The following is a 247,876-nucleotide window of genomic DNA, read 5'->3' as shown; positions in this document are numbered from 1 at the left end:
TACACAATATTTAAATTGGTGGGAAACGTGGGAGATTATTTGTAACAAGCAAAACTGACAAACAGTAATGTCTGTGAAATACAACGATGGTTTTGGATGAGTTGAATAAGATATTGGCAAACTATTTCTGCGTCCTTCTACATATAGTAACCAAGACAGTTGGGGCATGTTTTCCAGTGCCAACAGAGGGATTAGAAGATGATAGGTTCAAAAAAAAAAAAAAAAAGAGGAGATTAATAGGAACTAGTACATTGGTTGTCTTTGTTCTCCTACAGGTCTGTATTTCAGTTACTGGAAAAATGGTTATATGTAGTACTTGTCAGTATATGGAAATATCTAGCTGGAGATGGAATATACTTCACATAACAATATTCACTAGTTAAACAGGTCAAAATTCTAACAAAAAAAGGGTGTATCTATATAGTTTATTTTGTATGTACCACATACTTAATAGAAAAATGGAATAAACTAATATAAAGCAAGGATTAAAAGTTAGTATTACACTAATTGGAATTACCATATGGTAGTGCGAAGGACATGAGTCCTAATCATAGCCTGGTCAATCAAATTAATCTCAATATACTTTCTAGACATTGAGAAAATAGTTTAATTGCTGATTAACTGCACCTGAATAGATCTGTGGGTCATAAATATATCTATCTCCTTCTGAATGCTTCTCCTCCCAAACATAGAAGAATGCAGGCTATTAGAAAATCTTTTAATTTCTGCTTGCCAAACCATAGTTACCGTCCATCTGTTCTTGCCAATTGTGGAAAAAGGTCAGTTTTCAGCAAAGCCATGCATTTCACGGAAGGTATGTGAAGTGAAATTTCACAGGGGACATGATGGATCCTGATTCTTAGTGATAAACCTTTGGGGCCAGCAGGGTTGGCATATGGTTCAGCATGATATGAAGGCTTGGGTTCCCTGGCTTCACTTCTTTGGCGTGGAACTGATAAAACCTGGCTCTTAAGTATTGTTTCACTGGTCACCAATCATAGGCAGCAGGAACTGCCATTTAACTCTCTGTGGGAAGGAAGCCCAGGCTGTGTTCACAATAGTGCCATTGTAGTGCAGCAAACTGCTCTCAACAGCTTGACAGCACTGGGGAGGAGGGTGAAGGGGCTGCTTTACTAATTGCCCTTCAAAATAAAGAGAGAGGGAAGTGACTGAAAATTAATATTTGTTTTCTTCATTTAAATAGAAGAAGCCTGTCTTAGAGTTTTAAAAATCATTTTTAAAACCAGTTTTACTGCCCTCTGAAGAGACTTATAAGTAGATTATCTCGTACCGGTACTGCAGCAACCCAAGGTAAAAAGAAAACATTCTCTTCAACAATAAAAGGAAAAAAGAAAGGTGGTTGTAAAGTTTATCGAAGTACAGAATGGAATTATTGACAAAACTTCTCATGAGAGACATTTTCTTTTTTACTATGTAGTGTGGAATTGCAAATTAATACATATCTGTATGGGCAGCCTTTTCACTGGACAATATTTAATATAAATATAATTGTTATTTGTGTAATTTTACAGTTTGTAGCGATGTCTTCATGAAAGGCATTTTCTTTACTGTTTCTCTCATCAGTGAATCTGTCTATATATGCAGAAAAAGTATTTAAGGTAAAATTTAAATATTTGAATGTATGAAAACAGTGGGTTCAAGCATTCTAGCTAATACCAGAGAACGAAGAGCCAGTTTTGCTTCTATATTTTTACGCTCATCAACCTTAATTACTTGAGTAAAACTCAATGCTGAGTGTCAGTGGAGATAAATCCCTCTCCCAAAATCAGGAGTTAGTCTGCAGGGCTGCAGTTCTCCCTGGTCTGTAGATTATTTGTGGACTGAAGTGATGACCGCAAGGCCTTAAGGTCTCTCCTTGGCACGTTTGGTGCCACATCCTTAATGAACCTCAGTCACTTGGCCCACTGGCCCTCTGCCTCCCCGGCTGCCTGCGAGCAGGAGCATCGCTCCAAAGAGGGCCTGAAGCAGTGGCAGCTCTAATGGGCTTCAAAACAAGTTAGCACAACGTACCTTATAGGTTCATCGATTCCCATCCTGGATACATTAGTAAGACAGATCCTCCCTGGAAGTTGGAGTAGGAATTCTGCCTGCATAAGGGCTTCAGCGCTGTTTCTGTCACTGTTTGTTTTCACCTCTGTAGACTGTTACTAAAACATGGACAAGTGGGGTATTTGTAAACACTGTCATTAGTCTTCTAAACACACAGCCAGTAAATTTAATGAGTAATCTGTTACAGTGTTGAGGTATTCGTCCTTCCGACACTGCTAGCCATTTGATATTACTCTCTTTCCAATTTCATGCTAAAATGCAATTCAGGGTTTGTAAAACTGACAATACACAATAAATGGTACCAAAAGTGAGACTTTCTACTATATGTTTGTGTTAGTATGCTCCTGCTATATTTCAAAAAGGTAATTCATTGAATGCCCATTCTTCCTCTTACTGCAGAGTAGATTATATTTAAGTCAAGATTAATGGATAGATTCTGATGTTAAAATCCAGTCTCTGAGCCTGTCGTTCCCTAGAGGCATATAGTGCATTAGTTTAAGCCAATATGCTGCTTATCGTAGATACTATGACACTGTCTTAAATGACAGTTTACTGTACTTTGTTACTGCTTACTCTGGTAATAAAATCACTATATTGTGTTCTTGATAATTACAATATTAAATAGAAACTTAATTTGATTACTGCACGTTTAGATACAGATAGTTCTTAAGTAATTGTCCACTGTAAAATTTCTGATACTAATTTTTTCTCTCATGAGGTGTGTTCTGTCAGTGTCTAAGCTTAATACTTAGTTCAGTCACCTTAGCAGAAAAACTGCTGAAAAGAGATCTACACTGGGATTTTGGGGTGCGAAGGAGTATCTTCTATCCTATAGTTTTTCACTTGAACCTTGTTGTTTTTAAAATCCTTCCATAAGATGTTTTCATTTCCCGAAGTCCTTAAAATAAATAACTTCTGGGTTCTACAGAGTTGAAGAATTCAGTAAGTACTGTTAATTCAGGCTTTTTTTTCCCTTAACTTTGAAATCGCTAGAAGTCTGAGCATCAGATCTGTTATTTTTGCTGCCTAAGCAGATGATTGGAATTAGAATTCATTCATTTCAGTAAATACATTCTCATAATATTTTTACATTATCTTAAAAAGATAACTTTTTTATATAGCTGTTTTTTGAATAATTTAATTCTGGAGAATATTTATACTAAAATTAAAATTTATGTTAAGTCCATTACACTTGCACTCTAGTTCTAGGTATCTTTGTAAGTGCCTTTTGTAAAGGAGCATGGTGCAGAGTGGTTACATTTTTCATTTCATAATTGAGTGTTTTAAGTGGTTAAGTATAGTCCGAATTTTATCCAATTCCAGCTTGTGTTAATGGTGCTACACTCACACTGCCTTAGCACCTGTTATGGATTTTGAGTCATCTGGCAGCCCGTGGGACTTAGATAAAGAAGTACCAGGTGTCCTGCCTGTCTCTTAATTGAGACGCAATGTAAACAATATAGACTTGGCAATATGGTTATAGGAATGGATTAAAGCCCAGCTTTGTCTGTGCTGATGAATCACAGCTTTTTTCTTCCTAGATGATGTTAAACCGCTGAAGAATTTAGTTAGCTGTAAGATCTGATGGAACAACATAAAAATAAACAATATATCAAGGATTTTCCTAGAAGGACGGTGTTGCAGAGTGTTTCATATATTGGGTTTTCCAATGAAAATGTAAGCATCGGTTACAATTTCTTGCAGTAATTTAGCAACTTTGGAAGTGTTCATGCTGCAAAAATGAAGACTTATATAAATTCATATAAAGTCAATACCTTTCAATATATAATGCGCCACTAAACTGGACAGAAAGCAATAACATTGACTTGGAAACACTGAGTGGCTGCAACTTTATCTAACCTATGCTTACCTTGCAAGACTTTCAACCATTTAACCATAGGGTAGATATACTGGAAGTAATCTCGTTTAGCTGTAGGATTACTACTGTTAAAGAAAAAAGCCTCTAGATTGCAAAAGCATGTGTTGTTATAATTTGCTCGATAACTTTTAATTTATCACAGATTTATTGAACTTTTTAGTAGTGTAAAAAATTAAAATTAATTTTTATTATATTAAAGAATGATGCAACTATATGCATTGGAAACAAATTGCAAGATCCAGAGTGATGGGATTAATTTGTATGGATTTATCTATTTTCTTCATGAAGAAATATACCTCAGAAATTGCTTTAAAAAGCCCTTTTTGCAGTTACAACTTGTGTTGAAAAATGTTTTTATTAAAGATGTTAGATATTACATTTGATGTTTGTTTAAATCCTACAGTCTTAGTCTGCTACTTGTTTTTCATATTGATTTTCATTTTTTTAATGAGATGCTACGTTAATTAGTAGATTGTCATTACATTACATTTACATTACTGTAAATTAGTGATTTTGGATAATTAACAGAGCCCCTGCAATTCTAAAGTGTTTTCATGAAATGCAACATAAACGTTTAACTTTAAAATATAACTTTGATTTCTCTGAGTTTTATGTTCTGTTTTTATGAGTAAGAAAATACATTCTTATATTTTATTGCAAAAGTGCTGTCACTAGGATTGAACATACGGTTTCAGTAAAGAAAAAATCACCTTAGAAGACTATAAATTTTTTCTTTCACCTGTTTAGTAGTGTCAAGCATAGTAATTTTTTTTTTTCTTCTTTCACCTAAATAACTTGCATCTGACATGAGGAGAATGAACTGAATTCTGTTTATGAATCATCAGTGTTGTGGCTAAATTCCAAATGCATATGCAGAAGCTGCTTGCATTTAGAGCATAGCTGGGTAAACAGATACACAGACCAAAATATTTATATGCCATTTTCAGTATCGGCATTATTTAAGAAACAGAAAAGAACCCAGGCTAACTTAGAGATACCAAGTTGACTTGAGTAAACAGAAGTTGCAGCTGGAAAAAAGATATATTTGTATACCGTGCAAACTAGGTGTGGAAATCACTGAAATGCAATAAATAGGGAACACCATGATGCCGCTTCTACAGAGTCACTTTTCAGAATATAAGAGAACTTTAACTATTCCTCTCTGTGGCCAGTTGATACTGATCACCCACCCACATACAAAACGCAGCTAGTCGCAGGGCTTCCAACACTGGATCAATACCAACCCGACTTACATCCTTAATTCTAAGAGCCAACAAAGAGTACAAATTGCTGTGACTCAGTATGAGTTCAGCTGGTTTGACAACCACTGCACAATCTCTCCTTTCAGAGTGAGATTTCCCAGAAAAAAACTTCTATTTCTGTGATCTGTGGGTTTTTTCCTGTCTGCCTTAAGAAGTCAAATTCTGCTATGGCTAACTTTTCCTTTCAGCTCCTGTATAACCTCGGTCCTAACCTGTACTTGTTATCTTTTTACTGGAGGCGGTCCTTCTTTCCCATTTTGATGTCAGGAATTGTAACGTACTAGGAAAAATGTGCCCAGTAAAACTGATGATTTCATCATTTTAAGTACCTCAAAGTGTAGCAATTAATTTTGTGGAGTTTGCACACCTTTTTTGGGCCAGGGAGCAAGAAACTTAAAATCTCCTACCAGCATATGCCATTCACTGTGCCTCACTGTTTCTTTGTTCCCTTTGGCCTTTAATGTACTGGGGGTGGTTTTGTATGTTGACAATACTACGGATTTTGTTTTTTTCTAGAAAAGAACTGGTGTGCTTCTAAATTTTCTGAGGAGGCAAATGTAATAAACAAGAGGGTGCCATCTTACGTAGCTTTTCTTAAAATGTTATTAGTCTTTTTTATATAAATAGTGTATAAATGCAGTTAGAAAACCTCTTGCACATGTCCATTGATCCTACAAGCAAGTATCTCTGGGTGGAGGATTTTCATTTTCCAGTTAAGGAATGGAGCAGAGCTTTGGTTTCTGCTTGTCTAAATTATTTTCCAAATACCTAGCTGACAAAGTCATACTCTCCACAATCATATCAATATATATTGACTTCTCAGATGATTTTGCTTAGAGTTGGAATTGCCAGGGATGCAGCTGTATATGTATTTATGACAGTAGTTTGTAATTTAACCTGAAAAAGTCTATCTTGCTATTTAGAAATGCATTCTCTGGCTTTTTTTCTAAGAGGTATTTCTAGATGATCATCAAAAACTCCTCTTTTTCCTAGCACCGAAATCAAAGAATCTGAGCTACTATATACTGTCAGTATTGTGATCACATATTCTAATATACAGCTATATTGTGATATACTACACAATGGTGCACATATATATATGTGTGTGTGTGTGTGCACACATAAGGATTATAAGGAGGGGAGATTTATGAATAAAACTTTCATGGTACTGTCTTGTTTCCATTTTTGTTCAGTTTTTCTGAATTGAGTGAAGAATCCACATTTTTACTCCCTTTCAAAAAACCTTTCTTTTTTTTTTTTTCTAAAGCAGAAAAAAAGCCCGTTATCAGTCTCATGGACTTCACTAGCCCATCAGTTGGGATCTAGAAATGCCTTTGGTGGCATTAGGTACTTCACAAATACATTCTGTTTAAATTTTGTTGAACAAATGAAATATTGATCTTTTAAGAAGGACATTGCAAAGATTTCCATCACTGTTTGAGTGTATTAATAAACTGGGCATCTCTTTAGTGCTTTTTTAATTTTCTGTTATTGAGTAAGTTCCCCAACATAATCCTTCCCTCCAGAAGCTGCTGAGGAAATCTGTCTTGATAAAAAGTTTTCTGTATATTTTTTCAAAAGTCTTGAGAGCAGTTAGGCACATAACTACTCTGTCAGTCTGACCCAAGTTCCTCCCTACTAGCCTTATCAGTGCCTGAGCGTAAAACATAGGTGATGAGAATCTCCACGCAGCAAATGCCTAGTCTTGGATGCCTCTGAAATTCACAGGTATCTGAAACTTTCACTGCACCCTTCCCTGGAGATCTGCCCAGTTCAGCACACACTGGAGCTGCCCATGTCCTTTCTGTACCCTGAACAGCCAAATGCCCAGCTCATGCCCCTCTCTGTCCATTGAATAGGTGGGTATTTCTTTGTTCATCTGACCTGCAAGGCAGCTGTGCTAAGAGTTCTGAAGGGATACTCACTGGATTAGAGCCCACACAAACACAACAGGAGGTAACTCCCTAGTTATATCAATCAGCCAGGAAATGAGAGAGCGGTTTCCAATTTTGAGGCCACATCTCCTGCCTCTTACAAAACGGTTCGAACCATTGGGACTGAGGACATTTTGTAATCAGGCACACTCCGTTCACTGCTGAAATTGCTCTTCGTTTCATAAAATAAGATCTCCTCTGAATCACAGGGAAAGTACATGCTTATCTGGATAGCCTAATGGTTACGGTACTTTCCTGGGAGAGGATGGTCCCTGGATTCCAGTCCCTGCTCAGGAAGCATTTGTTATCAAATGGTCTTTGGAGCAGGCACTAGAATTTCTTCTCCAGCCTTTTTGTCAGTCTAGCATTTAGATGCTCTGGTAATAGATAGCTTACAGAACTGTGAAGTGCCAAACTCTTAATTTAAAGCTTGGAAATTTTACTCCATGTGGAAACTGCTTTTTCTTCGTTTTTTTTCAGCCTCAGGTTAATGACATTTTAGGATTGATATTCCCTGGATGATTGTAGCGTAGTAATCATGCATCTGCTCTTCTTTAACTGAAAAATACTGGATAGGTTTGTTGCAATACATTTTATTCAGTTCAAAAACTTACAGGCAGAGTTTATTCTAACGTCTGAGAGAGCTGTGAATAAGAAGAATGGAAAGAAAACGTTCAGTCAGAATGACACAATAAACCCGTGAGAATGCCTGTGAGGAGATGAATTCAACAGACGGACTTGAAATATGAAGACAGTAGAAGAGGCTGAATAGTGGGAAGTACGGGATTTTGTGGAGATTGAATGGTTAAAATTACAGAAAAGGAAAAATAAAGACTAAACTAGAGATGTAGGAAAATGTAGCAAACATCTCACCAAATTGAAGGATGGCAAAGCCATGGATTAAAAAAAAAAAGGCAGTGTGACGGAATTGTTTTGGATAAAGCAAAAAGGTTACGATGGTGGATGAAGGTGCAAAGAGGAGAATTGTACTACTGTGACACATATATATCCTTAGCATAGACTCCAGTCTCATTACACTGAGATGGAGAACAGCACAAGACAGATGTTGTTTGTCCCCAGGAAGTCAAAAAGCCAAATACAAAACTGAAGACAACAAATGAAGTCAGATACAAAATTCAGGGAAATGTGAAACAGAGTAAACGGTGTGAATAGTTGTGTGCCCTACACAGCAATGGACTTACGTCTTCCAAGGTATTTTCCTTGTTTCTTTTTAGATTAGCATCATAACAAAGGGGAGAGTTTGGAGGACCCTTATGGAGAGCTGGTGCTAGGCATAAGAAGCCACATGAAAGACAGTACAAAAGTACCTGTCTAAAAATGTTAACGTGAGTGTGACTGTGTTAACTGACTGGAAGCAAGAGTAGTTTTGATAAAATTGATCAAACCGTTATGGACTATGAAGTTAAAAAAAGTAGCTTGCCTTTGTGCTAGGGAATGGCAGACTGATGGCAGTATGAGAAGAGAATGCCCCATCTAAGCAGGATGTTCAGAAAGTGGGCTCTGTAATGCTTTCAGTAGATATAAGGAGGAATAAAAATAAAATTCATTTATTGAGGTCAGAGAAAAAAATATGGCAGCGAGATGTGAAGTAAGAGCCTAGATAATTTATTCATGTACATGGCCAGAAAAAGTTTTAGCTTAGATTATGCAAAAAGCATCTGCAAGATGTAGATGTATTCTGCTATAGGAATCTAAACAGAGCTTGAGTTAAAAGAGAAAGTGATACTATCAACAGTGATGGAGAGCCATTAGGTGAAGACATGAGATGTATTTTTTCAGACAGATTAAGCATAAGTAGGTGATCTGACAGCCAGGATTTCAGTGCTTGTTCCCAAGTGCAAATCAACAGGTCTAAAAAAATTGCATGTTTAAAGTAATAATGGAAAGTAGAGTATTTTCAGTATTAATAGAAATAATTGCAGACTTAGAGAATAAGTAAAATGGATTGTAATGCAAATGAAACTTTAGCTGAAGTGACTACAACCTGAGTGACCTATTGTATTGATTGTGTTTTTCAGAAAAACGTCTTCTGAAAAAGTATAATGAAGTTATTAGAGTTTTCGTTACACTTTTTATGGATTACATCTGCAAGTTTTTAGCTGACAAATTTGGGTGACTGCCTGTATAATTAATGTATATCTTACCTTTTTATCCACACTCTTTTGTTCCAGTTAGCACCTTCTTCAGAAGCAGAAAGCTCACAACACTGTTGTTTAAGTGTTTAGTCGCTCTCTGTGCCAGAGCCTTTCTCCATTGGTGTGCCTGTGCATCCTTCCCATTCCATCTTAATTGCTGATGCCAGTGGCAACATCCAGTCTCAGTAAGAATACAGCTTGCATTGCCCTGTTATTACTAGCCATTGAGTTTGTATGTGCCACTCAATTTGTCGGTGCTAATAACTCTTCCCTAGAGAGCAGCGTTTTAAAGAAATAAACGTCTAGCCTATTAGAAGTAATGTAGAAATTAACTACCATGGACTTATGGTCACTTGCAGATAGTTTCATTCAAATATAGCATAGAACTAGAATATCGCAGCCACAAAAGCATACAGATCTTGAGTTTTAAAATACTAGAATGTTCTCAAAGTATATGGGAATAGAAGATAGAAGTATCCCAATCGCAGCTACTCAGTCTCTAATAGAGAAGAGGAGTTCTGAGGAGAGCGTGTCATTTCTTAGTGCAGAATACACCAAGCTTTGGACCTGGCGTTTGCATCACGTTTTTTGTTTTGTTTTTAAGCGGGGTTCTGTTTTTAACAAGCTGCAGATGGTTTTGGGGATTGTTAGGATGAATGTCAGCCTGGCTAGTTGAATTATTTTTCTTTGGGTGTACTAAGTGTGCATTTGAATTAGGCTTCTAGAACTGATACAAGCATGTACTCTCCACTGTGTAATGAAAACATCATTATCCTCCTCAGTCAGCATCTGTGTCGAGACTTCTTTATTTGGTTAGGAGATAGGTACCTAGATTGGAGAACGGGAATGTCCTTGTCACGTTCAAAGCAGTAACTTTCCTTCATTTTAGACTTAGTTGTGTATAAGCTTTGGATATAATAGGATAAACTAAAAGGTTTCATTTAGAGACCTCTGAAAGTAGAGCATTTTAAAAGCAGGTAGGTGTCTCCACCCTACTTTTTCATGAAACATTTTACCCATTCAAGCAGACTTTTAAAAACAGCTTGTTTTGATAGCAGCCTGTTCTCCTGTGGGCCTTCAGCCTTTGCTTCCTGGCAGCACCTTTGGTGCGAAAAGAGAGTGATCAATTGGGAGACTATCAGTGCCAGCATGCATAGAGTGATAAGTTAACACACCACTGGGAATTTCTAGGGCCCACCAAGATACTTCACTTCTAATGTGCTAACAAGCTCATTTTTCTACCTCTTGCCTCTTCAGTTATTTTTTTTTCTCAGAAGAGCTTAGAAGTTGAGTGCATCAGGCATAATGAAAAGCTCTGTAGGAGGGAGAAGCAATAACCCCATTTTTCCCTTTTCAGCCAAATAGAAAATTAGTTTCTGGTAATACACAAAGGCCAGTATTTTTTGTGCAAGGGGCACTGCTGTGAATCAAAGGACTCTATTAACTGCAGAAAATTCAGCAGCTGTGAATCTCCCCCAATGAAAAAAGTGCTTTTCAACAAGTTGTGAGATACGTAGTATTATTTAGACTTCAACCATCAGTTTCATCCTCTACCACTTATACATAGCCTCTTAAAAACTGTGCTATATTACTCTCCTCTGTTAAGGCTCAATACTATGTTTATCCCCCAACCTAAGAACCATTACAATGGGAGATTTTTATATTTTCTCTTGTCCCCGTGCTTCTATTATTATAACTCCTCCAGCCTAAGAGTTCTGCGGAGAATTTGGAACATGGATTTTGGAGGGAAAATTGTTTCCCAGTTGCACTGTGTAACCAAGTTGTGGTCTAAGGAAGTACAACAAAGATCAGTTTATTCACTAGAAGTTGTTTTCAGATAATATAATCACTATACATTTTTTCATATTTAGATATAATGCAAAATCTGCTGTAAATATTGTACTGAAAACAACTGCAAAAAGGTTTCATAGGAAAAGTTCTGTAATTATTGAAGTATAGTTTTAAAAGTTAAGATGAAGGATATTGTTTCCAGCTGTAAATTGGGGCTGAGAATTTTATTGCTTATCATAACTGAAAGTAGCATCGTTATTTATTTATTATGTTAGCACTTGTTATTAAAAATGCTTATTACTTGTAATGCAATTTTTATGTTTAGATTGCTAAAAATGTGTGCAAAATTAATATTATCCCCATTTCACAGATGGTGAAATTACGTCAGAAAGGTAATTTCCTTACTGCCCCTGTCCTCCCCAAAAAGAGCAGCAGACTTGAAATCAGAACTGAGAACCTTCAAGAAACTGATTCTCAGTGCATTCCTCCACAGCATCCTGACTTGTTAGGGGTTTTTTTGGGAGAAGAAAACAGACCTATGTAAGAAGAAAATTATCTCCCTATCTACAGATAAAATACGGGGGAAAAAAAAAAAAAGTGTGCAGAAGCATAAATGCCAGGAAAAACTTCTGATCATTTTACGGTTCTGTAAGATAACTGGAGAAGGTCTCCCTCATTCAACATATTGAGTCCAGCTGGAGGAGTTTGAAAGTTGTGAGAGAAAAGGTTAACCGATTTCTCAGTTCAGGAACTATACGACATGAAGTCAGCATGGTAGTTTTTCTTGATAATTGTATGTTGCTGCCTGCTGCTCTACATTTTGACAGCCATTTCCATAGTTGCTTTCATGAACAGCAGAAATATTCTCTCTTTTTCTCGCTCTCTCTGTGCTAACAGCACAATCAGGCCTGCTGGAACAAGAAGCCTGGAGAGGGTTCTTCAAAAGCAACAACACTTCAAGATACCGGGCTCTTGTCAATAATATCGGAGAGGGAGAACACAGGGAAAAGGAAGAAGTACAGTATTTTGCTGTCAGTGCCCTGCCGACACTCTGTTAGCCAGCATTTAAGGGTTCTGTGGGCTCTTTGCAAATATTCTTGCTTGTTTTAACGGCATAATTGACAAGGTGTTTTTCCCAATACTCAAATTTCGCTATGTATTTATCTTAACTCTGTGTGTGTGTATTTAGGGATTATGGAAGCAGTTTGTTGTCGAAGAGTGCATTTTGTTAATGCTAACGTTATTTTTCATGCTGTACCTCTTAAAAATTGTAGCATTTTTATATTTATTTGTGACCAGAGTACAGCCAAATGAGTTACTTAAAGGAGAGTATTTAAGTTGCTGGTGTTTGAAAAAATTTTCAGAAAGTTTTGCATCACACGTGAAAAAAACAGTTGAACCATAAAGTTTACATTAATTGTGTATATCCTTCAGTTAATATTACTTCAGTGCATCAGATGATATCATAGTTATGTAAAGAATTAAAAATAAGTGTGTACAATCACTGAAATACATCATATTGTATTTAACAAAACAAGAATTTTTAATTAATAGACTGATGTTTCGCAGTTCTAGTACATGATATAAATTGCTCCTTAACTCTTGGCTAAACCAGTTATGAGGAGAGAGCACGATACCTGCAAACAATTGTTCAACATCATCTAGAGCCTACAACTTTTGAGGATTTTGCTGCTCAGGTTTTCTGTCCAGCACCTTACCACCATTTGCCCTCAGAGACAGGTAAGAATTACAGTAAAGAACTAGTTTTGTACAATCTTATTTGAAATGCAGTATCCTTACTTATAAAGACTGAAAATTCAGACCTTCAGACATCATTAAGAGTTTCTATTAATCTGAAAGACTGTATGTACAAATTTGAGAATCTGGGCAAAGTTGCTTTTAAATCTTTATTCTGTTGCCTGGCATCATAAGCCAGTGCCTGGCATTAAGATTTGGCTACTTTAATATACAAACCAGATCCTGTATTTTTACAGTAAATTTTATTGTGTTCCCCTGTATAAAGTCTCCATGGAAGCATTGGTTCTCCTTCATCCAGGCTGGTTCAGGTAGATCCATTCTTTAATCTAAGGACACCTTCCCTATAAGAGACTTTTACGGCTTACTACATTTTTGGAATGTAAAGTTTTAAATTGCAAACCTGAGAGAGCCTTGCAATCATCAGTTTTGTTTCCAGGTTATTAGCTGCAAGGCTGGTTTTAAGGTCATTTTTGTTTTCCAGTAAAATACCTGTTTTATAAGAGGATACTGCATTTTCAGTTACTAATGAGAAAATCGGTAAAAGAAAATGAGTAACTCAAGGCCTTCCTGTTCTGAAATTTCTTGAACTCCTTATGATTATTTCATTATTTTATTTCCCCTCTTTTTAGATCATTAAATATCAGTTCTGTTTATCTGAAGGTAAGACAAAGTGTCCAAAAAACCCCTTTGTTCCTCTTACTTTTACTAGAGCACTAAGCTTGTAACCAAATTGTATGCAAACTTTCCTTGTTGCCCTTGTTCACACTAAAAAGAATTTCACACTGATTGAGAAATGACCACTACATCTTCTTAAAGTTTTAGTCTTTTACTAACCTCAGGTCTGCATGAAGCACTAACACGGGTTCTGGGATTAAGGTAACTAATGGTAGAGACAGTTGTTGAATGAGTAACACTTTATTGTGTTGACCTTTGTTTCTCAGCATGAACAAGTAGTACTGGATGGCAGTGGTGTGTTTTGTACCCTGTACTGTCTTTCATTGATGTTGTAAGACATTCTGCAGTGATAACGTAGGAGAGAAGGAGAAGAAGAATGTGTAACACTTGAAATTCCATGTTCAGAAACCTTTATTTAATGCCAAATAAATCAAAATGCTTCTGTGGAAGAGCTGTAAATCTAAATAAAATAAATTTTGTAAGAATAAATTAATTTGGCAAGTGGTTATCTCAAAATTTGTTTCTTAATTGCAAAAGTATGCAGAAATAAATTCTAAAATTATAGAAGAGTTGTGATAGGACTACAGAATGACTGACTTAAAAATGTTAAAACATTGAGACTCCTTTGCGTATAAACCATAAGTAGAAATAAGATGCAGTTTGAAAGTATAAGTGGCATAGTTATGCTAGTGCAAATAGTCAAGACCAAAGGGAAACTAAATTAAAAGTGTAAGTAATTTAAAACTAATTAAATCAATATAAAAAAATAGTAACAGAATTTAATGTATGAAAATGTTTGAATAGGGAAAAATCTGTAACTAGAAATGTTAATAACCAGGGGTACCAGTCCTTGCCGCATTTCCTTCCTAATGCGCACAGCAAGTATTCACCACCAGACACTTACGTATGGCTAGCGTATATTCTATATTCTAGTGCACTTGTATCAGTTCTGCCTGTTCACTTCCAGAAATCTCATTCCAGGCTAAATCGTTCTGCCCTCTTCCTCTAGTTCATTCTTTTGGGGTGAAGCAAAGATGCTTTTCTATACTATTTTGGTGTGTTGGAGAACGCTGCTGTACAGTGGCAATTCCTGTATTCCTTTAAAAATTGTCCTAGTCTTTCGTTGTGTTCTCTAACATGATCTGGGAAAAGATTATGATTTTTAGAAACTTGATTTTAGACTTAACCTTTCTATCAAATGGAATAACTTTCTGCGGGGATCTCATTGGTAGGAGCTTGTGATGTATTTCACACCCGTGTGTATGCACGTGTGTGTTTGCGTACCGTGAAACATGATGTCCTGTCCTGAGGGCCACATTCTGCTGGACCCTGTGCTGTGTGCTGGAACTGGCCAACACATCAGTGTCGGGAGCAGCCAGGAGCTTCCTAGGGTGGACATGCAGCACAGCGCGACCCAGCGTCAGAGTCCAACGAACTGTCCCCAGACCTGACTGAGCTTTCATTTCAGCCCAGGGATGCCCTGGCAGTCCTGCCTGCAGCCTGGGGGCTGACCCCTGTTCCATCTGGGGCTCCTGGGGCTCTGATACTCAGCAGCAGTACAGTGCCTGGAGTAGCACCACACCATCTGCCTCCAAGCTGACTCTGGAGCACACAAATTCTAAACCCTGAGGCAGGTATAAGTTAACACTGCTGTCATCTGCCAAAAAGTTACCCCAGGGCTTGGGGTTATCCTGGAAACCAATGGTTTCCAGTCCTAACGAAGGCAGACCTGTTAGCGAGGTGGCTACAGACGGCCCAGAACTTTGACGGACCGTGATCCCAGGAAAGAGGCCACCAGGTAGACTATTAAAAAAAACTACATACCTCTGTGATTCCAGAGGTCCCTTCAAAAGGCGTATTTTTTGAAAGATAGGCGAAGAGCTCTGAACTGTGCCAGGATTGCACATAGGAGTGACACTGGAGTCCTGCCTGGGAAACCACACGCATTCGTCACCCCCAGGATGACTCAGACAAAACCTTGCAGGCTCCCTGCCAGATCTTTCCATGTCATCTGAAAATTTCTGACCATCTTCTAAAAATACATCACAATTATTTTTTTTTTAAATACAAAATATTTCATTTGTGTTCTTTTTAATGAAAAATAACTGATCAGAAGAGAGTAGAAAAGTTTTCCACATTTTAGATATTATAGACTTGATTCCTTAATTGGGTTGTGATCTCCAAGATTACAATTTTTGTATATGTTTAATTTTATAAGGTACTGTATACAATCTCCTCTTCTAAGGAAGATGTATAAAACCGGTGAAGCCCATCACCGGGTGTTGTAATGTTGTTGTTGTTGTGATCCCATTGGCTGGTTTCAGCATGCCATTTTTTCCCTTTGAGCTGTGATAATCACAGCAAATAGAGAACATGCCATTGGGTAACAAACTCTGTTTCCTCAGACTGACATTTTATCAAAGGCTTAGCCCTCACCAAAAGCCATTTCCTTCCTTAGAGTGGTTGCCCTTCAATACAGTGTGATTGTGGCTGCTGCTGTTTTATCCTAGATACTTAGCTTGACCTGTCAAAATATCTGACAAGTCCTCTTTCCCGTGTTTAGGAACCTGATTAGTGTAGTGGATGTGTACATTTAAAAAAATTGAGATTTACCTGCACTTAATCACAGAATATAATTCAGTTGCCTCTGTATTTTTTACTTTGCGCTGGTCAAATAGAGTAACTCCTGCTGTATAGCTATTGAGTAAACCAGATTTCTGTGACACCAGAATAGGTTGAGGGAACTGTCAATGGTAAGCTCAATGATATTGAAGGGCTTATTGACCCCATGATGCCAAGATTCTGAGCTTTAAATTGTACTGATGTCTCGGGTTTGGGTTTTCTTTATCTTCTTTTTTTTCTCTCTTCCTACTGAAACTAGTACCTCAGTATAGTAAACCTTATAAAGATGAGGCCTCTCAACACTAGTCATAGTATTTCCTAGTTTTTGACATTTTCTAGTTTTTGAATGTTTGACTTTATGAATTTATTGTCTTGTGACAACGTTTTCCTTTTGTAATTCCTTCCATTTTTATTTTAAGGCATAGGGCAAAAGAGAAAAATTCTGTAATACTGATTTAACAGCCACGTGATTCCTGAGCAAAACTGTAACCTCTAGATCCACCACCAGCTCCTGCAGACTGACACAGGGCAGTGGTTGGTAGTAATGGTAAACTGTGTTATCTCTCTCTGAATCTCCACTGGTGGAAAGATTGGGAATTTTGCCAGTGGGTTTCACAGATATTGGTTGACAGAGAGGAACAGGTTTACTCAGTATGTTTCTGGCCAGGTTCTGAAGAGCGTTCTTCACTGGACATGGACTCTGACGCTCTTTTGCCATAAACTTAATCTTTTTTGCTGTGTTCTTTCTCATGGCTGGCTCTTGGTTCTTTGTCTCCTACCCAGTTCCAGTCTCACAGCTCCTTAGGCCACTCACCATCTCTTCCTCACCTTCTCATCCTGCTTTGCAGCTGCTTTTGCAGTCTTTCTCTCTGCATCTGCTTCTTGTTTCATTTCCTCATTTCCCCAAATTAATGAGAGACTTAATTCCTTGACTCTAGCAAAGCTCTGCTGAGCATGATGGACAGCTTGGCAGACAGATTTGGACTGGAGTTCGTAAGAGTTGCAAAGGGCACAAGCTGTACAAAAACGATTGCCCTCTTCCCTGAAGGTCAGGCGGGGAGGCTGAAGTACCTTAAAAGGCCATCAAAATTTACCAACGTGTACAAATGATATTTTCCTCTGTGGTCATTCTGAGAGATGGCACTCGGGAAAATGTTGATCCAGACAACAAGGTGTGACAAAGCTAGAGGTACTGAGAGTGGCCATACTGTGCGGCACCCCGTCTGAACATCAGCACCCCCTCAGGCTTCTGCCCGGTGAATTTTTCACCTCTTTGAAAGTCAGAACTGACGAGCGAGATGAGTCATGCCAACGCACGTGTTACGATTCCTCCACCTCACCTCACTTCTAACTCAGTCTGTGTGCAGTTAGGATTCCTTTTTACATTTAAACAGTTAATTTCTGAGTCAAATAACCAACATACTATTATTAGACGATCCTAAAATTTTCAAATGGAGTGTGAAAATGTCGCATTTCAACTTTGTTGATCCACCTCCTTGTTCAGAAGCGATTGAAATGGCTTTACATTATGGCCCCAAAATATCATAGCTCATCAGGCTATGATATTTGTCATTTGTCAAGCCTAAGAGATGAAAAATATGGATCACTTCCTGACATTTTTCAACCTCTTAAAAATCCTAACACATCTATTTTGTTTATTTTATAGAACTTTCTGGTTGTAGGTCAATTGTCAATAAAGCCTTCTTATTTAACCCTGTTTTTCTATTTTGGATAACTAAATATTTCATTGTGTAGAGAAATAAAGATAGTAACATTTTACACTGAAAACTTTAAAGTTGTGAAGGGTAAAACAAAACCTGCAAAATTTCTATATACCACATTTAGTATCCACATGTATGTGTGTGTGTATGTGCGTATATATAGATATATATGCTTATCTAAAATCCAAAGAATTTGAGTTACTAATCAGCCTGTTGATTGCTGTGAGACTTTAAATATATTTTAAGTGCCATTATTCTTCACTCTTCTGGTGTGATATGTTCAGATGTGAATATCACTTTACATGACTTCTGTTCTTCAATAGCCCCAAGTCAGTTTCCAAAAAAAAAATAAAGGTGGGGATTGCACGTGGATCTGTGCTTCTGTCTGCAGGAATTAGAAACAAAATTTTAAGATAGGACCGGAATAATACCTTAATTGAAATAACCGGGTGTTTCAATGTTTTCTATATCCAACCCGTGATAAAATTTCACACTAGAGTTTGACACACCGACGCAGACTAACTAGCTTAAATACTCGTTTTTCTTCATTACGTGATTTCAGAAGTCTCATGTAGAGGCTGGCTATAATTTTAGCATACTTAATACTGTGAAACAACTGGGGAGCAGAAGCCATATATCAAGCTGCCATTTGTTTTTCCCTCTCGATTGTGTGTATGTGTGTATTTAACTGTTTTCACAGACTTTAAGCCAGTGTTTCAGACAATTTTTAGGATGTATCTCAGTTGCTGTGAATAAGGTTGCTGGATCTCTATAATGTTATAGAATTCTTTTCTTTCTCTCTCTTTTCCTTTTTTTCTTGTAATGCTTAGTTGGTAAGTATGACGCCGGATTTCAGAGCTGTTGCTTCATTGCACATAACTAACTCATCACTCTCTTTAACCTGTAGCATGAGCAGCAATTGCATAATGAAATTCGAAATTCCGTTTTCTGTGCTCATCTGTTAATACCCTTCAATCTCTGCGGTTCGTGTCTCATGTCTCACACCTGTTATCTTTTATCTTTTCTCCCCCCCCTTCCTCACTTCTTTCCACTCCTCCTTCCTCATCACTTCTTCATTCTCAACAAAGAAAGAAATGCTGTGATATTTCTTCTCCTTCCAAAACCTCCACTAGAAAGCATTGGCCACATCAAGGTAAAGGGCAAAGGCTTGAAACGGAAGGTCTTTCACGCTAGCTGTGAATGGTATGCTGTGCAAAACAACAACGGTTATTTTCTATTCTCTAACTTCCACCATTTGAAATGCTTTAATTCCTTGTAAAATCAGAACAAGATAGAATTTCAGAAAATGAGAGTGCATGTTTCCCTGCCTGCCTTTTTCTATAAGGCACAGTGAGTCAGGCATTATCATGCTTTTCCAGATTGTTTGGCAATGAAGTACCTAGTTCATGAACAGAATTACTGTCACCAGCTGGGGAACAAATAACAGCCCTTTCTCCTCCCTGTCACTTCAACGGGTCGTGTCAGTTTGGAAAAGATAGAAAGCACCGTGCCGTCTCTCTGGAGCAGGCAGGTGATGGACCAGGCGAGGAGGACGGCCAGGTCGCTAAATCACTGAGCTTTATGACAATATGTTTTAAAAGTACTCTTACAGTTCTTGCCTCATGACCTAATTTTATTTTAGAGGAGTCTTTCAAAAAAAAAAAAAAATATCATGATCAGTTTCAAATGTTTTTTTGCACCCTTATATATGAAATGTATACTGAGGGAGAGAGATCTTCAGTTCTGATTATTGCATTATTATTTTAAAGAATTGCCAGTAATAGCATGATGTGGAAGAAATAGCAAGTGATATTCTGGCTTACTGAAGTCAGCAGGGGTTTCCCCATTGGCTTGTGCAGGACTAAGCTTCTGTCTGTAATTTATACAGGTCAGAAGCGATCAGTGGCGATGGAGGTAATTGAGTTCAATCAGGCTGTCAGTCTCTGTAAATGGCTAATTAAAATGCAGTTTAGTTCTGTGGCTGGGAGTTCATAGTGTTAATTTTCTGTACATGGGAAGGAGAATGTAATTTTTATTTCGTATTTTCTCCTTTTCCTTTTGTATCTCTATGGAAGAAGATTTGGAGACGGGCTCTTAGTAAGGGAAGAGCCTTGTCCTCTTGCAGTGAGGACTCGGGGCCCACCGGAGCGTAGCTCTGGGCGCTGGGCCAATGAACTACATACCGTTATCTCAAATTCATCTTGTTCCTTTTACAAAGAAACGTTAATGTATGGTGCATCCAGTTAGTATGATCTGTTCAAGCTTCTGCCTTGTAGGCCCTGTAGGAATTTGCCTTTTGAAGCACTGACTAAAGTTGGGATGGGAGAAGATGTTTTACTCTCCCAGTTGGCCCCCGATTCACTCCACCTCTTCAGCTGCATTCCTAGAGCTCCCTTCATGCGCAACGAGCTGTTAACCTTCATGTTCTCATTAAAGACTGGTTTCTTCTGGGTTGTGGTTTGAATAACGACTCCCCATCCCTGCGAGGGAACTGGAGGTGTTTGTTCTCCCGGTTAGGGTTAGCGGGAGAACGTCACCCACTTCAGTGCTGCCTCAGTTGCCGAGAGCCAAGGGGGTTCTGCAGTCCCGTAGCTCAGTGGTTTCTGGCATCATCTTTTCTCTAGAGGTGGATTTGTGGCAGTTGCTAGCTCCACCTGCAGTACCATCACCCACAGCTGGTAAAGGGCTAGGAGATGCTGTGAGAGTGACAGCAGCACTGAAATGCCTCTCTGCCCCTTGTCAGTAGATTCCCTCGCTGCGAGTACAGAAGGGTGGCACTGACCCGTCTGGTTCTTGCTGTCCTCTGCAGGCTTCTGCCCAGAGACTCAGCCGGGAGAAACTCCAGCAGCAGCAACAGCACAGGTGGATGGAACAGACTTAGCCTCTCCAATGTCTCCTCGGACTAGCAAGAGCCGCATGTCCATGAAACTGCGCCGCTCCTCTGGCTCGGCCAACAAGTCCTAAGTGGGGCGATGCCTGCAGCTTTCTAGTGAGCAGCGATCGGCCACCCTTCCCACAGCCACTCACTGCTTTCTGTTACAGGATAGTGTCTCTAGTGTGTGCCCCTTCCCTGCGTACCCCTGTTCTGTATGTTTATTTTAAACAGTGACACTGGAATTTTACTTTAATATTTTAGCTTTTGTTTTTTTATCAAACTCCAAGCTGCCTTTTTTTGGTTGTTGTGGGTTTTTTTTCTTTCTTTTTTTTTTTTTTTTTTTTTTTTCCAGTGCAGTTTATCCTCTGCACCTTTTACCTTCCTGGATGACACAATACCTTAACAGTAGTCATTTTTAACTCTGGTTGATCTTGAGTCATATGGAATTGGAGACTGCAGTTTGGTTACACTATATTTATTGTGCCCCATTGCAATTTTCTCTGTAACAAAGAAAGAAATATGTACAACTTGAAAATGAATGTACAATTTTAAATTGAAGTTGCATTTGTAAAGTCTTTGTCAGATGTCACAATGTTAATGCACAGGATGTGTACAGATTATTTATGTTAAGAATGAAATAGTTCAACGGCCTTTCAAGCATTACAGAGTCCAAAGGAAATAACTTGCTCGTAGCACCAACTCTTCCTTCACAAAGCAACGTATCATTTCGTAACTGTGCAGGTGATGCCATAATCTATGCCAGAAAAAATAAAAACCCACTGCTGAAATTCTACTTATGCTTGGCTTCCAAATATTTTTATAATATTCTCTTTTCCAAGCGGTATCAATGGTAAATACCATCGAGTTTCATGGTTTTTAGCCTTTATCACCGGGCTGCTGGGTGTAAATGTATATTCCTGTTTCTTACATTAAAAAAAAAAAATAATAAAAATTCATTTCTCTGATGAGGTGTACTAGGGAAGAAAAGGGAACATGCTCCAGGAGCCTGGCCTGAAACGCTGACGATTTTAGCCTTCTGCAGATTAGTACACGCGTTCCACCCACCCAGAGATATTTTCCTACAGAAGATGAAATGCTCACATTTTGAGTCTGGCAAACAACAAAATGCTGTTAACAAAATGTAGCATGACATCAGTACTAACTGCATGTGTAAATATATCATATGGGCAACAATAAAAAGATAAATGATGTATTGTCATTCATGTAGTATCTACAAATTTGTAATGGTTGAAGAGAAGACATCCTATTTAATAATACAATAAAATTATTCTTACCACCTTTTGTATATTAGTCATTCACCTCAGTGATTAGATTCTTATTCCAATTTATAGAAGAACAGCCTATCACGCGTGGAGCAGTGAAGTGCGATACGCAGCTTAGTTTCCATTTGTACTAAAAAGTACACGAGTTCTTAGGAGCTCTTTCCCAACCCATTGCAAGAACGCCATACTGAGAACTTTTCCCCAAATCCAGTAGATATGATATGCGTAGCTCTGCAGGTAATGCAAAGTGCAGGACGTTCCCTCCTGCAGGCTGCTCGTTTGAGTGCTAATTGTAGCAGCAGTTAATAATCATCAGGTTTCTGTGGTCCGAAGCCCTTCGTCTTTGTACAGGTGGAGATGGGAGAGCGATGATTTAAAAAAACATAATGACCTCCTCCAGGAGAGAACTCATTTAATGGTATAAACAAGCATTATTTATCTAAGTGTCAGTTACCACCAAATGATGGAAAAATGCACAACTTAACATTACATGCTTTATTTCTGGCATATAAGAAGGGCAAGCGGCAAGTTTAGCCTCCTTTGTCAGACAGCAAATCTTGGCTGCTTTAGGTTATATTGTATTAATTCATTAGCCCAGGTCCTGGAACTAAAACGAGAAAGTCCGTGAAGCACATTTAAAATAAAGCATTTAGTGCTTGCTTTCAGCCTTTGGGCGTAATACACGTGAATCTTTTGTTGTTTGCAACAAAATACGAAACTACAGAAATAATTGCCTTAGAGGATGCTAATGAAAAGACTGAAATATTTTGCGTACTCATTTCAGGGAGAGTCTTAGAACAAAGACTATGGCTGGGATCAGTTCGGTTCTTCAGAAATCACCAGCTGACCCACTTAGCCCTGCTGAATTCAAGGAAGGCGTGAGCTTTGTTTTAAATCCTTTATTGAATTTGCTTGCCCTTATTTTTGGCCTCATCTGCTATCACATCTAGAAATGAGCACCCATGCATGGAAAAATAAAATAAACAAATAAATAAATAAATAAATACTGGCTGAAACGTCAGTAGCTGGTAAATTCGACAGTATTTCAAAGCATTTGGCCAGACCACCTGTAAAGCCCGGGAATACACACTGTGGGTTGCTTTTGTAAGGTAGGTCTAGTTAGGGAGAAGGAAGGTAGCCTGTCATCTGCGCTTTAGCAACATACCGAAAGACTTGTTCCAATTTCAACTGCTCACAAGACTCGGAGGAGCTCACATCAGCAGCGCAGCTCATGGGGGAGAGGGGTCGGAGGCCGCCTGAAAAGGCCGGGTACGGACAAGGACCCGCTGCCTGCTGGCGGCACGGGGGCTGGCAGGGCCACACGCTGCCCAGCCTGGTGAGGCCGAACTGTGCTTCTTGCCTGTGTCCGTGCCACACTAACAAGCCACCAGCGGAGCAGGGTTTGAAACGGCAGCTGCCGGAGATGTGCATTTTGCCTACCGCATGGTCGCTGGAGTACAGAAACACGGAGTAAGCGGGAGATGCATACATAGCTATCGAAGATCAACACCTCGTATTTTAATTAAGCAGACAGCACGATTAATTTTCCATATGTTTTGCTAGCTATTATATGACTCGATATTGACTCAATATGAACATTTACCTTCTCGACTATCTTAGTACAGAGTACAGCAAACAAAACACCTCACAATAAATTAAATGTTGAAGCTCGGGGGCTAAGGCTATTAAAACAAGGTCACTAGATCAGGCTCCTTTTCTCACGAAAAATAATTCCTCTCTTTAAATATCGTATGTACAGCTGCACTTCTATCCCGGGACCGAGAGTAGCTGCGGAAGATGTACTTTCAGCGGGCCGACGCCCGCATCCCCGGCATTGCCCGCATCCCCGGCATTGCCCGCATCCCCGGCAGATGCTGGCGGGGTCCGGCTCCTCGCCTGCTCCCGCCAGCCCGGGGCCGTACGCAGCCCGCCAGCGCTCCTGCGGCCGCCCCGGCGGGCAGCCGACGGGCCGCGCTCTGCCTCCCTCCCTCCCTCCCTCCCTCCCCGGCGGAGCTCGGCACCAACGCTGCCGGCCGGACCGCTGGCGGCGGCGGCTCCGCCCCGTCGGCTAAACCTTCTGCCGTGCTGGTACCGGTGCGAGTTTCGCTGCCCACCGGCCGGAGAGGCGAGGGGAGTCCGCGGGCGGCTCCCGCGCCTTCGTAGCCGTGAGTACCGCGACTTTCCATAGGAATTACAGCGTGGACAGGACTGGCTCGGCTGGCCCGGGCTCCCGGAGCAATCCCATCGGGGGCGGCCGCGGGCCTAGCAGCCCGGCCGGACGGGCACCTGGAGCAGCAGGACCTGCCTGCTCTCCGGCGGGTGGCACTTGCTGGCGTGCCGCGCCAGCCCGGGCGCGCTGAAGAAGGTGGCGGGGCAGTGCTTGCAGGGGAAGCCCTGCCGCTCGCCGCCCGCCGCACCGCCCTCGGGGGGCCCGGCCGGCGGCGGCGGCAGCAGCATCTCCTCCCGCACGGCGTGCCACAGCCGGTGCTTGTCCCTGATGTCCGCCGAGGGGAAGCGGGCGCCGCAGAGGTGGCAGGCGAAGGCGAGCTGCCCGCGCTCCGGCGGGCCGTAGGCGGCGGGCCGCGCCGCCCCGTGGGTGCCCAGGTGCTTGCGGAGGTAGGCCTGCCGCCGGAACCGCTTCTGGCAGCAGGGGCAGGCGAAGGCCTCCCCGCCGGGGCCGGCGGCGGGAGCGGCGGCGGGAGCGGGGCCGGGGCCGGGCCCGGGGGGGGCCGGGGCGCCGCCGGCGCTGTCCGCGCCGCCGCGGTGCTGACGGGGCGGCGGCGGCGGCGGGGGCGCGGCGGGGCCGCGGGGCCGCCGCTCGGGGCTGTTCTCCTTGCCCGGCGGGGCGGCGGCGGCGGAGCCGTCGGCGCTGGGGCCGGGCCGCGGCTTGTGCCAGCGGCGGTGGGAGGCCAGGTTGGCGGGGCAGCTGAAGATCTTGTGGCACTCGGGGCAGCGGTACTCGACGCGCACGATGCGGGAGCAGCGGTGCTGGGCCAGCGCCAGCGGGTCCGCGTACTGCTCCTTGCACAGCTGGCAGATGAACTCGCCCAGCGGCGTGCGCCCCGCCGGCGGCCCCGGACCCGGCCGGCCCTCGGGCCCTTCCTCCTTGATACGCAGCCCCAGCACGGGCGAGGTGGTCACCTCGTCGGCGAAGCTCAGCTTCCGCGTCGCCTTGGCCTTCTTGGCCGGCGCCTTGGCCCGCGACGGCCGCTTCAGCGCGGGCACCGGCGGCGGCGGCGGCGGCGGGGCGGGCAGCGGCGTGCGGGGCTGCAGCAGCAGCTTCTCGGCGGGCGGGAAGGAGGCGGCCAGGGGAAAGGACTCGGCGGAGGCGGGGGAGCTGAGGCACCGCTCGAAGAGAGCCGCCCGCGGCCCCGCCGCGCTGCAGGGCCCCGCCGCCCCCCAGGCGGCCGGCCCCTCCGGCGGGGCGAGCCCGGGGCCGCCGCAGCCGCCCCCGGGGGGCCACGTCGCGGGGCAGGCGGCGGCGACGGCGCCCTCCTCCTCCTCGCCTTCCTCCTCCTCCTCCGCCCCCTGCCTGGCAGCGGGGCTGCCCCCGGCGGCGGGCGGCGGGGGCGGCGGGGCGGGCGGCGGGTCCCGGTCCGCGTCCCGCTCCCGCGGGCGCGCCCGGTAGGAGCCGCCGGGGCGCCGGCTGCGCTTGACGAGGAAGCCGCGCGGCATGGCGGGGCGGGGCGGCGGGAGCGCGGCGGCACCGGCCCCACCGGCCTTTATACCCCCGCCGCCCGCTCCCGCCCGGGCGTCATCCTCCCCCCGGCGGCGGCGGCGGCCAATGAGGAGTTGGGGCCGGCGCTGGCGGCGGCGGCGGGAGGCGGCGGCGGCCGGGCCGGGGCCGGGCCGGGGCTCCCCGGCTGCCGGGGCGGGCGCGCTCGGGCTGGGGGGACGGGCGGGGTGTCCCCGGGACCGCAGCCGGGGGAAGCGGCGCCCTGCGGGACTGCGGGCGGGAGCGCGGTTCCGAGGAGGGAGAGACCCCCCCCCCCAGGCCCGGGGCACGGCCGCAGCCCCTCGGCCGAGGCGCCGGGCAGGGTCCCGGGAGGAGATGCTGGTGGTGGTGGGTGTTTGTGGCAGGAGCCTCCCTCCGCGGCCGGGCCGCACGTCTTTCCTCCGGAGGGGGCGATTGCCGGGAGCCTGCGCCGACCTGCAGCGGCGCTGCATCAAGAGAGTTATCCCCTAAGTAGCCAGAAAGGTCCTGTGTTAAGGTGAGGTCCCGACGCAGGAGCAGAATTGCCACCGCCGCTCCAATGCTCGGTCTCCGATCTGCGTCGTGGCTGTGACTGCTCTCCCCCGGCACCTTCACCCACGGGCAGCCTCCCGAGCCCCGGGGAGGCGAGGCTGAACCGTGGAGCAACAAACTGCCAAAGAGCCAAAACCTGCCCCCTCCGCCCTCCCCCGCTGTAACTCCTGGCCCCGCTGTGGGTGCCGTCAGCCGAGGGGCGGCTTGTGCGTCCCCGCGGCGGGGCAGCAGCCGCGTTTCCTGAACCGGTGACCACCTTTCTGGAAAGGCTGCTGTTTCAGCGGGGGGTGGCGGTGCACCTGCAGAGGGTCGCCAGCAGCCCCTCCGACCCTACCGCGCGTTTACCGGCATCTCCTCTTTGACCGCTCGTTTATCCGAGCCCGGTTTTGAAGGCAGGACGGTCCGGTCCCGCCCGGAGACCTGCTGCTCGCGGTATACACAAGATGGCGTGCCATTGAAGATGAACACGCCAAAGCCTCGCTCCATCCCTCGCCCGGGGACAGGCGTCCCTTGCCACGGTGGTACGGTCGGACTCACCGTGTTGGGAGCATCCCCAAGCAGGAGAAATTAGAGAGCGCCGGGAGAAAGGGAGAACCCGCACCTCTAGATCGAGGGGCTTTCCAGAAGTGGCAAGAAAGATTTGAAGCCTTCATGCACCAACAGAACTTGCCCCACCTGCTCCAAACGCTCAGCCACTTGTCTGTGTAAGTGCTCTGATTATATTTGCTTAGCAAAGTCTTAATTGTGTTTTACATTACTCTCCCATTTTCCTCCATTTTCACGGTTGCACTGAATTTTGGATTGGATTATAGACTCTGCGGGCTAGAGATCAGCCCTTGTTAGTACAAATTGCTGTAATTGGGACCGATAAGCCACGCTGCAGTGCAGTTAGGTCACTCCACTGACTACCTGCATGATTTTTACCTAATATTTGGGTTGACCTTTGTACCTGAGTCTTCCCAACTACATTTCCCACTGAATAACTGGATCTCTGGTTAAAGATCCGCTGTTCTATACTGTTCCTCCAGGCAATACATAAATAGTTCGTTCAGTTTCCCCTTGTAAGCAGTGTTCCCGTTAATGCTTCATTCGCTTTTGTCACGGAAGCAGTCTGTGGTAGGAATATCCAGCTCAGCTTCTGTCCTAAGGGGCGAGGACCCCAACGATACCTTTTCCCATGCAGAAGTAGCGGGAGGTGAAATGCCAGCTGGAAAGCAGGTGCACTGAGCTTTCTGAGCTGTTACATGGGTTTGTCTTCTTGCCTTCAGCTTTTACTCCTTCCAAAAATTTTATAATTAGAAAATTCAGATAATGTATAAGGATATTTAACAATTTTGTGCATATACATTCACACGCCTGAAATCCTGTAGAAATTTTCTGGATTTTTTTCCTCTGATTTATTATATTCCATTAGTCCCATCACGTAGCTGAGAGTGCAACACTTAATCCACCTGAACGTCGTACAACAGGGGAACTTTATTTAAAGTTGAGGCTTTCCTAAGCAAGAAACTGAACAATGTCATTGCTCCTGACCATATGCTGCGTCCCTACAGCCTGATAAAACCAGGTTAGACTTGATCAAACGTATTGGCCACTTATGTATGAGAGTCATCCTTAGATGACCTTAGATTAACCAAAGGGTTATTCCCATGGTAAATGGGAAATCAAACTTCTAGTGGAAAAATGCAGTAGCTGGTGAGCAGAAAGGACACAGGCACTCCTGGGGAACTGGTAGGGGTGACAACAAGAGGACAGAGTTCCTCCTCCTTCCATTCCCTCCTTTCTGGTTGGGGCTGAATGCTGGTGTCTTAGGGAATAGAAACGGGAGATCCGGCACTGCTCTGCCTCCCTTCTGGCAGAAACTTCCCATTTCCTGTGAAGGGACCTTTACCTTTGTCCATAACTCTGCTGCTAAAATAAGCCTGGGAGACCTGTTCAAGCCTTATCAAGATTCACCAATCAGACTCAATGATGGCTGGATCAACCTCTTGAGGACCTTCCAAAGTGAGGATAGGCTTCAGATTCCTGCAGATACCTTCCCCTGTTGGAGCAGAGGGCTCCTGGCGCCTTTTGTAGGATGCTCCACCCAATTGCCTGGGAGGCTCCAGAGCATGGCATCAACAGCTCCTGACCCAGGTCCCAGTGTCCACATGCCGCCCAGGGACCCTGATCTCCAGCTGTAAGGTAGGAATCCCATTGCTCCCAGCCCCAGCCTGGCTCCTTGCCTGACACCTGGGAGCCTGCATGGACGCTAGAGAGGAGGTGTAACATGGTCCCCAAATAAAATGTCGTTAAGCAAACAGGCAGCTGCATTTGATGTTTCTGAACATCTTGGGGCATAAACAGCAAGAGGAATGTATGACAGCAATCCCAGCTGGGAGGGAGAAGGTCTCGGGTGAGGTCTGGTTCTCAGAGAAAAGCCTAAAAAGTCTTCTGGGGGCTGAAGGGGCAGAAAGAAAAAGAGAAATGCCTTTGGCCACTTAATAAAAGAAAAAATAACCACAACTTTAAAAAATAAGAGTTAAAAATAAAATAGAAAAGAACTATAAGCAAAGGATTAAAGAACATTTCTCTCCTTCATGTTTCCCCTCCCCACCACAAAAAAAATTGTTGTGGTCGAGTTTTTTATATTTCAGAATTTCAAATAAAGTTGACTTTTAAATCTTCCCCCGACATCTGGTTTTTAATTAAAGGAACAGTAAATAGGAGGGAGACAGAAGCCGTCTCAGAAGCCTGTCCTTGATACATGACTCTCCAGCAATATAGCTAGATGAGCGATAACACCCCCAGGCTCCAACACTTACACAAACAAAATCCAGGCTGTTTTTGGTGGCAGCACAAGCCATTTCATCTTCCCCCTAGAAGGAGGCTGCCAATTATCTTGCTGCGGTTGGGGATTTGATGCTGGTGACAGACACTGAAGGAAATACCTGCATTATGAGGATATGGATTGTCTAATATAACTGACCTTGCTGGTACCTTAATTGTGTTTTGTTTTACCTGAGGACAATCTGCCTCGAGGGGAAAATGATGCTAACAGCTGCTGTGTTTTCTTCATTGCTCAAATATTAACAAAAAGCTTTCCATAAGAGAAGGTAGGAAACACTGTTCTGTGAAGGTACTTGGGCTGGAGGTTTTTGAAGGGATTTTAAGACACTATGAAAACATTCAGCCTTCCTCTTTTTTGTAAATGAAGTGATGCTGTTGGTGTTGCCGCGCTGCCATCACTAAGTTGATATTGGGAGGACAGTGATGCCACAGCTCCTGTCCCTACTCTGTAAGTGAGCAGACTTGGGAGGAACCTCAGCAGTGTAGGGGCCATGCTCCCACGTGTTGGCTTTTCCCCACCACCATCTGCATTAGCCCCTCGTGGGGACACCAGATCCTCTCCAGGGAGCAGCCCAACATTCCCAAACTCATACAAGTCATCCGAGAGCCTCGATGGCACCATTACGACTTTTGTTATTTCATTACAGATTTCAGCTGGATTTCAGCTCGTACCCCACAGGCTGAAGCCATTTGCCATGACAAATTTGCCTGTAATGGAGTTATTTATTGATCTCACCATGTCATAAATAGGAAGCTTTGGCTTCCTTCGGCATGAGATACTCAGCAGTCTGTTCCCTACAAACATCATTATATGTTGTAATTCACTGAAAAAGATACTCCTTGTACAGAAAGGTCATGGTTATTAATTATATGAATAGCACCAGTGGCTTTCAGCAAGGCCAAGTCCCAGCTGCGCTGCCTGCAGATGTACATGCAGATAGGTGGACAGTTCTGCATGCGAGGAGAGCAACAACTGAAGAGACAGGAAGACGAGAGAACAGGAGGATGGGAGAAATGACAAGAGAGCAGGAGGATGGGAGAAATGAAGCTCCTGAGTCGTGCTTATGCTGCACGATGGGCTAGGAAGCTCCTGCCTGACTCCATCCAGGAGGCTTTTGGAGAGCAGAGAGCAGAACCAGGTGAATCACAGCCACAGATACTTTGTTGTGGCCACACTTCATGCTGCTCTCGTGCTGGTGCTGGAGCACGTCTGATCTTGTGGGACTCAGTGCAGGGAGAGAAGCCCTCAGGAAAATATTTACCTTTTTCTTCTTTTTCTCCCCCAAGAATTTTTTCATGCCCCTGTGCCAAGGACAGCTTCCTCTGTAAAATTCCTCTGACTCAGAGGGGCAACAAGCGATTCCCCAGGGCTGTTGCCAAAGGCCTTTCTCACATCCCCACTCCGTGGTACCTGTCTACTTCTCCCTCCATTTTCTTCAGGTCCCACCAAATTCCCAGTCCCCTCTCCTGCCCAAGGAGAATGGAAGGATGCTATTGCAGCTTTGCTTGCCTATGCAAAGGAACGACAGGAACTGCGTAATAAGGTCCCGGTACGTCCTGGCCACTGTGAAGCAGACGTCAGTGTAGGAGCCATCACGGCCAGCAACAGTTGCAAAGGGGCAGATGGAGCACGGGAGGTGGTGATAAGGAAAAACAGTAGCAGAGAATGGGAGGAGGAGAGCAAATCAACAGAGAAAGCTGGCTATGAACAACTGGGGAGAGCAGCACCCTAACGAAACAAGCAGGAAAACTGCGTTACAAGGAAATAAACCACATCCGAGTTGGGTGCCTGCGCCTCACAAAAGCAATGAGGAGGGTGACAGCTCCCAAAAGGAGATGGCTCTTCATCTCCATGCAGGGAATATGAAGAAGGGCAGAGGAAAGGCAGCGCTGAGCCAGAGACCTGCTGCTCTTTTTAGGAAGCGTGTCTCCAGCTTCTGAGGTCAGTCACCCCTGCTCATCTCCAAAGTGAGACCTGGTAAACGCTCATTGTGCACAAAGCTTCCGAGGAGCAAGGCTGCGGCGCTGGCTCTCCCAGGTGTGTCAGGCCGGAGGCTCTGCCCATCTGTGGTGGGTCAACACCTATGGGCAACCCCGGGGGGCAATGACAAAATGCTCTGCTGGCTGCCAAGGTCAAAAAAGGGAAAATGTGGCAATACCTGAGGATGGTTCACAGGCAAAGCTTCTCTTCAGCTGCGCTCCCCTTCCTGGGGGCTGGTGCCGGCCGCAGAGTGCCAGGGCAGCGGTGGCTGGAGAGTATCTCCAACAGAACCCGAGGGGAAGAGCAGCAGCAGGTCAAAATCATTAACTTTTGCTGACCAAAAAATCAAGCATGAGCCTCATTATTCTGAAAATATTTTTTCCAGATAGGACTTAGCGCTGTTTACTCCAAAGTCAGACAAAACACAGGGGACTCACAACCAGCATCAGGCTCCAAGTACTGCAAACATAAGTGATCCCTAGCAGTTGCCATACAGGATTCTCCAAATACATCTGGTTTGCTTCTTTCGTGACATTTGATTAAAGTCTCGCTACCCTCACTATTAATTAAAGTGCTCAGAGGAAAGGCCCAAATTTCACTTCCCCTCCCAAGTTCACTGGCTCCATCCTCCTCCTCCTCCTCCTCCAAATATGTTTTGCTATAAATTACTGGCACTGTTTCTGTTGATAGTCAACATAATCAAACATTTGTAAGCATGCTGTCTCTTCAATCTGTTCAGTTGATGCACTTTACCTGATCTTTCATTAAAGTAATCAAAACACTTGCTGTGCCGCATCTAATGAATGTTGCATGTATGATTAAGTACTTTCATTCATATTGCAAGTTTGATTTAATGTAATCTGCCTTTCAGACAGCCATTAGCCTAGCTCCTGCGTGAATTCGATTAATTGGCTGAATTCTTCCAGATGTCCATTAAGTATTACAGGAATTTCTATGTAAAAACAGCAGGGACCGTCTAGCGGAGGAGCAAACAATGATATGTTATATTGCTGCCATGACTTACAAAAAGCTGGATTCATTTTCATTAATAAAACATCTGTACTCCTGCACAGCTATGCATCAAGATGCATTTATTTTATATGTTTATTTCTCTTATGACTATAAATAGACAGTTAAACGGAAGCACAGTATGTTCAGTTGGAAGATACACAAGCAGAACTGTATCAGAAATGAAAATAGCAATAAGGAATAGTGGAGTTAGGACTTTAAATAAGCATTGGGCATTGTAGCAAACAAGCAAACTTCTATAGCTGCGTGGTATTTCTTAGCACAGAGGCATTTTCCCTTAGACAATTATGAATCTGCAAAACTGTTGGCTCTCGGGTTGAAATGTCCTGTGCCCAGTTTATGTTTACAAGGCTCCTCACACCTTTAAGTGGGAGCAAAAATGCAGTTTGGTGTTTCTAAATGATAGGGAGTAAAGAGAAAACATGCCATTAAAATAAACAAATCTGGTAAAGTTTTTCTTAATTCTCAAAAGGGGATTTTTTTTTTTTTAAATAAAGTTGCACTTAGAAAGGAATCACTTCTTCCTAAAAAACAAAGGCCAGAAGCCAGTTTGGGTTTCAGTGCCTGCTGTGCCCAGCCCATGCAGGGGATGGTGGCGTTCTGGGGGACAGTGAGGATGCCTCCACATGCAGATGTAGCTCCCTAACTTTCCACTGACCTTCCTAGATCCAAGAGTACCTTTCAAAGGACCATGTGAGATCTCAAGGCCTCCTTACCCCTTTCGTCCCTTCTGCCCCTCACCAATACCCCTTTTGTCCATGGGGAATGAGTCCACGGGGCAGCCTGGAGAAGCCTGGCAGGGGGTTTGGCCCTGAACTCAGCACAGCTTCATTTTCCTCAATGCCTGTTGCACGTCTCCTCAAAGTCGTGGAGCTGTGGGGCTCCTGACAGCACCTGACAGCACTGGGCTGTGCTGAATCAGAGGCTGAGGAAGGGAATGGAGCAGCAGCAGTTCGGCCACGTTCCAGCTCTTCCCAGGGATGCTCGAGCGTGCAGCTCTGTCTCCCCGGGGCACCATTCACCCCAGAGAACAGCCAAACCCAGATCTTCCCTCTCCTCCCCGGCTCGGTCTTTCCCGGCTGCTGCTCAGCCTTAAATGTGTGTTTGGTCCTTGATGTACCACTCCCACGCGGGGGAAATTACTGTTGCTTTCCACCACATCAGGGTTTTACTGATCCCCCCCTCCCGCCTCGTCCAAATTAGCAGGAGCTGGTACAAGCCAGTTCATTTTCAAAAGCTGTTTAATAGATGCTCGACTTACAGGAGACATCTAAAAGAATATTGTTCAGCAAAACTCGGGCTGTGCAACAACAGGAATTGGGATTTGCTAAACTGTAACTCCTTCCAACAGCGTGGGAAGGCTTGCTTGTTTATTTACACATTCTCTTTTGGTTTCACTTCCTTCTCTATTTCTTGCTTTTGCTGCTGTGTTCTCTATTATTCCCCTATAGCAAACGTACCCATAAAAATCCTGTATTATTATATTATCTAATTGAATTATCTTATATTATATTATCAATATTGTCTGTATTCTGCTATGAAAAACACTTTGAGACTATTTTTCTGCCACAGTTGTACTGTGAGACCTTGCTTCGGTACCCGCGTAACCTCATACACGTATGGCCCCATAGTACCTAAATCTTTACACTAACCCATCTCATGCCAATGACAGGGGGGAGCAAAACACAGACAGTTGATTGACTCCCTTGATCTCGGTTGCAGAGGGATTTTCTTAGCAGGGGAAGCAGGGGGTTGACTGGAGAAGGGGAGCAAGGGGGGAGCGGGAGGTGAGAGAGGCTTTCCCCCGGGCACTGCGGCAGCCTCCCCAGCAGCATCGGGAGAAACCCCTCACCCCTTCAAAATGTGTCAGGAATCTGACTCTCGACACAACAAGAAACAATTCCTAGATTTTTGCACAGGTGAAAATGGTGTAAATTATCATGTATAGGTGACCAATCTAAAAATGAAATGTAGCAAAGCAAACCAAGCCTTTGCTAGTTTCCAGTGCTGTGTGTTTTTCAAGGCAAATGTGGACAAGTCACATCTTCTTTTGAAGCCTGAGAGACTGAAAAATTAAATCAGGGGGCTTTGTTATTGATGTTTTTCTAATACAAATGTTTTGAAATCCCTGCCTTTCATGTGTCTCTTACAAATAAGCAGAAATGTGTGATGAATCATCTTCGCTTTTAATTCCTTTAATAGATTCTTATCTCACCCACTAACGTCTAAACAATTTTTGTTTCTGTAACAATCCCTTCCTCAGTGGTAAATATTGGTCTCAGACAACATCTTTTTTGGAGGTTCATTATGTTCATTCTGTGGCTGAGACTCATTATACTCGGTTATTTATTTAAAAGAACAAAATGACAGCAAATGCCTGCATTTATCATGCCTCCCTTTACACATTTATAAAATATATTTCAGCGAGAAGGCCCAGCCGCTCTCAATTTTGAAAAAAACAGCAGACCTTCCTTCCTAGCCATCACTCCCCGAGAAAGGAATACTTAAAGGCGATGGTAGAGTCTAACCTCGCTCGCTAAATGAGATTCCACTGACACTAATGGGAGATTTGGCAAAGACAGGAAAATAATTTATGAACTATTTGAATTTTTTCAATTACAAAACAAAAAACTTTGGGAATGATTATGAAGAAAGAAGCAAATGAAAATGCCACTATAAGGCATGGTGAAATGATACATGTGGAACCAGCCCAAGAAATAATTTGGATGCCTAAGGACAGGTTTGAACCTTCCTGAACTACCAAAGCGTCACCCATCTCACCGAAGAGCTTGCCAAAAAAAGGTCACAATTTTGCCACAGGAAAAAATCCTGAGCCCTTTAAACTAGCATTTCACTAATCCAACATTCATGGAGCAGCTTCTGTTCATGTTATTCCCATCTCCTAAACCAAACCCTAAGTCCTACAGTGGCACCCACTTCTGTTCACACCCAACTACCTCTGGCCCTCCAAAGAGAAGTGCTAACTGGCCCACAGTCATAGCAAAAGGTTATCGAGATACCTATATAGATTATAATCAGCATAATTATAGAAATGGAGAGCAGCTTGGCCCCAGGGAGCTGTAAAATACATTTTTAACTAGGCCATTGATATAATAGAGACAAGATGAAAAACAAGAGAGGAGGGCAAAGGTTTGGCTGTGTGGCCATTCTGGGAACTGACTGAAAAACAAGAACAAAGCCATTCAGAGCAGGTCATTAAAGAAAAAAATATATCTAAACCAAGTCTAAAAGATAGGAAATAGAAATATGGCACGGTAACTTACAAAGCAGAGGTCAAAAAGACATCAGTAATTAATGATGAAAAGATAAAGAACCAAGCACTTAATTTCAAAGAAATAGTCAGGGAAGGCATAATGGTACTGTGAGCAGGAAAAAAGATTTTGCAGAAATAAATGAAAATGAATAAGATCTCAATAGGGGAAAAATGGATAATTGAAAAAGTAGAAGAACTGTAAATTGCTGTAGAAATTCACCTGGAACATAAATCAGTTATTTAGGACTGAGGGTGAAATACAGTTTTGAATGGATCCATTTTTTCAAAGGGACCTCCAGGCACACACCGCCAATTTTCCTCTGATATTGTTCCACATCCAGTTTTTGTGCATGGAAAATACAGGTGAAAATGTCTACTGTGTTTGGAAGTTTAAAGACTACTTTCTGAAATGCGGACCAATGGATTTTTCTTCTGTTTCATCAAGAGATGCCTGCTGGAAGGAAAGGGGTGGGAACCATGAGCCCAGAAAAATGGAGAACGGATGTTTTGAAAAGCAGATCCAACCCCATTAGCATCTTCTCATGTTTTCTTTTTTGTTGTCTTAGCTTCAGCTTCAGATAAGCAAAACCTGATAATTCAGAGTGTAAAACAGCAGTGGGCAGCCTAGACCCGTACAGCTATAGTTGTTCCCCAGAGTTGTAACAGAAGGAGTACCTCTCAAGCGAAAAAAAAATAATAAAATGACAGGGTGATCGTATGGCTTTCCCACTGTCGCTGGTGCAGGAGATTGTCCCACCACCTCCACCAGAAAACGACGAGGAAGAGTGAATAATTTATATTATAGAATTGTTTCAGTTTCTTTCCTAGTTAAGCTCCTTTTACTTTTCTCCAAGAACTGTACGAGAAGTTTCCTTTACAAAACTCCACAGTTGTGTTAAGTGGCACCTTAAGCAGGTCACATCAAACCTAATGTGACCAAATTAATCAAACCTAACCTGCCCCTCTCTTGGTTGAGTCCCTGCTGCTGGTAAGCAGATCCCCGGTACACAGGACATGCACACAGGCATGCAGGGCAGTGGAAAATTTATCTGCTCTTGGGAAGAAGCTGCTGCACCGGAGGTTTGATGTATTGTGCAGTAATGCACAAGCCCTTCCACCAGACAGTGACTGCTTCAGCCCTATCAGAAGGATTAATCACCACATCACCGTGGGGCTGCAGAGCCAGCTCAGACACTGTGATTCCCAAGGGCTGGATAGCAACACTGAACTTTTACATGAAGAAGTAAACTGAGGTGCCGTGGACTGTAAAATATAGCGAGGCTCTTCTGGGAGAAGACTGGTGACAGATACACCTAGTACAGCTGTGGGTCTCGGGCAGAGAAGGAGAACATACATGGTAGCTTGTCTGTGTAAAGGTGACCTGATTTAGCAGAAAAGACATGGTGCTGTCTCTCAAATACTGTTTTTTTTTTCACAGTAGCCCATCTGTTTGTGGATCCAGGAAAAGGAAGAGAGTCCATGATATTCTGCATGTCAACAAGACTTCGCAAAACTAAGAGTCTGCCACCTGTAGAAACCAAGTAAAAGCAATCCTAACAGCTGTAAGTGCTGAGTGAAGGCACGAAGCCCTTAAACACCGTTAAGTCACCTCAAGTGCATCCCCCTCTGGACACTGAGCCATAATCCCCAAGTGCCCAATGCTCACGGAGGCTTAATCCCTTTCAACAACGGGATGAGCTGGGAGCTGCATCCTTTCAGGATTTGCATAACACCCCAGCGCACATGCCTTTCAGGAGCATCAGAGCTGCTTAGTATGTTCTGTATTCACATTTTTACAGCCATTCTGTTTATATCCACGTCTCTCTCCTCAGTGGGAAAACCTGAGTTACCGACGTTGCCCTCAGCCCACCAGCGCGGCAGGTTATGATCTTCACAGCCAGCTCAGCTCGGCAGAAAGCGCTTCTGCACCCTGTGTCCTGGGTGCAACTGTTGCCCCGACACACACCACATCTCGTGGCCACCTCCCTGCGACCCCGCCAAACACACGCGGATTTTGTCTCCTCTAAAGAGACTGCAGCAGGAATGTTTAAGAGGATTCTTGAGCTGGAGACAGTTGGATGGGGAAGAGCAGTGGCCAACTGGTGTCTCTTGTGAAAAGTGAGCCAAGGGATACTAGTGTGAGCCAGGGACACAATCTTACTTAAACTTGCCTTCTCCTTTATTGGCCTTTTTATATGTAACTCTTCTGTTGTACCCTTACCTTAATGTGATCTCCGCCACAGAGCTCCATGGTTCTGCTCCATTGCTGCAGTACTACAATTAGCCATATTTTAATTGTGTCAGTATGGATACTGCATCCAGTGGAGTGAAGTTTAATTTGAAACTAAACTGTTTTCAGGTGAAGTTCTTAGTTCTTTTGAAAGAGAGAAGCAAGCCTGACATCAGCTTTCCTCACTTTAATTACTGTAAGTGTTTTCTTCATGCCAGCAATCTCCCATGGATGCAACAATCAATTCTCAGGACAAGGACAGACGAACAACTAACACATCTGAACCAAAAAGAGAAAAGAGGTATGAATAGAGAAAAAACCCCCTACAATGAAGATTAGCCCAACCTTTCATTGTCAGTTGATAACCCTGCATCTTCCTTTTCCCATCAACCATGTTTCTTCATTCTTCTCTTCTATGCCCAAGTAGCTCCTTCACCTGCAAACTAGCAGATTCACAGAGCTCCCTTGGTTCTTCTTCAGCAGCACACGGCACTTGTCTCCAGCTGCAAAGACCTTCTTTTATTTTGCCAGAGACACATTCCAGCATTATTAACTGTGGGATTTGCAACAGGAGTTTTAACCTCGCAAGACATTTCCAAATCTACAGCAGCAATGCTGGAAAGTGCACACACACAGAGATCACCCCCTAGCCCCCAACTTGGGAGACCAGGGCTGTAACAACAAAGGTAGGAAGAGACTTGGAAACATAACAACATACAAATGAGACTGGACATTATTAAAGTGTGTCCTAAAAAATCTATTTTGCTTTGACCATTTGTTTTTACAGTGTGCTTTATAATCCCATTCCTTACATCACAGTGTACAAAAACCTGTAAGAATTACAGAAATTCAAATGTGGCTTGTTTTCTTTCTGTGCCTGCTTCAGTTACTGTTTAAGCAATTAGCTCTACTTCTGTGAAGGATGCTGAAACTACAAATTTGGCACTTGCATGCTGAATACTTGATGCTACAATGATCAGAGGTCCCTAAATCTTCACCAGAGGCATTGCATAAAACCAATTCAACCAGCAAAGAAAGAATGCAGGTACACGCTTAACAGCTAGTCCTGGGTAGTTACTGATTTTATACAAACCTGGTAAATGGGGTTGAGTCAAAATCAGCATTATTGTAATCTTACAGAAAAGCTGTCCTCATCTCATTTAACTGCTGCCTCAGCTGAACCATTTCTGTGCTTGGGGACAGAAAAGTGGTATCTATTTTCCATCCTTTGTCTGGTTACAAGTTTCACCATGGAGTCCTGCAAACATCTGGAGTACTGTAACTGTGCACGGGCCAAGTACCTGCTGATGGACCACACTTCAGAATAGGCCAGACCTGAGAAAGTCAAAAGGCTCAGCATCTCCAAGCCCTTCTCCTGGCCGCAGAGGGGCTCAGTCATTCAGAGAAAAAGTGCCTTCCAACCCCATTCCACCTTCAGCCTCACTGCTGGGAGTCAATGGGACCAAGGGAGTGTCCTTCAAGTGCTTTACCTCAGTAGCTCAAATACACATCGAGTTCTTGGCTCAAGGACTTCGGTGCTCTTAATACTGAGGGAAAATCCTCCATGGATATTTTTGTACCAGAGTGAGAGCCAGAGCCAGACCAGATGTTTATTCAGCATGACCTGCACACCACCCTCAGGGTCTGGGGCTGCAGCCTGTGCATGGTGCCCAAGGGGGCATTGCTGGCCACCACCCCAGCCCCCTGGCTCTTCTGGATAATGAGCCACCCATGGAGCAGAGAGGGAGGTAAAAAAGGGAGAATTCAATGAATATTAATGTCTCAGCTTCAGGAGGGTTGGGGGTATAATCAGACCTCTCAAAAATACTGTGGCTAAAACATGCTTAGAGTAGACACGTGCTAGGGCACAGCCAGAGGGACACATACAGAGCCCAGGACAGAAACACAGCCAGTAAATGAAAACAAAGATGAATATACAATGGGTCTGTTTATTATTTCAAAATACTGTCATAGAAAAAGAAATCCAAAAGAAGACAGATATTATTTGTCTTCATAATTCCTTTCCCCCTCCCCAAAAAGGGAATTGTTGTCTGCCAGTCTGTATCTTTCAGATTTTTTTGGGGCAGAGGAGGGGGTTGTCAGCAAACCAAAACACAAACAAATACAAATTTAAATTTGGTTGCTGATCCAGTTTTATGTCCCATATTACTTTCCATCAACCCTAAAGTCAAAAAATTGCTGATAAAATAAGAGCTGCTGGGATTGCCAGGAAGAATTTTGTGACAGGTGACTTCCTGCTAATAGCCCCTTACAGACAATGTTGTGGAAGAGAAAGAGGTGAAAAAAACACCGCTATAAGCACTATGGCCATTTAATCCTTAACATGGGAATGTATTTCTGCTCTTTTTCCCTCCCTAGATTCATTTTATGTTCCCATCAGAAGGTTAATTGTGTTAACAGGAGTTACGGCCACAGGGGAAAGATGTGATTGAATGCTGAGTGCAGTTCTAGCTGATAACCTCCGAGTGAGTGAAAGGGCACAAAAAGGGGTTGATCTCCTCTAAAGGGGTTGTCAGTCATTCAGGAAAAATGCAGCTGTGGGAGAAACAGCCTTATCTCCCAGGACACGAAGAGGAGAAGCTATCAAAATAATCTTGAAGCTATGCTCACCCAGGCTCCGTGCCTGTGCCTGTGGCTCTGACAGCAGAGTTAAATACAAATGACTGGATTTTTTTGTGTGTGTGAACAAGCAGACCCTGACTTTATGCACATTCTTGAAGACTGATTAGATTGCATGAAAATGTGTAATTAACAACAATAGACGCAAAATAATTATGCCTCTGGCATGAAATCTTGATGTCTTTTAGCTTGACAGCCCAACTCCTATTTGCTGAATTGGGAACATCATTGTGTTCCAAGATTTCAGCTAAGACTATCAGTGAAATCTTTCCCAGGTACTTAAACCTAGTAAAAAATGCCTATAGAGGGTCTGCATGAAAAATAAGGACTTCCCTCTCTGTTGATCATTTCAACCCATGTCTGAACTCATCCTACATAATAACATAGGATTTATGGTAAGTATCTTGGAGAAGAAAAGTTGAGGTTTTTGTACAACTAAATATTTCTGTAAGCTGCAGTTGATGAGAGTGGGTATTCACGGAAATGTCAGCACCCACAGAAACAGGACAAAGGACCAAAGTATATTTCAATGGTGAAATACAAGAAGTGGAATTGGTGGCTGGTTTGTCTCAAAGGTGCACTGCAAACTCTAGAAACAGAAAGCCTTCTCCTCCCTTGCACTCCAGGACTACCTTAGAAATGTCTTGGGAGCACTCCAAAAATGGTTTTGGGTGTTGTTACCAGCTGCGTCACAGTTATCCTTCTCTACCTTTTCAATGGAAGGGATGCTAAACCTCAAAAAACTGACAGACCTTTCCTAATCTGGCTCTGGTTCTGCAGCCTTTACAATGAAGATGCTTTTCTCACTTGCAGAGCTAAAAATACATATGCTTGTCCAGTAATAGCCACAATATATCAATGCAGTCTTGCAAGAGAAAAACAAGTAGATGGAAAAACAAATGTTTAGACTTTTGCTTCAAACTGTCCAAATATAAACCTGGTCGTCTTTTTCTCCAAAGCTTCTGAGTGCAAAAAAGTTCTGTAATATTAACATCAACAGCACAACTTGAACAAAACAACTAAAATGCTTATTGACTTGGTAGCAGGGAAAGCCAGTTTGAAATATTTGATCCTAACACCAGCTAAGCAAGTATGTGTAAAGTGTAAAGCCTGCACTTGTTGATTTCTGAGATAAAAATCAATAAAACCGTCCATAACCTATAACTCTTTGGTTTACCTCTCCATAGAGATCAAAAGAGAGTAATTAGATTTCTGCCTGACTAGCAGGGGTAGAAAACTGTTTCATTTTGGATCAAAACCTTCCCAGTGGATTACACCTTCTGTCCACTGCCTATCAACACTTAGCAATTGCTTCTGTATTTGACTTTGACAGAACTACCAGAATGCTACTATCTAATTTTCAGTGTAGTTGATACAGGGTTTTGAAGCTTTATTCTAGTGTCAGGTTTTAAAATTAATTCTTCCCACTTCGTATTTTACATTTTTACTCTTCCTGGTGTTTTGTAACAGCCAAGCTTGCTAATGCAATAAATAATTAAAAAACAAAACGACAATACCCGTTCAACCTCTAATTTACAACAAGCAAAAAAACCTTAATCTATTATTGATGATCCAGCCTTTCGATTCAGATATCACTCCAAACAAACAGTTGTCTGCCTTGGATTGTCTTTGCATTTCATATTCAAATGAGGTTGACGCTGTTGCATATATTTTCATCTGATGACATTTTAATATCACCAGATGCTATTGCCTGCCTAGGAGATAACTGCTTCAAATACAGCCTCCTTCCCCCTCTAAGCACAGTATTAAGGGACTAGCAGAAAGCAGGTCATGTTTTAAAAATAACAGTTTTATAACACTCGCTACTATCACTGTATTCTCACATTTCAACAGTCCCAGAGTCTTTCTGTAATAATGGCTTTTTAAAGAGAAATGTCACTCTGCATTTTGATCTTCCTTAACTCAGCAGCTTTTTGAACAGGCTGAGAGCATGAAATATCAAATAACAAATAGTGCTTGCAACAACTTCACATGCTAGATAGAGATTAATCTATCGGAAAATATGTGACAGCTTAAGTTCAAGTTCCATGTAATGAGCTGTGTTGATGGACAGATGCAATAAATTCATGTCCTGATGCAGTGGACTTTGTCAGATGAAGTCCAGATCACAGACAGCCACCCGCAGCCTCCCAGCACCTCCTGCTCTACTCAGAGCAAGCATCTGGGGGCATTTTGCTTACTTACTTGCCTAGAGGATTAACAAATCTTCCCATTCTCACAGCTCTGAGCATTTTAAAAATAAAACCTAACCTCGTATTTTAAAAAGAAGTAGAACTTGTAGTATTTGAACCTGGCCGCCCTGTATATTTGTGCAAAAGTATTACGTAAGATTTGAGCTTACTCTAAGACTGAAAATCCCTGTGAACTGGAACATTTTTTCACTGTATCTTGGACAGGATGAAGCACCCTAACCTCTAAAATAGCATGTATGATTATTGTTTGGGCCACCTGTGGTTCCCCTGCCCTTGCACAATGCCTGCATAGAGACAGATGTGTGCAGTCTTGGAAGGCTTTATCTCTGTGGCACTACGTCCCGACACCAAGAAACCTTCAAACGGTGGCAGAAGGCAGGAGTTAAGGGGTGTATGTTCTGCCCCTCTTCTCTCAGCGACCACTACAGGGAAATATATGAAAACTTCTATGTAAACAGGCTGGTTAAGTACAGTTCACCCAGGCTGCAGGACCCCTCTCTCCTCTACAAAGGGAATTGAGGAAATAGTCCAAGATACTCTGCAATTTTCCAAGGCTGCTGTACCCTGGTCCTAGGCATGCTCCAGGACCTTCCAGCTTTGGATGACGAAATCCTTCCTTGCTTGATCACAAGCAGTCCAGAAGAGCTAGTGTCCCACTAGAGTTCATCAGACCAGAGCACAAGGCAGAGAGCCCCAAGCTTCAGTCCCAATCTACATTGCATGACGGCCTGGCGATATACTGCATGAGTTCACGTTCAGAAGCACAAGGGACACCTCTCTGAAAGACATACCAGCTAGAGCACAGAGACATGCTGACATGGATGTACTGCTGTGCTTCAGCTCATTCACATGGCCCCAGCTCAGGCAGGGGTTTTAGTACTGCGCTCCCCAGTGTGGGACTAATAGATCCAGGACAGCTTCAGCATCTCTACTTAGGGAGCTCTTTCCATTGGGAAAGTTTTGGGTGTTTCCATGGGGACAGTTTGGGTGCATTCTCTCTGCCATGCCTGAAATGGGGACAAATGCCAATGCTCACCCCCAAAGGCAGGAAAAGGGCTATGCTCTGTGCTTGGTGATAATTGTGCTCAATGTGCCCACAAGTAACATCACCAAGCAGCAGGAAAGCATCTCTTTATCCAATCCTTATCCTTCATCAGTTTCCATTAAATTCTGCTCACATGTATTAGCATTAAAACAGAGGCAGTAAAGATTTTCCACTGAAGAGTTACATAAGTAGAAACAACATTATGCTCAGGTCCACAGCACAATTTCCAAGTGACAAAGCTGATTTAAGATAGTCCCACCCTTCTTCGATGCAATTTACTGGTTCCACCTGATGGATTGATAAAACTACTTACAGAAATATGCCCTAAATTGGACCACTAAAAAACTGACATAGGTCCTCAAAAAAAAAAAATTTTTAGAGAGTTGCTGCATTGCCTTAAGTAGTTTTATTGTCAGAATGGCTCAGGTGGTTAAGCTGAATAAGGAACTCTTCAGCAACGTTCACCACTCAAGAAATCATTACACAAAACAAAGCTGCATTTTACTGAGATGTAGATGTGCCAGAGGGATCCATTCCTCATCTGCACCCAAAAGCAAGTCTTGGTTCTGACCTTTTGGAGGACATCAATAGAACCCAGGGGTGGGGGAAAGGCAAAGCACTTGTCCTCATGCATAGTTTTAAGCAGCACCTTGCATGCTTAATTGTGAAATTATTTGTATTTTGTCCTATGGGAGGGACAATCATTTTATTAGGTAACCTTAGCACCTAAGGAGGACAGTTAAATTATAAGTGGCACCATCTTAGCACAAAGCCATTGTTCACCTGACGTCTCTGGAAAGGCGTTCAGGCACTTCATGTTCCCTCCATTGATTTTGATTTTCCCAGTGAGAGGACTATTCTGGTCTCCATCACTGTCCCACTTTCTTCCCCTGCCTTGTCCTTCTTTCTGCTCTGGGAAGGAGGAAGCTTTCTGTCTTTATAAAAGTCACACCAGTCAAGAAGTACTGCCTTGACATGTAACAGGCTGAAACATAACAGATTTTGAAGAGTTAGCAATTGCACCTTGTTCTATGGCGTACCTTGCTCTCCAGTCTCCCTTTGGACAGTGGGTGATTGTGTGAGAGATACATACAGTTCCTTTTCCATGGGCACCCGGGGCTGTACAACTGTCCGTCTGCCTCAGCCTCACAGGCATAGGAATTGCACACAAGCTATTTCCAGGCAGGCAGTGTTCTTAGACCTTTCTCTATAGATGCCAATTAGAAGATTAGCGTCCTTTTTTCTCCCCCTCTTTGCTATTAAATAGTCACACAAAAGCTGAGCTGACAAATTGCTCTCTCTATGGTGTGGGACAAAGACAGACAATAGATCAACATCATTTACTATACTCAAATCCTATTAATCACAGATTAATGAGAACATGTCTAGGGGGGGAGAAATTACCAGAATGTGGGCATATTGGCTTGTTACTCATGTAACATCTGCTGTAGCTTTACCTTTAGTGTCATGTCATCTTTTATCACATTGAAATAATGTTTGCTCCAGAAACATAATTAAGATAATGGGTCCTTCCTTTAACAATTACTAAGGTACAGTAGGATTATATTTCTTAGCCATTTGGTTTTAAAAAAATCACTCTTAAATACTTTTTGAATGTTTCTATTAGCCTTTATGTGATTAACGAAGATGTATTTATGGGCTTTAATATTAACTTGTTATGATCTTTATTATTTATAATTTTATTCATTACTTCTCTGACAAATTACATGTGCAGAAGTAAAAGTTCCTGGTTTTAAGCTTAAAGAATTCTTTCTCTTTTGAGAGTAACTATTACTAATTTTGCATCAATTCACATTGCAACAGTATTGGTGTAAGATGTTTGTTTTGATAAACGTGCATTTTTCTAACTGTGTCCTTAAAATAATTCTATAGCTGAATTACCTATCAGTTTGTTCCCCCATTTTCTTTTCTGCCATTGGTAAGGAGTATTGTTCAGGTCAGCAGCCTAGCGTGTATATTGTCTCAGTGCATTTAACCACCTACTCTGGCTCGAATCTCTTTAATTAATTTTTCCATTTGCCTTTAAGACCTAAAATTTGAAGTTCCGAGTTTAAGTAATTAGCATTCTTGACAAGGCCTCCTAATGCCATTATCCTCAATATGGGGGAAGCCGCTTTGCGGATAAATAGCAAAGCAATTACAGCTATAATCAGCCGACAAATAAAGAGGGACTTCAGCCTACACGTGGGACCGTGGTTTTTAAAAAAGATTAATTGGCCCTTGCTCTTCAGGTCCCGAGAATTTACTGGTCTGCGCTGGGGAGCGGCGGCGATGAGGGCGGGGGCCGGGCCGGGATTAGACGACACCTTGTCTTTACGCGGCGTTTCAGCACCGCGGGACGGGACAGCTCCGCCGGGCGCGGAGGGGGGGCGCCAGGCCTACGGCCACGCCCACGGCCACGCCCACCTCCCCTCGCCCGAGTCCCTGTGCAGGTATCACAGCCCTCGCCCGAGCGGCCAGCACCTGCTGGGGAGCCGAGGACACTTCGCAGCTGGGTTCACAGCTGCCATCTCAGGAGCAGGGGAACACGGCAAGGTGGGTGACGGGCAATGTTAAGGCCCTTACGTCTTAATTTCCAACCTCCCTGAGGACTTGGGCCCTCCAGCTCAGCATTGCACATAAGTGCCTCTGCTCACTCGGGATTCAGAGACCTGCACCCTCTTCTTAAGGTAGGCATGGTAGCTATGAAGATGACCAGAGGGCTGGAGCACCTCTCCTATGAAGACAGGCTGAGAGAGCTGGGGTTGTTCAGCCTGGAGAAGAGAAGGCTCCAGGGAGACCTTACAGAGGCCTTCCAGTATCTGAAGGGGGCCTACAAGAATGCTGGAGAGGGACTTTTTACAAGGGCTTGTAGTGATAGGACAAGGGCTAATGGCTTCAAACTAGAAGAGGGTAGATTTAGATCAGGTATTAGGAAGAAATTCTTTAGTGTGAGGGTGGTGAGACACTAGAACAGGTTGCCCAGAGAAGCTGTGGATGCCCCATCCCTGAAAGTGTTCAAGGCCAGGCTGGATGGGGCTTTGGTGACCTGGAATAGTGGGAGGTGTCCCTGTCTGTGGCAGGGGGGTTGGAACTAGACGAACTTCCAACCTAAACCATTCTATGATTCTATGTGTTTGGAAAACCAAAGGGATTATGTGTTTCTGTAATGTATTATGCCACGTTTTACATCCTCAGTTCAGCACATTCACTCAAGACTCAGGAAACCAGACTCAGTGCTTTTACCTGTCCAAGGAGAGTCCATCCTTCCTCTTTCTAAGAGTGTCCCTCAGCATCTGATGACAGTTAGCTGTACTGGGGCACTCTACACTCCTGCAGAAATAAGGTCACTGTTCTTGAATTATTTAAATACTCATGGAGAAGGGGGGAAGAGGGAGATCAACTTACTTGGTGGCTAAGACAATCAGAGGAAAATCTAGCTATCTATTCCAGTTCCTACTCCAAGAAAGATTCATTCTTCTTCATCCAATAGTTGTTCTATATAGTACCTTATAGCAGGGCTGCCTACGGGAATATTTTGCCCAGACCATAAGGAATCTAGCACAAAATCCCATATTTCTTACTCATCTCTGAGAAAAGAAGTTTGGCACAGTGGCCTGGTTCCACCAGAGATAATGGCACGCAGAGACAGAGATGGTACACTGCATCATCCTCACCAGGCCTCGGCGAGATTAGTGGATCTCAGTAAACTGGGAAATCCCACTTTTTAGCCCTTGGCTTGGGCAGTTAACGGGAAGCATACACGGACAGATCTGAATCCTCCCAAACAGAGGGTCTGCTGCTACCTCACCTACATCCCACATGACTGATCTGTTCCTTCAACTACCAGATAGAAGACCAGTGCTAAGGCTGCCAGAGCTCTTTGTATCTGGGAAAGGGGAAGAAAAAAACATAAAGTGATTCCACTGATGTTAAATGTGAAATCTGGCCTAAGGATTTCAGCACACTTCAAGTACGTGGTGGCAGATTCACACTCCAGTGGGGAGAGTCCTGCTGAGGCCACAGGCTCTGACAGGGGAAAGCTTAGACATACAGCTGCTATATCCTGACAAGACCGAGGTTGTCAGAATGGCCAAGGAATGGCCAGAAAGCAATCTTCAGGTATGTGGGACTTTAATGTCCACAACAGAAGCACCTTCAAAGTAGGGAGACTTTGGGTAGCAGCTGCGCAAAGTGGTCTTGAGGATTAGATTTAGGCACCTCATTTCTGCCTAAATTCTGCATCCTTTCATGGCTTTGGTCTGTAAAATCAGGATATATAGCCTTTCCAAGTGACTGTGAGGATAAAAGTATTCATGGTCTTGAGGTAATGGTGCTAAAATTCTGGTAATGGGGGGGCAGAGATAGCTGAGGGCTGCTTACTCACACTGTGCTCCCTTTCTCAATAACTAATAGCATGCCTAGGCTTTGATGTTGATGGGTAGGCAGAAGAGTGGTCTTGATTAAAAGCATTAATTTACCTCTCTCAGATAACAGATTCATACGCACAGGTCTAAATCAGGAGTAACTCCATCAAAATAAACAGCCCTCGGGTAAAACAGGTGTAAAAGAGAAGAGAAGCAGACCCTGCCTCTAGCAGATATATGACAAGGTAAATGGGTGAACACAAGGAAAGTGAATTATTGTTATTATATGTGCACGTTACACTCAGTACCATTAAAATCTAATGCTACAAAGAAAATACCTTTCAAGCTTGCAAAGTATACGCAATAGGGGCTGTCAAGAACTCATCAGAACCTGTGAATGTTTCCTTTGTGTATGTTGCCTTCATTGCAGCATTGATGTAAATCAGGAGTACCTTCATTGGCAGAAAACTGACAGAACAAAAAAAATCAGGTCTGTTAGCTCTAAGGAAATTAACTGAGACCCATTGACTCAAGAAAACCTTTAGAAAATTTGAATTACATCTTAAATGAACATTTAATTTCATAATTTGTCACCTTAGATAATAATGTTAAGAGATCTATGCTGGTACAAACCATTGTGTTAATTACAGTAAAAGCCATCAAATTAAATTCAATTTCTGGAATCAATAGCATTTCTCCAAGTACCATCCCTAATGACAGCCTCACCTTTCATTTGGAGTTTTATTAATGCATGTGTTATATCTGTCAGTTATCTTCAGTTGCGAGCAAACTCACTATATGTTAATTCACACCTGATAACAATCGTTTTTCTTGTACTTACCTTTTAAACCTGATGATAGGATGTGTCAACACCTATAGGGTTTTTTGTTTTGTTTGGGGACTTCGTGCAAGTTTTGTTCTTGTTATTTTAAATTTGTTGCTAAATGACAGTTTCCAGGGATTTTAATTATAAGAACGGACAATAAAAATGAAGAGTAAAAAACTTCACTCTTTTTGCTGCAGTCTCCACTGTAACCTCCAGACATGTTGGGAAGTAACAAAATCCGAGCAGATAATCTTTTAGAAGGTTTTATTTTAGAATTTTCTCTTCTCACTTCAAGGGGAAGTACTCTCATGCTTCTATACAGATAAACGATGCCAGTAGTTATTTACACACACTTCCCCCCACCTAATAATCTGTTTACATTAGGTTTAGACCCAGTACTCTAGAAAATTCCCCATCGCACCAGCCTTCCTGTTTATCGCATGTTTTCATGCTGTGTATCACAGTCAAAGCGTCACCTCCTTCAATAGACACTCTCGTGACAAACTGCCAGGACACGTGAAAGATCGCTGTGAGTGCATAACACCTCATGCTAATTTCCAGCACGTTTCAGCTCCGCAGTCTTGCCTCCCTCTACCCACCACATCATCAATGAACTTTTCCAAAGCAACATAACCTTAATTACATTTTAACTTCATCACAGAGGGAAGTGATATCTTCAGGAACTGTTGGGAGGCAATTTTCAGGTCAAGTTGCAGATGTGTTTTTTCATGGTGACTTTTTTCTGGCAAGGGACAACTGCGGCAACGTTTTAGGAAAAGACATTCTTTTTCTTAGATCTTTTTCTTAGCTCAGTCATCCTTTAATAGATTATAAAACTGGTTAGGGTTTTTTTGTTTGTTTTTTTTTTTTTTTTTAATAAAAAAGCACCTTTCATGTGATAATAACCGATTCTAGGAACATAAGGTCAAGATGTTCCTCCTCATGTCACCAAATGTTAGCCACTTCAAAAATAGGTATGTAATCTGAATCAGTTGGTTAAACGCCTTCCACGCTCAGTGGAGAGACAGACATCTTGCAGGGCAACTCACCATAGCCCAAAACAGACCTTCTGGACAGCCTTTTTGGTCTATCCGTGGCCCAGTTGGTACCGCAGGAAACTCAGTCTAGGCATGACGAAATCCTGTACAGGCACGAGTGACATTTGGCGTTCGTAACCCACCCCTAAACCCTAACCTCACCTCTAAGACCAGTGGTGCCCCTGGTGAGGGAGGACTCCCCAAGGAGAAGAGAGGGAGACAGGGAAAGCTGACAAATGTGATCCTGAAAGATAACACAAAAATGTTACATTTGATGCGGGAAGGCAGCTATTAAGGTAAGTGTTCCCGGACTCAAATAAGGAAATGAAAATATTACGAGAGATGACAGGAAACAAAGATCTTTTGTTGGCTTGTGAAAATTTTGAAGTTAAGGGAGCAGAATCAACTTTCAGGTACCAAAGGCTGTCAGAACATCTGCCCAGCAGGCAGTAGGGGAGGTGCTGGGCAGAGGGGCCACCCATCGCTGCTTAACTTTGCAGCATTAGACACCTCAAATAGTGCTCATCTGTCAGAGGTCTTTGTAGCAGTTGCTGTCTGCTCAGATTTATCATGCTGTCAACATGACAAGCTACCTGTATACACATATCTGATCACAATGGAAGAATGATTATACCAAAACATCCAATTTCGCAAGAATGCCCTTTACATGTGCTTACATGTAAAGCATTACACAATATTCTGGCTATCGGTATTACTGCCATCAAAACAGTTGCTCATGTTATTTTTATATTACAGTACCTAACTATAAATGACTGCACGGACACTGTAATGAACAAAGATACATCCTTCAAAATATATACTTATATATACTGTGAGTTAATCCCATTTCCTGTGAAAAAGCAATTTAGAATTGGGCCTTGAAGTAGAAATTTCGTTAGATAATAAGTGGAGTTGACAACCATGCACAGCTTTAGCTGACCTGAGGTGTGGTGGGGACAAATATGCCTACAACTAAGCACCAGGTGCCCTCAGTTAGCACCCAGAAACGAGGAGCCATATGTGCCTTCTGTTGAAGAATATGGTTTCACTCAAGACATCCAGCATTGCACCGGCATGCTCTCAGGGACAGGGTCTCATGGGACTCAGCAGCCATCCTCGGTGGTCACCAGCAGCTCCTCTCCCTGCCCACGAGCTCCTGCAGGCAGGAGGAGGAGGTAGGACTCTGCAGACTACCCTCTCCTCCTCCCTGTGCTCCTCATTCCGCTCTAGTCACCCTCCATTCTGTCACTGGAACACGGGAGGGACCCTTTGTTGAAAACAGAGTATCACTGTGTAAAGAAAGTCTATCATCTCCCAGTACACACAGGAGGGCATCAGATGGGGAATTTTTAACAAGTTACAGTCCTAAGACTACAAGCCCCCTTATTTTGACATTTTCTTCCCTCTAAGTGCTTAACTTTGCAACCTTAGTGCTGTTAGTCTCATTTTTATTACTTTATTATGTGGTTAGTTTTTTGCTTTCTGATACAACTAGAATCACTGTCAAAGGCTCATTCACAAAAAAATTGGGATTTTGTAACAAACTACCAAGAAGGCAGCACAGAAATACCTGTGTAGCTTTATAAATATAAATGTATTTTATATTTTGCTTTATGCTTTGTTTTGTATTTTGTATTTATTTTATAATTTTTATGTTATGTTTTACAAATATATTTTTATAAAAATAACCTGTTTGCTTACTGAAAGCCCATCTAGCCTAGTATTTTGTCTCTTACAGTGGCCAGAAACAGGTGCTTGGGGAAAAGTATAGAACAGAAAAGCATAAAGTGATATTTCCTCTCAATATCCTCTCAACGGCCAGCAATCTTTGGCTCAGGCAATTCCTGAGTGGTGTCTTTGGATTTAATAGATTTAATAGATGGGCTTTTCCATCCATTCACTTTTGACCTCTTGTAAACATTCAGCATCCTCAGAAGATTGTGAAAGACAGTGAAGGAAAGGGAGTGCTCACCTGGGGAGAGGGGTATCCAGGGCTTCGGGCCACACTCCAGCAAGAGCTTGTCTTTCCCATGAAATAGCCATTGGGTAGCCATGAGCAGGAACTGGAGCTCACACCACCTCTTTTGTGTAAATGTTTTCCCAACTGCTCTTTTTTCTGCCACAAAAGAAATTTTGAAGAGTCTACACACCGCAGCACCATGCCGAAGGTGGGGCGTGGGAGACCCACTGGCCTGGGCGCTCCCAAGGCACAGTGGGAGGAAGGGATGCAGCCCAGGTTGCCAGCACGTTAAGCACTGAACCTGGTGAAAAAAGAGAGCAGAGGTTGTTTCCGAAGAAAGCCCCCAGTGTACCAGCCCCACTCCAGCTGGACTCTGCAGGGTAATGGGTTGAGGATCCCGGAGAACCTTGGGTCTGCACGGGGCTGAAGCATCGGACTCTCAGCAGCTCAAGTCCTTTGCCACATGAAAGGGTAGCGTTCACAGACCTCAGACCAGGGCCAGAGAGATGCTGAGAGGCAGTTCTCATCACAGCTTTGAAATGAAGTTCCACCCGAGTCCTGCAATTGCATCCCTCCTAGAGCTGGATGCACATCCACCAGTCACTGCTCCGCCAGTCCCAATGCTGCTGCTTTTCCTAAGTAAAAGCTAATTAAGAACCTTTAAAGCTGTTCCTACAGGACTTAATATAATAACAATAATATTTAAAAGATATAACATTAATGAACATGAATTAATCAATATTCTTTATTTTAACTATTAACATTACTCCTTCAACACACTAATAACATTTTAAAGTACCCATAATAGCTTTTTAATTTTAAGAGCAATAATCAGAAGAACCACCTGCTTCCCCTACCAGATGTCGAGGAACAAAACAATGTTTCCTTTTCTCATCAGGAGACCCACGTAATCTTTTCACACATTCATCTGCCTGAATCAACGAAGTATGCCACATACTGTCCCCAAGTCTGAGGTCTTTCTGAAGGGGAAGAGGAAAACAAGATATGAAAAAGGATGCTCGATGCTCAGGGAGCTTTGCTAGGGAGAGCTTTTGACAATCTTCGCAAAATGCCATTTTCAGGATGGCACATACTCATGAAAATCAAAAAGGGAGCTCGTGGGTTAGGGAGCTGGAGCTGCACCAAGACACTGATGAGAAGAACGCAGCGTTCAATGGCTTCTTGCAGCTGCTGCTGAAGGAACAGAGAGAGAGGGAGATGGCAGGTTAGCAGGAAAGTACACGGAGGATGCAAGGACAAGGGCAGTCCTGGAGAATCTAAGTGACATTGCCAGCATGAGGGTCCCAAGGTGGTCAAATGTGGATCAGCAGCAGCTGGCATTCCCTCAACCTCTGCCCTGCCCACAGTCTTGCTTGTCTCAGAGGAGAGCGTGCAGTCAGACAGAGCAAGGGGAGAGAGGCTTACTCTGAAACGCAGTGACACGATGGCACAAGGCAATGATTTAACGCAAGCAGAGCTGGAGGCTGGGGCCTGCAGGTTCTGCACCTTGCTCCTCCCAAGTCTTTGATTTGGTTAATGGTGCACACGGTTACAAACACCTGCATTGGGCCTTATAGCATTCACAGTCAATAGGCAGTGAGGAGCAGGCACGTGATGACGCTCGCCCAGAGTGACTCCAAATTGCTCGGGAAAGCGGGGCATCGGGCCCCCCGTCTTTGGGCAGGACACCCTGCAGGCGGGGCTCCCCCACCTTTGGGCTCAAGCCAGCATGCTCTGTACTGCACCGAGCTCTTGCCATTAAGGATCTCTGCAATACACTCATTGACGGCGTTTACATCAGATCTAAGAGGAGCTGGAGGATTTAGCTACCCACTTCCAACCGCCTTGAGATGTAGGGTATTTTTTTAAGGGGTGTGAAAATCCCCTGATCCAGAACATCGCTAGGAAGTTTGCAGGCCCTGCAAGTAGCTGTGGAGAAGGAGCTTATTGGAAGGTTTATGTAGTGGCTAGAGATCATCTTTGGTTGTTATTTGTGAAGAGCTTCTTGTCAGTACAACGTGTTTTACCTCAGTTCCGATATGTTCAATGCTTTGTTCCTTGGAGATTTAAAGTATGCTTATTTTCACCAAATCTCCCCAGTTTCTGCCTGTTGCTCTAGTACTAGATAACAGCAAATCAGCGAGAGAGTCACGCAGCCTGGCATGGACTTCCCCAAAGATACATCAGGTGACCGGGAACAACGTTGATGCTTCAGCACCCAAACTCATCCAAATACGGACTCCTGGAAACAGGCTTTTCCGCTGTGCCACAAATGCTGGGCCAAATGCCGTCGGACTTGGCCTGCACCAAACGGTGCCGTTATTGAACCAGAACGCAACAACGAACAATGATTTCAGGTGCACAAGGAGAGCGAAGCGTACTTCATACGGGCATACCTTGGAATCTAACGAAGGGAACACGGCTATATAAAGCCACTGCTGTCGGCCCGGAGACACGCTGCCATCTCCGTGGATCCGTCCCTGAAGGAAAGAGGAGTTTTGCGAGCTCGGGAACCCAGCCACTCATTCCCGCAAAGCAGCGGGAAAGTGTCCCCTTGGCGGGGACACTTCATTTTTCTGCAGGGCTCAGGCACCACTAGGGGGAAACGCAGCACCACCCTCGGCAGCTGCCCGTGGGTGCCGGCAGAGCACAGCGGCGGGCTCCTCCCGGCTGGGGCTCGGGCACCCTTTCCTCCCCTTCCCCTCCCCTTTCCCTTTCCCCTTCCCTTTCTCCTTCCCCTGCCCCCCCGCGCCGGCACCGCGGGGGAGCGGGACGGAGGGGAGGGGCCGCCCCGAACGCCCCACAGGAGCAAACGGGAAAGGACGAGGGGGAAATAATGCTAAAATGTAATAATAATAGCTATTATTAGTAGTATTAGTATTATTAGTAGTATTTAAAAATTTTTAATTAAAATTAAATAAAATCCTAATACACAGAAGAGCGACTGCTGGGAGTGATGCTAAAGCTTCCGAGGATACACAGGTGCTCCTTTCTCTCAGACCAGTGGGCACAGCTCTTTAATTTAATTGTTAGCCAGAAACAGCTTCCTCCTGGTTCTCTTCATCTTACCAGCACAGAAACCTCCCCTGCTGGCAGGAAACCCTTGACCCTTTTAGCTCCTAAAAAGACAGTACTGTTCCAAACAGCTACTGAGTTGTTGTTACTAACAAGGTAGCTATCAAAGGGCAGAGCAATGACACAAAAGTTTATGATAATTATCATTATCATTATCATTGTAACATAATACACTTAGCTTGTATAATAATGTTTCCTCCCCCAGATTTTGTCCTTAATGAAAATAATGCCCAGTTCTTTACCATATCCATAAATGATCTAGTAAAGGGAGTGAAGAGCAAAGTAGCAAAGCCTGCAGCTGATACCGAATTATTCAGAAAAGATTGAACTACAGCTAAGAACTACAGCATAAATATTCCGTAACATTATGCAGCAGAGCAATAAGTCGTCAAATTTTGCATTAAATTCCACATCAACAAATGCACTACACAGCACCTGAGGGAGGGAATTTATTTATACATGTCACGGGCTTTAAATGAACTATTTTTACTAGGAAAGGAATCTCAAAGCCATGGTGGACACCTGAGATCAGGGCTCCATGGTGGGCAAAACAGCAGAAAGAATTATCAGAATTAACAGGAATATATAGACAAAAAAAAGCAGAAAACACCATTTTGCCTTTCTATAAATCCTTCTTAAATACGTTTTGCACCAGGTATCAAAGAGATAGCCAGAAAAAAATAGGTTCCGTAAAAAGTGACTAGATATGGAAAGGCTCCCATATGAGAAAAAACTAACCAGATTAGAAGCAGGACTAGCTGAAGCTTGGAAAGGAGACAGTAGAGAGTGGTGACAGCTTGGTCACATCATAGGTGGCCTAAAAAGGTGAAGAACAAATCTCATTCCCCATTTCACATAACAGAAGTATTCCTTCTAGTCAATTAAAATACCACCTAGTAGTTTTAAAACAAACACCAGGAAGTTTTGGTGGAGTTTTCTTTTCAGTGCATGTATAATTAAATCTCATCGTCACAGGATATTGTGGAGACCAAATACGCAGAGATGCCCACCAAGGGATTAGATAAATTCACCTCAGCTAAATCCACAAGTAGCTGCTAAACACAGGTGCATGGGAAGCTCCTAAAGCTCTGAAAGCTGGATGCGCAGTCTGGAGCAGGACCATTACATACTTTTTCTTCCCTAGGTGTCTTCAGTTGGCCAGTGTCAGAGAAAGAGTGCTGGGCTTCATGACCTGGCATGGCATAGCCAAGTGGGAAAGCTGGTTCACAGCAAGGCTGTGATTTTCTGAAGTTCATACGAAACTTAGGTTGGAGCTGGGAACTGGCTTCACACCTACAAAGCATCATATCAGGGATACAGCTTCCCTGCACAACTGTGCGCCAGAGTTTCACTTGCTGGTCTGGAAATGAACCAGGCAGTAAAAGCGATTAGCAGTGGAAAGACACTAGACAGCTGTAATTATCTAAATGCCTTCCTATTAACCATGTGAGAAACTAAATCCTCACAATCACATGCGTTAGTAAATGCTAACGACAAACTAACTACATGAAGTTTCATTTGATTAGGTAGAAGAATACTCCAATATGATTATGTTACACAGAATGACCTAAAAAAAAAAACAAACCCAACCTGCCTCAAAGAGCAAATGAATGTTAATACTAGCAGACAGGCAGAGAAGCCCCGTCCTTGCGGTACAAGGGCTGCTCCTGCTGCCCCCATGTGCTACCAACAGCATGGCCAGGCTCCCTCAGCTGATGGCTCCCCTCAGCTCCCTGGGGCAGCTCCTGCCCCTGCTGCGGATGCCGAGTGCAAGCGGGACCGAGCCGGTCCAGCTGTGGCATGTCGTGGTGATTCACTGCATATTAGCCGCATTTAGAAAAGCCTGCAATGTCATAGCAAGAACAGAGAGCGCGCAGTGGGAGAAATTCGGCTTGTTGATACCTGTGCTGTTTTTCACCCCGGGGAAACAATGTGGTTCAATGGACGGGGCATCGGCGTAAGAGATGTGAGCGCAGCCCGAGCGCCGCTGACCTCAGAGGCGCCGGGTTTTCGCCATCCCTGGCACCCCGTGTTACGAAAGTGCGTCACCGGCTGCTACGCCAGACACGCTCGCTCCTTCCTGCAGAGCACGAGGAAAGCTAAACATAACGATTTGTACAGAGCTGTGAAAATACCATGGCAGACGTCAGCTTTCAGGGAAGGCTGCTTTCTTGGTACCTTTGTTGATTCCTTTATTGAAATACCAACAAAAAACAAGCTTTCCTGAATTTATCTCTCCCGAGCACCCACAGATATTAGCCAAGAAGAGCAGGTCTGTTGGCAGCAGGGATGGAGGAGCTCATTGCGCCTTTATGGGAAGACTGAGGGCAATTCCAGCATCAAGCTGAATCCCGCTGGATCTATAATGTCCATCATTTCTAGATATCCAGGTACTGCTGTGGCAAGCATGATGCCAGTGTCCAGACAGATCATACATAATAAACTGGACCACGCATTACAGTCCATCCAGAGCATGAAGCACTTCAGAGAAGACCTGTGTGCCTCCAGAGCCTAGGTACCACAGTGATGAGGACCTAAGGAGAGAGTAAAGGCCTGCACCAGAGGGTCCATTTCCAACATGAGTTACAGAGTGTGATTTGTTCTTGGCTGAAACTGTAATCATTATTTTTAAGCATGCCTTCTCTCCATGCCCCTTTATTCCTTTATTCTCCATGTGCCTTTATTCTCATGCAGATGATGTGGATTTCTGGTGTTTGCACAATTTTGCCCAGTTGTCCAGTTTAGGAGATTCAGACCCCACATGAGACCCTTCAGGCAAGGAGGAAGAAAGGAGAACACAGCCTCTCCTGAGAGGCCACACCACATTTCTGTGCAGGCACAAGTCCCTCTGAAGCTCATGGAAGCTGCTGCCTGCCCAGTTGAAGGGCCCATAGGCATCATCTCACCACTCTTCTGCTCCCCAGCCTGACTGGTGGACACTGCAAGTGCTGTTAGCAGCCTGGGGACAACACGTGCACGGAGGCCACAGGGCAGGCAGGTGCCCAAGCACCCGGCTACTCTGCAACCCCATCCTGCACACAACACTGCAGGTGAATTCTTTATACATAATCAAATAAATCGGAAGGTTATTAGGTTTGAATTAGCATTCACTAACACAATTGATTGTGTGGATTTAGTCATCTAAATGGTCAATGGTAGGACATTTGGATAATTATTACTGTTTAGTGATATTTCTTCAGCTAATTGTTTTTATTGAATGACTCACTTTGACTATGCAGCTGAAACTAGTGTGCAGCTGGGCTCCTGAGGACAGGCTTTTATCTGCCCTATCCACCTCCCAGAGGCTCCATCCTTCCTGTAACACAGCACATTCAGGTCCCTCTGGATGGCCCTCAGGAAAGGAACTGTTTGGGAACTTCCTGCCTCTGCCAACGCATGCTCGATCATATGTAGGTTGCTTTCTCACAGCAGCTCACCCCAACAGGGTTAAAAAAAACTGAGCTAAACTGAGCTGAAATGGGGTTTTTCCAAACTCTGCTTGAGTGGGTGCCACCTGTGAGGGCAGCAGCGCAACAGCCCACATAAGCTGAGATATTTCCTCCTCCACCCTCTAAAGCACACCCCACCCTTGCCCCCATGAGCACAGACCCCGCTGATGCTGCCCTCCTGCCCCCTCCTCCACAGAGGAGCTCAGCCCTGCTACTCCACTCCCCAAAACCAGGCTCAGCCCCAGACCTGCAGTGCCGTGGGAGGGCTCGTGCAGTGGTCAAGCTCTGGGCATCTCCCCACAGGTGTCCCTCACCACATTCAGAGGGACAGAGGTAAGGTTCTGCCTGCACAGCACCGTGGCAACGTAGAGAGCTCAGAGTGGATGTTTAAAGTTTTCCCACCTGGAGCTGCCTGGAAAAGCCCAGATGAGCAGACCACTGCTCCAGCAGTGAGAGTATACTCATGCCTGCTTCCTTGTAATCAACAGCTTCCTCCAGGTATGAGGTCTCCCTGGACCACTGTTGTGCTCCCCAGGGTCCGTAGCATCAAAGCAATGTTTATCAAAGACCTCTAGATGAGCAGCTGAGGGAAGGTACCAAGGGACACAGGAGCGTGACCAGCTCTCAGTCACGCTGTACCTGAAACTGGGTGATCTGGCTTTGTTTTAATTCTACTATATGTTGTCATTTGAGATCAGCTAAGCCAAACATATTGGAGGAGTCACAGAGACTGGGAGATAGTTCCCAACCCAAAGGGGAGCAGGGAGGGACTGCACCCCCAGCCCAGACAGCAAGGAGCTGTTGCTGGTGAGGATACAGGAGGTAGCTCTGATGGCCACAGTGGAGGGAGGGGATCCAGCCAAGAAAAGGGCTCGTGTCTGTGGATGCAGGCAAAAGAAGAATTAAATAGTATGACTGTCAAACACTTCTTTCAAAGAGGGACCAACATCGCTTCTCTGCAGTGCTCTGGGGAATATCACCCTCTCCCATCTCACTTCCCTGGCTCGTTTTCCCACAAATGTGTTTCAGAGCCTGCATGAATCTTCCTGTCTCAAGCATAGAACCAAACCCGTGGCCCTAAGCCTGGGTTGCCAGAGGTCAGGGTTTTCCCAAGCAAGTTATGGTTTTTCCCTGCTCAGAAATTGGGTCTGGGAAGAACTCAAGGACTACCTCTTCCCCATTTGTCCAGTGTTCCCAGACATCTAGGGAAGGCCAGCACCACGTGCTCTTGGGGCTATGCCGTGTGCAGGCCCTCAGACGTCACCATGGCTCACACACAGGACAGGGAATTCACAGGAGGACTGAATTTACTGCCTGTGTACAAACCGTCTGTCCAAGAAAGGCAGGAGCTTATCCTGGAGAGATATTTCTGTCTGGGAAACACCACAGCCATGAGTTAATAAACAATGCCCACAAAATCTGAAGAAATCAGAGCCCTAAAAGGCATACGCTAAATGGGAAATTGTCCCAGGAACGGATGCAGTCTTGGAGAGAGAGAAATTTCAACTTTGTCCCGGCTGGAAAAATCTGCGTGCCGCCTCCATCTGCTCCCCCTTCCTCCCTAACACAGCTCCAGCAGTGAATCACCGGACCCAGCACCCTCTGAAAGACACGCTGTTGCTTCCAATTCCCCTTTACTACGTGCAGCTCAGGTACCGCAGAAACGGCAGGAACTGCAACCCTCCGTCCTCCAGCCCAGGCATCAGAGGTGAAGCAGCCCTGCAGAGGGGCGCTGCTTCTCCCCTGGCTCCCAGAAGTGGTGGTGGCCCCAAACTGGCTGCCAGCCATCACCTGACCCAGGAGAGGTCGTGCTTGGAGTAAGCAGATGGCTGCAGGAAAATAAACAGGAATACGAGAGAGAAAAAGCTGTGCAAGGAAATGAGGATTTCATTATAAGCCGGCCTGGAGAGCCTGCCCCAAGCATGCAGAGCACAGGGTGCTAGTTCAGAAGAATCTGTGTTTAACCCCCCTGAGCCTCTGTTTAGCCTCTCCCAGTCTGTAAACCAGAACTCACCTAACACTGCTATAAATGCAGCCTAGATCTTTGCTGTCCCTCAGACCTCTTCTCCCGGCTTGCTCTCCTGCAGAGAGCTGTGCTACCCCAGGCACCACAGCCCTGCTCTCATCAACAGCCATTTGTACAGGCAGAGGATGGATGGGCTGGACCAGGTCATGGCAGCAGCAGCACATCCAGCCCTTGGCAGCACTGCATACGCTCCCTGCTGGCACAGCCAATACTCCAGCTCCGAGCACAGCCCTCAACCATTCCAGGAAAAAAAAAAAAAAGAGAGGTTGAAACCTTAGGAACTTGGGGAGCAGAGCCATGGAGCACCCAGCCAAGCATTCTGCACCGAGATACTTAAAGCCAAGCCCTCATTAGCACCTTCTGGGAAGCAGCTGCTGCTGACACCCATTGCCAGCCTCAGGCAATTTGTGGGTGGTCGATGGGGGTTACCCCTCCCAGAGCCATGTGGTCTGGTGGGCTTTGGGGCTCCAAAGGACTTTGACCAGGAGAAGGAGCAGGGAGCAGAGAGCCTGCCCTCCTCTAAAGAGGGTGTACGCAGGAGGAACCGAGCTCGAGACAGTCCCTCAGCTGGCAGTTCCAGGGCTTTTTCAGGAAGCACGCAACCCAAAGTTCATCTTCTGTTGGTTTGTTGGTTGTTTTTTTTTTTCTCTCAGGGTTATGCTGCTGGTATTGTCTAGTATTTCCTGCTTCCTCCCCTGGCAGCTCCCCTGCTAGCTCAGACACACAGCTACAGCACTCAGTGCATTAGCCCCTGCGTTTGCCACATCCGTCCCCAGGGAAATCCCTGGGCCCACACGCAGTTCAGCTTCTAATTAAGGCTTGCCGTGTGCCTGTCTGCTGCGGTGGGCCCTGCTGCTCACAGAGAAGCAGCGTACTGGCTTTTTGTGTTTATCCGGGATGATTTGCACCCACCAGCTTTAGGCATAAGGGTTGCACCGGGGCTCAAGGGGGCTCAGAGCAAACTTTGTGCTGAGACAGACTGGCTCTCGCTGCCCCTCCGCAGCCTCCTGCTCGGACAGCCCAGTGTAACTGGGCTCAACTGGTCTTTGGTTTGCTCAAAATATCATCTAATAACACAGGGAAATTCGTGTCCGGATCCAGCATTGAACTTCTGGTTCCTTAATCCAAACAGAAAGGAAAGCAGCTCCCTCCTTGTCGAGGCCCCGCCGGCTGTCTGCACTCCCCCGCTGCCAGGCGAGCTCTGCCTCCCAGATTCTCACCACGTAGGTTTTCTGCACGGTCCCACTGTGCCACTTTCTCCACGTTTGCAAGATTCCTCCCTGCTGGGAAGAACTAGAGAGGGTAACATTACCAAATGTCACAGATGCCTGCAGAGGGAAAGTCCCTTTTTAATTATTAGCGTGCTCCCAGTTCATATTTTCCCTGTCAAGTGCTTCCACTCTGTCTGCAACCACGGAGGGGGCTGGACTGATGGGGAGCAACGTTATTCATATTGCTGAAGGGAAAGTTGTACAGCAAGCTCAAGAGACCTGTTTCTGCTTCTCTTCCCCCAGCCCAAGTCTCTTCTTTCCTACATGAAACACATGTGGCAGCAAGCTTTGCTGCATCAGGCAGCGAGCATCAGCTTAAAGCTTTGCAAGCAACATGATTTAACAAAACTTCCACGTGAGAAATGGGAATGACACCAGAGAAAATTTGTCTTCCAAGTGGTAGCCTATTTCAAATGATGTGCCCTGTATTTACCCTTAAGGCACAACAATAAAAGCAGTTTAAATTGATACAGTACCTCTCATCCCTAAGGAACCCCAGAAATGCAATGAATCGATATATAAACAGCCCACAGTTCACCCAGAGAAATGCAGATCTTTCCAGGGAGGCAACACATCAGTTTAAGAGACACCAAAAATAAGCTTCAGTCTAAAAATAAGAACAGAGACTAGTGTAGCCAGCCAGAAGTCCAGGACCATTCCGGCCGGGACACCCTAGTTAACTCCATGTTTGTATCTGTGGGACATGGGTAGGATTTTAAATTCCCTAATTTGGACCTTGGCTTTACATGCCAAAAATTATCGCCTGCACTGTTTGCTTGGATATTATATCAGCTCAAATAAGGTGGAGAAATGCTTCCTACTTCATCCAGCACACTGCTTTTTGGAGTATCTGACTGTCCCATAATAGCCCCCAATGAAAAAGTCTGAGGAGGTAGGGATTCCAGCCACATGGCACGTGTATTATCGTCAGCTCTCATCCCAGCTGACAAAAACGGACTTTGCTTAACTTTCCTTCTTCTCATTTGGCCATTTTTTTTTTAAGCCTTCAAATTGGTAACAGTCACATTATTATTATAAAGCAGGAAGGGAAATATGCTTTCCTTGTTTACCACTGGACTAATTGTCTGGAGCTGCCTGGTTCTTATCTCTACAGCAGCTGTAAATGGGGAGCCCGAGATACGCAAATTTTCATTGCAAAATGTTATCAGAATGACAAAGTTAAGTGTTCCCTGGCTTCCATTGCACTAGCAAAGTCCGTAGACTTTTGGAGCAATAAACCAGAGTCCTATTCAAAGGGGTGTCAGCACGTGTGGGTACACATGCAGACAGCAGGTTCACTTCACCGATCTGCTTTGCTTTTGGTTTTAACAGCCTGGGACAAGATCCTGCTGGATGTTGTGAACTACCTTTCCTGGTACGTTTACTGCAAGCCATGCACAGTCCTTGAGATTAAATGGGAGGAAACAGTTAATAGGTATCTGCAGCAGCAATCACAAAAGGATGAAGTTGAGGGACCAACTCGGGTAAATCAACAGCACCACAGCGACAGCACTAGACGGTTCTCATGATTAGTGTGGCAATCAGGAAATTACAGTTTAATGTGTTTGCTGGAGGAAGCAGCACGAGAATCTTTCATGTACTTTAAAAACTGATTAAAATCCTACTGCCCCTTTGCAGTATTCAGGCACGCAAGGCTGCTTCTCGAAGCCCTGCCAGCTGCTTTCTGCAAGGTAGGATAAAAACAAACATCTCGTCCCTGCAGCCCCACAGCCCTGCCAACTGAGTGCTCGGGGCACCCAGAGTGGAGGAGGTTTTTGCAAAATCTAGCCCTCAGGTATCAGGTGCAAAAACACCTCTTGTGGTTGCAGCCTTCTACATTGTTAAAGTGACTTTTAGGTAGTCCCTTGGTCTTGAAGTGCCCGCTGGACCAGGCAGCGGAGGCTGCTAACATAGTCCCAAATACCAAACTGCAGAGAACCTTCGTCTTCTCTCAAGCTGGCAACCATAAAAAACGCTCCTGTGAAATTAATACAGACATAGCAGAGGTATTAAACCAGAAGGCACAAGAGGACAAAGAGGGTTTAGTTTGGCACAAATGACTGCAGCTTTCATAAAGGTTTGCTTCTGTTTGAGCAGGGCTAACCCCTGTCCCTGGATAGGCACAGCTACTCCGTCCTCTGGGGTCGTGGCTGAGCCTCCCGGAACTGCAACACCTGGGTGAGAGGACAGGTAGGAAATCAGAGTTGAGATAGGCTCCTCCCTATATCCAAAAACTGCATATCCAAAAGCTGAGTGTGTTTCTTTCTATTCTTTTTCTCTTGTGGACCATGTAGGAAATTGAACAGAACTGCTAGAATGTGTTAACTTTCAAAAAAAAACCACAACAAAACAGTACCTCAGCAGCACAAAAGCAGCATCAATGACCTTCACTACTGCTTCAAAACCTTTGCTTTATACTATCTTCCATGTGCCATCCCTTTAGGCAAATATTGTATGATGACCTTGTTAGCTGTGAGGAGTTAGAGAGAAAACAGCAGCTTTATTTGTTTTAATGTTAACGAGGGTTCCACTTTCCCCTGCATCTTTACTGCATCCCGCCCCTCCTACTTTACGTGTAGATCAGGGTTTAGGGCAGAATCCCTTCTCAATCTGTGCTTTTTGGCTGCCTAATAGCCAGGGGTGCCAGCCCATGTCTGCCCCCCCCCCCAGGCCGGGCTGCGGAGCAGCAGCATCTCCCTGGGGCAGGAAATGGGCTGGCCTCAGCACGACTTTCCATCCAGAAAACATTTTCCATCTCCTTTCCGCCACCTACAACTGGTTGCAGTACTGCCGAGTTAAAACGCACACAAAATAAAAGCATCTCACGTGCCCCCGAAAAGAGGTTTCTGCTGGCAAATGCTTGCTAAAAATAGCCCTGCGATTGCCTGTGAGAGCAGCTGGAGGTCATTTATAGAAAGAGACAAAGAACTCGCTTTGCTGAATTCAGTTTCCAGACATTGCAGTGAGGATGGGAAGTTTTAAAGTTTAATTTCTGCCTGGTTCTAGCAAAACCCCAACCCGAGGCAGCATAGTCCTGGCTGGGCTTGATTCCCCTGCCAGTCAGAACAGGAGCTTGCTTTCTAACTCCCATCCTCCCTTTTCTGCAGGGAAGCAGGTAGGAGGAGATTAATTTGTTAATTAAATTTCCCCCCACCAATTTACATTAAAAAGGGGAAACTGTTTCAAGAAGCTCCCAAAACTTTCATAACCCTTAACCTATAACAGAAAAGAGTTGCATGGCTTTTTTCTAAACCTGCCCAAAAGCACCAGCGGGTTGTCCCAGGCCAAGTGATGAATAACAAAAAAAAGTCCAGGAATGGCACAGTTGGGCCAAAAATCAGGAACATCTGCTCACAGAAAGTCAGGCATTTGCCCTCTCCTCTGGCTTCCCCTTTCATCTTTGGATTTTTCTTGATCAAAGGGATGCCATCCCATGGGACAATGACAAAAGGAAAAAAGCACAGACACTGTTACTCAGCGAGGCCAGCAATGGTTGCAAGAGAAGAAAAATTTTTCATGGGAATCCCCCACATCTGAGAAGTAGAAGCAAAAATTCACCAGGGAAAAGTTCAGTGCTGTGAGCAGACAATGCCTTTTATCCATGTGGGAGCCTGCATTTATCCAGTTTTCATTACCCATGGATGGGACGACAGCAGTAAAGAGGAGCAGAGAAGAATCATTAGGAATAGCCAGAGGAAGTAAGAATAGAGACAGAAAATGTCATTTCTTCTTTAAAAAAGTTTGTTATCTATATGTTCTTTCTCGAAGAGGCCTGTTTAGTCCTGGACCAGAACTGGGTGTACAGGAGTGGTGCAGAATTCTCCCGTTCATTCCCGATCCCACTGCACTGAAACAGAGGGAAAGTTTCCACAACAGAGAAGCGAAATGCTCTGAACGCTGAGGCAGCACCTGCACACCTGCAGGCGTCGTGACAGCGTAACACCACTCGCATGCAATGCTGCCTGCATCTCTCCAAAAAGCCATTCCCCCCAAAGCAGCAGCAGGGCAGGCACGTAGTGTGCCGGTGCAGTCTCAGCGTCGCTCTGGGTGGTGGTTGGTTCCCTGAACTTTCAGCACGACCTCGCTACCCTGGACTGGCTACAAGGCCTATTCCTGCCCATCAAGCGAGCACTGGTTAACGACTCCCCTCTCACCAGCCCTCAAAATGATCCTGGCAGGGTCAGGGATCTGCTGCAGATGAGGGCGGTGGAGGAGAGCTGTGGTGCTACACTGCACCTCATGGGTGATGGAGCTTCTCCGAGTGTGATGACCACCACTTTGTACGGTTACAGACTGGCCTTCTGGCCTGAGACATCCCACAGCTCCTGGTATCAAACAGCAAGCTGGTGGAAAAGTCAGGAGGGGATGCGGGGTGCAACCAAGGCCAGCAGTGCGGGTGGTCCCCAGCATGCCAGGACCCCTGCAGCGTGCAAGGGGACCCTGGCGCAGAGAGTCCCGTGGTGTCCGTGGAGACCCCGCAGCGTGCAAGGAGACCCTGGAGCGTGCAAGGACCCCCGCAACACGCAGTGGGACCCCGCAGCGGTGCGCACACCCGCTGCCCTGCCGAGGAGGGGGCACCGGGAGCCTCACGACCGGGCAGGGCAGGGAAAGCCCCCCGGGAAAGCCGGCAAGGGGCAGCCGCCCGGGGCGCAGCAGGGAAGTACCGACGGGGACGCCGGGGAGGCGAGTACTTCCCCCTCGACGTGGAAAAACGCCAAGTCCCCTCTCGGCCCGACCTCCTCCCTCCCCTCCCGGGGCGGCGGAGGGGAGGGAAGGGGCCGGCTCGCTGCGATCCGCCCTCCCTGCCACCGCCCGAGGCGCCGAGCAGGACCGGACCCGTCGGTCGGGCTTTGAGTGGCTGGAAATTCCCGTCCTCGGCGGCTCCTCCCCCGCAGAAATCCCCTCGCCGGGGTGTATATGCCAAGCGCCGCCGCCGCCGCCGCTCACTCGCCGCCAAGCCGGAGCCTCGTCGCCATGATCAGCGCCCGCCGCCCCGTCGAGCCGCCGGTTATGGAGGGCTACGAGCAACCGAAGAAAGAGCGTCAGGGCGGGTTCCCGCTCGACGACCGCCACGACAGCGGCCTGGACTCCATGAAGGAAGAGGAGTACCGGCAGCTGGTGAAGGAGCTGGAGGACATACGCCTGCAGCCCCGCGAACCGCCCGCCTGGGCGCAGCAGCTGACAGAGGACGGGGACACGTAAGTGAGGGGTCGAGGCGGTGGTGGGGGGCACGGGGGACACGGGCACGGGTTGAGGGGGGACATGGCAGGGTGAGGACGGGGACAGGATGTGCTGCCGGCGGGGAGGCGCCGGGCTGGGCCGAGCCGCGGCGGGGCGGGGAGGGCGGAAAGTCCCTGGAGGGGCGCCAGGGCCAGGCGGCTCCGCGGCGGCGGAAAGCCCCGGCCGCCGAAAGCCCCGGCTTGCGACACCCGCCCATCGCCCTGCCCCGGGCCGCCGCGCCCCTCTGCCCGCCTGGGGGGGTCACGGGGGTCTGGGGGTGTTTAACGTGGGATTTATGGAGTTTTTAGAGTGGATCGTTTAATTTATTTTTTTTTTTTTAAATTACCTTTTTTTTTTTTTTTCTGCAGTTTTCTCCACTTGGCGATTATTCATGAGGAAAAAGCCCTGAGCCTGGAGGTGATCCGGCAGACGGCCGGGGACCGTGCTTTCCTGAACTTCCAGAACAACCTCAGCCAGGTACTTTCACCTCCGCAGCCCCAAATCCGGATCGCCCCGTCCCGCAACCCCCACAAAAGGCCTCTGGGGAATTCCCTCCCCAAAAGTCGTTTTAAATTTTTCTTTTAATTGATGGATAGTAAATCAAAGCCTACATTCAGGAAAGTCCCCAGCTGGTTCCAGCCAGTGTTAGTACAATGGTTCCTCTCCTCTGAGAGTGCCATTTAACGCCCGCATTTTTCAAATATGATGCAATGGGTTGCACCTCTCTTCATTGGGATGTTAATGATACCCTTCATATGGATTGACTATTCGGTATCCCGAGAGCCCTAAGTTCATCACTTCTAGACTAAAGGGCGACTGTGCAATGTATTGGGAAGCATAAAGAACTGAGTTTCTGGGGTGTGTTTTTAATTGGGGGCACAAATCTCCAAGCGGTCGAGGGGTCTGTTTGTCCATACATTGCTGCCAAGTTTGCGGTGTAACTCACAGGTCTGCCTTTTCTTTATTCCCTGCAGACTCCTCTTCACCTGGCAGTGATCACCGATCAGCCTGAAATTGCTGAGCATCTTCTGAAGGCTGGGTGCGACCTGGAAATCAGGGACTTCCGAGGAAACACTCCCCTGCACATTGCCTGCCAGCAGGGCTCCCTCAGGAGCGTCAGCGTCCTCACGCAGTACTGCCAGCCGCACCACCTCCTCGCTGTCCTGCAGGCGACCAACTACAACGGTACGGGCACGCTGCTGTGCATCGATGCCAGTGTGCTGTACCGAGGCTAGAGTTGTTGTCCCATAGAGGCCAAAGATCTCTGGAGAGATGGAGGGTCGTTACGCCCATTTGAGAGTTGAGGAGCCCAAAGCACACAGCAGTGTCTGACTTCTTTAAAATGTCACTGTTTTGCAGGCCTCCTCACCGGTTCTCATGGCTTTGAATTTTGCATTTTTAGTGCACTTTTGCAGTGCTCCTTTTTTTTGTGTGTGGTTAAAATAAGTTTCAATCACTGGAATAAAGCTTTTAGGAAATCTTTCCAAAATCCAACCCTTTTATTCATACTTACTGGAAGCTGGAAAGCTCTTTTGGAAAACACCCTTTTGCCATGGATAAATCACAAACTTAGATATTATCCTGTCCTGTCATCTTGACTTTAACTGAATGATAGGGCATTAGGTTAGACTTACTCAAATTTTCCCTTCATTTGTGTTTTGCAGGACATACATGTCTCCACTTGGCATCTATTCAAGGATACCTGGCTATTGTCGAATACTTGCTGTCCTTGGGAGCAGACGTAAATGCTCAGGTATGTAATCTAGACCATGGATTTAATGGAGCAGGGCTGCATAGTTATAAGAATCAACAGGTCTGGCACCGTCTCTGGCTCTCCTAACATGCCAAACCTTGTGCTGTTTTCACGCAGGAGCCGTGCAATGGCAGAACGGCACTACATCTGGCTGTCGACCTGCAGAATTCAGACCTGGTGTCGCTTCTGGTGAAACACGGGGCAGACGTGAACAAAGTGACCTACCAGGGCTATTCCCCCTATCAGCTCACGTGGGGGAGAGACAACTCCAGCATACAGGAACAGCTGAAGCAGCTGACCACAGCCGACCTGCAGATGTTGCCAGAAAGTGAGGACGAGGAGAGCAGCGAATCAGAGCCTGAATTCACGGAGGATGAAGTAAGTAGCTATTTGCACCTTTATAAGAGAAAGGGAAAACCCTGCCCTTTGTAGTTTTTTTTTTTTGGTGCCGCTCTGATGACATGCTCCAGCGACCTCTTACCTATATAACAAATGAGTACAAATAGCCCATAAAGTGAGGTTGTGTTGTTAGCCATCAGCAAGATGGCAGTTGGGGCGAGCATATAAATAGAATAAAGTGTAAAAAATACATGAGGGAGCAGAGGTTCACGCAACGTGAGTTCTATTGCTTACACCTACAGAACCGTGTGAGATAAAATTGAAGTTAATGGGTGGTTTTCTCCTCCCCAGCGTTTGTTTTTCTAACATTCTCTGTGCTGTGAAATGGCAAACGTAACCATTTCAGTGTAGAAATTTTATACACTGATGAAGTCAGGGCATGCAGAATTTGGCAGTTATCCCAGAGTGGTTACAATAATCCCAGTAAGAGTTTTGCATTAACAGCCTTTTGTTTTTTTCTTCCAGCTTATATATGACGACTGCCTTATTGGAGGACGACAGCTGGCGTTATAAAGCAGAGCTTTCTGTGAAAAGAAGTGACTGTGTACATATGTATAGAAAAAGGACTGACTTTCTTCATTTAAAAAGAAAGTTGCAACGTGGAGGGGAAAACCAGGAGGGAAATACTACACTGCCCAGCAAGGAACATGTAATTGTAACAGGATGGTTCCAGGTTCTGGCCTGTGTTTAAATACAGGAGTGGGATGTGTAACATCAGTAGAGATCTGTGATTATTCACACCGCTTGATACAGAGCCACATAACCCATCTTCTCAACCCTACGAAGGTAACAGACTGCACATCCAACCTGCTAGTGACAGAGAGCTATCTTGCGGCGTTAAATCCCATGAGGAACACGTGTCCTCTCCTGCCAAGGCAGGCTCTTACCAACACCCCATCTTCTCAGAGACTCTGTGTTCATTTGTGCTGGGCGCTCCCTGGCCTTACTGACCGACTTCAGCTGCTCTTGGTGGGGCGTCCCAGGCGGAGGAGTCAAGCCGAGGGACCGGTGACCTCCTGGCTGTTAGGAGAAAGTAGCAATAATGTTAACTGTGGGCATTGGAAACTCTGTGTTTCACACCATGTGTGTCATAATTGCTACACTTTTTAGCAATTGTATATTGTGTAAATACTGTACATTTTTTGTTTATAATTATTTTGGTACATGTGAGATACGTATTTATTAAAAAAAGTCAGGTTACTCTACCTGGTCTGTGAAATGGTTTGTTGCCCACCTCCTTGTCCTGAGATGTGTGGGAATCCACCTGGTTTGCTTTTTAAGAAACGTAACACCTGGTAGGGCGATGGGTCAGAGGCTCAGGGGTTTTTGGTGGTTCCCCTGGGCAGGGTAAGACATCTCAGCAGCTCGCGGCTCCTGGCCCTTCTGCTGCGGCTAATTTTGGAGGCAGACGTAGGTGTCGTTTCCTGCGCCCGTTGCGGTCGGCAGGTCGGGGGGCTGGGATTCCCCCTCCGTCACCCAAGCACCATGCTAAAGAGGGGTTTTTTTTGAGGCTGTCTGTGGCAGCACCCACCCACCCGCCCTTGTGGCACCTTTTTTTCCAGCTCCGATACTCGGCAGCTCTTGCCAGGACTTGCCGTGGGAGGCGGGAGTCTTGCAGCTCAGCTCCGCACCCGCTCACCCTCTTCTGTATCGCCCGGCCTGGCTCCGGTTTGAACTCGGACGCCTTTGGATTTTCCGAAGGGGATTTCCGCGGGAAGCGGGAGCGCACGCCCGGGAACACGTGCTGCCCCTGAAATTCAGCCGCGGGGCCTCCCCCCCTTCCCTGCTGCGGGAACCACAGCTCCCCTTGTCTGCTTCACAGCGGTGGAGGATGTGGCTTTAACCCGCTCCTGTTACTCCTGCGTGTTTCCCTCCAGCATTCAGGCAGAAGGAATCACTTTGCCCAAATCCTTGCCTGCTCCGGCTTATCCGTTGGCAGTGTCTCGCAGCACAGGACTAATTTTTAGCCCCAGATTTTAGCCCGTTGTGTGACCACATAAAGGGTGGGTTGCGTGAAGGGTGACCGTGCCCTGTTCCTTCTGTGCCGTAACCCCCTGGACGAGGATGAGGTGCAGCAGAGCTGCTGACGCAGGACCGAGCTCTGCCAAGAGTGTTGGCCAGGGAACTTCTGTGCTGCTGGCACCTGGCCCGGCTCAGGCTGCCGGAGAAGGCCATGGCTCCAGGTTGCAGAGGGACACCCATTCCCTTTTCTGCCCTGCTCTTCCCGAGGGGTTCCTGACACACGACCTTCTCTAAGGAGGGCTCTCTGGTATGAGGAAGAGCAGCACAGCTGCCTGGGTGCTTCCTAATTTGCATGGGAGCCAAAGGCCACTGTGGAAAGAATTATATAAAATTGTCATCCTGAGTCATTTTTATTTCCTTTCCACTCTCATCGCGTGAGCACAGCCCAGGTGAAACTTCCTTCTGGCAGACAGGGCCATGCCTGCATTGCAAACCTGAAAAGTTTTCCAGGTGTGGGGCTGGGTGAGAATCTGCCAAACCCTTCTTCTCGGGGCCTCACCCTGTACCCCGAATGACCCTTAAATCTGAGCTGGGGATGGGGACCAGAGGGGTTTATCCACCTGCTGCTACACGTTTTTCCCCAGCAAAGAATCCCAGGTGACTTTCGACCTTTCTTGACTAAAAATGATGTTGCCACGGCTGGAAATTGAAAAGGTGATGTTCCTCTCGGTAGCTATGCTTCAGTCCCCCCCATTCAAAGCAGGAGCTGGAAATGCTGTCAAGGCCCTGCAGAGGCATTCACCAGCTATAGATATCAGTGTTCTGGAACTGCTCGGGTACATGGCTGGACCTGGTATGCAAATATTTAAATAGATACCATCTGAATGCAAATACTTTTTATTCGAAGGCGAGGAAAGTGCAGTTATCAGTAGTACCAGGGTGGCTGAGTAGTTTCGGAGGCAGCGGTACGTTCTCTGCTGCCCATTGCAACATTTACACAAGCAGTATCTTAGGAAGCTGCTGCTATAATCTTGCAAGAATTCCATCACGACTTAATAAATTAAGCAAATGCTTTTCTGTACAAGGAAGTTTTGCAGCTAAACAAATCATTGCCCAGGTACCGCATGCTGGTTGTGCTACCGTTTGCCTCCGCCAGTCATGCAAAAGTAACCCAGTATTGTATGCGGAGGAACCGCAGGAAAAGCAAGTAGGACGGAGATTAATGTGAGAATATGTGTTTGTCAGCAAAATAGGTTGGGGCATGTTGTGTATTCGTGCATTGCTAATGTGGGGCTATTCAGTGCAGAGCTTTGCCTGTTCGCTTGATGATATAACGAGATTGTCCGCTGTAGGTCACCCCCGGCATCCCCCAGTTTTGAACACGTGCCCTTAACTGCTGCGTGTCCACCTTCTCTCTGGCTTTTCCACACCTATTCCTTTAGAAAGATCTTCTGAGAAAGCTTTTGGTGATAAGCTGCCTTCACGCTACCTTCTTGGCACTCTGGCAGATATGCTGCACAGCCCCATTTGTAGGACTTGGAGCGAGAACTCCTTACACATTTATTCTGCCAGCATCACCTTTCCTTATTCAGCTGCCACAGTTGCTATTAGCAGAGCATGCCAGCTTGTCCTTGCTCGTCAGCCTCCTTGCCTCAGCTCCTGCCAGTGCCTGTGCTGGTCTAGGGTTCAAAATACAACACTTCTGCCACCTGCAACCTTCAAGAATAGCCATACTGCTGCACATCAAGGTCCTGTGAAGTTCCAGTTTCCTGACTCTGACCCTTTCTCCATTAGCCTCCTTCCTTTCCTCAGCTCCTACCATGCCTCTGTCCTCCACTCATGCTGCCCTCGGCACCCACATCCACCTCTGCCTGCTCTTTTCTCCCTTCCAGGGTGAGCACCTTTCTGCAGGTCCCCCTCCTTCTTCCCCTGCAACACCAGTTTGCCATAAACTCATTCACTCACCATGACATTGCACAGCATGAGGCTGCATTTTTGTTTCCAGCCTTTCCCTGCTCCCCGTTCTTGTAAATCACTTTGATAATCCTGCAGGGATATTCCCATACTTCCTTATATTGCGCACAAAGGGCTGAACTCCTCATTTCCTCCCACACCTTCCTCTTCCTCCTCGCACTCCAGCTGCCTGCAGGCCTCCCTCGCCCCAACCACAACCCAGGGGCTGCCTTCAGTCCCTGCTCTCCTGCCTTTCACCTTGCTCAGCATCAGCCCTGGACTTCTCAAGAACCTTATGGAGGTGACGGACAAAATGCAATGAGGATGGCAATGGTGGAGAGCAGGGCCCAGGTTCTGGTTGTCCCACAGTCAATTGGGAATCCTTCTCTTGCATCCACTGCAGCTTTGGAAAGCGTAAAAGCAAGGCAAAAGGCAACCTTGCACCTAGGGATGTGTGCAGGGAGGCTGCGTCCTCCCACTGGCTCCAGCGCCAGCTTGACCTTTGCAGTTCAGCGACAAAGCCCTCCCTGCCTGCTCGCTCTGCTGCTCTCTGGGTATGGTGCAGCCTGCTCCTCTCGCACGGCCTGGGATGTGCGGGATGTTTGACGCAAAGGTGTGGGTGTCTCAGCTCCCTCAGCAGAGAGAGGTGGGATGGGCAGCCCCAGGAGCTGCCTGCCAATGGGCACAGACATCATGAGGGGTCACAGTCCTTACCTGGGGGCTTTAACTCTTGCTCTCCTCCTCCTCATCCCTCAGCCCTTTGACATTAGGAAGGGGCTCCCTATTGACTCCTTAGCATTTTACACAGTGTAACTACAGGGCCAGACCAGGGCCAACGGACAGTGTTTACCAACTATGCACCCCACATCCAGCTGGTGGACGCATCCACCTGCCTGTCCCAGCAGGACTTGATGCACCACAAGGCGGTGAAGCCACCAGGACCCTTAATCTATCCCCCAAAGCGGCAGTCACACTGCTGCTGGCTTTGCCCCACAGCTTTAATTCAAAGGATGAGCAAGATGGTTGAGTGAGGAAAGGAAAAGGGGGAACCAGAAACCAAACCTGAGGAAAGACACCATGACCTCCGAGGAGGAGGCGAAGTGTCATTTGTGACTTGTTTTAGTGGAAAATCTTCAATGATGATGGACTCTGGGCCAGGCAGGGTTCCAGCACAGATCATTTTTCTGCAGAAGCTGAGCTGTGGAAATAATTAAGCATCTGGTTGTTCCAAGAAGAAAGAACTGCAGGACAGAGCGCAGGGGTGGTAGGGTGGACCCTCTCCCTGGACAAAAGCCCCCCCTCACTTCAGTGGGGTGGAGGAAGGGCTTTTCCAGCATTGCCTGCTCCCAGCAGCGGCATTTTGCTGGTGTGGAACCTGTGGAGCAAGGGAGCTGGGAAGTCCTGATCCGTCTCACCAGCCAGGCCGGCACACACCACTGGGACGGCCACAGCCTGTCTCCAGCAAACGCCTGACACAGCTGTGGCACCTCTTGCCTCCCCGTCCCTTCAGACAGCTCTCTGAAGCGTTAGCATCAGGGCCGAAAGGCTGCCTTAAAACGTCAACACATTTATCATGCTATAATATAAGCAGCTGAAGTCTAGAGGGGTTGAAATGGAAAATCCCCCAACACCCTGGAGGTTTGACTGCCCTCCCTCCCCTTGCTCCAGCACTCAGACTTTCCCAGGACCATCTCCTTGTCCAATTTTCCAAACAAGACTTTCCAGTCCCTGTCAGAAGAGAGCTGGGGCTTTCCCCACTCACTCCTTTCTGCAGTTTTACCCCCTCAGAGCAGCCACGAGCGGCAGCACCGGGCTCCATTGCCTCTCCAGCAGCGGGAGCGTGGCCTCCTGCCTGCCCACCACCAGCCCCAGGGGCTTCCCTGCTCTGAAGGAACACGCCTGCACCCCTGTAATTTAAATCCTTTCCCCGTTCCCAGTGTCAGCAAATTCAGATTCATTTTCCTGCGTGTCTTTCAAGGGAAGCTCTTCATCCCTCCAGCTGAAAGCAAAATACAAGCAAACGCGTGCAAAGTGCTGCAAGAAAGAGCCTTAAAATGCAAACATTTTTTAACGCTCACGCATCCCATGAAGGGCAGAGGGCCACAATTACCGTGCAACACTTAACTCGGTTAATTATTACCCCTGGATTTCAGTAGCTTGGAGGAGGGAGTTTCCCAAGGCCCTAGGGAAGATGTGTGCCAGCCCTGCTGCTCCGCTTCGGCAACGCTCCTTGTGTGCACCGGGGAGCGTCCGGGGGGTCGAGGGAGATGCAGATTTAGCCGCCCCCCCCAGGAGCACTGATGGGTGTTAAAGGCGAGCCCGTGGTGTTTGCTCACGCAGCGTGGGAGGGCCCGCGTGGTGTTTTCCTCTCTGTGTGGGAAAAGCCCACAGCAGGTCCCAGCCCGGCGTGCACGCTGAGCTGAGAAGGATGGGGAGTCGGTAGGGATGGCTGCCCGGCCTGCGCAGCACGCAGAACGAAACCACCCGCTGCTTTCAGTTTTTTCTAAGCAGATGGGTTTCCATTCCAGTGTGCGTCAAGGCTGATGTTTCTGGGTTTCATCGAAAAACTTAGATCTGAGTTGTGGCGGCAGCTTCTCTGAGATGTTTTGCCCCCTCAAACAAACAAGCAAACAAACAAGCCCTCCCCCAAGCTGCATGGAGGCTCCTTGCCCCGGGCTGTGCCGAGTGGCTTGGGGAAAGCCCTCCCGAGGAGGGGGATTCACACCACCCACTCGCCCCCAAGCACACTTGACCTCCGCGTCCTCTCCAACAGCCTGTGAAATTTCCCGAGCCATAGTAAATCATCCAACATTGTCTGTCTCTCTGTCCATCCGCCCCAGACGTCTCCACGCTCCCATCCTTGCAGCCCTGAGCCCAGCAGCGGCAGGCTGGAAGACATGGTGCTGAGCTTCTGGACTACCCCACTGTGGCAAGGGAAAACAGGTGATCAAACAGCATGAGGGCACGTTCAACAACTGTGAAATGGCAAGGTGGCAGAGGGGGAAATGGCAGTGGTGCCACCGGGGTGCAAAACCTAGGTGAGATACCACCAGCAGCAGAGACACAGGTCCAGCAGGTTCCCCAGGTCCACTGCTGAGGTGGTCTCGTCCCCTTCACAGCCCAGCAGTAGCACTTTTCACACAGAAATGCTTAAGCTTTCCCCATGGCATCCTCCCCTCTGTCTCTGTCCTGGGGAAGGGAGGTGAGCAGGTCCAGGAAAGGCTGGGACTTCTGGCCAGGATTATCTTCTGCCTTCACTTTCTGGGTGATAGCATGCAAAGCTAGTTTCCCTTCTCCACGCAGTTGACTCCCAAAGTGATCCGATCACCCACTTCCCTCTGAGAGCCGCTCCTGTATCTGAGGGACTTGTGGAGTAAGGAACTGATAACTCTTTGTTTCCTTTTTTCAGAGAAGTCTGGGCAAAGGACGAAAGGGAAACCACACAGGTCACCTGGCAGTTGGCTTCCTTCCATGAGCAGTTCCAGGCATACAGTGGCAAGACCAAGCCTCCCTAGGCATGGTGTTCTGGGAAGCCTCTTCCCCAAAAAAGCTGTGCTGAGGGACAGAAGACGAGAGGACCAAGCTGCACCCATGGACTGCACAAAATTAGAGAAGAGCATCTCAGTAGAACACATGGCATCTCTGTGCCACAAGTAGGACCACAGACATTTCTCACAAAGGCTTGTGTGTGCAGAAAGTGTGAGCCAATGAGTGGCAATATCTCCAAATTTTCTGCTTTGAATTTAAGAAAAAGTGGAGTAATTCAAAATAGCCAAATTTTTCCATTTTGCAAAGGAAACATTTTGCTCTGCTTTGTTTCAGTTAGAAACACTGTATTGTTTAAAAAAATCATGATTAGAAACATATTGAGAACTTCCCAACTGAAACAGATTACTTGTGTAGACTCAGAAAACAGGAATTTATTTCATTTTTTCTTACTCATTGGAAACTTCAGGTGTTTGTTTTCTCACTCACCTGAAAATTTTTTTTCTCCTAAGCTTTTGCAGTTGCAACATAGCAGAATTTCCTCTCCCACTCTTCTCCTGAGTCATGTGAACCGGGCATACCTCTGACCTGGGGCTTATCATGTCGTCTCTGAAAAGCCAACCCCCAAATTGGCATCCAATTGCTGTCTATATAATAGCTATTAAACTCCTCATGCTTGCACAGGGGCAAGTCTTCAGTCAGCCTTACAGCTAGCAGCCTTCCATCAGGCCTGCTTGGCTGCTTCTCACCATCACAGCATCCACCCCTCTCACACGTGTACATCCTCTTCCCTCTGCCATTGACTCCATCCTTTGGCTGCTCTACACATACCAAGAAGAAAACTCAGCTCACAGGAGGTGATATTTTCAAAATTGATCCTGAGGGCACTTTTGTGCTGAAAGTCTTGGGGCTGCACATCAGTCTGTGGCAAGTGTACAGCTTCTGGCAGGTAAACCGATGCTGATTCCGATGCCAACCAGTGTCCTGCTGCCAGACATTTTGCCCATGACTTAGACCATGTCTGGAGACTGATTCAACCTAAGGAGTGAAGCCAACGCACATGACCCAGGGAGTGTTAGGTATTTCCCACACAGATGCTTTCATTCAGCAATACAGGAACCACAGCTCAGTGTGTCCTCTTCCTGGAGGCAAGTCCCTTGCGTTGTAAGCACGTTCGTCATGAAATGCCACTGCACATGGCTTCTCAAGATCACCTTAAGAAAAGTGTTATCTCTGCAGCCGTTCCTCTTCATTGAGTTTACAGCTGGGCCCTTGAATGCCATCAATAGAAATTGCATATTCCTTGTAATCACAGGATAAAGAGAGCTCTGTGTAGCCTTATTAATCATTGTGCTTAATGGCACATGAAATATCATCGTCTCTAGTCCCCAGAGCATCTGAGTCCTGTCTTCAAGGACAGCAAAGGACTTGGGAGCAGCCTCCCTTTAGGTGGTGACAAGCCTCCTGCCCAAGCTGGGTTGTGCAGGCGAATGCTGTGTCAGTGAAGATGCTGCTGCGGCACAGGGTGCTGGCACTGCACAAGTGATCCTGTCCCTCAGTGTCCCTTCCCCCACGTCTGCCTGCTGGCACTGCAAGGAGACCCAGAGCTTTTGCACCAGGCTGGATATGACCCTGGCCCAGGGCAGAGGTGAAGAAGGATGCAGCACTGCTGGGCCCCATCACAAAGGGGGCTTTTAAGGATGAACTAAAAGGCGAGTGTGCCCTAATGTCAGGGCAGACTCTTTTATCATGTTTCATCATCATTGAGCCTGAAGAGCCATGCTGTGACACTGCAAAGCAGTTGCTGTTTGCTCCAGGTGTCAGCCCAGTCCCTGTCTGGGGCTGGCCATCCAGCACAAGTGCTCCTGATGTGAGAGCCTGTGGTCAGAGCAGGAGGTGTCCCCGTCCCTACAGCTCTCCAGCACCTGGCACCCCAAGCCTTACCCCGTTAGCTGTCAGGGACCTGCTTCAGAAAACCACAGGAGGAAGTCAAAGACAAGATGTGTGAGATCAGTGAAGCGTGCAGGGCATGGTCCCACTTAAATCATCCGTCTGCCACCGGCGTGTGGAAATGCAGAGTTCAAGGAGTAACTCACCAACCCTGCATGTAAACAGTCATGACAATCAGGAGAAAGCAAGCTTAAAATGAGAGCAAGCACTGCAAATGTCACCCTTTAAAGGGTTAAAGCAGAAAGGCACCGTGTGCTTTCCACCTCCACTAAGCAAGCAGAAGCTCACCGCCTCTGAACTGAGCCTCCAGGAGCTCTTCAGAAAGAAAAGTGCAAGCAGGGGCAAAGTGACTGAGCTGCTTTGCATGGGATTTCATTTTACCTTTTCTTGTGAAGCAGTGGTGAGAAAAAGAGGCAGTGATGGTAAATGCAAATATCTCCAAGACGTCGAGGCCTCAGCAGTGAACCAGCTCAGCTCTGCCGTCCCTGAGTACAGGGATAAAGGACCTGCGTGGTTGTGACTTATGACTGACATGGATCTCGCTGCAATGACTGGCTGCTCTCCTGGCTGGGAAATAACTCCCTTTATCCCATCAACATCACTTGGCATTTGGGTTTTTTTTAGCTCCTACTCAGACATGATCGAAATGTGTACTGAAGATCTGCTTTTAAAAGTGAGAGCTCGACACGCACGGCTGCCTTTGGCATTACAAGAAATGCAGAAGAAAGGAAATGATTTGAACTGTGTGCACGCGGCATGAGCTGCATCAAGCTGCAGATAGGACAGTTCTCAGACGTAGTTCAGCAGCTACACTGATGTCTCTCTCTCCTTACTGCCGACAGCTAAATTATTTCTTGCATAGCTGTAATCATACACCTAACGAACTTGCTCCTGCATAAACCCGGAGCATAAACCCTTTTGCTAACTGCCAACCTGTTGGGCCCTCTGCCCCCGCACAGCACCTCACAAATCTCATGTGCAGTGTCAGATAGGCTGCTGGCAGGGTTTGGAGAGTCCCCAGGAGGGGCCTCCGTGAGAGCTCTGCCAACTGGGGCTGCAGACATCCCAGGAGAAAACCTCCCCGCGAGAAGCCAGGACAGAACAGGCTGATCAATACCAAAGGAATGAGGGAGAGGAAAGAAAATGTTTTTGCTAGCAAACAGCCAGCAATTTAAATTAGGAATTTCAATAACAGCAGTGAGCCTGACCCAATGTGGTCTTAGCCTCTCAAAATATTTGTAGTACGAATGCTGTAAGTCCCCAGTGGGGAAAACTGAGGTGCAGATATTCGGTGGTTTATGCAGCAGCACAGGAGGGCTCAGCCTGCTCCTTAGCAGCACCTAGGAAAATGAGAAAGTGAAACATCACCTCTCCTTAAAGGCACTTTTCAGTGAGAACAGTGGCATGAGCTGGCAAGGGCTGGGACTGGCTCCATCTCTGCTGCAAAGCCCCTGCCAGCCCATGCAGCTCTTCTGCTCCTCGCCTGGGCAGGCTACACGCACCTTAGGGCACTGCAAACCAGCAGATGTAAAATGCTGCCGCGGGACGTGGAGTCACAGCCCGCAGCATCTCTGCCCCGGCTTTGGGCTGTGAGGTCCCCCGGGGCCAGGACTGCTTTTAAAAAGGTGTTTGCAGAGCTGCCTGGAGAGTATGTGCTACCAGTCCCCTCCTCTGCCCAGCCACAAGGAACATGAACTGGTAAAAACAGCACCCACAGCATTAAAGTGGTTGGTGCTTCCAGCTGCAAACCTACCCTCTTTGGTGTCTGCTGGGACGGCCTAGATTTGGGCTGTCGCCTGTGCACCAGCCTCCCTTGGGTGCGGTAGGCTCGGCTAAATGAGCAGACTTCTGCCAGCCACGTGCAATGCAGTAAGGTAAAAGGCTGTGGACTCCAGTAACCAGAGGTACATGGAAATTCAGGAGGGTTTCTTGCTGGGTGGCAGCCCTGCCGTGCTGGCGGGCAGGTTTCACCTTTGCTCAGCCCGGCTGGCAGAGGCGCTCTATGCAAATGCTGGTCTCTACGCTTTCACACATGGGACTTTCAAAAGGTTCACGCTTTTCAGAAAAAAATTTATAGGATCAGATTTTCCTATGGCCCCTCAAGTCATTTTATTAATCACTGGGACCATTCTCAAACGTCTTTCAACATCGAGAAATTCCACTTAATCACAGCCTGCCCTGCTAGCACCTTCTCAGCATCAGATGGATAAAGAAATGATGCAGCGAGGACCTTAGTCACACTAACGCTGCTTCAAGGCTGAGCTGGGGAATGGGGCATGAATCATCTTTGCCTTTTCTTTCTGTAAGGGAAGCGGAGAAGAGGACTGCCGCTCTGAGAGTAAAACGCATAAAGCAGTGACAGGTCTTCCTGTTTCCTTCCCATCTCGGGTCCCTGCTGCGTGCTCCTTCCCTGCACTGAGCTGTATCTACTGAAAAAGCCCATCTCTCTTTCAAGCTACTCCTTGGAGATTTGTTTGCCACATCTGAGCAAGTGCAGAGCCATGCAGAGCTGTTTCCCAGGGCTGGCTGGCAGAGTGAATCGCACGATATTTTTCAAACAACCCAGTTCCTCTTACTTGCTGGAGTCTCTCTCAGTCCAGAGGACTTTTCTGTGTGTAGAGGCACAAAGGCAGCGAGATGTGGTGCTGGGAGAGAAAAGACCGGCTCCTTAGAAAGATGTAAGCATGGCAATGATAGGCATTGCATTGCCTCGCTTTTACAAGCCTGCCTGCTTGCAGGAGTCCACTGAGCACATCTGGTGACCAGAACACAGAGCAAGGAGCCACCTGCCCAAGTGAAGGGGAATGCCAGGTCCTGAGGTGCACCTCCAGCCTCAGGCTGGCCAGCATGGTGGGAAGAAGGAGGTGAATCAGGATCAGAGGTCACAGCTGTGCTGTGAAAAGTGCTCTTCGTGGACTCTGTGGCCTCTCCTTTCGTCCCCCTGACCTGAGGCATGCAGAAAGGAGCACACCCTGGGACAGCACGGGGCTCTGCAGACTGTCCCTTTCCCGCAGCGGGATAACCGAGCGAGGCTTGCTCCAAGGCACTCTAATACTGGGTAGCAGAAATCCTCCCTGCACAGAAGGAGAGAGGATGGGGGGACACAGCTGGATTATTTTGCCCCCTCTCTCTTCTTCAGGAAAATGCATAACCACAACTCCCAATAAGCACAGTCCCTCAGGAGAGGAATAGGTACCTTGCTAGAAGAACACAGCATTTTTTATCTGGACACGCTTTGAGCAAGGCTTTGGTAACGCTCAGCTAAGGAGCCAGGAGCTGAACTCCACACTAACATTCCCTGCACCGCTTCAGCCTGCTCCTGCCCAACTAAATGTTGAGATCTGGGGCGGGCAGCCCAGCACGTCAGTCGTGGCTCCCAGCCAAAGCAACCGGGAGCTGCAGCCCTCAGCTCGGCAGCCGGGCACGCTGCAGGGCCTGCCGCTGCAAGCTGCCCAAAAGGGCCGGGTCCCAGCAGCAGGTTTGGGCTCTGCGGTGAGGAAAAGCATGCAACTCGTTGCAAGCAAGCTGGGTAATGGTTTGCTGAAAAAAAAAAAAAAAAAAAAAAAAACCAAAAACAAAAAAAAACCCCAAACAACCCGGTGCATTGCTAGGGAGAAATCCCAGCAAGCTGCTTGGGTAGGTAGGGGTTGCCCTATTTCTGTTTGGGGTTTCCTGCCCTGAAATGACGGCTGCCTATGCACAGTGAGCTCGGCAGGTTGCACGCGTGGAACCTCCGGCACACGGGGGACAATCTGCGCAGTAGGGCCAGGGCACTTCAGCTGCACTTGTGCAATCGAGAGTCCGGGATTTCCAAACACTCGGGTGACCGGTCACAGCTGCTCTTCTGCCGGGGTTGCTCGATGTCAGCCAGCCAAAGTTCTCAGCTCCAGCACAGCCAAAACTTCCAAGGGTGAAAAGTGAGCCTGTCCACGGGGGATGCAGATGCAGGATGACTGGTCTGTGCTGGATGGATCTCCTCCAGGGAAAAGGTCAGAGGAATCTTCCCCGGCAGATTGCTCGCCAAGGATGGAGCTGTGCTCTGCCCCGTTGGCCCTTTCCACATGCCCACACACAGACAGTGGCAGGCTCTTAGCGTTCCTGGCTGCTCTGAGCCCTGGTTTGTACAGAAATTTGCCGTTAATCCAGCAGCCAGGGGTACACATTGAGTAGCTTATTATTCATTTTGGTACAGCTTGCCTTTTTTTGTTGTTGCCATGAGTTTGCAGCCATCCAAACTCAAATGACATGTAAAGCTGGGAATTCCCCCATCCCCAAACCTTTCTATCTCCTGATAAAGTCACCTCCCTAAACTACAGGCCATCAACCTAGTTCCAGCTCTTGGCAGGACGCCTGCAGGGACACGCTCCAGCCACAGACTAATGCCAGTGCTCAGAGAAGGGCACCCACCCAGAGCTGCCTACAAGGAGACACAGCTTCCAGAGTTTGCTTTTGCTGGTTTGATCCCAATTCTCTCCCTCTTTCTTCCTGCCCACTACCACCCTGGAGCTGCCAGCCATGGCCAGTCCTGGCTTCTGACAGCCAGCACTCTAGTGACACAAGCTCCTGCGCAGAGTAGGTTTCTCAGCTCACTGAACTCTTGTCTTCTGTTTGATTAGATTTAGCAGCTTGAAGGGGATAAACAAATCCGTTCCTAGAAGCTCTGCCCCAGGAAAAGCTTTTTGGCATCCTCTATTGGCCACCAGAGACAACTCTGCGGGAAGGTGGTGCCAGAAGTTGCATGAGCAGGGAAGCCCCCAGCAGGCGATTTTGCAACAACATCCTGACCATCCAGGAGATCGTGACAGCTTCCAAGGTCGCCCTTCTCCATCAGCCCCAGCACGTCTCTCTGGCAGGTGCTGCAGTAGCTGCACACGTTCGCTGAGCACTTGCACAACGTGAGAATCAAAGCTGTGCTTGGGGCAATCTGAGCTCATGTTTTCTTATACTTCTGCTGCAAAACAGAGGCCTCATCCTTGGGAGTTGAGCAAACCCATAATTTATGCCAGGGACGATCAGTCTTGGACGCATGCGGAGCCACTGAGTGAAGTGCTCATGTTGCTCGTCCCACTGCAAGTTAATTTGCTAGCCAGGCTAATTTCGAGCTGTGTCAGGGACACTGGGTAACACGAAGCAAACAGCTCATTGAGCAACAGGCCGAGTTTGACACTTAATAAGGCCACCTCAATCCCCAGCCCAGAGGTCCCTCCAGTCCAGTGTGTTGTCTTCAGCCATGACCAATGCTGGAAACACTGGGGTATAACCTCACCGTCACTTGGGCTCCTAGGCAACTAGTTGCGTAGACTGATGCAGGGAGATGCTTCTGCCCATGTTGGTGACTATCTTAACCAACCAGCAGCAAGATAAATAAGAGCAGTGTAGTGCAATCCCAGCTGGAGCTGATGCTGCAGCACCCACAGAAGTGTCATTCTGAAGTGCCACAGAAATACAGCAGCTATTACGTCCCAGCTTCAGGAAAATCTACTTGTTCTCCAGTACCATAGTGGAAGTCAGCACTTGGGCATGGATCCCAGAAGAGATTTAAGACCCTAAATCAGGATGCTGGTTGGCTGTGAAAGCCTGTATCCATCTGTAGCCTTTGCCATCTGGAAAGCCTGTGCTCAGCAGCTCCCTACCTCCTGCAGCAAGTACAACTCACTAGTGACTTCTCTCTGCTTGCCTTGGAAGCCCCCGAGCAGCTTGGGGTCTGCATGGGTGGGTGCCTAACCTGGGACCCTTCAGTGGACTTGGCATGCACCCTTCTGGAAGGAAGGGCCACTAGATCCCTCCTATCCAGTGGAGCAACCTAATCCCACATTTGGCCCCATCTTGCACACTCTACTCCTGACTCTACACCACTGCCCTGAATCCCTGGCATTAGGGAAGGAGAGGAGACAGTATGTCCCCTCTTCTCACTGTCCCTCCTGCCCAGGGGCCAAGGCTCATCATGTATGGACATGTGCCAGGCTGTCCTCAGACAGAGGGGCAAGAAACCCATTTCTTGGGTGGGTGCCCCAGCTGGAAGTTTATTACATTCACCTGGGAGACTGATACCTTTGGCATACTTCAGGAGGAGAAGAGAAAGGCTGGGAAAGAGCAGTGGTGTTCAGAGCAGACCCTAGGAAACAGCCAGCCCCAGCTGGGTCAAGAGTCTGGGTGTTAAGAGAAGCAGATCTTCAGGCAGATGCTGTGCTCAGCATTTCCAGCTGACTAGGGTCCCATTTTAGCACAGGGTTGGTTTGCTGTTTTTGGTCCCTAGTGGAGAAGAACAACAGAAGGACAGGGCTTGCTTCAGCCACAGCTTTGCTGTTTGAAGAGCTGATGACCCTGGCCTGCCCAGCTACTGCAGTACTCGCATCATGGCTGGCAGAGAGGGTTGCAGGAGCTTTCCCCTAGTTCAGACAGAACCAGGCAGGGTGGCTTAGACAAGTTTAAATTAACATATTTAACTTTGCCCAAAACAAACACAGGGAACTCCACCAGCCATCTGAGGGGAAGCAACCTCCAGTGGGAGGGGGAGGTGAGAGCAGGGAGACTGAAAACCACTTCCAGAGCTGGATCCTGAGGAAGAAAAGTCCTTGTGGCCCGATGCAGGTAGAAACCCACCAAATGACGAGGGTGGGCAGCAGCAGCATCCCTTCCTAGCAGCAGGCAGAGAGGCTTTCACTGAGCCCAGAGGAATGGAGAGGTGAAGTTTGTGCACTTTCTATACAAAAAGACAGAGAGGACCCTAAGGACTTATCATGGGAATGAGCAGGAGAAGCCAGTAGGACTGCCACAAGCGCCTGGGAGCACAGAGCAGGTTGGGGGTAAGAGAGGGATCCCCTCAAGGGAGCAGCCAAGGCCCGGAGGACACCAGGGAAATGTGTGTTGGACACGCTGGGAGGTGGGGCTGCCATGAGAAACCACCAGGCAAAATGGCAACTTGCATGACCAAGTGTCTGCCCTACCGATACTAGAGAAAATAGAGAAAACTGGGAAACGGGTCCGCTAGCTCTCAGTGCCTCACCTTTCCAGCCCCTATAATTCTGTGATTCTGTGTCTGGCAGCATCGATCACCAGCCCCCACGGCCGCCGTGTGTCAGGGAGGAGGGGAGACGAGCGGCACGGCTGTCCCGGTGCGCAGGTGTTGGCTCTGTTCCCACCTTGAGAACAGGCCTGGCACCAGGTAGACGGGCACTGAGCCCCAGGGCTGGCTGTCAGCCAGAGGAGCCGGAGCCCTTCTCAGCCTGCGAGGAGGCTGAGGTGGGGCGCTGGAAAGGATGCCAGCTGCTCGATTGGAAGACAATCAGTTGAACCCACTGCTCTCACCTTGGGAAATTCCAGGTTCCTTCCACAAACGAAATGTTCCTTTTGCAAACTTGCTTTGGTGGAGTTCCTGCCTACACCCAGGCTGTATAAACAAAACCAGCACTGAAAGTAAAAGTACCTGTGCTATACGCAGGGCTCCCTTCGCTTCTTGTGTTAATCGTGGTGTGATGGCCACCCTCCATCGCCTCAGTAACATGCTCAGTTAAACCTGACCCCTTTAAACATCTGCGAGGTGAGCAGCACGTGCCATCACATGTGCAGGTCCTCTGAGAGATGGCTGACATTTCCCAAATCACCTGCTGACAGATGGGTGTCTTGGTGACTCAGCTCCCATGACCTGCTGCTGCTCATCAAGGAGGGTTTTGCCACTTCCACCCTAATTAGCTAAGCCAGCAAGGCACGTGTTTGAGCTGATCTTTCTTCCCTGCTTCATGGATTCTTTATGTCTTCGCTGAGCTGTCTGTGCCCTTCTTTCTTCCATTTCCTTAGAAGGCAGGGCAGGGTGGATTTGCCTTGAAGTCACTGTAACCGGTGACGCACCGCACTGAGCACGGGCACTGCAGAAGAGCTGTGAAAGGAAAGATCCAAACCCCGAAGTGGGAGAGGATCCCGCTTTGGAGGAGGAAAAAGCAGATGCCTGTGTGGAACTGCCTTGGGGCAGCCAGACAAACCCTGGTTTGGATGGTAACTGTGTGATGTTACCCACAATGTCTGTGAGAACCCAGGAAAACTTCTCTCGGTGCCCCCAGGGCTGGGGGCAGAAACACAGAAACTCTGATGGGGGAAGGCAATCGTCAGGCAGCCGAAGCAGATCGGGGCAGAGAGATGCAGATGAAGACATCGCCTAAAATCGCTGTCCTCGAAGCAAAATTACCCCTGGATCAAGCCGATGCAATTCCTAGCTGGATGTACTGGATTTCAGTGCAAATGGGTGTGCCACGCAGATGCTTCTTTTTTTTTAGTGTTTTTGCTCCGAAAGCAGAGCGTTTCCTGTGGTAACTTGCAAAGACGAACTCCTGTTCTCGAGTTTGGAAGAAAGATGCTTTTTCATGCCCTCCAGGGAGAGTCCCTGATGGGACAGGCTGGGGAGAAGGCAGGGCTTTCTGGTGGGCTCTGGAGCAGCCGGGAGGATTGTCTTTCTGTCCTCATGCTCTTTCCTTCCACAGAAGTGTGGGGAGAGGCTGCTGTGGCAGCTCCCATGGAAGGCTCAGCAGTGGAGCTGTGCCAGCGCCAGCACCAAGCCACCCATTTGGCCTGGACTGTGGTTTTCTGGGGAATCACCCAGACCAAAACAAACACGGCACACACCTGATGGGTCCCATTAAAGCATTTCTCACTTCCCTAATGCAGGCAGGCAGTGTCCTCTGCCACTTTCAAGTTCAAGCCAGGACAAAGCCACCCAGCCACAGCGGCGGTGCTCCCCCAGCTCACCACACCGAGGTGTCCCCAGGCAGGTGGGGGGGAAAATCCAGCACAGCATAATAAGGCACAGGAGGTGCCTTATGCCATTTTCTGGTTAATTCCCATTTCCCTCAGGTTCTTCTCACCCCCTTTCATAGTGATTCAAGTGGAAAACACTGTCAGGGTCTGATTTCCACAGAGTGTACAGACTCAGAGGACCACACGCTGATCAGAAGGTCAGTGACAATCGGTTGTATTCCCCAGCTTAGTCCCATTTACCCCCCCGTTTAACCCCCCTGTTGCACACTGCTGCTCTGAAGTACTGCAGAAGCAGAAGTTTTGATCCACAAGTTGAGACATCTTCCCCTAATCCAAGCATCACTTGGGGTCTCCCCTGACTCCTGCTAATCGTTTTCCCTGGGGAGGAGATGCTTGAGGATGTTTCCAGCAAGCCTGCAGGTCAGGGGCGGAAAACACACACGTCTCCAAGTCAGAATGGTTAGTTAGGAAAAAAGTTTGAAAACCAAGCCCACAGGAACTGCGGGATGGATGCACTACAGTCCCTACGTGAAAAAAAAGGCACATTCCTCCCATTTTTTCAGCCAGCTTTGCCTTGCAGCTGAACACAGCAAGAGACCTACATGGTGACAGAACATCCCCCTGGGCACATTTTCCCTCCTGTCCTTTTTTCCATCCCTCCTGTCCTTTTTTCCATGTGGTGTTCTGTTGGGTTTTTTGTTGTTGTTGTTTTTCAGCTGTTTGTCTTTTTTTCTTTTTTTTTTTTTTTTTTCCTTCTGCTTGGTCATATGCGGCAACAGCTGCTCCAGGAGGCAAGCATTGCTCTGGCCTCAGCATCCTCTGGTTCAGCTTACTCAGCTTCTCCCCGGGGGGATTTCTAGAGGAAGGTAATCAGCACTGTGGCTAAACCAGCTTCCCTTCAGCAGCCGGTAAATAATCCCTGACCTCCAGAAGAGGAGCAAATGCACTTCACTGGGGTGAACTGTTTCACACAGTCCATGGTAATGCCTGGTCCCTGTCCTGCCGATGGCAGGGGGAGGAGAATGAAGGCTTGCAGTCCGATGTGTTCATAGCCCCCAACTCTCCAGACCCTGTTGCTGACTAACCAGGCTTGAGGGATTTTCCTCTTTGTGAAAAATATATTTCTACTAAAGTTAAAAACTGTTAGTGTGGGTTGTATAGCACCTCTTCTTCTCCGTTTGCATGCAGTCCGTTTTCCCTTGCTCCTTATCTGCTTAAAATCAGGAACATTTTGGCAAAAAAAAAGGTAGAAAGCTTGTGGTTTTTAAAAGCTGCCTGTGCTTGGAGGTACTCACTATTCTCCTGACAAAATGGTTGAGGATAAAAGGAAGATCCCTCCCTCCTCCTCATACCAGAAAGGTCTCCTGGGGAGGTGAGTCTACAGAGACTGTCATGAATGGAGCAGCTCTGGCAGGGATGCTGGCGTGCTCTCTCCTTTCCTTGCTCAGAGGACACTGTGTGGTTGTGTAATGACAAAGCCACTGCGTTTTAGGAAGAAGAAAAGAGGAAGGAAACTGTGCAAGACAGGGGTTTCCCGGACTGCAACGCTGTATTCATGCACGGTACTTTTGAATGGAGGAGAAGTCTGGGAACAGGGAAACCAGGAGGGGGTTTTGGTGCTTTTACTTCTTGCTGAGCCAGTGACTCGGATCCCAGCTGAAGCTGTGGTGGTTTCCCCACCCCAGGCAGCCCACGGCAATCACTTGGCAGGCCCACGCAAACCAGGCGGGACACTGGAAGGGGCGAGATGCACACAAAGCCCACAGACGACCTCCTGCCGCCTTTACTCCTGGACCTGATGACACTACAAAACGCTGCTGGCAGGGCTAGGGTTGACGTGTGACCCCGGGGAAGGTGGGACTGACCCATGAGCTCCATCCACACCCGTGCCCCGCCAGTCTGCAGCTGCTCCCAGGCAGCGAGCATCGCACCCACCAGTCCTTCCCAGCGTCTCTCCCGTCCTGCCATGCCACAAGGCAACTGGGATCGTTGGGTGCCCTCCTGTCCCACATCCCTGCGGGGTGGTGGGAGCGTGTCTCACTCCGTGGCACGGAGGGGAGTGTGGGGTGGGGAGCGTACATGTGCCTTCGCACAGATAAGCTGCATCGTCCCCACACAGCCTGCGACGCCTCCCTGCTCACACCCTCTGACTCTAACTTGTCTTTTAATTTGGTCCCAGCAAACTTTTTTTACAAAGCTTACGAAGAGGCCGGCCCCCGAATTTACGCGCTCATCTGAGATGCAGCAGCTAACTCAGCAGAGAAATTTGCTGTGAAGCCATTATCTGTACTGTAGTATTTGAAACACAATTAGGTTTGACCCACAGCCTCTAGGTGGAAAGATGTCACTGCCCATATGACCACAAGATAAAAGCATAGACCAGACCACTCTTGTTTTAGCAGACAAAAACACATTATTCACTGTTTGTCAAAAAAAACCCCAAACAACCAAACAAAAACCAACAAAACCCACTCTGCCCCAGCTGCAAAAGCCGTGATACCTGTCTGTGCTGAGCAGATACAGCTTGGCTTAGCTGCAGGAGATTCAAAGGCACTAGCACAGAAAATCTTCAGAGGGGGAAAGGACTCTGCAGGGGCCACGCACACTCATACAGAGTTCTACTTTATTTACAAGATCTGCAATCAAGTTGGGTCCTGGGCCTGGCGGGTGTTTGGCGGCGCTGCTGCCGAGCAATTACCCAGCGTGGGAATTCCCTCCAGGGTGGAGCCCTGTGCTGTAGGTGTGCTACCAACAAACACAAGCACAGGTTTTCGCTCCTTCTTTCAGGGTGGGCCTCGCAGCAGCTGGGGGTGGGGAAAATTGCCATGAAAAGTTTCTGCTGTTTACAGTTTAGTAGAGGAGTAATTAACTGCTAAGTGCATGGAAGTTGGAGGGGACAGGACTAGGACAAGCACTGATTTCACAAATTTCAAACTACCCTTATCCTGGTATTTTATTATTTACTTCCTGCAGAACTTCAATCCTGCTTCAGCAGGGGAGTTGGACTAGATGATCTATACGGTCCCTTCCAACTCTAAAAAAAATTCAGTGAAACTTCTCTCAGATTGGAAAGCACGTCTGGGACCTGGGCATAAAAGGCTTTAAAGACACCCGAAAACAGGAGCAGTTTATAGAAGTTGATCAGTTTTCATAAGACCACTCTCTACTCATGTTAAAAAACGTTGCGAACAGTCATAATTTATGATTAAAAAGAGGAAAGAAAGAAGGGTGGTAATTCTTCTCACTGCTAACAGCAGTAGAGGGCTCCTCCAAAGCCACCTGTGGTGTAAGGCTGTAGCTGTAGGGGAGGGAACCACCGTCCCCTACGGAGCTGCCTGCAGCAGGGTTAGTGGGCAGCTCTCAAAGCCTGGTGGAGACGCATCCGCCCCGTTGTTATCGTTGGTGAGGCTGTACCTCACGAGGATATTTTTAATCAAAATTTTAAAGCACAGATCCAACAGAAACAAGCCGAGCAGGTTCTGTTGTAACTATATTTAATCGCTGTTCTGAATCCTCTCCCACAGCCCCGTGGCACAAGGCGCGTGAGAGCACGGTGGTGCTTGGGCTGGCTTGCTCTCCAGCTCGGCTATCCTCACACGACCCTGCTTACCTAGGACAACACTGGTTTCTTTCCCAGCTCTAAAAATCAACAGATGTGCAAAACCGAGTGCTGAGGTTTTGTTCACAGTTACTGCAAATAGTCAAGTTGTTTTAAATGCATATCTTTCAGCATAGATCTACTTTAAGGTTTTTTTGCTTTATTTTACTTATTTTCAACAGACCTTCAGAAGGCAAATCAGAGGCACGACATCATGGGAGAGCAGGCAACAACGTACGAGCCCGCATGGCAAACCTGTCTCAGCAGCTCCACTGTATTTGTCAAGAGCAGAGGGAGGGAGCTTGAGCCTTTCACCAGCAGGAACGATTCCAGGCAGTAACCACAGATCTTCAATCCAGCCCTTTCAACTACCCGTTCTACGCAAAACTGAAAGAAGCACATGCATCAAGAGTTTCACACGCTCTGCACGGCTGGGAGTGAGTAGGTACCCTCAGAGTGGGCTGAAGTACCATCTGGAGGATTGTATTTGTACTGCTGGAGAGTGTCACAAGCTAGTGATGTGCGTAAAGTTGGCAAAGAGCAGTTGTTTATTCTCCTAGGTAACTATCCATCTCAAAAAGGTTTAAGATACCAACACAATAAAACCATGGCAACCTGCAGTATGTGGCACAACCAAATGGAGGGGTGTGCTTTTTGCACTCTGACAGGACGATAAAACATCAGGCTGTGGTGAACTGGGTCCTTCCCTCCCTGTTTCCACAAGATCTCATCCTCTCCCTTTCACAAACACTAGAGCTCATGCAACCGTGTGGTGAGCCCGTGAGCTGAGACAGGCAAAACTTCATCCTGCAGTTAAGAAGGGACAAGTACTGGCCCAGATGGACTTCCTGAACTGGGTCAAGCTTACGGTCACGTGGATGCCACTGCTGGCACAAGGGATGGCGTGGGAGCACGCAGAGACTGAAGGCAGCCCTTTCTGACCTAGATCTGGTAAAGCTGCTGTGGACCCACAGCCCTTGCCTGTTCACACCAAGAGCTGAACATGGTGCAGCTGAAACAAGCCCCTCTGCCCACTCTGCTCTTGCAGCACACCTTGGCTTCACCAGCCCTTTTGAAGGCACCACGCTCCCGGCAGAGCTGGATTACAGCATGTATCTATCCACACACACACACACGTTGATTCTTGTTACAAAGCACGTGTGTTCATGTATTGTGATGGTATGTGTTTTGATTTGCTACCAAAGTGGGAAAACATCGCATACTCATTATCTGCATTTTAAATAAGGGCTGTAACATCATTTTGCAAATATGTGCTTCATCAACAGCAGCAGTTTCTCAATCGTCCTCCTGCTGCATGCATTGCACATGCTTTCATTTGTCAATAGGTCTAGCATCAGAGACCAGAAAAATCCATTTTATCCTCTTTTTCCCTATTAATAACTAAATCCCCCTCTTAAAATTGAAGGAAAAGGACCTTTGCTACTTCATTCCGGTAATATATGCCACTTGTAATGCTACTTATCACTAATTATTTGTGTTATCTTCCTTTTCTGGACAAGCTTATGCCCTTTTTCAGACCATCAAAACCCTCACCTGGATGCCAGGACATTCACCACATCTGGGGTTTTGGGGTTTTTTCCCCTCTCCAGACTTACTTTGCAGCCCATCTCTGTAACTCTTGCCTTTGAACATATGGACCATTACTGCACTTTAGGCAGATGTTCCCCACTGAACTACCTACACAAGAGCCCAGGTCTGTTTCCTGCGTTGGAGTGAGAAAGACGTAGGTGTCAGTGCAAAGTACTCAAAGTAGGAAAAAAAGTTAAAGAAATTACTTCCTGGTGAGTACTGTTGTCACTCAAGGGATATAACTATTTTTGCACTTACAAAGCTAATTTTACACTATTTTAGACTTTATTTACTTGGTTTGTTACTAGGTACGAAAGGTTAGTAATGGAAACTTCTCCTGGAGATAAGAACAGGGAACATCATCACCTAATCTTCTAAAAAATATTCAACAAACATGTCATGCATGAAGACACCCACAAGGCAGAGCAACCAGGAGCTACAGGCTGAGAAATCCACTGGGAATCAAGGGTTCAGGCAACTGGCCACTACCTCATGGCAAGTCAGGCAGCCTTCCTGGTCATCACTGAAAATCCTTCTTTTTCTCCCATCCCTCCTGCCAACAGCCTCGACAGCAGCCCTCCAGCCTTCTTAGAGGCACATCCTGTTACCTTCGGGGGCAGTGAGTAACTAAGCTAACCTGGTAGCCTACTTTCAAGGTTAACCACATCCTTAGGTAAGAAATGGTGGGTTTGTTTTTTTTTTCTGTCAGGCAGGCATTTCCAAATACTGTTAACTGAAACTAGGCATTCAATGCAAATGAATTTCTGCACAGACCCTAAAGGTATGCACAGCTACGAGTGGCTTAAGGGATGCATATGGAAAAGGGAATGAAAGAAACACTGCCCGTCCCACTTGCGCTAAAACCCAACCCAAGGCGGCTCTCCCCTTTGGCAGCCAACTTTCTGTAGGTTTTCTTGATGGAACTTCCACCTTCCTAAACACCCTAAAGCTGCAGTGCCCAGACAGACCCCCTCCTCCAGTTAGATTCCAGAAAGTAGGCTTCGACAGATTCAGAGAACTAATATCCCCCCTCTCCCTGAGAAAAAATTCTTGCTTACAAGGGAGGATTTTGACTGCCACTCCTGCCAGCTACACCACTGGTTTAACCAGACCCTGCCTATGGATCCTGTCCTGCACTGCCTCCTGTGCTGGTACTACCATTGCAGGACCAGGATCGAGGTTAACCAGTGCCCAAGCCCAGTTTGAGCTACTTCTCTGGATGGAGTTTCTAATTTAGTTTTATTTTTTAAAAAACAGACATGGGTAGCCCTGGAAATGGCTGGGCTACATGCCAGGTATAGGAGCAGAGGAAACAGGGAAGAGCTGCTGTTAACAGCACCAACCCCAAAGAAACCTTCTTCAGACTAGACCCTGCCTCATCAAGGGGTAGTCTTGATGCTGCTCAAATTAAGGCTTGTGCCACCTGCTGACAGAGGCAAATACCCCTTTGGTGGACCAGGTGTCATCGTATCCGTTTAAGTCAAAGAGCAGTCAAGTGGATACTGAGCTATGGCTACTCCTGTTCCTTCAGTGACACAGGCTGTGGTTTCCACAGCAGCTTAAACCGGAGGCAGTGAAATCCCATTTCTCTCTTCCCTCCTTGACGCCAGCACTACAGCCGACTTGATCCCATGGTGAGCTGATGCACGTCACTAATCCAACAAACAACTGAACCAAACAAAACAATGTTTTCCACCAGTTTAGTAAACAGAACAGCCCATTACAGATGTAAATAAGCACCAGTGCTGGCTGAAGGGAGAGACTGGACGTAGCTGGGATCAAAACAGGGAGGAGGACGAGTGTACCTGCAAACATCACTGCAACATCAGATGTCACCCAAAGGAATTCCCATTCCTGACCACGCAATCCCAGTCCATGCACATTCATGCCATGTTACTCCATCCACAGATACCAAGTTTGACTCTCCAACTTGAGAGGGAGTTCCTTTCTAGTCTGAGGAATCACATAAAGGCTTAAATAACTTAGGTTCACAAATCTCCATGCCAGTGGGTATCACAAGAGGCAGTCTTCTGGGACAGAAAACAAACAGATCTAATTTGGTGGCAAAAAAATAACAGCTTGGCTTGTGTGTCCTAATCTGCCCTCCATCCTGTGCCACTAAAGTCTTAGCGAGGAAACTACTCCAGAGGCCTGTGGTCCAACTTAAGTTCTACCAGCAAAGCCAGGATGAGGTGCACAGCGAGGCCATGCGGTTTATCTGCAGCGCCGGGAAGCTCAGCTACAGCTGACAGGTTCTAAAAAGGACCAGGAGAAAAATACTAACCAAAAAATGGAAGCACACGCTTCTTCGTAGATGACCCTATTCTGCCAAACACAGTGAGCTGGATTTTGACTTAGTGAGATGCTGGGTCTATTTATTTCACCAGGTTTACAGTCAAGTACGTTACTGTTCCCATATTTAACATTGTAGCACGGAATTTTCAGAGATGATGGTGACACGAACAAGACTACTGCTGGAGAAAAAGATTGCTATGCTAAGAAAAGCAGCAAATACTTCTATTAACTGAGGTTTTTGACAGTCATTTAAGAAATGCAAGTAGATCTGTACAGACATAGTACAAAGGACAGGAGAAAGTTTTTTAGGTTTGTTTTTTTTTTTTAAATGTGAGAATCATGATAAACAAACAAAATCCAGACACTATTTTAAGCAGCTTTGTGTAAGCATGTGATGATACTTGTTTTAGTTTGGGCATGGGAGATTTAAGTTCACTGTTCCAACAGATCCTGAACTACAGGATGTCTTGCATTGTTTCCAAATAGTTCAGGCTTCAGCAAAACAAGAGGACAGAACAAATTGTTACTACCAAGAACTGGCTGGAACAAGCTATGACAATTTAAGAACTTCCCATCTGAAAAAAAAATAATAAATAAATCACTGATTACAAAATGAAAAGCGATGCCCCTACTGGTATTACCCTGGTAGTGTAGGGCTTTTTCTAGAAGAAAACATGAATACTGTCATGGATACACTTCACAAAACTTGATCTCATGAGCCAACAAGCCTGCTGGTTTTGCAGAACTCAAAATAGCAGGCTTTGCTTCTGTGTCAGGGGAAAAAAAAAAATAATGGGAAAGTTGACTTTTTTTTTTCTTCAGATGCCAGCAAACTACAGACCTAGTCCTTTTGTCTTACTTCTAACTATGTGCACTGAACCAAAATATTTATTTGGTACATCTGAGCATTGGCTTAATGAGAAACAGGACAGAGAAGGTAGAGAATAATGCAGCATATTATTCCATGCCATTAAAATTGCTGTAATATCTATGCATAGTTGCTCCACCTGAACTCCTTATCTATCTTAGGCTTAGCTCAGACTGCCATCACTGGAGGCTTTACAGTGAGAAAGTATGGTCTAACATTGTGCATTACAACTTGATTCGGTACCACATGTTGCACTTAAGAAGTATCTGAAATCCTAGAGAGGCTCATTACCGCCTGCCTTAACATTTCTTGTTTCCAGCATGAATACACAGCTCCTGATGACCCACAGACTATTTAAGATTCCCTATTAAGCTATTTTTGTCTGTAATATGTGCTGTTACTGCTTCTGGGGCCCCCTTGGGGTAATGGGGAGCTTCTAAGAAATCCAGATGCTTTTCACAGAGTCCCATAAATACGCATTAACCTGACTGCACATACTTGGCATTTGCATCCTTACACTCTACACCACAAATAAAGAGCACTGCAAGTAAGACTCAGTCCTATTCCTGCTTATCCACTCGTGCTTTCATGCTCTAACTGCACCTACCAGGGTTTCCAGTGCTGGCACAACAAGCCACAAACACAGGCAGCGAGCCCAGCTCTGGTATCACCCTCGATAACCTCTGCCCAAACCAGCAGTGTTGGGATGGTATTGGGCATACCCCAGTTTCTCCACCAGTGCCAGGTTTGGAAGGGCGGGTGATACCAGGTAGGGCTGATGCCAGCCACAGCCGATAGAGTGCCATTGCAGGTGCCGTCTGCTCCAGGGCGTGAGGAACGGGATCCTGTGCGTGTGGAACACACGGGGTTTTCCCATGAGGTCAGGCACCCCCATCTGCGGTAGCTGCCTTATCTTAAACAGCAAAATCTTTGGCTGAAAAAGAAAAATCCCCATCATTAGTATGAAAAGAGTCAGGAATTCTCACTAGAGGACAAAATACCAGCAAAAATGGCATTTCAGTTGCTGAAATTTTAACTTTGCTTATTAAAAAAAAAAAAAAGGTGCAGCATTCCCAGTTAATATATTGTAGAGCTTATTTCATCGTCTCTCAACACAAGATGGGATGTTCTACATTGCAAAAGCATAAGGTATGAACAAATACCCATTGCTCTCAGAACCACCACCCGAGTCATTCAATCATATACAAGCTCCAAAATTTAGAATTAAAGGTGTTGCAGAGAGTTTTAATTCTAAATACTATGCAAATGTGCTCTAGTCACATGGCTTCCTGATTGTCATCTTTCTAATTTGTTTTGTTCAAGAAGTCATTAGTGAAGTTTTACATATATAGTTAAAACTGATCAAGAACAAAATATCAGTGGATTATATTTCATGGCAGAGTAAATGATGACTTAAGTCTATTCAAATTTCAGGTTGTTATAAAACTGGAGTATTAGGAAGAAAGGTCCTAGCAAGTTTCTGAAACCCAGCTGTCACTTGGAATGCCGTAGACCTTTCCAAATGTGCCATCAGTATTTGTTCTGCCAATTGTTGCACAAAACCACACAGAATTCTCAGATAATCCACCCAGAACCAGAAGCAAGGGTGGCCTCATCTTATAATCTGTACTACACCATCTGACACGAGGGAAGCTGAAATTTGGAGGCACTACTGGCAATGCAGGAATCTTCGTAAAGTCAACAATTCACAGTACATTTGAATCTCCTCAACTCAGTTGCCACATAAGGTTAGCATTATCTTTTATTATAACCAAACATATCATTGCATCTCCTCTACTACAAGAAACCTACAAAATACACATTCAACGGAATTTTGGAGTAATTAAAGCCAATATAGGAATAGCATGGCAGAGGAATGAAGGTAAGGAGCTAAGCCACATTAGCTTGGCATTCTTCCACAAAGACTTTTGTGTCTACCCAACAGCTACAAGTGCTCAGTAACGTTCCCTTTCTCCTCAGTGTCTCCTCCCTCACAACTTCATCATCTCCCTTTTTGCTGCTGAGGCTGAAACCTCTGCAACTGCAGCGAAACAAAAATGCATTTTTCTTCACCTTCACTCACGTTTTTGTAGCTTTCTCTTTTCTCCTAACCCAGAACCTTTAAAGGAGCAAGGGGAATTGCTCCCCAGAAACACTCTTGTTGATGGGCTTTTGTCTATTGGCTGCATCCAGCCCTGATGTTGTCTCTGGCACTGCTCAAAGCCTCAAAACCAGGTAGGTGACAAACAGCCAAAATCCCAAAGCACACTGCATATAGAATCTGTTCCCCTAAATAAATGTTAGCTTCAGAGCTGTTTAATTATAGCAGATGTCTGCTAAATTCACTACCTGCACTACAAATAAATCAGTCTAAAGGAATGCACTGCAAATCACAGCGCAAGTTTTTTCCTTCAACTTTTGTCCTAATCCTCATACAAACCTGAGCAAATATTAAGATCTTAATTTCCCCACAGTTAAACCAGTAATGCTAGAATCCATTCAACAACAGGGCAAGAAGAGAACGCATGTAAATGTGAGAATTATCTCAAGGCACACCCCCCACATAATCTGATAGAAAACTAGGAGCCAAATAGCTCAGGTCAAAAATACGGTGCAGAGTATAAATTTTCTCTTAAAAGACAACTAAAAGGCAAGCAATTGTCACAGAAACAAAGTCATCAAGCTTTTTGATGAGAATTTCATAGAACTGAAAGTTAAAAAAAATACATTAAAAGGAGACACCAAGTATTTCAAAAACCTCTGTTTTATTTGTACAGAGTAAAATACATCATATAGTGAACATTGTTTTCCACCCATAATCTAAAGCCATTAATAAGTGTTTTCTTTTCACCAAATATTCTGGCCAGAAGCACGGACAACGGAACGGGAATGCTAATTAGTCTCTCTCTGCCAGAGCTACAAGGTGCACATCAATCTCCGCTTCTGTAAGGATCCTGAAAAAACATAAAGAAATCTCAAATAGCTTAAGTGATTCTTCCCCTTAAGCTGCAATATTGCAACCTAATATCTACACAAATAAGTTTTACACAATGCATCTTCCAGCCGTTTAAAGCCCTGCCGCCAGGGTCACAAGCCAACATTCCAATTCTTTTTGAAAAGTAACAGAAGAATCAAGGCTCTAAAGAGGCAACAAACGGTACAAAAAGAACAGGTAATTCCTCATGAGTAATACATTTGCAAGCTGGGACCTAGTGAGAAGCATGGGTATGGTAATTAGCATGATTACTCCAAGGGGGACATATGCTTTCATAGCCTTCTTCCTCTGCTTGTTATCTATCCTTTCTGAAAAGGACACAAGACTGGTAAATGAAGTTTGGCAGAAAGCAAGTACTTGATCCTTGAGCAGCAGTAAAAAAGGGGTAATGCACTACCGCATGCTTTCTCAAAACGCTATGCTATTCTGCTGCCCTAAACACACACCATCAAATGCAAAACCACCCATCATCACCATGCCAACTTTAAACACATCAGGAAGCACTCAGAAGACTGTACCCGTAGGGCCCAAAGGTTTGAAGCCTCTCTCCAAACCCCACCTATCAAGCAGATAAACTAAAGCAGTAGAGGACTTCTTTGCCACCTAGCTGTCCTTGTCTTTTTTTTTCATTTAAAAAAAAAAAAAAAAAGCAATGAAAGACTAAGGCAGAAATAACTGAACTCCTCTGCAGCAAGCCAGCCTTAACTAAACTTTAGGTAAGATATATCCAGAGAGTCCTTTTGCATTAACAAAACAGCTCTAAAACTTATTCTCCCACATTTCATGCGTACTTCCACAGCTATACATGGTGTTGGGAGAAGGCTGCCAAGGTCACTGTATCTGATGTGAGGTACAGCCCTCTCTAGGAAGATTTCCAGGTGTTGTCTCGAAAGATTGACCACATAACCTTGCAATGCACTGCACTCATATTCAGGCAATGATGGGCAAGGGAGGAAATTGCAGGTGTCTTGCTTTCATGATGGGTGGGAATGCAGCGTACTCAGAAAGTAAAAGTTCAGCCAGTTCCAAATCACTGCAGTAATTTTTAAATCCAGGATCTTTTCATATTGTCAAATTTAAATACAATGTTTCGAATCATACAAATTCATACTCCTATTATCTATATACTGGAGATGTTAAAATCTGCTACAATTACACGATGAGCAAGTGTAATTTGAAGATCCCATTTAGAAAAGGATTACAAAAAAATTAAGGGATCTGCAAAAGTTTCCCTAATATAAAACAGACTTTACAGCATTAGTTGTCACCACTATGATTTGGAGGTGGACTCCAGATACTAGCACAAAGAAAAATTTTTATTCTTTTTAAGCATGAAAAAAAATCATCTAGAGCATATGTAACTACTTTTTAATCATATAAAGCAATACCCTTTTAAGAAACAAAAGGCAACACTGGATCTCTTAACTGTGTAAAACATTTAAAAACTGTTATTATTATTTTTTAAAACAATGTCTTTTACCCCTACACATTTTGAAGAGTTACAAGTAAAAAAAAAAATATAAACCAACCTCCAAAACTTCAACTTGTGACATTTATCTCTTTTTCTCTATTTACCATTACATAAGAAGTTAAAACTAATTGCACATAACCAGCGAAACACACCAAGTTTTATCAACACTGATCACTTACCTGAACTTAGGATCTTCCACTGTAACTACACCAACTTCTATTTCTGAAGGTTTGAAATCAATGGATAGTACAGTAGACAGGCATGTTATTGCTGTCTGAAACATGACAAAAAAACCCTATCATTAAACAGGAAGCACTAAGGCACTTTTTTTTTTTTTAATAGACATAGCATTAACAACTACCCTTCCTTCTAGTTTTCAGTTATTTCCCTCCACGTCAAAACCTCAGCTGAAAAGTTTCAAATAGTTTCCCCTTGTTACAGAATACAGTCCCTCTCTAGTCCTCTCCCTAAAAAGCCCAATCTACCAAAAACCAAGGGACATGTCATTTTCGTAGCAGAAAAAAAACCACAAGAAAACCAAAACCTTTTACTATGCAAAGATTAAAACCCCAGGTCCCAAGGACAGAACATGCTTCACTAGTGGCAAACAAGACAGACATCATCATTACAGTCCAAGATTACTCAAAGCACACGCCACTTGCATAGCTTCCATTTTGGCTTTTCTTCTGGTAATTAAAATTACGTTGGCTGTTTTTAAAGGCTGCATTTCATCATGGCTTAACTCTTTTTTCCACCCTAATCATCACCCGTTTTAAGAAGCTTTCTTTGCAACCTCATTCATACTAAACCCTGAAGTATGGTCATAATAATGCTAAACATGTGTTCCTAAAATGATGATTCGATGCAAAAAGAAGTTCCATAAAACAGCTCTGTAGCTAAATGCTAATCAAATCAGTTATTCTGACATGCTGGCATTTAACTCTGATCAATAATGCATTAAGAAGCGTAGAACACCAGACAGAATCAATGTATTACCAACATATTGAAGATAATTCTGTAAGACTATACAGATATCTTATCAGAAGACTGCCAAGTTGTAAAAAACAAAACAAAAACCAAAACCCCAAACAAAATTCTTATCTTTGGAGCATTACCTCTAACATACCACAAGCTTTAAAAAAAAAAAAATAATAGTGTGTGCATGTGTTAGAAGAACATTACAAAACCATGATTCTTGTTTTTGTTTGACAGACTTGCTTCTCCCTGTCACTACCGACTTTTAGAGTAACAGTGTCTGATCTGCATTCACAATCTCAGCATTTTTATGAAGACGAAGTGCATCCAGGATTTGACTGGCAGATTAATTACCAATTAAGTACTTCTGCCATACTATGGAAATTTTATGAATTAAAAACAAGAGTATGACAAGACTGTTTCACCTACCTCCAACCGCTCAACTAAGAAAAATGCACAGTATAATCAAGCAGTGATAGAAAAATACATTTAATGTGAAAAATATTTAGCCAGGATAAATAAGGATCTCTCAGGGTCAATTTCAGTATGCTATGTTTATTTAACCCTCTCAGGATCTTCTCTTTAAATAATCAGTACTTACTAAGATATACATATAAAACTTATGAGTTTATGCTCAAGAACTTCCCATTTAAATGGTACTTTCACAGTAACGTAGACTTCAGAAGTAATTTAGCTGAAGGTCTGAATCAGCATAGCATTCACAGCGATCTCAATACGATACTCTGTTTACTTACAGGGCAGTCAGTTGCTTCGGTTATTATTCCTTATTTCAACTGCTGACCTTGTGAATGCAGGAAACATAACATTATGAGAGAAGAACAAGGCCTGGCAGGAGAAATAGGCAGGCCATGGAAGTGGACTGTTTAGACAGATCTCTACAGTGTAAGTGAAAAAAGTAAAGACAATTTATAAAATAAGTTAATTGACCTATTTTATAAGTAGGATACATTTTCTACAACAGGCCTTGACCAGGCATAACAACTGGTGTTATATTTAATACACGACAGACAAGCACTACCCTGTCCTGTTTGAAATGTTTTCTAACATGAAGATCGTTTTAAGTGCCACTAAAAGAAAATTGTACTGGTATCCCAGAACCAAGCACCGCAGTAACCAACCACCAGCTATAGTGGGAGTGCTACAATGATAGATTCTGCTTCAGCTATAGTAAAGCACAAAAAGCAGATTAGATGACTATTTAAACATTTGCAAAACACCTTCAAAATATTTTCTGGTTAGAATAGCTATACTTGCTCTGGCAGCAATACAGAACTGTAAGAAAACATGAAATGTCTAACTGCATTCCTCTGTATCTCAAGCCTACATACAGCATATTCATTAAAAATACCTTAACAAATCTTTATAACAACTACATTTATAACTTTATAACAAATCTTTCAGCTGGCCTACCTCTACTGTTTGTTCGTATGTCCAATCAAATTTCTTCTTTACTTTCTTTTCAAGAAAACTGGTTGACTCTGTCTGTTTAACTCCTGCCGCTGTGGCCTTGAATCCACAATAGTAACCTGCCGGATCACACTTGTACACCTGAGGGCCATGCTCTTCATCAATACCAATCAAAATCATACCTTGAAGAGAAAATTTGTTAATTTATTTCTTTCCCCAATTTTAGCAATTTCATTTAACTAAAGAACTGAATAATACACCCTATGAAAAACCGCACAGCGGTACATTTTTAGGAATGAGTCCAATACCTAGAGCTGTGACTTCCTCTTTATCTCTAATTTGCCATCAGCATCTCATTACCAGGTGTGCAACTCAGTTTAGTGTAAACTACATTTCTGTAATTCCCAAAGAAGCCTCTCATTAAACGTAGAAACGTTTTTGCCATGCTCAGTGTGTAGAGAACCACAAAGTCAGGAAATCCAAAATTATTAACCCCGATACAAAAGTTAAACCAGCCACAGTTCACTTCCTGTGTATTGTATGACACTTTTTTAAAGTGTAAGCAATAGATGTATTAACACATGCCTTTTACCACAAAACAACTCCACAAGTACGTTGAAATTAATGGAAATATTAAAAGATCAACTTCAGATTTCTCAGCTGTAATCCTGAACAGCACTGTACTTCATCCCTTTTTTCTTTAAAGGAAAAAAAATAATCTGAAATTAAATGTGGAAATATCAGAACATAAAACTGAGTCTTTGAAGATAATTTGACTAAATACTTTCAAGTTGGACAGACTTCAAGTAAGACAAACTGGTTCACATCACTGAAATGCATCTGTGTTCACCTACACTTCTAGAGAGAGTTGTATACAGTTGTGTAGTCTCAATACACGTATTAAAAATAACTCAAAAGCAATACTTGCCAAAAAACCCAAAACGGAACAAGGTCAAGGTTTCAAATGATTCTTGTTTTACACTTGCGTAATTTTTAATTAATAGTTATAGCTGATAAGCTTCTGAGCAGCTATTACTACAACAGAAAAAATTTCCCACCATCTTTTCAAAAAAAGGTTAAGGAAAGTTAAGAAAAATTTTTATTCATGTATTAAAAAAAAAACAACCATCACTTTCCAGTAGTATCAAGGCATGGGAAATGCCAAAGGAAGAAAGAAACGATCATTCCTGAACATTACAAGCATAGGAAAATTGCCCCATCATGGAAACTGTGGTGCAACCCTGAACGTTACTTCTTTAGTGAGAAGTGCTAGTGCCTACTATGATTACGAGAAGTGATTCATCAATTCTGAAACTATTCTCCTTAAAAGAAAAAAACAAAAAACCAAAACCCAAGTAAACAGAAAGAAACACAGACAGAATGTTTAATGAAAAAGTAATTGAGGAAACATTGTCTTTTATCTCAGTTCCCGGACAGCCCAGTAGTACGGTTGTAATTTGCTCACAGCCAAATATAAGAGAAAAAACAAGTCAGAACCAATCTCAGAACACACAGATGACCAGGAATATCTACAAAAAACAACTTTACACACATCTTTTTTTTATTTAAGCTGCATTTGCTATTCTAAAACAGGACTGCTGTAGAAATGTGTGCAAGTGAAATATCTTTAAGCACCACTTCTCGACATCATATATATCATGGTTAAGAGCAAATATTATGCAGATTTTTATCCTAATACATGCTACTTAGATAAAAGAGCCACAAAATCTGCACAAACATAATTGCACTCTCCGTATGTCTCATGGTGATTATTTACCCAGACAGAGACACCGGTAAAAAGATAATTTCCCATTCACAGACATCACTGTGCTGTGCAAACAGACTAGGCTCCAAAAACTATAGTGAAATAATATCACACGTTTTAAAGAGGCTATATCATTTACTCCAATTCAAATGCTGAGTCAATGGTACAATTGTCACTCCAATTCAAAACCTCCAACACTGCTCTCTCATTTGGCTGCTCATCCCTCTTACTCCTTCAGTTACATCCGTATCTCGCACAATTTGAAAATGGGCGAGACTTTCTTAGACTTGAAGTTGCAAGCTTAGACAAGAAACAGAAAAGATTAATTCCATCCACTGTACTTACAGCAACCAAGAGGCCTCATTTCAGCATTTTGCGTATAGACCTGAGAAATATCTGCAATCCTTTTACACAGCATATCCACAGGGATGTCATAGCCATACTTGTACTTCCAGTTAGCCGCCTCATAGCGGGCTCTCTGCACCTGGGATCTGCTGTCAGCTAGACAGAAAGAGCTCGTATTAATTTCACTCAACATGTTTCACGTTTATTCCTCGCGTTGCTTGAGAATTCCAGGCTCAACTTTAAGTTGTCTTTAAATATACATATTAGAACTAGACAAGTTCTCCAAAACCAGACTAAGTGTAACATATCTCCGAGAGCACTTATTTGTTTTATGTGATACAAACCCGGTGAACTATATTAAAAAATTGACATACTTCAGATAGTTATAAAGATGGTGAATTAAATACCTGTCATTCCTGTCATCACACAGCCAATATTTTCAGTAATTCTGAATAAATGAGTCACTGTGTTGGAATCCAGTAACTTGTCCTAAAGAGGAAATAGAAATAAACTAATAGAAAACACTGTCCTTCAAGTACGAAAAAGACACTCTGGACTTTCTGGTATTTACAGAAGAGCCACCCCCCAAAAAAAAACCCAACTAACAGCTCAAAATTGTCTTTCAGGCTCTCTACTATTTATTACTATAGGCTCGTGAAGGAAGAAATAGAAGAATGAGGAAGATAAAATCGTCAGTATCTGGAAAAGGCTGACAGCTAGAGCTTGACCAATATCAAAGTCCTTTTCCCTCTGAAGAAACTTGGACAGCAGATGTACAAATACGTGAGCCCTTATTGCATCCTGCCCTTCAAGCACAAGGGCTTTCCCCCCTTGTAAACAACACACCACCACTGCGCTGAAACACCATGAAACTCTGTTCTGTGTGCTACTGGTGGAATATTTTCTCTGAGTAGGATTTAAAGAAATCAGGAAACTGATTCCCTTACAAGCCAGAGTAACGTACGCATGCCAGAGTACAACAGGCCCAACTCCACATTTTAGCTTTAACCCTTCAACAGCTACAGAGAAAACCAGTATTACAGTACTTGGTGAGGAAACGTACAGTTGAGCACTAAATGGAGCTAGAACGTGCAATAAGCAGAACTCTAAGACAACATTAAATTCAAGTTGCAATATATATCAATGTTAATAAATACAATAGCAATGTTGCAGAGTCCCCCATCTCCTTCCAGCCTCCCCCTCAAAACCAGACTACTTACAGGTACTTTCTTCTGTGTTACAATTACTGCAGAATCTTTCCCACGAACAGCTACAGATGTCAGTCCACCCTGGTTTATGGCCTTAAAAGCATATTCTAGAAAAATATGTAGAAGTTAATAAAAAACAGCGTTAGAGATATATTAGTACAAATAACTCTAACACACCTCCCCCCCAGCACAGAAGTATCACCAAGTTCAGGACTTTTTAATACTTTAGTATTTGTGCACTACTTTGTGTCTTTAAGGTCTTTAGTACAATGCACACAAGAACTTTCTGATGGGAATTAAGTAATTGACTCTCTTCACAAAACCACTATCACTCCTTCCTTTCAATATTTCTAATAATTTGCGGTTTTGCTCAGTTAAAATGCTTAACAGCAACAGAATTTCTCTTAAAACAAAAAGGCTGTTCTGCACTTGACCAAAATGGTCCAAACTTAACCTACAGGAACTGTAAATCCTTACATAAGACTTCTTAACATGCAGAAGTTTAGCAATTCAAGCATTAACACCATTACAAGGCTGTAATTTTCTTTTGCAGATTTTAACTGATGAAAATTTTAACTGATAACAGATGAAAACTCTAATGATGGACCAGGCACAGAAGATTGGTTTTAACCTTACTATCACATTTTCTGACTCGACATTCAAACACTGCAATGCTTTTATTCACTTCTTAAAATGAAACCTATGCACATGCCAACTAAACAGCATTATTCGGATAAATAAAATGGATTAAAATTTACTTCATACGATCCATGAAGTAAATTTCCTTTGATTAATGGTTTGAAAGGCCTCAGGAGCAACTTTACAAATCGTTTGTCTAGCAACATATGATAAACATTCAGAAGTCCCTAATATCTGGTAAGGAGAGGCAAGTTTCAGGCAATAATTAAATGTAGATGATCTTTTTGTTAGCTGTGTGAATGAAAACGGAATTTAGAATGAAAACGCTGTCTAACCAACAGTGCAGCAAATTGCTAAAACTGTCTTATGAAATAATGGGAGCAATAAACTCAGCTGTCTTTAAAAGCTGCATTTGAATCTACGGAAGAGACTGGACAACAGGAGAAGAATAATCTGAAAATGAATGAACATCAAGATCCTGGTATTGCAAGACTTGTTCAATCTGCTGAGTCAGTGCCGTGGAAGTGCTGATTGCCATGCATTTACGGCAACGTATTTATTACTCGCAGGCATCCGAGCATTTACTGGTTACCCAAACACGCCATAAAGAATGCTGCCCCTTTCTCTCTGCTAGATGCACAGCTCTGCTCACCTCTTCGCTTGCCTTCCCTGGGATGATCAGTGCTCGCCAACAGCAAAGCACAGAGTCCAGTGAGATGTCAGCCAGCACTGCCCGCAAACTGGTCATGTTTGAAGCCCCAGGCCAGGACTCTGCAACATTTGTTTATTTACATGTACAAATAACTGAAAGGAGGGTGTAAAGAAGATGGACAGAGCCAGGCTCTTTTCAGTGGTGCCCGGTGATAGGACCAGAGGCAACGCGTACAACCTGAAACACAGGAGGGTCCATCTGAATATCAGGCAACACTTTTTCTCTGTGAGGGTGACCGAGCACTAGCACAGGTTGCCCAGAGAGGTTGTGGAGTCTCCATTCTTGGGATATTCAAAACCCATGTGGACATGGTCCTTGGCAACCAGCTCTAGGTGGCCCTGCTTGAGCCCCCTGGGGTTGGACGAGATGATCTACAGAGGTCCCTTTCAACCTCAACCGTTCTCCCACTTAGGTGGGAGCAGGAATAGGTGCCCTCACAAACTGTTTTTGCTCACAAGTACTGACAACAAGGCTTGTTGAACTGCCGTCTCTTCTTGCCCTGTTCCTACTACCATCTGCATTGCTCAGTTTTCAAAGAGACAAGCCAAAAAGTGAAGTGGCTCTTAGAGTGTAACAAATCCAAATTGCTAGTGGTGTTTCAAGTCCATTTTCTGCTATGCAAGTATTTCAGTAGTACTGCACATGTTCTTTCTGAAAACACCAGTCCCTTGCTGTTCCCTGAATGCATCACAACAGTCAGAAATTTAACCACAATAATTTTCTTTACCTCCCAAAATTCCACTCAGATAAAACATCACCTTTGATGACTGGAACTAATAGCTGACAAGACAACACTGATGCTCTGAGGGATTTTAACCACAGCATCAAGAAATAACATACGAAATAACTGTTACTTTTCTAATGAGATCACTTCAAAGGCATATGAGCTTTTTGAGCTTCGGAAGCACAAGACAGACATGAGGCAAAGCACAGGCATTTCAGTCCAGTATCACTATGCTGGAAATCTCTGTTCAGGTACTGCCAACCTCCAGATAAAATTTGAGTTTTGAGGCAGCCTTAAAGCAACATGTGTCCATGCCCACTCTTGATAGCACCTAGTTAATCTGAATCCAGCACATGGACAAGGACATACAGGATTCGAAAAGAAAGAAAGAAAGAAGTTAGACTCGGATATTTGACCACAAGCAAACATGAGCTTTCTGCCCATGCTGTGGCAACAGAGACACTAATGTGGCACCCTGCCTGAGTTATCAGCCTGGCTGCAGACAGACTGAGCTCATACTTGCCTGAAGTTAACTACACACACTTACAGATTTTTCTTCCCTTAGCATATAGGTACTCAAAATATCTTTAAGACAGCTTCAGGCTGCATGCAGAGGCTCTCAAACACACATGCACGTACTTGCTTCTAAGACATGGATAAAAGATATGGAGGTACTGCGCATTTCTCACACATTAACCTAAAGGCCAAATATACCCAGGAGGTAGAAAACCAAGGCTTGGTTTCCTCTTTGCTAAAGGACGCAGAAAGCATTCCCAACAAGCAGTGCTGCAACAGAGCCAGAAAGGCGATGCAGACCAACCAGCCTGTTCTAATGGCAACAGAATGTCAGAGCCCATGGCTCTTCCATCACAGAACCACTGACATCCCACGTGAGGAAGTGCTGTCCCTACCACCCATATGTATAAGGCTTACTACACAAGTTGCATACAAGCCTTATACACACTCCAAGTATAAGATAGCAGCCGTATGTAGGTATCTAGTACAGGTAACTTTCTACCTGTGCATAGACAACTACACACAGGCACTTTCTTAGCTGCTCCTTGGAGAAAGGACTGGGCTCAAGACAGGGCTGCTTGCACATGAAGCCTATTCCATATGGCCATCTTCCTGAGAAAAACTCAAGGGCAAACACAAAAGAAAATACTGACTACCTTGGACAATTTATGCAATCTGGCCCCAGCAACCTCCTTTCCTGGAGAACAGAGGGACATATGGACATGCTGTGTGATGCACGTGCAGCTGGGGCCGCTGCAGCTAGGGAAGAACCCCTAAGCTCTGGGGGAAGACGGCATCAGGATGATGCTGTCAAAACAATTCACCCAGCCCTGTTGTGAGGATCCTCCAGGAGCACTCTCAATGAACTGTCCTGCCAGACTGCAAGCTGACTATGCTGTTACAGAGTATTCCACAGAAGGAGCACCATGAGGCTATTCCGCAGAATGTGATGCACTGTAAAAATATAAACAAAAGATTCAGAAAATGATGAAGCTAGGCTGCAGCTTAATTGTGGAATGTTCAAAGAAACCTGGAAACGAAGGATGGTTGCTGCTCTCTCACCAGCCATGATGTACAGAACACACAGCATTCAAGCGTAACAAAAGAGAGCGTGGGTTACCTCTAAAAACTGACTATGTTACTCTGGCATGCAGGGTTTGAGGTAGTTGAAGGCCCATTTCAAACAGCTATTGTAGTTCTCAGATTCCAAAATACAATGGTCATAAACCTAGCACGATAAACTGAAAGAAACACTTCAGGGGGAATAAAGAGTTTCTGGATAGCTGTCGGTTTGGTCTCCAAGCATCTGAAATCAGACACTGGGAAATCATAGGAGGTGCCTCCCCGTGTCAAGGGACACTCGAGAGGGCCCACCCCGGCTTTAAGCTTTCCTTATCCTACACCAGGATTCCTTTCCCAGCCCCTCCACGCCCGCACGGCCGGGACCGCGGCTGCTCCGGGCTTCTCCCCGCGCACCGACGGACCAGGCAGAGCGGGGACCGAGACTCCCCGGCCACGGGAAACGCCACGTTTCTCCCCTCCCCAGAGGGAGCCAGGCTCGGCGGAGGTTTCCCGAGCCGGCTGCAGCCCCGCTCGGCGGGAAACGGCGGCGGCAGCGTGCGAAGGCCCGGCCCGTGACGGGGCAATTCGGCGGCAGCATCCCCCGAGGCCGGACACCCACCGACTTGGTAGAGGCGGCCCTCGGGCGAGAAGATGGTGATGTGGCGGTCGAAGCCGGCGCTGGAGCCTCGGGACATGGTGGGCGCGGGGAGGGGCGGCACGGCCGAGGGGCTCACAGCGTGCAGGGCCCCACCGCCACCGCAGCCAGGCCTCCCGCCGGAGCACTTCCGGGTTACGCGCCGCTCGCGCAGCGTCACGCTCCACCCCCGCCACTGCGCATGTCCGAGCGGCCCGGCGCCTCTCCCCCCCGCCGCCGCCGCCGCCGCCGCCGCCGCCGCCGCTCCTCTCCGCCCATGCGCACCAGGGGCAGCCGCCGCGTCCTGAGGCGGTGCCCACGTGGTGAGCGGTGAATCCCAGAAAACGGGAGGAAAAACCGTCATCGGGAGGTGCACGGGCAGCCGGGGAAACAACATCCCTCCTGACTGCCCAGACGGGGTGTTCCCGCGTTATAATTGTCAAGCAACAGAAACGCACTGCCCTCGGAAAAGATGTTTCGGGCGCTCATCGTGAGTAACTGCCGTGCAGCTGCGTCCTCATGGCACGGTTAAAAGACTTTCTAACTTTTTATCGGTGTCCAGTACAAAGGGAAATCCCCCCAATTCAGACTGGTGAATGTGTGCTCTTTCTGCCTCTCAGCGTCTTGGATTTCCCCTAATCTTGGGGGGAAGGCTTTTTTTTTTTTTTTAAGGTCGGGTCATTAAAAGAGTTGGAGAAGCTGTGTTTTGGGATCCACACCTCTATTTTGAAAGCTAGTTAGTAGATGAGCTCACTCCTTGTTGGAATGGCAGACGACAGGTGCATTTTGTGTGGGCGCCATACATTAAAAGTCTGCTTTCTTGGATTTTTCCATGTACTATCCCTTGCTTATTAGTACCACGGGAGAATGAAGTGTCTCGCTGTGTGTCACCAGCGTGTCCCCTTCGTTGGGGAAGGGCTTCGTGGGTACAGGTGAGCCCTTCGAAGCTGTGGTGCACGCGCTGGCACCCGGCAAGCACGGGAATATAGGAACGTCTCTGCCGGGTGGGACCCACAGCCTGCCCAGCCCCGCGCCCCGGTTCCAGCTGTGCCCAAAACGGATGCCCAAGGAGAAGTGTAAAGACTACAGAGAGCCTTTAATGATACGCTCCCTCAATCCTGCCCGAGTCTTCCATCTGGAGGGACTTCCCACCGCAGAGATGGCGCCTGGGTGTTTAATAACCCTTGCCATTCTCCCCTTGAACCGAGTAACTAGCTCTCGTACAGAGCGCCAGCTGCTTACTGAGCAGTCCTGTACGGGAGAAGACACTTTAACAAAGCAGTATTTGCATTTTCAAGGAGACTCTGACTTGCACAATTGTAAAAATAATACTCTGACAAATTAGAAGTGAATTGGTTTGAGGAGCGAGAGAAGAAGATCCAATCTCTGCTTCCCCTGGCAGGTGATGGATCTGCTGGCATGTCCTGGCAGAAAAGGGGTCTGCGATGAAGGTCACCAACAACATGATGATTTTAAAACCGAGGTTCTAGGTTACCTCAAGAGGTAGCTCCTCCACCTCCACCTTTTCTGCACGGTACCTGAAGGAGATGACTGTGTGCAAACCACACCTGCTGGTTCACAAACCAGGAGTAGAAAAAGTGGCGGGATAGCTCTCTGATGTGACAAAAAGTAGCAGGGAACATGTTTGACCGCTAAGAGTCCTGAGGGGGCTTGTCGTGGGACACTGCAGAAGCTCATAACTCCAAATACTACACAAAAAGATCTGTATGATTCAGCTCAGTTTCAAACTGAGGATTTTTCAGTGTGCAAGACAAATGTGATAAAAACATGATCTTTCATCTGAGATTAATGTGTCATTTCCATGTTTTTTTGGGGAGAAAAGTTTGCATTAAAGTGGCAAGTGCAATAAATGAACATATTTACCATAAAAACACTTATAAATAATAACTTAGAACACTTTTCCTGTAATATACACTATTTTTCTTGCTTTATTTATAACTTGTGACAGGTTTTATAAAAATCTCTAGTAAATTCAGTTTTGTCCTACTATTGCCTGTAAGAATTTCTAGTTATGATCAATTTTTCTTTAGAAAATTCATGCATTTCCATAAGCAAACTATTCTAGTGACATGAAACCCTGTCAGAAGCAGCAAACTGGAAAGTGTGAAAGAGGCATACAATATCCCACTGGCTGTTTCCTAATTCTTCCAATCAAAACCTCGATATATGTTGCTACAACAAATCCTTTGCATTCTATATGATCAAAAGAATTCTAGTTGGTATGAGCAAGTATTAGGGCTATGTGTGTCTGGCAAATGGTAAATATACCATTTGGCCCCGTTAGCTCCATTTATTGCCTATAGATGTTGTGTGACACACACTGTGTGACACACAATGTGGGCAAGGTCAGCCATGCCCATTTTGAAGGTACTTTGGAAGTCCTGCTTAATTTCTTTGAAGTACAGAGTTTATGAATTCCAGTGTAGATGAAAAGCCTGAGGAAAAAAAAAAAATATTAAAAAAACACAACCTGAAATTCCAAGAGGGAAAAACAAGTTTTAATTCAAATCACATTGAGAGGCTACAGAAATTGCCTGTAAAGATGGAAATAATGGACCTAATTCATCCCTGCTGGACCACCACTGATGGTAACAGATTCACTGCAGGAATGATTTTGACAAAAAGCAGTTACTGAACTTTCTTTAGTTACAGGCCTCACACATTAATCCCATAATTGTACTGCTGAGTTCTCCTACTCAGCAACAGTGATTAAAATAAAAAAAAAAAAGCCAACTTCAGCTTGTACAATTACATTCTTCATCGTTGCTGTTGAATGCAGAGCCATTTTCTTGGTACTCGATATGAGTATTTTTCCTCAAACAAGTCTTTGTAGGGGATATGCCATGTATCACCTGTAGTCTGTACCACACAGTCATAACTGAAAGCAGGCTGTTGGATAAAAACAGATAAAAACATTTTTTTAGACTTTACACAATATATTACTAAAATACCAGTTATAGGTGGTTATGACTTCCAACACTCCATTAGAAATCTCCATAGATTCATTCATTTAACAACTCTCATTTATTTCCTTAGACCAAACAAATTCTAAATTTTAGTACTGGAGGAAAAACTGAAACATCTTTTAGTATTTTGTGGTCTAGGAGTCATTACAAATGTTAAAATTATGTCTTCAATCACCTCCAGATAATAATGACTTGAACATAATGCATTCAATATCTAGAAATAGCAAAATGATTGTTTTTTCATTCAGTTAAATGAAATCATACGGGAATTAACTCAGGATGTCTTTATAGGCTTGAACTGATAGGATTTAATGACATCTTGTGTTTGTTCTTCCAGTGCACCTCTTTACAGAACCAAATTGCTTGGATGGAGGAGGATATAAGAAAAGGGTTTATCACTAACACTTTGAAGAGTGTGTAGTCGAACAAATATAATACACTATTTTACTGGTCTATTGTGTTACAGGTATACTAACTCAACATGTGTAACTGAAGTACAAAGTGGCAATTACAGTTCTCAGAACATACAGCCACTCTGTATGTATAGTCTTGGAAGTCCACTTTTCCGTGACAGTTTCCAGAGTAACCTAGAAGACAGCTGTGACTGGGAATGTCAATCATCCAGATCACTTGTACGGGAATTAAGATGCGAAAATTACTCGCCCTTTATTACAAAAGAAAGAAACAAGGCGCAGCTAAAGCTCTGTTACTCGGGTAACCCTACATTCAATATTCGGTTCCATCAAAAGAAACTGCATGATATGGGATGTCATGTGATGAATTCTTCCCTAGAAAAATCTTAAAACAGGAGCTGCACTCCTGTTAATGTAGTGTTCATGGCTGACAAGGATACATGTCTCCTAGACAGTAACAGCCATATTCAGGTATAAGATGATACTACGTACAGAAGACTGTTCTGGGTTTTCCTTCATGAAACTTTATACATATGTTAGGCTATTATTACAGTGAATACTGAAAGACCTGTATTTTCCTGCTTTAAAATAAGGATGAAAGAAATTCTATTGTACAATTAGAAGCATGTTATTTTATAAAATTGCTACAGAGGAGAGTAAGGTATTTCAAAGTTTAAAATAAATGAAAAAGTATTGGCACTTTTTTTTTACAGTAATGGACAGATTCGTATACACAAACATGCATTTACATTTTAAACATTTAGGCAACATTTCTTGTCTTTTTGACAGTTTTCATGTTTGTGCTATGCTTTGTGAATACAGTGAATTTTCAGTAAGCATGGGAGTTTTGAGGCCACTGGTACAAATCCAGTTCTTAACTCCAACAACAATCTTTTTGCTTCCAGAGTTTGAAATTGTGTATCTTTAATGAATATGCTCTGTGTGCTTTCTGACTGCAGCAGAAAACTTACCGTAAAATTTATATGCTTTCCTTCTGCAGAAGGGGAAAACACTATTTGGTGTCCACGCTGCCACTTACGGAACAGATGACGCGTCAGACTGTCGGAAAGACAAGCCTTGTGATCCCGGAGGAAGTCTCTAGTAACAAACTTGCAGTGCTGGCCTGATCGAAGAGTGGCATATAACAAGAAGGCATCATCTTCAGAGCTTAACAAAACAATGGAAAAGACAGACGTCATTCACAGGACAGTAAGTGGCTGCAGGAAATGAATCAAATGCTGACCTGAGATTTATTCATCAGCAACACTGAAAATTCTCGTCGCTACTCTAGTTCCCTGGTAAAATAGAAAACTCCTGTTTACTCACCAAAAGTTAAGAGTGCAATAAAAATTAACTGCGTGCTACACCGAGCATCTTCCCTCCTATCACAATCTGATAATACAACAATATCATCTTTTGCCGCATTACTTAACAGTACTGTGTGGAACAGAAGTGCTAAAACTCATAAGGGTACCCCCAAAACTTTGTTGGAATACAGTCAATCATCACAACTGATAATAGTGTAATATAGGCAACAGCACAAATCTGTGAACCTTTGTCTTTACATGGGTAAATATACTTCCAAAAGGTACTAGAATTACTTGGAAAATATATTCAATATTAGGTGCTATTAAACTGAGAAAATTTTAGGGAAAAAATCTCTAAAATACATTTATAGTGGGCATGAAATACCCTATACCTGGAGAAGCTGAGCAGAACTTTGCTTGAAGCCACTTTTGGATTGCTGTGGATTACTGTAATACTAAGTGACGAGACAGGAAATCAGCGAGGATTTCCAGCTTGCGGTAAGAGAGTCCCCTTTGCTGATGTTCCGATAGCAGGAAAGAAAGCAATGTGATTCAACAGCAAATAGAACAAGAGCCAGAACTGGAGAGGGGATGAAGGAGAACAGATGTGAAAAAAGGAGCCAGACAGAAAAGACTTGGACTGGCTGTTGGGACAAGGAACTTGGTCAGAAGTTCTGGGAACTGGCATCGCAGAAGAAACAGCAGAGGCAGGTGAAGGATCAACAGTGCCCAACACAAATGGAGAGTAGGTGGAGCTGGAACCGAAGGAAAATTGAGACTTGTATGAGGAAAGCAGGGCAAGGAGAGGGGACACTGTGGTGGAGGCAAGTACCCACTTTAGGGACAAGGGCAGGCTTGAATGAGCAAGAGCAAGGGGGTTGCGCTTCTTAAATTAGAGAGGCAGAGGGTCTCTTTCCACTCACAGAAATATTCTCCTCTGGGAGCAGCAAGGAAGTTAGCTCTCCAGCCTCCCCGCGCTCCTGGGCTGCCAAGCAATACTGGCCAGGCAGGAACTTCATCCCCCCGATGCGGAGCAAACACAACAGACCACGACTGTACACTGATGCCATCAGGTATTCTGTAAGCTCAGGCCACTGTGGTCTTGGCAGTGGTTTTAATAGTTACAAATCCTAATAAACCATACAGATGTCAACATGATTCTAAGTGATGAAATTCTTCATAATGCAACTTTTAACATGGATTGGTTTTTGAAGCAAGTATAGCAAGGGGTACATTTCTCTTTCACAGACACAGAGCTGGAGATCTTGCTAATGGTACTAAAAACTACAGCTGTTTATACTGATATAAAATGCACATAAATCAGGTGTTGATCTCCATTACATTTAGCCATTTGCTTAAACTTACATATTTTCAGCAAAGAAGAAGTCTGCTTTATTCTGCATCTCCTTCATAATCTCTCTTTTCCAATTTGAAGAGTTAATCAGCATGTGTTTGCGGCCCAGCACAAGCAACCGGGCATTGTCTTTTGCCAGGCAGTTGACAGCATCAAATAGCTGCAGAAAACAAAGCAAAACCAAAGATTTTCTTAGCTGTAAAAACAGACTGACAGGAAAAGACTTTCATATCTGTGTCTCAGCCAGTGGGCCTTCTAGCATACCCTCATTTCCCACAGTTCTTAACTGCAATAAGAATTAAGTAGATAACTAATTTAACTCCCTAATGACAAAGAAAAAAAACAACAAACAATTCATTGTAGGACGCTGCTCTCAAACACACAGAAAATACATTGCTATTATAAACCTTTCCCAGCTCTTGCGGGTTGAATGACATGAATGAACTCGGGAAGAGTTGAATGGAGATTTTCCGAAATTCAGGGTCAGCTGAGAGAACTGAATCACACTGGGATTTAAGTAATACCTACTTTTGGAAGTGATTCAGCACTGAAGCCTTTGTTGGTATTACAGAAGAACCGAGCCCTAAACCATTCTTCTTTTCCAGCCCCACCTATTGTCGAAGTTAGAGAACTACATGTCATCTGGGCTGCCTGGGGGGAAGAAGCAAGCAGCAGTAAAAGGAAATCTGTGACCTCAGGACTGAGGGTTTACGAAAGCCGCATCCAGGCCATCCTCCCACTTATGAACCAGCATCCTGAGGTGGTAAATTCACTGCTACGCCAGCTTCTCTTCAGAGGGACTTCTCACCAGTCTCTTAGGGCTCTGCCTGTTCAACAATAAATGGTTTTCAGGACAGGCGCTTGTGCCTGCGGCTTTCCCTCCCCGCTTCACCCAGACAGAGCTTGCGGAGCACAAAGGTTCAGGATTTCAGCATCCAGGTTATTCCTGCGGACTGCCCACAAAGCAATGGCATTTCAATTCTGCCCAGAAAGAGAGAAGAACTATTTCTTGAGACTGAAGCACCACCTTTGAAGGCTAAGGACAGTATGCTCAACATCCAGCGAAAGGTGTTTCCTCATTTTTACCTGCATTTACTGCCACTGTTTGTCAATATACAATCTGTTGATTTTTCCCTAATCCCTCTTCCTGCTTTTCTAGCTACTTCCCTCTTCCCTGTTATCCCTTCTCCCTGCAATACCTCCGATTGCCTTTCTCCTCTTGCTTTCCCCTCCTTTCCCTCCTCTTTGTGATCTTTAGTATCATTATATTTTCTTTCAGGGGATAGAAAGAATTGTTCTTAACTCTTGGGTACAAGTTTACAATGCATTTAATTTGATCTGCCTGCAAATAGCAGTGGAAAGGGGTGGTCCCACTCAGTGCTCTCTCGAACTGCACATTCCCACTGCTTCTATCGCATCAGATCTAACAATGTCACAACTACCCATGAGCTCACTGATCCAAAAAAAATAATTTTTTTTGGCAGGTTTAAGCTTGCAGCCACAGAACGGATAGTCCTGAGTCAAAGACTGATGGGAACGCATCGCTGGAGGCGGTGAGGGTAGGAAGCATGGGACTGCCCCGCTCAGCAAAGGACCTGCAGGTGGATCAAAACAAGTGTACCCTAAATCTGGATCTAAGGATCTGAGAGAGAAGGCCAGAAGATTTTTTTACATTAATTTTAACTGTTGACTTGCTACTGTTACCAGCACTGACTCTGAGGGACTGAAGGCTCTGTCTTCATGAAGACATAGGGTCTCGGTGCTAATGCAAAGCACAAGAGCCTAACGGTACCTACTGGAACTGACTTCCTGCTTTCAGGAGATCATGCTGGACATCAGCTATTTCTCTACATGCACACATCTGCTTTTCCACAGTTAAAACAAACAGGACATAATGTGAGCAGGAAAAGGCCAAATGCTGTAATTTCTGCCTATAAAATGGCAGGTAAAAATAAAAATGGCATTCTCTCCATTGCATGCCCTGAATTTTTGGAAATATATTTCAAAACTCTTACTGGAACACAGAATTGAAAAATACAAGCAAAAGCCACCATTTTTATGTTACTGGAAGGCTTTCAAAGTAACTACATTAAGTAATAACATATCTTCTTGTCTATGTCACATAATTTGATTATTGAATTATGAGGTTATTAAAAATTTAAAAACTGAAGTTCGGTTTTTCATTATTGACATTTCTTTTTGGAATGTCCCATCCGGACAGTAAAAACTGGCTCATCAATTTTACTCGCTTGCAGTCACTTTTATTTTCCAGTTCTTACGCATTGGCCCAGTCCTACAAACAGTTGGATACAAACACCAAAGGAGAATTAAATTTGTTAAGCTGAGTTCGTTAATAAAAGCTAGGAGTGTACCTACTACATTCATACACATTTTCATGTAGAGAAGTCAACAGTGAAGAAATACCAATCATGAGTAACTTAAGCAACCCCTTACAAATTCCAAATGAAAATACTTTCTCGCCTAACGCTTTGCTATGTTAAGGGAAGGTCATGCGGAAAAAATGTTGAAACAATTTTCAAAGAACACTCCAGAAACTGATTCCACAAAGTCTAAAATAAAAAACTTGACAGCAAGAGCGTCCTGATGGGACAACAGAAGAAACAACTCCTAAAAGCAGACTATGAGTCAAAAAGAATCTTGGGAACATAGCTGCACTAGTGGTACTGCAAATCAATAAAGAATTGCCAGTATTTGAACTGCTGGAGTTTACCCTCAATAAAAAAAAAAGGAAACACCTTTTAATTGCACTTGTGGTTCAACACAAAGGCAGCTGGATTTCCAGACTGGTCAATTGGGGCTATTCCCAAGCTTGTAAAAAACTCCACTGGCTTGGATCCAGCTCCCTTAAGTCTTTCTTTCCAAAGGTTATAACTAGTGGCACTTTGTACCTGTTAGTCATATGGACTTTCTTCTCCCACATATTGTTAGCATATGAGGTTCTCTACTATGAAGGGCTTCTGGGGAAAAAGTAAGGGGTTGGTACAATTTAGCTATAGTTTTGCAATGGGAAAACTCAAAACAGGCTTAAATCATAATAAAATTAATGGGAATCACCATAAAAAAATTTAGAAAACTCCTGCTTGCATAACAGCACGCTGTCCCTCCTCTACTTACCACAAAGATTAACCTTTACTTACACAACTAAAACAAAAAAGACATTATTTTTGCTTTGAAAGGTAACAATAATTTTGTTCTGCACTCTCCCTTGTCTGATGCAACTTTACTAAAGTGCATTTTATCTCATTTTAGGCTTGGGCACCTAACAGGGGTGGTCTACAGAGAGTCACAGAACTTACGTGGGGGGTTTCCTAAGTGTGTCTACTCCCACGCCTGGCTGCTTCTCGAGAAAGGAAGATGTGAGACACACAGTAACACTTGTTTTAGTCATAAAGGAAACTGAACATAATACTGTTAACAAAAAAACAGCAGTAGTGATCTCTCACTTAAAAATACACAAGTATTTTGTTAACCTAGTACTTCCAAAAGCTATCTAAAAATTGTTACCTGCCACTACACGATGCAAACATGCTGTATGCAACAAGCCCTATGTAGATGCACCCTTTGAATGTTCCCACGTTATTTAGGCAGCAAACATCAAATGCTTAGTTGGATACATCTGTTCAAAAGGCAATCTGTGGAAAACATTAAAAAATATACAACACACGCATTCCCTTCCTATTCATCTTCTTGAGAATGAGGATTACAAAATCAGTGAAAAAATGACCTTCTATTAATATGTCTTTCAAATTTGGACAGCAGAGCACATAAAACCACATTTTCTCTGAAAACAGGAATTATAAGACGCCATTCTACAGAGAAGAGACAACAAGCATGGTTAGACTGGCTGCTTCAATTCACATGGCGAGATGTGGCTGAGGCCGAGTAGCAAGAAGTTGTGAATCGCTGCTGTTCTGCACAATTCACTGGCTGCACAAGAAGGCACTAGGAAGTACTACTGGATTATATAGATAACTATCATTGCATTCAGTCTTACTTTCTTCTCCTCCGACAGGGCACATCAGGATTCATGTTTCTTTCTAAACTACACAGACATTTTAATCAACTGTTAGTCAAGATCACCGGATCCTTCCCCAAGAAACTGATGCTCATAAGCACCTGCTCAATATGTTCTGCTTGCAATCCCTTTCATCGTTTATCAGTTACATTTAAATGATTCCTGTGCTGTCCCAGCCTTTGTTTAATTAGATCTTTCTCAAGCTTCTCTTAAACCTTAACATTTTACTTACAATGCAAACAATTTTGTGTTCACGGCATTTTAGCAAATGACTCTGATGGAGCCAGGGTGCATCCACGAGGAAGTATGAAACTACACACAGATCAATGGAAGAGTCAAGACCATCTGTTCACAAACGTATCAAGTATCTCCCAATGTGGTTCTTCTAAGCACATGGCTAATAATTTTTTCTGTGATTTTAAAAAAATTATTAAAAATAATCCCTAATTAAATGGATGTATGTATCCAGCGTGCATGTTCTAACTCTGATTTCTGCACCCTAATCTGTGAATCAGTGAAATAGCACACTTGTACAATACTTTGGCTGAGTGTATACATTTATCTTTCCTTGGGACAGTCCCAGACATATGAGCTATTTCCCCACACGTAAATGAGTTCTTTTTTGTTTCTGCAGCAATGCCATTTTACGGAATTTCCCCTCCACTGTCAAGCTCCTGCCCTCATATCACAATGCACCTTTTTTTTTTTTTTTGTGCTGATATAATCTATTTGTTGGGCCATGTTGTCAACCAGGGCCTGAACTTCTGATCAGAGGAACCAGAGTGAAAAGTGGCAGGGAGGCAGAGCAGTAGGACAGAGAATGCACGCTGCACAGGGTCATGCTGATGTGGAACTCCTCATATCATGTAACAAAAGACTGAGCTTTGCAAATATGAAATAAGCAATTGAAATGCTGTAACTGATACTTTTAAGTTTTAAAAATCAGCAAATTATACCTTAAAAGAACACTTTTCAGGTAAGAATAAATATTAACAGCTTCCCATCAGAAGGGAACTTTCCTATACAAATTTCTGGAAATAGTTTTGCAGTGACCCACACTGACAATTCTGCAAAATTTAATGGGGATCAAACACAGGAGTTAGGCTGGGAGAGCAGGGAATCCTTGTCACACTGCAAGATTAATCCTCATTTAAATTTCACAACAGCCTCATGAAGTAAATACATAATTACATCTCCATTTTACACAAGCGCATAATGGAGCACAAGGAAGACAAGAATTAATTACTCTACCTCATACAAGGAACTATGAGCAGAGCAGGATATAGATTTCCTAAGGCTTCACTGCCAGTCACCTGTTCTGATCACTAGATCACGCTGTGACACGTGTCCCGGTTTCAAAGGTTGGCTTGCTGCCGGAAAGCCTTTCTCCTTGGACACTACTGGTGGTTTCCCACTTCTCAGGTGGGAAACCCCTAAAGGCTGCTGCTGGGAGGCACACCATTCAGTGATTCAGCAAAAAGTGGCTCACCTGTACACAGGTATAGCATGAAGAAGTCATCACCCATAAAAAGTTTAAATTGCTGTTAATACATCATGTTTGCCATTTTATAAACATTCAGTTTCACTAACTGCCATTTGAAAGCAAAACACACCTACCATCAGCTATCTGTTAATAACAGCAACGAACTGCTCTGTTATGGTTATTTTTACCTGTTGTTAGTGCAGCCTCCAACCCAATGCTGTAGCTGTGAAACTGCAGAGGAAACCCCACCGCTGATCAGGGGCACGGAGCTGCCATAATACGCTGCCAGCTGGGGCTGCGTGTGAGCGTTCTCTCCAGAGGGTAGCAAGGAATCAATTCCCACCATCACCACAATTATTTGACTTAGAGTTTCACCACTTTTAGTGCCCTTTTTACATATTGTAGATGAGCTCAAAAAACCTGTGTACTTTAGTACCACACACAGGAGACACGAAGGGAAGAGGGAGTTCTTTCCCACGGCACCCAGAGAAGGCAAGGGTGCTGCTTCCAAGAAAGGCTGGACTTTCTCACTGAGCCTGGCAGTTTCACTAAAGCTGATTCAATGCCACTGTAACAGCACCAAACACTATGGAAGCTGCTTCTTATATTCTCTACATTATTACTGATGACACAGTGTAGTCACAAAGCCCTCTTTACTCAAATGCAGGGGCAGCATACACATTCCTTGACCCTGTACAGATTATCAGCCCCTGACTAGCAAGGGGGCAGCTACTTGGAATGGAAAGCAGTAATGGATGAGTAAGAAACAGTCACTAAGCTTAATCAGCCTGGTTTACTTTATGGTCTTGAGACAGCCAACAGCTAACTCCTGGGAATTATCCCTTACGACACTGGGGATCTCTGCAATAACACAGCAACAACATTGTTGGGAATATTTGTATCCTGTGTTGCAGTAGGAATATTTAGATTGATGCAACAGATGCATCATCATGCAAAACTCTACCAGTGGCAGTGCTTCACACATCAATGACAGCAATCACACAATGTTTAACATGTTTTAACCTGTCTATATTGACTCCACACCTAGAATTGACTTTTCCTCTCTTGATGCATTCACTAGAGATATGTCTTAACTCCCTATCACAATTCATTAAAATTTGCAGTTCATTTTTAGATGCCAGCTTTTGCTCTTGACTTCACAGTCAACTCTGTTAATCAAAGGCAGATTATTGATTGAGCAGGAAAACTAAACCATAGAAGCAAAGATACCTGAGTTGATGTAATATAGATTGAGGATGGTACTGTACCTTCAGCTTGCTCAGATGAGGTGATGCCTAAATACAGCTCTGCTGCTTGCAGAGTAAATTCGTATTCAGGGGCATCCTGAGGATGCTTTTGCAGCCAGGTCCAAACTGCCTGTGTTAGCAGGACACTCAATGTCCCTGCACAGTCCAGCGTTGCAGGTGACGGGAGGACTTGGCTCAAGTGCAGCACTGGATGAATGTAGACATGTTACTTCCACGTCAAAATTGACTACAAGGATACCCCATGGGCTGCGTCCAAGCTAATAAGCCCTCTTGAATCTTGGGTAGTGGGGAGAGTAAAGCAGAGTAACTGTGAACAGATTCAGCTCAGGCACTGAATCAACAGCATAATTTATATTTTCCTGTATTCATGGTACCCTGGCTATTATGCCAGTAATGGAGGTATCTTTAATTACAACAGTACTTGATTTCAACTGAAGGTGGAACCTGCTCAAAATGATCTCTGGAACATTTCTGAATGTAGAAGTAATAAGTGTGTAGTTAGGCTCTGACATTATATTCTGCTATATTATAAACAATAGGTAAAATTTCCAATTTCAAACAAGCTTGAAGAGCCACCCATGTTTTTTATTCTACTGACCAGCTCAGAGAACAGCAAAATACAAACCAAGCCTATGTAAATTAACTTTAGGTTTGGAAAGACTGATACGAATGCATGCTGTGATTTTTCCGTGAACCAGCAATGTGCCCTTGTGGCCAAGAAGGCAAATGGTATCCTGGGCTGTGTTAACAAGAGTGTGGCCGGCAGCTCGAGGGGGGTTGTCCTCCCCCTCTACTCCGCCCTGGTGAGGCCACATCTGGAGTACTGTGTCCAGCTCTGGGTCCCCCAGTACAAAAAAGACAAGGAACTACTGGAGGGAGTCCAGCGGAGGGCTACAAAGATGATCAAGGGAATGGAGCACCTCTCATGAGGAAAGGTTGAGAGACCTGGGTCTGTTTAGCCTGGAGAAGAAAAGACTGAGAGGGGGGGCTTATCAATGATTATAAATATCTAAAGGGCAGTGTCAAGAGGATGGGGCCAGACTCTTTTCAGTGGTGCCCAGAGACAGGACAAGGGGCAACAGGCACAAACTGGAACACAGGAAATTCCATCTCAATATGAGGAAAAACTTCTTTACTTTGAGGGTGCCAGAGCACTGGAACAGGCTGTCCAGAGAGGTGGTGGAGTCTCCTTCTCTGGAGATATTCAAAACCTGCCTGGATGTGTTCCTGTCCAGCCTGCTAGGTATTTTCTAATATATAATCTAATTACAGCCATATCTTGCTCTATCTTATTCCCAAAAGGCATGACAAGTAGTGATTTGATGGATAGTGAAGCAGTATTTCCTGAGAGAATTAACAGAATCAAGGCAGGATGCATGCAAGGACTGAAGAAATACATACACAACCTACTACACAGAATTGTGTGTATGACATGAAGGATGGAGGGGCAGGAGCAGGATCATCAGGTGGAAGAGACACTAGCTTTGTGGAGTCTGTTTTTTCAGAATGGATAGTCATTTTTAAAAGATCTCAGCCACTTTGTCAGACCTTACACCTGACAAACCTTTCAGTGTGACCATTCTTGGTCACGCTTTTTGACTGTCACTCCTTTTGAATGGCAGTATTTTCATCATCACGATCTTTACATGAATAAAGGTCAACTATGAACAAAATAAAGAAAAGTGGGTAGTGACTATAGTTAGCATAGCATGTTATTAAATGAACAATGCCAATAACTCTGGAAATGATGGTTAAAGAAGATATGGACAGTTGGGGAATTGCTGAATTTTACAGTATAAATTGCAAAAGAGAAAAACAGGCCATTTTTTTCTGATTCTTACAACAATTCAAGAAGTATGTGGACAAACAAACATTCTTCCGTTGCATAACAGCATGTTTGGAAGTTGAATTTTGTAAGTCACTGCAATGCCAGTCAAGTTTCTCAATCCAAAAGTTCTGTTAACCAGCTACAATACTAATTGCTTTCCCAATCACTTACAAAAAATGTAATGTTGGTTTAAACATGCAAGCAGACCCTTTGATGTTGGCTCAGCAATTATGAAGTAGCCATAAAGATGGAAGAGAAAGGGTGAATCTGAAATCCAAAGTAGCGTTTTGATAAGGCAGCAGCTGGGAAATGTTCAGTCCACAATTAACTACAGCCCGGTCCCAGCAGCTCAAAGTTTTGTTTTTAATTATGGACTGGTAGCAAAATGTTTCCTTTCATGAATTTGAATTTTCTGAATGTCCTCCTTTCTTGAGTGACATAAAAGGGCAAAGATATTTCTCTTTTTCTGATCTTCTCTGAGATATTTTTTCTAAGTAGCTGATATTATTGTATACTTTTAGCTCTCCTCTTACTCATCTTCTTTCTTGCAACAAAGAATAAATACCAAGATCTTGCAATACATATGGGGCATCTTACATCTTGGGTGTTTTTATCCAGACCTTTCCTGAGTACTTATTGTTTTGTACCAAAGCCTGGAGATTTGCAAAGTATTAAAAAGAGTTATCAGTATCAACCCTCCACACCAAGGGGATGAGTTAGGTGAGTCTGTCTATCCGTGATTATACAAGAGTAGGAAAATAAATATGTAAAAGCTGAAAGGACATGAAGTGTTACCTGTGTATTTCCACATATCAATACTATCCTTTGTTCTCATCCTTGAATTCTTTCTGCCCGCACTGCTAGTTCTTCAACAGTATTTTCCTACTGATCACTACATATTGCTTCATTGCACCAAATACTGTGTATATCATCTTTATTTTTGTGAGGAAGCAAGTTACATAAAAATGAAAAGGTATGAGGTTTTACTTATTTTTGTATAGGCTTCAGAAGTGAAACTTTACCTATTAGAGCCACTGACTGTAAATGGAATAATAGTCCCAGATGAAGTCACAGCTTCAGGGGTCTGCCATCTTGCATTATAAATCCAATCTCTGCCATTACATTGGTACTCTCACATTTCTACTATTGGTGTAGCAGCTGTATACAACAACTTAAGTCCGTAAGAGAGTTTCTTTTATCATTTCTCATTTTAGAAAGAATGTAAAAAAGTTAGCTATTAGAAAGGAACAGTTGAGAACTCAATGCAGCTGTGCCAGTGTCAGATTTTCAGTGTGGGTCAGAAGTTATATTAAAGTACTGAAAATGTACAATGTGAGCAGGATCTCTGGGGGGGGGTGGTGGTGGTGATGGGGTGTTATGAAAATGAAAGCACGAGCTTGACTGATCCTTTCCATAGATAGGAAATAACTTGGTGCAGGACTGAAATCAGCTTTGTAAGACTGAAACCAGCAGTTTAAAAGATACCAGTATTTTAGCTCTCACCGCTGTCCTGTGCGTATGTCGGCACAGCATCACTGACCTAGTCTGATGTTAAGTGTTTTCCCCCTCTCCCATCTGTGGTTCAAAAAGTCCCAACACGGTACTTTTATTCTTTGAGGAAAGCTGCGGCAGCAGCTGGGGAGATCACTGTTACAGAAGGCACAGGCATAATGCTGTTCAAGGCACATTAAACCTATGTTTCTGCAGTGACATCCTGTTTTAATAACCTTGATAGTTCCACAAAAACTTTAAAATAAAGGCTATTTCTACACTCACGGGTCAACAGGATTATTATCCAGGTAGAATGATACGACAACCAAGGAAACTCATCAGTAAATTGATGGCTTGCCGTCAAAAAAAAGAACTGGACTACAACACACAGCAAACATTTGTAACACAATTTTCACACTGCTTTTCTTCTATTTCTCATTAGTACTATTTTCCACTTGCCTGCTACAGATTACTATTCAGAGATAAAGAGGTTACCTTCAAAAACAATTGTTCCAATAAGAACAATTTTACAGTTCTTAACACAAATAACTACAATAACAAACACTGCTCAAGTGAGCGGTGATTTCTCTTTAAAGGTCAGAAAGATGAAAAATTTGTTTGATATGAAAGAGAACATATAAAACATTCTTCTTTAACAGGACAAAAATCATCAGAAGCAAACTAAACCACCAAGGTCTGAGGAGGAGGAGCAGCTGTGTGGTCAGTCAGGCCCACCTACCCTGGGTAGACCGTGCACCAGGGCTTTCAGCAAGGAGGGACCAAGGAAGGAATCTGTTTAACACTGGTAAGAGCATAACTGGTATTTACCAGGCTGGAGAAAACTTAGGGAACTTTCATACAGACCAGTACACCTTGCACTGCCAGTCCCACAAGGCAGAGGTTCAACTGTCTCATTTGGATCAAGGCTGCACACCCTGGTAAGTAACATACTGTTCCTGCAAAACCAGCAAAAATGTCATGCAGAGTGTATCACAAGTGACTGTAAACAATGGGTCAGCATTATTTTTCTTAACACAGTCATTAACTTTGATTGTGCATCACTGCAGACTTATGCCATTTTGCTCCTAGTAACACTGCAAGCGATATCTATGCCTGGAGATCCTAGGCAGTGAAGGTCTGAAAGTGCCCCACAATAGCTACAATTCACAAGATCTAATTTACTTCAGTGCTTTTAATATAAGTTTACTGATAACAACCTGCAATACTCAGTAGCTGGACACTGGGCAGACAACTGTCTAAAGTGTTTTTCATCAACTCAGGAGATAAGATACAGCAATTTGACAAAGATAATATTGTCGGCTCCTACAAATTAATTATGGATGATATTTGGCATTTGTCTGAAAGCTCCACCTCCTGGGAACAAACAGTTATAAGAAAATCTCTGTCTAGTTAGTCATTTTTTGCCCCTGTAGTCAAGAGAAATAAGCTTGAGAATATGAAAATATGACCACCAGAATGGCTTGGACAACAGAAGCCAAGTAAGAAACACCCACTCCCTACTTCATTAAAGGATCTATCTTTTTAAAGCAAATTTTTTATTTGGGGGGGGGGTTGGGGACTCAGCATTACAATTTCCAGGTATCTGCACAAGACTATACCAGTGAGCACATTTGAGGAATTCTGTTGCATCTTTCCCTCCTTTGTCCATCTCCATGAAAAGAATGCAGATACCCACCTAACAACTGCTGGAGCACCCAGGACCCATCAGCAGTGCTCAAGCGCAAGAGAGAGGTACAGTTTCAGAAGTATTTTGTTTACCAAATTTATCAGATAGCTAAGGGTTAAAACTCTGTGTCGTACTACTGGTTATGTTATCTAGGCCGGCAGATTGAACGGGCTTGTGGAAATGCGAGTGAGTGGGATGAGACAAAAGAAATCCCTAACCTATAGCATTCATATTTCTGAAAGCCCATTTGGGGATGCCCATTCAATGGAAAGTTAGAGCTTTTCACTCTGCAAGGCACCAAAGTATGAAGATACAAATATATCAATGAGAAGTGAAAATGTTGAAAGCTTCCAATTCTTCTATTTAAGCCACTTCCTTTAACTATTGAGACTTAGGGCCATAAATGGATTTAAACAGTACAGAGTAATGTTTTACAGAGATATCATCTAAATGACTTCAGTTGCTGAAAGCGGTGTAGTGACATTAACATTAGACAATCCCAGGATAACTACTCCCAGTAAGGAGCAGGGTAAATCAACATCATTAAGACTGACTGGTTTTGTTCTATGACTACCTGCTTGCAACCCTGCAACTACTACTTCATTTTATTTACTCAAATGTGTGGCAACTTAGGGCTGTGGTGGAAGAAAATTCCTATCAATCAATCAATCAGATAGTAGTATAGGTAGTATCCAAGGAATACCTGTCTTCCATTGTGCTTTCCTCAAACGTGCACTGAATGTAGCAGCTCAAATTCCAATGAACCACAGCTCTAACAAGCACCTGCATCATACTTCTACTTTTTTTCTCCAGCGTATAGCGTAAGCACTACCTAGTTTACCCAAATATCACACAAATAGGAAATAAACAAAGAGAGAAGGCATCAGCGAGGTTGATCTCCCCTGACTTACATGCCATACCAGTGTGGAACAACTCCACAGAACCTGTGGAACTGAACTGGCTTTTAACTTCTGTTAGAGAGCTTATGGCACACAATGACACAGCTTGCTCACGGAACCATGTCAACCTGACTCCTTAAAAGCTCAAGACTCAAAAAGATTCAAATTATTAGAGGCTGAAGAAGTATTACCGCCAACTCACTGTTTCCTTTTTGGTGATCACAGAAGTGAGCAGGTAAAAGGATGAATGCTGGACAATGATGAGGACAGACATAAACATCACTAATATTTCCTGATTTACGTAAAAGGTAAGTTGGTATTGTCACTATGACAGAAGCACAGGTCCAGTTTTAACAGTCACTATAGGAAACATTGCGCAAGGACAGAACAATGCGGCAGCTGGAAATGGTAGAAATTATTTGGAAAAAATTAGAAGTATGAGTTAGAACTTCATAAAATTGGTTGGAAAATAGAGTATATTATGTTTACATAATGTTGACAACCTGTTTAGCTTCTGACTCACCACACTCATTATAACATCAATGCATGCTTCCAGCTAGAACTGTGAAATGAACTATTCGGATCATTAAAGAACTGACTGCTGAATAATCAGGAAGAAGCAGCATCACAAGCTAGTATCTCCAGGTGGAAACGAAAAAACAGTAGATACTTGTAAAGATTAGTATGGAATACGTAAATGATCTGAAATAGAGAATTTCTTAAGAAGAGGAAGGTTTCCTAATAATGAGACCAGGCAGTAAGTACAATGCCAGAGATTGAGCAAAGTGATTTAAAATGTAAATTTTTTTGGATCATATTAAGGAAATAATAGTTATAGAACAGAGAATATGAATGTTTATTTCATGGAGATGCACATAAAAAGGAGAACTCTAACACAAATGATGCTTTATAAAGTTATTTCTTCATCTAATGTTTTTCAATGACTAATTTTTAAGATCTTGAGGTAGGCATCTTTCTTGGAGGATGGGGAGTGAAGATTTCTATTGTGTAACAGTTAGCACCACGGCTACTATTAAGTAAATACATATGTACAGTTTTAAATTTTCAGTTCATTCTCTATCTTTTAGAAAAATACAAGCCAGAAGATCTACAAAGTTGTAAAATCATGTAAGCAACAGGGGATATCAGGTGAAGAAGCAAATAAGGAAAAGCGTTCAAAGAGTTTCTGTAAGTACCAAGGAAAGTTCTCTTGCTTTACACACGGAGACAGGGATGAGCTTATACACAAGACTGACCTCCGCAGCAGTAAGCCATTGACCTGCTACACTATCTTGACGTGCGTACGAGGTGACCCAGCAGATAAAAGGCTCCTTTTCAGGAGATCCCGCAACTCAGGACCTCCTCTGCAGTTTATTTTGGCATGGGTCACCTTGCTATGATTTTTCTCCTAGAAGCAGTCCCCAAAATCCCTGTATTTCCCAGAGTTCATTCTGTATGCCGGAGGAAGAACTCATTTAGATTAGTATTGCCTGTGCTAGAAATGAGCCTATGGATTGTTGGTTTTTTTCCCTGAAAATCTGAAGAACAGCAGCAGCAAACGTAGCCATAGCTCTCTTACTATGTTCTCAGTACTGGTATTCTTGCTACATCCCTCCTGTTCCTCATATGATACCAAGCAACAAAATCATTTACAAGTTCCAGCATGTATGATAATAGCTTAGTTACACTTTGTGTGGATAGATCAGGTCTGATTATAACCATTAACAGACACGCTTACAAGGCTTCTAGGCATTTCACATTTTCTACTATTCCAGACCGTGTTTCGATTGCATTGGTGGTGGTGAGTTAGATAAATGGTGCCAAATCACTGCTCCTTGCTCCTGCTTTCTCTATTGCCACATTGTAATTTAACCACAGCAGAGACACCACACATCATCCACGGGAGACTGCGATGGATTGCTGCAATGGCACACACAAACTCCCAAACCTTTCTGAGGTGCAATTAATTTTCAATTTTATTTAAAATCTTATATTCATCCCATCTCTTACACTTACATAAGGAAAATAAAGCTTACTAGGATTTTTTGTTCTACGACAAATAAGAATATATTCTAAAAAATAGCGAAAGATCCACAGGAAACTTTGCCTTGTTACATTAACTACAGGTAACCTGCAAGACCAGGATACTTCGAACTGAGTTACTCACAATCAAACAAGAAATCAGTCATTACACAATGACTCCTGAGCCCACTTCAAGGGGCTGACTCTTTAGCCCAACAGTAGCCCTGACTGTCATCATACTCACCCAGATAAGACACCCTATCAAGAAAGGAACACAGTTTAAAAAGAAAAAGAAACAAAAATCTGCGTGGTACCTATCTTGCACGGTTGTATGCAATTTTTATTCCAGATAATTTATAAAAAGAATATATGCTAGTTATTTGAGAAGATCTGTAAAATGGCAAGTTAGCCATTTTCATAGTAAACGTTTTCATAGTAAATGTTTGATGCAAAAGGTCATCTGGAATGGGCAACGGTATTTTGGATAAGAATTAAGAGTTCTACAATTTTTCCAAAGTTCAGTTTGAAATAGGAATTATTGTGAATTGCTTTTAAGCGAGCGTACTGCCAGGGTGATCATGTTCCCAGCACAGAATTTTAATTCTGGTGAAACTGGTCTCCTGGATTCAAATAGGAATTCCTATTTCCATATGCGAGACAACATGAAACAATCATCAAGAGATTTAGATCAAAGGCTGTAGACAACTGTACTTGACTTTCTATGAGTCTAAGATTAAGAAAAAATATAACTACTTTAACTTTGGTTTTAAGCTTCACTGCAGGTTATAATGATTTTATAACCTCAATGTAAATATATTTAATTACCTATATATAAATGTCGCTTCCACTCTTCCTCTATACAGAAAAACCAAGAAATGCAGCTTAATGGATTGTTGGTCATTAAGCAGCACATCAATATACTGAAATCCCTGGGAATAATCTACTGTCAAAAAAAAATTAGGCTTTCGTAACTTCATAAATAAATCCAAATGCAGTTTAGGCTTGTGTTTCATTGTACCCTTTCTCCTTCAGATTACACAGCTTCCAAATATGTTTTCTTTCCTACTTTTACTAAAAATAGCATATCAGATGTGAAAGCCAAGTGTGAACCAAAAATTGTTTTTTGAAATATATACATAAATCCAGATGTACAGGAATGAATGCAATCATTGTTCTGAGGATTTTATCTACATTACCTTTAAGACAATACTAAAAATCAGCATTTCTCAGGCTCAAATCAAATATGTATTCTTACACAGAGTTGGCCTATAGTAACCTAATCTTCACATTTTCTGGCCCACTTCCCATATCTATAGTCTTTGGCTATTATGGAGACTTTCCATACAAGAATCAGTTCTAAAGAAACAGTTCAGTTCCCTAAAGACCAGGTTTCTGATTTGGAGGTCCAGCACATCTCTCATTGCTACACTGATAACAGTTCCATGATTAGGTGAATCAGTCAGGTTGCCCAAAGAAAAATCATCTTGTGGTTTCTAAGGGAGAAGTGAAAACAGCAAGACTGAAACTCATCCAGTCTAGAAGATACCTTCATTTGAGTTCATCACCCAGATTTTAGCAGGACTTCTCTACAACATACAACAAACAACCTGTTGCTACAGTTACCAAGTTCACTGGGAGATGAATCATCAAGGCACGTTCGTTCTGCTCTGCTGACTTTCAAGCTTATATTCCTAGTGATTAGAAGAATTCTTGTCATGAAAGATATGATGCAATTCCCCCTCATAAAAAAAGGAGTGCTTGGGTCCTCCTGTACTTACCTTAACTTTTGATTTGCTGATATTGCCAAAGGTAGAAATTATAAATACCTGACAGAAAACGATAAAGATCGTTAATTTAATCACATGGTTTTTATTCAGTTTTACAGCCAGAAGCAGAGGTTCCAAATACTGAGGGGAGGCAACACCAGGAAGTATCTGACTTTGGGAGAAAACAACAGGAGAAGTTGTCAAAATGCCCCATAGTCAGATTTTTTTAACCCACTCAGTTTCTGCTGCTCTATTCTTCTCACCAGAAAATGCAAAATCAGACTGGAAACCTCTGACAGGAAAAACAGTCGACTGTTGAGGCATTTAGTCAGGGAATCCTGCCAGCCTCCCCCCATTTCACAATGTTGGGAAGTTAAAAGTTTTGAGAAAGTTTCCCTATGTTCACAGGTAGCCAGTCTGACTTTGTACTTCCTTTCTTAAGAAGTCCTGTCTACCTCCTGCTCTCTCCTCCCAGTGCTGCAGAAGCAGCCAAGGATGTTGGAGCGTACCCCTATGGGAAGAGCCAAACTTGGTGGCTCAAGGTACGTAGTCAACACCAGTGTTTCCTCAGTGGAAGCATTCCTGCCCACCACTCACAGGAGCACTTCTGGGACCTGTGACACGCTCACGTCCAATACACCTTCACCTACCATGTACTGGTATACAAAGCTCAATATATTGAATGCCTTTTTATTTCTCTTTTAGCCACAAATAGAAACTGTCACGTTTCAGTAAGAACTGCAAGGAGAGAAGGAATGACATGCAGGCCAGGCCCTTCCCCGAGGTTTCACAGGCAAACAATCTAGTCTCCTTCACCTCTCCTGAGCAGCTTAACAGTCTTGCTCTTCTGCATCTGGTGACCAAAATTTTTGAGCTTGATCTATTCTATTTTAGGACGGCCTCAATATAGGAGGGGAGGGGGAAGATTTCAGCATATCAGTATCAATCTCTTATACATGGCTTCAGAGAACTTGACTCAGTCCACCTGCTCAGATATTCAAGGAACCCCAGAAATTAACTGATGAGACATGAATGCAATGCTGAATGTTCCAGTCACACATCTCTAACACTAAAAATAGGTGAAGTTTCAAGGGTACCCCTTGAAAGGGTTTTCTCTTCTAAGATCATCTTACACAGTGGAAACACCAAAGATCTTCATCTTTACGATTTGTGCAATACTTAAAGGAAATGAAAGTACAGGTCTAAAGAATGAAACACATGTTGCAAAGACAGAAATCTCTCTGATCTTGAGCAATAGAGAGCAAATGTTTCATTATCGTGGAAATGCAAACTTGGACTACCATTAGAAGGCAGAAAAAAAAAAGAGATGGAAAATGCTGGGAGCAAATGCACAAACACATGTCTGACTGCTTTCGTGAGTGGTAAGACAAGAGTTGGTGGGAGGAAGAATTGATGAACTGTCACAGTATGACAAATAAGACCTCTGTTGGATGTATTGATTCTGAACAGAGAATGACTCATGGATCTACTTAATTCTTGCTTCATTTACAGACAGTAAAGCACTTGAACAAATCACAGATGCTGCCAAATGAGTCAAAGGAAAAAAAATTCATTTCCATGCGTGACTTTTTTTGGGTCAAATTTATTAATAACTGCTTGTTTTGCAAGACAGCTGATACACTAGAGCTTATGTTTTGTATCAATTATCACTGTCTCACTAATTGTGCAGTTGATCTCTCATATGCATGTTGCACAGTTAAGACAGACTTGAAGACTGGGAAAAATTAGCACATGAAAAGCTGAGCATATTTGTATGTGTATTTGTCAACTATGTATGTATGCACAGCTGTCAATTCTTTGTGTGTTTTGTGGCCTTAAGATAATTTTCAGTAAGCGGGACTCAAGAGAGAAAGTTTTACCTACTTACTGTTTTCCCCAAACTCTATAAGCTCCAATAACTTTTCCCCCCTTTTTTCATCATAGAGGATTTATAGGCACAAGAGAAGAGATTTCAAAGAAACAAAATTATGCTTCAAAATCTATTTGGGTCACTAACCCAAGAGAATGATGGGTCATAGGTACCTTGTTCGGGGTTTTTTCCTCCCTCTTTTTAAACTTCATTTGAAGAGTTATTATTTTTGTCTTAATATTTGTCTTGATATTTGGAAAATGAGCATTGAAAATGTGAATAAAGTGTATACCAAAACAATGGTTCTGAGCTGAATTTACAAAGCATAATTAATCAAGGTTCTTCAATTATACGGCCACAGTTGGGCTTTTTTCAAAAATTAGACAAGATCATTCACCATTTTCCTGTAGGCTAGTATTCCACATCCTGGTTTTCTCCTCTATCCCGATGAAACTGTTTTCTCACCCACTCCCACCCAGCTTTCCCTTCAAGGCTGCAGCCCCTCTCTACCCACTCTTTTCCGTACTGCTAAAGTAGGCAGGGAGTCCAGGAATAACTACTACAGAACCGTTAGAATAACTAACATTGTAATATTAGTTTTAAACTTTGAATCCTTTTGATAAATATAATTTTTAAAATATTTAACATACGCAAAACCAAAATGCAATAATCTGTTCACACATTATTACTATGCTACTTGCGACTACACCATTCATTTAGTCAAAGAGCCCTTCTCCAATCCAGAGGACAGCCTCCACTAAACAAGCCTCCTGCTTTTCCCCTGGAAGAGACAAGAAACAGCTGCAAGGCATGTCCTGTCCCCCTTGCCTGTCACAGAGCACCCCAACTACAGCAGTCGCAGCCTGTGAGAGGTGCAGGAAGGCGAGTCTGGTGGCTTTGGTGGCAGAAGCTGCTGCAGGCGGGAGGTGTGGCAGGGGTGGCATGCCAGCTGCTGCCACCCGACTGGGATGAGATGGGAACAGCAAGGATCTGGCTTCATCAGCTGTTGTACAGGCCTACTGCAATTTACATGGCAATTATATGAACTTACGCAGTCCATTTATAGAAATGCTGATTGTTTGGGAGCAACCACTTTGAACCATTTGCCAACAGCAAAAACTATTCTTTTGTGCACTGTCAGCCTTAAGGAACTCAATCTGGAACTATTTTACCAATCTTTTAGATGTCTGAGTTTCATATAGAGATTACAGAGAGTAAAGTTAGGGCAGAGCTGACCCCAACTGCCAAACTGTTTGAAGAAGGGAACTGTGAGTTAGCTTTGATCCAACACACATTTGTAATCCATATTCAGCTACGTCTAACACCAGATGGGTACAGCTGAAAAAGAAGCTGGCTGCATACCTCATTTACAATATACCAATCTTGATGTAAATTAAAAATGCGAAGCACTCTTTAAATTGCACTTGCTGATTGTGCTCTCGCACCCCACTCTCGCCACATCCTCCCCCCCTCCAGCCCTTTACAGTCTATGGGTAGCTGGAGCACAGCTCATCCTAGTTCCTTCACTCCCCTCCCACCAGCAAAGCGAGATGCTCCAGAGCCCAGAATCCTGCTTGCCCTTGGATTCCCCCTCACTTCCAAAGAATACTTCTACAGAAAATTGTGATAAACAGGAAAAATGCATTTAAAAATCATGTAACAGTTTGTGTTTAATAAGAAAACTGGACAATTAGTGTGTGGAAATTCCCTCTCTTGACCTTTACAAGGTGAAAGGTGGAGGCACTTACAGCAGCAGAGGACAGGGAGTGCCAAATGTCATTGGGTTGGCTAAGGATTTATGTAAGTAGATACATACGGAGGAAAACATTAACCCAACGTCATGAAACAGCCTGAATCAACTTTGCTTGGTTACACTGCAAGGATATCTCAGTTTATAAACTACCATGTCTGCAGTACAAACATTGACTGACTCATCAAGGCAAATACACATCAGGTACAGTCTTAAACACTAGCATAATGCACAAAACACTGGAAAAGACAAGACTGAATGATTTTTCACTTTATGAGAGTTTGTTTCTATTGTCTGGATTATATAGCAAAAAAAATTTCCCTTCCATAATCTCTTTTGATTAGGGCTTAACTTTCATGTCTAATTTAAAATGCTGCAGTAAAGAAGCAAAGGGTTGAAAACAGGTGCTGGCTAATGTCCAGTGCTGTAGTTTTACAGTCACTGTGTGTGCAGTGACTCCAAAACAGATTATCTCACCGTTCCCTAGCCCTCAAAAATCTTTGTTCCCACCCTTACACTACCTCCTCTTTCTGTCAGTAATTGATGCAGCCACGTGGTGATTTGTACCAGGAAACAGACCTAGTATAAAACCAACCTGGAAAAAGGAGGATTGTAATTACAAACCGAGTGTGTCATATACTAGAGAAATTGCCACAGAATATTCCTGTAAATCTGCCAAGTCAATAATATTCATGATGATCTGCTAAGTAAGTGCTGGCTGCAAGGACTGGAGTTGCCTGGGGCTACTGGAAGTCACACATCTAGTTTTCCAGAATGTCAGAACACTTCAGGGATTAAATGAGTAAAAATAATTCAACTTCTGCTTTTTTTGCTTCTCTTCCCATGCCTTAAGGTACTTGTGCCTTGTGCACAGAACCCAACCCTTTCCCAAGATGCCTACGAAATGCCTAAATGAAATTACAAATGTTAGGATGTTTGAAAAAGAAAGGAACATTTTATCAATGTTTTCTTATTTTAATCATATGACTAAGAATTACCTAGAGTTGGACATTAGCAAAACAGTTACAGTTCTTAAAGTGAAATCACAAAGTGGAACAGTATTTTTTGTTAAATTTAAATAAAGACTAGAATGCATTTAAATTACCATATTATTGTCACATAAATCTTAGGCCTTCTCCTGTGTTTAACAATGCCCCTTATTTTGCTATTCTCTCTAAAGCACATAAGGAACATGGTCCAAAAAACCTAAGAATTTGCACATAGTAACACTTATAGTGAGTTATAAATGGAGAGCAACACACTCATTTTCTCTTTCAACCACCGCTACATACTACTATACACCTGAACAGAAAAGTTTATAAAGCAATGTCCTGACTTGGTCTAACAGCTGCAGTGATGAATCCTTGAAAAGAGTATAGACTGACTCACATCTGGAGACTTAAAATAATTTAGCTTTTTGACAAGTAAGCATGGGTTGGGCAGCTTTTAACACAGGTCCTTGGAAATACTGCTGCTTTATTTTTCTCTCTCAAGTCGAACAGCAGAGGTCACTAAGGAGTCACAGCATGTCCCTCTTCTTCAAGATGGGCCTCTCATGCTGTCCTAGCCAGCCAGCTCGACCTCAGCGGCCTTCACCCTTAGCTTTTTTCCATCCTTCGTGCTCTGCTGCCATTTCTCCTCTCCATCCTCTCAGTTCTGCACTGTGCTTCCCTGTGTACACTGAAGAGTTTAACAAGGCAGAGTGAACGCCCCAGACCTGACACTCCGTGTTTTCCATTCGGTGGTCTCTGCCATGAGGAGGGCAGCCTCCGAAAGAGGATGTTTTGTGGCAGTCAGCCCTCGATACAGCACTCGGAGAGGTTGGCGCTCACAGACGGAGGACTGCTTGGCAGCAACACCAGCAACCAGGAAAGCAACACACGCAGAGATTCCTGTGGCCTTCCCTTCCCTCACGTGGAAGAAAAGTTTGGAGAGAGAAGAAAGGATTGCTCTACTTTGCAGGTTTGGATGTTGTTTTTTTTTACTTTCTGTTTTTACTAGTCTTGAAAAAGAGAGTAAGAAAACAAGAATACATGCTTCTTGTCAGAGTATCTAAAGTAAGAACAAAACCACAGTCCTCTCCTGACATGTTACAACCCAGGAATTCAAAGTCATCAAGAAATAAAAAGGGATTCACTAGCATCCAGCCTGCTCTCGCATTTAAACGATGTTTGCAGCTGGAAAAAAACCCTGCAAATTCAATAGCTAATCTTGTAATAGTGTATAAAGACATCTATCATAAAGAAATTATTTAAAACTATCTCAATGAATAGAGAGGCTCAACACAGGAAAAAGGCTTTAGTAGTTCATATGTCAAGAAGAGTATTTCTTTTGAGCAGTGAAGGAGCTATTTTGTTGCTTAAGAGTGCAAATACACACTTCCCATGCCAAAAAAGGTACTATCCAGCCAGTGAATATCTACAGGTAATAAGGCAGGAGTAATGGGCATGTCCATCCTACCTCATGTAATGACTCCACACTCTCAAAAACAGGATCCAGGTAACAGGAGCAGCAAAAGACTAGCTGGAGGAAGCTCCAGTGATTAACATTTTTTGTGCATGACAAAATGCAGTAATAATTAGCAGCAACACATCTCATAGAATAAGTAAATTTTAGCTTAGAGAATCTTACTCTGAAGGTAAGATGGGGTGAGCGCAAGTTACTGTTCTGTTGTGCAGAAGGAAAGGCAGAGCTTCCTAAAAATCCTCCCAACACCTGCAAATACCTGGGATTCAAGAGAGATCTGATGTGTATCTACATGAAACAACCTAAATGGAAAGCTGATGCCTCCATATGGTCCTTCTGGAGCTCCTTGGCATCATGGATCCCAAAGTCCTTCCAGTATAGCAGAAGCTAAGGAAGAACTCAAAGGCAGTTTATGCTGTTCAACAATGTAATACCTCATAGAGATTATCCTATATAAATTATCCTACATAAATACCAGCAGTATACTGCAAAACCAGGCTGGCTCTTTTCGGCATTACTTCCAGCTTTTACAGAACATTCAGGATCCTGTCGAGAATTTCCACACTGGGACAGGCATGCGCTGAGGAAGGAGGTTCATTTCTCTTCCCCTTTAGCAGCATAGATCTGTCTTTCTAAGCCTTAATATATTGTGGCACTACATGCTGCCTGGGATTCTTCTCAGATAATCAACACTTCCTCCCTGATCCCATGCAAAGATCTTGTAAACTTCCTTTTCTATTTTCATAGTAAGGAAAGTACCCTCTTTGTGAGCCAGTATCTCATGAAACTTCACTGCAGTTCTCAAACAAACATCTTTCAGCAAGTTTATCTAACCTCCCTAGCTCAGCTGCTTTTATCTACATATATGAAAGCATATCTGCTTCTTAAGAATAGCTTTAAAGTAGTTCTTAGAACAGAAACTTATTTCTTGTAATTGCTTGTAATTACTTCCTTCATTATAAAGCTCATTTATAACTTAGTTTTAATTTCAAGAGCATGAAAATTTAAATTCTCGCTTTGGAATACCTGTGAGCAGCTACTTTATTATTCCTAGTGTAAATATTTGATTGACACAAAAAAGCCCCAAACCTTAAGCCATTTCTTAGTGAAATGCTAAAGGAGAGTGCCAAGAATTCTCAAAAATAGGTATCAGTAAAAAAAGCAGGATTATTCTCCTAAAAATCACCAAGTGGAAAGAACTGAAGCCAGTTTGAGCTGACCTTGTAAGAACAGGACTCAAATGCTTAAGGCAATAGGAAGCGAAATAGAGTTTAAACTTGTACAGGATGTGGTTTGAACCAAGTAAGGGGTTATTTTAAGAAGAACTCTTACCAGCATAACTATATTAGACTAAATTTTCTATATGGTAGATTTACTCTGTTCCCCCAAATCCCTATTATTACGAAAACATACACACTCATACAACATATGTCTTAATAATGTTATTATCAATAACATTGATAATATGTAACTATGAGCACTGCATATGTGGGGAAACTTAGGTATGATTTTTTTGTAGCTAATACAGCCAAATATGTAACAAGAACCATCTTCACACTGATTTTGTTTGTGAAGTCTAAATAATGCTTTGAACTTCATTATAACTTGCTACAAAAATGTTTGATCAGTTTCTCAAGAGGAAAAGTAATAATGAGGCACTAATTGTTTTACAATCAGCCTAAGCATACACAAAACTCTTAATGAATATTTAACCAGCACTTACATTTTCACACTGCATCCTTCTGGGTTTTATGTGGGAAACATTGAGTCCATCAATAACAATATCAAACGGAAGTCGATTTTCCACAAATGTTTGAAAGGCCTCAAATTCCTGAAATAAATAAATAAACAGGGGGAAAGAATATGTTGAGTTTAACAGAAACAGATTTAATTCAGTTTTTATTAAGAAAAGAAACAAAGAGAAACAAAGCCTAAATCTTCCACTTTTCCTTCGTTGGCTACATTTCACATCTTTACTTATATATTTGCTAAAACAACCACCAAAAAAATATCTGTAAAAGCCAGAAGTGCTACAGTGGATACTTCCAATGTAATTTTAAATTAGATTACAACTGAAACCCAAAACTTTACAGTCATCCAGATTTTCAAAATTATAATGCAAACTGTACACTTTTATAAAGATGCATGCTATAGTCATTGCTACACAACAGCTGCAAGACAAAGCAACTTTACATACCAGTAGACTGTGACACTATCACTAAATCTTTTCCAAATCTTTCTATCACTAAATCATTTCCAAATGTAAAATAAGCATTATATTTAGTTTCTCTGTAAGAATTCTGGAATCTCTGAATGCCAGTCTTTGGATAACAGACCTACATTTAAATAAATACTCATTTAGAAACACAGCCCTCCATTTGTGAGAAATACACAGCTTTAAAGCTAGCAAAACAATGAACTTTATTACTGGGTCAGAAATGCAGTGATTGAGCAAACCAGCAGCATCTATCCAGTTTTTCCAACAGAAGGAAAACCACAGTTGCTTTAGGCTGGAGACCCCGTAGGAGGAGGACAGAATATGAAGTAATAATAAAATCTTCAGGAATACCCTCCTTGATTTTTGAGGAAAGATTTAGTGCTTTTAGCAGAGACTTGCATTGTTGCTTCTGACTGTTTTTAATAGACACAGGAACCCTAATCCATCCTGGTGGGCAGTGAACTGATTTCATAAATGACCTTTCTAGTAACAGGTAAGACTTATTTATCAGGTAACAGAGGTTTCACAGTCCAAGGCTATAAGTGAACTTTCATAGGAACTCAAAACAATTGCACATTCCATGCTTTCTGCTCAAAATTCAAGATGCGCTTTTCTAATCTTGCCCTCTCCCATCGCCATATAGCAATATATAAGCCTAAAGAAAAAACATCCCATCAGCACCCAAACAAAACCCTATACAGCATATACAGTTCTTCCTCGGAGAAAGGAATGAAAGAAAGAATGTATTTGCCTGGAAAATACGTTGCTATCAGGCAGTAACAAATGATCACCAACTTCAAATTTAGTCAGAATGCTTATGACGAATTATCCGACAAAAAAGGGTTACTTGTATAAAGAGCACAAACCAACCAGGTGAGATAAGGATGCCTCACTCAGATGTTAAAATTTCAGGTATAATTTCCAAGTGAACAGAGGTTTATGGTCAAAAGCACACTGACGAGAACACAAACAACACACAGTTCATCTAGCACCACCAGAATCAATTGCCTTTTATGTGATCTTTCATTTCTCCATGGCTTAAATAAATGTTATTATTGAGAAAGTATAAAAAGTGTGGCAAGAAAATGATCATCTCAAACAAAATGAAACTGTTGGCACTTGTGAAGTGTTTCCTCCTGCCCTCCAGCCCCAATCTCCTTGTATTTTATGTAGATGAATAAATATTCTCATTGTCATCTGACAGGGACACCAAGACACAGAACGGAATTCACAAAAACGAAAAACAAATGCAAACCCATGCAACAAGGATTCCTGACTTCTGAGCTTATGCCATCCAGTGGACTTCCCTGTGGCTCAAAATCAGACAAGTCATCACTGTAATACTGGATGGCTGTCTGAAATGTGGGAAAGATAAAAAAAAAAGGAAACACACACAGACCAAATGAAGGTAAAATAGGAGAGTTTTGAGACAAAGATGAATGAAAATGGAAGAGAAAAAGGAAGTGGAAGCAGATGAAAATGCATAGTAAACAATCCAATAGAGTGTTATTTTCCTAATGCCAATGCTATTTGAAGCAACATGGTTACAGTCAAGTAGACATTCTTGTAACGTACACGTAATCTTGTTTTCAAGGGCTCTGTTCAATACAAAACAAACACTTTGTGGAGAATTTTTAAAGTGGTATTTTATTTCAAGTGACAATAGTTTTAGAGCAGTTCCTGAAGGGATGGGTTTTCCCTGATGGGCAGAGTAGAGTATTTTGTCAAGGGAACACTTCACCATGAGTTGGGGGAGCAGCAGTTTGATGGGTCAGTGCTCCCCTCCGCTCACTCTTTGCTTGGCTCCCTCTCCTCTCCCAGCAGGAAAGACGGAGCAGAAGCTGCCAGGAGGGGTCCTGCTGAGAGGCTCCAGGATTGGCTCAGCACCTCTCAGAATCTAGCTCCTGGCTCTCTGGGTTTTGCTTTTGGAGCTGTGGTGAAGCTGCAGCCTTTTCAGTGTCACTCCCTTGGCCACCCCACCTTTCCCAGCCATCTCTTCCTGGCCACATCTCCCACTCTGTTCTCAAAAGGTGCCTGACAGCATGTGTCTCCCAGACTCCCAAATCTGCTCAATTGTTTTGCCACACTACCAGTAAACTGTCTGCGATGCAGTAGGGAGAGAAGGTTTTCTGCCACAGGAGACACTTATCCACACAGGGAGATGAGGAGTTAATAGCACAATAAGTGCAGAAGACAAATGGCCCAGTTTAATTTATGTCACCAAATACAGAAGACTCCAGTGAAAAGCCTTAGACAGACTGAAATCCCCAAGGATCTGTTCATTTTCTCCTCGCCATCCATATTTCCCCAGCAACACATGAGAGCTCCTTTCCTTTTCCAGAAAAAAAAATACATGAAGAACCACAGAGAAGATGCAGGTCTGCTCCCCTGAGAGACAGTTTTTGAGTCCCCATATTTCCCATCCTCTCTAGACATGGCGAAGAAAAAAGGGTGAAGCCTGGGAATAAGTAGCAGGCTACGTCATCCAGATGCAGTACAAAAGGTTATTCAAATGTACACAGACTTACGCTGTAACAGAGAAAGTATACAGTTCCACAGATGCTAATTTTTCAAAGATTAGGATTTGTCTGGATTTTACTTACAGCCACAGTAATAAAGAGATAATTCACCCATGATTCTCTAAAGATATTCCCCTCACTAGCCAACTGTAACAAGAAAGTGAAGATCTTCTTTATAAGCAGTAAAGTAGCAAAGCACAGCTGCAGCTAGGGTACAGCTGATCAAGAGAACCCAGACACAATAATCATCAATGCAGTACAAAGACGTGAAGGTTGGTTTAAGCAAAAAGCGAGCTATTCACACGGGCCTCCCCTTCCAAACAGAGAACGCAAACATGTGATCTACATACAGCCCCGTGTATGCCACAGGAACATTTCCATGGAAGCTTCTTGCTGGACACGACGAGGGGCACTTCTGATAAACCCCTGCAACACACCAACAAGCAGCGAAACATCTCTCTCTCAGTAAGAGCACTAAAACAAACCCAGCAAACCTTACACTTACTTCTAACTTGCTCTGACAGGGTTGAAGTCCATTCCCCCAGCCTCGGAAACACTACTCAAAACTCACTTCAGCAGAGTTGGCAACTGAAGGGACAAAACTTTAAAAACACATTCAGCATTGCTTACTGACAGAAGCCTCTCAATGCTCGGGAGGCAGAGAGTGTTGCAACACAGGGAGGCTGTTACCTCAGGGCAGGACATCCCCGGCAGCCCTGACACCACAGGGACACCCCTGCCTCCCCGCAGCTAGAACAGGAACAGCGCGGCACCGTGCTCACGGGAGGCTCCACTGACATCCTGTCTCATACCACGTACAAAAGAAAAAGGGAATTTAAAAAAACCCACCTGATTTCATCCATTGCCGAGCTGGAAAAATAGGGGAATGCCAACTACGTAACCGTTAGAAATGATTCACCGCACCTTCTACTTAGAAAAATTATCTTTGCAACTGGACACCACACTGACTACATCGATTTGGAAGTAAGAGCCAGCCATAACAAACCCATGATGGAATGTATCTTGCTGTGAAGAATTAAAGATGTTTCATATAATTTTTTGTTTAACCACTAGTGTGTAGGTGGCTCAAGTCCATTCATATCTTGACAAAAGCACAGAACAGTTGCATTTTTTTGGTAGCTGGATGACTCGTGCTATTTCACCATCATTTTATACGGGTTTTGCTATTTTAAACTATTCATTTAAAAAACATTTTAAAAAAATGTGACCTCAGACTTCAAAAGTCTGGCTTACACAGCCAATAATATTTGAAATAGCAGTAGTCATAAATCTGAAACTGGGTCTTCTCTGTAAGAGTATTAATACTATTTCAACTTCTGTAAAAACATTTATAAACAGAAGTGTATGTTTTTCTTCCAATATCAGTGCACACACAGACTATAAGCCTTAAAAGCCCAACAAAAACAAGGGGAGGAATTTATTATTAGTATTTACAGATTTACTATGTTAAATATTATAACATGGAAATAAACATTACAATTGAAGACAAAACAAAGAAAACATGGCTAAAAAAGCATGTCCTTTGACAAGAGCAATGACAGTAATTCAAATGAGTATTTTGAAATAATTTTTGTGTCTGTAACAGATCTAAGGGATTGACGAGTTTCGGATCACAGAAAGGTTAGATCACTTGAGCATTTTTCTCCTCAAGTCTAAATAGGAAATATGTTGGCAACTAGAAATAACAATCAAGGTTATTGCTCAAATTCTTAAACAATCCAAATTGTCAAGTAATCTAAATGCCAAAAAACGAAGTAATGCACCATACAAAGGAGATACAGGAGCAAATCCATAGAGGACTTTTAAATACAAGAAAGGCTATTATGTTCATGCCAACACATGGAATTTGAAAAAAAAAAGGGGGGGGGCAAAAAAAACCCCTAGCAAAACCTATTAAAATCACTGCAGAAAAGGCTGCTTGTCACTTCTGCTAAGCAATAAAGTTTATGCTCACTCATCAGGAATGGTGGAGACACTAAAGTCAAATCAAAAAGTGCAAAACTACAGTATTCAACTTATATTGTTTCCAGAAGCATTCACAATAGTTTAAGCTTTGTAGAACGAAAAAAACAGCGCCTCCCTTCTCTGTATTAAATGACAATATACTCAAGTGCAAGGAAAGAGCAAATTCTAATTAACAGAATATTGTACTGCACTTAAGTATTCTGTAACTCTACCCTTACTATCAAATGGGGTGTTTTTCAACACTGTAAGAACAGCTTTTAGAGAAGTGAAAACATTCACTTTTTAACAGTTTCATAAAACACAATGTGATGGGGGTTGCTTTGTTTTCAACAATGTTTCTTGGTATCAGAAGAAAAACACAGGAATGAGCATTAGAGTGTGAGAAATAAAATTCAGCTGTCAAACTGAAATCCAGCCAATTTTTTTTTTTTTAAAGCGCCTTGTTGCAGCACTCTTAAATCTGTTTCTTGCTATGCCTGAAGGGTTTGAGTATTTCCCCCACAGTTTCAAAGCTTGGAAATCCCCTTCGAACCCTTATAAGCAGGAAGGCTCTTCTCAGTTTTGTGTATGGTATCACTATGTACTCTGGATTGCACACAATGTGTTTGTCTTCTGTTACACGCTTCTAGAGTTAACAAATAATCCGGGAGTCACAAACTCCTATGGCTGTAGCCTTCAGGGACAGCGTCACAAGCAGGAAGGTACTTGCAGGCACATTAAGAACCTGCTGAGATGTGGTGTCTGTTGCCTGTTCCTAGTCCTCCATCAGCAGCAGGCAGTGCTGCTGTGGGACTTGTTCCTGCCAGCATCAGGCGGCCCCGGGTCAGCCACAAGGTCCATGCACAACCTGGACCTCAACAACCCAGGCAGCGCAATTCTGAAACGTCCTTCCTGAGCACACTTCACATGGAGGGAGGAACAAGCAGTTTGTGCCGCTGTCCTCAGTGGAAAGAAGTCCTCACCCTTGCAAGGCTGCCATCGTAAAGTACAAGCGTATAGGAATGGACCATACCAAGCTTTCTTTTAAAACAAACAAACAAACAAACAAACAAACAAAACCTTGCAAAGGCAGAAATATTTTGAATTCACAGTGCTTTCAAAATTAAAAACACTATTTTGGAACCTTTTCCTCTTAGGGCGAACCACCTAACAATTGCTAAACCAGGAAAAGATTGACTTGAACGCGTGCTGAAATACAATGTAACAGGCACTATAGCAACACAGTGGAATAATATAAAAGCAATGCATTATGCACATCATGAAAAAGACAGCGTCCCAAGTAAGTGAGACAGAACAGCACTGAATTACAGACAGTCCATAATAACCATGTGGAAAAATGCTACATGAATATCAGACAGCCAGATATACCACCATGCAGCTTTCTCTGCTATGCTGGTACAAATGTTTGAAGCAAATTTGAACAAGGAACTGGTCTAGTTGAAAAAAACACCCACAAGATGCAAAACATTCTTTTTTCATCTAGGTTTGTGCCCTGCTTACCATGGGGCTGTGCTCCCTTGTGTCCTGGCACCCTTGCAGGGGCAGGAATGAACAGCTGGCCAGGTGGTAAGGCTGGTTATGCTAGGTTAAAAATCACGATGCCACCAAATGCTTACGCTAACTAATATTTGCAATCTCAAGAGAAACAGCAACTGTTCCAGGGGACTGAACGGCACCACATGTTCTACCCCATTTTAATATTTCTAGAAACAATCCAGAGAATTATAGACCTATGCACCCAGCATCTGTACACTGTAATATGGTTGAACTGATCACTAAAAATTGTGCAAACCCTCTGGAATAATATGATCTGGTAGAGTTTAATGTGCACACCTTTTGCAAATGAGTGTCTCTAAAAATTTTTTCCTCGTGTCAATGAAAAAGTAGGTAAGACAGAACCAGACGGCATTAACTAGATTTAAAAAAAAATTGACACAAGACTTCATAACAAGCTACTAAAGCACTGAACTAGTTGTAGCATTAAAAAAAAGGCAGAAAAGAAAAAACAAAGGGTCATGCGAAAAAATTAGCGGCATCTTTCAAAGGTCTGTACCAATTCCCATATATATGAAATATTTTACAGAAATTTAGGAAAGGAGATGGCACAGAAGAAGCCAAACAAATGACAAATACAAAGCCAAATTAAATTTAGCATCAGAAAGATGAAACAATGCATAATGTAGGAAGAATGCACTTATATTTTACAGATTTCTGGACAAATTGTATCAACTCAGATGATCATCATAGTGTAATGAAAACATCTGCTCAAATTCCTGATGTTCTAAAACAAATCTAATCAAATCCTAAGATATAAGGCATTGGATAGATAACATGAAATTATTATAACTTGGTAAGATATTATAATTATCATAAATTATAATGAAGCCCTATACCACACAATTCCACACAGGTGCCTCCAGCATCAGAAGAATCTGTCTTTGAGCACAGCCAGAGATCAGCTCCTCAACTGAGAAGGACCTTTGGTAACGGACCAAAGGACCGAATGGTAAAGGACCATTCAATAATGCTTACATTCCAAGAGGTAACATTTCAACGTGTCTTAAATCAGCATGTGCTCACACTAATTTTACTTTAGAAGTATTATCACAGAACTTAGCAATATTCAGAGACAGCAAACACTTTAAAAAATGATGGCAGTGTAGGCAGTCTGCATTATATAAACATGTCTCAAGATCCTACCTAGTGGAATGCATGAGCTGCAAGCAAAGGACCGTGTGTCCAAGAGGTTCCTGATAAAATAATCTCTTTTAAAATACTTCTTAAAAAGCTACTCAGATAATTCAGATTAGTTTAATTCTTTAGTTAAAAGTTACTGTTCTGACTTCCAGTCAGTTACTGGAAAAGTTACTGTTCTGACTGTTCCAACCTTCCAGTACCTGAGGGAGGCCTACAGGAAGGCTGGAGACAGTCTGTTTACAAAGGCCGGCAATGACAGAACAAGGGGTAATGGCTTTAAACTGGAAAAAAGCAGATTTAGATTAGACATTAGGAATAAGTTCTTTACCATGAGGGTGGTGGAGCACTGGAATAGGTTGCCCAGGGAGGTGGTTGAGGCCCCTTCCCTGGAGACATTCAAGGTGAGGCTCGACAAGACCCTGGGCAACCTGGTCTAGTTGAGGGTGTCCCCGCTGACTGCGGGGGGTCGGACTAGATGACCTTTGAAGGTCCCTTCTGGCCCAGATGATTATATGATTCTATGATTCCTATTTATGGTCCTGTCTGCCTCTGTGATCAGCTAATAAACAGGAAAAAAGAAATATTTTATCAAGGCATGCCATTCTTAAACCTTGGTGAAATTCTTCAATTTCTTCTATCTCTCAATTTCTTCTTATATGTTCCAGCTAATGCAAGGAAGATACAGAACCGAGAAAAATCACTGCATCTACAAACATTTTTGTATTTCGCTTAGCAAGATCTTCAGATGATGTACAGTGGAAACAAGGTTAGCAACTGTATTTTAACCAAGCAACTGGTGCTCAAAAAAAAAGTAAGATTAGAACCAGACTATTCTTGGTTGATTGCACTAACTGGAATATGAAGAATGTATCATGTTAGGAGAATTTTCAAATACAGAGGTGACAAAGGAATAGTTTTAAAAGACTATGAATGAAAGAGGTTTAGACCATGGATTGGAAGAAAGGAGCATTCTTGTGTTGCGGGGTGGTCTAATTTTGCTGCATAATCATTTGATGGTAGAGGAGACCAAGTGACCTGAACAAAATTCCAACTCATTCCTTGCTACATGAATTGAGGAAAGGAGGACTGTGGACCACCCCAGAAGATCTAACCCACCCCAAAGAAAAACTCTCTAACACTGAGGTAACTGAGGGAAAGAAATATGTGCTGAATTTATAATGTTTTCAACTAGATCTATTTCTTACTGCTAAGGAAGCAGCTAAGTCTTTTATCCTCCTGCCAAAAGACCCTCTGCGCTTCTGTTTGCTTCCATTATCAGGAGCCTCTGGGGTAAGGGAAGATGCAAGAGAAACCCTACAAAAATTCCAACTGCCTTTGTCTCTCAACACCCATTTCCCATTCGGTCTATCCTCTTCCGCTCCTCTTCCTTCCTCCCAGAAGTTCTCTCCCCTCTAGCAGATCATATCACAAGAGCATAACATTCACCCTGAATTAAATGAAGGCAGGAGGACAGAAAGTAAGCAGGATAAAGGCTGCAGCTTGGGCTGTAGTGCATTCAGACTCTGAGCACTCTACTACTGCAATTGCCTCAATGCCCGCCATAAACCATTACCTGTCTTTATTCAAAATGAAAAAAAGCAAGCTCAGAAATCTCTGCCATCTTGAAGCCTAGGCTTAGCCCTAATCCTAACCCTAACTATATATAGCTCACCACCCCTATATCGCTCTCCAGAAATAAAAGAGAGCTTTCAACCCATGCTGGCACCAGCAGGGTTTTCATCCTGCCAGCACAGTTCTTGCTAAAGCCAACTCTAAATCCAAGTGCTGTAATTTTAAACCAAACCCTAGCAAAGTGACCGAGCCTGCAACAGAACCAGCAAGAGGACATTCAGTCATTCCCACATGAGAAGAAACCACAGGAACTCTTCCTGCCCAAACCAGTCCCCATCCCAGTGCAAGGGGCTTTGCAGCATTCAGCAACAGCCAAATTTTTGCACTCCTACTGTAGAGGACATACACTTTACAGGGAATATGATCCCTTTGCTGCAATGTGGCACGTATCTGGGAGGGAAGGGGGCACATGAACCCATGGGAGAAATTCCACCCAGCCTCCTCCTTCCTTCCTTCCCTCAAAGTTGTTTGCTTCCTAGCAGTGACAGGGAGGAGGTAACATATATGAGAGTAGAAATAGAGGAGGTAAACGGCACACATAGCCTGGGCTGCGGCACACACTGCGTGCAGTATCAGCTGTTTGCTGGAAAGGAATTTTCTCCTCGTCAGCCCCTGATCTTCTCAGGAGACACAGCAGGCCTAACTGAATTAACTAGCCTTGTCTTTCTCCCTGAGGTCAGGCAAAGAAGCCATGACATCCAGGTGCAATGCTGGGCAGCCATAATCACCCACGTATCTCGGGGCAGGTAAGGGTAGCTCACCTTGGAAACAGTTCAGGTGCAGGCAATTTTTATCTGACTTTTAACACAAGTTGAGAGTCAACAAAGCAGGTAAAAGAATGAGAAGATCAGAATGAGAAGCTGGGAGCGAAGGCTCTGCTAGATGGTTAGGGCAGACTGTGTCAGACACGGTTTTCGTAGGGTTTGGAGGAGATAGGTCTTTTGGAAGTAATAAACTACTCCATTCATAACAGGACTGACATAATGCCACACTGAGCTTTGGGACAAATCATGGAGTTGGGAAACATAAACATGTGGAGGGAGAAGCAAAGCATTATAGAAAAGAAAAAGCATCAATCTAAAATGAAGACATAGAGCATTATTTTCAAGGCTCTGTGGAAACAGCACAACCTCATTCAGTTGCAAAAATAACACTGAGATGAATGGGTCACTTCCTCTGCTCCCTCCAGTCTCTTATATTTTAGAAAAATAAGAAAACCCCCTTCACACACTTAGCACAGATCTAGTGTGGGGACTTTACATGCCCACAAACCCATCTCTTCCTGCCTTCTTGACAGTACATACATATCTCCCATATGCTTCCTTCCCCCTGCACAACAGTCCTTTCAGGCTTATCAGGGCTATAAAGTAGCCACCAAAGGAATGAAATTACTCATTTGCATTTGAATTACACATTTGTGTATTTTAGAGAATCACCTGGGAGCAGCTGTGACATGAAAGTCATCACAGCAAAAGTTGATTCTGCCTCTCAGTATACCAATTATATCATCTCAGGCTCAATGGCATAGCTACCAATTAAATGCTGCCAGAGTAAACAGGCATCCGACTAAAAACATCATACAGGCATTGGTACAAAAGGTGACAGTCTTGTTACAACTGTTTTCTTTCTATGGTGGTCTGCAAGGCTGCAGCTCATCGTATTAGATCATCATATAACATCTTAATAGACCTTGCAGTAGTTGTGCATCAAGATCTGAATCAATGTCTATTTTTAATGCATAACAGGTATTTCCTTATTGCAGATAATGAGGTTTATAGTTCATGCAAGCCACTTTTTCAACATATTTGTAAACAGCACTCATTATCATGGACAAACCGAAGTTGTTTGATTTTCTTTCCTAAAACTAATTACAAAATAAGATTTTTGGTTTTTAATCACAGCACAACAGACTACTTTTGGGGGATCCTCAATAAACCAGATGTTTGCTCCTAATTTTCTACTCTGATCGCATTTATTCTTAAATGAAAGAAATAAAATCAAATAAACTTGAACTGTTTCCCTGAATAATCATTTCATTGCAAGAAACACAGATGCACTAAAGAAAACTAGTTAGGAGAAAAGAAGGAATAGAAAGCTAATATGTTTTCTATTTGAATTGCGGCTACTAGAAAAAAGTGACTGACTGGAAAATGGAAACCCCCCTCTCAGATATACTTGCTTACATCCTATTTTCAGCCTCTTCACCTAGTTTCCCCTCTGGAAAACCCTGGCTGCAGGAGAAGTCACACAGTCTGGCATGCCTAAAATGGGCAGCGTATTTTCATCACCACACGTCTGCTTTCACAGCACAAAGGCAACTAAAAAGTCCCAAATTTATTTCTGGAAACTTCTGACACATCACAACACTGTTTTGCCTCTACCCACCACATCCATGCTCAAAACGCACTGAGGGAGCAGACTTTAAGCTGTTCGGCCAACACACTGAGTTCATCTCCAGCCAGCCTCCTAGTGACCGCCTGCCAATAGGGAACTGAACAAGGTCAACTTGGAACTAGCAAGTGGGTGGTCCCAGAGTGGTAAATGATGGAATTTCAGCTATCACACAGACTAACAAAATCTACTGACATCAAAACTTAAAATAGTATATTGAGTCTTTGTTTTATTAGATTGCATTCATTTAATCAATCAGGTTCTCAAACCAGGCGAGCATCATTTTCACTATCACTCAGCTTGAGCGTGAATGCCCTGTTACCCAGAACTCCCTTCCTAAATTTCCCCACCTTCAACTGGAACTGCTAATCTAGTCCTATGTACTTGAAAAATTTGAAATTTTCAAGCCAGCAGTCACCACAGGGAACAGAAATGAAACTTCACACACTAGACAGTTAACTGATTAAGGAATTAAAAGTTTTGTTGTTGTTGCTTTCGTTAATAAACCAACCTCAACCATAATTTTCACAAAGGCTTTTAGAGAACAGAGAGAGTTAGTTGTACAGTGTGCAATAAAACACATCCTTTTGTAATATATCTTGTAATTATATCTTGTAATATTATAGAACACCAGTACTCATTAAATACTTAAAATTGTTGCTACATTTTTAAGGATAGTTTTACTCCCCTGTACAATTCTCAGCCAGGTCAGCTAAAAGTCTTAAACTGAGGAGAAAATCTGTGTGGAAATTAGATGTCTGGACAACAGGCTGCATGTACTACAAGCACCTCAACACTAACTGTATCAAGTTTCTGTAACTCTTACACATGTTCAAGGTGTCTGCAGGAAGGTGTCTGAAGAACTAGACCTGCTGTCCTCTTCCGTATTTTCAGAACCAGTGCAGAACTGAGGTGCCAGCTACAGCAAAATGACATCTGTACTTACAAAGGTAAAGTAAAACCACCCCGAGGCGTGGCGTGGGCTCCATCTAGCGGACCCCAGCTTCCTTTCGTATCGCTATTGGTGAACCACTGATCTCCACAGAAAATGAGTAAGAAATAGAACTGTGGCCAGGACTTAGACCCATTTTATACACACAACTGAAAAAGATACATAGAATACTTCAATATCTAATGGCCTATTAATGTTTAAAGCAAAGAAAAAAAAAGATTTGTGGCGTTTTCAAAGTACCCGAACATTAATTGTGTATTACCCTCCTAGCCAATGAACCTGACAGCATGCAAGACCTACCTGTGGACTTGTCTTTCTAAAAGTGTCAGTTCCATGTATCACATCCCTTATTATTCTTTCTCTGAGATTACTATACTCCTTTTCGGTGAGGTCACTGTCCTCCAATTGATGGTTGCAAACTGGGCACTGTCCGCTGGAATAGCAGTGAAACAAGAAAATTAAAAGATAAGGACTTTTAAATAAGACATACCTTAAATTTTACTAACTTATCGAGTGTCTGTGTATGAGCACAAGTCTTTACAAGAACTCCAACACAGCACAATCATCAGAAAATCAGTTGTACTCTCTCTGGGATGCATCCAAAACCTACTGAAGTCACTAGAAATATTTCTATGGGATTTAGTGGGATCCAAGTAGGCTACCTCAAACGTATTTATTTCAAAAGAAAGTATTCATACAGCTATCACAACATAACTACCCTAGAGCACCTTGTCACCACTTTGTTCAGATTCTTAATCTATGGTAAAATGTGAAGTGATTTAAGTTAGTTTAGCTCCCAAAGTCTGTAACAGAGTTCACAGGCAGTAAGATAACAAGCTACCTCTTAACCAAGACAATCAACTTTAGAATTTTAAAAGTCTAAAGGCTGAAAAAAGTTGTCTAGAATTTGGTGAATTGTCATAATAGAGTATAGTAACACACACACACTCATACATAATAATAATCCATCTTACAGTGAACAACCCCTGCTCTGAGGGCAGTGAGTTATGCTCTTCTTTCATGGGCTTCAAAAGCAGCAGACTCTACCTGTGCTTTTACTTCAGAGTATGCAACACAGTGTATTTTTTTTAAACCACTAAAAAACTCCATAAGCCATTGGAGACTTTCTTACAATTAATACATTTATAGCTGCCAAATTGCTACAAAAACACAGAACTAGGTTTCAAATAGAATAACATTCAAAATAAGAATTTATAGACATTGAGAAAACCGTGCTGTAATAGAAACACATACCCAAGTTATCCCTGTGAAAATCTAACTTAGAATCATTTTGTCTTCACTGAAAATTAGGTGGGAAGGGAGAACGCCTCCATCTGCACAAATTAACTGCAGCGTGTAAATAGTATAAGTTTTCAAGAAGACATCCATTTACACTCCAAAGCTGCTCTGTTAATTTGTCGTGTTAAACAACGGTATTACGAAGCCAACCAAAAAGTAAGTCTTTAATTCCTAAACAGTAAACAAATAAGCCACCCAATAAAATGGCAGCTCTTATTTTTCTCTGTGTTTTTCTTTCTGGGACCTGCTTAGCATAACTCCTTTCTAAATGTGCATGCTAGGTCTTGTTTAATGCACATGAGTTGGAAACTGGAGTTTGGGAAATCATATGTACACAACAAAGGTTCATATTCTCAAGGATTAAAATATTTTCTTATCTAAGGAAAGGTATTTTTGTATTTATGAAAGAAGACTTCAAGACAGAATAATCAAGGCAACACCTCACTTTTAAATAAAATGTTGCATTTACCTGTCTTTAATGTTGGTCAGGTGTCCTCTCCAGTTCCCTCCTGGTATACTAATATGTACGGAGGGAAAGATAAATAAGAACATTAGATTCTTATTTAACAATACCTGAATTACAGATAAAGAATAATTCTATTCTGGTAAACATTTAGAAATAAAAGACCAATCAATCATCTACCCTGCAAAGAAATCATACAAAGATTCACATATAATTTAGCAGTACCTGAAAATATTATATAAAGAACCAGCATTTAACAATCTACAGAAAACTAACACCATCAACCTCCTCAGTTTATATATGTCAGGCTGCGCTGACAATTTTTAAGTTGCTATCCTACACGTGCATAAAGCACCTCAGAAAACAGATGGGAAAGCAGCAGGAATCAAGATTTCTATGCAGATGTCATCCTGAGAGATTAAGAAAGATACGCTCATACCAAAACGCTGCATCAAGACTTTCTGACTCATCTTTATGATCATCATCACCACCACTACCACAGCCACCATCATGCTGGTGTAAATATTCTTTTTTGCCCACGAGATCCAACTCTGCAACTGCAGACATGTCTCCCTTTGCCACTGTGTTTTTTATCACAGGCTGCACAATCACATATGCCACAGGCTTCAGAATAAGCATCCTGCTTCTGCTCTCCTTTCCCAATTCTCATGCTGATACATAGTGGTCCTTTCGTTTTCTTACAAACAGGCAACAGAAAATACTGCGCTGCTTCACTGCACACTCAGATGTCTGTACTGGATCTCGCTCTACTCACTACTAGAAGTCAGTGCTGGTCTGCTCTTCAGAAAAATCATTTTTTAGAACTAGCACCTATTCAGTAACACTCACAGAGCTCACTTCTCTGCTCAATGTACCATCAGTTTCCTTTGTCAGCAAAGGTTACCTCCCATTCTGCATCATTTTTGCAAGACTAAAAGTGACAGACGTTATCAGATCCTATTTCTTTTTGGGAACTCCATGTAAACTGCTTATTTTGGCTTATGGTGGCTTATTTTCAGCCACCAGCATATACAAGTTCAGCACTAGCAATTGGAACAGACAGGTAAACCTGAGCATTTTGTACAGGTTCACAGCCAAAAAGCCAGATGGGATTACTGATAACCTTGTTTCATCCCTCTATTATGGACTGTTTCTTCTTGTTTGAAATACTACTTCCTTTAGGGAAACACCCAACATCAATCTTAAAACATGAGCCTACCACAATCTGTCGTGAATTGTTCTAACAGTCAAACACAGCATTAAAGGTACAAACCAGGAGTTTGACTAGCTTCAGCTTGCAGCACTGGTTTGACACTATAGACTGGCAATATATAGCTCCTCCATGTACTCACTGCCCCTGCATTCTCCTTGCAATGACTTTTTACTACGATGAGTTTCCTGCGCATGCAGCACACACCTACAGGTAAGTCCTTCTCTACTCACTGGGAAAATAGCACCAGTTCATCTCAACAGAAGCCTACTCTGTCTGCTCCCAGGAAAAAGAAAATAGCTGGGGGACAGCAGTATAAACTGTTCTAATAATGGCAGTGCATTCCCACAGACACATTTTCCATTCAGGAAGACTAACTCGTAAAATGGCTGTGTAGCTCACATAAACCAAAGCCAACAGTTATAAAAAAGGCATAGATGGGCTCACATACAACACCATGACAAATATGCAGTGGGCTCAGGTGAACTACACTGTGCATGCACACCGTAACTAATTACAATTTGCAGAGTCTGACAATTACTCAGGAAAACAAGCTCCATAGCCTGCTAAATAAATACTGTGCTAAAACGAAGAGCCTCCTATTGAGATTACGAAGTCAACACTTGATCTTCACTTAACCTATGCTAAATTTGCTGCATCTTTCCTTTAAAAAGAGAAACTATCTAATTTTCAAACAACTTACTACTTCTACAGTCCAATAGATTATATGAAAAACCCTCACACCTGTCAATATTCCTTATGTACCAAGTTCAGAAACAGATAAAGTTGGACATTTTGGACTGCCATGACCCATCACAATTTCCTACTTTCCGTACCAAGGAATAATATCTAACAGGTAACATCTTTCAGAAAAGGTGAAATCAGTAAGAATTTTACCCTTTTACACTAATTTTGGAGCAAAAATAAAATTTATCTTTTCATGACAATGTGTCTCTCATGGAGAAGCAACTGCCAAAATGAGATGTTGAAGGATCTTATTAGACTTGATCTGTGGAATAATCTGAATCCCATCCTCATGAACTGGAGCTTGCTATTGAAACATTATTTACCTTTCAAACCATAGCTTTATACTCCGCATAAATGTTTTGTGAGGGTATATTTGGTTCTCTCTCAAGTATAAGAGTATACCAAACAGCTCTTTTTGTAACTCAGCACCTTTCATACCCCTGCTGAAGTCAAAAAAGGCCTGCAGGACATCCAAGGTTGGGACCAAATCCTTAGCCAGCATTTCGTGGTAGAGTTCAAAGGCAAGGTTCATTTCTTGGTGACGGCTGGCTGCTTTGATACAGGATTCATAGTTTACCCGTGAGGGAATCATAATCTTTTTTACTTCTTCCAAAAGAGTCAAGGCCATTCTCCATTGATCTGAATTACTCAGCCCCTTGATAAGAAGGTTGTAAGCCCCACTTTCTAAAATTCTAAATCTGATTTTCATTATATCATACACATCACGAATTTCTGAAATCTGTCCCTGCTGGACACACAATGTCAGATATTTGAGCAACAAATTATATGCAATGTCACCATTACTCTTTGCCACATGGGTCAGCAAGGACTTAGCCACATCAATGGGGCTGTTGTACCTGACCATACTGTTAAACATCACTTCTTCAAATATTTCAGGTGATTGAAAATTTTCCCTCAGTCTGTTCCATTCCTCAGCCTGCAAAGGTTTTTCTGGAGGCTGTACATTGGTAAACTTATGTCTTGACACAGCTTGACTTGTTAGCCGTTTCTTTGGCGCTCTAACAGAGGAAGAAAACTGGAGTTTCCTTTCAGATATTTCTTTAGTCTCCTCATCCCATCCTTTTTCTTCTTCATAATCAATTTCAGACCTTTTCTTGGTAGGAAAAGCATCAGTTCCTTTGGGATCCACTGGGAATGCAGTGCTGGAAGATGTCACAAAACTGAAATAGCTAACCTTTTCCCTATCGGGGATGCTGAAAGAGACAGCAAACAATTGGTGGCATCTTGAAACCGGCCAGAACATACGACATTTCCACAGCAAAGCCTGAAAACCCTGTTGACTAGTTTGAGAAAAGAGTGCCATCACAAGAAGAAATTATCGCACTGTATCAAACAAAGTTATAAAGTGGAAAATACAGTTTGCAAGAGGATGTTTATAATAAAGCCCAAAGACTGTCAAGCTGTATAAGCTTCAGTTTCAAAATGCTTGTTCGAGGACTTCTTTTTGCATCTTACGAAAACAAGAAATGGTAAAATCTTTTTTCACAAAAATCAACCTCTTAGACTGTGAGAACATTCATCCAAAATTGAGGGTATCTTTCTTTCTAGAGAAGATGCTTTGCAGGTTTGCAGCTTATCATTTCTGCTTGATGGTTACTGTACACTGTAAAGACGAGTACTGAGCAACTTGTAGGCAGCGAGGCAACTCTGACGCAGCTAGGCAAAAAGTGCAGGTTTTTTCCTTCCTGCCTTCATCCAAGTCGAGCCAGAAGGTTTCCTAAAAATAAAAAATAACACCGCAACATCACAACCCGCTCTGTGCTTTCCTGCCATATTTACGTTTGCATGCTGGCAAACACAAAGTTCAAGGTACCTCGACAATTTCTGGTGAGGAACCCCAACCCTGATCCCTCAGGCGCTCCCAGCACAGGGTTCCCACGCTGGCTCCCTCATGCCTTTCAGCCTGTGACAAACTTCCGTTTAACCAGGCTCCGCGATCGTAAATCCGATAATTACAGCGAAATCCCACGTTTAAACGTTAGGTTACAAACGCAAATACCGGGAGGTTGACCAGCAGGGGGGCAGGCAGCTGCTGGGGTCCACGGGGCCCCGGCAGAGCCTCACGTCCCTCACTCCGGCACGGCCGCGCCCCCATAGACTACAACTCCCAGAGTGCACAGCGGCCGGGCCCTCACAGCGCGCTGCCTGCTAGGAAAGCCTCTCTGTCTGCCCCCCCCCCCCTTACCCCTTACCCGCCAGAGCGTAACGAACCGCGCTCCCGGCTCGGGCGCCGCCCTCACCCCTCCCGGATGAGCCTACCTCTCTCGGTGCGCGGCGGCCATGGGCACCTCGGCGCTGGGAGGCGCCGGCAGGGAGTCGCTAACAGCAGCGGCAGCCGCAAGGCGGGCGGGACGCTCGCCTCCCCCTGGCGCGGAAGCGCTGCCAGGCCCGAGCCCGAGGCTGCAGCCAATCGCCTCTCACCGGGCTGGCCGTCACGTGAGGCGTGAACCGATGGGAGGCGGGTGCTCCGCCATGTCGGTTGCGGGCACGGCGCTCCGGGGGTCCGGCGCGTCGGGCAGTGCAGTGCGCCTGCGCGGCGGCCATGGACTGGAAGCGGAGCCTGCGGGACCGCCTGGCCGCCCGCCGCGCCCGTGAGTGCCCCGGGCCCGGGGCGGCGGGCAGGGAGGTGCCCCTGGGGGTGCCCGCCGTGACAAGGGGATGGAGGGGTCAGGTCTGGCGGGCGCGGGGCGGGGAGAGGCGAGGGCCGCCGTTTCGGTGTGCAGGCCGCCGTGGGGGCCCGGCAGGCCTCGGACTCGTTCTGTGGAGAAACAGGCGCCCTTATAGGTGTTAGTGGCAGGTTGGGGCGCGGCTGGGGGGCCGTGTGGTGCTGTGGAGGCCGGCTGGGCTGTAGCACGTACCCTTGTGAGAGCTTTGGCTGCGAACTCTCTTACTTGTAAGGGAGCCCCCAGAGAGCTCGTGCGGGCATATAGTGATACCCTTAAATAACGTCACCGCGCGGAAGGTGGTTTTTGTGCCGCTGCTTGCAGTAAGCAGTAGCTTAAACGATGCTACCACTGTAAAACAAGAAGGCTGCTGCTTTGTCAGGCATAAGCATGTGGCTGTTACAGTCACATACCCCATGGAGAATCAGGTGTGTGCGGTTACTGGAAGAGATGCTTTGTAGATCCTCAAATAGAACATACGTGTGACATATTCGATGTATCTGTTATATAATTTACATGATAGGCCTGTACTCCATTCATTTCCACTTAATATTTGTGTAACTGAATGGCACACTTGTATAAGCCTCAGTGTTAACTCCTATTTTCAAGCTCCTCATTAAATTAAAACTCTGGACTACAACAAGAAAATTCTTTTCTGTGTTAATCAGCCAAAAAGAGTGAACAAGAGCTAAAAGATGAAGAAATGGAATTGTTCACAAATTATTACATGGAATGGAAAGGAGGAAGAAAAAGTGACAATACGTCATATACAAACATACCACGATTTTACTACAGGGTAAGTGAGGTATCCAGATAGACTTCAGAAAGAGGCTACTCTGTGTTGTAAAGACAGTTGTGCTTATTCAAAGGGACACTTCAGCTTCAGAAGCTTAAGTACATTGAAATCTGAATTATGAGGATTGCTAAGCATATTTTTTTGTTTTGTACAATTGTGGATTTTTAGAGTTTCAAATAATTACTAAGCACCTCATCAAAGGCCATGAAATAGTTTGCTAATCAGGCAGTGGGCTTGGCTGTTTACTAAAGATAGGAAGTCCTCTTTCTCTTTCAGAGAAACTTCCCGTTTTAACTAAATTTTGACATACTGGTGTTGTATGTACGTATCTTCCTGTTTCTGTTTAGACACAATGGGATGCTACTTTATGAAAATGGTGGGTCATTAGTCTTGCAGACTAAGGATAGGTCTGTTGCTTGCATCATCCAGCAGAAATGCTTGATCCAGCAACTTATGTGTGAGATGATTCAGATTGAGCTGGGGGAGTTAGACATCTTGATATTGCTGGCCCTTGTCAACTTGACCACTCAGCTGCTGTCTAACTGTGCATGGTCCCATATTCCTTAGGATCACGAGTTTCTGCCAATTAAGTTTTCAAGTAGCTGTGCTTCAGTTGATGAATACCTATGCAACCATCCAAGTTCTGGTAGTGCTGTGCAGTTTTGCAGGTAAACATTGGCAGAACTTTCATACTGAGTGTTCTTCTATCTGTTTTGTTGGCCAGAATAAGTCTAGTGGACGTTCACACAAACACAGCAGTAAATGTCGTTTATGTGTGAGCCCTCTTGTCTTGCAGCTGTGGGAAAGTGCTTACACTGGATGGGTTATCAGGTATGAGATAGGTCTCTGTCTCTCATGTTAAAGATGTCCTGCTTTAAATAAATATTTCAATATTGAAATAGTTTGAGACAGCATGCAAGTGATATCCCTGTAGAAGCAGCAGGTACTGTACAACATTCTGGTAGATAGGTCATTATTTTCTGTCAAGTAAACGGCTTCATCAGAGTGTGTGAGTCAGGACTACTTAAGAGTACTTGCTAAATGTGTAGTTTTTGAATGGTACCACAATGTACAGAAAATTTAAACACCACAATGTTTCTAGCTCCCAGCTGAAGATGAAGTCTTGCTTCAGAAATTAAGAGAAGAATCTAGAGCAGTCTTTCTGCAAAGAAAAAGTAGAGAGCTGTTGGATAATGAAGAGCTGCAGGTAAGAAAATACTTTCTCTATGTCGCACTAATGACTTCAGACAAGACTTCCCCTTTCTGCAGAGTTTGATTATCTCCTGTCTGTCCTTATCTTGTGATAAGGTGCTTTGTATTTGGGCAGCTTTGTATTTGGGCGTGTTGCCTGGTTGTGACATACTAGCTAAAGCTGAAGTGTTGCATAGTCTTGGGCTGATAATGTCAGTGTAAAGCTTCCTCATTATGAAGTATATGAGGACTTCTGGTTTTCCAGCATATTCCAACAATTGCTGTAGTTGGCCCAGAAGAAGAAAGAAGTTCTGTTTACGTATCACTGAGAGAGACTCTAAAGATGGCTGAGTTTAGTGCAGTGCAAAGACAAAAAAGATATGACCCTAGAAATCATAGTGAGAGAGAGTGTGTGTGTGTGTTTAACACCAGTTTAGAGCAGTGGAAGTATTGCTTGTTTGCTTTTCTGGCTGAACTGACAGTATGTACTGAGTAACTGAGATCACCCTGTGGCAGAACCACATTTTTGCTGCGTTTCTTATATGCTCCGTCTTAAGCACATTTACATCTCTGGAGAGATTTTCTTAACCAAATATAAATGTCTTCTAAGAATCTATGGTTTCTACTGGACAAACATCAGACATCACCAATGATTGGGGAAGAAGCAATGATCAACTACGAGAACTTCTTGAAAGTTGGTGAAAAAGCTGGACCTAAATGCAAGTAAGGCTTTGTTCTCTTGCATAAACTTACTTTGGCTAAACCTAAGTGCTGCTGTAACTTTCAGTTGCTAAAATAGATGGAACCAGTTTAACGGTGAGATAAAATCATGTTCATGTAGTTCTTGATGAGTTAGTTGCTTTGCATCCCTGCAAAGGTGTATTGCGCTCCATCTCTGAGGGAACTTCTGATAGAGATGTCTGCAAGAGGGGTACTACATCCTTTTGAAGAGGTAATTCTCATCAGCATGAGCATTTTTAGATGTGAGTGGCCGGTAAACAGCACGTTTTGTATTTGAAGAGGAAATCTTGTCTCTGGTGATATTGCCCAATCTTCCCTAATATCTTCTGATGGAAAATTTTGTCCCAGGTGTTCTACGTACATACAGCACACAGTGAATATTCCTTCTGTATGCTCCTGTTGGAGACTGCTGTTGTGCATGTAGCTTTGTGATTGAGTTTTGGGCAGAAGCAGATTAGTTTTCAGTACTGGCAGTTCCTTTTATGTGCTTATCGTTGTAGAAGACTGGAAGCTATGGAATATATTGTACTAAAGAGAAATTAAATTGAATGAAAGCTCTTAAAACTCCCACGTCACTGAAGAGTCTCATGAGCAGCAGAGGCAGATGCTTTTGGTTGAGTTTACTGTTGTTACTCGGTGGGACCCCACTTGATGGGTGTGGTGTAGCAAATTAATGTCTTTGAACACATTCTGTATTGTTAAAACAGTATTTTACATTGTCTGTAGGTTTTGGATACTGTAACTGGATCTGTCAGTGCAGTGCAATCAGATGCATAGAAGTAGTTTTGTGTTTATGTTTTACAGGCAGTTCTTCACAGCCAAGATCTTTGCTAAATTACTCCATAATGATCCTTATGGAAGGATATCTATCATGCAGTTTTTCAATTATGTCATGCGAAAAGGTTAGTTGATGCTTCTTCTGTGTTAATGATGTGCAGAGTGATGGGAATAACGGGCCCATTTGCAACAAACAGCAAACCCCAGAGCTGCAGGATGCTTCTTGTGAAGAAGTCTGTGAAAATTGTATGCATTTCAAAAAGGCCTACACAGATGGACACAACAGAGATTCTTTCAGAGGTCTTTATTTCATTTGCTTCACCCAGAAATTTTAAGTCTTTTGTATTTATGGTGATACCTTTTGTCCTAAAAAAAAAAAAACAACGCAAAACCAAACCAAAACCCTCCAAAAAACCCAAACAAACCAGCCACATGCAGGCTAACAAAAATCCCCACCAAATTTAGAGACAGGAAGCCTTTTGGCCTGTCACATCTCAGTCAGATTTCGTTTTCAGACTCTGGCCAACGTAAGGTCCCATTGCACTGTTTGTTTGCAAGTCCCTCTGTAGTCAGTTGAGTAAGAATCCTTGGTTTTGCTGGTTCACAGCATTGGAATTGCCTAATAAAGTTAGTCCGGTAGCCTGTCTGTGCAGTAGCTGAGATCATTTCTATTGTCTGTTGTACAGCATTCTGTATGAGGGCTAAAGACCAGGCCAGGTATTAAAGGAAGAGAAGACTTAAATTCCTGTAGGAATTTCAGTTAATACTTTAGGTTGGAATTAGTGATTTCCATCTGTATTTACTGCTAAATGTCCTTCAGTATGACACTGAAAGGAGAGGAAAGAACCAGATGATGAAGAGATTTGCTCTGCAGCTGCTTGAGCTGATCCAAGTTGGGGCAGCGCAGTCCCGCATTTCACCTTGTTTTGCTGACGCTCATGCAGCAGAGCGTCAGCTTCCAGAGCGGCGCTGCAGCCGGGAAGATGCCATATCACCCTCAGCTTAAAACATCTTAAACTGCTCTGCCTTGGGTGCCTGATGGTGTTCTCTAACGAGCTGAACTCAATGAGCTTTTGGGGTTTGTCTTTTATATGCTTATTACATTTTTAGGAATAGCTGCATGTATTCACATTCTTGTGCTGAACATGTAGCATTCTGTCTTTCTCCTTCCTGCCTCCAGCTGGAGAATTTCCCACAGTCCATGGGTTACAGCCTTTCTTCCTCTTTCTTAATGATCTACGCAGCCCTTTTGGGAGGGAATGAGGGAATGGTGAAGTCAATTGAATAATGGTGAAGCATTTCCCAAAGCACCACCTGCCGCCAGTAACACTCTCCCCGTCAGTAGGAAAGGTGGTCAAGTCTGTTGGCCTTGTCCAAACAAGTCAAGCCTAGTAAAAGTGTCTTGAGTCACCTCAAGGTGCATGATGCACTTACCTTTTAAGCTCCAGCCAATAAAGAAACAGCCTCACTCTGTAACCTCTGTCATCCCTGAGACCACTCTGACAAGCACTTACCTTAAAGAGACAAATGTTGGTGTGAAACGCAGCTTGTATTTTGTAAGAGGAACTTTTAAACTGTCTCTTCGTAAAATGGAAGTTAAATTTAACATGGAGTGTGTGAATAATTGTTTTTATGCCTAATCTGTACTCCATCTCTGTTACTGTGTTTTAACAACGGCCTCAAGCGGATTGTCCCATAGACTGTCTGATTAATGCGCCTTCTCATTGCAAAAATAGACGCTGGTGCTATTCTAATTCTCCTGTTGTAACTCAGAAGTGAGGGCAGGACCTTTGGCTGTAGCTGCAGCATCTCATGCTGCACAAGGGGCTGCAGCAATCTGACAAGTAGTCTGTGTATGACATCGTACAGCTGTTTGTAATGCAGGGAAAATGCGCTGCTACATGTATCTAGGTCAGTGAGAGAGAACCAATCCATGTGATTCCGTGTACCAGATAAAATGTGGTGTCTGCTCAGCCGTTTCTCACATCTGGTTATTATAAGGCAGTCTTGGCCACAGCCTACCATACATAGCGTCAGTGACTCTTACCAACTTTGAGATTGAAATGGCATTTCTAAGCAGGGCTGGTACGTACCATGGCTTTGCTTAAATCTCAGAAAAATGGGAAAACAGAGACACTTAACATCCAACAGTGCCTTGTGGCCTTTCAGATAACTTCGAGTTTTGGTGAGGCCTCAAAAACCCCCTAGGTTTCTTGCATTGTAATTTTGGTTTCTGTTTTACAGTATGGCTTCATCAGACAAGAATAGGTCTCAGTTTATATGATGTGGCAGGACAGGGCTACCTCAGAGAATCAGTAAGTAAATTCTTGATTAACCTAATGTCTGCCTTTACTCAAATGACAGAGCATCAGAAAGGCTCTAATTTTCTGTCAGTCTTATATCGTAATCTAGATTTCGTAATCTAGATTTGGAGTGGGCACATTTGTTTGGATAAATAGTTGTCTCCATATTCTAGAGATTTGGTGCTGAGAGTGCTGCTAACCTTTTTTAACATGTGGGTAATTAGCTGAAAAATAAATTGTAGATACCAAGGTTTCATGTCATTAGCACTTCACTAGATTTAGTAGGATATAGTAGAAATCACAAAAAAAGGATGGCTAGAGTGGGCCTCAGTGAATCACTCTCCTGTTCTAACAGTTGTTAATATTATAAAATAAATAAGAAGGTTCTAGTTACTACTGTATTTAAAAAAAAAAAAAATCTATTAAAGAGTATTCCTCAATAGGATAATCTGATTAGGAGTTATGCATTGGTATTTGAAAGAGGTACAGTTGAATGCATTTATATTTACATGTATATCATCTCCTTTGTTAACATTCTGCTTATTTGCAGACCGCCTCAGTCATGGCATCACATGTGCGTGTATGTGAATTAGGATTTCTTGCTCGGACATAAAAGCTTTTTTGCCTGCTTTCATGGTCTTTCCTGCATTGTTGCAGGATTGTCTTTTTAACAAAATATACTTGAAAGTCAGGGTGGAATATAGCAAACATGCAACAATAGTAGTGTTTAAAGCTTGTTTTCTTTTCTTTCTTAATTCTGCAGGACTTAGAAAACTATATTTTGGAGCTCATCCCTACTTTGCCTCAACTGGATGGTTTAGAAAAATCTTTTTACTCCTTCTATGTCTGCACAGCAGTTAGAAAGTTCTTCTTCTTTCTGGATCCTCTCAGAACAGGTAGATCCATGTTTTCAAAATTCTTAACATATGGGAGTATTTTCACTTTTAAAACGTTTCCACTGAAGCTACTTGTGTTTTCAAAGTAATACGTAGTTGTCTTTGTAGGCTTTTGTTCAGCTATCTTGTATTTGAAGATAAAGACTCACAGTCTTCAGTGGAGATTAATGTGGGTCTAATAATTTACTTCTACAGCTAATGAATTTATATGAGATGCCCATCGGTTGTGGTACTATAGAGTTATCTCATAGAAACTGACAGATAAGGTATTATTTCATCATAACGCACCATTAGCAGTAGCTAATTTTGTAAGTGTTTAGGATGAATAGAAAACACAGTAACTAACAACAGAACTGCTTGGCAGAGCATCCACAGGGATGGAAATGCTGAAGAATGCTTATTGTGATGTGGATGTGCTGTTTCTGGGATTAAATTTGCGTGCACCATGTAAACTCATTAGAAAAGGTTTGCAGTTATGGCTGCTAATCCTTATTACAGATGTAGCTCCCTGGGACCACAGTTTGCTTTTTCATACGCCCTTGATTTAAGTCACAAATTGCATGTGTTCTCAAGATCTAGCTGTGCCACTCGAAGTCGTCAGAATTGTGTGAGCAGTAGCCTCTGGCAGAGGTAGTTGCAAACACATGGAGAGGGGGTGTGTGAAGTTAAAAAGCCATTATTTTGCACAGCTGTTTGTGCAGTGTCTGCGCACAAGTCAAAGCTACACCAGCAGAAGTGTGTTCTGACACTTTAGCTTTGTGTCACATCTGTAGTCTCTGAAGGTGTAAAAATATCACATCACTTAAGAGACTATTATTCCAACAAATGTGTGCTTTCTTTGCATTTTTTTATATTACATTTGGAGTTGATGTTGAACACTTGCATTATATTTAATTTAGTTTTCTGGCTTTTAAGGCTTCAGGATAACTCCTGCCAATATCAGGCTAGTTTTATTCAGTTGTTTTAAAAGCTATTTTAATTTCATCTCTTAAATTTCAGCCTTGGTTTTGTTTTTTTAAAAATACATTTTTTATTCTGCTCAGAATACTTCTTTCTTAAGTATAACCCCCTAGATGAGAACAGTCAAATGGGCATGTTGGCTGGGCAACTGTTAAAATGTGTTTTCCTTTTCTTGCTGCAGGGAAGATAAAGATACAGGATATTTTAGCTTGCAGCTTCCTGGATGACTTATTGGAGGTAAAGATCTCTTAGTATATACTATTGTATTTTAATTTACTCTTTCTGAATTCTAACTTCATGTTTCACTTAGTTAAGGGATGAAGAACTTTCTAAGGAAAGTCAGGAAACAAATTGGTTTTCTGCTCCTTCTGCATTAAGAGTTTATGGTAGGTTCCTTTATATGTGAATGCTTCCCCCCCATCCCCACCCCTTTTCCCTCTCTTCTCTGCCTTGTATGACTCAGTCACATTCTTAGTGTTATTTTTCCTCTGGTTTTGTCTCTTTAAAACCTCCTGATAACTTGTCTTTTCAACTCCAGCCATCCTTTCAGTGTATCTTCCTGACTTTCTTTACAGTTTCAGTTCTCCACTGTTGCTCTATACCACGGTTTTATCCTCTGTCATTTTGTGCTTGTTGCACAAGGTACAAGATTCCTCTGTAACCTTCTCTTCTGACTGTTCTATTCATGCTTTTGCATGACCTTTACCTCTTTTTTTCATGCTTATAGCAGATCCTTTTAAAATAATATGCCCTTAGCCTTCTGCTCTTTTCTCTGTATACACAGCCTTTACTTTTGAGCCATTACCTTAGAGTAGAACTAATAACACCTCATTATGGGAATCCTGCTTCCCCCCGACCATGTGCTGTGTTCATTTATGATGCTGTATACGTATTATTTTGGATCTAGCGTATTCCCACTTAACTGCATTAACTTTATAATGAAAATTAAATAAATGTTTTAAAAGTGCTGAATTTTCTTTCTCTGTTGAAACAGTTCTTCGCTGATACTGGTATGTTATGTTTTGCCATCTATATCTCCCCCCCCAGGCCAGTACTTAAACCTTGATAAAGATCACAATGGCATGCTCAGCAAAGAAGAACTGTCGCGGTATGGAACAGGGACTCTGACAAACATATTTTTGGACCGTGTCTTTCAGGAGTGCTTAACTTATGATGGTGAAATGGTAATCACATATTTTCACTTTGTTCACAATATAAAAACTTTGGCTTATTGAGACGGGAAATGTCTCATAATCAGTATCTTTAAAATAAAGAGTAGCTTGAGGTGAAGTAACTTTTGTTCATCATTGTGCACACAAATGACCATGCAGCAGATTAGAAAATTAGTTTTCTTAACAGCAAAGTGATTGCAGTGTGGCTTAAAGACAAGTTGCTTGTTTTGAAAAGCAGAGGTGATACAAAATCCGAGCAGCCTAGGATAAAGCTTCTTGTAGATTCAATAATGTAAAGTGCGTGTTGAAAAAACGTATAGATGTAGCAAGGCTTTTTAGTTACATGTAATTCTTTAAAGACAACCAAAGGCAAGTGGGCCACTTGCCACTTGAGTAGAGCAAGTTAGCTAACATATCCACTTCTTCATTAAGTCAACAGTGGTTTTTGTTGCAAGCTTTCCATAGCTGTGAAAAATGGGAAGTCTAAATAAGTTAGAGTTAAAATAAGAACTTATATTTATTTTGAAAGCTTTACTTAATGTATTGCTCCTCTTGTCTGCATTCAGATGACTGAACTCTAAAAGTGATAAATTGCAAATGCAGTATACAGTCTTCTGCCGCATCAGCAGTTTTTTATAGAATCACAGAATCATTGACGTTGGGAGAGATCCTCTTAATTGCCCTTTTTTGAACTTGCTGCAGTGGGTCCATCTCTCTTTGGTATTGGGTTGGACCAGACAGGACCCAGTACTCAGGTGTGCATGCTGAGTAGAGGAGAAGGATCAGCTTCCTCCACTTGCTAGCAAAGCTCCTCCTCATGCAGCTCGGGATGCTCCCGCCTTTCCTGCAAGGGCCCCTGCCTGGCACGTGGTCAGTTTTGTTGCCCGTCAGGACTCCTGGGTCTGTCTGTGCAAAGCTGCTTTCTGAGTAGTCAGCTTCCAGCACGTGCTGGTGCATGGCCTTAGTCTAACCCAGATGCAGGAGTTTGTATCCCCTCTGTTGGACTTGGACAATGCTCCCGTCGGCCCGTTTTTCCAGCCCGTCAAGGTCCCTCTGAAAGGCAGCACAACTCCCTGGAGTTTAAGGTCGACATGGTTATTATGTACACATGACTGAAGGATTTCTGTCCTTGTCACAACTATATCTTGATTGGGAAACTAATAATCAGTACTAACGGAAAAGAGAAGCATAATACATATTTTTGAGGTCTACTAATGCTTCTACCACATGATTTATCAAACTACCTAGTCTGGTCTAAGGCTTACATACTTTAATTGGCCATATAGTTCACCATTTGGTACCAGTAGGCTTACTGCCACTGGACATTTAATTTGTGGTAATGAGAACCTTTTATATGGCTTTTCTTCATTAGTTGCATATGTTCAGCAGTCTAAAGATGTATTAAACATTGTTTAAAAGTATATATCTCGTCTTTTGGATTTATGCTTGGAATCCTGTTTTACCTCTAAAATGACAGGATTTCCTATCCTCAGCAGTTATTAAAAACTAACTTTTCTGTTCATGTTGGTGGTAGCAGCCATTTTCTATTTCATGTTGTCTTTTTCAGAAAATAGACTGATCCCCTACAATGAAATAGCTGCCAATTATAAAGTTCCTGCTTGCAAAATCAATTTAGAAAGAAGACTGTAATAAACATGATTGTATCTACTTTTAGGACTATAAAACCTACCTGGACTTTGTGCTTGCATTAGAAAACAGAAAGGAGCCTGCAGCTCTGCAATATATTTTCAAACTGCTTGATATAGAGAACAAAGGATACCTGAATGTCTTTTCCCTTAATTATTTCTTTAGGGTAAGTCTCTTTATACAGGTAGGCCATTTTCTGTGTTTATAGTGTTATAGCCTGTGTGCTTCTGCATGCAGATCTGCAGGAAATCACTTTAAATTGCCAGTACCCACTGGGAGGCTAGTAACTACTTCTAAGAAGATTTAAAATACTAAAAAAATATTCCAAAACTTGGAAAGAATTCAAAAGGTATTTTTAGTATTTTATCTGCAGTTGAAATTAACTGTTTTGTTTAGGAAAAACATTTTCTATTGATTTTTTTTCTTTTAAATTGAAATTGTCTTAAAATTGCCTAATGATTACCTATTAAAATCTTCATGATGGTTCTAATTGGTTATTGCCCATGGTTTTAATTTCCACTGCAATCCTGAAATTCAGTAGAAGAAATGAAAATAATGAAATGCAGTGATGGGCCTGTACAGCCGTGGGATTTTTCATTCAGTGTATTGATTGCAAAAAGCTTCTTGCATTTTTCATATTCTATATTTTTAATTGTTGCTCCCAGAATAGATTTAAAATAAGCTTAATTTTTTTTTAGTTGCTATTAAAATTAACATAAGGCTTGTAAAGTCTTCCTCCAAATTGTGCTTTGCGTGTGAATGGGTTTTTTGTTTTTCTTCTGGTTTGTGGTGGTTTTGGTTTAGGGGGAGGCAGATGTTTTGTTGTTTTGTCTTATTTTTTTTAATAGATACCTGAGGTGCCTTGGGAAGGGAAATGCCATGCAGGAAAAGAGTATTTTTGCTATGGATGGTTTAGGCTGAGTTATGCAGGATGCTTTTTTCATGGACAAGGTCCCTTCAGTGATATCTATTCAGACAAGGGACAAGCACTTTGATTTTCTTCATGTGGATCTTTGCATTATAACTGCCAAAATAAACAGTGTCATTGTACTTAGCCATATGCTCAAGGTATGATGAGCAAGGTATATAGTTCATTCAGCTCATTCAGCTCATTCAGGCCTGCTCAAGGCATAATCTTATATCCACATTATTTCTATATTGTAGCATGTTTCCAGTTGAACATCAGCTTTGATAGTGACTACAGCCATATCATTTTGTAAAAATAAGACCTATCTGGAAGACCTTTTCTAAAATGGAAAGGCTTTTTTTAAAAAAAAGCAACCCCCCATAAAAAACCCTACAACTTTTTTTTTTTTTTCTTTTAGTTCCTTGAAAACATCAAATAATTTAGTGTGGAATAGGCCTTTGGAAGTCACCTGTTCAGAGCATGGTTAGGTCAAGTTGCTCAGGGCTTTGCCCAGGCGAGTTTTGGGTATCTCCAAGGAGGGAGGCTCTATGGCCTCTTTGGGCAACATGTTCTGCTCTCTTACTACCCTGAGAAGGCTTTTCTCCCCTCACCCTTTCTCCCATCTTTGTCTAATTGGAATGCCTCTTGCTGCAGCCGGTGTCCACTGCCTCTCGCCCTTCACTGTGTGTCTCCAAGAAGAGTCTCACTGTGTTGTCTCTGACCACCTGCTGGGTAGCTGAAGATGGTCATTGAATTTCCCCCACCACCCCAGCCTTCTCTTCTCCAGGGGAACCGATCCCCCTCTCCAGCCTCTCCCCTCAGCTGTGCTGGACTTTACCTCCCCAGGCGTCCTGATAGCCCTCTAGTGGATTCCCACTGGTTTTTCAGTGTCTGATAAAGAGGATACCAAAGCTGTCAGGCTGCATCTGGAGTACTGTCTCCAAATGTTGAGTCAGGAAGAATAATCACCTCCCCAAACCTGCTGGCTATGCCTGTACTGAGGCAGCCCAGTATTTATCTGCTTTTGTCACTGCAAGGGCACCCTGCAGATTCTTTTTCAACTTCTTGTGCCTTTTGAACATCATAATGAACTTTGTTTAGGAGTTGTAGCTGTGTGGGGCAACTGTCGGGCCACGATCTGGCAATACTAAGGATCCTAAAACAACTAAGCAATGACTCGTCTGCTCTCCCTGCTTTTACAGCTCACCATTCCCACCACTTTCTGCACTTCTGCTCACATGGCAGAAGGATTCAGGGAGGCCATGGGCCGTATCAACTGTCTCTGACTCTGATTTTATTAAAGGGTGGTGATTTACAGTTTCACATTTTACAAAAACATGAATTTTAGTGTTGTCATAGTACATCAGTGATTCTAATATGGAAGCAATTTAACCAAGGTAATTCTGCATAAGCTACTGTGCCATAACTGCCATTAGGTGACACCTCAAAGGCATTGACGTGCTGGAGCAGGTCCAGAGAAGGGCAACGAAGCTGGTGAAGGGTCTGGAGAGTAAGTCTTATGAGGAGCGGCTGAGGGAGCTGGGGTTGTTTAGTCTGGAGAAAAGAAGGCTGAGGGGAGACCTTACCCCTCTCTGCAACTACCTGAAAGGAGGTTGTAGAGAGGTGGGGGTTGGTCTCTTCTCCCAAGTCACAGGTGACAGGACAAGAGGAAATGGCCTCAAGTTGCGCCAGGGGAGGTTCAGATTGGATATTAGGACAAATTTTTACACTGAAAGCATTATTAAGTATTGGAATGGGCTGCCCAGGGAAGTGGTTGAGGCACCATCCCTGGAGGTATTTAAAAGACGGGTTGACATAGTGCTTAGTGACATGGTTTAGAGATGTGGTTTTTTGTTTTTGTCGGAGTTAGGTTGATGGTTGGACTAGACGATCTTAAAGGTCCCTTCCAACCTGGACAATTCTGTGATTCTAACTGTTACTGCGCGTGTCTCCAGTTACCTGCTTACTCTATGGCTTAGTTATTGAAAAGATTCCTCGACTACAGCAGATGCTTGATCATACTCCAGAATGTGTCCCTCCTGTAAGCTTCTGGAAATGGAATGTTCTTAGTTTTCCTTGAAATCAGAACAGTCCTTTTTGACTCTGTGAATAATTGCTTTTCTGCTAGCGTACGTGTGGGTGGGTCTGCACCTACCCAGGCTTTGCTGATACAGCTGTGCTGACGAGGCTCTGCTGCTTGTGCTAGTGAAACAATACATTTTGTTCATAGCTGTTATTTTCAGGCAGAGGTTTGGTGATGGAGCTGTTTAAATAGTACCACGTTAAAAGAACTAACAGTAGGGAATACTGTTTTGCTCAAAACGAGAAATGCCCATTTACAGCGTGAACAAGGAGAACGCTTCCATGCATGGACAAATGCTCAAATAGACAAACACATTGTCTCCCTCACATTATTATTATTATTATTTGACCAACCAGAATACAGGTTCCATTTTCAAAGTAATTGAAAGTGTGAGTATTCACACTGCTTTGTGTGTCTGCTAGTCAGTCTTCTCCCTTCTCTCTTTCCCTAGTCTGTATTTCACAATCTGTCAGGAAACGGAATCTTCTGGTTCGCATGTATTACTGTCCTAAGCTTTGAGTGCTGAGCGGTAATGTTCGAGTGTCTGCATATCCATCCCATGTGCTGTGTGCTCAAACGCTGGTCATAATGAAAGTTGGATTCCTGTCATACTGACTAAGAGCTGTGAACATAGAGATGCGTACCGCCGGTTATGCCTTAACTCACCCACCTCACTTGTGGAGGAGAATTGCCTGCAAGCTGTACCACGAATGCTTTGTCACGGGGCAATACAACTTAAAATGCAGAAGCATTAAAAATGTTCATACAGTGTCAGTATAATACTGCACTACCTGTTCCTAACTGTTCTTTTGTTTCTAGGCCATTCAGGAACAAATGAAAATCCATGGCCAAGAACCAGTATCTTTTCAGGATGTCAAGGTTAGTTTTGCTGAATGGAGTACTGCGTGAAATACTGGAATAAGCCTTGTATAGTTTACTTATGTTATATTGTAGTTTCTAGGTTGCTGTGTATTTACTTGCAGAGTAGTAGAGGTATCTGACTTGTCCTACTCGTAGGTTTGAACATGTTTTCTGTTCAGCAGTTGCCTGTAAGAAATGTGGTACGCGCTGTTCTAGTACTTTCCTTACTAACAGACCAAGTACCTATTAAATACAGGTTGCTGTGCCTTGTGCTTGAAGATACTCGGTGTGTCTATTTTACGATTCAGGATCATCCCTTGGGGCAGGGGCTTGGGACTGGTGACTAAAAAAACCTGTCTAAAACTACTTTACATTTAGCAGTTTTAGTATTTAAAAGGTACAAGAGCCTTTATAAATTTAGGTGATACAAGTGAACTGAGTTTCACATTGCCACTTTGAGGCCAAAGCCTCCCGAGAAAAGTGAATTCTTACTTGAAATGTGGTTGCTGAGTACACTGCTCCTATCTGTTGCCAATTATTGTGCTTTGTATCTTAACTGGTTTGGGACTTAACAGCTCTTTTTGTCAATTGGTGTGGCTGGCACTAGTTACCCAAAGATCATTCTGTATATGGTATAAAGTAGCCATTATTCTGCTCATTAATGTGGGGGGTGTGTGTGCGTGTGTGTCCCCAATTTTTACTTTTTTTTTTTTTTGTTTGTTTTTTTAGGATGAAATCTTTGATATGGTAAAGCCTAAGGATCCTTACAAAATCTCCCTTCAAGACTTAATCAATAGCAGTCAAGGAGACACTGTTACCAGCATTCTAATTGACCTGAATGGATTCTGGACATACGAGAACAGAGAGGTCCTTGTGGCGAGTGATAATGACAGCGCTGCTGATGTTGACGATACGTGACTTTGAACAGGAGCAGGCTGTATCCATAGAGATATCTCAGTCCCATGCACCATTTTTTAAAAAATAAATACTTTGGACTTTTTCCTTGTGTACCAAGTCCTGTTCTTATTTGAGTACCCTATTCTGGAATGTGAATTTATCCTGGAAGGATGTGGTTCTTGGTATCTTCAGCACTGGCCTGTATCCGCTCAGCTGTCCCAGGCCTCCCACTGCATTCTCTATGGCTTCCTCTAAAAAGAACACTTGAACCTTCTCTTCTAAAGACAAAAATCTTTAGTAAAAGGTAAAGAGCTTAGGCCTTTTTCTTCTATACGTGTCTAACAGAAAGGATAAGTAAATAATTATTTAACTGACTGAATATTTACCTATTTCTTAAGAGTTTTCATTAACCGAAATAAAACCACACTAGGTTCAGGTCTAGTTAAAACTAATCCAAAGATGAGGCTTTCACCAGCTTAACCTCCTGTGCAAGTATTTTATGTAATTTAACTTAATTATACAGCTGTGCTACAGCAGTAGTTAAAGCTGTAAAACTCTCTTACTTTATAACAAAACTGTAGAAATGTTTAACTTTCAGATAACATTACAGTAGCTCCAGGCCAGAGGTGGTTGTAATCCTGCACTAGTGATCGGCTTGAGGTAGTGGTGAACACATCGAGCACCGTCACAGGGACTACGTGAGCTTGTAAGGAAGAGTTTGGGGGTAGTTATGATATCTTGAATTTCAGGGCTGGAATGTCGCACCAGGATGTGTGACTCCCTAGAAAACAGCGCCCAGGTGCACACTGCTGTGTGCAGGCATCGTTTCGAAGACCAAGCCCGTTTAAAGGAAAAGCCATAGCCAACTTCCAGTTCAAAAATTATATTAAATATAAAATAACCAGTTAATGCATTTACAGAAAAATTAAAATATTATGAAAGTAACCACTTCCATAGAGTTTGCAAAAAACTGAAGGAAGAATTAAGTTAAGGCACAGTGAGTAATACAGTATTTTATACAAAGAAGTTTAAACCCAAGGCAGTGAGAGCGTTTCTTAAGCAACAGATAGTAGGGAGAGAAAAAAAAAAACCCCAATGTAACTGACAATTTCTTGGCGGAAGAGCAAAGTATCCTTCAGCCTTAAGGGTTTTACCCTTGAGCTATGTGAGGCTTCCACCTTTGATAGTGTAAGAACTCCCAACAAGCTGTTTTTCTGCGTATTCCTCAGGTGTTGAACCGGGCTGAGGAATGATTTTACAGAGCCGTCAGCACCCTCTGTCTCACAGGTCAAAAGGAGGCAAAGAACAGAGCATCAAAAGGGATGGAGTACAGCTGATGACTGAATCCTCCTCGGGAGATTTGCTGGAGTGCTCAGCGCAGAGGAGAGGAGGAGTTTGTGCTCTACAGGCTGCTGGCTCAGGTAGAGCCTGGTCTGAAATACCTAAATGAACTCAGGAAACCAATAGCCAAGTTATCCGGCCTCTGATGGGGCTCCTTAGTTGGTAGTGGGACCGAGGCTGTGGACGTACAATGACACCCAACACAGAATTGCACTGAAGACTATTTTTAAAAATCTTCTAAGAAGTCTCGAGGACAGAATTAAGGTTCCACGTAGCAAGTAGTGCAGGTTCTCTGCTCCTTTATCTACAATGGTTCGCTATAGAAAGTGAGTGGGGACTGACATCCGATTGTCATGAAGTAAACTATTCACCTTTTATAAGCTCAAGTAGAATGACAGTCATTGCAATAAAATAACCTTAATTGGCATTTGGGGCGACTTAAAAGCTCTGGAGCTACCTCCATTTCACTTAAACAAAAATTACTATTGTTGCAGTATCGCAACAAAGTGTTTTGTTTATTTAAGAAAGAGTCATAAATTTGGGGTTGTGATTTCTAGTTAGTTACGTATTCTGTGCTAGAGGGGGGAAAAACATCTGTCATGGCATGTCCCTTACTGGTAATTAAACAAATAGTCTGTTTAGGTTCATCAAGTAACCGATTCAGGTAATCTATGTCCAAAAAAGTTTTCTAGAATGGTACTATACGCAGTGTCCAGTGCATTCCGTAGAATTTAGCAAGGCTTTAGTTTATTTCCTAGGACTATTAAGAGCATGTAAAGAAGTACTCAAGCAAGTGAGTCTCAATTCTTGGCCTTGGAGTGAGAACATCTTACACTGATGCCAGTTCCGTACTTTGCTACAGCGCTGGGTGGAGCAGCTGAGTACGACTGGCCTCGGAGAGTGCTGGTGCTTGTTAGTAAGTTCTGAAGGGTGTTTACAGCCTCCTTTAAAGTTTGGTGTTTGTTTGTTTTGTTTTGTTTTTTTTTAAAAAAAGGCAGTGGACGCTTAAATCTAATTAACATTAAATCTAACATTACCTCTTGTGTTAAACAATAACAGAAAAAAAATACATGCATACAATAGTGACAATAAATAGGGGAAATCGGACACTATTATAATGACTTGTGAGTTACAGGATATTGATTCCTATTAATCTATTCATAGAGAGCTGAGTTGCAAACAATGTGCAAATCAGAAGTAGGTGTTTAGAAGTAGGAAACAGCACTGCATCTGCAATCCACAGGTCTTAGAGACACAGCAAGTCAAAGAAAAGACATTTTTACTTGCTCTACACAGAAATTAGCTCACACATTCAATTTTAGACCAAATGTTTGTAGTGCAATTTTCATTTTAACTGAAGTGCCAATTTGGCAGGATGCCGCAGCCTTTGTTAGGCAGACTGAACAGACAGCGCCCAGCTCTCTCCTGATCAATAAGAATGCTAGAAGTTGTATTTCACTGAACAAGTATAATCTTATTTTTCCTGCTTCTTATAGGCAGATTGCGACACCTGACGCCTCCTCTTTCCTACATTGTACAGAGCTTTACACTTGAGGAGGGACAGGAACTACATCCTGTTTATTTTCCCCAACAGACTGACAATCTCCCTCATCTTCAAAGTTTACATTCACAAACGAAGTGCACGCTGTTGCTTCGGGCTGGTCTGTCTGGACAGGAGCTTCAGCTTGTGCCTTGTTCTGCTGTTCCTGATGCTGTTTTTCTGCTTCTTCTGACATCTTGTTTTCCTGTTCCTCCTCTTCCTCCTAAAAATAGATAACCAGATTCGTAAGCTACTATTTACCATTTACCACTTACTTAAATTCACTTTAAGCAAGTCTTTCCATAAAAGCATACCAGTTCCTATTGCAAGGCAAGGACATTTGTTCCACTAGAAAACAGCCATTAGTTGATCATAAGATGACATATATTCCAAAATTCCGATTATGGGGAAAAAAAAAAAAAGTGAAGGATTAAACTCTGTCAAATATGCCCCAAAAAATGCCCCATGTCTAGATAAGCAGTTTTTAGTCCATAGCAATAGTGATAAATCTACCTCCTCTAAAGCTTTTTCAGCTCTTAACATTAGAGCTATCAAAAATAAGCAGTAAAGCTTTAAATATGTTTCCCATCTCTTCCAAATGAAGATTATTAAGGGTTTGGTTTTATACACAAAGCAATGGCTACCTATCAGTCATTTCCAGTTACAGTTTAGAAAAAATGGTAACATTATGTTAAATTTACTCTTGAGACTTCGTTGAACAAGTTTTAGAATTGGAAAGTATATTCCTTGCAGCTGCCTCTTCACAGCGTCCAGTAACTGCTCCATCCACCCTCCTGGCACTGCCGACTGGAAAATGCATCGGACCAGAGACAGACAGAGCAGTGGTCGGGACCCAGCCAGTTCTAAGAGTGATGAGCTGGTGAGACAAGGCTGGTGGAGAAGCAAGCATTGATCAAGCGCCAGTGAACGCTGACGGCAAGCTGAAACGGAGGTTCTAACACTTCATTTTAGTGCTGGAATAAAAATTTCATTTTTTAAAAATACCAGGGAAGGCAAGCTGGGAGAAAAAGAGCGCGAGAACCCTGTCTCACACACATACCTCTCTCTTCATTCTGTAATACTCGTCAATGGCATATTGGTATTTAGGTGTGCTTATCCCCAGAACGGATGCAATCTTTTCCCCAAGGAAATCACACACTAAAAAAATAGAGGTTTACATACGATTAATATCTAGAATAAATTTTTTAAGCATAATTTCAAAAGGTATCACCTTTCCTGAATTATTTGCTATAGTCCTACTTCACTTCAAAAGACAAAACCAAAATCTGCTAGGCTAATTAATCTACTTCTGTGTAATTATTAGCTCAATATACTAAGAATTGTTCTTTAAGACAAAGAATGAACAAAAGGAGAAGAACAGGGAAATCAGTGAAAATCTAGATGGTGGTAGTATTTGTTTGAATTCTACTAGTTTCAGCTTTGGATCTAGGTTTTGCAAGGGGATCAGTTAAATGATAAGCCTTTATTTTACATATATATATTTTTATATATATATATATATAATAACTTTAACTGAAAATTGTGGTTAGACAAAAATACATACCTATCAATCAACTGCACTGGCACTTCAGTCTAACGGTAACAGCGAACTGGAGAGTTATTTATTGATATATGCATACTTCAAGTCAGTAGCAGTTTTAACAATGTTCTCTGTTGCATACTAATGGATTCATAAAATATTTAGGTTTCGGCTGTCTCAGTTTTCAAGCCAGCGGCTACTGCAGTGCTGCTTTGCTAAGCCAGGGAGTGCACGGTCTGAAGTATGGAACAGGGGGTGCTTGTGTCAGTCACTCTTTACCGTGATGATGGCTACAGCCCTGGTTTTTGAGTAAAGGCAAGCAACAAGTCAAACACATTGCACTGCAAATTGTAAATCTGCCCCCAGGATGCAAATGAGTCAGTCATCTTCAGGGAAAACAGAAGTCAGCAAGCGAATATTCACAATCACTAGTTCTATAGATACCCTGGCATCCACAGCTCCGTGCAAAAGACCAGTTCAATTTACAAATGGAAGAGGCAAAACTGAAGTGGGGAGAAGGAAGTACTGATCCTCAAATTCATAAAAGATTTCTGAAAAAAGGAAAGCATACCTTTGTATATGAAGAACAGATACGACAAGGAATAGAATTACGCTGTACATTAGAGAAAAAGTGTGTCTAAAAATAGTTAATAGAACAGACTGCCAGTAGTTTTTAAAAATACTCAAAATTAGGTGTACAATGACAGAAACTCCACAATATTTGTTAAAAAAAAAAAAATTAAGATACTTTATACTTTGGGAAGAAGACTGGGAAGACTAGGACAAGCATTTTTAAAACTTTGCAAAATTTTATGAGGTCCACAGGTCAAATAAACTTCTATGCAGTGAGTTTGACTTTTGACAAATAGTCTTATTTTTCTTTATTTTCTAACCTCAGAAGTCTGTTGTAAAGCACAAGACTAGACGTGTTCTCAGGATACTTTCTAGTTGTCTTCATAAAAACTGTCAGTTTAGTTACTCCAAACAGCATTCTTTTCAGATGACATCACACAAAATCGTTCCATACAAAACCTAACAGAAAGCTGATGATACACCTCCTTGCCAACATCACCCTATCTCCCTTTGGAGAAAAAGGGGGGAAAAAAGAGTATTCTGCCAAAGGGTATTTTCTCTTCATTCTTCCATTCAAGAGTTGCTGACTGAAAGTAAAGAAAAAGTACCTAAGGCAAGGGAGTAAGTCTCCACAGATAAAATACAGGTTCATTCATACTTTTGAAAAAATGGCCAGTAGCTCACCAAGATGATTTACAGTCTGTTAAAGCAACTTTCAATGTTCCATTACTGGCTTAAATTAAATAAAATTAAATAAAGCAATACCTGATAAGGTTGATGTGGCAACTCGCAGCATGTGAAACCACAAGTAGGGTCCCCAGGTGAGTGTTGTCTGTAAGAGCAAGAGTAGTGTAAATACATATGGCTGCATGTTCACGGCTCATAATAATACATGGAAAAGCTCAAACGGATTGAGAAGAAAGATCTGTTTCCTTTTTGACAGCTACCACAATAGTTTTGCTTTAAAATAAGTCTAGACCAGACAAACATGAAGCAAGGTATCACCAGAAGATATAAATATAACAATGTTTTACATATGGGAACACTTGTTTCACTGGTTTTTGTTTCCCACTCCCAGACTTGGGAAATGACAAGCTTCCAACTCAATCCCAAGGTAACTCCTGTAACTAGAAAGACTTTTCCATAATGTTCTGAATTCCAACAGGCCAAGAAGAGAAATGAGATAACCAAGTAGTCCCTTGTTATAGTAATGAGAGAACGGCAAAAGACTATTTAAAACCAAACCTTCAATGCGGTCCCTGAGGAAGAGGCTGCTTCCAAGTATTTACAACCAGATACAAATTATCATTCAGAATTGCATCTGAAGAACAAAACCAGGAACCAGGAGAGAGAGGGAGGGTTATGAGAGTTACGGCAGCTCTGAGGGAGCGATGGACAGGCTGACAAGCAAAGCGCCTGCGGTGATGTGAACAAAGAGGAACACAAAATTAACAAAACAGGGCTTAAGTGGCATCACTGCAAGCATTTGCATGTAAGCAAGGAAGTACCTCTGAAGTGCCTGCGCACTAAGGCACATGGGGAGTAAACATGAGGAATTAGGGATCTGTGTGCAGCTGCAGGGCTGGGATCTTGCTGGGATCCCAGGGATCCGGTGGACAGCTCGATGGCTGGCATGCTGCAGTGGGGGGATACAGGCTCTTTAGGAAGGACGAGCCAGGAAGCCAAGGAGAGAAAGTTGCCCTTTACACAACTATAGTGTATTCACCACCACAGAGGGAGTACTGCAGCCTCCAGACAAATTGAGGTAATTACAATAGGAACTTAAAGAAAAATAAGAAATTAACGGGCATACATAGGCTATCCTCTTCACTAAGGTAAGAGGCTGCATCTCTGTTTGTTTTATGTTTTTAAAAAAAAGCAAGCCACACAATAAAAAGGAGAAGGGGAAAAGCAGATTCCAATCTAATGGGGGAGAAGCTGTAGGCTTTCACTTTTGTGAAAAGGCAAACTCAAATTTCATAGTGAAATAAAACATGTTTATAGTAAAGAGTCTGTTGTATTCAGGCAAGCTCTTTGTTATGTATTTCCCCCCCCAGTGAAGATCTCTGTAGAGGTACTTTCCTTGTGGAAAGTAGCAATTAAAAGTGTTGGCTTTTATTAAATGAAACCCATTGGCTCCATTCAGTTATATATGTGTTTATAACTTGTTACTAAGAACTGTTTGATAGTAACCATTTCCTGTGGTCTTATTTAACAGATATCTGTACAGGATGACCACCATTATTTATCATAAACAATAGAGCTACAGAGAGTAGTTGGTATAGCCTCAGTATGCACCTACACGAGCTACTAGGCTTCAGTGCTCTCCAAGCACAGCCTCTACAAATCAGTGCAGCAAGACATCGTCTGTCAAGCCAGAAACTCAAGTTGGGCAGGCTCAAAAAAGCCAGATGCTATATATTTTTGGCAGTGGGTATGGAAAATGTCCTGCCAAGGTAGAAGTGTAAGCAAAATCAGCTGCTATCCTGCTTGCACAAAAGCACCTCCAGCTTGTTGATTATGTGCTCAGTTGGCAGACAGGCGACAATCATTTTGGAGTTTGTTCAGTTAAAGAAGTCAAGAAAAGTGCTGGAAAAGCTTGTTGCCACAGGTGCAAATAATGGCATTGATGAGGCTCCGTACAATTCTTCATAATGAGGTGACAAGGTTTAAAAGCATTCACACAGCGAGCAGGACAAACGAGGGCCTGCTGTGCGGCTGTAAGCAAGAAGCTCCAAGAGCCCCCTTAGCATTTGAGAGTGAAAAGACAAGCTGAACTTTACCCTGACAGAAGTAACTCAGACACAGAGTATTCTAAAATGTTTGTGGTAACACGAAGGTAGGGAATATCCGAGGTTCACAAAGGCAGACACAGAGGTTCTGTCTATTTCTACTGTTCTCCCACCACAATTAAAAACCAGCGTGGTGTGTGAGGAACACTTTTAAGTCCAGCTTCATGGAAACCTCTGCTTTCTGACAATGCCTGACCGGACACTTCTTCACCCCCACCAAGCAAGGCTTTGCCAGCCCCCTCAATTTAAAAAAGGAGCATTTCCTCAAGTGTCTCAAAAGGCAATATAAAACCACGAGAGAAGCTACTCCACACAAATTCCACAGGAGAAAGGAGATGGCTTGGAGAGTAAACCACCAAGAACAACCAGGAACAAATCCAAGGAATAATCCCTTTTTTTTTTTTTTTAACCCTTCTTACTTCCTCAGGGTAGGTTTGGATGGTTTCCCAGAGCACCTTGGAGATTGAAGCAGAAATGGCAAATGTGAGAAAAACCAGAACCGTTCCGGTGGTATGAACAGGGCTGTTGGGCAAAAGCTCAGTATAAACTAATCCTACTCCATGAAGTAGCTTTAATGCATTGAGTAGTACTGGAAAATGAAAAATGGTACCCAAGTCAGGTCCTACTAATATTCAATAAGAACCACATACCCAGATACTGTATGTCAACCCTCTTTGGCCAGAGAAGCCTTAATGCTCAGAATTTAAACAACACAAGGACACAGTAATACTGTATCTCTTGACTGGAAACAAGGGGCAGCAGTATGAAACACAGGACATTGGTTTATTATATGGGCATAGTATTTCTCATGCCATCAGTCTCTTTAGTATATGTTTCTACAACGCTTCATTATGCTATTCAGCTCTCCTGACTTTATTTTGATGTTTAAAACAGAAAACACAATGGCTACGATAACTGGTTTTTAAATTACAAAAATCCTTAATGTACAATTTTAATCCAAGTGCTGCATTTTAAGTAGGAATGAACACAATGGATTCAACCATCGATAAAACCAAGAGAGCTCTGGTTCAATGACAGAACATCAGTTTCTTTCCTAGTATGGGGCTGCCAAAGGGAGCACACACACGCTCCCTTGGACTTCTGAGTGCACCATGTTCCTAAACAATCCACATCTGTATTTATTTTTGCCAGATTTCAGTTCCTAATAACACCTGAACTTTCCAAAGAATGTAAGGTTTCTTTTTGCCAGAGAAAATGGCAAAATGAGGGAAAGAATAATTTTCTGATTTAAGAAAAACCAAATCCTGTATTTAAGAGTTAATATACATCACCAAATAGATACATTAGATACTTTTCCATTGTTTACAGTGCCAAGATGCATTTTAAATTAGTTTAATTATTGACTGGTCATTGCTATAATAGGTCCTTCAGTGTATGCGCCATGTAAAACTGTGGCACCTAAGACAAGCCAGTGAAAATATGATCAGAAACACACACACCATCCTCCATCAAAAAGCTTCTACCATATTATGAGTAGGTATTACTTGCTCAGTGACTATTTTTCTCCCTCATCCCCAAATTCTTAAAAGAAAATTAGAGTTCGATGGTTCTCAAGAGAGGACTTTTTGCTATTCGAAGTTAAGCTCCTTTTAACTACAGGGTATCAAGGTAATCGTCCTGCAAGAAAGTGTTTCAATCTTTCTAAGCCCTGAAGCTTAATAAAATTAAATCTCTTCTGGAGCTTTGTCGCAGAGATGTTCTCAGGGTGAATTCTAAGGTTATCACCAACCGTTATATTGCTTAGAGTTGCTCTGCAAAGACTTACACTCCACCTTCTGCCTACTAATGTAATAGGCGAATGCAACTAAGAGTTTATAGCAAGTGGCCCTCCAGGGATAAACAGAAAGATTATCTTCTAGAAGAGGTTAGAGAAATTTAATTACTGCAAAATAAACTTTTGGTGAACAGAAGTAAAAGGAGATTTACATATAAAGCGTAAGCATCTAAATTTTAGGACAAAATAGAAGACTCAGTTAAAATTAAAGGATTTATGTTATTAAAGCATTTAAATTTTAATTTGAGAACACTCAGGGAATACTGAATGTTGTTATCTAAAAAATCCAGGGAAAAAATTATTAAGTGTTCTGGATTCAACTCATTCCAGTCCAAGAATGCTAATGAACTGAGTGCTGACCTATAGAAGTATCAGTATTGTCGTTCCAAAGCAAAATTTAAGACCTAGATCTTTGTAGTATTTTTTTTTGTTGTTCTGAGTGGCAGCAGTCCATTACATTGAATGCCTTGATTATCGTATTACCAGGATATATACGTATTACTTTGCTTAGTAAGAAAGACATTGTCATTGTCTGCTTAGCTCTAAAACACAATTAAACCAAGGCACTTACTGAAGACGTTTCTTTAAAAACGGCAAAATATTTGTTTCCCTTAAACTCATTCAGAAGCTTCCAGGATGCCAATACCAGCTGAGCTTTCAAATTTCATGATGCAAAGTTTCTATTCAAAATATTAAATGTGCTTTTTCGAAAAATAAATTGGACCAGAAACAGCTATTACTTGCAACATACTTTTTTGTATCCCAACTGAGATAACAAGTTTTAGACATGCTGGTCTCAGCAAACTGACTACTTAATTGCTTTTATAGAAATCCTGCAATAAAAACATTTTTAAGGCAGCTGTTGGCTAAAACATCAAAGCTCAGCTTGGTCTAACATTTCTTCAATTGACTGGCTCAGCTGGGATACATGAAGCATGCAGCAGATAAGGTAAACTTCATTTAATGGCAACCCTTGGTCTAATCAAGTTTATTCTGTCAAGGTAAAAAGCAACACATAATAAAGCATACTGTGCTCCACAATAAACTATTCTGGTTTGGGGGGTCCTTTTATTAAAAAGTGAAATAAAAATTAAGGATTTCATAAATTATAAAAGGAGAATAAAGCAATCTTAACTGTGCCGTACAATATACTTTTTGGTATTCAGAAAAAAAGTCCGTATTAGGAAAGCAGGAGAACGATCACACAGCGCTCCCGGCTGCTGGGCACGTCTGAGGGCTCTTTAGTTAAGTGTCCATGTGTACAGCAGCACGCGCGTCTCTGGCCTCACAAGACGTGCATCAAGGCCGGTGAGCCTTCCATCACTGCACCACAGTGCACAGGAACTCTTCTACTGAGAGGAAATGGCACAAAAAATCATACAGATCTGGTCCCCTGCTAATTATAGTTGGGAAAAATCTCCTACCCATCCATGGATGTCTGATATGACCTGTGTATCGGGGAACAGATCAGACTCTGAAGACACCTGAACGTTACCATAACATTCAGTAAGTTTCACAGTTCTTGCATTTCTTTGAGTAGATCCTTAGGGAGGGAAAAAACACCCCAACACCCTGCAAGGCAGCTTAACATCTACTCATTGCTTGCGAGCATAATGCATGTATTTTCAACCTATAAACTTCAAGTGTATTTTATACTGATGATATCCTACCTGCTCTCAGGCTAATGTTATTTTCTCATTGTATACAAGAACTGCCTAGCAAGAAAGAGAGAGCGGTTCCATCAATCCATCCAAGACGAAATGCAACAGCTTCACCTGTGACCTGCTAGGAACCCCAAGCCCAGCTGAATTCCCATAGTCTCACTGCAGCTCAGTCCTCAAACTGCTTTTTTTTTTGTCCTTCAGTATAAATTAATTTTACAGAGAGGAAAAAACCAACTGATTGACAGTCCTTCCCAAAGCAAACCCCTTAGGGTTCACCGCTTCTTCAGAAGAGAATGAGCAGAAAGTAAAACTCTTCACTCCAGTCCCTTCAACAAACCCAGCAACTCAACACCAGCATCTGCCACCACTGTGCAGCCAGGCAGGACCAGCCGCTGCACAAAGACGCGGCTCCCGGCTGCCTGACCACACTCCAGCACATCAGGAAGGACCCAGCCAGTTTCTGAGTCTCCACCTCGAGCTCAGTGCAGGCAACCAAGCCCAGAGAGGGCCAGGAAGGGAGCCCCGCCGCAGGCAGGGAATAGGACTGCAGACACGATTTATTGGGGTCAGAATTGCCGTAGGAGGGTAGAGAAAGAGGTGGTTGGGACACCAGTTTGTGAGGGTGTCATGAAAGAAATATGAGACTGAGGATGTGGAGAGATGAAGAGATGGATGTGGATCTTCTCTGGGACTGACTGCCAGAGGGCAGGGAGCTGCTGCCGCCAGCGCTGGCACACACGGCTGAGAGCTTTGCCAATACACTACCACTGCAAAATAGATTGTCAGACACACCAACAGAATATATTTCATTTTACCTCTAAGTATAGATCCAGAATCATTGACAAAAAGGAAAACGTATTTTAGCAGCTACAGTACACACTACTGGAGACAGCTTTAATTGTCATAACTCCACTTGCATTTGGACTAATAAATGGAGACTCCATTCACAGATCGAACAACATCTTAATGGCTTACAAGAGAGATGAACATCACATACATGGACTGGGCAGGTCCTTTAAAACTTGTTTTTGATACATCATGAATTACACCAGTTTTCCTTTATTTCTGCAAGTCACCCGTTTCCTTCCCTTCTATACTGTTCTAATTATATCAAATTGCTCATATGGTAAGACTAAATTAAAGGTTCAACTCTCCACTGTCACCTAACATAAGGAAACAAATGCCTTCCCTGCACCGTTTTTTAAACAACAGTACAAATCAAGGACACACCAAGCAAATATTATTAGAGGGGGAAATGCTGGAGAAGACAGACGAGAACTGTGAAGAACTTAAACCCATTTCTCATTAGCAGGGCTACTTTAGTGGAGGAAGACTCCAGGACAAAACTTCTAAGGAATACTTCTCACAGATTTCCCAGTCCCTAGAGCCAATCAAATTAAGGGAATCTCTAATACTAAATCAGATTTGTGACACAAACATTAAAGTATAAAATGTGGGTAGTTACCAAGTAAACCAGCAGTCGCAATTTATCAAGTAAAATACCTACAGGATCTACAGGTGGCAACAGGTCTTTTTTCTCTTGTTCATCTTCCTCTTCGTCTGTGCTATATTCTTCCATTGTTTCTCCACTTGCAAAATGAATAACCCTCCTTGGAATTTTCTTCTTCTTTCCTATGACACCCAGCTCCACATTCTCAAAGCCTCTATCTCCATTTGCAAGTTGCTATAAAGAAGAAAAAAAAAAAAAAAATCATTATTTCAGGTACATGCTTCTGGAGCTGGACAAGTTCCCCCTTAAAAAAACTTCATGGGATATTTAAAATATTTCAGATTGATTAGCATATACAATGGACATTTGCTGTAGGTAAAAGATAAGACTGAAACATTATTTATGTAAAAGCTGATCTCTTCACTAAAAATAACAAAAAGGTAAGTGCCTTCACTTCAGCATGGACAGCTGGGATTAAAAACATCTATTCTGAAAGAGCAGTGTGTTACGTAGGAGTTTCTTAGCAGGACACTTCAAACGATTTGATGAGCACATAAGTGTTAATATTTAAAAGTATCGTTGTTTTCGGAATGAATATCTAGTGAAATTAATCAAGTAGTCCAAAGGCTGTAGCCACCTCTTTCCAAGCTGACAGACAGCTCTAGCACAGAAGAGAACCGACTGAAGGATAACTAAGCAGCCAGGCTCAAGCTTTAAAAAGATGCACCAAGGAACCTCCCTCAGTGGGCTTTCATCAGCAATCACAGTTAGCACAAGGGACCATGCTAAAAGAACAACACTTAGTTTTGTGGCTAAGGACGTATAAAAAGAGAAATACAATATCTGGTTTTGTTCTTCCAGCTGCTGAATACTACAATGAAGTCTTTGGGTCACAAGCATTAAAAAAATATACTTCTAGAGCAAAGGCCAATCAATAATTCTTTAGGCTAGTAACTCCTGCGGCCAGAGAACTGTAGTAAGGTTTTGTATTGTATTATCAAAATAGAGCCTTCACCTTGGTAAAGCTTTTAGGTATTATGGCATCAAATGCACAAAACTGCTCTGCAAATAACTCTGTCATGCAGAGAAGCACACAGAAGTCAGGAAATGCCAGCCACATGTTTTTAATGTACCACAAAGGTTTTTAAAAATGCATGAGCTTATGTAATTCAAACCCGTATCATAAGGAATGAGATACGTGTACGTGTACACAGAATTCAGGCTGCATCAAACGGGAAGGTTCCAATTTAGGGTCCGTGCAACCTTAACAGACTACACATCACAAATAAAAATTATTAATAAAAAACATACATAGTTTATCACATAGTTGTAAGACATCTCTTAATCGTTGCAAGCGCAGCATCATCATTCCTGTCTCTTATGCTAGATTACATTAATTAGCTTTACGACACAAACAGGCGGGGTTAGCTGGGAAAGTCAGCGTGCATGGCAGGGAGGGGGCCGTGGGGAGCAGAACAGCTTTCTTCATTCTGGGCACAGATTTTTCTCATGCCCACAGAGAAGAGGGAGGGAAGGTGAAGATCACGTGCCGAGCTCTACAGCGTGGAGAGGGAGCACACACGTTCATCCTCTCTCCCAGCCCTCGTACCGCCGCTTCTCAAAACTGCAAGTCATTTCAGCCTCCCCCAGCGTGACTTGAGCTATCGTGGCACATTTCAGATGCTTTCCTGGAGGGGCAGAGCAGAATCAAGTGACAAGTTTTCAATGGGGTAATTCAGCTGAAAAGGCATTACGTTTTCATGCGGAATTACATTTTCATGTAGAAAGACAGAACTGACTATCCGGGGTACAGCACACTCTCTCCGCTGTGGATCAATCTTGGGAACAGAGCAGGAGAACAGCAAAGCTACAAAAATATGAAAGCTGAGAACAGTGAAGCAACCTAAGCCCAGGGAGCGCTCCTTGCTGCTGCTATAAAAGCAGATGCCACTTACTGCGACTCAGTTCTGTATTTTTTTGGAGCAAAGAGCACCACAGAATCAGCCTTTTATGAACATTTCACGCTCCTTTATTGGCATCGTACAATGATGCCATTTTTCATGTTCAGTCCCAGTGCTGAAGAGCACTATTTCATGCAACACAGCATCACAAATATTACTGTGATTAATAACAGCAAGCAACATGAGCCTCTCCTTAGAGCTCCTCTGAAGGTACAGCCTCTTCTCTGACTTTGGATCGTCTAACTCGAATGCTTCAAATATTTTAACTTAGGGAAAAAAAAAAAAAAGCAGCAGTTAATATTTAAAGATTAAAAAGCAGGCTTTAATTCCCTGCACAGACATCCTACGCCTTCTTACACTACCTCCAGTAAGCAACTCCGCACAGCTGATATCGGTACAGTTTCAGACAAATGAAGTAGTTCAAGACAGTAAGGATTCATCAAGGAACAATCATTCTGGTTCCCTCAGTAATCTGGTTCAGAGTTCTAAATTATTAAATAGAATAATGTGTATTAGCTGTTGCTTTGGTTATTAGCTTGTCAACAAACCTGGATGCAGGTTTTAGTCATCACTGTAGCATTTGTCCTTTTAATTTTTACATGCACAACATCAATAAAAGCCAACTCTCCCAGCTGCAAGCAGAAAGTTCAGCGTTCGTAATTTTTTTATCTTTCCAAAACTGTAGCAATGCAGATGTATTTTAGAATTGCCAGGTAGACTCACTTTATAGCTCAAATGTTACAGTATCTCCAGTTTGAAGCTTTACACTTTTGATCTTCCTTTACAAATATGATCTTCTTTTCTAATTCAAGCAGTTGTTACATGGCTTCGGTCAGGTTGCCATCTCATTATTTTTCCACTCTGCAATTGGAGAGGGCTCCTCCCTCTCCAATACATTATATGGGTCTTGAGATACTCAGCGTGTGTCTTAACCTCATGCCATAAAAGTATTTACTTTGGCTTTTATTCTGGTAACTATTCGACATGAAGGCCAGTCACCCTTGTGCTTTTGCCACGCTAGCGAACACTCTTAAGGTACTCAGTGAACACTGTAAAGTGACTTCCTTTTTCTTTTAGATGCCCTCTTGTAATTTTTCTTGGCTTTACGGCACCCGCACAAACCTCACCTGTCAGGAAGGCAGCATCTGAAACTGCTGCTCCTTGTTCACCCTCTTATCTCACCCTTTGGCCGGGAACAGAGAGCAGAGCACATTTTGACAGGGTTAGTACAATAGCCAGCACAATGGCATTTCAAGTCCGCATCCAAAACGTCAAAATAAATAAACCACAGTTAAGGATGAGGCGTGCCAGGATACCTGGAGGTAAGCTAGGAGAGCTCACGCAACTAATATTAGGTGATGCAATAACGTAAAGTTTCATCAAGGAGGGGAGGAAGAAAAGCAAACAGTAATAGGGAGCGCAGACTATTCACTTTGGCATCTTTTAACCCGCTGGGCTCAGCTACCCTTACAAGAGCTTATGACCCCAAACGCCAAAGCCTGCCGTGTCCACTCCCCCTCAGAAAGATGAGTAATTCAATTTAATAGAAATTAAACAGCATGAGTCTTTCTGGAGCATAAGACAACAAAATACCAGAGTGAGAGGACGCCGGTAAGAGAAGACACGCCGGGAATAAGAAGCCTTGGAAAGGCACGGCCACCGGTGAAGGTGCAGCGATGGAAACGCTGGGCCCGAAGGGACCTCTGTGGAAGGGGAGGGAGAGCCCGCCCGGTGACAGTCCCAGTAAGAGCCGGTGTCCCCGGCCACCCCCGACGCCTTCGCCAACTTGGCAGCGCGGAGGGAAGGGGAAACCTGCCTCCATTTAATATTTATCAGGCTCGTTTGTAGGAGGCATTATCTGCCGGTGAACGGGCGACACCGGAGACACGCCTGCCCGCCGCGCCGACTGTAATTACAGAGCGATGGAGGGAAGGACGGAGGGACAGGCAGACCGACCTCCTCCCCCGGCGGCCAGGCCCTCGCCCCCCACCGCGGAGAACCGGCCCGCCCCGGGGCTCCCCCGCTCCCGCACCCCCGGGGTGGGGGGGGGTACACAGGCCGCGGCTGCCACCCTGGCCCCGGCCGGACCCCAGCGTCGCCGCCCGCCCCACGGCGGCCCGAGGGGCCTCGCCCTTCCCCGGAAGCGGCCGCTCTCCTCCCGCGCCCCGGCCGGTGGGGACGGGGGAGAGGCCGCTCGGCCGGGCCCCGCTCACCTGCTCCGGCTCCATGGCGCAGGCGGCAGCCGCGGGGCCGGCGGCGGGCGCGCAGTAGAGGGTGATGGCGGACAGCCCCTGCTCCATCCTCCCGCCCGCCGCGGCGCCGGGGGAGGGCGGCAGCCGGCCTGCGGCGGCCCAGGGAGGCGAGCGGAGCGGGCGGGCGGCACCGCCCGTCACACCGCCCGCCGGGGCGGCGCCTGGAGCCCGCCGCGGCCTGACGGGCCCCCACCCGCTCCCCTGCTGCCACCCGGGGCGTGGGTGCCCCAGCGGGGCCGGACCCGCTCCTCGGCCCCGGTCCGCCCCGGAGAGGCGGCCGGTGGGTCCCCCGGGAGCGGGGCCGAGCTGTCACCGGGCTCGGTCATTGCTCTTCTCCCGGCGGCGGCCGGAGGGAGACGGGGGAGAGAGCGAGGCAGGCGGGCACAGCCATACTGCACCCGGGGGAGGCATAACCCCTCTGCAAAGGGGGAAAAATTGTCGCCTCTTGGGAAAATGCTCATGTCATCGCCCTAAAATATTGTAACAATCTGCAAAATAACAGGAGGCTGTTCTGAGAAGCACATGAAGTTACTCGACAGTACTATGGAGCCCTTCTCCCTGAGGCAGAGCCAGGGCCTGGGCTCAGGCAATTCAACGCATTTTAAAGGGCAAACCACAGAACACAAAAGAAACGCAAACCAAGGGCGTCCCCCAGGACGCGTCTGGGTGAGAAAATACTATTTATGCGCAGGAGTCAGGGAAGAGGGTGCGTCAGACAAGTGGTTTGCTCGGCTGCCCCAGCAGGGAGCTGCAGACCTTGTCCCCCCCCTTTTATCCCCTTACTGCAGGTGAACGAGGGGCCAGGGCCGACCTAGGCCAAAGGCACACCAGCCCCTACCAGCCACTAGTGAAAACAGCTGGAGGTGGAAGCATTTGAAACAACCTTTTTATGAGACTGAGGAGTGAGTAATTTTGATTTTTTTTTTTTTTTTTTTTTTTAAAAGGCTAGAGGCAGGGGCTGTAACATCCACTTATTTACATAACAGCAAGAGCCATCCTTCAATCCTGTATCATGGAGAATAGCTTCCAAAGAAGTACAGTCTGTAGCCTAGGTGGGTTCTTAGGCACTTTTTAGTCATATCAAAGCATTATCCAGATCCCACTGCACATTGAAGTCCCAGGCCAAGTATAGACTCAACAAAATTACAGTTATACTAGCACAAAGCAGAAAATGTTCCCCTTATGAAAAGGGCTGACACAGAGAATGTACCAGTGGGATGTATGATTATAGAAACACTACTATTTTAGGTAGCACAGGACTGAGCGTCAGCTTTGTATGTTAAAAGGAAGAGGTATTACTTAAAACTGGCTATTTGTATGTGCTAGTAGTCAGCTCCTGTCACACAGCTATCTACTGACCATCGTAACTGTTCCCTCTTAGCAGGCTGCTCAGCAGAGGTGCTTAAGAATAGTTGCCATGAACTACATCATGCATCCTTTGCCCTAGTTGCAACAAAGAGGATATTTATATTTGTACTGCCAAGGTCCTCCTCTTTCTCAAAGGAGTAAAAAAATTCCATCAAACCTGTTGTTCTAGCCCTATGGGTAGAATTTTCCTTAAAAAGGCAGCAAACGATGAAGCACGCACCAACAACATACGATTACTCCATGGCTTGCAAAGGTCTTCCACTTTTACAGAACAAACACCATCTTCCAAAATAGCAAACATGTAACAGATACTTATTTGTATATTAGTGTGCTGGATGTCAAAACTCATTAACAACTCGTAACCAAAGAAAACGGTAACTGCAGGGTGTCACTGATTTTGGAAGAAGGGTGCACTTCTAAAACAGGTGGAGTTGAGCTCATTTTGTACATTACTGTCTTGTCCATTGGCTCCTTCTAGTGGCCTTTCCTGGCCCTACACTTACCTACACCATTCTACATTACTTTGCGTTTCCAGCGCGGTTCCTTTGGCTGTGTGTCCAGGCACCAAACGGGAGACAAATTTTTCCGAGCAGCAGCAACAGCTTTCACTAAGATATGCACAGAAAGACAGACCTCAGACTTCTAAGTATTCCCAGCGAAGTCTGTTTGCCTCTAACTTTTCTTTTGCCAGACAAAACTTTTCTGCAGAACATGGCGAGACCCTGTTGAGGACGAGTACAGGCAGCCTAATGCAAAGCAATAGTGCTGGGGGAGTTGTTCCTCATGGCACTTGCTGGCAGTGGTTTAGGTGGCCTTGCCTGGCTTGATACAATTAAGACTCCAACTCAGAATACCAAACTGAGAGAACATACAGAACGTTATGGATTTTGTTCTCTTGCAACAACTTTAGGATTTTCTTCTACACATTGTCCTCTGCAGGATCCACAAACAAAAAAAAAAAAAAAATATTGCCCACATTCCCTAAAGTTGCTTTTCTCCTGTAAAGCTGAGAGAGAATTTTATAGGTGGTCCTATACAGTTAAACTGCTAAGTGCCCCCAACATGAATCTGTATTTAAAAAAAAAAAAAACAACCACCAAACCAAACCAACAACAAATGGGATCTTTTGGCAATTACTCCAAGCAGGCTCCACAGTCTTTTCTGCCTGGCATGTTAAGAGCGATACACTGCTATTTCTTTATTCCAGCAGATACCTTAGAAATAACAAATGCCACATCTTAAAGGAAATGCTTTCTGAACTTGCCCCTGCTGTCACACAGCTCCCTTCCTATCTGGTAGCAGTGGTAGTAGCTTGGAATTGGTGAAGATCAAAACTACACGTATGCAATTAAAAATAGAAAGAGTTAATTGCTGGTAACTTGACAGCCTGACTAAGCCTGTCCGGAAGCACAGGGCTTCACTGTTTATCCTCAATATGCCTATTCATGTTTGATTCCCATCGAAAGCATTCAACTTAACTATCCACTCTCCCCTACCAACTGCATTCCAAACTTCGCTTCACGGTTTTGTATATTGCATTGGTTTGTACTGCTCAAGAACTGAAAATACTGTCAAAAAAAATAGAAACCACTTTAGTAAACACAAACCACTTCAGCAGCTGACGACTGCTCCCCCACAAGCTGGTGATAGGCAAAGACTCATTCTTTTGTTACACGTGAAATACTAAGATCCAACTTAACTGATCCTTTTACAAACTAATGCTATGGATAAAATGCAGTGCTGTAGGTAAATGACATACCTGAAGATTTTTCAGCATTGAATACACATAGCACCAATCATGCAGAAGATACTTCTACATTATAAACTAAGTTACAGCATACTCTACATTTTATTAGCACAAGAGCATAATTACCTATATGAGCTATTCAGTCAGCAGTGTTAGCTGCCACTTTCTCAAAGAACCGTCTGACAGGTGAACACACTTATTTTAATTACTGCATTTAATTTTTATCTAAGCAACAGAGATGGGTGTCCATTTATAACCCAAGCACTCTGCAGTATATTAAAATAAATTCATAATAAACCCTCTTGCCTTAAGGTTAGGATGAAAGATCTTGCTATATTTGCCAAGATGTATGCTGGATTTCAAGGTTCATCTGATCTACCCAGTTTCTGAAGTGTGCCTGTAGATTCCACCCTTTTGAGACCAACACAGTAAACTGAAATATTAAAACAAATGCTATATGAAATTAAGATCAGATTGTAGCAGAGTTGGGGCAAGATGCTCTGTCAGAAACAGCTGTGTTCAGTACCAGCACAGAATTCCATCCAGTGTGTATTAGAAGCTACCTCTGTAACAAAAGAACTGTTTAATTGGCAGCCTGATATGAAGATTATCTTCAGTACATGAGACAGCTTGATATCTGCATACCTGTGTGCTTTTAGTCACTTCATTCTTTATGTATAGGGAAAGAACAATGAAATTCTGGAGAACAAAGTTTTGTACAAACCTGAGAACAGCACATCCACCTTCTAAAAATGCTCCAAGAAAACTTGAGCAGCAACAGCACATTTCAGATACTGAATTATTCTTATAATATCTATGCTACACATGAGTTACAAGTCATTAGAAACCAAACTAAGGAAATCTTATTACACACTGATAAAAGGACAGTTATGAAAGAACTGAAGAAACAGGCCATTCCCTTATTTATAACCACTTAAATTTTATTTTACAGTATATTTGTGACATTTTATGTTCCTATAACCAAAGATCAGGGTTGCTTACAAATATAATGGCTGCCATTTGATGTAAACAATTAAAAAGTGTCTCTAAATATTAAAATTTTACATCATGATTTTGTTTTATTAAATTGAATTACTCTTTGTGCCATCAGGTATTAGTGGAGAGGAACTAATTTAAGCAAAAATAGTTTTCAGAAACTAGATGTAGAAACTGAGAAGCCTGAATAAGATTTCAGAAGACCACTCCCCCCATCACTGTAAAAAGGAAGAAAGCAAACTCTTTTACTGAAGTTGCAACGAAGGGTCAACCAAGTCCATTTTTATTAAGGCTTCTTTACATGTTATTGAATCCCATCATGCCTTTCATATTCCCAGCAGCACCTTGTTGAAATTGTCTCATCATTGACTGCAATCCTGCCATGCCACCTGCAGAAAATAAGTGAGAACACTGATGTGTTAATTAACTCTGAAGCACAGCTATCTTGCTTCTGAGACTTCATTACAGCACACACGCTATTTCAGTAATATACAAATGCAAAAGCCCAAGACTGTCAAGCCAGGTTTAAATGACTATCGAAAATGGACAACTGAGCGAGTAATTACAGAAAGGTCTGCAAAACACTAGGCTTAAAGTAGGTTTTAACATAACGTGTGCATTAATATCTAGACAAAAGAAAAAATGACCATTATCGGTTAGTAAGCTCCCAGTATGGAGTCTTTATTTTAAGCTGCTCGTCAAATTTAATTATTTCAGGCAAAGCTTAGAAGAAAAGATGGAAAGTTTAGGAATAGATTAGCTTTACCACAGTCATGCCCCAAGCTGCTGCTTTGCTGTTTCAGACACCACTCCGATTGTTCATTTTGAGAGCTGAATCCAAATGAAGTGACTAGATTTTGCGCTTACCAGTGCTTAGCATTCATAACATATGGACTAAACTTTCTGATTCTTGTTAGAAAACCTAGAAATATTTAGTACTGATATATATGCACACATTCTGCGATCACCTTCCCCACTTCTATATTTCAAATGCTCCACTGTAATTACTAGCCCTCTCCTGAAGCTGTAAAAAGCCAACACATACCCATATGATGAAGAACTCTTGGATCCATCATCTTTGCCATCTGTTGGTTCAGTTTGGCCAGCTGAGATGGGTTTACATTCTTTGACATATCACCGCCTTAAAAAAAAAAAAAAAAGAAAGAAAGAAGCATTCATAAGAAAGTGGATTAATACATGGGGCTAAAAATAAAATACATCAGAATTTAACCTCCTAATTCTAGATTCAAATCCATTCAAGTCTATGATCAGAAGTTACTACATCATCCACTTAAAGGTATTTTAAGAATCAACAGTCCCTGTGCCCCTCATAACAGACTGAAGTCTCAGTAGCAATAAAGTCTATGCTCTTACCAGTCACAGAAAAGAGCTTTCAAACATAATGAAAGGAGTGAGCTACCACTCACTGTCTCCTCTCCCAACACCTAATTGACGGCTTCATATTTCCACTGTGTTCACACATCAAGTGACCTCCACACTGAGTTAATAAATGTGGTTTTCATTTTTTTTTGTTTTTATTACCTTTGAAAAGCCCTTTGATGCCTCCCATCTTTTTCACCATCTGTGCAAATTTAGTGTACTGGGTCAAAAGCTCCTGAACATCTCTGGTAGAAACACCTGAACCTCTTGCTACTCTTTGGATTCTTCCTGGCTGCTTACTGAAAACTTTGGCACCGTCTGTACTGTCAAGTTCTGCAATTACAGTGTAAGAAAGAAAAATCCATTCAGTTACTGACATTAAAATCTGTTACAGCTGGTAGCAAACTTACTCTCATGATTGCTGAGTAGTTTTGAGCCAGATAATATAAACCTACTTTTAGAAGTGACAATGCAGAATTTTACATAAATAATTGAAATACAATGTTCTAGGGAATAGTACTAAAAGCTATTACGTTCCCATGTTAATCACCACAACAGAAAAAGTCACCTGAATAAATTATGCTCTCAATATACTTAGTCATAAGGCACATTAATAGGTTTAGCACAAGGGTAAGAGCAAAATTCTCCTGCAAGAGTTATGAGTGGATTAGAAACAGCACACCTTGAATTCGAGACACCAGGCTATGTCACCAAGTAAATTTGAGGGTAAGTAAGAAGAAAGACAGCAATGACAGATTAAAGATGAATGTAGCTTTTTAATTTGCAAGTATAGCGTTAATAATTTAAGAAGCACAGTTACAGTATGAAAAATAAAAATACATTCATTTCCAATAGAATGCTTCAAAAAACCCACACCTATTCTACACAAGACAGAGCAGCAACAAGCAATTGTCAAGGTGTCTCTAAGTTTTTAGACTTATTCAGAAACTTTGAGACACATAGATACTCTTTCCCATTTCTAAGAATGATAAATGCTCCTTATTATTTTCTGCCACTGTAGATGCTGTCTTATGTCTAACTTGTTTCCAAGAAGATCCCTGTAAATTAAGTTTCTTCAACAATGGAGGTAAAAAATAGTGAGTGAAGTTTGTTTTACCTTGGTCATTCATACTGTCCATTATGGTCATCAGTTTCTTTAGCCTTGCCATCGACTCCTGTTCATTACCTTTACTCATGAAGTCAGTTCCAAAACCAGGGATCATACCCTTGTTTTAAAAATGGAAAACAAGAACTGTGTCAATTAAAGTCAGCTTTGCCTATTCTAGGCAGCCAGAAATACAAACAGCAAGTTTTAGTTCAGTACTTATGTACTGCAGTAGGCAAATCATTTCACTTCTTTGAAAAACATAAAGCACAGATTCTAACACCAGTTTCAATGAAGAGTTTTAAGTTTACAGCAGAAGTTTGTCAAATATAGATGAAAACCTGAAAAAAAAAAAAAAGATTTTTGGGATAACTTACCAAGATCTGACTGAATGGTCCCATTTTCATGATGTTTTGGAATTGTTCATACATATCTCTTAATGTAAATTGACCTGACGTACAAAAAAAAAAAAAAAGATTAGCAAAAGTCACCATTCCTCACTATGCACATGAAAAAAGTTACTTGTCTCTACACATAACACAAAATAAGTCAGTGGTCTACATCTCTGAGAGAACCTGCTATGATTAGGTCATGGTAATGCACCCACTATTCGGGCATTGGGAAAAACTTACCATGTTTGAGCTTTTCTATGAGCGCTTCATTATCATCCAACTTTAACTCATTTACTTTATCTATTAATCCTTCAATATCACCCATACCTGGAAAAACAAACAAACAAACAACCCAGCTCTGAAGTTAGCATAAAAAAAAAAATACACTTTGACTTTCTATTATCTAATTCAAAGTGTCTTTTAAGTACAGCTGTACACAGTACATACCAAGAAGTTTGCTGATGAAAGGCTGCGTTTTAAAGGGTTCAAAGTCATCTATGTGTTCGCCAGTTCCAATGAAAATAATAGGACTCTTCGTGGCAGCAACTCTGCAATAAAATATGTTTTATTAAACAGCCTCTCAAAAAGTACCCATCTTCTGTACCACCTAACAACATAATCAGCTAGGCATCATCAACTCAGTGCATCCTCTCTGAGGATGCATCCTCCTCAAACTATTTAAGCCAAACCATGCAGTGTTTAGGACGGGCAGCTAGGGGTAGCTGACAAGATGTTTCTCTAATTAGTACTTTGTAAAATACAAACTCTGCTTTGAAAAATCATCAACAGAAATAGAGGTTGCTTATTTTCATTGCTGAATTTAAGAAACTTGAGGGGAAAAAAAGAAAAATACGTCATCTCCTTTTTATCCTAATACTGGGAGGTCAGATGAGACAGGCATTTATTAATTTTCCTGCAACTACTTCTACAACAGACAGCAATCTTATTTTTAAGGCAGGAAAAAAAGCTTAGAAAAATCAGAACATTTATGTCTTTCTCCAATCAACTGGTCAATCACTAGCTTTTAGATGAACTCAGCTTCCAGTCTACAGAAAGTATAGAACAAACACAGCAGACAATGTGTAACAAGCACATAACAACTGGAACAAGCTCTTTGGTGTTTTCACGTTGCTCTTAAGTGTAGTTTTCCATAAATAACAGCAAAACATATGGCAGTTTAAGAACTCTATCACTTAAGATCAAAGTCAGACAGTGATTCAGTACATTGGTGTCAGTTAACTTTTTAACAAATCATTTCAGCTCCATACAAGCTGCATCACTGAAACAGGGCTGGAGATTAGTCTGACGTGCCATCATATAATGCTGGAGATAAAACGTAACATTTTCTAGTCAACAGAGTCTGTCAAGATACAGCACATGGGAAGTTGAAAGAGAATGGAATCTGGGAAAGTATGACGGCAGACTAATTTTTTACCAAATTGCTGGATACTGGCAATCCAGAAGTTTGATCTGCATCACAGTTTTAAAGCCATTAGATAGGACTAGCTAGATTTTTCCCCTTTTGGAAAAATTCTTGGGCATTAAAAGAGAAGCAACACTTCTCAAGTAAACCATATCTATTAAGTCCAAATTTATATTCTTGCTAAAAACTGATATGCAAGATGCAATAAATGTAACTGTTTGATGCTGTTTTCAGAAGACAGAAGTCTGACATGTGACAATATACACTACTGTATTGGAAGTGTATCATAATACCCGATTCTGACTGACGTTAAATATCCATGAGTGATTCTATCCACCAGAAGTAGGGTAAGAACATAACTGACTTAAATCTCAGATTCTGTGCAGTGCGACAGTGACACTTTCACAGGACAGGTTTCTGTGAGACACTAACACATTCCATGGTTGTCCATGCATGGCCAGATGCTGGACACTGTTATGACAGTACTTACGCGCTAAGGGCTCCACCTCCTTTTGCATGTCCATCCAGCTTAGTAACAATAACGGAAGCTACATCTACTTTGTCTTTGAAAGCTTTAGCTTGAGCTTCACAAGCTTGGCCAATGGAAGCATCCATCACATAAACAATGTTATCTGGTTGCTAGGAGAAATGAGAGACACACAAAATAATAATTTCCTGCTTTCTTAAACAGTGTTCGTGCATTATGTTCAGTAGCAGAAATTACTGCAATATCAGCATGTAAGGGCTGTGACGTTTAAAACAAAAGGGCAACTATTTTATTAACAGTATTGCCTAAGGACCATGTGAAAAATCTGATGCTGTATTACTATGTGAAACACTTATCTACGACATCAAATATTAACATTTGATAGGTTTACAGCTATTGCTTGTTTTGAATGATTTTAGCCACTATCTGAGCCAACAGGCTAATTAGTATCTACAAGCAATTAATGGCTAACAAGATGTTCCATTTGGTTTTACATAAAGAACTTTAAGACATCCATTCCTCTAAAAACAACTTAGCCAGTCACAGGAGTTGTGTGGGAAGTGTCACGTTGTCACACAAGACCACAGGATCAAACAAACAGCCAGACTTTTAAAACCCATACAAGAAACACCAGCTTCATTTACATATCAAAACTGTTTAAAATTATCCAATCATCTGCTGTTTCAGGGCAATTATTCGTGACAAATCATAGAAAATTTATTACGCATAGCTCCAGGAAACCAGATCAGACTGGTTCTTTTATCTAGTTTCTCAATGCAAAGATCCTGAAAAGGAAAAGTTAAAGCAGGAGCGGTAGTCTAATTATGTGCAAGCATCCTTGAATTACACAGACAAGAATTAAAACTGACACAGAAGTACCATGCACTGATCATCCAGCCCTTGTTTATTCACATCCATTTGCAATTTCCAATATAATCTAGGAGTTAAAGCACTGATGCATTCCAGAGGAGCGAAATCCACATAGAACATTAGGAGACAAATATAAACGAATTGTAGTCAAGTTACTGTAACAGAAGTTATTGTATTTCTTGAAACTACTCACTATGGCATTAGCAACTTGTAACATCTCTTCAAACAAAGAGTCTTCCTGTTTGTGACGTCCACTTGTATCAACAATGATTATTTCAAAGTTTTCGTTCTTAAATTTCTCAACACCTTCTGAGGCAATAATTACAGGATCCATTTCTGTGTAACTGATCACAAAGAAAAACATCTATATATACCATTCTTTGTTCCCAAATAAACGAATTCAAACTTCATCACTTGACTGTAAACCTATATGGATTGCAAGAGGGACTTTCTCTTATGTAAAGCAAAAATTGATTGAAAATATGCCTTCCTAAGCCATTTGCCCTTAGAGTCCTTTGTGTTTCAGCTCACTGAGTAGTCTCACCTGCTGAAGACTGCACTAAGTTCTACTAACCCTTCTCTGAAGTAAGATTTAAGTAAGTACCTAGACCGTATACCTACAGTGAAGCTTAGGGGAAAATTATTTACAGCTTTATAAAAGCTATTTTAGGTCCACTGCTGAACCTATCCAGCAGTGATACCTGTATCCTTCGATCTGTAAAGATACTTCCTGGAAATCTGAATGTGTCTGGTAAAGGCCTAGAAACTGCTATACGCTGAGAGAACATTCTAGGGAGTTATCCCTGGATGCCTAATCTCTTCTTACACTATCCCTCTACCTGCTACTACTAGCAGACAGTATACTGAACTAGGTGGGATTTTCATCTGTTCACAGCAAATCTTATAATTAAATTTATGTAATTAGGCAACACTGAATGAGGCTTAGTGTGAGATGTTCAATAAAGAACATTGTTGGGAGCTGAACTGCTCTCCAAACTGATTCCGAAAGATGCTTACCTCCCATAAAACGGAATTCTTGCTTTTGTGGCATTCTGCTTTAACTGGTCAAAAGCACCTGTAAGACAGGTATAGTCAAGGGACTATTTAAAAAAAATAATCTGTAAGTACTAGAGATAAAGAACCACATTGTTGAAGACTCTTACCTGCTCTGTATGTATCTGCACATATTAAACACGTCTTCCAACCTTTCCTCTGATAGAAGTAAGCTAACTGTGAAAAGAAATCAAAAACAAGCAGTTAGACAAAAATCCCACTAGAAAGCATGGCATTTAACAGCTTATAAGTCACTGGAGTACATACAGAGTACACAAAGTCAAGCCAGCCTTTCTATAACTGAGACCACTTAATAACACTGTACAAGTATCAAATGTTAGCATCTCTGTTACTTAGAAAAGCATGTTATACAAATCATTATTAATGGCAAGATGAAAACAGCTGCTTGACTCTGCTTATTATTTCCGTTTCCTGAGCTAGAAATGACTACAAAGAATTCCAGAGAATTCCAGTTCCCATTTTACTAACTCCTGGATACTGCTCACTGTTAATACTGCAGACAGGACTAGCTTTTAGAAACTAATATGTACCAGTTACTTTAGAAAGCAGGAAGTACTTCAGTATTAAGTACTGTAATGGCTACAGCTTGTACAGCTCTTTGTTTCATTTGTACTTCCAGAGGAACGAAGCTATTTCCATTGCAAGGACATGTTTTAAAGTGATGGACAGATTCATTAATTTCTTGTAACAGCTTCACTGGTACAAGGTACACTCACAGAACATTTGATTGACCATGCACAAACTTCCAAAATATAGTTTGCCTACAGAAGCATGAGGAAAGTCTTATGAAAGAAGAGAAGTGATATATTTGGTATAGCCTATGTGTGAATCTCAGAAGCAGATGATTAAAAAAAGTAACAAAGGTGCATCAGTCTTTTTCCACAGAATAATTTTTCCTCCCAACAATCATCATAAATAGGTTAAGCACTGATTCAGAGCTTGCTGCTTTTTTTTTGCCTTAAAAATACAAATCCTAATTTCCTCAATGAATTCGGGGCCGGAAGAGGTTTCACACCACCCACTCGCAACTGAGATCTAACACAGAGGCCAACTTCCACTGGTTCCCTTAAATAGACAATGGAATGAGATAGGTTCCATTCACAGTTCTAGTCTTAAACCCAGAAAGCAAGGAATAGAAAGAAGCTTTGTTATCCATATATAGTATTGTTCCATCAAGTTTGATTTAAAAAAATGTCTTGAAGGAAGTCCTATAAGCCATGAATTGCCACAAAAGCAGAAACCCCTCTGCAATAATACCTCTATATTGTAATCAGTTAGTACCTTCCTACTAACAGAAGCAGCATAGATCACAAGCAAATCCTGCCAAAGGAGTCCAATGACCACCCACACACCAAGAAAAAAAAAAAAACCTGCCAAAACACACAAACAGATCCAGCACAAGTTACCTTTGAACAGGTCGTTGTTTTACCACTCCCTTGCAAACCAACAAACATTATAATATTCTGTTTTCCTTTGGTAGGTGTCCATGCTTTGACTCCAGGATCTACAAGCTAAAGAACAAAGTAAAATATATTACACAACTGAATTTCAGAAGCACATAACAGTCAGCATCCCAGTCATGATAGGTGCCTGGTTTCATATTCAATGGAACAAATCAATTTTTGCCTGTTCTAATCAAAATTTGTCTTAGATGCTTGCTGATTTACAGTGAACAGCAACAGCCTGTGCAAGATATCTACAGTATGTAGTGTTATGCATAATAATTCTGTAGCAGTAACTGTTAATTTCTTTCTAATGCCAAGCACCAAAGTCAGAGTGGCCTGTATATATGGCACAAGTACAACACCCAACACAGAAACATCACCTCTACCCCCCCCCATCACTACTCAAGAAGGACATCTTCTGGTGAGAATCCCACAGTACAGAAGACTTTTTAGGGTTACTGCCTCACTTCTTGAACTAGTACAAGGTACATGCATTCCAGAGAGCCATCATATGAGTGGGCACAGACTGCAGAAGAACAAAAGACTATACAAGAGGACAGACTTCTGATACCCTGGTGCTGATTTGACCAAGCAGGCAGATTAAAGAGAAATGTTGCCATGAACTGCTGGGTTGTTACTTAACACTTTTTCAAAGACTTGTAAATACTTTAAACAAATCTCCATTAGGGTAGCAAAGACGTCTTTTTGGGACAACTAAAGACAGTCCACAAGCAAATAATAGTACTTCACCCTTATTTTGTCTTTACATTTCAATTAAAGAGTAAGAATAGCTGAACTTAAAAGCTTAAATTGAAGTTAGCCAGAGAGATGCCCAGGAAAGTTTCAATCAAATTACTGTTGTAATAGTAGGAAGCCTTACAACAGAAAACATAACTGCAGGTACCACACAGTAACCTTAAAGCTTGGCTTGCTACTGCACTGCTTCCACAGCCCAGGTTGTACAAGAAAAGTCATGTTACAGACAATTTTGAAGTCCTACCTTAACCAGTTCCTTAAAGACAGCATGCTGAATCATTTTTCTTTTGTTAAGGCCAGATGCCATTTCTTCAAGATCAATTGCAGACCTGGGTTTAGGAAAACCACGAAACACTAACATAACTTATATCATCACTTTAATCTAGTAATAACAAAGTCTTTACAATTGGAACAGCACTCTGATTTGCCTTGAGTTTTCAGGCGTTTAACAAGAGACATGCATTGGAGACATTACTTTTGTGTACGGGACAAAAACAGGTTTCTAAAATACTTGCATCTTTCAGACTTGTATCTACTTGAATTACATATCTGAAAATAGCCAAGGTAACAGTACTGGTCATATACACAGATCTATTTATATCCAGCACAGACCATGTGAAAATGAGCTGTCTAGGAAGTAACAAAGAACTTGTTTATTATGCCACTCAACTGATGACAGCAACAGTTTTTTGGAACAAGACTCTAACAGCAATAACTGGCTAAACTTGATGAAGATTCTTTTGATGGAGCTGGCTAGACATTTAGTTCAAACCGTATTTTGCTGTTAAAGGTAAACTGGGTATGTCTAAGAAAACCATATAAAGTTAGAAGTTCGTTATTCTTCTGTAACCTCAAATGACAGCTTTTACAAACATTACAAGTTAAATGCTATTTGATTATTTCACTTACTTGACATTTTCTCTGAGTTGCTTCACAAGTTTAATATTAACATCAGCTTCCAGTAATGCTGTACATACTTCTTTTAACATAGCATTTAAAACCTTTGGAGTACAAGAGAAAAATGGTTTTACAATACACAGTAGGTCAGTATTAGTTCAAAATAAGAATGTGAAAAAGTATTTATGATATAACCGAGGTTTTTAGAAATTAAATATATGCAGACCTATCATTATATTGACTACCATAAAAAGTTTATGCATTTGTTCCTATGTAAATGCAATTTAAATTTGAAAGGGTAATACTGGAGAAAAAGGGTCCTCAATTTGTAATATGCACACTGTAACAAAGCAGCACAGAACGCCTCCTGTTGCATTAAGGACAACAGCAGCTCCTATGGCAGCAAGGCTTCCTGAACTTCCCTATGGGTAACTCCTTAGGGACAACTGTAACAGAAAGCCACAAAAGAATCTCTTAAAACAACACAACCTCTGTAAATAAAAGCATTCTTTAAATGCAAGACAGACACACTGGTACTTGCATCCTCAGCAGACACTGGACTGCTGCTCCGGGTTATGCCTTTTAGGCAAACAGATGCCTCAGTGAGGAACCCAGTTTAGTAGTTCTAAATTTTTTTGAAAAGTAACACCTGCCTAAATGGCCTCATTTTCACAGCTTGAGCTCTTGCAGGAGGAAAGTTCCTACTGCTGAAAAAAATTGATGTGGCTATATCTGATTCAGTTAAGGATTTGTTGTCTCCCAGCTGAAGATTTGTTAACACCTTTCCTCTATACGCAAGTTCCAACCCTACAGCCCTCTATAAACTTACTTTTTATTTACTTTAAGCCATCTGTCTGCCTACCTGAAAAGAGTTTCTAGCAATTTATTTACTCAGAGGCACTTTTAAACCATCACATCAGTTAGTTTTCCATCTTGCTTTTCAGTCCATGTAACAGCAAACACTTATTTATAGTTTCAAACTCCTAATTAAAAAAAGAGAAACTATACCAAGTCAAACAGCTTCCATAACTACACGCTGTATTGGCTTGAATATAAAGGCAGCAAACACAACATAATCCTCACATTTCAGACAGCAGAGTTTACACTATTTGTGAAAGCTATTTGTTCTTCCACACTTCAGCTTCTAGCAGTCTTGTACACATCTCTGTAGTCTAGCTGCACATATAAATCAGAGCACTCTATGTAGTCTCACAGCCTACCTTCCACCCAGACTTACACACATATTGCCTCCTCCAGCATCACCTCCTGAGAACAGCCCCCAAGCTCAAGGACCCTTTGACCGTGGGACCCACTATGCCTGAAGCGATTATGTATGTCTAAATCTGGTTCTAAGTTTTGGCAGTACTATTGGGGTTAAAGCCTCTAGCTAGAAATTTTACTTGAAGGAAGAAAAGAGCCTCAGGATAACATCAACCTACTTCAAGCTTCTCATTAGCCTTTGAAAACTCTTCTCAGAGCTTCGCTTTCTAAATGTTAGTTCCGTCACATATGCATACTACATACCTCTTCATTGATAATCGTAGCATTGCTCAGCGAGCGTAACGCTGAGGTTATTTTTCTTCCAAGATCTGCTAGAACCATTTTGGTGGCTTCAAGTGCAACTCAGAAGAATCTGGAAAACAATTAAAAATTAAATTGAAAACTAGTTGAAGCTATGCTTTTGCAAATTAATTACTCCAGTACCTTTTGGGTTAAGAAACCTGCATTGCATTCCAGACAGTGCAGAAATTTTACTTTTCTAGAGTTATTTTTAGGAAATACTGGCCTGAAGTTAATTTTAGGCTACCCTGATGCCCTACTTAAAAATAGAGATACCACCCTGTGATTAGGAAGCATTTCACTGTCTGGAATATTTTTGCATTGAATTCACCATGAAAAGCCAGTCCAGACAGACTTCCAGAAAGATTGCTAACCGCTTTTTATCTTCTTACCAGCAATATGCTACGTGACAGGATAAAATAAAGCAGAATAGCCCAGAAGCTCTACATCCTTCAAAGACAGTATGATCAGCAGCAAAATATTTCCTAGCAGAACTGAACATTATTTACTGGTTCTATTTTACCTATCGTACACTAAATCAAACTGAATTTCCCATTTTGGTAACCCTACAAACATATTTGCATTTTAATATGCAGAATTCACATTGTATTTTTGAACAGCTTTATTAGAAAGCCAGACTACTTTTGTTCACTACAGACACAAGTCCTACATATAAGCCTAACGCATACTGTAACTTATAGTTAGGAAACCATAAGAAGTTCATTTCCAAAGGTTATGCATAGTCTCATCAACACGCTAAACCACTCCACCTTCTATACAAGGCAGCAAGATATTCAGGAGAACACATGGCAGCAACAGCAATTTAAAATTCTGAAAAATGGCAAAACAAAGTTTGTTGAAAGAGCAAAAAAGCTGCAACACCATAGTTACTGATGGAGCACTTTAGACATTTCTTGTTCATCTTCCAATTTCACTCTTGGTTTCTCATACCCAACTGATAGTACTCCCTTGCTGACAGGCAAATTCAGAATCTCATATCTGAGTTCCTCCTTTCAGAACTGAAAGCAAGCTTCCAAATAATGAGAGCCTCTGTAATCAAAGTAGCTGAAAGTTTTCAAGATTTTTGGGACTTTCTCCCTTCCCCCCTCAAGTGAGTAGAGAAAAAAACCAGACAAGAAAGGCCGGTCCAATTAGGGAAATGAAGAATACATCATTAGTTACATTCTTATTTTATTTTAGAGAGAGGGCTCAAACCTAGGTAAGACAAAAAGAATCTCATTATCTATACACACTGATATTTTGGGGCACAAGCCCCAAAAAACAAAGCTTACAATGATATATGCGAAAGTACATAACAAGTCACCAATGTAAGCCAACCTCCTGACTGCTTTGCCTAAGTGAGAGTTAATATTGTCACAAAGTTGGCAGGTTAAAAAAAGAAAACAAACAAACAAACAACTGCCAGTCTAACTCCTCTGATACGGAGGCCACAACGTAGAAGAAAGTCTCCAGCAGTTTCAAAAAAACATAGGATAAATAAATTCAGTCTGAATACAGGCTTCAGGTGTAGCAAATGATGCAAATAAATATATTTACACACTTTAGATTTAATGTACATTGTATGTACAGCAATTCCAAAGTGACATACATTACCATGCCACCTCAATATTTCATAAAAAAAAATTAGTCTCTGCTTCCTAAGGAACTCTGCCTGTAAAATATTTGCAGATCAGTCCACTAACAGATACACATGTCCATCTTCTTACTTTGCTGGAAAAGGACTTCTACATGACATCTGATTCAAGATTAGTTTCCAGAGTTCTACAGATCTCCAAGTACAAAAGTTAACTATGTCCAAACAAACTAATGTTTCCACTGCAGAGCTCCAAAAGCTTCTTTCAACAGCCTTACAATAAGAATAATACCCATACTATGCTAAGTGGGTAAGTTTTAAGCGTTTTAATATCAAATGCTTTCTGTAGCACATTAACGATTTATAAGCCATCAGAATTACTAAGGGATGCCAAGTACAGAAATTAATATAACTTTTCACATACAGTCCTTCCAAGTTGTGAGCCACACTACAGACAAAAAGACACATACGCTGTCTTTGCAGGTAGCCAACTTGGGTTGGCAGGTAGCCAGAAGGGCATTAGCAGTCACTGCAGTGCAGAATGCTCTATTCAGAGCATCTGTAGTTCTGGAAGATCTTTCTAGCTTTGATACAGCGCTCCACAAACACATTGAACAGGTTTCAATCTGGCAGGGCACCACAGTAAACAAGCCAGGCTGTATCAAGCAGGCCTTGTGCTGAGCAAGGCCATGAGGTTCAGCAGCAGCCTAGGCACCTCCGCATTGAGTTCCCAGGTCATCATTCTACTGCAGAGTCCCAAGACCTCTTCACTTGCTGCTAAAAAACAGGCATTTCAGGAATAAAGGGGCGGCAGAAGTAGTGGGGTTTTTATTAAGCCATAGCAAAACAGCAGGGAAACAACTTGGAAAAGACAGGCTGCCTACCCATCTGGTACGAATCACTAACCAAAATACATCTATCTAAACTAACAGCGCTCTTTAACGCACAGAATTTTAAAAGATAACAGCTTTAACAGATAACAGTTGTTTCAACAACTGTTTTAGAATATAACAGCTGTTTCAAAAATAGCAAGCAAAAGGGATACTTACTTAAAGTCTGTACAATAAAGTTAGACTAAATACATACACACATGGGTTAATATCTACTAAAAGTGTAATACTATAACAGGGGGGAAAAAAGGCTGATTCATAGGTGGAAAAAGCTTCAGCTATCGCAGCGACACTCAAGCCTGACTTAATAGTTTCCACCTTCTAAAATTATCTGACAGAGAGACAGGAAGGTACTCCCAGGGCAGCAGCAGGTACCAGCTATCCTGCTTACGGCCCAACGCCCTCGCTTTCGAAGAAAAGTTAGAAACCGGTAAAGGCACAGCCTCAAGTACGTGCCCGGCCCCTGCCTTTCCCCCGGCTGGGCGACTGACAGCGGAGTCGGGGCTCCACTTCTTCAAGGCCAGGGAGGCACAGGCCAAGCAGGCGTTCAGCAGACCGGAGGCTCCACGCCCGGGCTACCGGAGAGCAGACACGCCACCCGTTCCCTGGGGCCGACAGGGCCCGGTGCTCGCCCTCCCCGCCGCGGCAGAGCCGAGGGCCCCCGCCTCGCCCCGAGAAACCGCCGCCGGTCGTCGGTCCCGCTTCGCGTCAGCAGCGGCGGCGGCCCGAGCACTCACCGGGAGCGCGGCGCGGGGCCTGCGGGCGGACCCCAGGCCAGGCGAGGCCGCCCGGCGCTCCACAGCCGCCACCAGCAACCGCCAGACACCACCGGCCGCCGCTGCCCGCCGACCAGGGAAACGTCACCACTCGCCCTTACCCTACGGCTCGCTTCCGCTTCCGGGGGGCGCGCGCTCGCCCCCTACCTCCTTAAGGCGGTCGCGGGAGAGAAAACGGCCCGCCTGCGCCCGGCGGAGCCCCGCAGCACCGCCAGGAACTACCCCCGCGCCAGCTTAAGGGGCGGGCGGCGCGGCCGCGGGCGGGGCAAGGGCAGGGCCTCCCCACGGGCGTGGGCGCCGAGCGGGGAGGCGGGCCCGGCTGCCGGGGTGGGGAAACGGGGGAGGGCCCGCCGCCCGCGCATGCGCAGAGAGGGCCGTTTAACGCCCGCACTGGGCATGCGCGGCGGCTCCCCTCCGGGCAGTGGCGCCTTCCCGCATGCGCACTGGCGGCCGCCCCTCAGGCGGCGGAAGGAAGGCGGAAGGCGCCCCCCTGCGGCGGCGGCGCGATGGAGCTGGAGGCGGCGCGGCGGGCGGTGCTGGCCGCCGTGCGGGGCACGTGCGCCGCCGACCTGCCCCGCCTGCTGCACTGGATGCGCAACACCAGTAAGCGCGGCCCGGCCCGGCTCGGTGCCGCCGTCCGGCAGCTGGCGGGGTCCCGCGGGCAGGCCCCGATGGCGGGAGGAGGCCCAGTGGGGGCAGAGGGCCCGAGCCGTGCCCCGGGCTGGGCGAGCCGCCCTCGGCGCTGCGGCCTGGCTGCCCCCCTCCGGTGCCGGGCCAGCGGCGGGCCTGCGAGGTGGCGGGGGGATATGGCGGGACGTCCTCGGGCTGAGGGGAGCCGTGTCCGGGCTTGGGCGCTCCGCTCTCCGCGCCGGCGTTTGGCTCTGCCGGTGGCACGAAGGCTGACAGGGCCCGCCGAGGCGGGTACCGGCCGGCAGCCCCCCTGCCCGAGGCCGGCCATTACGGAGCCGCTTGGCCGGGGCGAGGGGGGCTGCCCGGGCGCGGGGGAGCCGGCGGCGCAGCCGGCGTGGGTTGCGGTGTCGGGGAGGCAGGGCAGCCCGCCTGATGCCGCCCGCTCTCCCCGACTCCGAGCAGGGTTTGCCGTGGCTGAAGCTGTCCGTTTCCCGGCCGCCGCAGCCGGCGGGCTGTCGCGTCGGCCTGAACCGGAGCTGATGGCGCGCCAAGGGTTGCGAATTTCGCGGCAGAGGTACAGGCTGAGGTACAGGTGTTTCTGCCGGCTGTGCTCCAGACCGGCGCTCCCGGCAGAAGAGCAGGACAGACGGGAGGGGGGTAACCTCTTAAACTCTCCAGCGTGGAACGTTGGAGGTCGCACGGAGGCACTCTGCTCCTGGCATCTCTCCGGATTTTTAGGTGTTAGTCTTGTCTTGTACAACTTCACACATCATCATAGAAAGTAGTGGTTTGAGCTAATTTGCAAACACTGCTTTCCCCACTTAGTGCCGTCTTACCTTAACATCACTTTCTGTTTACTTTCTTGTTTGTGCCTCGGTATAATTTCATCAACATGCAATCAAGCGTCTCATGACAAATGAAGAAAGGAAATGTGGGTCAGTGCACAAGCTGTTAATTTGCAACTGACCAAAAAGATAACACGGAGACTCTGAACACAGGCAGTGCACTAAAGCTGTGGGCACATAGTGCCATTCTGAATAAACTGACTAAACGCTGCTTGGTCTGTGGGTATATTTGCATTTGGCTATTGCAGATATGAATCTTGGAAGACCCTCCAAATACTTTGGTCCAGTTTCAAGCAGCCAGTAAATGTGTGTCCTGTTTATTAATCATTGCCTGCTGAGAGGGTAAACCCACTGCCTGATGATCGTGCATTGGGTGGGAAAAAATTGTCATACAATACATTACTTCCCCAGCTCATGCCCTGTTGTTCCAGGGTTATTCTCATTCAGGTCTTTTGCTCTAGCATCTCCACTTTAGGGTGGAAACATCTTCGTAAGCAAACACATAGGGACTTGCACAGAGGCCATGACACCTAGGAGTTGTCCAGCTGTCCAGGTACTTAGAACTGCAGACTCATGGTGTCTCTGTGGTTTGCAGCTCCCATGGCCACTCAGATGGAGAGAGGCAGGAAAGATCCTTCTCTGGCTGAGCAGGCCCTCTGCTGGCATTGCAGGAAAGGAACCAGCTGGGAACGCAGGCTTGCCCTCCTCGGTGGGCACGCAGCCTTCCCGCCCCAACGGATTTTTCACTAGGAAAGACATCACCAGATGTTTCAGAGCATCTGCGAGTCAGCCTTTACAATTAGAGCAGAGATGGGACTCCCCAAGGCTTGGAGGCTGAAGTTCGATGGATGTAGTTAGTGTTAATTGTAACTAAGCATTCTTATTTTCACTGTGTGTATGTATGTACACGTGTAGATACACATGTGTGTATAGATGTAATGATAGAGCGATCTGCTATAAGCAATATTTCATCCCTTCCTTTTTGAGTCCTTGTCTGGATGCAGTAGCGTGCTCTGCTTGCTAAACGGTGCTTGGGTTACTGTAAATAATCTTCTTAGAAGTGGTTTTCTTCCATCCAATATGCTCTAATTTAAAAATCTCATTGAATTTCATATGCAATCATTCATAGTGCTTGTTCACTTAACGTAAATCATTACAGCTCCTTCTACACTATGTTAGTTTGTGTGGTGTGCATATATGGCTTTCTCAGCTTACTGACTCCTTCACAAGTCCAGTAATGCACATGGGAACTTACTAGTAAAACTTGAAAATGCTTAAGTGTTTCAGTTAGAAAACACCTACTTACTGTTTTCTCCACTTTGATTCTGTGACCGTGCTTTACCTCTACCATAGGAATTTTTAGCCAGTGGCATAGTTTATGTAGACTTGCAAAAATCCTCTGTCAATGAATAACTTAAAATTTTTCTTTTTATGCTGCAGCTTCCAAAAATTCTCATAGATGGATAGTTTCTGTGAAAGACAAGTACACTATGGTTCCTAGCCTTTATTAGATTATGATCTTTCAGATATTTTTCTCTGAATTTTAACGATCTAGAGCCATGCATAGGTCTTTCAGTGAAACGAAATATATTTTCTTGCTTCGTGTTAACTCTTTGTAGTTAAGATGCAAACTAAAGTGTAGATCAGGTTCCAAATTTTGAACTGTTTTGTGCTTGGTACATCTGAGCAATCTGCGTCCTACTATTTTTATATTGTGTTCGTCAATGCTGATTGCTGCTGCTTCACTATGTACATCATCTTAAAACTAACATAATTAGCTTTGTAGTTGCCATTCAGTGGCTTTTTAGCTCATATGCTACAGATCAGAGGACAGAAGTTGTGCTTTGGGCATCTGGGTCTTTGGCATTTCCTTACAGTTTGTGATTGTATTTTGCCAAGTCTTGGTGCAGTATAAAGCTATAGGTAACTCTTTTGTTCCCAGATTTGTCATTTGGGACATGTGTGATTTAGGCTAATTTTATTTCCCAGATTGCCACATTTGCGGAGAAATTTAGAGCCTGTAGAATTTGGTCTCATGCTACTGCTTGTAGAAGTTACCAGTTTCTGAATCTGTTGATTATGATGTTTTAAGTTAAAGTATTAATGTTTGCCTGATTTTTGTGCTTTCTTGAGGTGCTGCAGTCTCCCTCTCTAACGTACATATATGTGTACATGTAGCTGTATGGCAGAGGAGAGAGAATTAGAAAGCTTTGTACCTATCTGTAAGAACTTTTCATTGTTACCTGATTAAGACATCTTTGATTGCCTCTTCGGGCCATTAACCTGTTCATGTTTTTCCACTCTCCTTTTTCTGAATGGCTGTGTCCTTCTGGTTTATCTCCAGTTTTCTTTTTCTCCACCCTGAGCCAAGTACAGGACTGGACTAAAAGAGAGATATCTCTTTCTTACACTAGTTTTCTTTTCCTGCAGCATTGAACAATAAGTAAGCAGAGGCATTTGTACAGCAGGTCACATTCCTTTACCCTTTTTGCAATTTCCCTGGAGTTGCAAATATTTTGGGTGATGTCCCGAACACAACACTCTTGATGACACTTCTTTGTACTGTTTCTCTGAGCTGTTTCTGTAGCTGCATACTGACAGGAACTTTTACTATGTTGGTTTTCCCCTCAGAATGTTGCATTTGAGTAATTATACTGCCCATTGTAACACCTAGATAATGCTGTAGTAACTAATACTGGTTGGACAGAGGATAGTGAGGAGCTGGTACCTAAGGTTCTGCTGCTGCACCCTGAATACTGCCAAGGAATTTGGGGTTCTGTCTGCACAGAGAGAAAACAGTGTTACAGGAGATGCTAAAAAAGTTACTAGATCCCTGTAGCACACACAAATAAAAGCCTAGTCTTTGCAATACTATGGAAGAAATATTAGTAGGAAAGAAACTAGTAGGATAGTAGTGCAATACCAGTAGGAAAGAAACAAGCCTCTGATGAGCAAAAGAAAAAAAAGTTGTAGGGATGGGTAGATAATATTCTGAATGAAAAAAAACTCTTTAAGCAAACAAGGATAGGATAAATGGAAACAAAAATGGCATCCTCACAGACAAGTTGTTTTTCTGTGGTGTGTGGGTTTCCACCCCACCACCTACTGCCATCCTATTCCTGTTTCTGTCAAGATGTTGAGCTTGTAGTTCCAGCTGAGGAGGACTGGGCATGATTCCACTGTTAGCTATAGGCCCTCATGCTTCTCTCTCAAGTGTACATGCAGCCTTAGATTAAACCCTGCATAAAGTGGCTGCCCTTTAGGATTAGTGTTGTTGCAAAGACAGCCTTATTTATTAATTTAACTTGGTTGGTGTTTTCTGACTCGCATGCTCTATGCACAGAATGCTACTGAGAAACTTTTCCATGGAAGAGCCAAATTACTTTATAGTGAAGCAAGTTATCTTATCTAAAGTAAAGACTCTTAAGTATGTGGAACTGAGTGAACATTGAACAGCTTCTCACTCTAATGATTTCTGACTAATCTTCCTTAGCAATTACGGGAATGTAAGTATGCAAGATGCTATTAATTTTCTTCTTTGTATGAATAAAAAAAACAGTCATGCTTTTTTTTTTTGGGTATTGCGAATTTTAGAAATTCCAAATCTTTACGTATGATGGAAGAAGACGTTACTGTTTTAAGGCAGCTGCTTAGCAACACTGCTTTGCTGTTTCGCAACCAGCCAGCTCTTCCCACACACTGCAGTGAAATGTACGTCATTTCACGGTGACTTGCATTCCTGCTTTTCGTTTTAGTTAGTCTTAGATCTCAAAGAAAATGAAATAATAAGAGTTGGAAAGAATAACAGGAACCTTTGGTGTCTTAACTGAACTTTTTTATAATAGGATGATTAATGCTTTAATATCCTTCTGCAATAACCATGGTTCCAGAAGTTCTGGCTAAGAAAACTTGGGTGAAGCCCAAGAGCTAATTCAAACCACTTGGGGAAACCCCCCTGAAGATCCCCTCCCAGTTGGGTCCCAGCATTTGATGTATAGCTTCTATAGAAATGTGTGCATTTATATAGGGCATATTCCCTCACCCTCCTCCACTGCCCTAACTCTTAAGAATTTTCAGTAGCAGGAGAGGATGCATTTGTTAAGAATGGGTGCCAGAGCGGGTAAGCAGTGAAAGCAGAATTGATCAAGCTATCTCTATACATGAACAAAGGAATCGGAGGAAGTAAATACAAGAATCCTAATTTCAAGTTTGAAGTTGAAGTCACCAAACCTCTCGATTTACTGGCAACTGCTGAACGCTTTTGCCGTACTTAGAGCTTTAATGTAGATTACAAAAGCCTGTTTCTTAGTTCATGTCAGTGATGAAGCACAGATAAGGTGATATAAAGACTTTTTTTTGTTTTTTCATGTACTGTTGCGGGGTTTAAGATTAAAAAAATAATTTTTTCAGCAGGGCTAAAACTGACTGTTCTAATACTAGCTTTTACATTTTTTTTTTCAGGTGTGTAATAGTAAAATAAAACGATCTTACAATTTTTTTTCCATTCTATGCATTTCATTAGAAACATTTAAATATAAAGCTAAGAATTCAAAGAGATGTACTGGTCTGAAGTGCCAATTGTTCATACAGTGATGTATTACTCAAAACAACCATTGAATAATAAACCGCTGCAAATCCTCTAAGGGTAAAAAACATAATTAAGTACAAATTAATTTTTTTCTTGTGGATTCACTTGTACTGGGAGCAAACTAGCTTTTTAAGAGATTGGTGTAGGATTTAGTCTTGTGACTTCAAAGTTGAGGGCGGTCAGTGCTGCAAGTTCGGGCCTTTAACAGGCAGCGAGGGAGGGGGATCTGACGAAATTAACTTAACTGGACCATGGTAGACGTGCTGCTTTTGTACCGTGTTCTGTGTACGGAGAAGAAACTTAGGAACAGACCAAGTTTGTCCAGCTTTTTTCTATTATGCATTATATATTTCTGTTATGTATTCAATTATGTATTATTGTGTTCCCAGACCTGGTAGTTAAAATTATCAGATGATGATTTTCACAAGACAAGAATAGTAAATAGTATAAGAAAAAACTCTTTTACAGGAAGTGGTCTTTAATGCTTCTTTTCAGTACTACTGTCACTGCAGGTGGAACTGGAATGGAATGAGTCTCTTTGAAAGGATGAAAACGTGGGTTTCTGCAATGTAACAAGTATAGTATGTATTTTTTTTGTGTGTATGAAAAAGCAATTTAGTACAAGGCTTCCTATCCAAATTGTTAGAAGTGATTTATCCAAGTAAAATATCCTTTCAGAAGAGCATTGCAGAACCACATTAACTGTAATGCATTTCTTTGTTAAAATTATGCCATACCAAAAATCTTTTCCACTTCTCTGTTGGGATGTTACCTGTAATTTTATGAATGACCAACTTTGGGAATTGGCATTAATTTCCTTTGTTGTGACAAATGGTACTGTTGCGAGAGAGGTCTCAAGAATATTAAATACTTCTGAGTTAAGACACTGAAACTTCATAATGGTGGGGAAAACTAGTGATTGTAAAATAGGTATGTGACTAACCTTGTTTAAAATTTAACTTTGAAGCCTCTTTCAGTTTATGAATGTAAAAGACTTAAAGAACTAATAAAATAAGCTCTGGTTATGTTTCTGTTGGAAAAAAACTGGTTACTTTCTACCAATAGCTAAGTAAGGATGGAAATAGTATTTAGAGTTCCTGAAGAAGTTGGTATACTGAGGTCACAGATAGCATCTCAAATTGTTTAGCCAAAAAAGGAGATAGTTTCATATCTCTAAAACATTACTTCCTCCTTGACCTGTTTGTTTGGTATCATTAAAACACACTGAATGATGAAATTAACCTTGTATTAACTAATATTGATGTTAATATTTGCTTTTTACTTCTGTGAGTCTGAATATATGTCTAGAAAAGTGTAAGATGCTTGCTGTTATGGTTGCCTTTGCTAAATCCTCTTCTTTCCATGTGACATGTAATCTTCTGTTGTAATTTGGAAATCATACATTGCTTGTCTTCAGTCATGTATTTCGCAGTGTCAGGATGTTTAGATGTTGGTGTAGCGGTGCTCTCTGTCTGGTGTGAGGCTTTGTGGTGTTTTCTTAGTTTGTGTTACATTTGCCGTAGAAAGGCTGAGGAGCACCAGGGTGTTAATTACGCTTTTTGCAATGTGTTAATTAAATTTTATAAATGCATGTTCAGTAGATCCGGTGAAACCGGTTTTTGAAGTAAAATACAAACACTGTGCACTCAGACTTCCTCCATAAACAAATGATTGTGATTCATCTTGCAGTATTTCATGAACTGTAGGGTTCTTTCCTGGTTAGTTGTCTGTTCAATGAACACAGGGGTTGGCTTGCACACTCTCCATTTTATATATATAACAGGGACTGAAATGGTATCAAAAATAGTTTTCTATTTTTGTTTCTTCTTTGAAGATCCTTTGTAAGGTGATACTGAGATTCTCAAGAGCGAGCAATTTGTTAAACACAAGGGTGGAGTTGATAAAACTGCACGGGTCTGAGGCAGAAATGCGTATTTTCATATTTGGCACCTGTGTTCCATACTTGATGGCAATCTATAAATATTTACATACTGCAAAAGTAAATGAGTTATTGTGTTGGCTGTTACTGTTTCTTGCTTTCACAGGAATGAGGCGACTCTCAGCGTCTGAGTTCAGTCCCAGGCTACACGCAGGCGCAGAGCGTCGCTTCCACAGCTTCTGCTGTCCCCTCGGAAGGAGTCTGTTCAAACCTCCTTCTCTTTTTCTGTTCCTGCATGCTTATGCTTTACAGTATTAACTGGTAGTTGGGAAGGAGCATTTTCATTTGTCATTTATTTTTCAATATCAGTGTTTTCGTTTGAGCAGCGTACGTTTTGTAAGATTTTCCTTAGGACCTGTTTCATGCAGAGCATCCACAAGAGCTCTTCTGTGTCGTACTTGGTTTCATCAGAAAAGCTCAGAGGGCCCCATGTGAGATGGTCAGTGTTGTGACAAGTGGTGTACAAATGAGAGTCAAGGCAGGGAAGGGGTATTCTGGATTTGAGGAAGATGGGTGTGCTACCTGTCTCCCATGGAAAGTGTCCATTTCTCTACTGCAGGGCTGGGCACCACTAATGCTGGCCAGAAAAGGTCACCCAGGCCATGGGGGAGCAGATCCTATTGACGCACCAGCTCTGGGAGAAAGCGAGCCAAAGTTCTGCATTTGCAGTGTGATGTGGCTGGCCTGGTGGTCTATGAACACTTCCTGCATTTCATTAAATGCTATATATGAATTTGATACTCTTAACAGGCAGTGTAACAGCTGGATGAGCTCTCTTGCATAGTAATAGTATTGTTTTAAAGCATGTGCCAGATGTAGGGGCTTATTGCCCACAGGCACTGGTCTGTACAGCTGCTAATATCAGCTTTCTACCCTCTCATTCTGTCTGTAGCACAGTTTTTCTCCCCACTTCTTCAGATGTTACCCACCTCAGCAAACTCTGGCTGCTTTGCACTCTGAGGGCCTGTCGTGGTGCTGATGGTCCCAGTTAAGCAACAGCTAAATCTGTCCACCTTCTCTTCCCATAATCTCTGGGTTTACTTCTGTGCTGTGTCACATCCATAGAAATCTTCCCTGAGCTGATCAGAAAGGTCACTCACTGCCTCTGGGATGTTCATAACAAATCTACAAGTTGCTGGATGGACCATGAGATTAACAGGAGATGGGTGCTCATTAGAGGTTTCAAATTAAAATGCTGATGAGCTGGAGCTGCTGCATTGCACCTGTTGTGTTGTTCCTGCTGCTGCTGTTGCAGCTGCCGCCCCTGTCCCTCCTGTGTTCCTCAGTGCAGAGGCTGCATCTCTGTAGGAGCTGAGGTTCTCTTAACTGGGAGCTCTTTGGAACAGCAAGTTGTCTTCCTGTCATACAACAACTGCCAATGGCATTGTGCCCATCAGGGCCTTGGAGCGTTACGGCTATGCATTAAATAAATAATAAACCAAATATATGTTAAAGTTTCTGAAGCTTGCTGTGGGGGATTCGGGATTATCTGTTGGAGTCAGTTTTGGGACATGTTGCAAGAACCCTTTAATTTACATTTAATTTACATTGCCCCATCCCTGGAAGTGTTCAAGGCCAGGCTGGATGGGGCTTTGAGCAACCTGCTCTAGTGGGAGGTGTCCCTGCCCACGGCAGGGAGGTTGGAACTCGATGATCTTTAAGGTCCCTTCCAACTCTAACCGTTCTATGATTCTATACACTCTAAGAACAGGGTGTCTTGCACTAATGAATGAGGGTTTCTTTAATCATATTTTTCTCACTACAGCGCTTACCTAAAAAGCATTTCAGAAGCATTTCATAGTTAATAGTTTAGCTGGTCTCTGTTTCTTATACTAGCCTTAAAATCTCTGACTGTTTCTAGCATTGCCTGTGTTCCACTGGAAAGATTAAGTATATTAGCATAGAGAAACTTGTAGCATGTCGTAATAGATTTATTTTGAACCTCTTTGCCATCAAGCTTGTCTATACTAATTTTCCCACCTGGGACAGCAAGGCTAACAAACGTTAACTGTTTTTTAACACTTCTAAAAGCTGACAGATCTTCTTTTGGTGAGTGATATATTTGAAAAACACACTCCCTGCCCAATATAGTAGCAGTCTAAAGAGAACAAGAAACAAACCAGAAGGGATAGGGAAGAGACAACAAACATGACTATTTTTAGAAAAGAATCAATGGGTTTGGTATATTTTTCAGGATTAGGTTTGTGGTTATTTTTTGTTGTGTGGTTTTTGTTTCTTTTGCAGGTATGTAGTTTTGACCTGAGATGTACCTTTGTTTAGAACCAGCTCAGTGCCCTCCGAGCTGTAAGATGTCCAAACAAAAAGGAATTTCATCTAGTCCTCCATTTGAGGAAAATGTAACAGAAAAGGAACAGAGCACAGGCATAGAGCAGATCTCATGCTGAATGTCAGTTAGGACAGAAAAAATGCAGGAAAAGGTTGGATAAGTGGATCTTGTTTCTTCTAGAAAAGAAGACTGATGGGACACATGATAAGTCTTTAAAGAAGTAAAAAGTTGCTGTAAACAGGGGAAGCACAAACTTTTCTGTTTCCATTGCAAGTGGGAAAGAGAGTACCGAGTTTAAATTGTGGCACAGGAAATCTAGATCAATTATTAAGAAAAGTATTCCTTTCTAATCTAAGTGTAGTCAAACACTTGAATAGATTTCTATTCAAAAGGGGGGTTGTGGAGTCTCCAACATTAACGGTCTTTTTTAATAGAACAGATTTAATACAGTAGTGACACTTACTATTGATTCAGCCATTGAAGAAGAAAGGATTGGTGACTACCCAAGGTTCCCTCAATCTTTTTTTCTAGATGTCTTAAAAAAATAAAAGTGTTAAAGTAATGCAACGATATGCTGGAAAAATAACAAGAATTTACAGTGTGGCTTTGCAAAAACATACTGTTTTACATCCATTCCTATTTTCTTTCACCTTTGAAATATTTTGATAGTTTTAAGGTGTGTAAAATGTATTGTAAGTTGAACTGTTGAACTGTGCATTATCCCTGATTTTTTTGTAAACCACTTTATTAGAAAGATGGTATGTATAAAAAGAAACTTGTATAAAAAAAAAAAAGCCTGCATTCAGGCAACTATGAGTTTTGTCATTTCTCCAATAGTTCAAAAACATCTTTGATGTTTTTATATCTTAAGCTGAAACAGTATCACTTTGGTGGCAGCCCAGACCATCATATGTGAGTTATAAGTTTATAAATATGAAAATAATTTGAGATTTCAAAAAAGCGCTATGTTTATTTTAAGTGGCAAAGTTATTACAATCCAAATCTGTCATTGGCTGGAAAAGCTAACAAAGGCTGAAAAATGCATTTCAAATAAAAACCTTATCCATCTGGTATTGTTTATGTCTCACAACTGTATTGTACTGGTCATCACTCAGTCCACATGATCTGCATATGATTGTTCAGGGTTTTTTGTTTGTCTTGATTTATAGATGACTTTGATGAGCTTGTGGTGAGTAACAATGATGTTGTGCTCAAAAATATCGCTGAAGATTTGCGGAATCATTTACCCATCGAGGCAATGTTTAATTCGGAACATCAAGCTGTTCAGAAAGTAAGCTAATTGTTATGGTCTCGTTTTGCTGAACCATATAATTTATTTGGGGACTGACTATGCTGACTTTAGTTTTAGTTGTAGTTCATAACAGAGAATGAACACTGGATTGAGGTATAGGAAATCTCAGTTTGGTTCTCAGGTCTGTTGCTGCATCATTGTGTGACCCCAAGAAAGTTGTTTCATAGTTCTTAATACTTTGATCATAAGTTATTTGGCATAGTTTTCATTCTGTGTGGTATGGCACCTGTCACAGTGTTTCTTTAATGCTAGCTCCATAACAGACTCTAACAGCCCCCTTAAAGAAAATAGAAATACAGGGCCAGTGTTTTGCTGTTGCCATAATGTGGGCAGCCCAGAAATGATTTCCAGCTCTTTTCAGATTCTGATGGCTCAGAAAGAGGTGGGCTGTGAGTCCCGTGGGAGGGGAGAGCACCTTTTCTACTTGAGCTGTCAGTATAGGTGGAAAGTTAATGCATTTCCCAGAAAAGTAGTGTGTGGCTCTTAAACAGGAAAAGTTGATTGGCCACATGCAGCAAGCCTGGGAGAGGGAGGAAAGAGGAGTAGGAGGATGAAGATTATACCCCTTGAAATGATGAGAAGGCAAGCATCCCAACTGGTATGCTTTTGATTGAAAATGACACCCGTGTTAATCAGGGGTGTTTCTAGATTGAAGCATAAGGCATGAAGATGAAAATATTCAGACAGTTGAAGTTGAAAAGCAAAATTGCCCCTTCTTCTAAATTTAAGTTACGTTTTCATCATTAAAGTGGCAGAGAAAAAGCTTCCTTTACCCTGTACCTCCTTTATAGCCAGGCAAGCACTAAGGAGACAAAATTCACAGCAGGTCTCCTACTCGTACTGTTGAAACCAGCTTGCTTTCCTTTGTCAGCTTCCACTTACTGGTTATTCAGTGGACTTTGATCCAGTTTGCGTGCAGGTTTACTGTTGTTTGATTTTGATTTGTAACTTTTGAGTAGGGAAAAACTTGGATCTCAGGGATTTTGGGAGAGGTAGGAGGGTGGGACAATGAACTGTGTAACAACGTAAGTGAAAATAAGAGACTTGGTTATGCCTTTCTTAGGCTTTGTTCCTCTTCTCAGATACACCAGCATCCACTGCCCATGATTCATGTTGATGCATTCCTTTATGATGATGATTTTGTTGATTCATTGTGTGAGGAGGGGAAAATGAGTAGGAGCTATTGCACAGAATGTGGCTCATACAAGACTGCATCTTTAGGTAAGTGCTCTTTTGGAAACATGAAAAACAAATTCAGTTTAACTGAACTGGTTTGTGCGGTGACTCAGCCGGACAACACAACATCGAGCTGGTGGAGGACTTTGTCCAGACTGGTGTAGTGCACAGGCCAGATTTCCCGTAACCAATGGAAGGAGACTCCTATACATGTAAGTTGAATTAATTTGCAGTGTATGCATGACCCTAGTTGCCCACAAAAACTGACCAGGGAAGAGGCAGGGCTATATACCACTGAGAAGCAAGATGCAAGAGAAGACAATACTGTAGGAGTCCGTGCAGTAGCTTCAGTCTCCTCTCAGGCTGAAAAGCCCTAGGAAGCCCCATCTGTCCTAACGCTTGTGTGTGGTACAGATCAGTGCTGTTTCCAGTATAGCACAGGCATTGAAGGGGGAATGGTTTATATGGAGAACATTCCGTTCCTTAAAACCTTGGAGTTGGAATTCAAGCTCTTAATAAAAAGTTTGGCATTAATTGTGTTGAGCCTTAGGTACCATGTTTCCTTTTTCACTTAAACGATTTCAAGTTACTGGTCTTTGTATTCTTTAATATGTGTCACTGTGCAGAAAAAGGTAATTCAGTTTCATGAAGGATTTCAAAATTCTCCATGTAAGGGAAGGAATCCTCAGACTCGTGACAGACTCCTTGGCAGGCTACCTCCAATCTGCAAACCCTGGTTTTCCAGGGTCCCCAACGCTAGTTCAGGCAGGAAACCATACAGGTTTTCAGTGATGATAACTCTTCAGATTAGTATTTCATTGGTTAATAACACGGTAGCTAGTACTGCCCACCCAACACCTTTGTTCTGTTCTTATTTCCCAGAGTTTATTTCGCATTCCTTTTCCCTCATGGAACTGAAGTTTCTTTATCACCATGTACTGCCTGACCTGACAGGAAAGGTAGTGGTTGACGTTGGCTCCAGGCTTGGTGCAGTGCTATTTGCGGTAACTTCCAGCACAGGAATTCATATTTTATTACTGTTGCAAACGTTTTCCCTCTTCTCTGACTGCCTACTCTCGTTACTCCATCTTGGACGGGTCGTTCTGAGAGGCACCTCTGGTCTGACTCTCTGAACAGTATAAGGTGCTGTTTACTAGCCATTTAAGTTCTTGTTCTGTTCCTCACAAGAGGGAATACAAAAGATCTTGCTTTTGGAGAGGAAAAGTCTGTTGTCCAACAGAGTAGCATATTGCTGTCACACAAGCTGCTCTTTCGCTAGTTCCTGCTCTCTCTCTCCTTCGTAAGTAAGTTTGTCCTCTATGTCTTGACCATGTCTATATATAGATTAGTTATGTTGAATTCCTTTATGAAGCTGACAAACTGTTAAATTATACAAAGGAAGACTTTGATATTAATTTGTCTCCAAAAACATATTGTCCTGCTCTGCATTTTAAAATGCACATAAAATACTTCATCGAGAAACTTGAGTGCAATTTTGATTGCTTTTGGCATGGCTGGTGCAACATATGGCCAACAGCAATGCAAAACACACATTACAACTTTCTTACAAAAGTCAATGGCTGTTTAGGGCTCAATCTTGGAAACGCTTGAGCATGTTATTTTACTCATCTGAATAATCTAATTTTGGGACTACTCAAATGAGGAAAGTTACTCCCATTTGTAAATATTTGCAGCATTGGGTCCTTAAATGGTAACACTTCTGCTAGCCTGAATTTGTTTTAAAGTACTTAAATGCTTGTATTGTTATAGTAGAAGATAGTCTCAAGATAAAGCAGGGAAAACTTTTTAAAAAAGATTTCTCCTTTTTAGTCATATTCTTGGCTTGTATTGATTGGAGGAGAGGTGACTTCACCTTCACAGGTTGCTTTTCTACTCTCTCAGCTGAATGGTTTCAGAAAACTTTAATAATTAGGTTTTAGTACATAGATACCTCAGATAGTCTGTATCTTTAGCATTGTTTGTTTGCCTTTGCCATTGTTGGCAAAGTGTAATTATGGTGTTCGGTGGAGACAATTGCACTGAACGCACTGTCTTCATTAGGACTCTTTAGGCTTAAGTATTTGTCGTTTTTTTTTCCTAACATCTCCAACAACTTCCCAAAATCTCAGTCCGAAACCAAACCATTATTTTGGGCTTATTATTAAGAGATAATTTATCTTTTTTCATATGTACCTGTATGAAGCACCTGTGAAAATGGCAATAATACAATACTTAGAGGTGCTGACAAAGACTCTGTGCCAAAATATCCCATTATAATACTGGTACACTGTCCTCCATTTTCACTCACTTTGACTATGTGTATGTCTCATAGTTTGTTTGTTGTTTTTTTTCTTGCTATTTTCTTCTTCCATTCTCCCAAGAAACAAAAACCTGCAGAGTCTTTTCCTTTCACACTATTTTTGTAACTTGGTTTATACTGCTTTTTTCCTTCTTAGACAATTTTTCATCTCTTTTGCAATTGAAGTGAAGTTGGAGCTTTCCTTTTCTTTTTATTATTTTGATGAGTCATTTTGGATCTCTTATTAAAATTTGTGAGATGTAAGTGGGAATTGCCAAATCAGGGGCTTAGCTCTGAAAAACGTCACGTGCACTGAAAGCCATTTCTCAGCTTGCTGTTTTAAAATGCTTTCTTAATCTTAACCTATGTTTTATTTTTTCCATTTTAATTGAAATTTCTGAACTTGTTTTAAAGGCATCACAGTTACTAAATTTCCTTTTCCTAATGTAGGGTTATCTTTATAGCTCAGCATCCCAACTGTATGGAGTAGAAATGAATGCAGACTTTTGCCAGTTGCAAGAAATGATGGTTACAAAATACCAGTTCATTGACAGAATAAAGGTAACTAAATATACAGTTTAGCGTATATAATTTTAACCACTGTGTACTAGATATCCTGTTTATGTGAGTGGCTGGCAAATCAGCATTCTGAGAAGTTTCTGCTTTTGCTTGTTTTGGTCCTAAACAAAGGCTTTGCATTAGGGGGAAAAAAAAATCTCGTAGCAGAGAGGAAGAGGGAAATTATCAAATATGATAACGTGTGTTTAATCATTTAGCCTTTTTCCTGAATGGACTTACCTACTGGCTTATGCAAAGCAGATATATCTTAGCTGTTTCTCCCAGTGAAGTCAATGACATTATCGCCATTAACTCTCGTGAAACTGAGTGTATAAAGAGTTTCTGTCATGAACAACAAAACTAAATGTCTGTATTTCATTAACCTTAGCAGAAAGATGTTTGTAGGGTTTGCAGATTTTCATCTAAGAACATCTGAAGGACTTACGGCTATTGGTATTTCCTTTCTTGGAATGTCAGTGCATAGGTACCTTCCACAAACAAAATGGGTTTCAAACAATGTGCTATCATTATGGAAACGTTTTCCCTAGTCCCATTATGGAAATAACTACTACTATTTTAATTAGAAACATTTTTATTTTTTTTTCCTTTCTGGGGAATACCAGTTATTTTGTTACCAGCAAAAGTTGGTAAGTAGAATATGCTGGGTAGAATACTGACTTCAGTCCTGTGTTGTATGTATGTGCTCTTGAATGGAGTCACACAAACTGCTGGGTGTAGTAATTTCTTGGGAATTAAAATAACCAATTTTAAACTGGAAAGAAATAATAAACATAAAATGTTTAATACAGGGTAAGTAGTATCATTGGGTTGCCCGGTTCAGTCCCGGTTGCTGCCAGTTTATCCATAACCTTTGGTTTTTGCATATGTTTTGGGTTCATAACACCTTATTGTGATGACACTGAAAGTGCAGTTAGGAATTCTGTCAAGTTACTTCAGTGGAGCTGGAGATCTATATGCATGCTTTTCAGCCTTGTATATTCTTTATTACAAGCTTTTTTGTTTTTTCTTCACACCTTGTAATTCTGCTGAAGTAGTCATTTTAGAGCATAAAAATAAGAAGATAATATGTTTTCAAAGCAGTGCCCGGGGACTTAGCTATTTGAGTCTTATTAGATGCTAATTTAGTCATGTGACTCGTGTTATCACACTGCTTTGAACATTTCAATCTTAGATTTTTTTATTTCACCCCCAAAAGGATCCTCTCGAGAGATACATACCAGCTTGAAAAATAGTCAGAATCCAGTTGCTGATAATTTATGACGCAAATTTGAAAAACTTTTAAGAGACCCATCTTAAATAACAATTGTTTTTTCAGGGCATTCTGAATTTTTATTAGAGTACGTTCCCAAAGGACAGCAGGGTGAAATTGTATCTTTAGTGACTAAATCTCTGAGTGAACCTTTTGTTTCTTTCTACATTTGGTTTGTTAAAGTACGTAGAAAGTTGCTCAGCATCTTTTGCCATTTGTGCAAACACTTGGATGCTGGGAGGAAAGTAAACAGTTCAGCAGATCTTATGAAATTTGAGATCTCAATTCAGAAATTGCCTGTAATCATGAAAGGCTTGGTGCATGTTCCATTGGGCAACAGGGCTGTTTTAAAATCAGTTGCTGCCCCCTCTCTTGTGCCAGCACACAGCCAGGTGGGTCAGGGAGCTGGTCCAGCTGAAAAAGAATTGAGCCAAAAAGATGTTTTGGCTGGAGCAATACCTGGCTCTGGCTCATGGTGCAGCCACACGTGCTAATGTGGTCCAGCATTCACCAGTAGGAATGAGGGTGTGTTTGGGGAGGATGGGGTGCTTAGGTCGCTTTAGGCAGCACGGCCACCTACTCTGTAAATGCAGGCTAATTTTAAGTTAAGGTTTAAGTGTTATTCAAGTCAAGGAAACATCAACACATGTTCAAAAGTTTCCCAGTAGTTTGCTTACATCTTTCTGAATTGAGGCTTAAAATACTAGGACTGCCATTAGTAGGGCATTAAGAAAGTATGCTAATTAGGATTTCTTGTGTTGTAAGAAGTCCACTGGTGGAACAGTCCACCAGTCACTCGTGTTTGGATTAAAGGACTGCTGCTCAGGGGTTTTGTACAGAAATTCTGTGGATTTATTATTTTTTCCCCCTGAAAAGAAGAGAGTAAAGTGTCTGTTTAGCCTCAGGAACAGTGATCCAAATGCCTCTTACAGTCTAGGTAGATCCGGGTTCCAATACGTGAGTTCTGGCAGATGTAGCAGCGGCATGTTTTGCCCCTAGCTGTATGTCCTGCCCCACTGCAGGAGGCTGTTGCCTGTGTAACAGGGCAGCAGGCAAGCCTCTGTACATAATACCTCTGCCACCCCAGTTTATGGTCTTTCATTTTAACCTACAGTTAGCGGTGCCTTTATGCAGAGGACATGAGTTGACAGCCAGGACCTACTGTACTTAGGACTGCTGCTGGTGGCCTGACTGGTCTGTCTTCTTCCTCTGCTGCCTGAATGCTTGAACAGCTTCTTAATCAGCTCCTGTATTGCTACAGTTTACAGTGCACTGTTTTAAGATAAATCATCATCAATCTTAATGGTCCAAAAAGCTCTAACTTTCATGAACTAGTGGATAAATAGTTCAGATGTCCACACACTAGAGGTGAAAGTAGGAATTTGACCGGTCATTCTGACAACTGAACTGTCCCTGTTTCTCAATATGATAGAGCCTTCAAATACTAACCTGCCCTTCCTGGGTAAGGTGAAAGAACACAGTGCTTCCTTTACACTTATTACAGGCAGTGGTGAACAATTTGGCATGGTAATGTCTTTAAGGAGATAAAGCTGTTTGTTTTACTGATTTGGAGCACTTGCAGAGAACCCGTGGAATATAGCTCTCAAAGACGAAATGCTGTGATGCCTTTTTTTTTAGGAACTGTAGAGTTTTCCTTCTGTTATTACTGATAATGAAATATTTGGCTATAATTGCACTTGCTATAATGCATTCTGGTAGCATGAACCAGCGTCATAAACTGTGGCAACTCGACGTCTTTTCTTCGCTTGAACCCTTACAAGTTGCAGGGGTGGTAGTATCTGTTTCCTCTGTCAATCAGAACAGCATGCTTTGTGTGTTTGTTAGGAGGAGGAATACATAATTTACCCTTCCAACAAGTATTGATGTATTGTTAAGTGGGCAAAACGTTTTTCAACAGATAAATGTTTTAATCTTCCATACTTTTCTGTCAGAATTAAGAATTCCTTTTTACATCTGTCCAATATTGAAAGGATTTGACAAAATGTGAAATGTTGAATCCATCAGGTTAGTATACTTCCAGTACAGCCTAGTAGTAGGTCACACAGGAAAGAAAAGAAGTTGTTCAGATTTTCTGTCCGTTTCCAACATACAGGGATGCATTTTCAAAAAAATTTGTGGAATGCAAGTAATATTCAGATTCGCTTTCTTTCCCTTATCTCTTCAAAAGATGTTCCAATTTGTTTCCCCTCAGATTTAGGATGTGATGTATTTCTCCGTGTTTAAGAGGAAATCAAACACATCTTGTCAGAGTGTTAATGAGCATCCGTATTCTCCTGTCACTATAATCTCACCTGTTTGAAAGTGACACGATGTGCTAATATCCTTTTTGGTGGGTGAAGATAAATGACATCAAACCAGCTCCTGTGATGACTGGAGAGGCAGTTGTTTAGTAAAGCAAAGCACTTGCTGTCCTCCAGTGCCACTGAGCATCCTGCCTTTCCAGCATTTCCAGTCCCAATATATGTCGTGAGAATGCAGCTGTCAAACCTGGGTCTTTAGTGTCTTTTCTAGCTATAATCCTTTAGTAACCCACTGAGCCTGTGAGATGCCATTTAATATCCTCAAAAAAGCTTTAGCCAGCTTAGCTCCTTTCCTGAAATCAATGAGCATTTGTGATAAAATATAGGTAAGTGAAATGTAGCAGCCATCACATGCGTCATCTCCTCTTTTACAGCACACACAGTTTTAGACCGAAAGGTGTAGTTTATTTCACTTAACGTAATGAATCGACTATTTTAATTAGATGAGATAAATCTGATTTTTATTTTTTCATTTTATAAAGCCTATTCTGGTTATTTACTTCAGTTTTAGCTACTGTGAAGCCAGTGAAATACCCAGTTTTGTCACTGGTTCAAAATGGTGGTAGCAGATGCTGTATTAGGTTGACAGGCTTCATGGCTACTTGAAGGCTGTATTTGTCTCTTAAATTAATTTATGCCTTGTGAAATTTTTCTCCTTCAGGTGATTCACGCAGACATCTGTACTGAGGCTTCACTTCTTCAGAAAGCTGATGTTGTTGTAATGAATAATGTCTTTGAATATTTTCTTGACAGACAGGAACAGGCCAGGTAAGCTATGTGTCCAAACAAGTCATCTATTTCTTTGGCAATGTGTGTGTAACCTTGTGAGTTATGGAAAACCTTAAGGTTGTGCTTTTTGAAGTCACATACATAAATTACATAAGGAAATTGTTTTAAACTGCCTACACTTAATTGTTTTACTTAACTGCTAAGGTGTTACGGCAGTTGTTTGTTGTTAAACCCACTAAACACTGCTGCTTTGTTTACCCAAACCTTGCCCTGAATCCTTGCACTGATTTGTTAAAATAGTATCTTGCTGTTAAATGATCTGAAATTATTATATCAGCATAAAGCTAAATCTTCAGAAAAAAGACAGGTCACTGACTTGTGGATGTCAGAGCTTTAATACAGATGCACTGCGAAACGTGGTTATTAAAGATATTTCTAATATATCTTCATAAGGATGTGGTAGCAAACAAACGTGTGGCTAAGGTTCTTCTCTTTCAGGTACGAGACACGGATGAGCTTTTGCTAATCCAGCAGTATCGGTTTAAAACTTAAATAACTTTACCGTTCAAAGTTACTGTGCCTTTAGAACAGGCAGTCAAAAAGAAAGCGTGCCTTTGTCTCCACCATCCCAGGCAATTGCCTGACATTGGCGAGCAATTTCAGCTAAAGGCTTGTCCTGCTGTCCTTGATACCAGGTGGTAATGTCAACCAGAGAGGCAGAGTGGATGGGTGAAGGGTAGTGGGTGTTTAAAATCACCAGGAGATTTGTTTCCAGGCACATGACTCATTTGATTCTTCAGGAACTCAGGGATAGTGGTTTAATGTTGCATTAGTACCATGAAGACAAATGACATTTGAAGAATGCTGGAAATTAAATTCTTTTTAGTCTGAATTGCCGTGCTGTGAGAAATGATCGGACTTGCAAAATCGGCAAAAAAGGAATGCTGGGGGCTATATTTAAATACTGTGATTGCTAATGTCTTAAGTATTTTGTCACGACTGCAAAGTATGTATGTAAAGAGTAGCTTGTTGTTAAGCTTAATAAAACGGTGCTCAGAGACTGGATTTTCTTCAAAACCAAAAGTTTAAAGGGACGAAATGTCAATGTTTAATCCTAATCCAAAGTGAAGATGTTGACAGTACAAAATGGCATGCATGTATGTATCAGAGTTAAAAAGTTACAAAATCTAACATTGTAAGACCATATATTTCCTCCATTTTTAATACGAAGCTTGATTTTGTTCATACAAAGATACTTAGATATTAATAGTGACTGATAAGCACGTATAGCAAGTCTTTAAGCTTAGTCTGCCTCTGGCCACTAAACTCTAAAAGTGTTAGATTCATTTTATATCAAATGTGGGTTTTTTTTCTAAAAATTGGTGACCTACTTTTAAATATGTTTCAGAGCTTGGGAATTTATTGCTTGTAATGTAAGGAAAAGAGGGTCCTTATTAGTGACAGTTCCAAGCCTTAAAGAATCACTCTCAAAGCTCCAGGTAAGTTCCCTCAGCCGGTTTTAGCCAACACATTTTGTCACTTTCTGTGAAAGTGGCAGTTCTGTAGTTTGGGGTAGCTGCTTGGGAGTGTTTCTATGAGGAAGGATATGTAATTTTGTGCATAGATTAAAAGATGTAGGACTCTCGATTCTATTTCCAGGTTGACCACCAACACATCTTCCTGTACTTGGATTGTCCCCACCGGTAAAATGGAAATGAATCATTGTATTATCATGTGTATTATTAACAATACCTTAGCTGTGAGGTTAAAAAAAACCCACAAAACATTATCAAAGCCATATTATGATGTAAGTTTTGTTATCCGTTTCTATCAGACTTCTTCAAGGTAGAGGGGCAGAACCTCAGAAGTACAGACATATTTATAAACTTCTGAAGGCAAAACCTTGAAATGTTTTCTCTGTTTAGCTTTATGTTCACACATGGCCTTGAAACACGACAAACTGTTTTTTAAGGCAGTGGAAGAAGGGGACGTATTAAAGAAGGACCATCCCTGAGGATACCTGTGTCTTCTGACCTGTTGTCAGCATAGAAAATGACTCATAATATGGCAGTATGAGCTGTTAGAAGTACAGATTAGGGAGAGATGTGGTCTCCCAACGAGCCAAGTGATTGCCATCAGGCGTCTTTGATCAGTGACTTAGCTTTAAATTGCGGTTGGCAACAAACATGACAACCTTGCAACTTCCAAAGATGTTGAACACCCTGTGCTGCTGTTCCCTGAGTAGTAACCACTTCCGATGGACCGGCCTCTGCTCTGTGTCCATCTGCCGTAGGTCACCGATAGATTATAGTTGTTAAAGTGTATGATGCATAAACAAATCATGTGGGCTGCCTTTAGTTAGGAAACAAAACACTGATCATACCTGACAAAGTTATTTACAAAGTGGCTTGCCCGCCTCAGTAGTCTGCTTTAGAGAAACAGAATTGCTTGTTGCCTGTATGCTGATGGTTGAAATAGATCCTCAGCCCCAGGAGCAGTGATAGTGTCATTTGCCCTTTTCTTGGAGCAGGCAGAAGTTACAGAGCAGCTGAGAAGCCTTTAGTAGCCTTAATACAATACTCTCTGGGTGTAAAACAAGAAAGTACCTATCGTTCTTCCATGGTACAGTTGGCTGCTCCTTCAACACTTCTGTCAGAGTGTTGTCCTCTGATCAGGACACTGAAGCTTATACAAATGCATAGAGAGAAGCAGTTGTAACATGCTAGCAAAATATCTAGACTATTGACTGAGATAATTTTTAACAGTTAACTTTATTCTCTCCTATTTAAGTTAAATGGCATTTCCAGAAATGAATTTATTGTTGCTGCATAATTTGGAATGTCTAATCTCTCTTATTATATCTTGCCTTCTTAATGTTGTGCTGACCTTGGAACTCCTGTTACATTTCTCAACATTGTACTAATTTAAGGGTCTGTTTTCATTGTTTCAGACAGATATTCAGCTCAACCAATGGGTCGAAGAGATGCAGCTCGATTATGATGTGTATATGGAAAAGGATGTTGACAGAGAAGCACTTGAACAAATACATTTATACAAGATTCTGTAGTACCTGGAAAAATTTACTAGTATCCTTGTAATAACATATATTTTGGGTCTAAAATGAATTTGGATTGATTTGTGTGAATAAATCAGGTCAAAATTCTTACTGTGATTCATCTGAATCATATCTGTAGTTTATAATGAAAAAGTGTCTTTTGAAACAGGTTTTCTTACGGAGACACTCTGTCTCAACAGAGTCTATTGACTTTTAACTAGGAGATATCCTTATGGTTTAATTTTTGCAGAAATATTAAAAAGAGTGGCTACATACTGATGCAAAAGGAATTTTTGTTCACTAGCATTGTGATCTGCTAATTTTTGCTAAATATATAAAACCTAAGAATAGCGAATCATTGTTAATGTGAATGATAAGAATGCATTTAGCGTAATGTTACTTAAAAGCTGCAGTACATTAGAGTTTGCTGTTTTGTTTCGGTACAGACCATTTATTATTATCAGTAATAATATTTATTATTAGCAGTATTATCTTTAATGTTCCTTCTGTGGAATTTGTAGGTTTTCTTTCCAGGATCTTCTCAATAACCAGAGCATCTACTGGCATCAGTTGTGAGAAGCAAGTCCTTCCATTTAGTCAGTTGGCCTTAAGGTGGCTATTAATGTAAAATACCGAAAGACACCAAGGAGCCGTTGAGAATTAATACAGCAAGTCTGGGACAACAGGACTCTGTTCCACTTCCTGCACTTCTGTTGGGGATGGTAGGAAGTGTAATAAGGGGTTAAGAAGCTGAAAATTCTGAACAGGTGTCACGGCTTAGCAGAGGCTTGGTGGTGGCGTAAAACATTGGAAATTCGTAACAGAGCCTCCTCAGAGAGAAAAGATCCACATACGCCCACCACATTTATATTTAGGTTTTACGTTCTAAGGATGTGAAGCTTTTAGTCAGCTGAAGAATGTTTCAGTTTTTAGCAAACATTAACAATCCAAGTGCAAATATATTAACTTCAGGAGTTTCGGACTAAGTGGGCTGTGAATTTAGAAGCATTGTTAGTGTCTAAAAGTTTGCTACACAACTTGCATCTAGTGCAAATGAGAAAACTTTACATTGGATTTCAGTCTTCAAATTATTTATAGGTCAGTGAACTTGATAATAGATGCTGTAAGCAAAAAGGAGCAGTGGCCATTAGGCACTCACTAACATAGTAAGTAAACGGTACTGTAGGAAGGATAGCAAGTTTTAAGAAATCTTATTTTTTATGGTCTGTTTGGAGTGAGGGAGGATGTTTTAACTTGAGTGGTACTGACATGCTGCCCAGATACTGTGTGGAATCTATTCTTCATGCATTTAAAAATGAACAAAGATGGAAAGCTTTTCTTAAAATGTTTATTTTATTTAAGTACAATAACTGAACTATTGATTACTAAGTTGCCAATGAGACAAATCCCCCTAGAAAGGGAACCTAGGAGAGGCCAAGGGTAGAGGTAGTGTGAGGCTAATAGATCTAACAAGGAGAGAATAAAAAATGAGACAAGAAATGCATGTGCAATTCAGAATGAGGAAATGAGCACTGTAGTAATCAGTACGGTACAGTGGAAGCTGTGACTGAGTTTGGAGTGTATAAATAGGCTGCTATAAAAGGAAACCTGAGTGGGTCTTAAAAAGCTACTTCATAACCCTACGATCATGTGAGAAGAAAACACCATTTTGGAATGTTGCTTACTTCTTCCAGGGGTCCTGCAAGATCTCCCAAATCAATTGTCAGGACTTCTGGCTCATGATACTGGGTATAATCTGTGCCCTGCACCTTCTTTTGGTAATACGGTAACTGTAGCTTTCATTGCAGTTGTTTCCCCTCTTCATGCTGAGTCTTCAAATACTTTTTTTGGGTGTTGATCTCAGATAAAAAAAATTTCAATAGACTGGAGCAGATCACCAGCATATTTAATGACATCTGTATCCTCTGACTCTGGAAATAGCATGCACGCATCTGGAGCTCATATGCATCAGAGGGTGCAACAGGGAAGCTCCCCTTGTCTTTTTTAGGCATCAGGAGAAACTCAAGAGGTGAGTTCAAGCTGCTGAAACTTCTGTCTTCCTCTCCTGCCCTTAACAGGTCCGTGATTTAAACCTACACCCCAACATGTTCATGGAGAAGAGGTGGTGGTGATTCCATTTTGTTTTGTTAAACTGATACTCAGAAACACAACTTCTCTGTCTCTTTAGACATCTCTTCCTAACCTGGCTCCCTATAGGGCTGGAGCTCATAGGGCCATTCCTGAGGATGTTATAAGCTACTTAACTCGTCTACTGAAGCGCTAGAAACAACTAGTGTGAGAAAGAAGGTATTTATTTAATTTTTCCCTTTTCCAGATTTAACTTTTGTTATCTGGCCCCTGATAGTCCTGTTATAGATTCCTATACACAAGGGTTGCAAAAGTAAGGTGTGAGGAGGTTTGCAAAGCCCTGTGTGAAAGCGGGCAAATTGGTCCTCCCTGTAGACTCTCAGGTGGCCTCGGACGTTAGCTGAAGGCCTCGCGAGAGTGTGTATTGCCCCAACTCAGGTTTTGCTTCTTCAGCTCGAGGGAGCTGCCAAGGGAGTATCCAGCGTCCCGAGTTCTGGTTCTCAGTTCTCCTGCTGCTGTATTGCGCGGTATTTGGCAGATGATTGAACTTTTCTCTGCCTCAGTGTCTACAGTGAAAATGGGAATTACAAATCCAAAATCAGCAAGGTTGTGAATTAATATCAGTTGCTTTGAGATTGTTGTACAAGAAGTGCTAAACAGCCAAGCTGTGCTTTGTAAACTGACCTAATCTGAAAAACCTGAAAGGCAGAGAAAGTATCAGTGCCTCTCTGAGGTAGACTTTCTGGCCTTTTTCTTCACAAGACAGCATTGAAAAGGAAGCCTGGATTAACCACGCTACAGTGTTGAAAATGCAGAAATAATTATTTCCTAGTGCCCTCAGTTTTTGTACTCTCCTTGCTGTTAGATGGCCACCGGTGCTGGGAGGAAGAGAGAGGGAAGAAACAAACCCCCGCTGGTGCCCAGATTTTGGGGTGTGCATGCACGGCAGCTCCGTGACAGCTACAGCAGACGGCAGGGTGGCTGTTGCGAGCTGCCAGCCCCTGAGCTGCTGCTCTGACCAGCCCTTGGGCTGCACAGCTGGTGTGCCACCTCTTCCCATGAAAGACAGCTCCGCGTATGACCCGATGGAGGTCCTAACCCCAGCTATGACCCACTAAAACCTTGTGGTCATGAACAACTTGTAAATAATGAAATTTCACATTTGTGGGCCTGAATCAGAACAAATTAATTGGAGGGAGCTGCACATCTGCAGTGCTTGTTGTTTGTAATCACCAGGAGTTTCTGGCACACACGGAAAGCAGTTCCGCTCTTCCCCAGCAGCATAACTTTCCAAGTAGTTCTCTGGTTTCTGCAGGATGAGCTGAAATTTAAATCCATCAAGAACTACTTCTGTAAACCAAAGAAGAGTTCTTGGATCCACTTAATAGCACAAAAACTGTCAAGCCATAAGAATGACAGATGAACTTGCAGACAGGAAACGCTGCAAATATTTTCGCTTGAGATTGCATTTTCAAAAAATCATCTAATGTCTGGTGTGAGCAGCCTGGATCTCAAAGGTGAGTCATTTTCCATGCATCTTTTTCCCTGTAAGTGGTACTGGGAGGGTCTAATGACCCATGCTTGGGAAAACTTGACAATGGGACAAGCTTGAAAAAAAACCCAAATCCAGCTGCTTCGTACCTCACCATCTATGTCCTCCTCTCCTCCTCTTTCCCAGGTTTCTCCCGTCTCTTTTCTCTCTTCATCCATCTTCTCTCTTCCCGCTCCCAGTGCCAGGACCAGCCCATGGTGCAGCAGGAGGCTCGGAGAAGCTCCGCCTTAGCGAGGCTGTAGCCTGCGTGTTTTCTCTGTTACTGGAAGACAATAATAGCGAAAGTAGCTGGTAACTTCAGCTGAGCAACTTCTAGGGGTCAGTGCTGACTGGAGTAACTATGGAAATGTTTTTCAGGGGCTGCTTTCCACTCTCCAGGAATTCTTGGTAGGGACTCCAGAGAAATGGGCAGAACCAGCTCCATCTCATCTCTTGAGGCTTCTTGACAGACCCAGACCCCGGCGGCCCCCTCCCCAGTAAAGCGGGAACTGGGCATGCACAATGCCACTGCTCGTTCCAGCCTTTTAACAAATGGCCTCAAAATTTGCCCTCGGGCTGTCAGAAGCTCTCTGCAGTAGAGGGGCTTGTATTTGTAGAAAAGTGGAGAAGGCGGCAGTGCTGCTTGGCCAAAAAATGTATGCTAAATGCTCTTTCTAGAACCGTCTATACTTCTACTCGTTGTTTGAGAGCAGATTAATGTGGCACAGGGTTTTGAGGTAGGAAGAGATGGAACACCATACTTAAATATATATAGATATTTTAATTCCTGCAACTCAATGCAGCTTGCCACATTTAAAAAATGAAATGTCTGTGTGGCGCTAGGGATGAGTCTTTTCCAACAGGAACAAGTTAGCAGTACGCTTGAAGGCTTGGAGCTGATCACCTCTAGAGTCCCTTGTACCTTGTAATGTAGGAGTCCCCTATGTGAACACATGCTGGAGTCATTCCCCACTTCTCTCTTTCAGGAATGCCAACAGATCTTAAAAACCCAAACCGAGAAGTTCCCTATTGTTTTCAAGTCTTTTCTACTAAGCATTTTGCGTCCCCTGCTTTTTCCTGCAGCATGACCTGCATGACGTCCCAGCCCCTCCTGCGGCTGTGGTACTTCTTTACCTGTAGACCTATCTCAAAGATTTTTTGATTCATTCTTCTTGGGAGGTTCCTCTCCTTCCACTTGATGGGACAGGAAGAAGAGGAAAGCAGTTTTCATTTGTCATCTCAGGGTGCAGCAGAGTCCTTCTGGGCTCTTCCTTTCTGTGTGAAAATGGCTGGGAGGGCTCTCTTTTCCATCAGCAGCCCCAAGCCCCACCAAAGGTCTGCAGGGCAGGGGCAGAGGGGTGGCTCTGCCTCTCTCCTCCTGCGTCTCTGCTCAGCTGTGCTTCCCCAGGTTTGCCTGAACGTGGAAATGTGCCAGCCAAAATTCTCAGCCTGGGCTGGAATTAGTAAGGATGGGGAAAGTCAGCAGGAGATTTCATGCCAAAATTTGAAGTAGAATATTTTACTGGAGTTGCTGGTTGCAGAGATCAGGCCCCGATTGTCTGTGGTATTGTGTGAGCGTGTGCATTGTGTATGTGTGTATATATATCCACCCATGGAATGAGACTCTGCTTATCCTCAAGAGCCTACTACGTACATGGACAAAGGTAGAAGAAAGGAAATATTATTTCCTGTCTTCCAGATGGGGCATTGAATTTTGTGTCGTTATTGTGATTGTGTAAATGAGGTAATTGCACGCACATGCTCTGCTGTAGGATCAGGGAGTGCACTTCTTGTGGTCAATATATTCAGGGACTTAGAATTGTGAGCACGAAAATGTACACATAGCTGTTAAAGTAAATAATCTCTATTTTTAAAATGACATTAAGAAGATAAATAGTAGACAATTTACTGGGGAGGGAGGAGGGGAACATCACTGACAGCTTCCTGGCAAAACATTTAAAAAGCTAGAATACAGGCACCAAGCTGACACACAGATAAACATTGCAAGGGCACTGGTGTAATGAAAAGAAGAATTTGGGTGGAGCCGCCTGCTTCCAACTGCTTTAACAAAGAAACAAACAAAGGAAAAAATTAACAATTTTAGTAGTAAGTTAAACGGAAAGCTAACAAAACTATGAGGCCTAGTGTCTTAAAATGAAACTATGCATGATGTTGCAAAAGCACTTGCCAACTAACTAGGGCTGGGTGCTGGGGAGCAGTATTGTGTGCTAGAGAGAACAGATGCCTGCACGTTTTCTTTCAGTCCTGCGTAAGGTGTGCAAGCTGAGCATGTGCATAAACTGGTAAGTCTTCCTGGTAATTTTGAAAGCATTTTGAATAGTAAGTACATTTCAGTTATGAACCGTGACAATTAGGGAAAACAATTACTTGAACTTACTAGTAATCTTACAAGTAATCTTGAACTACTGTGCTACGTAGCTGTACTAGAGGTATCTCTTGGAAGTCTGGACAGGAGCATCTCAGATCTTCTCACTGATCCTTTCCCACTTGGCCATGTTAGAATGACTGGACCGATGACTGGTAGGTCACTTTCAGAGCTCCCTTCCTGCTGGGGCAATGACCCAGGAGGTCATCGGCAAAAAAATCCAAACCAGAGCCAGGCAGTGAGTGGGACACAGTGAGCATACAAAGATTTTATAATCAAAACTACCGCACGTGTAAGTACAACATGTGGTGTGAATCTGTAATACTGTGAGTCTGTAATTCTAATGCAGTTACTGGAATTAGCAAGGACCTCCAGTGCCTTGTTAAAGTCTGTGCTTTGTAGGCTGACTCTATTTCAGTGTCATCAAGGTGTCAGCCAAAATTCTGAAGCTGCATTAAGATTTGCTGAGGAAGAGAAGACTCCAAAATATGTACAGCTTTTGGCCTTGTTTCAGGAAGGGACTGATTGTGGAGTACAGTACATGTTGTTGGGCTTTTTTTATTTTTTAATGACTCATGTTTTGGACCTTATTCCTGTTTGTCTTTCAACGCCAAACAGAAATTGCTATTTAGGTCAAACTGCTGTTTTGGTACTAATAGAAGCAGACATCAGTTTTGTCTGTGGAGTCCACAGCTATGCATTTTTCAGAGTGAAATTCCCTCTTTAGGCTACTGCTGACATTTAGCTGTGGTGGTGTTACACCGGCTTTAATGCTACTTCTGCTGCGTTACTTGTGCAGGCACAGTTGTGGGACAGAGCTGGGGAGCTGCCTTTCAGATGCAGCTATTTTTTTGTTCATGCAGGCTCCAAGTACAGCATCTTCTCCTCCCAGCTCCTGCTTTCAGGCCACCTCCTGCTCCTGCCGCCGTGCTGTCCTGGCTCTTCCCTTCTCAGTTCTCCTTACCCCCTGGCGTCATTCTGCCTCTTGGCCCGTCCCTGGCTGCTGCCAACTCCACAGTGTCCCACCTGTCTGCAGGGCTGTTTCCTAAGCCCCGCTCCCTGGGCTCTTGCTTACTGCTTCCCCCTGAGTGCCAGCTTTGGAGAGGAGCCTCAGCTCACACCCCGCGGAGGTTTTTAGCCTGTGTTCTGCTCCATGCTTTGTCTCGGATGCTGGCGTGCCTTGGCGGGGAGGCACACTGTGCTGCTTCCCTGGAACCTATGCTGCGGAGGCACACACAGGAACGAGGGACCTGCTACTCCGGTGCCAGAAGAAGTTTGTCACCAGCACAGGGTTTGCTACAGGCCACTCATCCCTCCCCTTCAGGTAACCGAGCAAGTTGAAGCATCTCTGTGCAGCACAAAGTCTGCACAATTTAAGTGTCTTCCCCTTACAAGAGCGGCCGTGACCTGTCAGATGGTGCTGAGCACGGGAATTGTTAGATAACAGTGAAGGGGAGCGCGCTGGTTGGGATGCTGCTGGGGTAACTCCAGGTGTGCAAGACTTCAGTGAATTTCCTTTGGTTCTTATCAGCTGAATATCCGGTTCTGCACCTTTAACTCAGGGCACTGAGGCTTCTGAAGATGGATCTTTAAACCTATTTATGCACAGATACTTGGATCCTGAGCTACAGCCAAAGGTGTGGGCTGAGGGAGAGAGTACAAAAATGGCTTTAAGCTACTTTTGAAGTTCTTCAATATCTGTATTATTTTTCTTGCTCTGATTTAAAAAAAAAAAACAAAAACCACCACACCACAACAAAACCTAGTACTTTAACTTGCAGAATAGCTAGATGTGAGCTGCTTAGTGGTTATCTCAGGGTCTCTACTACCAGCTAAGGTCTAGAAGGCCAAAAGCACCTCTTAAAGGCTACTATTTTCTTCCTTCCCATCTTCCTCAGGCTTTCTTTGAGGTAAGAGGAACCTTAAAATGACTTGTTTTGTTGCTCTGTTCTGAAGGGGCTTCGCTCACAGAACAGCACGACTGAGCACAGCGGGAGAACTGGATTCGGTTTTTACTTGCATAGATAACTAGATGGTTTCTGTGAAATTTTCCAATCCCTTTTGAATTGGTCCTCTTTTACAATGCATATATGTCATACAATCCAACACCACATTTCATTTCTCTGAGCCACTGTGGTCCTCATCTCTTGTCCTTGTCTTTTGGTTTTGTGTTTAGTTTTGTTTATTTGTTTTTTTTTCTGGTCAACTATTTTGCCCAAACTTTGTATTCAGAACAGTTGATGCCACCCTGAAACTCTGGTAACAGACGGATGTTCTTACATGTTTTACTATTTTTTTCCTCTTACCACCCATCAGTTTCAGTTGATACTTATGCTCTGAATTAACAGAAGTTAGTTGCAGCACCCACATTTCATCATATCTGTACGTATGGTTTAGCTCTCACAAATAACAGGGAGGAGTTTTTATTTAGTAGCTAGAAAGAGGTATTTTACTGAGAGTTAGAAGCAGACCATTCAACTCAGGCCTTTCAGTTATATGCATTTATGATTTTTTTACTGTCTTGTAACTAGAGCGTTATGGTATCCAGACTTGGGATTATTCCTTTGTCCTTCCTGGAGGCGGCTGCAGAGGCGTGAAGGGAGTGGAAAAGACATACAGCTGGTTAGAAACCAATTCCCCCTTCCCCATGCAGGCCTTAATGGTCATGAAGGACCCTGGCAGAGAGGAGAGCGGACAAGCATCCTGTGAGCATGGATGACATCCATGCTCGCAGCCTGGGCCTGGGTTACCTGGCAGAGCTATCTAGGCTCCGAAGCAGGTATTTCCAGCCCATGGGAATGGGCTCACCTCACTGCTCTGATCACAGCACAGGAGAAACAAGGTGCAAACTTCTCAGCATCCCCAGAGCAGCAAACACTGATGGTCATCTGGTGGGCAAAGTAGCAGCATACTGCTCGGTGCCTCAGAAAGAAGTAAAGCCTACAACTTTGATGACCCAAGCCTAGGGATGAGCCCTGTTGAGTGCTCCACCATAGCCGAGCCCTTTCCATCATTTGCAGCCCTGACGAGCTGAACCTTCTGCTGCTGCAGCCACTGGGTTTGCGAAGTCAGGACCTCTCCCCATGGGCGAGCTTCCCACTTTGCTTCTTGCATGACCCAGCCAGTTTTCTCGCCCCTGCCTTCCAGAACCATCCCACCTCTCCCAGTCATCTCCTTTACTCTCCCTACAATGTTTTCAGAAATCCATGCAGGCCATCCATTACCCCTGACCTCAGTAAGGGGAGCCAGAGGAGGAGGTCAACAGACTGGGGTAGCTTTCTGCCCAGACTGGTTCACCTGGATGCTGGTTCCCAACCAGCCTCCCTGTGAGGTGAGAGAGGGGCAAGGCAAGAAGGAAAAGCAGGAGAAATCAGGAACAGCAAGACTTGTTCTGAAAGAATTAGGGAAAACTGCTCCAGGCAGGCAGGCTGGTGTGGGCTGTGGTTTCTGCGTCTGTTCCCCAGGAGCTGGGGTGATGCACAGCTGGCGGACAGCCTTCCCTTCCTCCTCTGGGTGCTCCCCGTTCCCAGGGCAGTTCTGAGGCACTGGGCATCCAGCATGGAGGAAGTGGGATTAGGGGGAAGAGGGGCCAAGCCAGTTGGCAGAGGAGGGCTCTGCCAACGGAGGACTTCAGTGCCTGGCAGCACCTAACGTGGATGCAGCATGGGATGGCAGCCAGCACTCCTCCTTCCGCTGGGATCAGCCCTCTTGGAAGTTCTCTCCTGCTGCTGCTGTGCTTGTTGGTCTTCATCTGTAACCTTTGTTTTCCACAAACACTTGCTTGTTCCAGCTGGCTAGCAAGAAGACTCCTTCCCGTCTCCCCTGCCCTCAGACCCTGGTAGCTGCAGGAGCTCTCCCTGCGAAGCCTAGGCTCAGCCTAACACTTTTAATCACCCCTAAAGCCAGTGTTTTTTCGGAAGCCGTATTTATGGCCACATATAAATTAGATACAGATTGCTTAATTTGCATAGGTGCCAGACACAGAGATGCGCAGGGCTTGGCAGGTACGCCCAGAGGCAGGGGGGTGGGTGTTGCGAGAGGGAAGAGGCAGGGCCCATGTTGGTGTTCCCGAGGGATCGCTGCTGCCAGGGCAAAAGGGCTTTGCCGGAACCCAACACCTTTCAGATCAAAGCCGTGAAAGGGCTTTTACATCCACCCTGCTCTCTACCTGCGCTGCACCAGCACTCTCTTACGCTTTGCTTTAAGCAAAAACTTTCACTGTGGTCAAATTATTATGCGTGTGAAGAAGCTGCCAGCGTGAGGCGGCTACGGAAGGTTTTGGCAAATCAGCAGAGCGTGAGACATCGTGGTTGGACTCTGTCAGGTTTAGCCGTGATGGCTACACGTTGCCTACCTCCCACCTCCCTCGCCCCGCTGCCAGGGGCCACTGCCCCCGCGCTGGCGGTGGCACACTGTGGTGGTGTTATGGTTTGAGAGAACCCATAACAATCTACTGTCGTTAGACAATTATTCTATCACCCGATGACCCCTCCCCACCCGGAAAGGGGAATCGGGGAACACAAAGAAACACAAGGGTTGAAATATAAATAGATTTAATAGACTAAGACTAAATAATTAACAATAATACTAAAGAACCAGTATTAATCCCGATACCGATATAAGATATACAGGAATTATACTCAGCCGATTCTATCAGCAGGAAGCTGTGCGCTCCCAGCAGGGACAGCAAATGTCGGACACTGGGAGCGCAATGGCTTCAGGAGGAAGGGAAGGCCTCAGGGCTCCGGCACCGGGGCAAGGAGTTGTCTGGACCCGCCGCCATCGGGGAGAGAGCCAGCTACGCAGCAAACTTTTCGAATTTATATTGGATGTGACGTTCATGGTATGAAATACTCCTGTTGGCCAGCCTGGGTCAAATGCCCAGGCCTTGCTCCTCCTTGTCCATGCACCTGGCAAGGCTCGAAAACACTAAAGCCTTGAATCCCACGGAGCCTGGCTGGATATAAAGTAAATATTTTCACAAATTCAGACACTAGAGTCTTCTAAAAGTGTAATTTTCCCCAGCATTAGAAGAAAAGTTAGTCCTGTGTCTCTCAACCCGGGACAGGTGGCCAAATCAGGGGCTTGCTGCCTCAGCCCCCACAGTCTCCAGGCCAGACTCGGCCCGAAATCGCCCTCATCAGCATCTGCTCTTGTTTCCCTGCTGCTGGGACAGACGGCACTGGGAGAGGGTTACAGCAGACACGGGGGAGGTAAAGCGTTAAAGATTGCTGCTGTTCAATCCAACACAGCCCATCTGTCACGGCCCTTGAAATGCATTCTGTCCCAAGATGGAGGTTTCCCTTACAAATCAAGCGGCTGTAGTTTGATGCTGTTCAGTGGGGTCTGCTTGTAACAAACGGAATCCTTGGAGAGGCACCCTCTGCCACATCCTGCCAGGCAGTTTAACGCAGCCACACAGCCAACTTGCTGCTCTTCCCCCCAGCGCAGAACAGGAGGGTACCACACCTCCCCCCTCCCCGTTCGCAGCCCGGCCTCTCAGCTTAAGCTAATAACAAAGGTGAGCTTGTGCTAAGGCACCAAGTTGTAAATGAAGATGTCCCTCGGAAGTGCCTGAATCCTCCTCTGCTACCTGGCAAAAGAGACAGTAACTTTTTGTGACTGTGATATTTTAAATCTTTTTCAATTAAGGTGACGTCCAGAAGGGGAGATCCATCGGAGCTCTGCAGACCTGAACAAGAGGATCTACATAGGGTTTAAGATCTCTTAAATAGTTCACGTCGTCTTCGTGCCTTTAGCTGATTCATCTGGAGTTTTGTACCTGGAGACATGGCAGAAATTTGCTAAAAAGCCAATGGAAATTTTGCCTGTAGGCAAAAGGCCGACTACGAGTAATTATTGTGAAGGCACCTGTTAACGAGTGAGGTTACTTACATCCTCTTTGTTTTCATCACTTCTCTTTGTCAAGCAGAAGGCACATCGGAAATTTTGCTGTCTGAGGATGACAGTAGATTGGGGATGTGGTTATCTGCCTCCACTTGCTACACTCTCAGGGGCTGAGTGGGATGGCTAGAAAATAGGGAGGATGTGGTTTCTGAATTCTAAATCATGACAGTTTTCCCCCAATACTTATCTATAGTAATTAAAAAATTCCAGCTTAGTAATTAGACTGTAGCTGGTCTCAGGCTCTGTGGGCCTTGACACTAGCTTCTTAAATTTCAGGACTAACCAGATTAATCAAATTAAGTTTTTTTTTTTAATTAACAGTTCCACTAAACTGATACTCAATCGGAAGCCAAGCTGAGCAACAGCATTTTAGAAGTCATTCTGTTACTTCCACTCCTGTTTTCATTTCTTCCCCGGGGAGCTGTAAGTCCCACATTAATTCTTTTTGTAAAACCTTGTAGCGGAGTCAGACACAGGCTGCACCCTAGAAACAGATAATGTAAGTGAAGATATTCCGGCAATTTGATCTTTGCTGTTTCAACCTGCCTTAAGATGGAGGATGGATTAGATGACCTTCAGAGATCCCTTCCAGCCCTATTTTTTCCAGTTTTCACAATACCTACAGGAACACAATGATCAAAAAGAGGTGGGTGCCTCTTTCTTCCAAAGATTTATTTCCAACTGGTAAACAAATTAACTACATGTTAAGTTAAAAAAAAAAAAAAAAAGGGCAAAAAACCAAAACAACCCACAAAAAGCTTAGAGGAGGCTTCCAGAACCTTAAATATGTACCTCAGAATAGCTGAGCTCTATTTTAGACAGCAGAGATGAATTACTATTTCTTCTCAGGTCAGGCTAGAGCACTTGGAAGGGAACTTGTGGTAGTTTGTCAGTTTTGATCCTAGTCCTGCCTGGCCGTGGGTTTCAGCTGGTACTTGGGTCCCTACCCTCCTGAGACCGGGTAACAGTGGATGAATAAAGCAGCAAGTGATTAACGCTGGCTCCTGCAGGACCCTGAGAGGTGCCTTTTGGAGATCTTTCAGCAGACTTCAGTTCTGTCTGGTAACAGGATTATCTTGGTCCCTGATCAAGGCCAAACAGGGATGCACCGCATCCCCCAGGTATCACCTGTGAGAACTTGTGTGTACAGCCTGAAGTTCTGCCGTGCTAAGCACTAACTCCAGTACTATGTACAGGATCAGATGCTGGTGTATTACCTGATCCTCTATGTAGTTTGACACCAAACTCAAATTCATTCATACATTCAAGCTTCACTTGGTTTAATGATGACCTCGTAGTGTTTTCTCAAGTTAAAGATTAACTGACACGTATGAACTGGTAGTTTCTGTAATATTAACATTTTTCCTGGCTCCTGCTCAGCTTGACCCTGAAATTCATCTTCAGGCTTTGGGCGCCCTTACCCTGAAAGCCGAGCAATACTAAAACACAACAGTCTCAAATACTGTCACAGCACATCTTAAACTGCCTACACCTCACGGAAAAATCTGACAGATGCCTTACTTAGAAATGCTTTGGTTTAGATATGTCATTCTATTTTGTTTCCTTAATACGTTTCTATGAAAACAGGGTTACGGTTTAGGATTTAATCTTCTGTGTATTCCTGACTTCAGTCATAATCTCCATCCACATCAAAATTAGCTGGGACATCATCTTCACAGCACACACCAGATTTGAAAATGATCTTTTCATCATTTTTTTTCCTGTAAAGATCTAAAACCTAAGCAGAAAAATAATGAAAAGAGCCTACCTTCATTTCACCAATGTGTCATGCTCGAAGTTTTCTCATCCTTTTAAAATTATTCTTAGTGTGAATTGATTTTGCGGTATTGATTCTAGGAATACTATCTGTAAGCAGTTATGTTTTGTGCAATATATTAAATAGTAAAAAGGATCTGGGTGTATGTTTTTATAAAAGATAGAATAATTCTTTTATACATATAACGCATACACATAGATAAATATATACACATAACCACAGAAATTAAATCAATCAAGAGGCAGTGCTGGTTACAACACTGTACTTGTGTTTCAAGTCTATGTTCTCACTAGAAAAGATGATAATGACCCTGCAGTTGTCTTTTCCAGTGCAGAATAGCATATACATTTGAAACTTACTGGGAAGAAACACCCCATGAATTTCCACAAGTAGCTGAAAAGCCGAGTATCAAAACCGGTGAAAGACGCATTTTAACAACACACAGAATAAAAAACCTAGCAATTTATATCTAAAGTTACATATTCACTTTGGGAAACTGGATTTAAATTCAATGTCAGAATGCTGTCACCTGCTCTAGCTGAAACAGTGCCTTATGTTGGTTTTAAGGAGGTTGTATTTAAGCTATTAAAGAAAGAATCCCAAAAATCACAGAATCACAGAATTCTGTGATTTTTGGGATTCTTTCTTTAATAGCTTAAATAAGCAAACCCACTCTTTCTTGGAAAGTTGCTCATTGTTCCTTGCTTCAAAAGGATCCAGGAAGTGGTGGACGTATATTTACCGCAAATCAAAGACAAGAGGGTGATTAATAGGCTACCTGACCTTTCCCAGGGAGGGACAGCAGGGAGGGCTGGAGAGGGCTGACACAGGGAAGAAGGGCTGTGCAGCTACACGGGGCTCTCCGTAAATCAGGGCAAGGACTGCATTTATGCATCTTTCCAGAATAATTTCTGAACAACATATTCTCCAGTCTTTTATGAGTTGTCTGCTAATGCTTAAGGGTTCACCTACATGCTGGTTTTGGGATTGATTTAACTGTAGATCAGTGCAGAAAGAGGTAGCCATATGGGTAC

The 247,876-nt window shown here is 43.1% G+C and overlaps 9 protein-coding genes across 15 annotated transcripts in view; 4 read left to right on the top strand and 5 right to left on the bottom strand.

Annotated features, from left to right (window-relative positions):
- Positions 1–22,036, top strand: part of RALGAPA1 (Ral GTPase activating protein catalytic subunit alpha 1) — a 127,340-nt gene extending 105,304 nt beyond the window's left edge. For 2 of the 5 annotated variants that reach the window (XM_074148830.1, XM_074148828.1), the window contains 2 exons: positions 12,708–12,832; positions 20,678–22,036. In XM_074148830.1, the coding sequence (XP_074004931.1) occupies positions 12,708–12,832; positions 20,678–20,832 (280 nt within the window). In that variant the 3' untranslated portion in view covers positions 20,833–22,036. Of the gene's footprint in view, positions 1–12,707; positions 12,856–18,956; positions 19,072–20,677 lie in introns of all 5 variants that reach the window. The other 3 variants (XM_074148829.1, XM_074148827.1, XM_074148825.1) reach the window with 2 other exon arrangements.
- A 2,252-nt stretch (positions 22,037–24,288) lies between these two features.
- INSM2 (INSM transcriptional repressor 2) lies at positions 24,289–25,701 on the bottom strand. The gene has a single exon (XM_074149788.1). The coding sequence runs from the start codon at positions 25,699–25,701 to the stop codon at positions 24,289–24,291; it is 1,413 nt and encodes a 470-aa protein (XP_074005889.1).
- Positions 25,702–66,277: 40,576 nt separating this feature from the next.
- On the top strand, positions 66,278–70,112 carry NFKBIA (NFKB inhibitor alpha). The gene is made up of 6 exons (XM_074149466.1): positions 66,278–66,722; positions 67,113–67,221; positions 67,719–67,929; positions 68,409–68,497; positions 68,615–68,875; positions 69,362–70,112. Exons 1-6 carry the CDS (start codon positions 66,442–66,444, stop codon positions 69,407–69,409), a joined length of 999 nt encoding a protein of 332 aa, XP_074005567.1. The 5' UTR covers positions 66,278–66,441; the 3' UTR covers positions 69,410–70,112.
- Positions 70,113–98,097: 27,985 nt separating this feature from the next.
- PSMA6 (proteasome 20S subunit alpha 6) lies at positions 98,098–109,993 on the bottom strand. The gene is made up of 7 exons (XM_074149003.1): positions 109,806–109,993; positions 105,546–105,640; positions 104,733–104,814; positions 104,326–104,481; positions 102,219–102,397; positions 99,992–100,086; positions 98,098–98,300 (listed from the first exon to the last, which is right to left on the bottom strand). Exons 1-7 carry the CDS (start codon positions 109,879–109,881, stop codon positions 98,243–98,245), a joined length of 741 nt encoding a protein of 246 aa, XP_074005104.1. The 5' UTR covers positions 109,882–109,993; the 3' UTR covers positions 98,098–98,242.
- Positions 109,994–111,751: 1,758 nt separating this feature from the next.
- On the bottom strand, positions 111,752–158,955 carry PRORP (protein only RNase P catalytic subunit). Its single transcript, XM_074149170.1, has 8 exons — positions 158,842–158,955; positions 156,885–158,299; positions 154,611–154,658; positions 153,143–153,275; positions 140,171–140,278; positions 115,893–116,041; positions 114,192–114,387; positions 111,752–112,730 (listed from the first exon to the last, which is right to left on the bottom strand). Exons 2-8 carry the CDS (start codon positions 157,883–157,885, stop codon positions 112,599–112,601), a joined length of 1,767 nt encoding a protein of 588 aa, XP_074005271.1. The 5' UTR covers positions 157,886–158,299; positions 158,842–158,955; the 3' UTR covers positions 111,752–112,598.
- Positions 158,956–159,022: 67 nt separating this feature from the next.
- PPP2R3C (protein phosphatase 2 regulatory subunit B''gamma) lies at positions 159,023–174,580 on the top strand. The gene is made up of 13 exons (XM_074149436.1): positions 159,023–159,173; positions 159,914–160,041; positions 161,144–161,248; positions 161,843–161,955; positions 162,778–162,875; positions 164,995–165,065; positions 165,817–165,949; positions 167,091–167,146; positions 167,220–167,295; positions 167,957–168,093; positions 169,757–169,894; positions 173,538–173,597; positions 174,309–174,580. The coding sequence occupies exons 1-13, from the start codon at positions 159,125–159,127 to the stop codon at positions 174,495–174,497; spliced, it is 1,353 nt and encodes a 450-aa protein (XP_074005537.1). The 5' UTR covers positions 159,023–159,124; the 3' UTR covers positions 174,498–174,580.
- A 765-nt stretch (positions 174,581–175,345) lies between these two features.
- Positions 175,346–191,555, bottom strand: FAM177A1 (family with sequence similarity 177 member A1). Its single transcript, XM_074149435.1, has 5 exons — positions 191,346–191,555; positions 187,229–187,405; positions 180,236–180,302; positions 178,418–178,515; positions 175,346–177,580 (listed from the first exon to the last, which is right to left on the bottom strand). The coding sequence occupies exons 1-5, from the start codon at positions 191,430–191,432 to the stop codon at positions 177,362–177,364; spliced, it is 648 nt and encodes a 215-aa protein (XP_074005536.1). The 5' UTR covers positions 191,433–191,555; the 3' UTR covers positions 175,346–177,361.
- Positions 191,556–195,416: 3,861 nt separating this feature from the next.
- SRP54 (signal recognition particle 54) lies at positions 195,417–210,364 on the bottom strand. Of its 3 annotated transcripts, none has more exons than XM_074149433.1 (16): positions 210,246–210,364; positions 206,849–206,957; positions 205,337–205,428; positions 204,672–204,756; positions 203,633–203,737; positions 202,316–202,382; positions 202,170–202,227; positions 201,346–201,496; positions 200,286–200,434; positions 198,820–198,920; positions 198,613–198,699; positions 198,358–198,431; positions 197,993–198,101; positions 197,038–197,208; positions 196,541–196,636; positions 195,417–195,884 (listed from the first exon to the last, which is right to left on the bottom strand). In XM_074149433.1, the coding sequence occupies exons 2-16, from the start codon at positions 206,924–206,926 to the stop codon at positions 195,793–195,795; spliced, it is 1,515 nt and encodes a 504-aa protein (XP_074005534.1). In that variant the 5' UTR covers positions 206,927–206,957; positions 210,246–210,364; the 3' UTR covers positions 195,417–195,792. The 3 variants fall into 3 exon arrangements, with proteins under 3 accessions (XP_074005534.1, XP_074005533.1, XP_074005535.1); XM_074149432.1 differs by having other exon boundaries at positions 210,106–210,264; XM_074149434.1 differs by lacking the exons at positions 205,337–205,428; positions 210,246–210,364 and having other exon boundaries at positions 206,849–206,871.
- A 286-nt stretch (positions 210,365–210,650) lies between these two features.
- Positions 210,651–233,435, top strand: LOC141465858 (uncharacterized). The gene is made up of 8 exons (XM_074149530.1): positions 210,651–210,747; positions 221,603–221,724; positions 222,828–222,966; positions 223,804–223,925; positions 225,671–225,781; positions 230,031–230,137; positions 231,507–231,597; positions 233,049–233,435. The coding sequence occupies exons 1-8, from the start codon at positions 210,651–210,653 to the stop codon at positions 233,163–233,165; spliced, it is 906 nt and encodes a 301-aa protein (XP_074005631.1). The 3' UTR covers positions 233,166–233,435.
- Positions 233,436–247,876: the final 14,441 nt, after the last annotated feature.

This window comes from Numenius arquata, chromosome 6 (assembly GCF_964106895.1).
Source record: "Numenius arquata chromosome 6, bNumArq3.hap1.1, whole genome shotgun sequence".
NCBI lineage: Eukaryota > Metazoa > Chordata > Aves > Charadriiformes > Scolopacidae > Numenius > Numenius arquata.
The sequence above is the reverse complement of the archived record's forward strand: the minus strand, read 5'-3'. Positions and strand labels throughout refer to the sequence as shown.

Bases quoted from the DNA above. Each gene is read 5' to 3' on its own strand.
- PSMA6 (XM_074149003.1), bottom strand. From the start codon at position 109,881: ATGTCCCGAGGCTCCAGCGCCGGCTTCGACCGCCACATCACCATCTTC. The intron at 104,815-105,545 runs GTAAGTAGTCTG...TTTCCTCTTTAG, and splicing joins TAACACAGAAGAAAGTACCT to GACAAGTTACTGGATTCCAA. The intron at 104,482-104,732 runs GTATTTAATTCA...CTTTCTGTCTAG, and splicing joins TGTGATGACAGGAATGACAG to CTGACAGCAGATCCCAGGTG.
- PPP2R3C (XM_074149436.1), top strand. From the start codon at position 159,125: ATGGACTGGAAGCGGAGCCTGCGGGACCGCCTGGCCGCCCGCCGCGCC. The intron at 165,066-165,816 runs GTAAGTAAATTC...TTAATTCTGCAG, and splicing joins AGGGCTACCTCAGAGAATCA to GACTTAGAAAACTATATTTT. The intron at 169,895-173,537 runs GTAAGTCTCTTT...TTTTGTTTCTAG, and splicing joins CCCTTAATTATTTCTTTAGG to GCCATTCAGGAACAAATGAA.
- SRP54 (XM_074149433.1), bottom strand. From the start codon at position 206,926: ATGGTTCTAGCAGATCTTGGAAGAAAAATAACCTCAGCGTTACGCTCG. The intron at 200,435-201,345 runs GTGAGTAGTTTC...CATTTCTCCTAG, and splicing joins TACAAGTTGCTAATGCCATA to CAACCAGATAACATTGTTTA. The intron at 195,885-196,540 runs GTATGTGTTGGC...TATTTTCTGCAG, and splicing joins AAGAGTTCTTCATCATATGG to GTGGCATGGCAGGATTGCAG.
- FAM177A1 (XM_074149435.1), bottom strand. From the start codon at position 191,432: ATGGAGCAGGGGCTGTCCGCCATCACCCTCTACTGCGCGCCCGCCGCC. The intron at 180,303-187,228 runs GTAGGTATTTTA...TTGCTCTTACAG, and splicing joins TGTTGCCACCTGTAGATCCT to ACAACACTCACCTGGGGACC. The intron at 177,581-178,417 runs GTATGTGTGTGA...ATCTATTTTTAG, and splicing joins ATTACAGAATGAAGAGAGAG to GAGGAAGAGGAGGAACAGGA.
- INSM2 (XM_074149788.1), bottom strand. From the start codon at position 25,701: ATGCCGCGCGGCTTCCTCGTCAAGCGCAGCCGGCGCCCCGGCGGCTCC.
- NFKBIA (XM_074149466.1), top strand. From the start codon at position 66,442: ATGCCAAGCGCCGCCGCCGCCGCCGCTCACTCGCCGCCAAGCCGGAGC. The intron at 67,222-67,718 runs GTACTTTCACCT...TATTCCCTGCAG, and splicing joins TCCAGAACAACCTCAGCCAG to ACTCCTCTTCACCTGGCAGT. The intron at 68,876-69,361 runs GTAAGTAGCTAT...TTTTTCTTCCAG, and splicing joins CTGAATTCACGGAGGATGAA to CTTATATATGACGACTGCCT.
- LOC141465858 (XM_074149530.1), top strand. From the start codon at position 210,651: ATGGAGCTGGAGGCGGCGCGGCGGGCGGTGCTGGCCGCCGTGCGGGGC. The intron at 210,748-221,602 runs GTAAGCGCGGCC...CTTGATTTATAG, and splicing joins GCACTGGATGCGCAACACCA to ATGACTTTGATGAGCTTGTG. The intron at 230,138-231,506 runs GTAAGCTATGTG...AATATGTTTCAG, and splicing joins GACAGACAGGAACAGGCCAG to AGCTTGGGAATTTATTGCTT.
- PRORP (XM_074149170.1), bottom strand. From the start codon at position 157,885: ATGGCACTCTTTTCTCAAACTAGTCAACAGGGTTTTCAGGCTTTGCTG. The intron at 154,659-156,884 runs GTAAATAATGTT...CGTACATATTAG, and splicing joins ATAAAGCTATGGTTTGAAAG to TATACCAGGAGGGAACTGGA. The intron at 114,388-115,892 runs GTAAGTTTAAGC...TGTTTTGTTAAG, and splicing joins TTCTTCTTTGCTGAAAATAT to CTCTGAAGATGATGCCTTCT.